This window comes from Eurosta solidaginis, chromosome 1, assembly GCF_040869045.1.
Source record: "Eurosta solidaginis isolate ZX-2024a chromosome 1, ASM4086904v1, whole genome shotgun sequence".
Classification (NCBI taxonomy): domain Eukaryota; kingdom Metazoa; phylum Arthropoda; class Insecta; order Diptera; family Tephritidae; genus Eurosta; species Eurosta solidaginis.
The window spans coordinates 56,387,217-56,655,653 of NC_090319.1; the positions used below are offsets into that span (position 1 = coordinate 56,387,217).

The 268,437-nt window shown below is 37.5% G+C and overlaps 5 protein-coding genes across 19 annotated transcripts; 3 read left to right on the forward strand and 2 right to left on the reverse strand.

Annotated features, from left to right (window-relative positions):
* Positions 1 to 24,014: 24,014 nt before the first annotated feature.
* LOC137253794 (uncharacterized) lies at positions 24,015 to 203,464 on the forward strand. Of its 9 annotated transcripts, XM_067791268.1 has the most exons (7): positions 24,015 to 24,411; positions 29,957 to 30,192; positions 30,297 to 30,537; positions 151,521 to 156,915; positions 169,744 to 169,840; positions 190,962 to 191,584; positions 193,360 to 196,796. In XM_067791268.1, exons 4-7 carry the CDS (start codon positions 151,931 to 151,933, stop codon positions 193,592 to 193,594), a joined length of 5,940 nt encoding a protein of 1,979 aa, XP_067647369.1. In that variant the 5' UTR covers positions 24,015 to 24,411; positions 29,957 to 30,192; positions 30,297 to 30,537; positions 151,521 to 151,930; the 3' UTR covers positions 193,595 to 196,796. The 9 variants fall into 9 exon arrangements, with proteins under 9 accessions (XP_067647369.1, XP_067647418.1, XP_067647362.1 ...); XM_067791317.1 differs by lacking the exon at positions 193,360 to 196,796 and adding an exon at positions 202,347 to 203,464 and having other exon boundaries at positions 29,957 to 30,537; XM_067791261.1 differs by having other exon boundaries at positions 24,015 to 24,460; positions 29,957 to 30,537.
* A 35,928-nt stretch (positions 203,465 to 239,392) lies between these two features.
* Positions 239,393 to 240,051, forward strand: LOC137253846 (peptidyl-prolyl cis-trans isomerase FKBP2). The gene is made up of 2 exons (XM_067791393.1): positions 239,393 to 239,653; positions 239,715 to 240,051. Exons 1-2 carry the CDS (start codon positions 239,495 to 239,497, stop codon positions 239,976 to 239,978), a joined length of 423 nt encoding a protein of 140 aa, XP_067647494.1. The 5' UTR covers positions 239,393 to 239,494; the 3' UTR covers positions 239,979 to 240,051.
* Positions 240,052 to 241,189: 1,138 nt separating this feature from the next.
* Taf12 (TATA-box binding protein associated factor 12) lies at positions 241,190 to 244,108 on the reverse strand. Of its 6 annotated transcripts, XM_067791346.1 has the most exons (4): positions 243,936 to 244,088; positions 243,695 to 243,789; positions 243,221 to 243,562; positions 241,190 to 241,697 (listed from the first exon to the last, which is right to left on the reverse strand). In XM_067791346.1, the coding sequence occupies exons 3-4, from the start codon at positions 243,485 to 243,487 to the stop codon at positions 241,377 to 241,379; spliced, it is 588 nt and encodes a 195-aa protein (XP_067647447.1). In that variant the 5' UTR covers positions 243,488 to 243,562; positions 243,695 to 243,789; positions 243,936 to 244,088; the 3' UTR covers positions 241,190 to 241,376. The 6 variants fall into 6 exon arrangements, with proteins under 6 accessions (XP_067647447.1, XP_067647471.1, XP_067647464.1 ...); XM_067791370.1 differs by lacking the exon at positions 243,695 to 243,789 and having other exon boundaries at positions 243,221 to 243,458; positions 244,012 to 244,108; XM_067791363.1 differs by lacking the exon at positions 243,695 to 243,789 and having other exon boundaries at positions 243,221 to 243,458; positions 243,936 to 244,090.
* Positions 244,109 to 251,779: 7,671 nt separating this feature from the next.
* Positions 251,780 to 257,982, forward strand: LOC137253852 (ATP-dependent DNA helicase PIF1-like). 2 transcript variants are annotated; one of them, XM_067791410.1, is made up of 5 exons: positions 251,780 to 252,162; positions 252,373 to 252,556; positions 252,611 to 253,844; positions 253,920 to 254,417; positions 254,479 to 257,982. In XM_067791410.1, exon 5 carries the CDS (start codon positions 256,452 to 256,454, stop codon positions 257,778 to 257,780), a length of 1,329 nt encoding a protein of 442 aa, XP_067647511.1. In that variant the 5' UTR covers positions 251,780 to 252,162; positions 252,373 to 252,556; positions 252,611 to 253,844; positions 253,920 to 254,417; positions 254,479 to 256,451; the 3' UTR covers positions 257,781 to 257,982. The 2 variants fall into 2 exon arrangements, with proteins under 2 accessions (XP_067647511.1, XP_067647502.1); XM_067791401.1 differs by having other exon boundaries at positions 251,780 to 252,556.
* Positions 257,813 to 259,428, reverse strand: Ho (Heme oxygenase). The gene is made up of 2 exons (XM_067791420.1): positions 259,041 to 259,428; positions 257,813 to 258,987 (listed from the first exon to the last, which is right to left on the reverse strand). The coding sequence occupies exons 1-2, from the start codon at positions 259,213 to 259,215 to the stop codon at positions 258,290 to 258,292; spliced, it is 873 nt and encodes a 290-aa protein (XP_067647521.1). The 5' UTR covers positions 259,216 to 259,428; the 3' UTR covers positions 257,813 to 258,289.
* Between the last annotated feature and the right edge of the window lie 9,009 nt (positions 259,429 to 268,437).

Genomic DNA, 268,437 nt, shown 5'->3' on the forward strand with positions numbered 1-268,437 from the left:
ACATAAACAAATCAATCATTATGTCTACACATATGTACATACAGCAGCGGAGAGATACTCACAAAAGTTTGCAATCATCGCGCATATTGCTATACGAGAAGCTATAAACGTGCATCTGTAGTTTATAGCTGGTGAGTTTATAGCTGGTAAACAAGTAGTAAATTCTGGAAGAAGAAACGCCTAGAAGTATGCAAACGAGGAAACCGAAGAGTATAAAAGCAGCACAAGCTGAGGCATGAGCGAATCAGTTGGATTTAATCACGCTATTGGTTGTGAAGTGTTATTGTGAAGTATTTTCAAGTAGTCTAATAAAAACCATTTTTGCATTAATGAATATTGGAGTTATTTATTCAATAGTTTAGTGATTCGAACGTTGGCAGAAAATTTGGAATAAGCGGAATTCCCCTAAATTCGTTACAATATGTAGTATAAATTTCGATTCTGTGTAAGAGGGTGCTGTATAAAAAAATTAGTTACATTAAAATTATTTTTTGTATCTAATACCTAACATCGATTATACTATGTTGACTATACCATGATAAAAATATTAATATAAAAAAATATTAATATTAATTTTGTTCTGGCGGATTTTTTTATTCCCGCGGTAAAATTTCCCAAATTCTTTTCTGTTAGGGAGAATAATAATTGGGGAATAGGAATTTTGAATTTTCGAAGTCAGCGGTTTTGTCAATTGAAATTTCGTTGCGCATTTTTTATTTTTTAAAAAAATTTAAAAGTTAGTTATTGTTGCGAATTCCTTTGGAATTAAGAAATTATTATTTTATTTTATATTTTTTTTTTTTTTTATAAACAATGCACAGTATTGCATTTCATGTGGCATTCACTGAAGTGAGTAATGAATTGGTGTCACAGCAACATCAATAGAGCCTTCGCCCCGCCCAATAGGTGCAACCGATAACAAATTGTCATCAATATCCTCTAACGGGAGTCCAAGGAAACTTGCAGTTTCAACAGGGGTGGGCCATAATGAGAGGGGTGTTAGAGGCGTTGGTTCCACATTACAATTAAAGGGATGGTTGGTGTCATGTGGCCGTCTTCTTCTTATTATGCTCCTCTATGAATGTTGCTGTGACACCAATTCATTACTCATTTCAGTGAATGTCACATGAAATGCAATACTGTGCATTGTTTATACTTTATTTCTTAATTTCAAACAAATTCGCAACAATAATTAAACTTTTCAATTTTTTAAACAAAATAAGAAAAGTGCAACGAATTTCAATTGACAAAACCGCTGACTTCGAAAATTCGAAATTCAATTCCCCAATTATTATTCTCCCTAGCAGAAAAGAATTGGAAGAATTTTTCCGCAGGAATAAAAAAATTCGCGACAACAAAATTCCGAGGGAATATTTAGAATTGGGCTGTATATAAGTTATCAATTGAATACAACTTACCTGAATTCAGCTTGACAAACCAAATCGAATATCTAAAACTTATACATCAATGAAAGAAGACTATCATTTAAGAGAAAAACGAAACTATAATTATAAAAAAATTTTGTGGTACGTGTTTTTACTTTCGACATGTGGCAGCTGCTTGGGCGCGTCTAAATTTTACAAGTATAAAACCCTTGTACTTTTGGTAACCTGGTGCTTTAACTAGAGACAACTAAGATCTCTGGAATTGGAAGATTCGATTCCCAAAACAAAAAAAAAAAAAACAAAAATCAACATTTTTGCAGTCCCCATAGACAAATCTTCCAGTAACCATGTCCAACCGGAACCAAAATTTACATGCAATATTTTTGGTCTTGCTATTTATTACCGTTTAAAAGGGGTGATCTGGAGAAATCGTTTATTCATTTTAAAAGGACTGCCCTAACATACATACATATACACATATACATATTTACACCTGTGTTCAAACAAATAGCAGCTAAAATTATTTGAACGTTTTATCGCTTATTTTTATAATCAGCTGAGCAGAGCTCACAGAGTATATTAATTTTGTTCGCACAACGGTACCCGTAACGGCATAAACTAATCGAGATAGATATAGACTTTTATATATCAAAATGATCTGGGGGAAAAAGGTAATTAATTAGCCATGTCCGTCCGTCTGTCCGTAAACACGATAACTTGAGTAAATTTTGAGGTATCTTAATGAAATTTGGGATGTAAGTTCCTGGCCACTTATCTCAAATCGCAATTTAAAATGAACGAAATCGGACTATTACCACGCCCACTTTTTCGATATCGAAAATTTCGAAAAAGCGAAAAAGTGCGATAATTCATTACCAAAGACGGATAAAGTGATGAAACTTGGTAGGTGGGTTGAGCTTATGACGCAGAATAGAAAATTAGTAAAATTTTAGACAATGGGCGTGGTAATTTAAAAGTTTTGCAAGCTATAATTTGGCAGCTGAGTATGTAATGTTAGGTTACACCCGAACTTAGCCTTCCTTACTTGTTATTTATATTGTGCAAACAACTTAAATGATTTGTACTACAAAAAAAAAAGAGAAACCAGTTTTAAAATTATTTGAAAATTGAAGCAGTAAAATTTGACAATTTCTGTCTGTGTACGCAGCTTTCCAGATCAACCAAAATGTATTAGTGTAATTTTGGTTAAAAGTTTGAAGTGTATCAAAATTTTTATAATTTTTATTTGTAAGGAAAAAATCTTAAACATATGGAAGAAAAATTTGTTAAAATCAATGCATTTTACAGACTTCAAACTAAACTGCATACTCAAAACTTGTCTGAAAATTCCTTATTTAAAGTTCGCAAATTTTTATGAAGGCCTACATAAAATTCTTCAATTTTCTACACCTTTTCCAGTTTAAGTTCAGAAATTTACAACTGCAGTTCAGAAAATTTCCATTCAATTACAACTCAAGTTCAGAATTTGCAATTCAAGTTCCAAAAATTACAATTAAAGTTCAGAAAATTACAATTCAAGTTCAGAAATTTACAACTCAAGTCCAGAAAATTGCCATTTAAGTTCAGAATATTACAATTCAAGTTCAGAATTTCCAATTCAAGTTCAGTTAATTACAATTCAAATTCAGAATTTCCAATTCAAGTTCAGAAAATTCGAATTCATGTTCAGAAATTCCAATTTAAATTCAGAAAATTTCTATTCAAGTTCAAAAAATTACAATTCAAGTTCAGAATTTTCATTTCAAGTTCAGAAAATTAAAATTCAAGTTCAGAAAATTCTATGTAATTTAAATTAAGAAATTTATAAGTAGGGTGCTATTTTTTAAAAGTTATTCCAATTCATACTACGTAATGTAATAGTTATATCTTATTTGCGGAAGTGTTGATGCTTCGTTGACATTGGTGGCTTGTATATACTGTACCCCAAGTTTACTCCAAGGCGTGTATATCTCGAGCTTATAAATCCAACGGAGGACAACTCTTTGTATCAAGTGCATTAGGATACTCTGCCTATGAAAGTACTTCAGTCGACACCACAGTTTCGAAGCGATTTGGACGATTTTCCGTCATCCCTTGTCAAATTTGGTTTTGAAACAAACCGGTTTCGGCCACCGACACAATAATACAAAATACCTCAAATCACCCCCAATAGCATAAAAATGCAGCATTAAGGCACTTCGTACATAGACTTGAAAGAACACCTCTTACACAAGAGGCATATAAGAGAGAACTTGAGGTCAAATATAACATCGCTGCAAACAACGGTTATAAAAAAGCACTAGTAGATAAGCTCAGAAGAACAAATGGAGAACCAAAAAGAAATAATGAAAAGGAAAATAATTGCTGGACGACTATGACATATACTGGAAAAGCAACATATTGTAACGATTTTAGTGCAATTCCCCTTATTTGCAACCTTCTGCTAACGTTCGAATCACTAAACTGTTGAATAAATAACTCCACTATTCAATAATGCAAAATAGCCTTTATTAAAGTACTTCAGAATAACACTACTATTGCTCGCCAGATAGGGTCTTAAATCAAACTGATTGTCGTGCCTCTACTGTTGCCACTTTTATACTGTCCGGTTTCCTCGCCGGTATATTTCTAGGCGCTTCTATTTCCAGAACTTACTAGTTAGTTATCAGCTATAAATTTCTCAGCTATAACTACAGATGCACGTTTTTTTTATAGCTTCTCTCATAGCCCATGCGTGTGTATATGTGAGTAATACTTGCACAATTACTGCATACTTTCAGGAGTATCCCAGATATATGCATGTGGTTGTGCGTTGCTTCTCCGCTACGTGTACGTACATATGTGTTATGGGTTATGTGCATACAAGTCACTGCTTAGCATCGGCTTAGAGATGATAATATCCCTTAGTGTTGCTAATATTCATCACAATATAAATTGGCAAACTTCTTTAAAAAATACAACATAAACACAGCATTCAAAACATCGAACAATCTAGGGCGAAAACTAAGAACTAACACAAACTCAGAGGATCCGTTTAGCAGCCATGGCGTATACAATCTTACCTGCGGATGCCAGCATAGCTACATAGGACAAACAGGACGGCAAATAAGAACGAGGTTCAGAGAACATATTAGAGATTACAACAAAAAAATATGGAATCCAAACATTATACCCGAGTCTAACTTCGCGAATCACATGATCGAGAATGAATGTTCCCCAGCAAACATCAATAAAACAGTTAGGGTTCTTCACATACAAGCAAAAGGCCGACGTCTCAACGTACTCGAAAACATGGAAATCTACAAACAGTAAACATTCGACGGTAGAATAATAAACGAACAGATAAACACAATTTCTGACACAATATTCGAGCCTTTAAAACTTGTTTACAAGAAACAAAGTAATCACACAGGTACAACAGACAAACACACAACAACAAATAAACACACCAAAACAACAAACCCACAAAGAAGGTCAAACGACTAAAATTACGGATTTTTACCCACCCCATTCAGCCACACAAATCGATTTGTAAACCACCCTCAGTTCTGAATAAACACACAGCACATACACCTAATTAAATATACACAAGCATCAATTTTGACAATACCTGCTCATGTACCTACGAACTATAAATACAGGACAAACGACAACATCAAATCAGAACGAAAATCGACACTGATGATGGCACAACGCCGAAACCGGTTTGTCTCAAAACCAAATTTGACAAGGGATGACGGAAAATCATTCCAATATACATCATTTATCCACCTCTCTGAAGTTGGCAAGACAACTTTTACGTGGAAAAAAATTACCTATTGGGAAAATTGCCGTGAATTTGCCGTAATTTATCCGTGAAACAAAAAAATTTGCCGTGGCCATATTTTAGAAAATACAGGGTGGCACGCCAACTTCACGTGAAGTTAGCGTGCCACCCTCGGAAAACCACCTTAGAGACCAGCTAGGAAAATAATTCTTGCACACGAATTTGCCGTAAATTTGCCGTAGGTAAGTGGCATATTATATAATTTCGAAAAAATAAAATTTAACTTTTTTTTATGGTGCACCGCCAACTTCACGTGAAGTTAGCGTGCCACTTTTCGAAAACCACCTCAGACACCAGTTAGGAAAATAATTCTTGCACGTGAATTTGCCGCAAATTTGCCGTGAATTATTCGTGAAACAAAAAAATTTGCCGCGGCCACGTTTTAGAAAATACAGGGTGGCACGCTAACTTCACGTGAAGTTGGCGTGCCACCCTCAGAAAACCACCTTAGAGGCCAGCTAGAAAAATAATTTGTGCACACGAATTTGCCGTAAATTTGCCGTAGATAAGTGGCATATTTTATAAATTCGAAAAAAAAAATTTCAAATTTTTTTTATGGTGCACCGCCAACTTCACGTGAAGTTAGCGTGCCACCCTCAGAAAACCATCTTAGTGGCCAGCTAGGAAAATAATTCTTGCACACGAATTTGCCGTAAATTTGCCGTAGATAAGTGGCATATTTTATAAATTCGAAAAAAAAAATTTCAAATTTTTTTTATGGTGCACCGCCAACTTCACGTGAAGTTAGCGTGCCACCCTCAGAGAACCACCTTAGAGGCCACCTAGGAAAATAATTCTTGCACACGAATTTGTCGTAAATTTGCCGGAGATAAGTGGAATATTTTATAAATTCGGAAAAGAAAATTCAAATTTTTTTATGGTGCACCGTATGGTAAGTGGCATATTTTATAAAAATATATAGGCGCATAGTCAAAATAAAATAGGTTTTAAATTTAGTTACAGCTTTTTGATATAATTTTCTAAGAGCTATCTGTCAAAAAATCTGCAGCTAAATATAAAATCTATTTTATTTTGACTATGCGCCTATATATTTTTATAAAATATGCCACTTACCATACGGTGCACCATAAAAAAATTTGAATTTTCTTTTCCGAATTTATAAAATATTCCACTTATCTCCGGCAAATTTACGGAAAATTCGTGTGCAAGAATTATTTTCCTAGCTGGCCTCTAAGGTGGTTTTCTGAGGGTGGCACGCTAACTTCACGTGAAGTTGGCGGTGCACCATAAAAAAAATTTGAAATTTTTTTTTTCGAATTTATAAAATATGCCACTTATCTACGGCAAATTTACGGCAAATTCGTGTGCAAGAATTATTTTCCTATCTGGCCTCTAAGGTGGTTTTCTGAGGGTGGCACGCTAACTTCACGTGAAGTTGGCGGTGCACCATAAAAAAAATTTGAAATTTTTTTTTTCGAATTTATAAAATATGCCACTTATCTACTGCAAATTTACGGCAAATTCGTGTGCACAAATTATTTTTCTAGCTGGCCTCTAAGGTGGTTTTCTGAGGGTGGCACGCCAACTTCACGTGATTTTTTTGTTTCACGGATAATTCACGGCAAATTTACGGCAAATTCACGTGCAAGAATTATTTTCCTAACTGGTGTCTGAGGTGGTTTTCGAAAAGTGGCACGCTAACTTCACGTGAAGTTGGCGGTGCACCATAAAAAAAAGTTAAATTTTATTTTTTCGAAATTATATAATATGCCACTTACCTACGGCAAATTTACGGCAAATTCGTGTGCAAGAATTATTTTCCTAGCTGGTCTCTAAGGTGGTTTTCTGAGGGTGGCACGCTAACTTCACGTGAAGTTGGCGTGCCACCCTGTATTTTCTAAAATATGGCCACAGCAAATTTTTTTGTTTCACGGATAAATTACGGCAAATTCACGGCAATTTTCCCAATAGGTAATTTTTTTCCACGTAAAAGTTGTCTTGCCAACTTCAGAGAGGTCATTTATCCACCCTGTCGGAAAATCAACAAAACAAAATAAGTTACTTATACGTTTTTTGCGGGATTGTGGAGAGAGGAAAGGGTTTTTTCCTCGCTGTCTCCTTCATGTTAGAAAAATTGAGTTAAGTGAGTTATGAAGTCCAATGCTTCCTTAACAGATAGTAGCCCTTCATATCCATGTATCAAATTGTTAGCGTTAACTTTTATCATTTTACATACTTTTATTTCCATTGCAGAAAGAAAAAAATCCTGACAAACTTTCTGAACATGAATTGTAATTTTCCGAACTTGAATCGTAATTTTCTGAATTTGAATTGTGAATTTCTGAACTTGAAATGTAATTTTCTGAACTTGAATTATAATTTATGAACTTAAATTGGAATTTCTGATCTTAAACTGGAAAAGGTGTAGTTTTTCCGAAAACGTGTTTGAAATTATCTGTTACCGTTATACCATTGCAAGTTTTCTCTAAAATAACTAAATTTAAATAAAATAAACATACCGATAAAATGTTTCAATTATTTTTGCATTTTTTCTTCTTGAAATTTTTGATTTGGTTTTCAAAATTAACTCTTAAAATATTAGCACTTAATATTAATGTTTCTATTTTCCAATAATAATGCTATTTAAAATCGAATGTGAATGTGAAGGTATGAAAATATTAATATTATGTAATATACTATTTAACTTAACCGCTTTGGAAAAATATTCTATAAAAGCGTGCAATTACTGGCATATGCGGATGATATTGATATCATCGGCCTAAACACCCGCGCCGTTAGTTCTGCTTACTCCAAACTGGAAAAAGAAGCGGTAAAGATGGGTTTGATGGTGAATGAGGACAAAACGAAGTACCTGCTGTCATCGAGCAAAGAGTCAGCGCATATGCGCCTTGGCAACCACGCTACTGTTGGCAGTCATAATTTCGAAATAGTAAAAGACTTCGTTTATTTGGGAACCAGCATCAACACTAGCAACAGCATCAGCTTTGAAATCCAGCGAAGAATCACTCTTGCCAATTAATGCTACTTTGGACTAGGTAGGCAATTGAAAAGTAAAGTCCTCTCTCGGCAAACGAAAATCATCACTTATCGTTTCCGTCCTGCTATATGTTGCAGAATCATGAACCATGACATCATCAGATGAAGCGGCTATGGGAGTGTTCGAGAGAAAAGTCCTTCGAAAGATTTATGGACCTCTACGCGTTGGCGATGGCGAGTACCGAAGAAGATTTAACGATGAGCTATACGAGCTATACGCAGACATCAACATAGTCCAGCGAATTAAAACGCAGCGGCTGCGCTGATTAGGCCGTGTTATGCGAATGAAAGATGACGCTCCGGCCAAGAAAGTGTTTCTATCGGAACCCGCCTGTGGAAGCAGAGGAAGAGGGCGGCCCCCACCGGAAGGACCGGGTGGAAAACGATTGAAACTGTGTTATGAATGTACGTATACTACCGTTTTTGCAGTTAGAAATAGTAAGTTTTTAAAGAAAAATGGGAACATTTTCATTACACAATAAAAAAATATTTCTTAAAATAATTCTTTCGAGGTGCATCTTTCCTAGATTTTTTTCAAAACCCCGTATTTGTTTCAAGAAAAAGTAGCACTTATTGTGTTTAACAACCCCTTAAGAAGATCTTAAAATAGCCTTGCTTATCATTAAATAAAGGAAGAGCCCAGGGCCTGACGGAATACCGTCGGAGAAAATTAGGATACCGGCAAATCACTGAACAGAGCAGCTGTTGCAAATTTAAAACAACTGTCTCGAAGCAAGAATCTTCACCACTAAATGAAAGACACGGCTAGGCAGAAAAATCCTAAATCTCTGTCGTCTGTGCCACCGACAGCATGGTTTTCTGGAAGGAGAAATTATTTAGGGGTAAGGCTAGACAAAAGTCTTATGTTCACAGAATGAGAAAAGTTAAAAACGTGTTCTATGTATACTGCGGAAATATAGATGACGTGTGTCATACTTTCTTCGAATTCGCTCAAAACCGCAGGGGTGGCGACCTTTCTTCGGTGGCAACAATAACATTTTCAGCAGAAGTGAGAGTAATGAGCGGCAGTCAGCAGATATGTACTTATCACCAAACGCGCTTACGCACCGTAAGTGTTGCTCAACGTGCCCCAGATTGCGGGGGCCGTTGAAAGGTAGACAAAAATATTCCGACAATCTCGAAATGAGGCTTAAAATAGTGCGCCAGTGCCTAATGCATATTCTCCTTCCACGAAAACCCCCAGAAAAATAGCACACCGACGGTAAACCTACAGTGTCAATATAGAAAAAGGTGAATTGCAAGCCGAAAATGCGAAAGAGACTTCTTCGGAAAACCAACGAAGTAGTTCCAAAAACTACGTAATGTAAAGAGACCTTGAATAACACATGGAGGTAGTGCTAATCAAGCCCAAAGGAGGAAACAGCGGCGCAGTTGCTTTGAGAAAAATTCATAGTAAAATAAAACCAGGTGACGATCAAGGAAAAATGAAAGCCGTTCGAAGAACAAGAACGGGTCAATACTGGTAAAGGCAGTGGGAGGAGAAAAACTGGTTTTAATTACTCAACTTAAACCAGAAGTCTTTGTGGAGATCCGTGATTTGGAAGGAAGTACATCGATTACTCAGGTCTAATCCACCATCGACATAGAAAGGTGTAGAGTACACTAAACGAAAGACAACAACGCCGGCAATATCTGCCTGTGAGTTAGAAGGTGAGTAAAACAGAAAAGGTGAGAAACGACAGGGGATGGAAGGAAGCAAAAAAGTAGGAAAAAGAAGAGCAGGAAAGTAGGAAAAAATAAAGCGAAAACCTTTAGGAATATAAGTAGGCCAGAGCTAGGGCATGACTTATAGATAAAGAAGTGTGCGATTTTGGTAAAGGGGCAATGACAAGCCACTGCCACAATAACAACAACAAACGGCCACTTTCTGGATAAAAAACCAAAACAAAAGGAGAATGGGAAAGAATGAGAGAGGTAGGTTAGGTGGAAGGTGAAACGAGGTAGGGAAAAGGAGAGAGTAAGATAAATTGAAAGGGAAAGTAAAGAAATTTGAACATGAGGGAGAAGGTATAGGAAAAGGATAGTGGAAGGGAGGTGGGAAACGAAAAAAATAGAGCTATACGAGGAGGAAGAGAAAGGAGATAGGAAAGCCGAAGAAAATGGAAGAAAGTGAGGGAGGAGAAAGAGTCTGGAAGAGAAAAAATATGAAGAAAAGGACAAGAATTAATCTACAGAAAATATTTAGATGCAGATGGGGAGAGATGGGCAGAGGGAACTACAATGCAATGGTTTCGATTACATTTCAGATATTTTCAGATCAGAATGAGCCGCAATAAGGCGTGGAAGGGGTTGCTAGTTTTTCTTTATATAACACGCTGCATATTTTATTCATACACTCATTGTGCATTGTTAAAAAAAACAAAATATAATTTAATCATGAAACAATTAAAATATTTGTTTCAAATCAAAGGGGCGTCAAAATGTGATTAAGTGTTAGCGAGAAAAAACGCCCTTTAAATGATTTCTGGTATGGACATGTGATGGTGCTAATTTTGATGTGCTTATTAATGATTCAATTCAATAAAATATTGCGTACCTCATCGTGCATCTCGGACAACGAGTAGGGGTGGTAACCCAACCTTGTGCAAGTTAGTTTCATCACAGAGAGCTTTAGACCGGCCAAGTGGGCATATTTGGCCAAAAACTGGAGTGCCTCTTGGTGTACTCTGCCATAAACTTTATGCTGAATATATGCCCGCTGAACATTGTATGAAGTCCTGTCTAAGAAGTGAAGAGTAGGAGGCTGGTGAATTATTTTCCTGTGGTCTTAGGTGAACGATCGGAACGGTGGAAATTCGCCTTCTTTCCCCGAGCACTGCAAAAACGAACTGAGGAGATTTCTAAAATCTCCTGTCCACTTTACGTCGCTTTTACAATGAAGTGATCGAATTAACGTAAGTACCTGCCGTCGTCCGCCTAATCTTACGATGAACCAGTGTACACCGGTCAAAGCACGTCTGACTAGCGCCTAAGGCTCGTTTAACTTAGTCCCAATTGATGATGAGAGTATACATACCATCACTTTGGTGTGGTTGGAGGTCAATCTTCCAATGGGTCATGGCACCGGTTGCAATGCAACTCCATATTTGAGCTAACACAGCATTCAGATATCAACCGCAGCCACCACGATGCTCCCGAAAGGCCTATCATAATGAGCAGAAACGGAGCATGCATTACGGGCTATCTCCTTACCGTGGTATCTTCCATTTACTTACATGAACAGGTGGACCTACGATGAACTATGTAGTTGCTGGACTTGCACAGCCCCTTGTCAGGGGATCCCAACTGAATGGCTTTGAGATATAGGTCTTACTTACTTACTTAATTGGCGCTTAACCGTTTAAACGGTTATGGCCGCGTAACAAGGCGCGCCAGTCGCTCCTTCTCTCTGCCAACCGACGCCAATTGGTCACAGCAAGGGAGATTAAATCGTTTTCTACCTGGTCCTTCCAGCGGAGTGGGCCACCCTCTACATTTGATTCCATAGGCGGGTTCCGATAGAAACACTTTCTTGGCCGGAGCGTCATCTTTCATTCGCATAACATGGCCTAGTCAGCGCAGCCGCTGCGTTTTAATTCGCTGGACTATGTTGATGTCTGCGTATAGCTCGTACAGCTCATCGTTAAATCTTCTTCGGTACTCGCCATCGCCAACGCGTAGAGGTCCACAAATCTTTCGAAGAACTTTTCTCTCGAACACTCCCAAAGCCGCTTCATCTGATGATGTCATGGTTCATGATTCTGCGCCATATAGCAGGACGGGAACGATATGTGATGATTTTCGTTTGCAGAGAGAGGACTTTACTTTTCAATTGCCTACCTAGTCCAAAGTAGCATTTATTGGCAAGAGTAATTCTTCGCTGCATTTCAGAGCTGATGCTGTTGCTAGTGTTGGTGCGGTTCCCAAATAACCTAAGTCTTTTACTCTTTCGAAATTATGGCTACCAACAGTAGCGTGGTTGCCAAGGCGCATATGCGCCGACTCTTTGCTCGATGCATTTCGTTTTGTCCTCATTCACCATCTTTACCGCTTCTTTTTCCAGTTTGGAGTGAGCAGAACTAACGGCGCGGGTGTTTTTTAGGCCGATGATAACAACGTCAGAGCGGTTAAGTTCTGCAGCGAGTATAATTTTCTCCAGCATCAAATTAAAGAAATTGCACGATAGGGGTCACCCTGTCTGAAACGTCGTTTAGTTTCGAACGGCTCGGAGAGGTCCTTCCTAATTCTGAACGAGCTGATGGTGTTGCTCAACGTCATTTTGCAGGGAAACCAAATTCAGACATAGCAGCATATAGGCAGCCCCTTTTCGTGCTGTCGAAGGCGGCTTTAAAATCGACGAAGATTCACGGTGGGCGTCAATCTTTCGCAACATATACCTGACAGGACCTTATGTGCGATATTAAGAAGGCTGATTCCGCGATAGTTGGTGCAGTTTGCAGTATCCCCCTTCTTGTGGACTGGGCAAAGAACACTTACATTGCAATCGTCGGGCATGCACTCGTCCGCCCATTTTTTTGCGAAGCAGCTGATGCACGTGCCTTACCAACTCCTCGCCGCTGTATTTGAATAGCTCCGCAGACAATCCATCAGCTCCCGCGGCCTTGTTTTCAATCTGGTTATTGCTATTCTGACATTTATTCCATCATCATCGATTGCGGGATCGGGTTCATCATCCCTGTGTGGTAAATCGGTTTCTCCATTTAGGAGAACAGAGAAGTGTTCCCTCCATAATCTAAGTACTCTATGGACATCAGTTACAAGGTATATAATAATAATAATAACAATAATAATAATAATAATAATAATAATAATAATAATAATAATAATGATAATAATAATACGAGGTGGAGGCTGAGCTCAGGGCTCCACCGGGGTCACAAGGTGGGGGATCGTGAACGGCCTCTAGTAGGTTAGCTGCGAATAACCAATAAGCAGTACCCGACCAAGAACGACCATAGAGGAGCGCGTGGCGCAAAAGGCCACGCATACCCAATGAATCTTGGTGGCAGGGCGAGTGGGTGCCGCCCTAAAACTTCAATAAGCATCCTCAGGATCGAGCCCAGTAAGATCCTGACGGCGACAACTGGAAAATGTTAAGGAAAAGATTGCTATGGGCTGGCGTGGACGGTATTCTACCATCTTAGTAGCCGAGGGTGACACCTCGTCGAAACGGCTGGTAGGCTAATATCGTCTTCGTCTCCGTCTCGTTAAAACCTTGGCAGGTCTCCAAGTACGTTCGAAGCCACCACGTCACCATTAAGTTGGCGGTGCAGGCTCAGTTGAGATGACTCTTGACTTACGCCGGATTCTGGCTCTGAACACAGACTCTCATAAGGACCTGTGTCAACCCTCGCGTGGCCCCCCTGCACATGCAAGGATAACCACGGGAATCTAAAACGGCGACTGCACATCGAGGGGAGATAGCGGCTTGGAGAGGAGACCCAACTGAAAAGAAATGAGCCAAACAATTGAAATGCGTAAAAGTAACGATGTTAATGATAGCGGCGTAACCGCTTTTCAAAGGAGCAGCAAGGTGCTCCGATCGCCGGTGTTAAAAGCCGCTACCAATGCGACAATAGCACCAGCAGAGAAACAAGGTGGCGGGTCAGCAATGGGATACCCCACGACGAACGCAATGGGGACAAATGCTAGGGAAAACAGTAGGAAAGTAGATGCCACCCCATCTACCCCTGGACAGCAAGGTGACGGCAATAACGGGCGGGAAACCTCCGCATGCGGTGCAACACCGGGGAGGACAAGTCAAGTTGACCTCCTCGATTATGCAAGAGTAGTGCTGCGCAGAATGCAGGCTGCTGCGGCCAAACCGAAAAATGTGTCGATGGACATAAAGAACGGCATGGCACAACTTGAAAAGACACTGAGTCGCATGCGCTCTTTATTAGAGGGTAAAAGCGCAGAGTACACCGAACCGAAAGCGACTCGTGGGAACAAAAGAGCACGAACGAACTCTGGCTCGCAACCGGGGGCCTCGGAGGCCAAGAAAAAGTGCGATGAGGGTTCTGCGAAGACAATCTCGGGCGAGGCCTGGACGAACGTAAGGAACCGGAAAGCCAAACCACGCCCTGAGAAAGAACAAAGGACACCACCTGGGCAAGCCAAGAAGGCAAAAAGAAAAGGCAAGCCCAGAAACAGACGGGCCGCAACTTTCGTAGTTAGACCAGCCCAGGGAAAGAACTGCGCCGAAGTCGTAGGAGCCATCCGGGGCGAGCATCGGCCTGAAGATACAGGGACCGTCATACGCTCCGTCCGAAAAACTAAATCCGGGAGTGTACTTATCGAAACTGCACGTTGCGGCGATAAATCAGCGTTCATCCAAGCGATAGGAAGCGCTGTTGGAGAAGCGGGCGAAACCAAGCAGCTTACACGGCGAATGCGGATAGAGGTGCTGGGCATGGACTGTCTGGCAACCGCCGAAGAAGTTGCCGAGGCTGTTAGAAAAGCTGCTGGCGGGGAAATGACGGGACATGTCCGTGTGTCTATTTTCTCAGCAAACCAGCGTGAACAGAAGATGGCAGCCATTGAAGTGGACGAAGCTGTTGGCGTCCTTTTACTAGCCAAGGGCAAGCTCTGTATCGGCTGGCTGCAATGCAGGCTTAGGCAGAGGGTAGACGTGCAGCGATGCTTCAGGTGTCTAGGCTACGGACACCAAAAAGCAGACTGCAAAAGCCCTGATAGAAGCAGTGCTTGCTGGAAGTGCGGACAGAGTGGCCACCAGGCCTCGGCCTGCACGGAAACTCCAAAGTGCTTTTTATGCCAGTCAGAGAAGGTCGACCACCTTCCCGGGTCTGGAGCATGCAGCACCTTCAGGGAGGCACTCGCTGCCGTAAAGGCCAAACAGGCGCGCAAGTGACCAGGTTCATCCAAGGCAACCTGAACCGAAGCAGGTTAGCCGATAGTCTGCTGGACCAACTGGTTCTTGAAAACAGAGCCAGCTATGCCATCATCAGCGAACCGTATAGAGTCAGGAGTGACTGGCACGTAGACTTAACAGGTGCCACTGCGATCTGGATCCTAGACGCTGGCACTCACGTACGATGCCGTGTTGTCGGAAACGGCTACGTACGCATAACAGTGGCGCACACCACACTATTGAGCTGTTACCTGTCCCCAAAAGATCCAGTTCAAGGGTTTAAAGACAAGCTAGAACTACTCGAAGACGATTTGCGTGATGAAACCGGTAACGTGGTCGCCGCTGGAGATTTCAATGCTAGGGCTGTTGAGTGGGGAATGCCCCGGACTAACTCCAGAGGAAGGCTAGTGCTAGAAATGGCTGCCCGACTTGGATTGTTCATTCTGAACACCGGCACGACCCCGACATATCGGCGACCAGGCTTTGGACACTCTATCCCTGATATTACATTAGTATCGGAAAACCTGCGGCTGGATGGATGGTAATGGAGGATCTCACGGGTAGTGACCATAACTACATCACCTTCCATCTTAATGAGACAGGGAGACCGCCCCGTATGAAAACAAAATGGGACGCCTCTAAGGTTGACGCTGCACCGTTCTCCGCTGTTGTACAAGCGAGCGCACGACAGATAGTCGACAGTGCCGAAGCGGCGAACGCTACGGTAGAAGCCACCATGCGTTGCCTGAACAACGCATGCAAGATCTCAATGCCACGAGAAGGGCCTAGGAGAGGTAAAAAACAAGTGCACTGGTGGAGAAAGCGAAGGATGGTAACCCGCGCACGCAGCACGCCTGGCGCGCTAGAGCATGCGGAGGCATACAAAAGAGCAGAAAAGGTTCTCTGTGCCGCCATAAAGCAAAGCAAACTTGATAGCAATTCCGCCCACCGAACCAAACGATGGATGAGGGAAAGATGCGAAGTATAGTAGATGCTCTGTTCCTCACTCGCACAAGCAGAGGGGGTGACCACGAACCCACGAAGGCCACGACGTGCAGCCGTTCAGTGAAGGTGAGCTAAAAGCGGCCCTACACAGAATGAAGCCCGGTAAAGCGCCAGGACCGGATGGGATACCAGCTGAAGCAATAAGACTGGCTGCTAAGAGCAGTCCTGAGTTGCTGTTGCACATGTATAACAAGTGCCTGGAAGCCAGGATCTTTCCTACAAGGTGGAAGACAGCGCACCTCGTGCTAATCCCGAAAGGCAAGGGAGACCCGAACTCCCCGTCGTCTTTTCGACCATTATACATGCTCGACACGGCCGGGAAAATGATGGAAATCTTCCTTAAACAACGGCTGATAGCAGCCATTGACGATGGAGGTGGTCTGTCCCATCGGCAGCATGGGTTCCGGAAAGGCCACTCCACAATAGATGCCATAGCCGAGGTTATAAATGCGGTAAGGAAAGCCGAAACCGCGTGCCACCAAGCTAGGCCGGTTGTCTTACTGGTCACGCTGGACGTGAAAAATGCCTTCAATTCCGTCAGGTGGGACGATATGCTCGATGCGCTGAAACACTCTTTCAAGGTACCTCCTTATCTACTAGCCATATTAAGGGACTACCTAAAAGATCGCTGGCTCACGTACGAAACAAATCAAGGTCAGAGAAAAGTGAGGATAACAGGCGGAGCAGCCCAGGGATCGGTGTTAGGTCCCGACCTCTGGAATGCTTCGTATGACAGCCTCCTTCGTTTGCACATGCCAGAAAGTGCTTTTCTTGTCGATTTCGCAGACGACGTGGCTGCCGTAATTACAGCACGGGACTGCGAGCTGGTGCAGCTTAAATTAAACCAAGTAATGCGACAGCGAAAACTAAGATCGTAATCCTCACGAAGAGACGAATTCCCACCATTATGAATATGGTGGTTGGAGAACAACAAGTACAAACACGCAGCTCCACGAAATACCTTGGGGTGAGGCTAGATAGCAAACTAACCTTCTCGGAATACTTTCAAGGAGCCTGTGAGAAAACTGCACGGACCATAGGATACTTAAGCCGAGTAATGTCAAGAATAGGCGGGCCAAGGCCATGTATAAGAAAGCTGCTTGCTTCCGCTTCGGATTCTATACTCTTGTACGGTGCAGAAATTTGGGCGGATGCAATGAAATTCCGAAAGTATCGAGCAGCTATTACTTCTGTCCAATGCAGAGGGGCGCTACGAATTGCCTCAGCTTACCGCACGGTATCCGCAGACGCAGTTCTTGTTATTGCGGGAACCATACCGATACATCTTCTCGCTGAGGAGAGGAAATCAATTTACCACCTCCGAGGAGAAGTACGTAGAGATGTTGCTGCCGCGCAGGCGCGAAAAGATTCTATCCGACGCTGGCAACAGCAATAGAGCTGCAGCACTGCAGGCAAGTGGACCAGGGAACTGATTCCCGAGCTGGAGCCATGGTTAGAACGGCCACATGGAGAGGTCGACTTCTACCTGACACAGTTTTTATGTGGCCACGGCTACTTTCGGGAATACCTTCACAGGATGGGCAAGGTTGAAAATCCGAATTGCTTATACGCCGTACGTCACACCTTTTTCGAATGCGATCACTTCGCACAGCAACGAAGAAGAGTGGAAGTAGCACTAGGCGACCTATCCCCGGGCAGTGTCATCCATAAAATGACCTTCGGAAATGACAGATGGGACATGGTCAGCAGATATGCAAGGAATATTCTCCTCGCTAAACGGCAAGATGGTTGCTTAGCCCAATAACGTGAGAGTAGCCAAAGAGCTCACGTAGCGCGCTTCCGTACCCGAAGTTATGCTAAACGCGGTCCCAGGTGCGGAAAATGCGCGGGCCGTGGGAGATTAGGTTTTAGTGGGTAGCCCATGAAGAAAACGAAGGGAGTCCTAAACTCGGAGAAGCTCGCTGCTACAGAGAGTAGCACCGAGGCTTAACAACCTGGTTAGTGCATAAAGCATTTCCTCCTTCCACGTAACCAAACAAAAAAAAAAAAATAATAATAATAATAATAATAACCTTCCGTCTGTCGCCGATTTTTTTGGTAAAATTTTAGGGCGTTATTCCTGCTGGCAAGCAGCTCAAGCTCCTCGCACTCACGCCTTTCTGCCTCTGCTTTTTTCTTCCTGAAAGAGATATAGGTCAGTAATTAAATTTTAACCAGGTGGCAATGTAGGGAGAACTTCGTTTACGAGGGGAGTTTTGAAGTTTGCGTCTAACGTTGACGAGGTCGTTTTGGAATAAGCTGACACAATCTCTTGTAAGGCAGGCAAATTGCGAAGTTCATGCAGGAAGCTTTAATATTCGGCTTCAGTTTCACTCTTTTCAATCAAAATAATGATTTCGATTTCAAAGGTGGGACGACCTAGACGGTTCACGACAGTTTTTGATACAGATACGTCCTTGCAAATGCAGACACCTTGCAATGGAGGGCGGCTTAGTTAAGTTCTATAGCGCCAGATCATGGAATTGAGCAACGTGACGCTAGCATCTTTCTTATAATACGCATATTTCAGCTTGGGAATGACCTTGAAGAGTTCCAAAAACCATAGAGCGAAGGATTGGATCACATGTTACAAAATTTGAGAATTCTAAAGATTGTGTCAGTGAACAGTTAGTTAAATCCAGTAGCATCTTAACCAACTGAGGAGAACCAGTGGCAAAGCAAAGAAGCCATGATGAAGCATAGAGTTGTGGACTCTGCAAAAGTAGTGGAATGCGAGGAGTGCTGGCGTAAATATATAGGGATGTGTTGAGGATCAGCCAACCGCAAATTAGCAAGCAAAGAGAGTCTCAAGAAAATGTTCTGTGAAAATGTTATAGCGAAGTACCATGGCTCAGGAAAATCCTATATAATGGTGAAACCTTTTAGAAACTGATGAACAAAAAATTTGTGCTCAAGTGTTAGTGAAAAGTCCCTTAAAACGTTTATTGACGCACATTTTTTTGTCGGAAGGTGATACGAAAGAACCGATAAACAGTACTTACACAACGATCACTGAGTGAGCAATGTCAGGTTTGGTCCAAATGGAATACTCCCAGCTATGCTCCAAGTACCAGGTAAAATTAAAATGTGGCATCACTAGGCTGCTAGTAAATAATGACGCAACAACAAAAACATTAAAGCGAGCCACACTGGTGTACATGTACATGAACACATAAATCATCATTTATACAAATACATAGAAGGCGACGAAGAGATATCTCACACACACACACATGTAGTCATCAGCCGAAGTAGTTACTCACACATGCACACGCATATGACTATGAGAAACGCATAAACTACAAATATACATGTATATCGCTGGTAACCAAGCAGGAGGTTCTAGAAGGTGAAACGTCTAGACCTTTGTAGAAATATGCTGACGAGGCAACAGAGAGTATAAAAGCAGTGCAAGCTGAGGAATGACTAATTAGTTTGATTTAAACACGCTATCAGTTGCGAAGTGGAGTATAATTGTGAAGTATAATTGTACTACTCCCAAAGTAGGCTAATAAATACCATTTTGCAATACAGAATATTGGAGTGATTTATTCAACAGTTTAGCGATTCGAACGTTAACAGAAGGTTTCAAATAAGCGGAATTTCACAAAATTCGTTACAATAATATAATGGTTCAAGATGATCTCTGATGAGTACATAAGACTGAATCAAGTGCCATTATCTTAGAGGACAGCTGGCGCTGTCTTCCTACCAAAAAACTGGAAACATACAAATATGTAGTATACCCCAAGAAACCCCAAACCCAGAGACTACAAGGCTTTCAAAAATGTTTCGCATTCTGATATACATATTTCTACCGATACCTGAGGGTGGCACCAATAGTAGGGTACCTATTGCGTTCGAAATCACAGATTGAGAAGGACTTGGCGTTCATTGGAGTTTCCAATTGACGTTAATGATAAGACGGAAGAGGAAAGAGACTTGCGGGATTTTGGTGCGACGGCTAATCGACAACAAAATGATTTTAATAAATTAATTAGCAAAAAAGTATAAGAAAATCGGTAAGCTTTCTTATTAGGCTCATAATTTTTAAACGCTCGTACCCCGCAATCATCACACTGCAATGCTTCAGGAGCTGACAAACATTTTTTAACGTCTTTACTGGGCGATCAAACAAAAAACAAGCAAATAAACAAATATCAGCAAACACTTTTGTATGGAAGATAAAGTGTAATGCATGGCGAAATAATTTATTGTCTCGCTGCTGAATTGTTGGATGCTCTCTCACTAGCATCACGTGCTCACCGATAATGGTGAAGCGGACCACAACAACAATATTAGGGGGACTCATGAAAGCATATAAACTTATAAGGTGTAAAATTATATCAATTTACACACGCGGTTGTATGAACGCACCTAGTAATACTCTTGGTAAACTTGATTGTTTATCAGCTGTATTATTGCCAAACAAAATTTTTTTTTGATTGTTATACAAATTAAAAAATGCCAAGATTAAGCGAAAAATCAAAACTAAAACGCCTTTACTTGCTGATGTTGGATATTTCTGATGAAAAGGCCTGCTGTAATGTCTGCAAGGTTGCATTCCTTTGAGTTTACCGCGTTTACACAATGAAATGTGCGCGTAAATTTATACAAATTGTGTAAATGATTTTTCATACAAAATTTGACAGCTCGTTTACGCACTAGATAAATTTATACGTTTACAAACTTTATAAGGCATTTATACGGTTACATGAGTCCCCCTATTAAATGAAAACAAGTATATCACTGATGACATGATACGAAACTTTTATTCTCTCTCAATTCGTTTCCAGGAATGGGTCTTGAAGTTCATTCGATTGTAAACAAAAGTTCGTTCGTTTCCAAGAATGGGTCTTGAACATCAGATGGCTATAGAGTTGCCTAAACTACCCAAAAAAAAAAAAACTCCAAGAAATCCGTTCGGTTTCATTATTTTAAAAAAAATCAGCATGTAAGGTGATAAAAAATTATTAAAATTTATAAAAAAGGCAAAGTTTTGTAGAAATATTTTGTGGTAGATAAGTGAAAAAATATGAGATAATATATTTCGATTGCGTTGCTTTGCTTTGTTGCGCTGTCACCGCCATAAGAGAACAATGAACGGCTAGCCCCTTTTTCACTTTGATGCGACCAAAATGTTTATTTACATACATATGTATATCCACATACAATAAAAGACGCAAAAAATTTATAAGAAATTAGGAAATTAGATCACTTGGTGAAGTATCTGCGTTGTCGTCCGCAAAAGGCTGTTAATTATACATGTTGCGTTAACCTATAGGTATACCTACAATTTATCTCAGCTGTCAAAAGTGGAATGTTGCAACGCTCCACAAAAACCTGGCCTTTATGCATCCATTTAGATCAATGCGAAGACTAAGAAGCTGACTTTTTCTCCAATCGAAAGCTGCTATCAAAACCCGTTTCGTGTGTAGCCCTTCGATGAAAGGTGTTGTCACTGATAAATTTTCCACGGGTGAAAAATAGTTATTTTTTCTTCGGATTTGTAATCCTGACAAAAATTCGAGTTTTTTGATATCCCATTTGACAATCTTGAGTAAGTTTTCAGTGAAAATTATAAATTAAGCCTTTACCATGTAAAATACCCCAAAGTTATTCTGAAATGCCCAAATTTGATTTTGAGCATGATGGTATCTATGGCCAATATTATAAAAAATGCACATTTTCACGCGCTCTCAGAGAGCGAGAAGTTTCATATCATGTCATATAAAGGTATTAGCTGAGGCGCCTGCCCCACAAGGGACCCGCAACATCTGTAAGATTATGAAAAATGATTTGCTAAATGTTTTGCTTGCTATATTGCTTTAGTCTAAGAGCCCGTGACTGCCAGACCTTCGTCGTAATTTTATAAGAACTGAAATTTCATCAGCGTTTACTTCCAGTAGAAACGTTGGTGCACTATGAAGCTTGAGTCATAGTGGCTTTATCAGATATGGTGCAAAAATTAATTACTTTTGTCTTTTTTTAACTGCTGATTTACATTATTGTCTTCGTAACGATTTTAGAAGTCACTAGCCTAATTGCCAGGCACTTTCTATAGTGTCACTGTCCAGACAGAGACTTTTAATTTTTCCTAACATTCAAGCAATTTCAAAATGACACTCAAAATCTTAAAAAAAAAAATTGAAAATAGTTTAGTGGGAAAAAATGTTAGGTTTGTATTAGGAAGAAGTACAGTTTTGTGTTACAAAAAGTGTCTGGCTGGACAAAGTCACTATGGAAAGTATCTGGCAATCAGGCGTGTGACTTCTAATAACGTTACGAAGATAACATATGAAAATCAGCCTTTATAAAATTACGAAAGTAAATTCTAATTTTTACACATTTTCTGCTAAAGCAACTATGACTCAAGCTTCATAGTGTGCCAACATTCTTACTTCAGGTGGAAGTATACGAGGACAATATCGTCGCTGCGCCAACGAAAACAGTTATGTGCTTCTTTTTAACTTTTTTTTATTGCATATTTTATTATCACTATATAGAGCCCATATTTCTGCATACATATGCCGTTTTTTATATCTCTTTTGGTTTAAAAGTGATCGAAAACAGCTATGTGCTCGCAGTACTAGAAGTACTCTGAAAAACTTGTTGCGTCCTACAAATTGCCATCCTCCCAGCAGATCCTTGCAGCGGGACTGTACCATATTCTCCTGCTTCGGGAAGGTGTGCTGCGTTTGCCGGAAAATAATCTTTTTAGGATGGTCACACTCTTGTCAGTGTGTCACGTGCAAGGGATGGTTGCATCGGAGAGGTTGTTCTGGGCTAGACCGACCCCAAAACCCGACGTCCTCGTAACTTTCATAAATCTTTTGTGGCTCCTTGCTGTTTACGCCCACTACCTTCTAGCAGCCCCGCTGCTCAGCAAGCCACAGCAAGTACCCGCTGCTGCACGCGCCCCATGGTACCACAATCTCCGTAGTAGAGTCGGTAGCAATGCCGAGAATTCGCCCCCGCCCCGTCTTTTTCTCCCCCTCTTTCCGGCACTATATTCGAGGTCAGGGAAACAGACGCTTAGCATCTACCACCTTTTGCACCGTTTTCCAGCACAGAATATATATGTTTGCGACATCTGCCCAATGCAGCTCCTGCCTTGGATGGTGCCACTTTCCTAGATGTTTTGGTCTCAGCGGTGGCAACCCCCCGGCGAGTTTCATCGTGCCATGATGCCAAACCGCAAACCCCATGCTTATCCAGGGACGTCCAGTCCCAGTGCCACAACAGCATTTGCATCCTTGCCACCCTCAACTCAGGCGGAGTCACCCGTCACTTACCCCAAGAGTGACGACGTAAACTGTAATGTGTTAACTGGGAAGATCACGGATATAGTTGATTTCATGAAGCGGCATAACATCCGCATTGCAGCGATCTGCTCTGCAGACCTGCTCTGAATACAACTTTTTCATGTTGCATCTACTCCTAAAGACAATTGTGTAAACATTTCATACATTTCCCTACCGCCAAAAGCAAATTTGACTTTACTTTTCATCTGCCTACTCAGTCTAAGAGTTATTCTAAGTTGACATTGTTTTGGTTGCAAATAGTCGTGCCCTGATAGTTTTAAAAAATATTAACAAAGCTTAAAAAGGAGAATTTTACGAAATCAATGTTAGATCTACTTGGAAAAAATATTGAAATTAGAATGAAATTTTATAAAATGTTGAAAATGTGCATGCGCCATTGAAAGATCCTATGGGCCTTTTAAAACCTAAATACGCCACTGTTTTTATCAGAAACAAAAACACTAAACTGCTGAGTGAAGTGAGCGCCAATTTGTGTTCTTGCGCTCCCGCCCACCAACTATAACTGCTATCATATATTGCAGCTTTGGATATCAGCCACGTTAGCCACATCGAATCATTCGAGTGTGGACAATAGAGTCGAGCGGTTGGGTTATTATTATTATTATTTTTTTTTCGATGCGGTTGCGCGCGCGTGTGTTTTCTAGTTTTTAAAGTTTTCGAAACCAAATTGAAACGAATAACAAAATATTACAACAAAAGTAAACAAGTAAACAATAGAAATATGTATTAGCAACTAAAAGTTTTTTATATGGCATATGGTAGACGATTGCGCGTTGTGTTTGGCATTCATTTTTGAAAGGAAAACAAAGTGCATAAATTTTCAAAAAAAAAAAAAAAAAAAAAATAGGTAACATGCATTTCTATGTAAAAAATATACAAATACAAAAATGTGTTCACACTTTAGTGTGAAAATGCGGGAAATTTTACGTGCGATCTAAACTGAATATTTTGCTAAGAGTTGTAAGTGAAAAAAGTGTTGAGAAATCGAATAGTTTGTTCATTTGTTGTTGTACGTGTTCTTGTTTTTTTTTTTTTTGTGAACTCGCGATTTTGGGTTAAATGATGTTTGGGAAATCATATAATAATTCAATTCTCATTATTTTACTATTTACCAGAAATTTTATTTTTAATTGTTTTTTATTATTACTTATTATTAATTATAATTTGTGCATGTGTTTGTGCACATTTTGTATGTAATCATTGTTGCTTAACATTATTATACTCAGCTGAGCAGAGCTCACAGAATATATTGACTTTGTTCGCATAACGGTAATCCGTAACGGCATAAACTAAAGCGCCAAATACACGACACGAACATTTCCGCGAACATTCCTGTTATGCCATGTTTCTGCGACCTTTTCTGTCGTGTATGGAGGTGTTTGCCAGTTCGCGCAAATGTTCGCCAAAAATCAAAATATTTTAATTTTTGGCGAACATTTGCGCGAACTGTTCGTACGTGTATGGCGAAATAGCTCATAATCGTAGTAATTTCTGAACGGAACAGAGGTGCGCGGAAAAGTAAAATGGACAATAAAAAATTTCTGAGTGAATTTATTGAAATGTATAAATTTTTTTTACGCTTAATTGCCACAGCGAGCAATATTGCTGCAGCACAATTGTTGTCCGTATTCATCGCTGTCTGAAAGAGAACTAGTGTTCGGCCAAAAGTTCGTATGGTGTATGGTCAAAGCTGCCAACAAGATTGCGGAATGTTCGCGGAAATGTTCGTGTCGTGTATTTGGCGCTTAATCGAGATAGATATAGACTTCTATATATCAAAATTATCTGGGCGAAAAAAGAAATTCATTTAGCCATGTATGTACGTCCGTCCGTCCGTCTGTAATCACGATAACTTGAGTAAATTTTGAGGTATCTTAATGAAATTTGGTATGTAAGTTCCTGTGCACTCATCTCAGATCGCTATTTAAAATGAACGAAATCGGCCTATAACCACGCCCACTTTTTCGATATCGAAATTTCATTACCAAAGACGGATAAAGCAACGAGACTTGGTAGGTGGGTTGAGCTTATGACGCAGAGTGGAAAATTAGTAAAATTTTGGACAATGGGCGTGGCACCGCCCACTTTTAAAAGAAGGTAATTCAAAAGTTTTGCAAGCTGTAATTTTGCAGTCGTCGAAGATAGCAATATGAAATTTGACAGGAACGTTACTCCTATTATTGTATGTGTGCTAAATAAAAATTAGCAAAATCTGATGACGAACACGCCCACTTTAAAAAAAATTTTAAAGTCAAATTTTAACAAAAAATTGAACATCTTTACAGTATATAAGTAAATTACGTCAACATTCAACCCCAGTAATGATATGGTGCAACAAAATACAAAAATAAAAGAAAATTTCAAAATGGGCGTGGCTCCGCTCTTTTTCATTTAATTTGTCTATAATGCTTTTAATGCCATAAGTCGAACAAAAATTTACCAATCCTTGTGAGATTTGGTAAGAGCATAGCTTCTATGACGATAACTGTTTTCTGTGAAAATGGGCGAAATCGATTAAAGCCACACCCAGTTTTTATACACAGTCGACCGTCTGTCCTTCCGCTCGCCCGTTAACACGATAACTTGAGCAAAAATCGATATATCTTTACTAAACTTAGTTCTCGTACTTATCTGAACTCACTTCATGTTGGTATTAAAAATGGGCGAAATCCGACTATGACCACGCCCACTTTTTCGATATCGAAAATTTCGACAAATGAAAAAATTCCATAATTCTATACCAAATATGAAAAAGGGATGAAACATGGTGATTGGTTTTTTGACGTAAAATATAACTTTGGAAAAAACTTTGTAAAATGGGTGTGACACCTACCATATTAAGTAGAAGAAAATGAAAAAGTTCTGCAGGGCGAAATCAAAAGCCCTTGGAATCTTGGCAGGAATACTGTTCGTGGTATAACATATATAAATAAGTTAGCGGTACCCGTCAGATGACGTTCTAGGTCACCCTGGTCCACATTTTGGTCAATATCTCGAAAACGCCTTCACATATACAACTAAGGGCCACTCCCTTTTAAAACCCTCAGTAATACATTTAATGTGATACCCATATCGTACAAACGCATTATTGAGTCACCCCTGGTCCACCTTTATGGCGATTTCTCGAAAAGGCGTCCACCTATAGAACTATGGCCCACTCCCTTTTAAAATACTCTTTAATACCTTCCATTTGATAACCATGTCATACAAACACATTCCAGGGTTACCATAGGTTAATTTTCCTACATGGTGATTTTCCCTTATTTTATCTCCAAAGGTCTCAGCTGAGTACGTAATGTTCGGTTACACCCGAACTTAGCGTTCCTTACTTGTTTTTTTTTTTTTTTAATTTTATTATTATTATAATTTATGCATGTGTTTGTGTACATTTTGTATGTACTCATTGTTGCTAAATATTATCATAATATTTTATTCACTGTCGTATTGAAGTGAACGTGATAATTATGCAAATATGGTCATGGCAAAATTGTTAAATTTAGATTGGGGTTTCAAGCTTCCATCATTACTTTTTTTGAAGTCAAACGATAGAAAGTAAAAACAAAGTTTCCAGCTTGAAAATTAGTTGTTCTTCACCTTGAATTTGTTGTAACGTGGATTTTCCTTCAAATACACGTAAAAACCATTAACGGGAGGCAATTTCACTTTTTGGGAAGTTGACAATAAGGCTTACTTAACGAAGCTACGAAGTAATGCGATCTCCTTCAGCTTTCGAAGTAGACAATAAAGCATTTTCTTTGAAGTAATGTGGTCTCCTTGGCGGCCACCGTGGTGTGATGGTTGCGTGCTCCGCCTGCCACACCGTATGCCCTGGGTTCACACCCCGGGCAAAGCAACATCAAAATTTTAGAAATAAGGTTTTTCAATTAGAAGAAAATTTTTCTAAGCGGGGTCGCCCCTCGGCAGTGTTTGGCAAGCGCTCCAGATGTATTTCTGCCATGAAAAGCTCAGTGAAAACTCATCTGCCTTGCAGATGCCGTTCGGAGTCGGCATAAAACATGTAGGTCCCGTCCGGCCGATTTGTAGGGAAAATCAATAGGAGCACGACGCAAATTGGAAGAGAAGCTCGGCCTTAGATCTCTTCGGAGGTTATCGCGCCTTACATTTTTTTTTAATGTGGTCTCCTTTGTTGGAAAGTTGGCAATCAAGTTTTCCCTTAGTTCACCCACAAGGTTAAGGCCTCTTTACCTATTGTTGTTTTTGTTGTAGCGATAAGGTTACTCCCCGAAGGCTTTACCGGATACAAATCCTGTACGCTCCGGTAACACAGCACAATTATAGTACTAGCCCGACCATCTCGGGAACGATTTATATGACCACATTAAACCTTCAGACTATCCCTCCCTCCCCACCCCCAAGTTCCATGAGGAGCTTGGGGTCACCAGAGCCTCGCCTGTTAGTGAAACGGGATTCGCCGCTCGAAGGTGAGGTTGACAATTGGGTTGGAGAAGCTACATATTGTGCTACACAAACCCTTGAACCCCCCTCTTTACCTATTCTAACCTAAGCATACACTTTTCAATGATTCTTCTGCGCAAGGTCGAAGAATAGGTTGATCACATTCTTAAATTGTGACCAAGGTATATACCATGGTTGAGTAATATGGTTGACTAAATTTTGGCTAAGCAGATGCCCATCGTTTGTGGACAATTGATAATTGTAAGAGTGGGGTTGTGTTCACTCTTCTTTTTGGAGTGTTTGCAACTACATTAAGCTATGCCGAATCGGATATTAAAACTTTTGCAGTTTCCAGTTATGTTCAAGACCTCCAGTGCCTTACAGGTTTGCCAAATCAGGAAGAATTCCTCCCGAAACCAACACCAGTATGACGGCAGTTTATGTAACGTATATTTCACACCTGAGTCCATTTTGGGTCTGTCGGTGTAGATTTGTATACCTTTATTAGCTGCAAATGTACCCCTCTCTAACCATTTCTACTACGCTGCCCTCGGATTGCAATTTGCGGGGATAATAATCTACAGGCTCCGGTCGCAGCAACACACTCATTGCGCTGAACTCTGTAGTTTGGTGAGATTTTAGTTCTCACTAAGAGCTTCCCACCACACAATAGAGCTATGCGTTAGCATTGGTCGCAAAACTCCCTAATATAGCCATGGCACCATCTTTGGCCTAAGACCACATTTTTTACCGCTCGTCTACTTACAGATGTAGAAAACTATGCCGGCTTTCCGTACATGCTCTTCGCGAGTGCTTGCCAAATCTCTGCCGACTTCAAAATGAAAAAAACTTCTTTCTAAAATTTTGATGTTATTTTACCGGGGCGTGAAACCAAGATCTTCGGTGTGGTAGACGGAGCATATTAGCCCAGATACTTGGTACCATTTGATAGGGCTAATTGCTGGCTGTTTAGCTTTGGTACGTCAAACGAAGGTGGTTTGTACTTCTTCATGAAGAGTAAAAGATCCGTCTTCTCCGAATTTAGCCAAAGGCCTAATTTCTCTGCATACCTAGTTATTTTTGCCAACGTTATATCCATAATCTCACTCATCACGGAAGGGAATGGACCTGAAAATGGGATCGCAACATCGTCAGCGTTCGCCGATTTTACTTTTTACACTTTACTGCCTTTTTGCTATTCTGTTGAGAGTGCCTAACAATATCTCGTGAAACTAGGTGTGGCAAGCTGTAGGCAATTCGGAGTTCAGCAGGCAATCGGTCTGCCGAACCCTGTTGATTCACTGAAGCTCATTTATCCTTCGTGATTGGGGTTAAATCTGGGCACTTTACATTGGAAGTGCACGCGATGCATCTTGGCAGACTGAAGAGCACTAACGAGTACTGCATAGAGGATGACGAGGTGCAATCATCTAGTAGCATCTTCTTTTTGTAGTTATAGACACTTCCCGAAGCTTTTGAAGAGTGTTATCGATGATGATGGTCCTATGCCGGATATTGGTGCTGTACGTTCCGGAAAGTAACAACCGAAGCTACTAGCCCCACAATCTCTGTAATGATTCGATATGACCACTTCGAACCTTCTGTATCTGTGGTTTTTAGTCGCATTTTGCGAGGAGCATGCCAACCGCGACAATATTCTAAGCCCCTTAACCTGCTGGGAGTCATGCTTAAACGAAAAGCTTTTGCCTGAACTGGGCGAAAGAGCTTCGGTGTCGGCTGAGTCGGATTTCCATTATTATTAAAGCTTATGACAGCGTATCTTCATGCAGTCCAGTGAGTTTCCGTTACCTGGGGTTACTCGCACTGTATTTTGCTGTTTCTTTTTTTTTATAATAATACCCAACGAATTAATACCCCCCAAAGCCCGTCCCACCGGCGCGAGGGGCGCATCCGCATGACGTACGGATTTGTTTTTGCTGAGTTGTTGATAGGCGGAGGTTTGTTCTAACGGACGAAAAAATAAATAAATCAATCGAGATTCAAAAATTGGCTATATGTAGTATCAAGTCGAAACCATTTGTTGTGTTTCGGGCTTAAAATGATCTTTCTCTTAACAATCTCAAATCAGAATACCAATAAAGCGAAAATGTGAAAAATTGCACGGATAATGCATACCATAGACCTTCTTAATTTTTGTTGGTAACTACATTAACCGTTAAAATGGGGACACAAGCAATAAAAACAAAATTAGTGCCAAACAAATAAAATTAAATGAAGTGAAGTGAATGAGAAGAAGAAAAAAATCGCAAAAATTAAACGTGGGTTCTAATTTATGAAAGAATGATAGCAATGCAATTAAAAAAGGTTAATTGTTGGAAAATATAAAACAAAAAAGTTAAAATTTCTTTTAATTTAAAATATAATTACAAAAAAATTTCCCAAGAAAAAATGAGTTTTGTCCTAAATAGAAAAATGCTAGTAGTAGTAAACAGTTACTCACGAAAATAAAAAAATAACAAAATGAAAACGACATCATGCTCTAAATTTCATAAATTTGTAAATTACCTAATTTCTGGATTTTAATGCGGCTAATGTAATTACTCAACTAATCGTCTACAACAAAATAGCGGTCAAAGCAATTAATAAATTTTCAACAATTAAGGAATGATTTTGATAAATTAAGTGCGGATAATTTTTTGCCTGAAATCGGTAAGTTCAAACATTTATTACAACTTATAAATTATGCGTTATCTTTAAATTGGTAAACTCAATAAATTGCATTTTTAGTTGTTGAATTTACAGACATTCAGTTTGATTTAACAGACATTTAGGACACATTGATTGCTTTATGGTGAATTCAATCAAGTTTTTTGTCAAAAGAAAATTTGTTCAGTTATTTGAACATTTATTACAACTTATAAATTATGCGTTATCTTTAAGTTGGTAAACTCAATAAATTGCATTTTTAGTTGTTGAATTTACAGACATTCAGTTTGATTTAACAGACATTTAGGACACATTGATTGCTTTATGGTGAATTCAATCAAGTTTTTTGTCAAAAGAAAATTTGTTCAGTTATTTGAACAGAAGCTAACAATATTCTGTAAAAACGACAGATTCTCAATCAATCAAACAAATTTCAAATGAACTTATTGCATCGATCATTTCATTTTAAATAAACCAACCGCCCTCACTGTCATTCCAGCCTTGACGACAATCTGTTATTTTAACAGTTTTCATGGGTGACAGTTATAATATTCTGTTAAAATGGCAGATTCTCAATTAAATAAACTGATTTTAAAGGAACTGATTCCATTTATAATTTCATTCTCAAGAAACATTTTTGCTTACGGCGCTCACTACTTGTTCTTATGACAATGCTGCCACAGCAACCTCTCTCATATCAACAGCCTTCACTGTCACTTCACTTATAGTGTTTACGGAAATCTGCTATTTTAACAGTTTTCAGTAGTATTCTTCTGGTGATAGTAATACTTTACAAAAAAAACAATACATTACTAATTTAGTTAACAGAGCTATAATTCACCATTGATGCATTTGTTTTTTGTTGATTTGAATGTCAAAACGGTCAATTCAATCAACAATTTGTGCAAAAATTGACAGAAATGTTCGTTGAATTGACCGAATATTGGTTGGTTTTACCTGCTTTATTTTTTTTGCCAGGTCCTGCATTGTTCAGTAGTTGAAATACCACGGAAGGATTTTTTTTTGCCCCAAGTCGCCGCTGTAACTGCATGGCAGTGGCGAAGTTTCCGCTTTTTTGTGCTCTCAATGTGGTTGTTGCCGCTCGGCAGTGTTTTGGAAAACACTCCGAGTGTATTTCTGCCATGATTGGCAGGGGTACCCCAGGGCTCTATCTTGGGTCCACTACTTTTCAGTATTTTTATTAATGACATATTTAATGCATGCCAGCATGCTCATATGCATGCATATGCTGATGATGTCCAACTATATTTGTCGGGAAATCATGAGGGGACAAACGATTTATGCTCAAGATTGAATAATGACTTAACATCCATATTTGAATGGGCTAGGAAAAATGACTTATGCATGAACAGTGAGAAATCATACGTGTTGCCTATATCTAAAAAACGAATAAGTTTCTCAAGTATTCCGCCCTTGCGCGTTGCCAGTAAATGTCTCAAACTCGTTTCAAAAGTGACTAATCTTGGTTTTGTTATTAACACGACGTTGTCCTGTGATGATCATGTAAATTCGGTGGTTAAGAAAGTATACTATATCTTAAGAAACTTACGAATGTCTGCTATTTATACTCCGGTCAATGTAAGAAGAAAACTTGCAATTCAATTGATTATGCCGATCATTTGCTACTCTGAGCTAGTGTACAGTAAACTGAGCTCCCAGTCTGCTCATAAAATTGATGTAGCATTTAATCATGTTACACGTTATGTATTCGGCTTAGCCAGACTTGATCATATATCCAGCTGGAGAGCGCGTCTACTGGGCTGCAAAATCTTCGAATATCTGAAAGCTAGGAACAGCATTTTCCTTTGTCAACTTATCATGTATAAGGAGCCTAGTTACCTATATGATAAGCTAATATTCCCCAGGTCTGCTCGAATCAACGACCTAATAGTACCAACTTATAACTATCTAACATCTGGACGGCTATTCTTTGTCAATGCCATTCGCCTATGTAACTCTATTCCAGTATCCGTACGTAGTAGTCTAAATAAAAGCAACTTTAAAAATGTTCTTTATGCTCATTTTAGTTGAAACCATTATACTTCTTGAGTTTTCGCCATCAATATGTATGAGTGTATACAATGTTTTGTTATTGAATTTAATTATTTGTTTATTTTAGATACTCGTAAATTACGATAATTCTCTATGTTTCATGTGATTATTTAACCTACATAACCCTCTGTTATGACTTTTGTTCTTTTTTACATTGCGATTTATCTTTTTGTTGTACTGTAAAAGATCCTAGATCTTATTGTACTAATACTATTTTTGCAATAAATGATGATGATGATGATGATGACAACTTCCTCAGTGAGAACACATCTGTTTAGTTTTCCGCTCTTTATTATTTTTTAGCCTGGATATTTCTATTCTTACTTCATCATAGTCTGAACGTTGTTATTCTAACTGCAAAAACACTGTCAAAGTGTTTAGTAAGTTCTTTGCCGAGTATGAGTGCTATACTCCTATGTATACTACAATACTATTTTGGGTCTGTGGACTCGCCTCTTACGGCGAGTCTGTCTTACCACAGGAGTATTCAGATCCTCTTAACCCGTAGGCTTACATAGATTTCGTTATCTGGTATTGGGGTATTGAGTTCGTTGCTGTTATTGTTGTAGCGATAACGACACTCCCCGAAGGCCTTGGGGAGTGTTTTCGATGTTGAGGGTCCCTTGCGGGGTACAGATCCGGTACGCTCCGGTAACACAACACCATTAAGGTGCTAACCCGACAATCTCGGGAACGATTTATATGGCCAAATTAAACCTTCAGGTCATAACTCCCTCCCCACCCCCAAGTTCCATGAGGAGCTTGGGATCGCTAGAGCCTCGTCTGTTAGTGAAACAGGATTCGCTGCGGATAGGTGAGGTTGACAATTGGGTTTGGAGAAGCCATATATTGCGCTGGCAACCTGAAATGGTTGCGCTACACAACCCCTTGAATCTGGTATTTTAGTCGACTCTTACGACAGGCACACCTACCGGGGGTATATTCTGACCCGCTAACCCGCTGGGGGCATTGTGTTTGTCATTTCCCTTCCTGTATATGATTGAGGGGAAATGTTCTCTTACTTAACCCTCTAACCAGTAAGAGTGCCTCAGGGCATGCATCACAAATATCAAGATTACCGTGTGAAAAAAATATTTTTTCTTAAGAAAATGAACTTAACTCTCTCCCCCATATTTCTAGTGAAATTTCTTTCTCAAATTAAAAAAAAATCGGGTGGACGGTTTGTCTTCTATACTCAGTTTTGTCCGAACAGGTGGAGAAAACGATCGTTTTTTTGGATAAAGAAATTTATTATTTTCAATATCAAAACTTTTTATTTTTGAGAAGTGCGCGGAGCTTGATAATTTTTTTTCTTTAAGCTGTGCTGATTAACTTGCTGATTTAATATCTAAAGTTTTAAAATAAGTGGAATTTTCTGCCCGGCAGTGCAAAAACTAAAGGGTGCCTAAGGGCACTGTTGTCGTTCAGCGCGAACTTTTCTACACATTGATTTTATTAAAAAGTTCTCTATATAGTCGGTTTTACTTTTATTTCATAACTTGTTTTCATAAAGTGAATACAAATATACTCTTTTTAAACCGCTGTACGATGTCGCGTGTAAAATTTTCGAAGTTATCGGACGAAGAAATCCATGAAATCATGGAATGGGTAGTGACAAGTGATGAAGAAGATTCAAACAGTGGAATAGACTCTGGTTCTCTGAACCACGAGCCAGAGGAAATAAGTCCAGAGGACGAACACTTGATATCCAATGCCTTCGAGGTATGGATACGAGTGCAAATTTTTTCAACGAGGTAGCCAATTACTCACTTACAACATCTACAGTCAGAGATACTGCTACTGCCGATGAAGGTGGCATTCCATCAACAGATGCGATTACAGCAACCTACACGGCATTGACGTCAACTCCAATTCAAGGAAAGAGAGCTCGTTCGCCGTTACCAAGACCCGAAGGCACCGGTCCAGTCGTAGTGCCAACCAATGGTGGTTTTGTTGGAAGTAAGTATATCTCCCCCATCTTTGCTCATGGCGATCTTGCTTTATATTTACTTTATCAGACATTAAATCAATTTCCAAAGATTCCGCTGAGTTTAGCAAGTTGATGTGGCGCAATACAGCTCTTAAACTTCATGTAAATGAGGTCGCATTCCGTGGATGAACACGTTTACCTGACAACATAAAAGAGCTTTCAACTCCCTGCCAATTATTTCTCTATTTTTTTCTAAAGAAATAATTAATATGATTGTTCAGGAGACTAACCGGTGTCCTCTTAGTGGGGACATTAACTCAAAATTCAATGTGAATGCCGATGAAATATGACAGTACATCGGAATTCATTTATATATGTCAATATATCGATACCCTAATTTAGAAAGCTATTGGGGAAAGAACCCTTTCGAACCCATTCGCAAAACAATGCCATTGAAATGATTTGAAGCTATAAAAAGATTCTTATCATTCCGAGATGAGGAAGAAAGGGGAAAAAAAGGGCAACCAAGTTATGACCCGTTATTTCGGATACGTAATTTCTCGGATCTTCTCAACGAACGCTTCGACTCAATCCCAAAACATGGTCGACTTTGGTAAGCTGCTGCTATTTGTCAACTCGCAGAAATTATCAGGTTTTATTTCTTTTCTTGATTAATGTCGATGAGCAAATGTGCTCAACGAAAATGAAACACCATCTAAGACAATATATTCCAAACAATCCCCACAAGTGGGGTGTCAAATTGTTCGTATTATGCGATTCGTATGGTTACGCATATAGGTTTGAAGTCTACAATAGCGTAGGAGACAATATTATTCTACCAAATTGTACCGATCTAGGCAGCTCAGCAAATGTTGTAGTTCGGTTATCCCAAACTGTGAATGACTTCATGTACCATATAATTTACTTCGACAATTTCTATACGTCGTTGCCTCTGTTGGTTTATTTGCGAGCTCGTGGCATATTTGGTCTTGGCACAATTCGAGTGAATCGCATCCCAAACTGCAAATTGCCACCGAACAGTGCTATAGCAAAGGAAGAGCGTGGGTTTTCAACAGAGTACGTGGGCTCTGCATATGGAATCGATATTAGTACTGTTCTGTGGAAGGACAATAAAGCGGTCAGGCTGGCTTCGACTTATGTAGGAGTTGAGCCATTCGATCGAAGCAATCCGAATGAGCAAACGATATGACAGGAAGAAGAAGCAAAACATTGAAGTCGATTGCCCACAATTATTAGGGAATACAACAGCCATGTGGGAGGCGTCGACTTAATGGATGGTTTGATGGGACGATATCATGTGAGAGCCAAGACACGTGATGTAATGGCTTGCCATTTTTATCATTTTATTGATATGGCTGCAACGAACGCTTACCTTCTTTATAAGCGAATAAATATAGAGAAGTTAAATGACTCCAGTAATATTTCTGACGAAGGAGAAAAGATTTTACAGCTGCCTGAATTCAGAGAACAAATCGCTGCTGCTCTTGTGAGCTACAATCAAAAGCGTTCGGCGGGTCGTCCATCTTCAACAAGCCAACCAACTACTTTACCTGATTCTCTGAGTGTAGGCAGAAAAGCTGCATATCCTGTTTGTGATGTTCGCTTCAACGGTAATACACATCTTCCGAAATGGCTTGAGAAAAAAGGTGGTAAAAATGGTGTAAACTTTGTAAAAACTCCCAAACTCAATGTGTCTGCGAAGTACGTAATTTACATTTATGCTGCTCCGTCACGAAAAATTGTTTCGGGGAATATCATACAAAGAAATAATCTATTTGTGTTATTATTCATTGTTTATTAAAACTTATTTCAATAAAAAAATTGTTCCTTACTAAAAATTGTAAGTGTTAATTTGTTTGCTCTAACCGACAAGAGTGCCTGGAGGCACTGTTTCTTATTTCTCACCTGACAGACAAACGAAACGACATATTGACTTTTTGTTGACGGAATTAAGTTTGTTATGTCCTAATTAAGCAAGAAAAAAATTTCCAACCGTTTCCGATCATTATTTAAAGTTTGCTGGTTTGAGGGTTAAGCAGGTCTACAGAGTTTATGCTGACTGCAAATAACTTTATAAAGCCAAATATTTTCCTGTCATTACTTGTCCGATGATACATATGTACCTACCACCTTCGATTTGGTAGGCTGTACCCTATACCCTGGCCATTCGAAACGAAACGAGGTTCAAGACAATATCACTCCATATGGTGCGATTACTAAACATTTTTTGGTATTCTAATTTCAAATAATGAAAAAGTGGAGATAATAATTTATTAAAAAAAAAATACGTAGGTCCGGCTTAAAATAATCTGCATATAATAATGAGTTGTAACTAATTTATTAAGTACGTCTGAACAGCTGAACTGCTTAATAATCTTAACAAAGTTAGAAAACGTGTTTTACAAGAAACAAAAAAAAAATGTAATATACAAAGTTGCCGCTCCCATGCTCTCTAGCGCTCAGCTATTTAGCTGACAAAGTGGCTATTTAACTTGACTCCGTTTGTCTCTCGGCTAAACTTCATTTGTTGGCTGTCAAACTGGCAAAACGACTTTCAACATCACTTTGGCATATGCAGACAATAAATAAAATAAAAAACACTGAATATTTTGTTACATATTTACATACATACGAACATGCATGTATGTGTGTAAGTTGGTTTATTTATTATATACTGTTATTGTTTTATTTACCGGAATTTTTTTTTTGCAAGGCCTGCTATTTTATATTAAGCGCCAGTAAATTTGTTACATTTTGTTGCTGTTTTTTTAACTGGCTCACTTTTTTCTGGTCCAACGAGATGCCAGTTAATTTCCCCGAAATTCCCTAAAGCAAACTTCAATTTTCCATGTCATTACTTACTTAAGTGGCGCTTAACAGTTAAATGACCTGATCCATGGTTCTGAACATTATAGCAAGACGGGTACGATAAGATCTTCGTTTACCGAAAGAGGGCTTAACTTTTTGAATTGCCTACTCAGTTCCGAGTAGCATTTGTTGGTAAGATTGATTCTTCGCTGGATTTCTAGACCGACGTTGTTGTTTGTGTTAATGCTGATTCCGAAATAAAGGAAGCCATTACTTTTTCGAAATTATGGGTACAAAAAGTGGCGTGGTTGCCAAAGCGCAAATGCGTGATTCATTGCTTGATGACAGCAGGTACTTCGTTTTTACCTCATTCACCATCAAACCCATCTTTTCCGATTCTATTTCAGTTCTGCAGCTTATATTATCTTCTCCAGCATCAAAATAAAGAAATCGCATGATAGGTGGTCACCCTGTCTGAAACCTCGTTTAGTTTTGAACGGCTCGGAGAGGTCCTTCCCAATTCTGACTTAGCTGATGGTGTTATGCACAGCCATACACATTTTTCGGGGAAAGCGTATTCAGACATAACGGCATATAGGCAGCTCCTTTTCGTGCTATCGAAGGCGGCTTTAAAATAATTTTTGACGCAATTCTCTTGAAATTTGGTACAGGGGTACCTCCTTGACTGGGATATTATTTGAGACACTTTTTTCTCCGGGAAGTGGACCAGGGATCGACCAAATTCTAAAAAATTCAATTTATGGTGCTATTAGTCGGGAAGAGGACCAGGGACCGGCATTTTGCAAAGATATTTATGGTGTGATTTGCTTGAAATTCGGTACAGGGGTACCTCTTTGACCAAGTTAATATTTGAGAAACTTTTCTTTCCGGGATGTGGACCAGTGGCAGACCTATTCCAAAAATTTTATTTATGGTGCGATTTGCTGGAAATTCGGTCTTGTTTTTCACTGACTAGGTTATTATTATTTGAGAACCTTTTTAATCGGGAACTGGAACAGAGGCCGACCTATTTAAAAAAAAATACTTCTGATACGAATTGCTTGCAATTTGTTACAGGGGTACTTACTTTCTTCACTAACTTATTGTGTGAGAAAGTCTTCTTTCCGGAAATTGGACCAGGGCTGAACTATTCTTAAAAATCGTATTAATGATGCTATTTGCTTGAGATTCGGGTATCTCCTTGAGACAGGGGTATCTGTTTGCCAAGTTAATACTCGATAAAGTTTTCTTTCCAGGAAGTTGGCCAGTAGCCGACCGGTTCAAAAAACTTATTTCTTGCGTGATTTGCTTAAAATTTAGTACAGCGGTTCCTCTTCGGCGAGCTCAAAATTTGGGACCATTTTTTCCGGGAAGTGGACCGGGGCCGACAGTCTTTCGAGTAGGTTAATATTTTATATTAAATCTAATGTAAAATCTGATCGTAAATGGGTTGGAAGAGGATTTTAGTTCCATATTTTAATCCATTTCTGAGATATAGACCAAAATCTGGACTAAAGTAGTCCTAGAATGTGTTTTCAGAATATGGGTATCAAATTGAACGTGCTGGTTTGGATTTTAACAAGGGCGGGGTTAAGAAGAAGTGCGAGGGGAACGGTGTGTTATACAAAAAGTCATGGGCTGAAAAAGAAAGAAAGGAATATAAGAGAAAGAAATGGGAATCGGAGACGGAGAGAAAGAAAAGCAGAGAAAGAGTGAGGGAGAGGAGTAGGGAGAGGAAAGCAGATTCATCATTTTTTGTAGAAGCTACAATGGGGCAAATGCCTCTGTTTACTGTGAAAGTAGATAAAAACAGAAGGCAATATTATCGGGCAGGTAAACGTCTCAATTATCTATCTATATCTTATATATAAATATGAATGCGTTTTTAAAAATTATACCAGCGTTAGTTTCATATAGTTTCGTACTGGTTTATAAAAATCGGCGGGTCCATATATCAGTTAGGAAATTGAGATGAGAGAGGGTAGATGGAGTGGTTGTGGGAGTGTTACTAGGAATGGAAGTGAGAATGGGAGTGTAATTCGGAACAGGGTGTCATTAGGAGTGGGAGTGTAGTTAGGAGTGGGTTTGGTAGTAGAAATGGCAGTGGGAGTGGTAGTGAAGTGTGAATGGACTCACTTTTGAAATCTATGCAAACCAATTTTCGGGTAGAACAAAATCTACCGGGTACTCTAGTAATTTAATGAAATTCCCCTACTATCTTCATTCATCTGGCAACCACTACTTGCCTAGATACTTATGACTGGTGTTTTGTTTTAAACAACTTTTCTCTATTTTTGCATGCAATGGTTTGGCAATTATTTAAATTTGGAATTTGTATTTGTATAACTATTTTAAGCACTATCACTACCGCATCATATCATGGTCAAACGAGTATCCGGCTGACGCATAGATGAAGGAGTAATTCAGAGTGTTACACAGATTTCCGCTTCCACTCGGAAGGTCATTTTTGCTCCGTGTATGAATCAAATGTGTATCTTTTTCTACACCATACTACGTCCTCTCCGAACTCCTAACAGCAAGATGTTTAGTGCACTGTGCGATGTAAGCACACCCTGTCTGAACTCCTACCAGAAACATTTTTGTTACCTCCAAAATGTCAATTCTTTGATAAAAATCTTTTCAATAAGTTACATGTTTTATTTTTAGTTCATCAAGCTTTCGTCGAACACGATCGAAGCACCTTAGTGCTCCCAACGTAGGTAGCCCTTCCAAGCTCTTGTAACAAACAGGTTATGTCCACTAATTTTCACAATGCCAATAATGTATAGGTTAAGATCTATCCATAGTAATCATTTTGCTGGCCTATAGCGTGACGTAAGTCCGTTTAACTATACGGTCCATATATAGACCCCAGTTCAACTTCCAGAAGTTTCACACAATTAGAACGACTTTCTATATAATGTATTGTAGTAGCGATGAATAGGGCTTTTGGAAGTGTTATTGCTGTTAATGCTTCCTTGCTGTATATGATTCCATACGCTCCGAAAGTAATACTATAAGATAGTACACCCTCTATGCAGGAACGTTATCAGGTCATCCCACCACCTTCTTTTGCAAGGAACTTGGAAGCTAAGATAAGGGGTTATAAGGGAAAATGCTGCAATCAGAACTATGGGATGTATCCTTATGACCTCCGAACACCACCTACATGGGGAGGCCAAAGAGCTCAACATTAATCATTAAATCCACACAGAATCGGTAAAAGCTTTTGCCAGGACGCGTCCGGTGAACCCTGTTATTAATATTCAATATCCTATTCTTGCAGAAGAAAGCACACTACCAAAGGAGACATGAGTCACTCTGGCCAACTTCGTTCTGGATACTGTAACAGGTTAAACTCTTGCTTATACAAAATCAACCTGGACATACGTGGTGTATATCCTGCATGCGATGTGTCCCCACATGACATCAATCGTCTTTTCAATTGTAAGGTGGAATCTACGCGTCTAACATCAATCTGCCTAGGGTCCGCCCCTGTTGAAACGGCCTTTGGACTTCCGTTAGAGGACTTTGATGAAAATTTGTGAGTGGTCGTGCCCATTGAATGGGGCGAACCACTGTTAACACAACAACAACAACAAGCTAAGATAAGTCTCCAAGGCTTCTTAAAAACCCCATCTTGGGAAATATCCCTGAAGGGTCTCAGAAAACAATTGGAGGAAGTTTATCTCAACTTACAAAAAAAACTATACATTTGTATGTAAAGTTTTTATATTTGCATGTATGCATTCCCTTCACTTTATGTTCATGTGCTAAGGTGTTATATTGTATCGGAGACAGTCTCTCTTTTTGCATTCTAAAGCTCTTTTCGTTGTTCTTTTTTCTTTATTCTTCTTTAATGTCGTGGACGTGTTTTGAATGGTAGTTTTCATATATTCGGACAACTTTGGTTTCCTCTTGTACTTCGATTTATTACTGATTAGCTGAGTCATCGCAACATGACCGCCAATGCATACCCAGCAAACATTTATGGTTCAGGGCTTTAGAAACGAACATATTCCAAAGTTTACTTACTTCGAGATCGAGATCTAGAGAACGTGCCTTTCAGAGTGGCGGCCGCCGTTGTGTGATGTTAGCGTGCTCCGCCTACCACACCGAAGATCCTGGGTTCTCCCTCCGGGCAAAGCAACATCAAAATTTTAGAAACAAGCCTTTTCAATTAGAAGTGTTTTGCAAGTACTCCGAGTGTATTTCTGCCATGTAAAGCTCTCAGTGAAAACTCATCGGCCTTGCAGATGCCAGGTCCCGTGCTGCCAATTTGTAGGAAAAATTAAAAGGAGCACGACGCAAATTGGAAGCGAAGCTCGGCCTAAAATTTCTTCGGAGGTTCTCGCGCCTTACATTTATTTACATATTTATTTAGACGACTTTGATTTAAAGAGTATATGAGACACTTTCAACTTTATTAGTCCAGAAACTACAACGAATTATCTCACCGTAATCGGCGTGATCGACCTGTCACCAGCAGCATGATGAACTTCTCTTTAAAAGCATGCTTAACTCATTTTTGGAAGAAGCTATACACAATGGCACATTGAATGGTTAGTGGTGTATGGCGCCGAAAAAGCTCAAACATGTGGTGCAAAGCTTCAAAAAGCAACGTTTTTGGGCGTAGTTCTAGACAAAAAGCTTAACTGGAAAGATATCATAGCAACACACAGGAGAAGGCTCATAGAGGTATCTATACTTAAGACAGAGCTACTCTATCAAACATATGTACCCTGGAATTGTAGTGAAGCTCTCAATAACATCCTAAATTCCTTACGTTTAGACTTTTTTGAGGGTAATTTATATAACGACAGAGCCTAATAAATAAGTACACATAGAGGTACTTCAATGATTTTATCTGAAAGCAACTTAGCAGCCAGTTTTCGTATTGAAGAGAACTGAGACATATAACACTCCATCAGAACCATCCCAACCTAAACCAAACGCTCAAAGCAGAATAAAAGTGTTTTCGGGTTTGTTATGAGAAAACAATCTCCCTAAACCCCCATTTCTGAAGAATATCTTAGAGGAACATGTGGAAGCTTAATTAAGTTAACTTACGCCTTGCCTAAATTTGATCTATGTAGACCTTTATAGCAGATGGGCCAAGAACATTGTTTGCACCTCGCTGGGTCTCGGGTGAAAGAAAAAATGTCCGTCTTATACAAACTGCTAATTGGAGAGCATTTTCGTGGACAGCCCATGGAACTAATAGCTAATTTGTTGGATATCTGAGCAAACATTGTCAAAGTACGAATTGAAGCGCATTCGCTTCATATACATATTTGCTTAAAAGAGCAGATGCATCTACTAAATGAAGAAGGAATGAACAAGACTTGTAATCTCACTATATGTTTGGTTAGGTTAAACTCGTCGGTCAATAAAGAATTTGCTTGTCGACCAAATGGAAAACCCAATTAGTTAGCAGCTTATATGCTGCCTCGATATCTGACAACTCTCTGCTGATACTGACTAATTTAAAAGCATGTTACGCCAAACAGCGGTGCTCTGTTAGTGCACACATCATGAGCCTCAAGTCATTTGTCTTCAGATGAAGGAGCCACTTTCTTCTTTAATATCGTAAGACTTGCACCCTTACTTCATACGCGCACACTGAATCCAAAAACCTTTTCTAAGGATGAGACTCTTGATTTTTAGATCAAAACTACATTGAAAAAACCCTCCTTAAGAGTCAGGAGTCCACGCCGATTTATAGTATTGAGATTTATTTATAAGACTGGCAGTACCAATGAGCTGTTTTTTCTCCTATAACATCTCCATCACTGCGCTTTTGTCGTAATTTTTTCCAGCCACCAACTTCAGGTTCCGGAGTTCCCTTTCTAAATCTCTTGCTTTTAGCGCATTACGGTTGTTGTCTTTAGGACTTCGCTTCTTGAGACGCACATAAATACTACCCCTTGCCCCAGAATATTTTCCCAAGCTCTGGGGACGATATTTTTTCCGATTTCTTCTTTCTTTGGATGATGTAGTGTGCTGACCTTCTGCGTTGGTGGGATTATGCGAAGTACCTTCCAAGCCTCAATCAACCTCACATTATAGTTTTAACTAATGTTTGCCTCAATATTCTAGTCTTTCTTATCTTGTAACATTTTTTGCTTTTGTTTATTGGGTACTGGCAAGGATTAAGCTCACAATGGTATTATACGTGATCAGTAGATATGTATGTATGCACATTAGGGTGGACACTTTTCCCGAAATCCTTCTTAACATATTCGAATTACAAATCTGGGAAAAATGTTCATAGGGTCAAAGGTATGAAGTCAATTTTATTCAGAATTATTTAAAAAAATTTGGCTTCGAATCCACTTCGAAAGAAAAATGAAAAGTTCATATATTCAAAAACGCTTAAGAATTGCTCACGAAAAAATATCGTTTGCCGAGCTATCTCTTAAAAAATGCATTCGTTTCTGCTACCTTGTTTTTAACAACCCTGTCAAACACCAGGGATAACAGTGAATGTATTGTAACGAATTTACTTGCAACCCTCTGCTAAGTTCGAATCACTAAACTGTTGAATAAATAACTCCAATATGTAATAATGCAAAATGACCTTTATTAAAGTACTTCACAATAACACTCAAACTGTGCAACGAATAGCTTACTTAATAACCAAACTGATTGATAGCTCAAATGAAACTGACTTTCAAAATAATACTGCTCTTGCTCGCTAGATAGCGTCTTAATCGAAACTGCTTGACAGCTCAAATCAAACTGAATTCCAGCGCCTCTACACTTGTTGCCTTTTATACTCTTTGATTTCAACGTTCGCATCTTCTAGGCGCTTCCAGAATCTACTAGTCCATCAGCTCTCAAACTTCTCAGCTGTAACTACAATTGCACGATTTTAGCTTCTCTCATTGCATACTTTCAGGAGTATCTCAGATGTATGCATGTGTTTGTCCATTGATTCTCCGCTGCTCGTATACGTACATGGTACATATGTGTAGACGCAATTATTGTTTCGTTTGTGTAGATAAATAATCATTGATCTATGGATGTGAATTCACGTCACTGCTTAGCATCGGCTTAGAGATGGCAGCACCCCTTATTTTTGCTAATATTCGTAACAGTATGTATTTATAAAATTCTTCAATGGAATATGCATTTCAATGCTATTCCTGTTATTTAACAGACTGTGTTCTTACAGGGCCACTACTCAAGTAATAATGAGACGCACATATGTATATTTCTTGTCGAAACCAGGGTTCCCCTGTGCACGTTTGCTAAAAAAAAAATTTAGAAAAAGGTAGCAGAAAGCGTGTGAGTTTTCGTGAGAGGTGATTACTATTTAACAGACGAAATTTTTCTTGACCATTTTTCGTATTGAGTTTTGTGGATAGCCCGCTTTATGTAGAACTCGAATCTACTAGGAAAAATGTCGAAAAAATTGCTTCACACAAATTAACAAACCCTAATGTACGCTCGGCGCTACATAAGTATGTTTATGACTTTTTGCCATTTTTTTTACAATATTTTATGGGTTTTCTTGATTCGAGCTCTGTTCATCGAGTTTTATGACAAAAACAACCTTTTCGTTGTACTTTCTTAATTTGTTTTTGCTTTAAGTATCATAAATCAACTCATACGTACAGTGGCAAATTTCGTGTGGTAAATGTAAATTTGAGTTCAATCACATATTTTGTATTTGCGTTCAGCTGATCGTAGATAAAACAAAATTTTTCAATATCCACGCACTTATTTCACTTGTATTTTCGATTATATTACTATTTACATATACAAAATGTCTAGTTTTTCACTTGTTCGAATTTAGATTGGGCCCAGCCAGCATTTTTTGAAAATTTTGATCAAAAAATATTTAAATATCATACCCCAAGATGATTAAAAACGTTCAAATTTAAAAGCATTTTCTGTTCGAAAATTAATGTATCGTCGGGAAAAAAATGTACCATAAATGTGATTATTCTTGAATAATCATTTATAATTCCTATTTCGAAACGCTTTTTATTCATATTTGATATCATTGTAAAATTGAGCTTTAATTGTTTTAGAGTAATATTTGACTCCTTTTCACAGTCATTTTGTGATCATATTCGTGAACCTATTTCAATCGTTTTGGTTGAGATTTTTGAATAAATGCGATTATGATGAATTTATTCTTATATCTCATTCAAAATAAGCTACTACATAGTAATCTTATTTTATCAGGGGAGGAAAGCATGCGGAAGTGAGCTATTTGAACCACAGGTCACTCGCAAACAAACTTGACCGATATACACCTCGACTACAACATCCAGCATCAGCTATGATCGTCAACATCTTGAAATACGATACGGTACGGGATGTTGAAGACATATCCAGGTACATATGTCAAGAGAGTTTCCCTTACCTGGGGTTCAAATAGCTCACAAACTTTGTATTGTCCAACTATAATGTCTTTTCTGGGAAGCCGAAGGTGGAGAAATGGTTGGGAAAATCTTCGGTCGAGCAGCATTTGCATTATATTGTCTTGAAAAGTATCTTAATAATAAAATTTTTATATACATATGTACATATTTTTTCTGACCTTCATGATTCAAAAAAATGTGTGTATGTGAAAAAAATAAGATTTTTAATCAAAAGTAAAATTTTAACAAGTATAAAATTCATTATTCATTCAACAAATATAGTCAGAAAAGATTCAGAAAGCTGAATTGAAAATGATTATAAATTTTTTATCACTTAAAGTAAACACATTTGATTCAAATATGATTCCAAAATCTGATTGAAAAACTACATTCTGTTTTTGATCATCAAAGGTAAGCATATTTGATTATTATTTTTGTTGGTTTTTATGAAATATTAAAATTTAATCATCAAAGGACTTCAAAAATGATTCCAAAAATCATCAAAATTTCCATCAAAATTATTCATATTTGATTATTTCTTTTGTTCAATTGTATGATAACTCATTATTTAGTCAGGAAGAGTACTCAAATTGTATTTATATGTAGGAAAATTCAAAATTTAACCATCTAAATGCTGAGTGGGGGCGCTTTCAGGGAACCCAACTGTTGATCAATCGTTGAGTGATTACTTTCTGAACGCACGCACCGTTGAGTATTTAAGATCCACTCAAATATTTGGATTTACCGTCAAACCACTTAGCATACATTTTTTTCGCTACATTCACTCAAAGTGGGCTGTCTTATCTGGCAGTCCTTTGACATTTGAAAGTGTTGTTCATAAAGACAATTTTTATACTCAGCGTGCTTTGCACACAGAGTATATTAACTTTGATTGGATAACGGTTGGTTGTACAGGTATAAAGGAATCGAGATAGATATAAACTTCCATATATCAAAATCATCAGTATCGAAAACAAATTTGATTGAGCCATGTCCGTCCGTCCGTCTGTCCGTTAACACGATAACTTGAGTAAATATTAAGATATCTTCACCAAATCTGGTACACGAGCCTATCTGGACCCAGAATAGATTGGTAATGAAAATGAGCGAAATCGGATGATAACCACGCCCACTATTTATATATATAACATTTTGGAAAACACAAAAAACCTGATTATTTAGTAAATAATACATCTAGAATGTTGAAATTTGACGCGTGGACTGATTGAGACTCTTGATAAAAATTTGAAAAAAAAAATTTTTTAAATGGGCGTGGCACTGCCCACTTGTGATAAAATCAATTTTACAAATATTATTAATCATAAATCAAAAATCGTTAAACCTATCGTAACAAAATTCGGCAGAGAGGTTGCCTTTACTATAAGGAATGCGTGAAGAAAAATTTACGAAATCGGTTAAGGACCACGCCCACTTTTATATAAAAGATTTTTAAAAGGGTCGTGGACGAAAACGAGCTTTATATCAATGGTATTTCATTTCCCAAGTGGATTTATAACAATAAATAGGAAAAACTTCAAATTTTTTAAAATGGCGTGGCACCGCCCCTTTTATGACTAAGCAATTTTCTATGTTTCGGGAGCCATAACTCGAAGAAAAATTAACGGATCGTAATGAAATTGTGTAAAAAAATTTTCTTTATAGCAGAAAATATTTCTAGTAAAAATCGGTTAAAGACCACGGCAACTTAGATAAAAAACAAATTTAAAAGGGTCGTAGACTAGAATAATAAGCTATAATTTAACAAAAAATAGTTTTGAATCAATGATATTTCACTTAACAAGTTTTATTGTAAGAGGAAATGGGGAGATTTTTTTTTTTTAAACGGGCGGTGCCACTGGAATGAAATGTAGAATTGAAGCTCACGCTGATTATATAATTTATATCGTAATCTAATTCTAATCTAACCTTTTTCTAGAAATTTAAGAACCGGCTTTGCGAAAATAAAATGCACTTAATTGATCTTAAAGAGTTCTAAACAGTTAAATGATGATTATAAAAAAGATATATCTGCAATAATTACAATTTTTTCATCACTTGTTCATTTGCATGAATTAATTCTTGTTTTTTTCGCTCGAATGTTTAAACCGGTCTTATAAAAAAAAAAAAAAATAATGCTATTTCCATTTTATTGCATTTCAGTTTCAAGGGGTTTTGACCTTAAAATCTTGGATAATAGTTTTACTTTGTAAGTGTTCAGATTGTACTGTTGAAATCGTGATCGATGGCCTTGAATTTATAAACAATTAATTGATTAACTTTGCCTCAGAAAGAAGCACATTACTTTTGCCCTTTTCGAGAAAGTAGCGGATGTATAAAGATATAAATATAATAGAATTAGGTGGTAACCCTAGGCGTTACCTCTACTTGGAACCATTTTTATTTTCTTGGAAATATAACGCAAAATACATTTCTTTTAATACACATTTTCACCTTTACCAATAATTTTTTTTTAATATTTCAAAGAGATGGCAACCCTGTAAAAACATCCTTAGTAGCAACACACATGTATGTGAAATGAGCTATACAGATATAATAATAAAATAAAAATAATAAAAATATTTTAATTTGCCTTTACCCTCCTACGCGTTTCAACGCTTATGCGTCTTCTTCAGGGAGTTATTATTATTATTATTAAGAAGAAAGGAACCGGGATACTGGTTGATACGACAAGCGCAGTTACTCGCATTTCCCTGGTCTTGGTAATGAATACTACCTTAACCTCTTTCACCTGTTCAGGGAGTTAAGTGCTGTAATTTAAATAATAAGTTTTAAAAATTAAAGCGACAACAAGTAAAAGTGGACAACCAGAGATTATTGGAGAAACTAAAAAACTGTAGCCAAGAATCTATTCTGTGTGCGCCTACTCTATGCCAAGTGAGGTCCGTGATTGCATATCCATTAAAAAATGTATCTTAAGTGATTCACCATCTTGCCAGTATGACACCTCGACCTAAACTTCTAAACTCTTTTTATTCTCCATACGCATTCCAACTTAAGCGGCATTTAAATGATATGATTCTTAAGGCGATTCAACTTGATTCCAAGAAAAAAAACGTGCTTGAAAATTGCACAGCAAACGATCTTGGAATTAAAAGTAGACAGGCAACTCAACTTTTGAGCGATGTTAAAAAAAAAACAATATCCGATGTAAATGCAGCTTTACCTATGTGCGCACAAAAATACGAAGAATAAACAAAAAAAAATTACGAAAAACGAGCAAAACTAAGGTACTGTATGCTGCTGAGACTGGTTAAAAAAACTTCTTGCAGACCTGACCTATGTAGTGTGGCAAGAAGTTAAATATTAAGGTGGGTCGCATTTTTTATCTATACATTTAAAAATTAAGTGCTGTGCATTATTCTCGCTAAAACTCAAAAAACGGCGAGACAGATTTCCAATTTTTTATGGTTCGTTCGTTATAGTTCAAAGATGGTTGAGAATATCTTTATTGGAATAAATATATGGAAGAAAAATGGAGGATAAAGTAGACGGTAATGGTGAAGAGAGAGAGAGGGGGACCGCGACTCACCTGACTGTAAACAATTCCAATTTTAATTTTTTTTTATAAATTTTTCTTAATTTTTAAAAAAACTATTCCTATAACCAAGGGCAAAAAAGGTTTGAATTTTAAGATAAAAGGAAAGAGGAAGGCTAGGAGAAAGCGAGGTGGAAAAGGAACAGGAAAAAAGAGGATTATATCTTAGCATGAGACAATGAAGTACATATTACTTTATAAAGACACAAAAGAATAACCCGGGAGCGTGTCATTATTCTGTATTACAAAATTCTGGGTGACAAAATTCTGTAAATTGCAAAAAAATTCTGCTTGAACAAAATTCTGCTTTTTTAAAATTCTGCTTTTTAAAATTCTGCTTTCTAAAATTCTGTATGTTTAATGCGAAAAATTCTGCTTTATTCAGGTTTTGTGATTTTCGTCATACAAGAAGTAACAAAAGGGAGCGTGTCACTATTCTGTGTGTACTACGCAGAAGGACATCACCGTGGCGGTAGCCATGGTTATACCACACACCCGGACTTGGCATGGCGTAGCCCAGGGTTATTTTTTATAAGCGCGACCGAAGGCCGCCTATGCAGAAAGGTGTTCTACGCAGAATTACTATGCATGGCGCATGGCCTCTTTAACATTGTTAACATTATATTTTAATACAGAATTTTGTAATACAGAAAGCTGAATCTTAGAAAGCAGAATTTTAAAAAATAAAGGATTTTAAAAAGAGCAATTTTGTTTTTAGAATTTTGTACATACAAAATTTCGACACCAACCCGAGTAAAACAATTCGATTACCTAAAATCAAATTTTGGTCCGGATTATAGACTGTTGTTAAGGTCTGAGACCCAACTTAAAATATACATATGGGACGCTGCGCGAGAAAAGGCCCCTGACTCGTTAATTTTACACGACGAGCAGCTTTCGCATGCTCGCCCGTATACGGCACAATTAATGTCGACTTTGACCGCTCAAAACTAAAAAAAGTACTAAAGATAACGATCTCCGGAATTTACCAATTTCGAGAACAGGTTTTCATTTGTAATAAATCGTTAAAATAAAAAAAAATTGATATTTTTGTGTTAGTGGTCTGTGGAAAGGTGAGACTGAAAAATTGTTTATTAATTTTTTAAGGAATAACAACGTGAAAATGCGTAATTTTCTTGCTGATATTTTTGAAAACTGTTATAACTACTATTATTATTATTATTATTATTGTTATTATTATTATTCAAGTAGCTCTTCAGGCTATTTGCGCCATATCACAAAGCAATTAAGAGTCACGCCACCTAGATGGGAGAATCTCTGCCTTGCCAGAACGATGCATTCGCAGCGAATGTGAACCGGTGTTTCGTCCTCCAGGTTACAAAAGCAATAGAGTTTTGTATCGGATAGATTTAACTTACTTGGGTGATATCGTAGACTACAGTGTAACGTATAGTACCCTGTGAAAGTTCGTAGGTCCTAGGATTTCTGCCTGAAAAATTGTGAAATAACATCGCATTGGTATCGATTTCTTGAAATTTGGCCAGTAAATGCCAACTTCCTTGTTTCCGTAATTAAATTTGGATTCATCCGTGAACCAGACCTCTGAGTATATGGATTCCCTGTTTTCTAAAGAGTTATTTCTCCAATGGGCACCTCAACATTCTGTGAGATTCTGAGCTTAGGGGCCATTGCATGACGTAGTTCCAATACGGAATTTTCTATGAATTTTCTTATTACCTTCATACGCTCAGTCTTGTTTCCGTTTTTTAACTCAGAGATATTTTAAAGTCTTATTGCAGAAAGTGTTGTCTCATTCTCTAGTCGGATAGGTAAGGGAAGCATTCCCACTAAGGCACTAAGTGCATCAGCAGGGGACGTTCTCATCGCACCCGTTTTGGCAATATAAAAAACCGATACGCAGCTTCCTTAATTTTGCTTTGCGTGGTCTTCGGCCACCATTTCTCAATTTGCTTCATGCAATTCGATCCACCTTAGTGCTATGTTGTTTGGTAAGGTGGTTCTCTTAAGAATCTGCTGCTTCACTTTACTTTTGTTTGACTTGACTGTTGGCCAAGGTACGACTTAAATGTTTTTTTTACCGGTTTGTAATGTGATATCGAGTCAGCTTTGCGGCTGATTGGTCTGGCATTGTTTCAATCTCCTTTTTGTTTGTATGTTTGTTTTTGTAAAGTGCTAAATTCATAACGTTTTTGCCATTGTTTCTAGGTTATATTTTGGATTTTGCTAGTTTCATATAGTGAATTAGGTATGCCATAAATTTATTTCATTTTTCCATTCATGTGCTTTTATAATGTTTTTACGACTTGCAAGTTTAAATTAATTCAGTGTTTTAGTATCGCTTGAAAAAAATTTAAGATAAGTGGTTCATAACTTAGTAAAATGATATATTGAAAACGGCTGATTTCTACGCTTCTTCACAAATAGTTGTCTTATCTCACTACAGTGAGAGAAAAACATGCGATTTTTGTTTGCTATCTATTAAATACTAGCTTTACCCAGCGAAGAGAAGCTCGGCCTTAGATCTCTTCGGAGGTTATCGCGCCTTACATTTACATTTACCCAGCGAACGTTGTAACGCTCGGGATCGAATGAATGATGCGTTATTTTTTCTGTCGTTTAAATCATGTTATTACTGTATCTTATTGTAATACATGTGGGTACACAATATTTTTGGGTTTTCATTCGGTGCAAAGATAAATACATTTTTTGGCGTTCCAACTCTAGAGCAAGCAACATATAGCTGGCCAAAGCATGGACTCTCCAAATTTAATCCTGCAACAGTAGGCGATTGTTCTTGTGCTTTGTTGATTGTATTTGCAAAAGCAAGGCGTACAGGAAACTGTAAGAGCTTAAAATTGAATGGCAAATCTATAGGAATCATTGTGATCCGTGGTATGAGCACATCTTCACCTTTGCTTTTATCGCTCATGATTGTTGCTTCTATTACATTCGGCATTAATTTCTTAACGCAAAGTCTGGTTCCATTGCACAATTTTGGTGGGTCTAAATTCCGAAAAAGCATGATAGGTGAGTAAATTTTCAAAGTTAATATATGCGCAGGCATTTCATGTGGTTCTCAAGAGTTTAGAAATTCAATTGGATAATTCACAATTAGATCTTCATCTGTAACTGTGTCGATCGATTTATATTTCGTCACTTCACCAGGAATTTGGTTTTGAATGCGATCATTGATTTTGTTAACATGATCATTTTTGGGAGCTAAGATTGCTCGTTCGCATAGCCAAAAAAGAAAAAAATATATTTAAATTTAAAATTCTAAATTCTGAAATATGAAATATGAAAAACCTTCGCCTTGATCGAAGGAACCTATAGCCAAATTTTGGTGATGACTGAAATGTGGGAAAAACGTTTCCATAGCGAGCACACACACAGAATTTGATTTATATATATATATACTCAATGTACTGGCATAAATTTTAGAACGCTTCATACATATGCATAACTAGAAAATTTCTTTGACAACATACTTATATAGAACCTGTTAGATAGGAAAGAAGCACGGCGCACAGTAGCATTTTTGCTTGGTTTAGACCCGAAAAATTAAAAATTTTCAAGTAATTTTTTTTTTGAAATTTGAATGCAGTTTGTTTTTAAAATGTCCAGAGTATATAACGGTAATTATCATTTCTTATAATTATTGTCCTTCATTGAATAATCTGCTGTCAAACTGTGAGTTACTGATGACGCGCTAAGTAGTACAACTTACAGAAGTGAAATAACGCGTGGTTTAAAATTAAATAAAACTTTGAGGTGAAAAAAAAGCTAAAATATTTTTTGGTTATTTAAAATCTACACGTAATTATATCATTTTTCAAGTGTTCAAGAGCTTTTTTGTTGAGTATTTTTTACGAAATTGTGAGTTTTTAATGTGCATTATTTTTGTGCTGAAAGGTCCCCCTTTTGATGTAATGACGATCACAAAGAGGGAGTTGTATGAGATATGGGTTGCAGAACGTGGCCAAAAGCAAAAGGATAAAGCCGTTTCAGACCACGTGTGTACTGTTTTAGGGAGGGAGTAAATAGAGACGAGGGATTGTATGATGAATGCTGCAGTAAAGTTCGAATTTTTTTATCAAACTTTGTATGAGATGGATTCAAGTGAGCTACACAAGGTTAATTTTCTTGTGCAAGTTTGCTTCATGGTTTGAAGAAGATAAGAAATTTAAATATAGATATGTTCAGTTGTGAACAAAAGACTAAGATAAGGCTATAAGAAAGTTTTTGTTTGGGGTAAATTCAAAATTTTTGGAGGGGGAGGTCCAACCTCCCACCCCCTTCGCCTATCCTCACTGAAGGGGGTAAGGGCATACAAACATATACACTTGGATTGAATGAAATATATTCATACATTTACATTTTAGTGAGTTATTGATTTTTCGCGTCTAATACTGTTTTCACACAGACGGCTTATTGAATAATAAAGGCAATTTTCTACATTAAGACGCTTATTGAGCTCAATCTTCCCTACAAAATTCGAATCTATTATTATTTCATTAGTAGCTAATCGAATGCCTAATGAAGTCAAAAGCACAATGCAACTCTGTTGGCAGCGTTCCGCTTCCGTTTCCGTTTCTTAGTTTTCAAAGCAAATGTCATTGTCTGCATGGCGGAACGATACAAGGTGGCCGCATCGGACAGCTGATTATAACCTTTTTTATTTGATTTGATACATCAACTACCGGCGCAGTACGATTTTGACATTTGTCCATCGAATTTACAAGTACATGGAATTTTTTTTGTTTGTAGGTATGTCACCATGCTCCCACCTTGTATCGTTCCGCCATGATTGTCTGTCTCATCCTTCATACTAATCGAGCAGTTAGTTCTGTGTGAAAGCAAAAAATTTACGATTTCATTAGCAGGTGAAATGAGATCATTAAGTTTCTGTGTGAAAACAGTATAAGACGCTTATTGAGCTCAATCTTCCCTAAAAAATTCGAGTCTATTATTATTTCATTAGTAGCTAATCCAATGCCTAATGACGTCAAAAGCACAATGCAACTCTGTTGGCAGCGTTCCGCTTCCGTTTCCGTTTCTTAGTTTTCAAAGCAAATGTCATTGTCTGCATGGCGGAACGATACAAGGTGGACGCATCGAACAGCTGATTATAACCTTTTTTATTTGATTTGATACATCAACTACCGGCGCAGTACGATTTTGACATTTGTCCATCGAATTTTCAAGTACATGGAATTTTTTTGTTTGTAGGTATGTCACCATGCTCCCACCTTGTATCGTTCCGCTATGATTGTCTGTCTCATCCTTCATACTAATCGAGCAGTTACTTCTGTGTGAAAGCAAAAAATTTACGATTTCATTAGCAGGTGAAAAGAGATCATTAAGTTTCTGTGTGAAAACAGTATAAATCATGCAAAAATGCCACTGTGCGGCGGCGTCCCAAGTCGCTGAACCTATTAAACGCCGAACGGATGTATGCTTTAACAACCATAACTGTTAATAAAAAAAAAAAATTATTTGAAATCTCTATTAAATAGGCTTGATATGCTCAGACCGCATTTAGCATTTTGGGAACGTTTTGGCATTTACAGCCATACAAATTTTTACAGCAGAGTGCTTTTTAACGCGGCAGTAGCATTAGCATTAGAAATGCGGAAATCAACTATGCATACTCCGAAAAAATCCACGAAAAGAGTGGCAATCCTGGATCTTTATTTGGTATTCAGAAGCTGCTACATAAAGTGCTGGCAATCTTTGTACCACCAATCAGGCGTTAGTGGGTGTATCCTTTTTGCATTTAGTTTATTAATGTTTTACTTAATGTATAAAGTTATTTTTGATGGTAATTATTGAAATAAAGCAATATAATCTCAAATTTATAATGTTAACAAAATTGTTATGTAAACATAAAGCAGAGGGTTCGAAAGTTGGTAAGCAAAAAACATATTGTAACGGATTTTGGGAAATGCCACTTATTCCAAACCTTCTGCTAACGTTCGAATCGCTAAATTGTTGAATAAATCACTCCAATGTTCACTATTACAATATGGTCTTTATTATTTAGTAAAATTATACTTCAATATCACGTACTTCACAACAGCGTGTTTGAATCACAACTGATTCCTGACTACTCGGCTTGCGCTGCTTTTATACTCTCCGTTGCTTCATTCGCATATTTCTTCTAAAGTCTAGACGTTTAGCCTTCTAGAACTGCTGTATCTCCTGATTGGTAATTGAGCTACATATATGCTTGTGTATGTGTGAGCAACTAACTTGGGCTGATGACAACATGTGTGTGCGTGAGTTATTCTTCGTCACCTTTTATGTACGTGTGTAAATGGATTAAATTCATGTATTCACGTACATGAGAGTGGCAGCTTGCTTTATTCTTGTTGTGCCTTTATTTACTAACAACATGCTAAAATTCGCCACAATATGATTCCAATTTTGGAAATGCGGTCAGCATGAAAACTTCTTCGCATGCTGTTCTCGAAAATGTTGAATGCTAAATAATAAAATGAGCATCATCACTATATAAGATGACCTACCCCTGATCCAATCATTTTCTTTTCAAACGTTCCCTTTACCTAGATCCCGGGCATTTGTACCGAAAATCCTCCCAAATTTCTATTATTTATAGTTAGGTCTTTAGAGTTTCTGCAGTGGCCTCTATGCAAAACATTCATCCTTACAGATTTATTTATAAGGTTTCTTGTGCACTTTTTGTTATAGATTTGGCAGTTGGCTCTTTCTTCACTTTTGTTGCGCTTTGCTCAAGTACAAACTCAAGCTGTTCCCTTTTTTTATATCCGATGAACTCATACTGGCTGCGCATCAGGCGTTTCAATGCCCTCTATGCCTTAGTGAGCCGGAATGGATAATTTTAGAGACGATTTACCGTCATCCCGAGCAATTTCCGACGAGAGTTTCAATGCCCTGAGAAGAAATAAAAAATGGTGTAGTACCAAGAATTCGTGAAGTTCGATGTGTAAAGATACAGGTGTACGTCTAGAAAACTAGCTAAGTTATCGCTAGCTAAGAGCTGGCCCAGAGGTTGGAGTTACATCACATGAGATAGGATCCGTCGGCTCCTAATCGGTAATAACCGATATCGAGAAGTTATTTTTTTACTCTGGAAAGCTTATTATTATCGTCGGGATGTTGGTTTGTTATCGGCCTTTTAGTAAGTTTTATCGGTATCTGTTTTACAAGAAACCAATGAAAAGTGGATAACATTTCGATAACACATCGATAAAAATTGGTAACAATTCATAAAATATATCGATAGCTTTTCTATAATATATAGAAAACATTTTAATTACAAATCGATAACTTTTCAATAATAAATTGATAACATATTAGAAACTTGACGATAACAAGTCGATAACCATTTGATAACAAATCTATGACATTCCGATAGCAAATGGATAATGTTTCGATAGGAAATTGGTAATACTCCGATTACAAATTGGTAACTTTTAGATAGCGAACCGATACATTTTTGATAACATATCGATAATTTTTCGACAAAAAATCGTTAGCGTTTTGTTAATAATACTATACAAGCAGCTAACTCGCCGATGAAAGAACGAAAACTTATCGATAACCTTTGTTATCTATAACACATTTATACCACTTCGATAATGAATCGATTACTTGTCTATACCTCGTCGATAACATTCCTATAACATAAATCGTCAATAGCGAAATTATTAGAAATGAATCCCATGGCGCTATAAAACCAATAACGCGTCGATAACAAACAAATTAACACATGGCGCGATATACCACCAAAGAGATTAAGGCCGAGCTTTTCTACCAATTCGCGTCGCGCTATATTTAAATTTTTGCTACGATTTTGCGGGCCGGTGCCTTCTTGTTTTATGCAAACTCTGAACTGTTATAGAAATAAAAACGTGAAGGTGTTATGGCTGTTACAGCAGAAAGTCGTGAAAAACAACCACGAATGGAGAGCAAAAAAAGATTTAAAAAAATAATAACATAACATTACTTTTATTTCGAAAAATACGTTAAAATGGTCAATTCTAAGTAAAAAAATAATTTTTAAAATAAATTACATTAAAATTATAAAAATTGTGGTTTTTTGCCTATTACTTGAAAATATAGGTTTTTTTGAACATTTTTTTTCTACTAAAACAAATTCGAAAAAATAAAAACTGTCTAAATGAAAGTTGTTGGAAATGTTTTAAACTTATTTAAGCTGTAAAGAAAAAAAATTCCATAAGAAATTTATTAAAAATGATAATATAGTAGTTAAAAGTGCATTTTAGGCTAATTTCTCATAATTTAAGCCTGATAACTCTACTAAAATTCAAAAACACTATAGATATTAATACAGATTCTGAAATGTACGTAAAATACCTTTAAAGTAAGCCGAATATGATATTTTTCCTGTAATTCTGTCAGAAGCTATTAAGATTTTTTGGCCAAACCCTACATTCATATGGCTAAATATCTATTTTTGCTATACTCCTGATGAAAAAAAAAAATCCATCCATACAATTTGACCCGCTCTAATATATATATTATATATATATATATATATTATATATATATATTAGGCCGGGTCGATTTGTGGGGAGGCAAAAAAATCGCCCATTGCTCTGTGAAAATCATATTCTAGGGATCAAAATAAGAAACTTTGCCGCACGAACCATACCTCTAAAACGAATTCTGATCTCAATGAAGGTATCACTGTGACACAAATGCAGATCGTAAAATTGCTTGTGCTGTTTTTTTTTAAGCCACCACAAGACACAGCAGGTAGAATTGAAATTGCCCCTACCCAAAAGTTCGACCCAAATGGGGGGACATCAGAATTCGTTTTAGAGGTATGGTTCCTTCGGCAAAGTTTCTTATTTTGATCCCTAGAATATGATTTTCACAGAGCAATGAGCGATTTTTAAATCGACCCGCCCTAATATATATATATATGTAGATTCACATATTTATGCATGTAAAAAATAAGAAAACATTTTTCATGTCAATTGTTAATTTAATTAAATTCAATCAGCGTAAGTGTTACTTGAATCCATTCAAGAGTTGATGCTGTGCTCTTTAAATATGATTACACGAATACGAACAATTCTAAATAAGGGTACCTACAAGCACCAAAAGATTAAGTATGACGCGGAATAAGAAATAAAACAAATTTTAACAAATTGAATTAATTTGTGTCTCGACTTTATTGTACAATATTTACTATTGTGTTGCATGCATTAATCTACGTACAATGTCGAAAAGTCACGTTCTATTTTCGTTCAAACAAGCTAAAAACTAATTTTCTACCTGGTTCTATTGGACTTAGTAAATCTTTGCTGAATTATCTTTTTAGCTGTCTGCTTGATTTAAATATAGAATTTGGATAGCCAAAATGTATAATGAAAATAAAGCACACATTAAACAACTCATATTGGAAATAAAAAGAAGATACAATATTTTTAAGTACTTCATTTATATAAATGGACCAGAAGAAACGAAAAATGTCTCTTTAAACCAAGACATAATCTTGGCTATATTTGATATTCAAATTTTAACATCACACCCACTTCCCTGAGGAAAATCCCTTTCAAAAAAAGCCTATAGGTAGCGAGCGGCATGCTCAATCCCTTACAGGACGACGAATGCGGAACGAATTTGCCCCCTTTGCAAGTTCGTCTGCATCTCATTGCGCAGTATATCCGAATGCACAGGCACCCATACCAGGCTAAGGAAAGTTTGCTCAGCGATCTCGTTAAGATATTTGCGGCACTTCTCCACTGTTCTGGACTTACATGTGACCGATCCAAGCGTTTTTAATGCAGCCTGGCTGTCAGAGTAAATACAAATTTGGTTATAGCCGTGAATGGCCTTTCTCAGATGATCAACGGCCTCGTTAATAGCAGTCACCTCCGTCTGAAAGACGCTGTAATGATCGGGTAGGCTAAAGGATAGATTCCACCCTAGTTGAGGTGCAAAGACACCGCTACCCACCTTATTATCCAGTTTGGCGCCGTCAGTATATGTATATCTGTAGTCTATCGCTCAGGTCCGGCGGCCCCTCCAACCAATAATCCCTGTCCGGTATAACAACCTCCTACTTAATATCGAAAAAGACAGTCGAAATGCAATAGACCGACGAAGGCGCAGAAGCAGAGCAGAAAAGACCGCACATTGCTGGCCATTACATCTATGGGCAACACATTAAAAAGAGTGTCCAGCGCCTCCGCACAGACTAGAGCACTTCTCTGTACCTTCTGGAATACCCGTAGGTTTGATTGAGTATCTAATCTCGTCCACCAGAGGATTGGTCTAACCACAGCAGTGTAGAGCCACAGTGTAATATCCAGTAATAGTCCCCATCTTCGCGCAACAGCTCCCCTACAGCTGTACAGTGCCACCGTTGCTTTTTTCACACGCTCCTTGAGAGTTTTCTCTCCATAACCACTGTAAAAATGTTTATAATAAACAAAAATATAAAGGTGAAGCGCACATTGCCGAACTTATATCGAATGTCTATTTATTGCTCTCCACCTTTACATTTTTGTTCCTCATAAAAGTTTTGACAATGCTTATGTTAAAACTCAAATCAAATTTCAACAAGATTATGTCTTTGTTTAAGGAGACATTTCCTGGCCCATTTACATTAAGGAAGTACTTAAAAATGTCTCATCTTCTTTTTATTTCTCTTTTTGTTGCATAGTCAAGGTGACCTGGGCCCGTATCGTGTTATACGATCGCGGATGAAAAACCAGTTTGACTCAAATGATAAATATACATCTGTCAAACTATTTATACAAATTTTAATAATCCATGGATCTGATGAATACGTATCGTCACTAGTAAATATATGTCATTCAAAGAATTCGCCATTTTAAAGCTATTGTGTTTTAAGAAATGGATTTCGATCACGGATCGTATAACACGATACGGGCGCTGAACTATGTGTAAGGTTTTATGTTTCTAGCTCAATGAGGCACTTAATCGACCGCAAGGCTCCACAATTCTAAATTGACTTTTTAATACCTCTAGAAAACTGTTTTATTCTTAATATTACAACCTTATAAAGCCCAAAGTTTCGTTCAAAGTTTCAGATCTCCGGGTTATCGGGAAGTTCCTTGAAACTCGAAAGCAAAATTACCCGGAAATTTTTTTTGAATTTTCATGATCCCTGGAAAATTTGTTTTCATTGATGTTGCATTGTCATTGGGTTCTAAAGTATGTTCTAAGTTTCAAGAATCTAACTCTAAGGCAAGTTACACAAATAGGGATCGCAAGATTCCACATGTTGTAAATGGACTTTCTAAATATCTATGAATATCTCGATCCCTGTCCCATCTAGAAAACTGTTTTGTTCATCATATTACAACCTCATAGAGCCCAAAGTTTCTTTCAAAGCATAAGGTCTCTGGGTTATCGGAAAATTTCTTAAAACTCGAAAGCAAAATTTCCAAGTTTGGAAATTTTTTCAATTTTCACGATCCCTTGGGCCAAATAGCGAAAATCGTTTTCCCTCATGTTGCATTGTTCGGTGATTCTAAATTATATTCTTAGTTTCAAAAATCTAGCTCTACGCGGAGGTACGCAAATAGTGGCCAAGACTCCATATGTTGTAAATGGACTTTTTAAATATCTGTAAGTATCCCGATCCCTGTCCAATACAGATAACTCTTTTGTGGAAATTATTATAACCTAATAGAGACCAACGTTTCTTTCAAAGTTTCAGGGTTATCGGAAAGTTCCTTAAAACATTAAAACAAAAAGATTAAAGATTTTTTTAATTATTCTTTTATAAACTCAGTTTTACGTTTTCGCCACAACTTCCAAATACAAAAAATGTTTAATTATAATGCAGCCCTACGTGAACGCATGCAAATGTTTTTTTATTGTGCAAAATCGAATTTCTTTATTAGCTCAGAGGGGTTTGATTTGGTAGAAACACCCATATATGTAGATGTACATATATCAAAAGAGGAACTTAAGCAATGAAGTGACAGTTACTGTGAATTTCTGTAAACAATAAAATAAACAGGCTGTAAACACAAGCCCACCCATTCACTCATTTGTTGCCGGCAGCAGTAATGTATTTCCTTTGTGGAGTGATAAAAACCGATTAGTAAGAGATTAAATATTAAATTTTGATAAACTGCATACAGAAGCGAGCACAAAAATAGCACTGGCAATTTTTTACATATTACATAACTTATTTAAATTCCCCTTTTTACCCTCGATAGTTTTGAAAAAAAAAAAATTCAATCATTTTTTAACTGACTTTATAATGGTTTTGAAAAAAATAGAACATTCGAGAAAAGTTTATGTAAATTTCGAACTTTTTATTTGAGGTTGTCTGATTTTTTTGAGTATGTAAGCCATTTTGTAGCCCGATCAATTTTAGTCTAAACAAGTAAGGACGGCTAAGCTCGGGTGTAACTGAACATTACATATTCAGGTACCAAGTTACAGCTTGCAAAACTTTTAAATTACCTTTTAAAAGTGGGCGGTGCCACGTCCATTGTCCAAAATTTTACTAATTTTCTATTCTGCGTCATAAGGTCAACCAAGTTTTATCGCTTTACCCGTCTTTGGTAATGAATTATCGTACTTTTTCGGTTTTTCGATATCGCAAAGAGGGCGTTGTTATAGTCCGATTTCGTTCATTTTAAATAGCGATCTGAGATGAATCCAGGAGCTTACATACCAAATTTCATTACGATACCTCACAATTTACTCAAATTATCGTATTCACGGACAGACGGACGGACGGGCACGGCTAAATGCATTTCTTTTTTCGCCGAGATCATTTTGGTATATAGAAGCCTATATCTATCTCGATTTGTTTATGCCGTTGCGGGGTACCGTTATGCGAACAAAATTATTATACTCTGTGAACACTGCTCAGCTGAATATAAAAAGTACAAGTCATAGATTTCTCAAATTTCTCAAAATGTTTCACACTTTGTATAAAGGAAAACCTGAAACACACTTCGTAAAAGAAATGTCAAAAGTCAGTGCGAGTTTTGTAAGTAAAACCTTTATAAAATCAAACTGCGTTTGAATGAAAGAAATCTGTATGTTTGTTAGGCGCTGCGGCTAAAGGCAGAGCCACAATCAACTTTTTCATATGCATATATAGATGCGTACAACGCAATCTTATGCATGCCAATAACATCGCCACAATCACAAATCAACTTCAGACTAAGCAATTGAAATTCTTTTCGCCTTGCCCATTCAGATACAAAATTTCCCCAAGTACTGTTATAAACATTCTCAGTATACAAAAAAAAAAAATACTTGCAAACATATTTTGTGCCCTATTCATTTGCTAAATTGCAGTTTTTAACTGTGAACAATTTTAGAAAAGTACCAACGAGTTGGGAAAAAAAATTTCGCTCGCAAAATGTGAAAGCACCCTTAGCCAAGGCGAATGTTGAATTGTTATTCTTTTGCTTTGCTTGCAACAAAAGTTGAAAGTTGGCGACTTTATCATGTCAGTTGGTGACAGTGTCACTGGATTTGTCGTTCTCCATAAAAATATGTGCAATGTACTCATCATGCATAAAGGGCCAGTTAATGGTGACATATCCATAACCAGATAAAACAGCTGATCGAACCAACCTTATGGAAATCAATGTAATCGATTAATGGTGCCATACCATAACGCCCTAGCCATAACCATATCATAGCCAACTAATTGGTTTTTGGTTTTTCGCCATATCCATAACCTAAAAATATTTGAGTTGGTGAATTTATTAACTGTTTGTACATTTTATTTATTGTTTTGGATACGTGTTGCCTAAGAGACTTATTTTTTGTGATATATGTATGTTTGTAATTGTTTGCGTTTTCTTCATTTTTATGAAAATTTCACAATTTTTAGGTTAAGGCACCCGTAACTGATGCCAGTTGATATGGATAAGTAAAAATATTGTTATGACTATGGCGTTATGACTATGTCACCACTAACTGGTCTTTAAGTGTGCGTTAAACGCATCTATATGAAAAACTGCTTTTGTGAAGGGGGCTTTAAATACGCTTTACTTTTCTACGTAATTCACATGTTTACGTTTGAACGTATCCTAAATTACTCCTGCAGCTAAAAAGTTTTCACTTCAATAATTAAACTGATTACTTAAACAACAATAACAAAAACAATTAATACACCCTCACAACATTCCACAAATGGTTCGCCTTTGAGGGCGTTAAAGCGCAAATGACGAAGTTCAAGTACAATTTCAATACTACTATTAGGTTAAATATAAATGTAGAACATACTATGTATAATATGTACATATGTATGTATGCATGTCCATAATTTCAGTGCATTTAATGACTATATTGAAATATTTTCTTTGTTTTTTTTTTTGGCCTGATATTTGCATATAAGTTCATTATTGTTGACGAATTTTAATCTCGTACACGTGAATGGCAATCCGACCCCATTTGAAAAGACTACAGCTTTTATCATTCAGATCAATTAGGTCCGGTTTTTCAGTAGTTGGTTGAGCTAAGCTTAAACTAAGTTTGCTTAAACTCTAGTCAAATTTAAACTCCAATTAAACTACTGAGCAGTTTTACAGTCACAGTTTAGGCCACCTTTGGGGTAGGCTTTTTTGTATGGCAGCATTGGTTTTTAAACGGTTTTATTTAACTTGACTGGCTGGCTGTCCGGGATGAATTTTGTAATTGAAATTTAAGTAACTTCCCGATAAGATACAAGATTGCAGCTTGGAATATAGTTCAGAACCCGATGACAATGCAATAATAAGAAAAAAACTCCGATAGGTTACGCATGGATCGAAATATTTCAAAAAATTGTATTTGTGGTCCGATTTGGTTCATATTTGGAACACATAATACATACATGAATAGAAAGCGACCTATAAATAAATCGCCGCTAGGTGGCGCAAGGGTCGAGATATTCAAAAAATTTTATTTGTGGTCCGATTTGGCTCATATTTGGAACACATAATACATCCATGTATAGAAAGCGACATATGAACAAAATCGCCGCCAGGTGGGGCAAGGATTGAGATATTAAAAATACTCGTATTTGTGGTCCGATTTGGCTCATATTTGGAACAAATATTATATACAGTCCTGTAGAAGTTACATCAAAATACTTTGGAGTTCGAGGAGGGACATGCATACGTGGCGCAGAGTCGAGTAAAGTCTTTGGAAGGATTATGTATTGAGGACTTAGATTGTAACAAATTGTCAGGAAAGAATCCTTGTAATAATGAGACACTAAATGAACTAAATAGAATGAGAAATAATAGGCAAATAAAGACTAAATACTTGAAAATAAAATAATTAAAAAAAATTTAAGTTAAACGGTTTTATTGAAAACAATACTTACATGAAGTAATAATAATACTAAAAGCTAGAAAATAATTAGGTAGGTCCTAGGTACTAGTCATCACACTCCTCTTTAATCTAAGGCGTTGATCAGACAATTAAATAAAAGCGTTAGAAGCGTCAAATTTCTATTGATAGTCATATATAAGACCAACTGAACCTTAATCAGGTTATGCTACGCCTCACATTTTTAGAAATTTCACGCGCCCAACGCTTTTATTTAACTGTCCGATCAACGCCCTAAATTGATGAGGAGTATTATGACTAGTACCTAGGACCTACCTAATTATTTTATAGCTTTTAGTATTATTATTACTTCATGTAAGCAGTGTTTTCAATAAAACCATTTAACTTAAAAATTTTTTGTGATTTTTTAAGCGGGGATTACCCTTATTGCTTTAAATGTATGAAAACATTTATTTGAAGCAATTTTTAATTTATCAAAAATAAATCGTATATATTTTATTTTCGTGAAAATACTGTAGTACTGGAATCTTACACTTGAGTCCAGTCAAAGAACCACAACTTGGGAACTATCATTTTTCAACTTAAGTAATAGCATTTTTCGCTTTATAAAAAATCCAGCTTTTGCTGAGTACACTATGATTCTCAACTTGTGTCGCCGTTTGGAATCAACTTTTAAGATTTTGAGGCCACAGTGGTGTGATGGTAGCATGCTCCGCCTACCATACTGTATGCCCTGGGTTCACACCCCAGGCAAAGCAACATCAAAATTTTAGAAATAAGGGTTTTCAATTAGAAGAACATTTTTCTAAGCGGGGTCGCCCCTCGGCAGTGTTTGGCAAGCGCTCCGAGTGTATTTCTGCCACGAAAGGCTCTCAGTGAAAACTCATCTGCCTTGCAGATGCCATTTGGAGTCGGCTTAAAACGTGTAGGTCCCGTCCGGCCAATTTGTAGGGAAATTCAAGAGGAGCGCGACGCAAATTGGAAGAGAAGCTCGGCCTTAGATCTCTTCGGAGGTTATCGCGCCTTACATTTATTTATTTTATTTTATGCTAGTTATCAACATGAGCTCTAATGGTACTCAAGCCCAAATGCTTGTTGGGTATATTCGATGCCATTTCGAACGAACGCAAATCACCGATAGCTTAACTAGAGTTTAACCCAGCCAGATCGGCTGCATAAGCTCAGCTTAAACTACAGTTAAAGTAGACTGAAGAACTGCAGAATAAGTTTTAGCGTAGTTTAACTGACAAACTGAGTTGAGCTTGTACTGAAAAACCGGGCCTTGGTGTAGAGTAGAACGATAAAAGATTCAAACAGCTTGCATGCAGAGCTCTCATTTCGATTGAACGTTAATTTATGTATGTATGTACATATGAATATAGGAATCATCACATTTTCCTCTTCAAATATGGTGATTGCTGTATGCAAAGGGTAATATACTGGCTCATAGAACAGGGTTCAGTGGGCTCCCTTTGAAGCCTTAAGGCTACTGAATTTTGTAAGATATATATGTAGGTTCAGCCTATATCGTCCAAATTATTGTAAAAATAAAGATACAGAAGCTATACCACGGTCAGACTATAAAAGGTGGCGTACAAGCAAGGCATAAGCAATCAGTATGATTCAACAGCATTGTTAGAGAATTACGGTGCTTCAAGTTTATCGTTGTAAATAAAATTAGAAAATAGTATAAGCGACAAAATGATAACAATAAATCTAGGAATTCCTAAAAGCACATCAATACAAATACTAGGCCGAGCTTCTCTTCATCGTACTCCTTTTAATTTTTTCTACAAATTGATGGGACGGGACCAACATGTTTTATGCCAACTTTGAACGGCATCTGCAAGGATGAGTTTTCACTGACAAGCTTTTCAAGACAAAAATACACTTGGAGTGCTTGCCAAATCACTGCCGAGGGGCGACCCCGCTTAGAAAAACTGTCTTCTAATTCAAAAAACTTGTTTCTAAAATTTTGATATTGCTTTATTTATGAGTATACTCATTAGGGCGGGTCGATTTAAAAATCGCTCATTGCTCTGTGAAAATCATATTCTAGGGATCAAAATAGGAAACTCTGCCGAAGGAACCATACCTCTAAAACGAATTCTGATGTCCCCTCCTTTGGGTCGAACTTTTGGGCAGGGGCAATCTCAATTCTACCTGCTGTGTCTTGTGGTGGCTTAAAACAACACAAGCAATTTTACGATCTGCAATTGTGTCACAGTGATACCTTCATTTTTTAAAACGGTTGAATAAAAAACCCACACAACTATGTTTACGACATGCAAATGCATCACAGTGATGCCTTGGTTTTAAAAGGGGGTTGTAAAAACGCTAATTTCTAATAATTTTTTTTTTATTTCTTTTCTATTACTAAGTTAAATTCATTTTTTCATTTACATATGTTCTGACTAAATAAATTTCTAAAGAGAAAAATAAACTCCAAAAAGAAAAAAACATAGGCATTTCAAAGTGGGATTTTTCAAAATTTGCCCCTACGACCCAAGAAGGGGGGGGGGGGGGGACATCAGAATTCATTTTAGAGGTATGGTTCCTTCGGCAAAGTTTTTATTTTGATCCATAGAATATGATTTTCACAGAGCAATGGGCGATTTTTTTGCCTTCCCACAAATCGACCCGACCTAATACCCATATATTTACAATCCCTGCTTTTAATTATTGACTGTGAGTGAAATTAAATTGAAAAGTTGACAAATTGCGCCAATTCATTGTGCGCTTATTTTATTAAAATTTAACTGAAATTTGCTGAGCTTTTAATTTCTGTCTCTGGCACAAAATGAAAACAAATTAAAGTTTTATACATGCCATGCTGTACTTGTATATTTGTAAAAACAAACATTTTAATTCTAATCATTTTTGAAAGAGGTCATATGAAGCGCGATTTTCTACATATACCCATTTCAACTATTCCTCCACTTATATCCACTACACTATATTTTGCATCACTACAGCACATTGGGTAATTATGGCTTAAACAGATACAATACGTCAGTTAGTTAGCGGACAATGAAGAAACTGACAACAGAGTTGACTGTGTTTATTTTAATGGTAAACGCCAGATCAGTCGTCGCATCCGTTATACTTTACCAATTTTCTACTTTTGACATACTTTAATGACTTTTAATATATGCAAAATGTTGCGTTTGTGAATATATAAAGGAACTTTAGACTTAGCAATTGAAGCTAATTTCGCCTTGCTCATTCTCATACAAAATTTCGCGAAGTACTGGTATAAACGTTCTCACTATACAAGAAAAATACTCGCTATTATAGTTGGTCTCCTATTAATTTGTTAATATGCAGTTTTTATTTGTGAAAAAACGGTGGAATAGTACCATAGAGTAGGGAAAATAATTTCACTTGCAAAGTGTGAAAGCATCTTTAGTCAAAGCAAAGGTCGAATTCTTCTTCTTATGCTTTGCTTGCAACAAAAGTTGGAAGTTGGCTACTTTTTCATGTGAGATGGCGACACTGTTCCTTGATCTGCCTTTCTCCATAAAAATACGTACCATCTACTCAACATGCATAAGAATGCGTTAAACGCATCTATATGAAAAACTGCTTATGTGACGGGGCTTTAACCATGTCACATATATTGCCAATTACGGCACGAGTCTGTGAAGAATTGGTGTTTAAAATTGAGCGATGCTATAAGCTGACCAAATATTTATATTTTGAAAGTGAAATCCACAATTTTATTGCTAAATACAAGTAGTTATGCCAGTCGTTATGTATCTTACTCTACACAACGTACGTGCTGTCAGAAAATGGCGTTGATTGCGACGGTGACGGATTGTATCTGCTTAAGCTATAATACATGAGGCTTAGGCTGACGATAGAGTGAAAGAGAGAAGCGAATATTATAGCATAAAGATAGAAAACTATGAAAATTAATTCTTACGGCGACCCCTTTTATAAAAGAGTTTCCATAATAAGTTTGTGGACCTGGTTCTTAACCGATTTCATCTATTTTGACCAAAAATTGGGAGCACGAAGGTAAAAAAACAACAAAACAAAACAAAACGAATTTTTATAAACAATCTCAAAAATAACACATCGAGAAACACAAATTTAAGTAAAATTTCATAACATAACTTCTTTTTTTAAAGTTAAACAAATCGAGTTTCTTAGCGATTTGTTTTAATAACTTATTTAAACATTTTTCGACTTAGGATTTTTTTTTTAATTAATTTAAATTAATTTTGATGAATTTAAAAAAAAATTATGCAAATTTGATACAAAATTTTTTGTTTATTCCAAGCGATCCTTTTTTTTTCAACTTACTAATAAAAAATCAACTTTGTAATCAATTATTTTTTGCATGATTTTTTGAGAAAATTCGATCGAGTTTAAATTTAAAATAATAACCTAATGCGGAAAGGGGTGTCGTAAGTTAAAAAAAAAAAAATTTAAAATAATAAACGCAATTTGCACAAAACATCCAGAAAATATAAACTAATTTATATTCAGTTTCAAACTGGACTGACAGAAAATAAGATTATGGTTTAGGTATTCGGGCATTAATGTAAATAAGCACATAATTCGTTTATCTTAATTTAGGAGAGTTGATGATATCTTGAAGTGTTTTGCAATTATTGAGGTGAATGTACTTATTTGAACGGTCATCGTGTAACAAGTCTTTAGGAATTTATTTTAAACGATCTATATTGTCGTATATTTGCATATCCACTGCTCTACCGAATACAGCTCTTATGTAAACATAATGTTGTATATAATCAATTTTCTTCACTATAATCGATTACACTGATGGACAAAATAGCTTTTTTGTTTGTTGCATGGAGTTTTTCTTTGGTTTTTCACTAATTGTTGTTCGCTGATTTCAAATCTGCACCCAAATTTCTTTTAGCAGCTCGAGTTTTTGAAATACAGGTATCTTACAAAAAACGCCTCTCAGTTGACATATTGCCATAGTAGTTGTAGTAACTGCTGTAATCTATTGCGTTAAGGCCGGGGCACAATGAAATTTTTCATATAGATGCGTTTGACACAAGTTTATGCTTTCCAGTAACATCGCCACAATCAACCAAGATGTTGCGTTTATAAATATGGAGGAACTTCAGACTTGGCAATTGAAGTTAATTTCGCCTTGCGCATTCACATACAAAATTTCGTGAAGCACTGTTATATATATTCTCCCTATACAACAAAAATACTTGCTAACATATTTTGTGTCGTATTCGATTGTTATATTGCAGTTTTTAATTGCGAATAATTTTAGAAAAGTTACCAACGAGTTGGAAAAAAATTTCACTTGCAAAGAGTGCCAGCACCCTTAGCTCAAGCCAATGTCAAATTCTTCTTCTTATGCTCTGCGTGCAACAAAATTTGGGAGTTGGTTACTTTTCCGTTCTCCATAAAAATACGTGCAATCTACTCATAATGCATAAGATTGAGTTATAAAAAACTGCTTATGTTACGGGGCTTTTATTTATTATAATTTCATCAAGAAGAATATGTGTAAACAATCCAAACAGTTTTTGTAACGTATAAGTTCACCTTCTCTGCATATCCAATTGGGTGTTTTTAAACAATATGTAAAGGTATGTGGTGAATGTTTTAAATACATTTCTAAATCGTTTCCAAGGCTGAGTGAAAGATGGGATTGGGGATGGCCCACAGACAAAACAAAAATTTATTTGTGATCCAGAGTTCGCTAGACGCAAGAAATCATCTTAAAAATCTGCATGGGACGAGTTCGTTTGGTTTGTAAAAAAACTGTTTAGGAAACAGGAAGTTACCTAACTTATCTGGGCATATAGACCAACTGATGCTACACTTTCAACATGTGGGTGTAAACATGAGTATCAAAATGTACTTTCGAAAATTTAGGCTATCTCAGAGCAAGAGCAGTTCTACCCTGGTAAGGACACTGGAACGCGCATATGTTAGCAGATTTCTGCTGGATCGTACATAGTAGTGCTTCTGAATCAACTCATGAAAGAAAATCACTTAAATGAAAATTTAACTCACTCTAATTGATAATAATAAAGTTCATTTATTAAAAAAAATATCTTTAATAAAAATTCTATTATTAAATATTTCGGAAACTAGAGCTGCTAGGAAAAAAAGGCTTCTAAATTTGAAATTAAGATAACAAGTACTTAAACAGTCATGCATAAATTCCAAGGCAACAGAACATGTGTCGCGCAGTGTTATAGATATGTAGATGGGTGCTGTAGGTAAAAAGGTTGGAATTTTAAAAAATTAAGTAATGTATCTCTATATAGGCAGCTAGCGAAAGGTTGCTGAACAAAAATATTTTGTTGATTTGTAAGAGATTAGTTTTGTGCAACTCTATACAACACTTTCAACCAATTTCCTGTTACGAATCAATCTGACATCGAACATTGTCGGAACCTATTAGCAAATTACTCGTCTTGTACACGGTTAGAAATTTGAGCCTAAATTTTAAATCATTTATCGGTTTAAGCAGTTTTTGAAACTTTTTTGTACTAAATAGGAAACCTTTCAGTTTACTATTGCGTTTTTAAATTTTATTCAGTTTCAATTGAACAATAAGTATAAGATCTTGAAATTGTTTTAAAACAAAACCAAAAAATATTAAAAAATCTATAAAATAAAAACTTGTATGTACATATGGTTTTAAAACAAACACCATGAGTTTAAACTTGGTATTGAAAATCCAAAAATTAAAAATTTCATTTGTTAAAATTGCTCCAAGTTTTGAAACATTTTGTTGTACATCTAAGATTTTTCGATATGTTTTGTTATACAGATGTGATAGCTCAGTAGGTAGAGCAAGCTACTAGAATGCGGGGCATGGCGATTCGAAACCAGGCCACTGCCCACTGGATTTTTAATTATCTTTTAACTGCAAGTGTAGACCTCTCTAGTTTCAAATTGAAACCCAGATCTGTGCACTCATTTTCAGGAAGAGCGGTATAATTAATATTTGAAACTAAATTTGGTATGGTCATATATGTAGTACAAAAAAGTTTTTTATTTAGGTTAAAACTTTTAGCCGCTTAGAAACATTCGGAAATCCTAGTTGCTTATCACTAATAAAAAACATATTTCAGCCGCTTATAATATGCCATTAAATTCTAAATTTATGCTTAAAAACATGCATTCAAGGCCTTTATAAGCCCCAAAATAGGCATTTATATTCATTGCGAATGTAAAAATTTGGCAAAATGGGCTAACAATTTATGTCTTGCTTCCAAAATGCTCTACATATCATACACGTTTTCACGTCGGACCTAAACACCGCAAGGACCCCGATTGGTATTGGCCCAAGATTTGGCTATCCGAAAACACCCTTCAACAACTGTGTGGCGGATTATGCCGCCCAAGCAATAATAACAACAAGAAATATATAAAAGATAAAAACTCATATTTATTCAATTTATATTCAAAATATTTGCATATATTTAGGTGCAATAAATGTTATTGAAATATGCAGCAATGCCATATGTACCTGCATAAGTTTATTTAGAGTTAAACTGACTGATCATTCCTCAGCGTGCGCTGCTTTTATACTCTCTGTTGCCTCGTTCGCATATTTCTCCAAGGGTCTAGAATTTTCACGAACAGCCTTCTCGAATAGTTTCTTATTTATTTCTCAGTCTGTTCTCATTTTCACGTTTGTCTTCTAGTTATATGTGTGAGCGATAACTTCCGAACTTTTAGCTGTTGTTAACAGGTGTATGCTATATATGTGTGTATTTGGCTGTGTAAAATGCGCCGTTTATTCTGCGTACATAGATGTGTGTCTTTTTTTCTCACTTCCTCGCTATTAGCTTTGCTGTTTACTTGCTTGTGTGGCTGCTTTTTTTGCTATTGTTGTGCATTTATTTACTAGCAGCATAGTGACAAATCGAAACTGCTAATATTCGCCACAATACTTTGGTTTACACTGCTTATAACAATGCCAAATTTAGCCGTTGTTACGTGGTAATGCAATTAGGTTTGGAGACAAGCCGAAAAATGACACTGATGATGGCGCAACGCCGAGATCGGTTTGTCTCCAAACCAAATTTCACAAGGCATTACGGAAAACCTTTCCAATAAATTATGCACCCTGTCGGAAAACTAATAAAACAAAAGGAATTAATTTTATTATATTTTTTTAAATTGTGTTATTTCTTTTTTTGTATAATTTATTTTAATCTGAGTTGGTTTTTCTTTTCTCCTTAATTATATATCTGTTCTATTATAATCAGTTGTCGACCGCTTTGTGTTTGTGTCGACTTTAATTTAAATAAATAAAATAAAATAAAAAAATTGACGGAAATGTGACAAGCTTACGAATGTACAATCCGTTTTTAATTCAACAGAAACAAATTTGAGCTTAAGTTTAATCTTTCATAATCATATTCAAAACACGATTTAGCTGCATTTTTTTTGTAAATGCACGTTTCGCTTCAACAGTCTCATTCTATCTTATTTATGCGTGCAAATAATATTACAACAAGAGCTCAGATATGCAAATTGTTAGTATAGTAAAAAATATACCAAGTTTAGTAAAATTAATAAATGAATTGTAGTGCATAAACAGCAGCGTACAGAAAACTAGAAATGACAATTTTTTTTTAATTTCTTGTACTAATTAACTGCATATTCAAGAAAATTCGGAGAACCCCAAAAAAAGATCGAAATTTTCGTAAAATTTTATCGATTTTTCGAATTTTTTCCTAAAATTTTTTGAGATTAGGTTGCACAGTGGCAATTACGAGATTCATTGGTTTTTCTTAAAATAACGAAAATAAAAATAAAAAAAATTTAAGCACTTCCTTTATATTAATGGACAAAAATCAGCGAAAAATGTCTCCTTATATAAAAACATATTCTTGCTAAACTCTGATTTTTAAATTTTGACATAGAAATTGTAAAAACATCTATGAGGAGTGAAAATATAAAAGTGAAGCGCACATTTCTTGGATTGGAAAGTTGGTAGAAAAGGAGATATTATTAGTCAATCAATTGCGCTCCACCTTTATATTTTTACTTCTCATAAATATTTTTGCAATTTCTATGTCAAAATTTAAAAATCAAAGTTTAGCAAGAATATGTCTTTATATAAGGAGACATTTTTCGCTGATTTTTGTCCATTTATATAAAGGAAGTGCTTAAACTTTTTTTATTTTATTTTTATTTTCTCCTTTTGTTCCTTTGTCACGGCGTCTTAACCTATGTGTGCAGTTTCATGTTTGTAGCTCAATGAGAAGTTACTTAAAAATCGATATCAAAACTCCAAATTTCCAAATTCTTATCTAAATATTTCGATCCGTGCGCCATCTAACGGAATTTTTATCCTTTTCTTACATTTTCTCGGCGTCTTATCCTATCTGTGAAGTTTTACAGTTGTAGCTCAATGAGAACTTACATAACAATCAATCCCAAAATTCCCTCCGTTTCGTACGATTTTTCTGAATATCTCATCCCGTGCGCCCCCTAGCGAATCTTTTTGTATCGTGTCATCGGCTGCCATTGAGCTCTGAATTAGGTTTGAAATTTCAAGCCTCTAGCTCATCGAGAAGTTACTTAAAAGCTGGTTTGAAAATTTTCAAATTCTTATCTAATTATTTCGATCCGTGCACCACCTAACGGATTTTTTCTCCTTCTGTTCCTTTGTCACGGTGTCTTAACCTGTCTGTGAGGTATCATGTTTGTAGCTCAATGAGAAGTTACTTTAAAATCGATCTCAAAACACCAAATTTCCAAATTCTTATCTAAGTATTTCGATCCGTGCGCCATCTAACGGATTTTTTTCCTTTTCTTACGTTTTCTCGGCGTCTTATCCTATCTGTGAAGTTTTACAGTTGTGGCTCAATGATTACTTACATAAAAATCAATCCCAAAATTCCCTGAAACTTGAAAACAAAATAACTAAAAAAAATTTATAAGTTAAACGGTTTTATTGAAAACAATACTTACATTAAGTAATAATAATACTAAAAGCTAGAAAATAATTAGGTAGGTCCTAGGTACTAGTCATCACACTCTTTATCAATCTAGGGCATTGATCAGACAATTAAATAAAGCCTTGGACGCGTCAAATTTCTATTGATTGTCATAAGTAAGACAAACTGAACCTTAATAAGGTTATGCTACGCTTCACATTTTTAGAAATTTCACGCGCCCAACGCTTTTATTTAATTCTCATCTAGATTGATGAGGAGTGTGATGACTAGTATCTAGGACCTACCTAATTATTTTCTAGCTTTTAGTATTATTATTACTTAATGTAAGTATTGTTGTCAATAAAACGTTTAACTTATAAATTATTCTATTTACTCTGTTTATTCCCGTTAAATGGAGTAGGTTGAGGTCATACAAGTTTTTTTCGTTTTGAAACTGCCCGAAAGAATTGCTTTATACAAGTTTGTCAAAATTATGTTATCAGCATGCAAATTCTTTATTTGTGTTCTATGTATTACCTTTTTATAAGTTTTGTAGTAAGAAAGGAATATTTCTTAAAAACTTTTCTGAAATGAAATTAGTACCTAGTGTTCAAAATTCCTCGTTCAGAACTAGACTTAACGTACCAAATAAGTACTAGTTCGATTGAGACTATATTTTCTCTAGTTAAAAAATCGACAGTTTGGGTTTTCATATTTCAAACAGACAGCCTACAAAAAAACTCCTTTTACTAGCTTTAAGGAGCATCGAATATGGGTATGCCTTCTTGCCCCACACCTTGAAACAAAAAAGGCATAAGATCGTAATAGTAAAGGCAGTATGCACAATTTCGTTCTGGTTCCGAAATAGCTCAATAGAATCAACAAAAGAATAAATCTTAACTAAAAATGTTTTCACTAGTTCGAAACTATCGAAATAGTGCCAATAAACCAATTGGTTCTAAAGTGGAAATATGTATCTAGTTCCGCCTAGGACACCGCCATATTAAATTCGCCAGTTGAAAGCATGTAAAAGAGATGTGGGGCGAACTAGTAACGGTTCCCAATGCACTAAACACGCACCAGTTTTGAACTAGAGATGTTCCCTTCAGGGTTAGTGATCGATCTGAAATTGTGCTTTAAGTATAGTGGGGTAAGACAAACCCTCTGTATATGCGGTGTCCCACTAGTCACACTCATTCAATTGATAACTACATGGAACTGAGAAAATTATCTATGTTTTTTACAAATCGTACGATTTTTCTAAATATCGCATCTCGTGCGCCCCCTAGCGAATCTTTTTGTATCGTGTCATCGGCTGCCATCGACCTCTGAATTAAGTTTGAAATTTCAAGTTTTTAGGTCATCCAGAAGTTACTTAAAAGCTGGTTTGAAAATTTTCAAATTCTTATCTAATTATTTCAAGTTTTTAGCTCATCGAGAAGTTACTAAAAGCTGGTTTGAAAATTTTCAAATTCTTATCTAATTATTTCGATCCGTGCGCCACCTAACGAATTTTTTTCCTTTTATTGCATTGTCAATATATATTGTGTTCTAACCTATGTGTAAAGTTTCACGTTTGTAGCTCAATGAGAAGTTACTTAAAAATCGATTGCAAGATTTGTATAAAAAGCGGAGAAACATTCAACCGACCTAATATAAAGGCAGTAAAAACAGAAGAGAAAACAGATCGCCGTATTTATAAACGGTTTTATTTAGATTGACTTGACAGGTCGTTGTGAACGAATTTTGTAATTAAAATTTAAGTAACTTCCCGATAAGCTTGTAGCTTGAAACTTGGTATTATATAGTTCAGAACCCGATGACAATGCAATAATAAGAAAAAATCTTCCGATAGGTGGCGCATAGATCGAAATATTTCAAAAAATCGTATTTGTAGTCCGATTTGGCTCATTTGGAACACATGAATAGAAATCAACCTATGAGAAAAATCGCCGCTAGGTGGCGCAAGAATCGAGATATTTAAAAAAATCGTATTTGTGGTCCGATTTGGCTCATATTTGGAACACATAATACATACATGAATAGAAAGCGACCTATGAAAAAAATTGCCGCTAGGTGGCGCAGGTATCGAGATATTCAAAAAATTCGTATTTGTGCTCCGATTAGGCTCATATTTGGAACACATATTACATACAGAAATACAAAAAGGCTTTATGCAAAAACAAAAAAAAAAATCCGCTAGGTGCGGCAAGGATCGAGGTATTAAAAATACTCGTATATATGGTCCGATTTGGCTCATATTTGGAACAAATATTACATACAGTCCGGTAGAAGTGAATTTATTTTGGAGTTCTTTAGTAGTAGAAGTATAGTTGGAGTAAAGTCTTTGGAAGGATTATGTATTTAGGACTTAGATTTTAACAAATTGTCAGGAAAGAATCCTTGTAATAATGAGTCCCTAAATGAACTAAATAGACTGAGAAATAATAGGCAATTAAATAAAAACTGAAACTTGAAAACAAAATAACTAAAAAAAATTTATAAGTTAAACGGTTTTATTGAAAACAATACTTACATTAAGTAATAATAATACTAAAAGCTAGAAAATAATTAGGTAGGTCCTAGGTACTAGTCATCACACTCTTTATCAATCTAGGGCATTGATCAGACAATTAAATAAAGCCTTGGACGCGTCAAATTTCTATTGATTGTCATAAGTAAGACAAACTGAACCTTAATAAGGTTATGCTACGCTTCACATTTTTAGAAATTTCACGCGCCCAACGCTTTTATTTAATTCTCATCTAGATTGATGAGGAGTGTGATGACTAGTATCTAGGACCTACCTAATTATTTTCTAGCTTTTAGTATTATTATTACTTAATGTAAGTATTGTTGTCAATAAAACGTTTAACTTATAAATTATTCTATTTACTCTGTTTATTCCCGTTAAATGGAGTAGGTTGAGGTCATACAAGTTTTTTTCGTTTTGAAACTGCCCGAAAGAATTGCTTTATACAAGTTTGTCAAAATTATGTTATCAGCATGCAAATTCTTTATTTGTGTTCTATGTATTACCTTTTTATAAGTTTTGTAGTAAGAAAGGAATATTTCTTAAAAACTTTTCTGAAATGAAATTAGTACCTAGTGTTCAAAATTCCTCGTTCAGAACTAGACTTAACGTACCAAATAAGTACTAGTTCGATTGAGACTATATTTTCTCTAGTTAAAAAATCGACAGTTTGGGTTTTCATATTTCAAACAGACAGCCTACAAAAAAACTCCTTTTACTAGCTTTAAGGAGCATCGAATATGAGTATGCCTTCTTGCCCCACACCTTGAAACAAAAAAGGCATAAGATCGTAATAGTAAAGGCAGTATGCACAATTTCGTTCTGGTTCCGAAATAGCTCAATAGAATCAACAAAAGAATAAATCTTAACTAAAAATGTTTTCACTAGTTCGAAACTATCGAAATAGTGCCAATAAACCAATTGGTTCTAAAGTGGAAATATGTATCTAGTTCCGCCTAGGACACCGCCATATTAAATTCGCCAGTTGAAAGCATGTAAAAGAGATGTGGGGCGAACTAGTAACGGTTCCCAATGCACTAAACACGCACCAGTTTTGAACTAGAGATGTTCCCTTCAGGGTTAGTGATCGATCTGAAATTGTGCTTTAAGTATAGTGGGGTAAGACAAACCCTCTGTATATGCGGTGTCCCACTAGTCACACTCATTCAATTGATAACTACATGGAACTGAGAAAATTATCTATGTTTTTTACAAAAGGGTGTTGTTAAATAGTTATTTTATCTACACTGTAGGATACATTTTATTATTGTATATATTTTCATAGCTTATAATTTGTAAAGTTCCGGAGTCAAACATTCCACCAGTCTCAATAGAATGCGCTATGTATAGATTTGTTGTTATCGGTATTTTATTTGCATTATGTAAATACATACATACATTCACTACAGCAACTGGTGGTCATTGGAGTGGATACCATTAGAGGCTGCAGAATTTCATAACGTCTACTAAATATGTACGACTTCTCGTCTTGCAGCCAACAAAAGTGGAAGCATTACTTTTATTATTATTATTTTTATTTTTGGCAACTGCTTTGAATTTCAATTCGTTTTATGTCTTCGTATCTTGTTACTGTACTATTTACATCGCAACACTTTTAATTGTATTGCAAATATTTTACCTGTATACATATGTAAGTATGCACTAGGGTGGGCCCAAAAAATTTCGTTTTCTTTTGGTAAAGTGAAAATATTGTTCAAAAAGATGGCCGATAAAAATGTCAGAAGTGCCTCATTTTAGTTTTTAAACGGTTTTATTTAGCTTGAGTTGACAGGCTGCACGGCCGCATGCACGGCCGTTGTGAACGAATCTTGTAATTGAAATTTAAGTAACTTCCCGATAAGCTACAAGCTTGAAACTTGGAATATAGTTCAGAACCCGATGACAATGCAATAATAAGAAAAAAATCGCCGCTAGGTGGCGCAAGGATCGAGATATTCGCAAAATTCGCATTTGTGGTCCTATTTGGCTCATATTTGAAACACATAATACATGCAAGAATAGAAATCGACCTGTGAAAAAAAATCGGCGCTAGATGATATTTTGGAGTTGGAGGAGGGACAAGCATACGTGGCCAGAGTCGAGTAAAGTCTTTGGAAGGATTATGTATTGAGGACTTAGGTTGTTACAAATTGTCAGGAAAGAGTCCTTGTAATAATGAGTCACTAAATGAACTAAATAGAATGAGAAATAATAGGCAATTAAATAAAGACTAAAAACTTGAAAATAAAATAATTAAAAAAAAAGTTTTTAAGTTAAACGGTTTTATTGAAAACAATACTTACATGAAATAATAAAAATACGAAAAGCTAGAAAATAATTAGGTAGGTCCTAGGTACTAGTCATCACACTCCTTATTAATCTAGGGCGTTGATCTGACAATTAAATAAAAGCGTTGGACGCGTCATATTTCTATTGATAGTCATAAGTAAAACCAACTGAACCTTAATCAGGTTATGCTACGCCTCACATTTTTAGAAATTTCACGCACCCAACGCTTTTATTTAATTGTCTGATCAACGCCCTAGATTGATAAGGAGTGTGATGACTAGTACCTAGGACCTACCTAATTATTTTCTAGCTTTTCGTATTTTTATTATTTCATGTAAGTATTGTTTTCAATAAAACCGTTTAACTTTAACAATTTTTTTTAATTATTTTATTCCTTAGTTTTAGTTTTTCCTTACAAACCGTATGGAGTTTGGAGTTAAACTTTAACCTCGGAGAACTAATAAACGGGTCAATACCGTTCAATTTACCATAAGAATATGTATAGCTAGTGATTAGGATACTAAGGGTTAGAGGTACCAGGGCTCTTGTTATAAAAACTTGAAAATTCCCAATACAATTTGTACACACAAAAAAAATGTTGGTGTCAAAACCGCACTCTCTAATGTTGTTCTATATAAAAAGCAAAATAGTGTGAATTTCGTCATAAAAAAGCGCTTTAAACGCTATTCCTAAAATATTATCTTCTAATATATAAAATTCTTCTGTCATGGTTTTAGAGGCTTAACTCCTCCGAAACGGCTGAACCGATTCTCATGAAATTTTGTGAGCATATTGGGTAGGTCTGAGAATCGGCCAAAGTCTACCTTTTTTTCGCTACGTGCCTAGGGTCTTGAGATCAAAACGTGGACCCGGGTACCCCTAGAATGTGTTTATACAATATGGATATCAAATGAAAGCTGTTGATGACTGCTATAGTACAGGATATTTTTCATACAACTGGGAGGCTGGGGTCTCGAGATATAGCCCAAGACGTGGACCCGGATACCCCTGTCATGTGTTTATACAATATGGAGTACAAATGAAAACTGTTGATGAGTGATATAGTACAGGATAATTTTCATACAACTGGGAGGCTAGGGTCTCGAAATATAGCTCAAAACGTGGACCCGGGTACCCCTGAAATGTGTTTATACAATATGGATATCAAATGAAAGCTGTTGATGAGTGCTATAGTACAGGATAATTTTCATACAACTGGGAGGCTAGGGTCTCGAGATATAGGCCAAAACATGGACCCGGATACCACTAGAATGTGTGTATTATGGATATCAAATGAAAGCTGTTGCTGAGAGCTCTAAAGTTCATTGTGATATTCGATTTAGTCGCATCAACCTGGCAAAACTGATAAATATGCATGCGAAGCCGAAATAAAGACAAGAATAATAATACCCACATACCTATTTACATACGTCCTATTCGATTTGCCTGACATTTCGTATATAATTTTGCCTATATTAGTATTTACGATGCTTTTTTCCGGGAAGTATACCAGAGACGGACTGGGACTGGGACTGAGACTGAGACTTAGAGTGGGACTGAGACCCGGAATGGGACTGGCAATAAGAGATGAAGAAGAAGGAGAAAAACTTGAGAGAAGAGAAAAGAGAGAAGGAGACTGAGAAAGACATAGAATGAGACGAAGATAGAGATGAAGCGAAAACGACGGAGGGAGGAGTGAATAAAAAGATTAGGAAAAAGTGTAGAGGGATAGGGCAGAGTTAGACGGAAAAAGCTTATTAAAATGTATGCAGATAGGCCAAATGTAGGGCAGAACAACGTCTGCCGGGTCTGCTAGTTTAAATTATACAAATAATAAAAAAAGTTTGGATTGCTTCAGCCCACGATACACGAGGTGGATCACGCTACCACCACACCACTTTCAGTTCACATCTGCCATTAATCAATATAATGAGCAAAATGTAGAATATGACATTTCAACTGTTCTTAAAATGAAAATTTAATGCCATTAACTATTTTCGTATTGTTATTATTTTAGTAATATGTTATGAAAATTGTTTTGGTATCACTCAGAAAAGTAAAATACTACTGTTTAATTAAACCAAACTTTTTCACATTGCATTATTTTGGTACTAAATTTGCAAATACACCAAAATTAGTTTTGAGGCAACTCTTAACATTAAAACAAAAAGGCTGAATTTTTTACGGGCTGTCTTTTTGAATATCCTCAATAATATTTTCACTATACCTACCAAAGAAAAAAATAAATAAATTTTCTTGGTCCACCCTAATGTACATTTGTAAGTATGTATAATTTGCACACAAAAAACTCAACTACTCTTGCGACTGCGCCTTTAAAGCCATATGGCATATACTTAGAAAAACTAGATCGCAAAAAAAATAGTAAATATAAAGAAAGAATAGTGAAGAAGCAAAACAATACGAAAATAGTTTGAAGTGTTGACGAACCCACTAACTAACTAATAAAATCCAGCACAAATTAGTAATTAGATTTGTTATGGCGTGAAACGCATGCGCACCTATACATCGTAGACTGGCATTCGTTTAGCTCTTAATAGTTAGTATACATGCAGAGGCGGAACATTGAAGTGATTTGGCAGATTTGTGTGGCTTAAAACAAGATGTATATTAACAAGATTTACTATCATCCCTTGGCAAGTGTCCAGTGCCTAGGATCGAAAATTACACTGATGATGGATCCAGTTTCTCTTTAAACTAAATTTAAAAAGGGATGGCGGACCAATATTTCGATGCACGTACATGACTGGCCTGTTGGAAAACCAACAAAACAAAACGACGTATTAAGTTTAAGTCTAAATAGGTGACTGGGTAATGGCTGCCGCTTGACCAGAGCGCTATCTTCAGACCAGCATCCCTACTGTGATAACAGAAGGTCACACGACAGCATGAACGCGATTATTTAAAAGGGGGAAACCTATGTATATAACCCTAGCCAAGACGAGAATCACTAAACATTAAAAAATATATAGCGTATGAAGTGCTCGACAGGTCCTGTAAGAAATACAGCTCTCACAGAGAGTGAATAAGTGGCACGTCAAATATCTGGGAATTAAACAGCTAAGCCAAGAGCTAAACAAGAAGTGGCATAGAATGGATGGTATTCCTGCCTGCAATTTTTCTTCAATTCTTGTCTAATTTGGTTTGCGGGTTTACAGTTGCGCCATCTTCAGTGTCAGTAAAGTTCGACTTCGCTTCCAACTGAGACAACCAGCCACAAATTGTCCTTCGTTTTTCCACTTCTGGGGACACCTTCAAAATACACTTTCTTAAATTGGGAATGCTTAGTAGGTAAATATGACCATAATATTAAGATACGGTATTATATATACCCCTTCTACCGAATGTCAGTATTCTTCTTAAATCGCGTCCCACGAATACAGCTAAAAGAGCCCAAGAACGTGAAGTACCCAAGAAACCCCCCTGCTGGTTGAGAGGCTTTGTACATACCCGTGGCAAGGCTTGTCTTTTGTAAGAAGCGATTAAAATTACCCGATCCGAAAGCTGGATAAGCCAGAGAAATCTTTCTCGCGACAGGCAGATTAATAAAGGTATTGTTAGTATAAATTAAAACTAAAATAGAGGTTAAGTTAGGAGTTGTGGCGAATTTTTTGATAAGTTGCTAATAACTTCAAACGAGCGTCTTGGCCGGTATCAATGCTATGAGCCAAGATACGCACACTCCTCTGTGCATGGAATAAAGTGCGCTTATTGACACAATAACAGTTTGCCCTCGAGATTGCTTTAATTGGCTCTCTCATCGAGCATCGACAGAGTATTCATTCAAAATTTTTACTTTACAGCCGTTGATTGCCGTCTAGGCCTACTGCTTTGGATGGATTCGCCTGTTTGATGGCTTCATGAACCTCTCCGCCGCCGATGACAATAAACGCAACATTTTTTTGTAATTATGCGCCTTTCTTGTGGCGCGCTATTTGATATTGTCAACCGAAGAACGCATTACAAATTGGCCGCAAAAGGCGTTCACATATCTCTCTTTATAGCCAAAACCGATAGATATTTTGTCATTTAAATTATCCTGATGTGACAAGGCCAGAGTTGACCATAATTTACCAATGCCGGTTTCATTTTAATGAAAAATAAGAAAAGTAAGACGACCATCGTAATACCACCTTATAATATTGGCGCCCGAGCACACTCATATTCGGCAAAGGATTATCACACCGGTAGCGCTACCCGAAACCTTGCCGCTAAACAAATAAAGAAATATGTGTGTGTAAGCGAGGTGGGGTTGGTAATCTAGGCTTCCTCTTCTTGCAGCGTTTTTGCATTCACCAGTTCTTTTTTATGCTTTTGTGGGCAATGGTGCCGTAAGCCATTGACACACTCGACAAGCTCAAATGTCAGTCAGCTAACCCAAAAGTTTGTAAACGAATGAATCATCACATCGTACATAGCTCTTTAATTTGTGTGACTAGAGTCACTCACACCAAATGACGGTTCACATGCACATGCGCGCAGATTACGTGAATTAGTTAACAGCGAATTGAAATGCTAAGCAAAACATAAAAACAAAATTTGAAAAAAAAGAAATAGTTGTAAGTTGTGTATTGAGTTTATGCTAAGCTTGAGCTTAAATAATGCCACAGCAACAACATAACCGCACACCAATAATGCTGTGAATGCAGCTGGAAATATTGTGTAGATACTTTTATAATCAACTTTTGGCTAGCACGCTGATCTGGCTTTTGGCCGTTTCGATGGTCGTTGTTTTTTTTTTTTGCTTTTTTTCAATTTACAATTGTTATTTTAACGAAATTAATGAATAATTGTATATTTCTAGCCTGAATGAAAACAAATAAAAAATGCAAGCATTAATAAAAGTAAAAGTAAAAAAATATTAAATTTATATGATTGAAATCAATTCAATGCATAAATTGATAAGCTAAATCGCTTTTGTTGAGTTTTTGTAAAATTAAAAGCTTTTTCGAAGTGCGCCGAAGATGTATTGTGTTTAGGTTATTAGTAGTATTTTTTACATGTATAAACATATACACTTAAACTTTATATGGACACCCGCATAAGTTTATCTTCACTTATAAAATTGCTGCGCAGAAAATTAGTCCTTTAGTCGCATTATATACCTACACTGTCATGCACTGCTATGATCGAAAAATGTGTGTATCCACGATTCGTCGCAACCGAGTTGGCTGTAGGTTATAACAATTACCAACCGAGGTGCGTGTCTTCGGTATTCAGCACAACCCATTTTGTAGCCATTTATTTAACCACTGCCGCGAGTCTTCAATAATTGCCGCTAGATGGGTACCCTAAACATTATGAAAGTGATGAAAAGCGTGTTTACCCGCAAATGTAGATGTATATACATGCTAAAAAAAACACGGCAATGGTTTTTACTCTTTGCTTTTTAGGCTCTTGAATTTTGAACGCCGCACAATGGGCTATTTTGAAGAAATTTGCTTTCAAATCAATCAGCACGTAAATGAATAAAGTTTGAGTGGAAAAACAAGAGCCCAACAAAACTCAGCGTATGCAAGCTTATTTATGGATGCCAATACAGTTATAGGCTACAACGAATACCTGGGTCTAACTTTGGCGAACTGTTTACCAGCAGACCACGGTGGCCGTTGGCAACCCCTTGAAAAGGTTGCGCTATACAACCCCTTGAATCAATTTAGTATTTCAGTCGCCTCTTACGACAGGCATACCTGCCACGGATATATTCTAAGCCCCCTAACCCGCTGGGGGTCCCCAAAACCATCGGGGATTGTCCTTGTTGGTACAACAACAACAACAACAAAATAGCAAAAGAAGGAGTTGCCTATATAGCGCTATGCCGAATTAGGTTTACCTGGTTCTGTGCCAAATGTCGTTGAGGAACATCATCAGTTCAGTAAGAATTTGGAAGGACCTCTCCGAGCCGTTCGAAACTAAATGAGGCTGCAGACAGGATGACACCCTATCGTGGGATTTTTGGATAAAAATAATACAAGCTGCAGAACTTAACCGCTCTGGAAAAATATTCTATAAAAGGGCCAATACTGGCGTATGCTGACGAGATTTATATAATCGACCTAAACATCCACGCCATAAGTTCTGCTTACTCCAAACTGAAAAAAAGAAGCGGAAAAGGTGGGCTTGGTTCTGAAGGAGGATAAAACGAAGTACCTGCTGACATCAGCAACATGAGCTCACATTCTATATTTCTGTGAAGTAGGTATTCATGGTAGAATACTGAAAATTTGTATAATGTTACATACATACATGAAGTTTGGGTGGGAGCCCACTCTATACTAATTTTCAGTATTCTACCATGAAAACCTACTTCCAGAGATATAGAGTATAAAATTAGTTCCCCTCTTTTTGTGTCACCCTTTATTTGTATTTAAACTACGCCAATAAACTAAGTAAACACATCAGTGTCTGTGTCAATGCGCCATAGTCATTGTTGTCTGCACTTGTAATGCTTTTCATGTAATGCAATGATCTTTATGCATTATCTAACCCCTCTTTGTTCTTTTAGTATTTACTTACTTCAGCACACGAACTCACGATATATTATTTCTTTGTATGTCGAATGTGCCGCAGAGTGTCTGCGGTAATAAGATGCCATCACAATCACTTTTACTTTCAACAACGGCATCTGTTTGCATTTAAGCATTCACGATTTCTCACCCTCCTTCCTTTTTTTCAAGTCGTTGACACTCGACTCTGCAAACTTAAAAGGAAATCTGCAATTTCAATTGCATTTAATACTTGAAACAGCAGCTGATGGTGTTCAGATTTTTTTCTAAATAAAAATAATTTGCAGCGTCAAGTGTTTATTTTTCAATTTTCCCATTGCATGTTTTTAAAAAGTAATTTACATTCGTATGTTTATGTTTTTTATGTAAAAAGGGTGCACCAAATTGTATGTAGTTCTATTTGCGAATGAACATTTTTTATATTTTGAATATTTTTGGGAGAAGCAGCCACATATGATTCGCATATGCCTACTCCGACACCCAGAAAAGTTTGATTCTAAAGTAGTTCATTGCAAACGTCATCAAAATTCTCAAGGTGCAGGGTTGGTAAAGTTAGGTGGAAGAAAGGTCCCAACAAACTTCGTTACCAGAGAAAAGGTAAATTAGCAAACCATCACTCGCCCTGATTTCCGATTTAAGCAACGGGACCACTCTTTCGAGCTTCCCATAGGTGCCGCTTCAATATCAGCGTTGCTTTTCCATCGGGGCTTTAAGTTTTGAAAACTTTGGCATGTCCGATAGAATGCTCAACCTACCGGCATTATTGAGCTAAGCTTGTGCATTTTACTGGTGACTCCACTTTTTGGCCTTGTCTATTAAGATTTAAATTTGTAAAGTAAACTCGTTCTTAACTGTCCAAATAACATATGATTACCAAAAGGGACGCCGTGAGTACCAAGAACTTGTGAAGCTCGATCTGTACACATACAGATGGACGTATAGAAAACCAATGTTTTTGAGTAAACTAGAGCTTGCCCAGGAATTGAAGTTAAACCAGAACAGAGGCAGGTTTACCAGAAACAAATAATTTCAAGCTTTCTAAAAAGTGCTTTGTCGGTACCGACAAGTTAACGTTGTATTATTATGGTCCAGTTATCGTTTTGTTATTGACTTTTAGTTGATTTCTCATCGGTTCATTTTAGCCGGTGAAGATGTGTCTCTATCTCTTTCATAACAAACCACTGAGTCGTCGGTAACTAATCGATATTACGCCGTTAATAACTTGGTAACACTTCGATAAAAAATTGATAGCTATTCGATATCAAATCAATATTATTTTTGCAAAAAAACCATGACTTTTCGATACAAAACCGATAACTTCTCAGGCACATATCGATCACCTTTAGTTGATAAATCGCTAACTTTTCGATATCACATCGATGTTTGAAAAAAATATCGATAACAAATCGATAAATTTTCAATAAAAAAATCATAGCTTTTCGACAGCAAATCGATAATGTTTGATTAAAAACCAACAGCTTCTCTACAACATATCGATAACTAAAATATCCATAGTTTTTTGATAATAAATCGATAATTATTCGAAAATATATCGATAACTTCTTGATAGTAATTCGATAACTTGCCGATAACTTTTTGTTAATATATTGACATCTTTTCGCTAAATAATCATTGATGACCTTTGCTATCGATAGAAGTTTATAACACTTCGGCAACAAATCTAAAACTTGTCTATGCCTCGTCGATAACGCACCTATAACAAAACGAAAGCGCATCGATAACAACTTGATAACACGCCGCCCGTTTGCGGCTTCGGTTCCGGCTTTGGTTTTGACTTCTAATCTTTCCTTCCCTCTCCCCTCCTTTTCTTTTTTCCTTCTAAGTTTATAACACTTGGAAAACAAATCTTTAACTTGGCTATAAATAAAAAAATGTAAGGCGCGATAACCTCCGAAGAGATTTTAGGCCGAGCTTCTCTTGAAATTTGCGTCGTGCTCCTTATAATTTTTCCTAAAAATTGGCGGGACGGGAACTACTTGCTTTATGCCGACTCCGAACGGCATCTGCAGATAAGTTTTCACTGAGAGCTTTTCATGGCAGAAATACCCTCGGAGTGCTTGCCAAACACTGCCGAGCGGCAATCCCGTTTAGAAAAATTTTATTCTAATTGAAAAAACTTGTTTTTGCCATTTGGATGTTGCTTTGCCCGGAGCGTGATCTTCGGTGTGGTAGGCGCATCACGTTACCATAACACTACGGCGGCCGCGAAACCTAACTTGTCCATACCTCGTCGATAACAAACCTATAAAAAACCGATAGCTCATCGATAACACACTGTTAACACTTCGATAACAAATTGATAGCACGCTGTCCGTTTCCGACTTCGGTTTTGACTTATAATCTTTCCTTCTCTCTCCCCTTCTTTTCGTTTTTCCTTTCATCTTCTCTCTTTTCCTTTTTCCTTTCTCCTTTTATTTTTCCTTTCCTTTTCTTTTTTTTACTTTCCTTTTCTATCCTTGGCTTGTCTGATTTCGCTCAACTCTATAACGTACATTCTTCCCACGTTACGCTACAGTGCAGTGACTACACTTACGCTTACATTTTGTACATCCTCATTCAGCATACCAATACCACACACTACGGCTGCACTAGAATACATTCTACATATTGTAACGAATTTAGTGCAACTCCACTTATTTTACACGTTCTACTAACGTTCGTATCGCTAAATTGTTGAATAAATAATTCCAATATTCAATAATGCAAAATGGTCTTCATTATACTACTTAGAAAATACTTCACAATAACACTTATACTTCGCAACTGATAGCGTGTTTAAAACAAACTGATTCGTCGTGCCTCAGCTGGTGCTGCTTTTATACTCTTAGGTTTCCTCGTTGGCATATTTCTAGGCGTTTCTATTTCTAGAATTTACTACTTGTTTACCAGCTATAAATTTCTCAGCTATAACTACAGACACGATTATAGCTTCTCGCATAGCCATATGCGCGTGTATATGTTAGTGATACTTCCAGCGATGATTGTCTACTTTTGGGATTATCTCAAATATATGGATGTGTTTGTGCGTTTCTCTCCGCTGCTTGTATGGACTAAAGGTTTACGCCGATCACTTTATCGGCGGCGGCGGCGTAGGCTCTATTATATACCGGCGGCGGCGGCGTGGGCGGCGCGGCGGCGTACGCCGGATTTCTTACTTTAAAAAGCTTGATTTTTCTATTTAAAAAAAAAATAGTATTTAAGAAAGATTTTGTTTGTATGTATTTAAGGAAATCAACGTGTTGGCCATTTCGGAAAGATCCGGGGTTTTTGCCTCAAGATCTCGCAGACCGTTCAAAAATTGTCAGGAGTAGCTCCTTGCGGAGGGATTGTCCCTCGTTCACTTACTCCAGAGAGGCTTCGACGACTTACGGTTGCTATTAATGGTCTACTAATACTCATGACCCTCGTGCGTCTCCAGTTTTTTCGGCTGTTTTTAAGAGCTACAATTCCCGATGTGCGAACAGTAGCAATCCCGACCACCAGTCGCTACCACGCCTCCTGACCCTCACACGATATGCCAGCACAGAATCTATAGGACTGCGACTTCGAACTCATACCTTCGTCGACGTCATTTTCCTAGAAGCTCTAGGTGTAGTTTCGAAGACTTTCCAACGGATGCTTTTGTCGCGCTATTCTGCCGAGCTACACCAGAGAAACACCTTGAAACGTTAGAGAGTGACCATTATGGATGACCGCGTAGCTTCAGTTTTCAGACTGGTTCGACTGTCCACTACGTTAGGGTAGTAGCACACACGGTCATTATTTCGACTGTCTTGGGAAAGCTTTTGCTTCACCACTTTGAGTGTTCTTGCGAAGGTCAAAGCCTCACCTGGTAAATACATATATGTGCCTACGTATTCACATTTGTAAAAGGAGCCGTAACGTGTAGGTGATATTTAAACTTGGTTGATAGGCAATAATCAGTGTGATTCACTCCAAGGGACTAGTTTTGGATAGGGCCGCCATTTTTATGTCAAACCGGGAGACTTGGGTGTTGACGGATGAAGTGTGAAAATTAAAATTAACATTTCAGACGCTATTATATAGTTTCGCAAATAAACAACAGATTTTAGAATGCAAGCCCAAATGATTTGTCAAAACCTTCTCATACGTACATATATCCTCAACTTAAGTATGAGGTAAGAATCATTTCAAAGGAGTGTTTATGCCCCTAGAACGTACTAAAGGATTTTGCATCACTTTCAGCCATTCGGCACCTTTTTTGCTTTTTTTAACAACTTGAGGACAATTGAACAATTTGAAACGCCTTGGGTAATTTTATTTGAATTCATTGTTCATTATTCTTTGGAAAAAATATGCAAAGTGAGCATATAAATTTATTTTATAACTTTTCTTTTAGTGTTTTGTTTTAATAACTTGGTGAATTGGGTGATGCAAAGTCCGTGACATCGAAAACGTCTGTTTTTTTAAATAACTTTTGAACAGTTAGAAAGAGTTAAATTTCGCAATTATTTCCTTATAACTGGCAGTGATGCGCATCCGTTGATACCACTTTCGATCATATATGACCAATTTTCGACATGAACAATAAATGGCCTAAACAGTCTTAAACGAGTAGAAAATATATTAACGCGCCGGACGCCGCCGCCGCCGCCGCGCCGATATTTTTGACATTCGGCGGCGGCGTACGAAAAACGACCCTAATCGGCGGCGGCGGCGGCGTTTATCGGCGGCGTATATCTCTAGTATGGACATATGTGTGGACATAAGATTGATTTGTTTATGTGCATACAAGTCACTGCTTAGTATCGGCTTAGAGATGATAGTATCCCTTAGTGTTGATAATATTCGTCACAATATGTATATCCCCCATATAGCACAACACTAACAAAGACTGCGTTTACACTTTACACTTATGCTTACATTCAGTATTACCCCATACCGTGAACATAGTTGTTTACACATCAAAAGAAAAAAACATGTGAACCACCCTGTGTCTAGTACTGTATTCAAGTTTATTAACATTTTGGTGTAGATTCTCATAAGCATCTTCGCTAACATAATTCGCTGGAAAATTTATTTTAATACGTAATACATTTATGATTCACACAAAATTTTCACTTTTCTTCAAGAGTTTCTCACCCTTGGTTTGACTGTGAAAAATTTCCATTGTGATTGCTCCTGTCAGACGTCATCATTGGGTGGGATGGTAAATACTAAACAATAACACCACCTCTTGCCCCACTGAAGTCATTTTTTGTGTAGTTCACGTATACTTAAATACGTACACAACTTGAGTAATTTTCATACGTGCAGACATATGTAAGTCCATGTTTGGTTCATGTATGTAGATATGTTGGCGTCAATTATGTTGATTGTATCTACAGCTCCACCAATTAGCGTCTCAACGGCGCAGTAAAATTTGACGTTTAACAGCAATCATTTTGTGAAGTTGTTGCGGTGTGAAATGTTTAAAGGTCTTAGGATATTCATAATTGTTAAAAAAAAAAACACATTTTGAAGTGCCGGCTTGGCGTAGGTGTGAATTATGGAAAGCGAAAGTGAAACTGTTTTGTTGTTTGTTTAGTGAATGTAATTGGCTAGATTTAATACTGCATTTATTCTTAACTGGACTGGTTTTCGTTATTCTCATAGAGATATTTCGTCCAGCATCTCCATCCATTTTCATTAAGTTCTTGGCCCAAGCAGTGACTTTTGATTCACTATGCCCTGGAAATGTTTCCATAAAATCCCGCATAGCAGCGTAGCTAAATTTTTTTCTGAACTCACTACTTTAAGTCAATTCGCTTTGCTTTCGTACAGATAAAAATTATCCAGAACTGAACCTTGCATAGATAAAATGTTTAGAAGGCTACAAAACCAGTAAAATAGGAGCTCTTAAAATACAAGCGAATAGGGAGCACGTCTAATACATACCTTGTTCTGTGTATCATAAAAAAGTAAGAACTTAAAACAATCGCAGAACTGCGTGATTGCTTGTATTCGAATGGCAGAAGGAGTACTCTTTTTAAAGGGGAAAATATGGTACTCCGACAGTCAAACAGCTATCAACGCTTTTCTGAGCAGGCATACTTCCTCAAAGGTGGCAGCATATTGGTGACAGTTGAAGAAGCAGCTTCTCGGTGCATCACAGTGGTGTAGTAGGAACTGTGTTGCGTTGCTTATGAACTAGTAGGGAAAGCCACCAAACAGTCCCTCCTCCACATGTAAGCACGGGCTCATGTCTGTAATTACCGAGAAAGCCAATGTCAGATGTGCACTGGAACCCACATATAAGGTGTATCGATAAATTTGGCCTCGCATAAATGGAAGCCGAACTAGGCTCCCTATTAAACTAAACCATCTCTCAAATCATGGATATCCAAATAAATAACTTTTTTTTCGAAGCTGTAGGGATGAGGAGGAGATAGAGAGTATTAAATACTTCCTCTTTAGCGGAGCTTAGCTCTACTGAAGTTGAAGGCATTCTGTGCTACATTTGACGAACAATTTTATTCAGTTTTTTATAGATATAAAGGAGGAAGAGCTCATAATGTGTCCCCACATGACAACAACCATCTCTTTAAATGTAATGTGGAACCAACGCCTCTTACATCCCTCTCATTATGGTCCACGCCTGTTGAAACAGCAAGTTTGCTTGGACTCCCGTTAGAGGATATTGATGACAATTTGTGATCGGTCGCACCTATTGGATGGGGCGAAGCACTGCTACAACAACAACAACAGTGTTGTCGGGCAGCCACCATAACCTAACATAGTATGTGGGGATTTTTTGCGGATTATTTGAGGGGGCATTTCCTATCGATACTCCCGAAATTGTCCCAAAATTTACTCAAAATTATCCCGAAATTATTTCGAAAAATGTAAGTAGTAAAATGAAAGCGAAAAGATCCCTAATAGTTTTTGTGATGGTCCATATATTATTCGGAAGTAGTCCTGAATTTATTCTTAAAAAATACCCCAAACAATCCCAAAAGATTCCCGAATTAAAGGTAATTTTGAGTGAAACTTGTCGCGAAAGCAATGCCAAAATTATTCGGAAACAGTCCTCATAAAATAATATTGTAAAAAATACCAAAAAGGTGTAAAATGATCCCCAAGTGATCCACAGATAGTGCCGAATTGGTCTCGAAAAGATATCGTAAACAACTTCGAAATTATCGGCAGGGCCTCGCAAAACACTGAAGTGATAACTATCATATTGCACTTTTTGATGTCTTCTAAACATCCACTTTTTACCGAAGCATTAAGTGAGAGCATATTACATCATGCTCAGACAGCAATTTAAAAAGATACGAACCGGTTCATTTTTTTTGAACCGGGTACTTTTTTAGAGCTGTGTATTTCTTCAGAACTGGGTACTTTTTTAGTACAGGGTCCTTTTTTATCTGAATCCTTTTATAAAGCCTTGTACCTTTTTTAAATCGGGTACTTTTTAGAGCTGGGTAGGCCACTCGAGCAACCAAAGTCCTTAATGTGGTGCAATATACGAATAGTATCAAGCCACTGGCTCTAAAATAAATGTAAGGTGCGATAACCTCCGATGAGATTCTAGGCCAAGCTTGTCTTACAATTTGCGTCATGCTCCTTTTTAATTTTTCCTACAATTTGACGGCACGGGACCCGCATTTTTATGCCAACCCCGAACGGCATCTGCAAGGCAGGTGAGTGTTCACTGAGAAGCTTTTCATGGCAGACATACACTCGCGGCGTGCTTGCCAAATCACTGTCGAGGGGCGACCCGCTTAGAAAAACTTGTAATTGAAAAAACTTGTTCCTAAAATTTTGATGTTGCTTTGCCTGGGGCGTGTAACAAGGATTTTCGGTATGGTAGGAGGAGCACACCACGGCGGCCACCTGAAGTGAATCTAATATAAGCGTGTCAAAAAGCAATCAAATTCAATTATTCAATTTGTCTGCCACCTAAGTGCAATCTTTTCGCTCGAATAAAAAATAATGGACTTATATTATTAAAATTTTAGAAACGTAGAAAATATAGACGTCTTCAAGGATGTCTGCGGATCAATATTACTTCTTCTAAATATCCAATTTATCACGCGATTCGCCAGCATACACAGTCAGCCTGATCCAAATAAAAGCCCGGTGTTAATTATTTGACACTTTTGCTAATCACACCTGCCATTTTCAATTGTTATTTAAATTGTTTTTATGCACAGAAGGTGAGAATTTGATAGGTAACATTTAAGGAGAATGTCAACGACACTTAGCATTTAACATAAGGGAGTTTCGCCCAAAAGCTCTTGTGACAAAATTTGCTTCCTGCAATTCTTATTTAGTACACGTGTTTCGTTTTATTGTTTTTTTTTTCGCTGTGAATGAAATAACGCCCAATGCTAGATACAACCGTGTATCTTTTTTTTTTACAACCGTGTATCACTGATCTCCAAACTGACCCTAGTTTATGAAACCATAGCCAACCACAGAACCGATTGCTTCAGGGTGTCATATTTTGACATTGCCATCCATAACCCTATCCATCCTTTTAATGTCGTGATTAAAAATAATATTTATTGCAAATTAGCAAATGTATACAACTTCGATAAGAAGTATATAACACGTCTTTACCTCGTAGATAACACCTCTTGGAATAATTTTCCGTCAATCCTTTAAAAAATGGATCATTGAAGATGGCCAGTGCTGAAACCGGGCTCTCTTCAAAACAAAATCTACGGCAAATCGTACAAAAATAATTCTAACTATTCTCCTGTCGGAAAGACCAATTCGACCGTATAAAATAAAGTACATCGTTTAATATAATTAAGATGTATATGTATCAATATAATCTTTATAGCCATTACCTAATTAACGTCGTTTATATCCTCTTTTGCAGGTCTTTACAGGTAAGACTACACATATAGCGGGAGATCATTACGAATATAAGTGAAAAAAAAAAACTTTTTTCTACCTAAAATACAAGCTTTTTTGTTCAATTTTGTTTGTATTATTTTTGGCTTAAATATGCCAATTTTAAGATTTACATACACATAGTGGTATGTATTTATCTCATTAGAGCTGATAACATTCAACACGGCGTCTACAGACCACAACCATAAAAAAGTTTTTATTGATAAAATAAAAGGATGCCACTATAGTGTTAACTACTTTGTACTCTTTACTTTAATTTTTAAAATAATTTTAATTGAGTTTTCGTGTTAACTTAAAATTTTGAATAACTTCAAAAAAAGAAAATTCTAATTAGTTTGAAAATATCTAAACTCAAAAATACAAAAATAAATTTTATATTATAAACAAAACTAAAAGTTTTTTAAAATATCAACTTGAATGTTGATATATTGGCGATCCTACCAACGATCCTGCGCAAATATTTTATTTCATTAATGACTGTAATGATTACGAAAATTTCCATTCCCTAATTTTTAATTAAAATGCATTTATTATCTAAATCTATATCTGTCCGTGCTTGTATATATAATACCTCGTGCTTGTGATAAATGATTTTTGAACAAAAAATTTCGCAATTTTAAAGTAACTACTCCGTCATATTTACAACGATTTAAATAGTTGTGCGAAACAGACTAAACGAACAGCCATCAGTTTGTTTACTTAAAATCCAATTTGGAAATACATTCGCCATCAACAAAAAATTATGAATTTAGTGATTATAATACGAAGCTATAATTAACTTTAAAAATATTTCGTTTTGAAAGTGCTTAAAACATTTACTATTGTGAAAATAAGTGAAAGTCGATAGACATTCGTAGATGGACTGTGTGGAAACACCCGAAAACGGAAATCAAATTTTAGCAGATTTGATGAACAAAATAGTTTAACCAATTGTTAAAACTTTTAAAGAAACAATAAAAAAAATTAAAAGTTAAATCATAGTACCATAATTGTAAATCGCACATCGATTTAAAAAAAAATGAAACTTAAATATATGTACTTCAATTAATAAACAATATTTTGTGCAAATTGCATATAACAGTCGCTGTAAATTCTATATACGAAACAAAAACAAAAAATAAGTGCGGACAATCAAATAAAACATAAAGTACTTATAGCAGAAATTTACTAGTAGACATGCTATAAATTTTATGCAACATAAATAAAAATAAAATTTTTCTACGAATCGTTAATTAATAAAGAACTCTAAAAAACAATATACTACGCTTAAAACAATAGTTAAGTTTTCCACTTCACTACAACAAGAGCTATTACAACAATTTTACGCAAAATACAAACAAGAACGGATTTAAAGTATAAGACATCACGATGAAAATGATGAGATTCATAAAGAAAACAACAAAGCCATTGCATAAACAGCAACAACAATGAATTTAATTGTTATCACGCCCAAAAAACGCCATTTATTCCCTCAAAATCTCTACAATCATCAATCAAATACTTATTAATTTGAATATTTTTTTACTAATTTAATTTTATGTAAGTATAATTTTTATTCTAATATTAAATTTAAAATTTTTCAATTATAATTTAAATTAAAATTGTAAACCTTTTAACTTTCAAATTTATTCAATTTAATCAAAGATTATTTTTATATTTTAACAATTATTTAAATTTACTTATTTTTTATATAAAATTAAATATTTTATTTAAATTGTTAACTCCCTTTCCAAAAAAAATCTTAAATATTTCCTAATTTTCAAATTTTTCATTTTATTTTATTTTTTTTTTTTTTTTTTAATACGAACTCGTAAATTTACAAATGCAGAAAATCAAAATATCAACCATACAAATAACATCATGACTCACAATACAACTCAAAATTCTAACATTAATACAACACCAAGCAACATCTCTAATACAACACAAAATACTTCAACACAAGATAACTTTACAAATTTTCCTTCTACTAAATCTATTAAATTACCACAATTTTGGCAAGATTGTCCTGATGCCTGGTTTTTGCTTGTTGAAGGACAATTTGAAATTAACAATATCAATGATGATAATTTAAAATTTCAAAATATTCTAATTACTCTTCAACGAGATACTATATCTAAAATTTTAGATGTTATTAACCCTCCTCCTCTTTTTAATAAATATGATACAATCAAAAAAATTATATGTGAAAGATTTTCTCTTAGCGAAGAAAAACGATTAGAACAATTATTTTCAAAAACTGAACTTGGTGATCGTTCACCATCTGAATTATTCAGATTTATGAAATCACTTATAGGTACTGACTCCATTGTAAGTCAAGAGTTATTTTTCAAATTATGGATTCGTAAATTGCCACAAGAAATACAAATCCATTTAACTTCTAGTAACAATCAAAATAAAGATGAAGTAATTATTTTAGCTGACAAACTTTTTGATTTAATCAACAAACGTCATTCTTCCAAATCTCCTGTAGTCTCAAGTATAAATAATAATATTTTAGAACAATGCGTTAAAAATTTAACTGAATTAACCACGGCTATTTTTCAAAATTTAAATAAAATTTCTAATGATATTAATCAATTACAAATCCGTTCAAGATCTAAAGATAGAAATAGATTTAAATCTCGAAATTTTTCAAAATCAAGAAATTTTTCAAACAATCGTAATTTTACTTCACAAACAAATATTTGTTGGTATCACAAAAAATTTAAGAATAACGCTCTTAAATGTATACCCCCATGCAATTTTAATCAAAATCACAATTCAAATTCCGAACAAAATTTAAACTGAAACGATCCATTATGACGGTGACGGATAATGGAACTATTATTAAACCTACTCGTCGCCTCTTCATATTTGATAAATTCAATAAACTTAATTTTCTTATCGATACCGGTGCAGTTGTATCAGTTATTCCCTTTTCTAAATTTAAAATTTATAAAAGAAATTCGGATCTTACTTTGACCGCAGCAAACGGTTCTTCAATTGAAACTTTCGGTACAAAACTACTTAAAATTGATTTAGGTTTAAGAAGAGATTTTGAATTTCCATTCATTATTGCGAATATTGATACACCAATTTTAGGAGCAAACTTTTTAGAAAAATTCGGAATTATTGTCAATATTAAAAATAAAGAAATAATGGATTCTACTACAAAAATTAAAGTTACTGGATCTTCTGGATTTTCTGATATTTTCTCACTCAAAATTCCTATTGTCGAAAATAAGTTTTCAAAATTACTTAATGAATTTCCGTCTATTACCTGTGAACCAGATTATACTAAAAAAGTTAAACACCATACGGTTCACAGGATAGAAACAAAAGGTATTTTACCATTTTCGAAACCCAGACGTCTTGATCCAATCAAACTTAAAATTGCTAAAGCTGAATTTGAATTTTTAGTTAAAACGGGTATATGCAGACCCTCAAATTCTCCTATTGCATCTCCACTTCATCTCGTTCCTAAAAAAGAACCAAATGATTGGAGACCTTGCGGAGACTATCGAAGACTTAATTTTATTACTACACCAGATCGGTATCCTTTACCACATATTCACGATTTAACAATTGATTTAAAAAACAAACAATTTTTTTCCAAAATTGATCTTGTGCGTGCTTACCACCAAATTCCAATGGCAGAAGAAGACATTCATAAAACTGCAATAACTACCCCTTTTGGAATGTTTGAATTCGTAAGAATGCCTTTCGGTTTACGAAACAGTGCTCAAACTTTCCAACGCTTTATTAATGAAGTATTTTCTGATTTCGATTTTGTATTTACATACATTGATGACATTCTTATTGCCAGTGATAATGAAGATCAACATATAAATCATTTAAAATCAGTTTTCAAAAGACTTGAAGAATATAATTTAAATATTAAACCTTCAAAATCTACTCTCGGTGTAAATAAATTAAATTTCTTAAGTTACGAAATTTCAGGCGAAGGTATTAAACCATCTTTAGATAGAATTGAAATCATAACAAATTTTGAAAAACCAATTTCTATAAATAAATTACAAAAATTTTTAGGTATGATAAATTACTATCACAGATATATTAAAATGTTAGCAACAGAACTTAGTCCTCTTCATGAAATGTTAACACATGCAATTAAAAACAAACTCAAACAATTAAATTGGACAAATGAAACCACAACAGCTTTCGAAAATGTTAAAAAACTTTTTGCCAAAAATACTTTACTTACACATTTCGACAAAAATGGTACTTTATCATTAGCAGTAGATGCATCAAATGTTGCTATTGGAGCAGTTCTTCAACAAACTAGCAATAATATACTAGAACCCTTAGCTTATTTTTCAAGAAAACTAACTACAACAGAAACTAAATATTCAACATTTGATCGTGAACTTTTGGCAATTTATAATTCAATTAAACATTTTAAACATTTTCTTGAAGGTAGAACTTTTACAATTTATACTGATCATAAACCTTTAATTCATGTTCTAAATTCTAAAGTAGATAGATCTCCTCGTCAACTACGTCATCTTGAATATATTGCTCAATTTACAAATGATATTCAATATATACGTGGAAAAGACAACATAGTTGCCGACACACTTTCCCGTATTCCAGAAATAAATGCAATTTCAACTCAAGATATAAATTTAGAAACTTTATATAAAGAACAGCAAACTGATACATTTTTACAAAAAACCATTTCTGATCCAAATTCTAAAAATAATTTAAAAGAAATTCATATTCCAATTATTAATTTAAACATATGGTGTGATGTTTCTGTACAACCTTTTCGACCTTATGTTCCACATTCTATGAGAAGAATTATATTTGACAAAATTCACTCATTATCTCATCCAAGTATAAGAACAACTAGAAAATTAATTAAAAATAAATATTATTGGCCTAACATGCGTAAAGAGATTAACGATTGGACTTCATCTTGCATCAATTGTCAAAAATCCAAAATTTCAAGACATACTAAATCTCCTATCCAAAAAATTCAAATACCATCAGGCCTTTTTGAACATATTCATATGGATATTGTTGGACCTCTTCCAGTTTCAAATGGAAATTGTTATATTTTAACAATTATTGACAGATTTTCACGTTGGCCTGAAGCTTATCCACTTAAAGATATTTCAACAAATACTATAGTAAAAACTTTTATTCAAAATTATATACCACGATTTGGTATACCATTAAATATTACAGTAGATCAAGGTTCACAATTCACCTCAAAATTTTTTACAGAATTAACTAAACTTTTAGGTTCTCATAAAATTCATACATCTCCTTACCATCCCCAAGCAAATGGCATGATAGAGAGATTTCATCGAACTTTAAAAGCAGCAATTATAGTATCAAACGACTCGGTTCATTGGTCTGACATTTTACCATTCATTCTACTTGGTTTACGAACTTCTATTAAAGAAGATTTAAAATGTTCATCTGCTGAACTTGTTTATGGCCAAACACTTAGAATACCTGGTGAATTAATTATTTCAGATAGTAATAAAGAACATGATTTTTCTAATGACGCTCTTCATAAAATAAGAGAATATTTTTCGCTTGTTCGTTCTAAAGTTTTTCATCATAACAAAGAAAATTTTTTCGTTCCTAAACAATTAGAAAATTGTGAGTATGTTTTTGTTAAAGTTCTTCGCAAATCTAATTTAGAATCACCTTATGAAGGACCTTTTAAAGTTATCTCTAAGAAACAAAAAACATTTACAATTCAATACAATAATACTATTAAAAATATTTCAATTGATTTACTTAAACCAGCAAACATACTTATTAACACTAATTTAAATACAAATACATTAAACAACAAAAAACAAAAAAAGGTTACATTTAATATTAATTAATAATTTGTTTGTTTCAAATTTTCTTGGAGGGGGAGTAAATATAGTGTTAACTACTTTGTACTCTTTACTTTAATTTTTAAAATAATTTTAATTGAGTTTTCGTGTTAACTTAAAATTTTGAATAACTTCAAAAAAAGAAAATTCTAATTAGTTTGAAAATATCTAAACTCAAAAATACAAAAATAAATTTTATATTACAAACAAAACTAAAAGTTTTTTAAAATATCAACTTGAATGTTGATATAGCCACCCACTGTCACTACCCAAAAATAGAATTAGGTTTAATCTGGCTACAATGGCATTCGTGGCTGATTGTCGTGCTGCTCTGTCGCGCCGAAAATAAAGACCCTCATAAGCACATGTGTAAAAATAACACTGGTTTACAGCCAAAATGCACCAGAGACGCCATTATGAAATTCCTATGTAGAATCACACCCTGATTCCGAAAATCAAGGTTATTTTTAATTCTGTGGTAACGTTTTTGAGAAATTTACGAATAACCGTTTTTTTTCAAAAAAATTGGGTCCAGTTAATCATATATATCTCAAGAACGAATTGAGCAAATCCAAAACAGTTTGAAGCTTTTAAAAGGTAATAAAATTTGCTATAAACTGTGCATACAACACTTTTTGCTGGGCCTTGCAGATTCAAAGATAACGGACAATCATTACGGATTTTTTAAATTTTTTTTGTAAGAATATATATAAAAAATTTGTAATTTGCGAGGAAGGATCTCGAAAAAATTTCATTCAACAAAATCGATGGACTAATACAAAAGTTATAAGCATTCAAGTAAATATATCCATTTAATACTTAAGTGCCCTCCCTACTGGTACATATATGTTAGTATTCTATATCAGTTAGTTAGCAGGTAGATTTTCGAAGGGTTATTAGATACAAGAAACTATTAGTGTCGTTTTCTCAAACCCAGGTACATTTCAAGCAAGAGCATATTTTTAAGGCAGGTAGTGTTTTCTTTGTAGAACTAGGGAACCTTTTTGTCTAGGTAGGCTTGAATTTTTACTTGCACTAAGTATTGTAACGAATTTACTGAAATTCCTGATTATTTTACACCTTCTACTAACGTTCGCATCGCTAAACTGTTGAATAAATAACTCCAATATTCAATAATGCAAACATGGTCTTTATTAGACTACTTTGATAGTACTTCACCATAACACTTATACTTCGAAACCAATAGCGTGCTTAAATCAAACTGATTACGGACTACTCAGCTTCTGCTGCTTTTATGCTCTCTGCCCAAATGTCTAGACGTTTCTTCTTCTAGAATCCTCTACCTGGTCACCAGCCATACGCGCGTTTATATGTAGTGTGTAACCATATGCGTGTGTATATGTGAGCGAAGAATTATCTGATGATGACATGCGTTTGTGAGTGTCTCTCTGCTGCTTGTATGGATGTGTGTACATGATGATTAATGTGTTTATGTAGCTTGCTTAAATGTTGTTGTGCCTTTATTTAATAACCTTAGAGATTGTAATATTCGTCACAGTATAAATAATAGTACATGCGCCTTGTTCGTTCATAATATCTGCAAGGCTCGCCGGATACTGTTCAGTTTATAATTGCAGTTTATAAACCGTTATTTACTTAAAAATATAATATGAATAAAAGGGCGCGAGAGTTTGAGTGTACAAATGATTCAAATATGTTCTGTTTCATCTGCGGTCAATTTATCGTTAAAAGGATAACGTGTGTTTTCAAATCCTTTGAAAGTTACATACTATAAGTATTTTGGAATTAAGCATAAAAACAATGAAAAACCATGGACACCGAATACTGTGTGCACCACATGTCGAGTCGAATTGAGTTTTTCGGAAACCGGAACAAAAAGCTGCGGTGTAAAAATTAGGAATTTGCTCCCTTTTAATACATAGCTCACTTATTTCTGAAGCTATCTATTTAGGCGACATAAGAAATTTATTACACCAATGAAGTGGAGGGAACCAACTTGCCATTCAACGGACATTTGTACTACACGGATATTTGTACTACAAAAGTACTTAGGGTTGGAAAGTCAACAAAAGTAACCTATGCGAGCGTATCTACAGTGTAATTACCAGAACTAAATTCAACGGAAGCTTCATTGCCAGAATCAAATTTATCTTTAGTTCCGGTTCCAGTTTCATTGTCAGCAGCAGTATCTGATTACGCGGCATCATGTTGTACTGGATTTCAAACGGAAAACGAAAGAAACTCTTTGTCACAAGCACAACTCAATGATTGGATAACGGATTTGGAATTGTCAAATAAAAAGGCCAAACTACACGCCTCTCGTATGCAACAATTTAAATTTGTTTCATCCGATGTTAAGGTAACATATTATAGAACTCGTCACGAACAATTCTCCAAGTACTATACGAAGGAGGACAGTGTTTGTTACTGCAAAGACATTGCTGGTCTATTCAAACAGTTTGGTGAACCATATGATTCAAAAGAGTGGCGATTGTTCATAGACGGCAATAAATTAAGTTTAAAGGCCGTATTATTGCATATTGGCAACCAACAGCCATCCCGATCACGCATGCAGTAAATACGAAGGAAACGTATGAGGTAATGCAAAAATTGCTCAAATTAATCAAATACGAAGAACATGATTGGAAAATATGTGCCGATCTTAAAGTCTTTGGAATGCTATGTGGTCTACAAAGTGGATACACAAAATACTGTTGTTTTCTATGCAAATGGGATAGTCGAGCTCGTCAAGACCACTACATCATTAAGGATTGGCCAGAACGAATCGAGGTTCAAGTTGGGGTGGATAATATAAAATACTCCCCACTTATAAAGAAGGAAAAAATAATTCTACCTCCGCTCCACATCAAGGTCGGCCTTATCAAAAACTTTGTCAAGGATTTGGACAAAGAAGGCGAAGCTTTTCATCATTTGAATACAATCATTCCATTCTTTTCAGAAGTAAAAATAAAGGAAGGGATTTTTGTGGGACCGCAAATAAGGAAAATGATGACCAATAACCATTTCAAAGAACTATTGTCACCAGTGGTGGCAGCAGCGTGGGATTTTTTTGAAAAGGTCGTTACTTCTATTTTAGGCAAACACAAAAGTCCTAACTACGAGATGATAGTGAACGACTTAATCAAAAACTATGCGGAAATGCGAAAATAAAAAAACATATTTAAGACCGTTTTCTCAGTTAACTTTAAAACCTATCTGACCGATAAACAAAAATTTTGTATGAAAATTTTTAAATTTACACGAGAATATATAGCCCTAAATCTGAATTCATCGTCCAGTTCCGAACAAACAAGAACGGGGAAAATGTAAACAAAAAATTTGTTCTGAATTGAAAGATAAATACAGCCTAAGAAAATTATATACTAATGTGTCACTTATGAATTTATCTAATTTACTTTTTTATTTTCTTTCAGGAGTAAATATGTCTTTAAAAATTCATTTTGTACACTCCCATTTACATTTTTCCCGCAAAATCTTGGCAACGAAAGTGACGAGCATGGCGAAAGGTTTCACAAGTAAATGCAAATGATTGAAAGTCGGTATCAAGGATTCTGGGATGTCGCTATAATGGGTGACTACTGTTGGTTTCTCATAAAAGAAACCGATCCTAATCTAAATAAGCGTCAAAGCAAGACACATAACTATTTCAATTATAAAATAATAGCACAGAGTTAAGACATAATCGTATGTACATACGCTATTATTTGTAGGGTACTTAAGTTTTACTATATGGATATATTTATTTGAATGCTTATAACTTTTTTATTAGTCCCTAGATTTTGTTGAATGAAAGCTTACTTTTTTTTTGTAATAAAACAAAGCTTAGAGAGAGAGAGAAAAATAAATAAAAAGTTTTCGAGATCCTTCCTCGCAAAGTACAAATTTTTTTACATTTTTACAAAAAAAATTAAAAAAATCCGTAATGATTAATCGTTATCTTTGAATCTGCAGGGCCTAGCAAAAAGTGTTGTATGCACAGTTTATAGCAAATTTAATTACCTTTTAAAAGCCGTTTTGGAATTGCTCAATTCGCTCTTGAGATATATATGATTAAGTGGACCCATTTTTTTTTTTTTGTTTTTTTTTTTTTGAAAAAACGGTAATTCGCAAATATCTCAAAAACGTTACCATATATGCCGTCTTTCAGTGAGTTTTACAGCTCCGGCTCACGCTCAATTCTCACGGGAATGCTCTGGATCATTGAGAGACTTGAGAAGTAGATGTCGTGAAATTTTAGCACACGTGAAATGTGATAGGCAGATGTCGCCGCTGTTTTTCATTTAACTCATACGGCGAAAGGCTAAGCAGCGACATCTATTTTTGAAAAAGTAGGTATATTAAAGGCCGCGTTGCCAACCTAAAAACAAGTAATTAACAAATTATCTGGCTCACAAATTGAACCAGACATATATCTAGATTTATCTGGCTCAAATCGTTGTTGTTGCATTTACATTTTTATCTGGCTCAGGATTTTGCCACCGGATGATAGCTATAATCAGGCCCATTATAGGAATTTATTTTTCATTACCAACAGGTTCGTTTCTTAAGTCTTTTGTTCATTTGCATTGATATGTAGGTACATACACTCATGAACAAAATAATACGTGTATACAGCTTTTTTTCTCTATCATTACAAGATTTTGCTAATGATAACCAATTTTGTGTGGTAATATTAATAACTTCAGTTACTTACACTAAAATATATGGAAATAATTATAATTCATTCATTTAAAAGAACACTGTACCGTGATAAAAAAAAGTTTGTTGGTCAAGTAAAATGTATATGAAACGTGTCTTAGAAAGCAAACAACAATAATTCTTAACGGTACTGTTTTCTTAATCACCGGTATCTCTTCCATTTTAAATTATTTTTTGGCAGGTTTCCAATAAAGTGCTATCCCATTCGAATCCTTCATCGTTTGCCAAAATTATCCTGGTGATAACACAAAGAGCTGTGTAAATCTATTATTTTATCCATGAGTGCATGTTTATATTGAAAGACATCTTTGAAAATGAAATAAATATTGGTAAATTTAATTTATATTAGACAAAAATTACAAAACAAACCGCGTGGGTTAATGGAACATGTTTCTGAATTATCATACTCTTAATCAGCTAGCTTTTCGGGTACTGTTATTTGAACCAGGGTACCCACAGACATACAGGTGTAGAAGCGGACGCTTCCATCACTCAGCCATATGTCTGTTCCGTTAATCGATTTGAAAATGCTCCTCTAATTGCCAAGTGTTCTTATTTTCCCTGTGAGCGAATGCGCAACTTAAATCAAATGCCTCCCAAACAGATTTATAGAACGAGCCTAAAGTTATGTCCTCACACCTTGCGCCTACATATAAATATATATTGTGGCGAATATAAGCATCACTATGCTGTTAGTAAATAATCACAACAACAAAAACAGCAAGCAGACACACTTATGTACATGTACACATTAAAGCAAGCAGGCACACTTATGTACAAGGCAACGAAAAATATTCCATGCACATAATCAGCAGCTTGAAGCAGAGAGATTATTTCACATACATATATGTAGTCGGCAGCTAAGAGCAGAAGTTGTTACTCACACATACACACGCATATGGCTAGAAGAAAAACATAAACTACAGATATACATGTATATAGCTAAATAACCAAGCATGAGATACAACTGTTCTAGAAGGCATGTGCGTGAAACGTCTAGACCTAAGGAGAAATGGGCGAACGAGGTACCCGAGAAAGCAGCACAAGCTGAGGATTTAGAATCAGTTTTATTTGAACACGTTATTAGTGAAGTATAATTGTACTACTGTCAAAGTAGTCTAAATAAAGACCATTTTGCAATATTGAATATTGGAGTTATTTATTCGATAGTTCAGCGATTCGAACGTTAACAGAAGGTTCAAAAATTTGTAACAATATGTATGTACCGAAGGTGGGGTTGACAAGGAAAAAACCAACACTTGGCAGTTAGAGGAGAATTTTCACAGCGAACAACCTAACAGTCATGATGAAGAATCTGGTAATTAAGAAACATGTCTTAGTAACCTACGCCATTTTTAGCTTTGCATTTTTTTTCTAATATCAATAGAATTAAAAGAAAAACTGTAAATAACACTACCCGACAAAAAAATCTCCAAAAATAAAATAGGCATTTCCTAAAGTAAAATTTTCTCCTGATTCCGAATATGACTTCCATTTTCCTGTGGCAGATCTAGTTTCCAAGATATCGGCGAAAATATGAAAATTCCCATTTTTCCAAATAAATGTTTTCATGCATTTAACAAGTAAGGTGGGCTAAGTTCGGGTGTAACCGAACATTACATACTCAGCTGAGAGCTTTGGAGACAAAATAAGGGAAAATCACCATGTAGGAAAATGAACCTATGGTAACCCTGGAATGTGTTTGTATGGCATGGGCATCAAATGGAAGGTAATAAAGAGTATTTTAAAAGGGAGTGTCCCACAGTTCTATAGGTGGACGCCTTTTCGAGATATCGCCATAAAGGTGGACCAGGGGTGACACTAGAATCTTTCTGTGCGATATGGGTATCAAATTAAAGGTATTAATGAGGGCTTTAAAAGGGAGTGGCCCTTAGTTGAATATGTGAAGGTGTTTTCGAGATAGCGACCAAAATGTGGACCAGGGTGACTCGGAACATCATCTGTCGGGTACCGCTAATTTATTTATATACCACGAGCAGTATTCCTGCCAAGATTCCAAGGGCTTTTGATTTCGCCCTGCAGAACTTTTCATTTTCTTCTACTTAATATGGTAGCTGTCACACCCATTTTTTAAAGTTTTTTCTAAAGTTATATTTTGCGTCAAAAAACCAATCCAATCACCATGTTTCATCCCTTTTTTCGTATTTGGTATAGAATTATGGCATTTTTTTTTTCATTTTTAGAATTTTTCGATATCGAAAAAGTGGACGTCGTCATAGTCGGATTTCGCCCATTTTTAATATCAAGATAAAGTGAGTTCAGATAAGTACGTGAACTAAGTTTAGTAAAGATATATCGAATTTTGCTCAAGTTATCGTGTTAACGGCCGAGGGGAAGGACAGACGGCCTGCTGTGTATAAAACGGGGCGGGCTTCAACCGATTTCGCCCATTTTCACAGAAAAGAGTTATCGTCCTAGAATCTAAGCCCCTACCAAATTCCACAAGGCTTGGTAAATTTTTGTTCGACTTATGGCATTAAAAGTATTCTAGACAAATTAAATTTTTAATTTTGAAATTTCTTTTATTTTTGAATTTTGTTGGACAATATCATTACTGGAGTTGAATGTTGACATAATTTACTTATATACTGTAAAGATATTCCATTTTTGTTAAAATTTGGCGTTTAAATTTTTTGTTTTTTAAGTGGGCGTGTTCGTCATCCGATTTTGCTAATTTTTATTTAGAACACCTATAGTAATAGGAGTAACGTTTCTGCCCAATTTCATGATATCTTCAACGACGGCTAAATTACAGCTTGCAAAACTTTTAAATTACCTTCTTTTAGAAGTGGGCGGTGCCACGCCCATTGTCCAAAATTTTATTAATTTTCTATTCTACGTCATAAGGTCAACCCACCTACCAAGTTTCATCGCTTTATCCGACTTTGGTAATGAATTATCGCACTTTTTCGGTTTTTGGAAATTTTCGATATCGAAAAAGTGGCCGTGGTTACAGTCCGATTTCGTTCATTTTAAATAGCGATCTGGGATGAGTGCCCAGGTGCTTACGTACCAAATTTCATTAAGATACCGCAAAATTTACTCAAGTTATCGCGTTTACAGAGGACGGACGGACGGACGGACATGGCTAAATGAATTTATTTTTTCGCCCAAATCATTTTGATATATAGAAGTCTATATCTATCTCATTTAGTTTATGCCGTTACGGGATACCGTTATGCGAACAATATTAATATACTCTGTGAGCTCTGCTCAGCTGAGGGCAATCCCCCCTTAATTCGTACAAATATTCAACATTGGTTAATTCTTTGTAGTTCTATAAATAGAACAAAAGCAAAAATCTAATTTCTTTGAAACCGTTACAAACGCATGACGTGGCTGAATGTGTTTGAAACACTTCAACCATCGTAGGAGTGCGGGTTCAAATCCCACTCCCGGGAGAAAAGGCTTTGAAGAGATGTACAAGGTATAATCGAAACAGCTGTCGCCTTGTCCGTCCTGATGTCACGTTCTTTAAATTTTTTTCAAATTATTAAAATAAATTTGTAAATACATTTGTTTATAATTTTAGTTTTTTTTTTTTCTTCTGGGATGTTTGCCAGAAATTTTCATATACTGGACTTTCAGCGGGAATGTTTGAAGCTCTTTCCGTCGTCTTATTTCACAATAGCACCGGTTTCGCGCTTTGAGCCGCTGCACAAACTTGGATTTCTGATCGTTTATTGTTTAAGCGTGTTCAGCTCAAACCGCTTACAATAAGTATCAACTAAATAGTTTTGTTTTTGTTCTTGCTTCCCATGTTATTTCATAACCGTCCCAGCGTTATTTTCAAGGTTGCTTGCAATAGATTACAGCTAATATGTCCTGGATAATAAGGTGTGCTCAAATAAAACTACACCAGTGATTACTTGCATATCTTGATCTTATACGCTAACCCTTTTCTCCGTCTAGTGATTAGTTGATTAACGGTAATAGCTTTATTTCACGAAAAGTGCAGCTATTTATAGCGGAAGGTCATATGCGACATATTTTGTCCCTATTAATTTGTATATGTATGCACATACGTGAACTATCGTTCTTTTTTCCCATTAACGTATTGATTATGCGGTTAGAACTAGGCTAACTGTTGTCACACCTTAACTTAATCAAACTATCTTAAAGTGGAAGGAAGAAGTAAATGCAAAGGAGTGGACTCTTTGTCCATATAATTTTTGGTATCGAATTGATGACGTAATTTGAACTAAACTTATGTGATATTTACATATTGTGACGAATATTAGCTTCACGCAGGAGAAGGTGAAACGTCTAGACCTTTGGAGAAATATGCAGACTAGGCAACAGAGAGTATAAAAGCAGCGCAAGCTGAGGAATCAGTAATCAGTTTCGATTTAAGCACGGTATTATTTGTAAAGTTTAATTGTGAAGTACTACTCACAAAATAATCTAAATAAAGACCAGTTTAGCGATTGGAACGTTAGCAGAAGGTTTCAAATAAGCGGAATTTCCCTAAATTCGTTACAATATGTTTGCACGCATGATAATTGGTTTTTTAGGGACTAATTTTAAGGTAATATTAGGTTGAACTGGCCGGTAAATCTTTAAGGAATGGCTAATATTTTTTAGCTTGAAAAAATTCAAACTAGCCAACAACAAAAGCATAGCTTTTTTTATTTGCAAATATACAAGGTGCTTTCGGTACGAAAGTATATATACCCACATATATATTTACTTACTTACTTACTTACTTAATTGGCGCTTAACCGTCTTAACGGTTATGGCCGTCCAACAAGGCGCGCCAGTCGCTCCTTCGCTCCGCCAACCGGCGCCAATTGGTCACACCAAGGGAGTTTAAATCGTTTTCCACCTGGTCCTTCCAACGGAGTGGGGGCCGCCCTCTACCTCTGCTTCCGATAGAAACACTTTCTTGGCCGGAGCATCATATTTCATTCGCATCACATGGCCTAGCCAGCGCAGCCGCTGTGTTTTAATTCGCTGGACTATGTTGATGTCTGCGTATAGCTTGTCATCATTAAATCTTCTTCGGTATTCGCCATCGCCAACGCGTAGAGGTCCATAAATCTTTCGAAGAACTTTTCTCTCGAACACTCCCAAAGCCGCTTCATCTGCTGTTGTCATGGTCCATGCTTCTGCCCCATATAGCAGGACGGGTACGATAAGTGACTTGTAGAGTATGATTTTCGTTCGCCGAGAGAGGACTTTACTTTTCAATTGCCTACCTAGTCCAAAGTAACATTTATTGGCAAGATTGATTCTTCGCTGGATTTCAGTGCTGATGTTGTTTGCTAGTGTTGATGCTGGTTCCCAAATAAACGAAGTCTTTTCCTATTTCGAAATTATGGCTGCCAACAGTAGCGTGGTAGCCAAGGCGCATATGCGCTGACTCTTTGCTCGATGACAGCAGGTACTTCGTTTTGTCCTCATTCACCATCAAACCCATCTTTACAGCTTCTTTTTCCAGTTTGGAGTAAGCAGAACTAACAACGCGGGTGTTTAGGCCGATGATATCAATTTCATCAGGATATGCCAGTAATTGCACGCTTTTATAGTATATTGTTCCAGTGCGGTTAAGTTCTGCAGCTAGTAAAATTTTCTTCAGCATCAAATTAAAAAAATCGCACGATAGGTGGTCACCCTGTCTTAAACCTCGTTTAGTTTCCAACGGCTCGGAGAGGCCCTTCCGAATTCTGACTGAGCTGATGGTGTTGCTCAACGTCATTTTGCACAACCGTATAAGTTCTTCGGGGAAACCAAATTCAGACATAGCGGCATATAGGCAGCTCCTTTTCGTGCTGTCGAAGGGGCTTTAAAGTCGACGAAGAGCAGATGTGTGTCGATTCTCTTTTCACGGGTTTTTTCCAAGATTTGGCGCATTGTGAAAATCTGGTCGATGGTAGATTTACCAGGTCTGAAGCCGCACTGATAAGGTCCAATCAGCCGGTTAACGTGGGCTTCAATCGTTCGCAAAATACACTTGAAAAGACCTTATATGCGATATTAGGAAGGCTGATTCCACGATAGTTGGTGCATTTTGCAGTATCCCCCTTCTTGTGGACTGGGCAAAGAACACTTAGATTTCAACCGTCGGGCATGCACTCTTCCGCCCATATTTTGCTAAGAAGCTGCTGCATGCGCCTTACCAACTCCTCGCCGCCGTACTTGAATAGCTCCGCAGGCGCCCACGGCCTTGTTGTTTTTCAATCTGGTTATTGCTATTCTAACTTCATCATAATCGGGCGGGGGGACATATATTCCATCATCATCGATTGCGGGATCGGGTTCTTCATCTCTGCGCTGTGAATTGCTGCCTCCATTTAGGAGAACAGAGAAGTGTTCCCTCCATAATCTAAGCACTCTCTGGACATCAGTTACAAGGTCGCCGTTTTCGTTCCTACAGGAGTTTGCCCCGGTCTTAAAACCTTCCGTCTGTCGCCGTACTTTTTGGTAAAATTTTCGGGCGTTATTCCTGGTGGTTAGCAGCTCAAGCTTCTCGAACTCACGCCTTTCTGCTTCTGCTTTTTTCTTCCTGAAACGGCGTCTCGCTTCCTTTTTCAACTCACGATAGCGTTCATACACTCCTCTTGTCGCGCTCTCTTTTAACGTAGCCCTGTATGCAGCGTTGCAACGCGGCATTCTTATCGTACTAGTGGTTTTTTCGTGGTCGCTGTAACCAATTTTTTCCTCGGCGGCAGAACGAAGTGCTTTGGAAATATGCACCCACTGCTCCTGTATTCCTTCAGGATGAGTTGTGCTCTCAGAGAGCAGGTGTGAGAGTCGAGTTGCGAAATCATTGGCAGTCTGTTGTGATTGAAGCTTTTCGGCGTATAGCTTTCCTTGTGTTTTTTGTTCCTAACGAGTTGATTCCGCCATATCTTGCAAGGAAGTAAGTTATGCCAATTTTTCTCCACAAACGCATATTGAACTGATTTTATACTTAAACTAATTTTCAAAACCCGTTGATTTGATTCTAATCTCTACAAATTATAAGGAATTTTGGGGAGTTCTTGATATTTATGCACCTTCTGCTAGCGTCCGAATCGCTGAACTGTCGAATAAATAACTCCAATATTCAATATTGTAAAATGGTTTTTATTTAAACTACTTTGGAAGTAGTACTTCACAATTACCGCGTACTTCACTAAGGCGTGTTAAAATTAAACTGATTGATTATCTTTTACACCACGCTGCCTTTATACTCTCAGTTAGCCTCGATCATCTATTTCTCCTAAAGTCTAGACTCTTCATGAACATGCCTTCTGGAACAGTTGTATCTCATACTTGGTTATTTAGTTATATACATGTATATCTGTAGGTTATGTTTTTCTTCTAGCTATATGGGTGAGTAACAACTTTTGCTCTTAGATGATGTGTATGTGAAATAATCTCTTTGCTTCAAGCTGCTGATTATGTGTGTGAAATACTATTCGTCGCCTTCTATGTATGTGTGTAAATGCCTTACTGTTGTTGTGTTTATTTACTATCAGCATAGTGATGTTAGAAATGCTAATATTCGCCTATTTTTTGGAGCAAAAAAATGCTGTTGGAATTTAGTATGCTCGAAATAATTTCAATGAAACAATACAGTTTGGCAGGGTGTAATTTACCGGGTAATATATCTGAACCCCAAGTTCTAGTTCTCTACCATCAGCACTTCTAGAGATATGCAGTCTGAGTAACTGAATGGAAAGTACCACGAAATTTTTGCTAAAAGCCGCAATTTTTTTCCATAAAAAAGAAGTTGATTTCAAATATCTCAACACAAGAAATAAATCAGGAATAAATCAGCACAAAAGTTGTGTAAGTATGGGAACTGTGGCTAATTAAGCTTGAAAACTACCTCAATACCACGGCGGTCGGCAAGTTTATAATATGCATCTATCTTCACAAGGTATTGAAATAAAAAGGAGATCATATTAGGAGGCGAGGGTAGCGCTCATCAAATCTTGACTCGCGTAGAGTATCTTCCTCCACAGCGGAATGTTGTAACTAATTGTGATATTAATGAGGAGTAGCTTGCCAAGTCAGCGGTGGCTAAGAGAATTAAAGGCGGCATAAAATCAGACGAATCGATGGACGGGCGGCGATTGCTAACGAACGGTAGAAAGAACAAACGATGAATCGGTTGACAGTTACCCAAGGACTGTTTATCTGTGAACTGTAACTAGGAAAACGGTTGGTGAGCACGGAACACGTGACTGGTGGATGGCTGCAAGTGTCCCAGACTCGGTAAATCTGTGAGGAGATTTTAAATAGCTGGTGGTTCGATGCATGTGAACCGATTATGAAAGTTATTTGTTCACGCAAGTGTGTAGTAGGACTAGAGGTTTAAAAGAATTGAAAGAAACATCAAACTTCTATGTGAATCCAGCCCTCATGAAGCGCGAATCATTCTAATGTATATGCACATATGTATCTATTTGTTCATGATCTACTACTTTTAGATGCATGCTTTGTGCTTGTTTGGCATTTGTTATGCCTAACGATTATAAATTGGAAGTTATGCGCATCTTGCGCATGCGTGCCACGTTTACCTTGACTCTTGATTTCAATTGTATGCCAAATGCAGTAAATAGCATTTTCTGCGCTTCAAGATGGGTTAAACTAGATGCACACTCAATTCGTTATTATGTTAAGGCATTTAAAACTTGTTTAAAGATACAAACATAATCATAACATTGTTACTTCGTGAGGTTGAGAATGGAAAAGTCTTTAGGAAAATTATTACACATCTCAATGAATATACAGTAAATTTGGTTCAAAGAAAAAGCAAACTGTGCACCTGTAGACCTGGAGGCAACAACAACTGCAACGAGGCTCGAGCCAGCTTGAACAAAGACCATATGACCAAATTAGTATAGCTTCATCAATTGCAGAACGAACGAAATACCTGATTTTATGCCTGCGCTTAGAAGAGGCTCTTACAGCCACAATGGAGGTGGATGGTTGGCGTAAGGGTGTCCGAATGGCGAACGAGGCGATATATGTGAATACCGATGGTTCCAAAGTAGTGGAAGGAGTAGGATCGGCGGTATACCGGACTTATCCGGAAATAAACAGATCAACGCGGCAACTTTTATATTGACAGCCAAGCAGCAATTAAGTAAGAAAATAGTCTCGCATAGCACAGCATCTTAAAACCTATTAGAGTCCAAGAAATCCCTGAAAAAATTTGGAATAGGGAGAAGCTTACATCTATATTGGGTCACAGGGCATATGGGAAAGATGTGAATTAAAAAGCGGATGAGGTAGCTAAAAAAGGGCGCATTTATCGAAGCGTGCTCTGTAGACGTCCATGATCGACCAAGCGGTATAGGTGTGGACCCAAGCGCGGGGCTGTTAAGTATCGAAGATCATGTGTAGGTCTTACAACCTCTGACTAAAAAACGCACTCTTTTTATTTAAAAGAAAGGACTGTATACTAATGACGGGTATTCTTACGGGACACAGCCTTCTGGAGTTACATTCTTTTAAATTAGGCTTGGTCAGTGATAGCAGATGTAGTAAGTAAGTGCGCGTTGGAGGAGGAAACGATCGAGCACTTTTTGCACTAATGCACTGCCCTTGCACGGCTACAACTTCAGCTATTAGGAGTGATACAGCTGTCAGATCTAGAAGCAGCAATTGTCATAGGTCATAGAAATCTTCTAGTAGTTACCAAGAGGACGGAGTTATTTAAATAACTTAGGTCCTGGTTTCCTTAATAAATAAACTTTGAATTAAAATTTTTCTCAGTGCTACAATATTTTTGAAAAATTTTGTTGTTGTCAATTTGTTAGTGTAAATATGAATATCATATCAAAGTGCCTTGGCTTACTCTGGAAGTGCTTTTTCTTTGCACTTTTATATGAAATACAGGCACTTTCACTTATCGATGTTGATGGTCCTTTGCCAGTACGTTCCGGTAACAAAGCACCATTAAGTTACTAGCCCGACCATATCGGGAACGATTAACATGACCACATTAAACCTTCTAGGCCAGCCCGCCCCCACCCCCTACTTCTTTGAGGAACTTGACATTTTATTTTCTGTTTATTATTTTTATCAAAATTTTATCAAAATTTTATACTAGAACTACAAGCAAGCTAAAAGTCGTCTTCCCAAGCTCTACACGCACCAATTGGCTGCAAAGTAAAGATCGTTACAGAGTCGACTTCATACATATGTACATATGTGCACACAAATAAATAATGATGTATATAAGTTTTGCTTTATCATTTGCAAAGTACCCAACAAAGATTTGTTTCAGCGATAGTAAGAAATTAAGAATACGACAGCAACTGCTTGTTTCCCATAAAATAATCCATGTTATATTCTGTTACATATTCATACAGCGATTTCCTAGAGATAGATCGGTAACGTTCCGGAAAATAGCACCATAAATATACTAGTCCGACCATCTCAGAAACGATTTGATATGATCACGTTGAACCTTTTAACACAATTCTTCCGTATGGAGCTGGTTTCGCCGGAGCTTTGACTGCTTACTAAGCAGAGCTAACAACAGATATATTAGAGGGGTCAGTATTGAAAAGGTAGTTTTTGTTTGTATGTCAACTTCAATAAACGCAATTTTCGCATGAATTTGTAGAACTTCTGATTTCGTACTCATGTTCCGCTATAAAAAATTCATATAAATCCGTCCATTCTGTTAGATGTTCCCAAAAATCTAGGCAAACACAGCAAAGAAAGCCAAAGAACTCAGCGAAACGTATTTGCTTCTTTTAAGTACATTCAGTTCGAAAGTAGGGTAGTAAAAAAACAAAATTGGTTAAGTTAGGTTAAGTACGGCTATGCTAACTAAGCTCAGGTTGTTTTGTAGGTTCAGGCTTCAAGAGCAGTGGTTTTAGTATACAAATTAGTGTGACCAGCGAAATGTCTTAACTGCCTTTTTGTAGTTTAGGGTGGGTTATGTTAGGTAAGGTCATATCTTTGGCAGATATTAGCTTCATTCATTCGTATGTAACCCTAATTTGTCTTTTAAGATCTTTCTACTCTTAATAGTCTGTAAAAATTTGTAAATTTAAAGACTCAAATAAATAAATATTAAATATTATAGGGACACTAGCTTTTATGTGAAAAGAAGTGTGCCCAATGGCACGACGAAATCTGTAGAGCTAGGTTTTTTTGAGTAGGTTAGGCTAAGATAAGTTAGGTTCGGTCAGGTCGCTTTATAGCTTAAGGCTTCGCAACAGTCATTGGGCGGCGAAATGTGTAAAACTAGGTTTTATTGTTAATGTTGAATAGCTTAGGCTAGATTAAGTTAGGTGGCCTAAGGGAAATTTGATCGATTGTAGGTTCAGGCTTAGCGGGCAGTGGTTTTTGTCTGGAAGTTGCTGAAGCTCGTCAGGTTAGGTTTTCCTCCTTTAAGGTGGGTAATGTTAGGTTAGTTTGAGCATAATTTGTTGAGGTTAGGTAACATAAGGTTATGTTAGATCAGGGTAAGTCTCTTCATAGTGTACTGTAGTTTTTAGTTTTTCACTCTACAATATTCGTATTACATTCTGCTGAGGTATTTGCCGCTCCTCCCTTTGTGCGTTTATATAGACTTTTGAATACTTCAAACTGGATGGATTCTTTCATATGTGTTTTGTCACGCTGTGTATTACTCGAATAGAATTTAGAAAACAACATCAGCATCGCCGGAAAGTATGCACTAAAGGGAATAGTTTTGAGTTCTGAAGCAGAAGTCGAGTTGAGAAACTGAGTACGCGTTTTCCCTTTCTTTGTAGAGTGTAGAGGGCTCCTGCAAAACTTTTGGCTAGGGAAATATACTATTGACCGAATTATTCGAAAATATATTCACGATTCCAATTGGTAGATGTTTTAGAATGTATGAATACATGTTGTATGTGTATTTATATAAACCTTATATAAAGTGTAAACTTTTGGTTTTTTACAAAAAACTTCAGGCTAAACTCATTGCTGTGGCGCCTACCATCGACATTCTTATAGAATCCACTCCTTTCCACTCCATTCTACTACTCCACTTTTCGCGTTCCAATTATGACGATTTCATTTAGATTTGAGAAGGCTAACAAAGGTGGTAGAAAATAACGAAAAAATATGTAACATAGAAAAATTAAGTGAAATACACACATACAATTGTAGATCTAATGGCGAAGATAACAACAAATTGTTGAAAACAGAATTACTAATAAATAAACTCAGCACAAATCATAAATTCAATGAATATTTAAATATTGATGGATGAGCAAGTCTATCAGGTTTGCCGGCAGATTAAAGCTACTGCTTGTAGAATTAGAATTCGGATACTAGCATTAATTCATTCCAGATTATAAGAAGCAAACCTGTATCTATTTAGCCTGATTTTGACTGAGATCCAGATCAAGATCAGCTATGATCATTACGTTGAAAGTGTTTAAGCCACCGATGTTTGGTTTGCACATTTATATGCTATATATGTAATTTGTTGTTATGTATGTTTGTACATATATTAGACCGGGTCGGTCTCTATACGATAAAAATAGTAACAAAAGTCCACCTGGTGTGTCAAAATTTTTTTCATTGTTCTCTTTTTTCCTCTCCTTTTCCCTCATAATAGGCTTGTTTTTTTACACACGTATATGTTTACGTTTGCGCTTAAAAAAACGCTTATCCTCGCTTAGATAATGCTTAGGAGACCCATCTAGCGGCAGTGGTTAAATAACTAGCTACAGCACAGGGTGTACCGAAAGCGGAGACACAAACCTTTGTTGTATGGCTGTGTATAACCTATAGCTGAATCAGTTGCGATGAATTGTGGACACGCACCATTTTAAGAGGTGATACATAGACACATGTTTCAGGTACATGTGAGTATAATGCGTATTGAAATTTAGTAGTACTAATTTTATGCGCAGCAATTTCATAGGTGTATTTAAAGTTTGACACTTAGCAGTACATATAAAGTTTAAGCGTAAATGTCTATAGATGTAAAAAAAAACACGCAGCTAATATCTGTCTTAGGAGAAGCACAGTGGGAAGAAGAGAGTGAAGACGAAAAATGAGGAGAAGAATAGGATAATCTTCAAATACAAGGGTTAAGGATAGAGAAAAGGAAAAGATTGAGTATAATAATAAAAGGATAAAACGAAGTGGAGGTAGAAAAAAGGAGATGGAGAAGGATATTGAAGAAAAGAAGATAAAGAAGACCAAGAAAAGGATGAAGAAGAACAAGTAGGGAAGGGCAAACCACATACTTTTCAAGAATGGAGCTGAACAATTATGTATTGAATTTTCAAAAATTCATAATATCTATACAATGAGTTGTATGGGATATATATAATATAAACGACCAATCTTATCGATTTTTTCAGACAATAAACTAAGATATATAAGTAAGCTGGAATTCAAGCTTCTAGCTTTTAGAATGAGAAAGAAATTACGTTAAAACTCTTTACTGAACAATCGGTTGTATGGGATCTATTATATATATGACCGATCTTAACAATTTTTTTAGACAACAATGTATGCTTTATATGTAAACATCCTGTGAAATTTCAATATTCTAAAAACAAAAACACCCTATTTTTCGCAAAATCGGTTTTATGGGGATATATGCTATCGTGATCCGATCCGGTCGGTTCCGACAAATATTATTCGGACACTCAAATATACCAACTCACCAAATTTCATCAAAAATTGAGGAACTGGTTTGCTTTCAAACAAACAGACAGACGGACAGACAGACAGATGGTCTTTAGGGACTTACAATTTTCAGATTCTTGACAAACTTAATACATCACTTCATTTTCATGAAAGGTATACAATAAGAAGAGTAGGAAAAAAGACAAGGAAAGAGAAGAAGAAAAAGAAAGAGAAGAAAAGAAAGAGAAATAGAAATAGGAAGTGAAAGAGAGAAGTAAAGATAAAGATAAGAATACGAATAAAGATAACGATAAAAATAAAGATAGAGATAAAACAAAGATAAATCAAAAAAGGGCGAAGATAAAGAAAAAGAAGATAATGATAAAGAAAAAGGTAAAGAAAAAGATAAAGGTAGAGATAAAGATGAAGATAAAAATAGAGATAACGATAAAGATAAAAACAAAGATTAAGATAACGATAAGGATAAAGTTAAAGATATAGATAAAGACAAAGGGAATAAGAAATATAAAGATATAAATAAAGATAAACGCAAAGAGAAAGAGAAACAGAAAGATTAAGATAAAATAAAAAAATATAGAAAGAGAAAAAGTAATAGAAGGAGAAAACAAAAGAGACAAAAGACAGAAAGCGAAAAAAATGGACGAGGAGCAGGGAATGTAAAACTGCAGAGAAAGGCCAACAGAAGGAATAGTGGGAAACGGTAAACCATCAAATCGCGGGGAAATGTGGCACGAAATTTGTCAATTCCAACGCTAGAAAATTTTTATTTTGATATAATAACCAGAATTTAATTATTTTTTTACGTTTTCAAACACTTTTTTGTGAAACTTTAACACCGAGTTTTTTGCTAATCTTCAAGTAGGTAATGTGGTGAATTACGTACCGCCAGTTTGACAATTTCTGTAGCTGTCCGTCGTTGATTATTTTCTATAGATTTACGTCTCTGATAAGGAGTGATAAGGAGTAGAAGTTAGAGATGTTAAGCGATAGGCAGAAGATATCGGACATCGAAAGGTGATACAGAAAAATAAAGCAGTTCGTTTGAAGGCCAGTATTCGGTAGGATAAATTCGATCAGGTCTGCTAGTTTATATATGTATAATATTTACCAAAATCGGATTCATGGCCAATCGAAAATATTTTGAAAATAAACTCTATATTTTAAAGTGGTCTTTTGTAATTTATTTTCGAGCCAGCCTAATAAACATTCATGTTGACCATGACGATGTAGCCGTGATTTCACTTGGTGCGTCACCAACAACAATGCGCAAATATGTATATCCATTCATGTTTTTAACATTATGTTTTCATACTAACACTACAGTTATACATCAAACTAGTCAAGAATTTTATGACTGCGATCGAACTGATCCTGAAATTGGTAAACTTGTATCAACTACAAATACAAATTTTTTCAGATGACCTAAGTCTCGGGAAATGGGCGACCTGTTCTAACTTTCCGATTTCTTAGATAAGGAATTGAGCACAGCCCTCTTCCGCGTTAACTGTGTACTTATCCACTTTGTCACGAAAAGTCATCTTAAACTAGTATGAACCTGGTATATTTGAAAATCCTAACATTAGACATATCGTAGGACTAGTTACGCCTAGTGTTTATACCAGCTGTGAAGTAGTTTATAACTACTTGGTTTGACTGCAGGGAAGCTTTTTGTTGTTTATGTATTGGACTTAATATTTGGTGAATGGTCATTTGATAATTATAGTGTTATGTAGGTGATCTTGAAAAATTCAAAATTAAGTAGGTATACAACAATATTCTGTTGTATTGCTTCAAAAGCTTTAGTCTGTATTATAGTTAAGATATATTCATATACATATGTATATAAAAGTATGCACTAAGGAACTTATGTAAATTATGATATATATGGTATACAGTATATATTTATTTATTTTATTTATTTATTTATTTAAAACTTATTTGTACAAGTAAGACACTGTCTTTTAGGTAGTACATCAATCACATCAAAAAATTGAAGTTACATATAAATAAACTTAATAAAGAATGAGTACAAAATTTTGATTAAAAATAATAAAAAGCTTATACGTATTTAATTAATAATAGTGTGATAGAAACAATTCCAGACCAATATTTGAAGAATGAAGGTTTGGGATATGTAAATTAGGGTAAGTTAAGAGTTTAGGAAATATAATACTGCTTGTTTGAAACATCCTGCCTTACGAATTGCTTTTGTCTTGGAAGGAAGTGAGTTCCATAGACGGATTGTACTGACAAAGAACATTCTAGAGGATGTGGAGTATTTAAAAGCCGGTATCAACAGATTCAATGTTCGAGTGGACTGACTCAAGGTTAGCTTATTAAATAGGTAAGGGGGATATTGAGAATGCAGAAGTTTGTGCAAGAAACATAGATTTCTCATTTTTAAGAAATTGCAGACGTCACTCCCGAGTAGTTGCACGGCACACGAAGATATGTGATCGTACTTTCTTTTAGAAAAAACAAATCGGGCGGCATTATTTATGGCCAGCTGAAGTTTGTTAAGCGATACCGAATCAAGGTTACCATATATAAGTTCACTGTAAGAATCTTGAGGTACTATAAGAGTTTTTACCAGCTTCAGTTTAGTGTCTCGCGTAAGTAGGCAGTTCTGTAAAGATGGCGAAGGGTGTTATAGATTTTACCCACCACAAAGCTGATATGGTTAGCACTAGTAAGACTAGAATTAATTCTGAAGCCTAGATTGGTAACCACATCCTGGAAACCTATTTTATCATCATTTAGCAAAATTTCATGAAGGCTGCTTAAATCGTATGCTGCGTTCGATATTGCAATCGCCTTAGATTTTGACGCATTAAGATGTAGCTTATTTGCGCAAGCCCAGTTACTTATGCGCTTTAAATCATTATTCAGCCTAACAAATAAGTCTTCGGAGAGCCCGATCGGGCGCGACATGTAGAGTTGGGTATCGTCAGCGTAAAGATGTATAGATGCGTGGCGGCAACAGGCGACTATGTCGTTGATAAAAAGTGTAAACAATACTGGTCCCAGAATGGATCCTTGTGGAACGCCCAACGTTATGGACTTTAAATCAGAGAGTCTATTACCGCACTGAACTCGCTGGAATTGGCCAGTGAGATAATTTTGCATTAACTTAATTGCAAACGGGCTGAAATTATAGTAATTTTCGAGCTTGCGAAGTAGTATTTTAAAATCAACCATATCAAAAGCTCTTGAGAAGTCTAGAAGTACTAATACCGTAAGATCGTTGTTGTCGTAAGCTGGACGTATATCTTCCAGAATCTTCAACATGGATGTAGCACAACTATGCCCTTTTCTGAAACCTGATTGGACTTCAGACATCAAGTGGCTGTCATGAATATTGTCAATTATCTGCTTTGATAGTAGCTTTTCGTATACTTTGGATAAAGCAGGCAGTAGGCTAATTGGTCTAAAGTCTTTGCAGGAATCAGGAGAATTTGATTCAGGAATGGGAATAACATTCGCCGTTTTTCATTCACTTGGAAATCCACTGGTTATTATAGAATAATTAAATATATGTGTCAGAGAAGAGATGGCAAAGGGAAGTATAAGTTTGATAAAACGCAAGCTAATGCCGTCGATTCCCACGACATTAGACTTAATAGCCATAACAGCTCCTAGCACATCATTCTCAGTTACCACAGTGAAATCAAAAGTACCTGAGGTAGGCCGACTTTTAACCCCGGCTACAGCTATTTTACTATGATCGTTATCATCTTCATAAATAATAGCATTATTTTCACTATCATTTGATTAGCCGCGTAAAAAGAACGAGTTCATAACATTGGGGTCAATGCTTCACTCAAGACGATCTTTTTTGGATACTCCTAAGGAACGAAGATTTTTCCAAATCATTCTAGGAGGTAAATTAGTATCAAACTTAGCATTCAGATAAGCTACCTTAGCATCGCGGATGCAAAGATTAACCCGATTTCGCAAAACGGTAAGCTTCCCAATGGGTTGCATTTTGAGATCGCTTCCATTCCCTGTACGCTCTCCCACGCTTTTTTATTAAATTTAAAATTTCCGCTGTAAACCACGGCTTCTTATGGCTTTGAACTTTTATGGTTGTTAGGGGAACATGTGCATTAAAGAGGTAATTAACAATGTTATAAAAATATTGCAATTTTTCATCTAACGTAGAAAAATACACACATCCTCTCCAATCCAGACGAGAGGCCTCTTCATTTAGAACTTCTAAGTTAACACCGTTGTAGTTCCTATATGTTAATTCAAAGCCAGATTCTTTAGTATTAAATTCCAAGTCATACGCTAATATCTGCATTTCATGGTCAGAAATGCCTTCCACGGGAAGTTGGTTAAAATGATTTACGAAATTGACATTATTAACACATACCAGGTCTAGCAGACTAGGTTTACTGTTGGGAGCAAAACGGGTCGCGAATTGATTTATAATGTGTAAATCACACGATTCAAAGCTATCTATGATGGACTTACTACGGGAGTTACTACTAAGAATATCTACATTGAAATCATCGCAAATAATAACGTGCTCATAACTTAGAGAAAACTCAGTCAACTTTTGAAATAAGTAAGTTAGGTCATTGGACCTGTTAGGGTTGTAAACACAGGCAACGAAACACTTTGTCCGAGTGTCGCTTATCTCAATAAAAATGCTTTCCACTTCACTTCCAAGTTCTGACTGATACACTATTCTAGGATTTAAAACACCTTTGCAATATATAGCAACTCCTCCACCGCGAACATTGCCTTTTCTGTCGTTTCTCAATAGTATATAATTACCCATTTTATAGGAGTGATCATCAACGCTGGACCTGAACCAGTAATACAAATTAAATCAATAACGTTATCATCAAATATATATGAAAGATAATCTAACTTCGCAGCCGTGAGACTACGAGAATTTAAATGGCAGATATTTAAGGTTTTGCGTATTTTGAATATTTGGCCCAAAATACCACTCACATGCCCACCGTCAGCACAATCATTGGTCAAATCACCCATTAACATAACAAGCGAGAAAAATGTGCTCAACAAAGCAGTATGAACAAGTAAGAACGGGACTGTCTTCGGCTGTGCCGAAGACTTCATACCTTTCATGAATGGGGCTGAACAATAATCTTATCCCGTTCGTAATCTCCGAATAATCGGATGTATAAGATAAGAAATATATAGTGAACAGATCTACATACCTTAACGATTTTTAAGATAAATATAAAATAAACAAGTAAGAACGGGACTGTCTTCGGCTGTGCCGAAGACTTCATACCTTTCATGAATGGGGCTGAACAATAATCTTATCCCGTTCGTAATCTCCGAATAATCGGATGTATAAGATAAGAAATATATAGTGAACAGATCTACATACCTTAACGATTTTTAAGATAAATATAAAATAAAAAACAGGTAGGTACTTCGTGTGAGGATGCAAAGTTTCAGGTTTTTTGTTGTATGAGATATATACTATATATACAACCGATCTCTATGATTTTTTCAGACAACAATATATGCTATATATGTAACCAATCAGTGAAATTTGAAGCTTATAGCTGTTAAAATGGGGTAGAAATTGCGAAATGTTTCTTATCTGAACAATCGGTTGTATGAGATATATACTATATATACAACCGATCTCTATGATTTTTTCAGACAACAATATATGCTATATAAGTAAATATTCGGTGAAATTTGAAGCTTCTAGCTGTTAAAATGGGGCTAAAATTTGCGAAAATATATATATATATACTATATATACCACCATATATATACTATATATACCACCGATCTTTATGATTTTTTCAGACAACAATATATGCTATATACGTAAGCATTCGCTGAAATTTGAAGCCTCTAGCTCTTAAAATAGGGCAGTAATTACGAAAAGTTCCTTATCTGAACAATCGGTTGTGGGGGATATATACTATATATACGACCGATCTCATAAATTTTTTCAGGCAACAATATGTGCAATATACGAAAGTATATGGTGAAGTTTGAAGCTTCAATCTGTTAAATTGGGTAAGATATTACAAAAATCCTCTTTTTCTGAAAAATCGGTTGTATGGAGGATATATGCTATAGTGGTCCGATCCGGTCGGTTCCGACAAATGTCTAATCGGACACCCAAATACACCTGCTCACCAAATTTTATCAAGATATCTCAAAAATTGAGGGACTAGTTTGCATACAAACAGACAGACGGACAGACGGACAGACGGACATGGCTAAATCAACTCAGCTCTTCAACCTGATTATTTCGGTATACTTAATGGTGGGTCTATCTATTTTCCTTTAAGGACTTACAATTTTCGGTTTCGTGACGAAATTACTATACCATTTCATTTTCATGAAAGGTATAAAAATAGGTAGGTAATCTGTGTGAGGATGCAAAGCTTCACGTTTTTTGTGGTCTGCATGTAAAAACTATTCTACGAATCACGTATTCCAAAGATATATGACGTAAACGTAACTATTTGATGAAATTTGATGAATCTTGAAGCTTCTAGCCGTAAAAAAGGGGTCAATATGACAGTTTATATGAAGTATATAATATATATACCACCGATCTCTATGATTTTTTCAGACAACAATATATGCTATATACGAATGCATTTTGTGAAATTTGAAGCTTCTAACTGTTAAAACGGGGCAGAAATTGCGCAAAGTTTCTTATCTGAACAATCGGTTGTATGAGATATATACTATGTATACCACCGATCTCAATGATTTTTTCAGACCTCAATATATGCTATACACGTAAGCAGTTGGTGAAATTTGAAGCTTCTAGCTGTTAAAATGGGGTAGAAATTGCGAAAAGTTTCTTATCTGAACAATCGGTTGTATGAGATATATACTATATATACAACCGATCTCTATGATTTTTGCAGACAACAATATATGCTATATACGTAACCAATCGGTGAAATTTGAAGCTTATAGCTGTTAAAATGGGGTAGAAATTGCGAAAAGTTTCTTATCTGAACAATCGGTTGTATGAGATATATACTATATATACATCCGATCTCTATGATTTTTTCAGACAACAATATATGCTATATAAGTAAATATTCGGTGAAATTTGAAGCTTCTAGCTGTTAAAATGGGGCTAAAATTTGCGAAAATATATATATATATACTATATATATATACTATATATACCACCATATATATACTATATATACCACCGATCTTTATGATTTTTTCAGACAACAATATATGCTATATACGTAAGCATTCGCTGAAATTTGAAGCCTCTAGCTCTTAAAATAGGGCAGTAATTACGAAAAGTTCCTTATCTGAACAATCGGTTGTGGGGGATATATACTATATATACGACCGATCTCATAAATTTTTTCAGGCAACAATATGTGCAATATACGAAAGTATATGGTGAAGTTTGAAGCTTCAATCTGTTAAATTGGGTAAGATATTACAAAAATCCTCTTTTTCTGAAAAATCGGTTGTATGGAGGATATATGCTATAGTGGTCCGATCCGGTCGGTTCCGACAAATGTCTAATCGGACACCCAAATACACCTGCTCACCAAATTTTATCAAGATATCTCAAAAATTGAGGGACTAGCTTGCATACAAACAGACAGACGGACAGACGGACATGGCTAAATCAACTCAGCTCTTCAACCTGATTATTTCGGTATACTTAATGGTGGGTCTATCTATTTTCCTTTAAGGACTTACAATTTTCGGTTTCGTGACGAAATTAATATACCATTTCATTTTCATGAAAGGTATAAAAATAGGTAGGTAATCTGTGTGAGGATGCAAAGCTTCACGTTTTTTGTGGTCTGCATGTAAAAACTATGGCTACGAATCACGTATTCCAAAAATATATGACGTAAACGTAACTATTTGATGAAATTTGATGAATCTTGAAGCTTCTAGCCGTAAAAAAGGGGTTAATATGACAGTTTATATGAAGTATATAATATATATACCACCGATCTCTATGATTTTTTCAGACAACAATATATGCTATATACGAAAGCATTTTGTGAAATTTGAAGCTTCTAACTGTTAAAACGGGGCAGAAATTGCGCAAAGTTTCTTATCTGAACAATCGGTTGTATGAGATATATACTATGTATACCACCGATCTCAATGATTTTTTCAGACATCAATATATGCTATACACGTAAGCAGTTGGTGAAATTTGAAGCTTCTAGCTGTTAAAATGGGGTAGAAATTGCGAAAAGTTTCTTATCTGAACAATCGGTTGTATGAGATATATACTATATATACAACCGATCTCTATGATTTTTTCAGACAACAATATATGCTATATACGTAACCAATCAGTGAAATTTGAAGCTTATAGCTGTTAAAATGGGGTAGAAATTGCGAAAAGTTTCTTATCTGAACAATCGGTTGTATGAAATATATACTATATATACAACCGATCTCTATGATTTTTTCAGACAACAATATATGCTATATAAGTAAATATTCGGTGAAATTTGAAGCTTCTAGCTGTTAAAATGGGGCTAAAATTTGCGAAAATATATATATATATACTATATATATATACTATATATACCACCATATATATACTATATATACCACCGATCTTTATGATTTTTTCAGACAACAATATATGCTATATACGTAAGCATTCGCTGAAATTTGAAGCCTCTAGTTCTTAAAATAGGGCAGTAATTACGAAAAGTTCCTTATCTGAACAATCGGTTGTGGGGGATATATACTATATATACGACCGATCTCATAAATTTTTTCAGGCAACAATATGTGCAATATACGAAAGTATATGGTGAAGTTTGAAGCTTCAATCTGTTAAATTGGGTAAGATATTACAAAAATCCTCTTTTTCTGAAAAATCGGTTGTATGGAGGATATATGCTATAGTGGTCCGATCCGGTCGGTTCCGACAAATGTCTAATCGGACACCCAAATACACCTGCTCACCAAATTTTATCAAGATATCTCAAAAATTGAGGGACTAGTTTGCATACAAACAGACAGACGGACAGACGGACAGACGGACATGGCTAAATCAACTCAGCTCTTCAACCTGATTATTTCGGTATACTTAATGGTGGGTCTATCTATTTTCCTTTAAGGACTTACAATTTTCGGTTTCGTGACGAAATTAATATACCATTTCATTTTCATGAAAGGTATAAAAATAGGTAGGTAATCTGTGTGAGGATGCAAAGCTTCACGTTTTTTGTGGTCTGCATGTAAAAACTATTCTACGAATCACGTATTCCAAAGATATATGACGTAAACGTAACTATTTGATGAAATTTGATGAATCTTGAAGCTTCTAGCCGTAAAAAAGGGGTCAATATGACAGTTTATATGAAGTATATAATATATATACCACCGATCTCTATGATTTTTTCAGACAACAATATATGCTATATACGAAAGCATTTTGTGAAATTTGAAGCTTCTAACTGTTAAAACGGGGCAGAAATTGCGCAAAGTTTCTTATCTGAACAATCGGTTGTATGAGATATATACTATGTATACCACCGATCTCAATGATTTTTTCAGACATCAATATATGCTATACACGTAAGCAGTTTGTGAAATTTGAAGCTTCTAGCTGCTAAAATGGGGTAGAAATTGCGAAAAGTTTCTTATCTGAACAATCGGTTGTATGAGATATATACTATATATACAACCGATCTCTATGATTTTTTCAGACAACAATATATGCTATATACGTAACCAATCGGTGAAATTTGAAGCTTATAGCTGTTAAAATGGGGTAGAAATTGCGAAAAGTTTCTTATCTGAACAATCGGTTGTATGAGATATATACTATATATACATCCGATCTCTATGATTTTTTCAGACAACAATATATGCTATATAAGTAAATATTCGGTGAAATTTGAAGCTTCTAGCTGTTAAAATGGGGCTAAAATTTGCGAAAAAATATATATATATACTATATATATATACTATATATACCACCATATATATACTATATATACCACCGATCTTTATGATTTTTTCAGACAACAATATATGCTATATACGTAAGCATTCGCTGAAATTTGAAGCCTCTAGCTCTTAAAATAGGGCAGTAATTACGAAAAGTTCCTTATCTGAACAATCGGTTGTGGGGGATATATACTATATATACGACCGATCTCATAAATTTTTTCAGGCAACAATATGTGCAATATACGAAAGTATATGGTGAAGTTTGAAGCTTCAATCTGTTAAATCGGGTAAGATATTACAAAAATCCTCTTTTTCTGAAAAATCGGTTGTATGGAGGATATATGCTATAGTGGTCCGATCCGGTCGGTTCCGACAAATGTCTAATCGGACACCCAAATACACCTGCTCACCAAATTTTATCAAGATATCTCAAAAATTGAGGGACTAGTTTGCATACAAACAGACAGACGGACAGACGGACAGACGGACATGGCTAAATCAACTCAGCTCTTCAACCTGATTATTTCGGTATACTTAATGGTGGGTCTATCTATTTTCCTTTAAGGACTTACAATTTTCGGTTTCGTGACGAAATTAATATACCATTTCATTTTCATGAAAGGTATAATCATTTTCATGAAAGGTATAAAAATAGGTAGGTAATCTGTGTGAGGATGCAAAGCTTCACGTTTTTTGTGGTCTGCATGTAAAAACTATGGCTACGAATCACGTATTCCAAAAATATATGACGTAAACGTAACTATTTGATGAAATTTGATGAATCTTGAAGCTTCTAGCCGTAAAAAAGGGGTCAATATGACAGTTTATATGAAGTATATAATATATATACCACCGATCTCTATGATTTTTTCAGACAACAATATATGCTATATACGAAAGCATTTTGTGAAATTTGAAGCTTCTAACTGTTAAAACGGGGCAGAAATTGCGCAAAGTTTCTTATCTGAACAATCGGTTGTATGAGATATATACTATGTATACCACCGATCTCAATGATTTTTTCAGACATCAATATATGCTATACACGTAAGCAGTTGGTGAAATTTGAAGCTTCTAGCTGTTAAAATGGGGTAGAAATTGCGAAAAGTTTCTTATCTGAACAATCGGTTGTATGAGATATATACTATATATACAACCGATCTCTATGATTTTTTCAGACAACAATATATGCTATATACCTAAGCAATCAGTGAAATTTGAAGCTTATAGCTGTTAAAATGGGGTAGAAATTGCGAAAAGTTTCTTATCTGAACAATCGGTTGTATGAGATATATACTATATATACAACCGATCTCTATGATTTTTTCAGACAACAATATATGCTATATACGTAACCAATCGGTGAAATTTGAAGCTTATAGCTGTTAAAATGGGGTAGAAATTGCGAAAAGTTTCTTATCTGAACAATCGGTTGTATGAGATATATACTATATATACATCCGATCTCTATGATTTTTTCAGACAACAATATATGCTATATAAGTAAATATTCGGTGAAATTTGAAGCTTCTAGCTGTTAAAATGGGGCTAAAATTTGCGAAAATATATATATATATATATACTATATATATATACTATATATACCACCATATATATACTATATATACCACCGATCTTTATGATTTTTTTAGACAACAATATATGCTATATACGTAAGCATTCGCTGAAATTTGAAGCTTCTAGCTGTTAAAATGGGGTAGAAATTGCGAAAAGTTTCTTATCTGAACAATCGGTTGTATGAGATATATACTATATATACAACCGATCTCTATGATTTTTTCAGACAACAATATATGCTATATACGTAAGCAATCAGTGAAATTTGAAGCTTATAGCTGTTAAAATGGGGTAGAAATTGCGAAAAGTTTCTTATCTGAACAATCGGTTGTATGAGATATATACTATATATACAACCGATCTCTATGATTTTTTGAGACAACAATATATGCTATATACGTAACCAATCGGTGAAATTTGAAGCTTATAGCTGTTAAAATGGGGTAGAAATTGCGAAAAGTTTCTTATCTGAACAATCGGTTGTATGAGATATATACTATATATACAACCGATCTCTATGATTTTTTCAGACAACAATATATGCTATATAAGTAAATATTCGATGAAATTTGAAGCTTCTAGCTGTTAAAATGGGGCTAAAATTTGCGAAAATATATATATATATACTATATATACCACCATATATATACTATATATACCACCGATCTTTATGATTTTTTCAGACAACAATATATGCTATATACGTAAGCATTCGCTGAAATTTGAAGCCTCTAGCTCTTAAAATAGGGCAGTAATTACGAAAAGTTCCTTATCTGAACAATCGGTTGTGGGGGATATATACTATATATACGACCGATCTCATAAATTTTTTCAGGCAACAATATGTGCAATATACGAAAGTATATGGTGAAGTTTGAAGCTTCAATCTGTTAAATTGGGTAAGATATTACAAAAATCCTCTTTTTCTGAAAAATCGGTTGTATGGAGGATATATGCTATAGTGGTCCGATCCGGTCGGTTCCGACAAATGTCTAATCGGACACCCAAATACACCTGCTCACCAAATTTTATCAAGATATCTCAAAAATTGAGGGACTAGTTTGCATACAAACAGACAGACGGACAGACGGACATGGTTAAATCAACTCAGCTCTTCAACCTGATTATTTCGGTATACTTAATGGTGGGTCTATCTATTTTCCTTTAAGGACTTACAATTTTCGGTTTCGTGACGAAATTAATATACCATTTCATTTTCATGAAAGGTATAAAAATAGGTAGGTAATCTGTGTGAGGATGCAAAGCTTCACGATTTTTTGTGGTCTGCATGTAAAAGCTATTCTACGAATCACGTATTCCAAAGATATATGACGTAAACGTAACTATTTGATGAAATTTGATGAATCTTGAAGCTTCTAGCCGTAAAAAAGGGGTCAATATGACAGTTTATATGAAGTATATAATATATATACCACCGATCTCTATGATTTTTTCAGACAACAATATATGCTATATACGAAAGCATTTTGTGAAATTTGAAGCTTCTAACTGTTAAAACGGGGCAGAAATTGCGCAAAGTTTCTTATCTGAACAATCGGTTGTATGAGATATATACTATGTATACCACCGATCTCAATGATTTTTTCAGACATCAATATATGCTATACACGTAAGCAGTTGGTGAAATTTGAAGCTTCTAGCTGCTAAAATGGGGTAGAAATTGCGAAAAGTTTCTTATCTGAACAATCGGTTGTATGAGATATATACTATATATACAACCGATCTCTATGATTTTTTCAGACAACAATATATGCTATATACGTAACCAATCGGTGAAATTTGAAGCTTATAGCTGTTAAAATGGGGTAGAAATTGCGAAAAGTTTCTTATCTGAACAATCGGTTGTATGAGATATATACTATATATACATCCGATCTCTATGATTTTTTCAGACAACAATATATGCTATATAAGTAAATATTCGGTGAAATTTGAAGCTTCTAGCTGTTAAAATGGGGCTAAAATTTGCGAAAATATATATATATATACTATATATATATACTATATATACCACCATATATACTATATATACCACCGATCTTTATGATTTTTTCAGACAACAATATATGCTATATACGTAAGCATTCGCTGAAATTTGAAGCCTCTAGCTCTTAAAATAGGGCAGTAATTACGAAAAGTTCCTTATCTGAACAATCGGTTGTGGGGGATATATACTATATATACGACCGATCTCATAAATTTTTTCAGGCAACAATATGTGCAATATACGAAAGTATATGGTGAAGTTTGAAGCTTCAATCTGTTAAATTGGGTAAGATATTACAAAAATCCTCTTTTTCTGAAAAATCGGTTGTATGGAGGATATATGCTATAGTGGTCCGATCCGGTCGGTTCCGACAAATGTCTAATCGGACACCCAAATACACCTGCTCACCAAATTTTATCAAGATATCTCAAAAATTGAGGGACTAGTTTGCATACAAACAGACAGACGGACAGACGGACAGACGGACATGGCTAAATCAACTCAGCTCTTCAACCTGATTATTTCGGTACACTTAATGTTGGGTCTATCTATTTTCCTTTAAGGACTTACAATTTTCGGTTTCGTGACGAAATTAATATACCATTTCATTTTCATGAAAGGTATAAAAACAGGTAGGTACTTCGTGTGAGGATGCAAAGCTTCACGTTTTTTGTGGTCTGCATGTAAAAACTATTCTACGAATCACGTATTCCAAAGATATATGACGTAAACGTAACTATTTGATGAAATTTGATGAATCTTGAAGCTTCTAGCCGTAAAAAAGGGGTCAATATGACAGTTTATATGAAGTATATAATATATATACCACCGATCTCTATGATTTTTTCAGACAACAATATATGCTATATACGAAAGCATTTTGTGAAATTTGAAGCTTCTAACTGTTAAAACGGGGCAGAAATTGCGCAAAGTTTCTTATCTGAACAATCGGTTGTATGAGATATATACTATGTATACCACCGATCTCAATGATTTTTTCAGACATCAATATATGCTATACACGTAAGCAGTTGGTGAAATTTGAAGCTTCTAGCTGTTAAAATGGGGTAGAAATTGCGAAAAGTTTCTTATCTGAACAATCGGTTGTATGAGATATATACTATATATACAACCGATCTCTATGATTTTTTCAGACAACAATATATGCTATATACGTAACCAATCGGTGAAATTTGAAGCTTATAGCTGTTAAAATGGGGTAGAAATTGCGAAAAGTTTCTTATCTGAACAATCGGTTGTATGAGATATATACTATATATACATCCGATCTCTATGATTTTTTCAGACAACAATATATGCTATATAAGTAAATATTCGGTGAAATTTGAAGCTTCTAGCTGTTAAAATGGGGCTAAAATTTGCGAAAATATATATATATATACTATATATATATACTATATATACCACCATATATATACTATATATACCACCGATCTTTATGATTTTTTCAGACAACAATATATGCTATATACGTAAGCATTCGCTGAAATTTGAAGCCTCTAGCTCTTAAAATAGGGCAGTAATTACGAAAAGTTCCTTATCTGAACAATCGGTTGTGGGGGATATATACTATATATACGACCGATCTCATAAATTTTTTCAGGCAACAATATGTGCAATATACGAAAGTATATGGTGAAGTTTGAAGCTTCAATCTGTTAAATTGGGTAAGATATTACAAAAATCCTCTTTTTCTGAAAAATCGGTTGTATGGAGGATATATGCTATAGTGGTCCGATCCGGTCGGTTCCGACAAATGTCTAATCGGACACCCAAATACACCTGCTCACCAAATTTTATCAAGATATCTCAAAAATTGAGGGACTAGTTTGCATACAAACAGACAGACGGACAGACGGACATGGCTAAATCAACTCAGCTCTTCAACCTGATTATTTCGGTATACTTAATGGTGGGTCTATCTATTTTCCTTTAAGGACTTACAATTTTCGGTTTCGTGACGAAATTAATATACCATTTCATTTTCATGAAAGGTATAAAAATTAGAGCGAAAAAGTAAGGTGAGAGTGATAAACAAAGAAAAAGAAACAATATAAATTGACAATAGACTAAAAACTAGGGAGTGAAACATTGCATTAGCATACTGTATTAAATATAAATATTGCATCACACATATGTACATATTTTCATAATTTCTCTTCTACTGCAATTCAGTTAGCGCTCTCATGTCATTAATTTTAACTGCTTCGCCTTGTTGGTGAGTACGCACATACACAGCTCCACGCATTGAGAAAACAGAAGTAAGCCGCTTCTGTTTTTTTAGTAGAAGCGCATGTTGTAAAATCTAACGGTTGCTCCTCGTTAGACATTCAAGCACAAAAATTTTGCCGCTTTTTTTGTTCCCATTTGGGATAATGAATATACCAATAAAGCAAAACATAAATAATGAATAGACAACTATATTTGAAGAAACACAAATTGAAACAGTTACTCTGCAGTCAGCTAATTTAATTTAGTTTTTATTTTGAACTGTGATTCATGATCAAGGTTCGTGAAAAATGAATTTATGTTAGTGTTGTGTGGCTTAGGCACGACTCAGTTGAACCCATTTTCAAGATGAACCAGTAGTTGGAATTCATTAAGTCTTTTAAGTATATTCGCAACTAGCAGACCCGGCAGACGTAGTTGTGCCCTAACTTTGGTCTATCTGCATAACTGTTAATACGTTTTTACCTCTTACTCTCCCCCTCCCCTTTCCCTCTGTCTTTCGCTTTCTCGGCATCTCTTTCTCCCTCTCAATCTTTTCTCTCACTTTTTCCAGCTCCATCTATCCCTATCTTTCTATTTTCGTCTAACCCTATCTATTTGTCATACACTTTCTCCTTCCCTGTATCTATCTGCATAACTGTTAAGACGTTTTTACCTCTTACTCTCCCTATCCCCTTTTCCTTGCCGTTGTATTCACTCCTCTCTCTGTATTTCTCTTTCTCTTCGTTTCTTTCTCTATCTCCATCTTTTCCGTCACTTCTTTTCCGTTCCATCTATCTCTATCTTCGTCTAACCCTATCTCTTTCTCGGTCTCTTTCTCCTTCCCCTTTTCTCTTCTCCCTAGTTCGTCTTCTTCTCCATCCCTTATTCCCAGTCCCAGTCCCAATCAGTCCCTGGTCCACTTCCCGGAAAAAAAGTATCGTAAATACTAATCTAGGCAAAAGAGTGCTTAAATCACAAATTTGAGGCAAATCATATAATGAATATAGTTTGTTTGAATAGATCGGTCCCTAGTCCACTTCCCGGAAAGAAACTTCGCATTAAAGCTCAAACAGACTTTTAAGTGCTATAACGAATCTTTTGTATGGAAATATAGAAAAGTTTTGTTTTTACACTTTTTCAGGAAAGTTTTTAAGTTTCGCCGTAAGAACCATCCTCATACTTCAAGGAATATTCAAAAAAATTCAATAGTGGCATAACTCAAAAATACGGCTTTTGAGTTAATAACATATAAACGTACCCAATATCATGATCTATGTTGTATAAAAAAATCTTTGTGATCAGTAACAAATTTGCCACGTGCTATAAAAATGAAAATGTGCCTTTATATGCGCATCGTATGGCAGTTAAAATCTTTGAATGGCTCTCCTGGAAAATTGTTATTTTTGAGTTATGACACTGTTGAAGTAAATGAGAGAATTTATTTGCATGGTATGTTAGAGTCATAACTAACGTTAAACATAAAGCAGCGACGGAATTGAAAGAACTTTGATGTTCGGTTTCACCCGAACTTAGACTTCCTTACTTGTTAATACTACAGTTTTTTGCAACAAATTAATGCTGGCTTTTTTATTTTTTCAATAAAATAAATTAAATAAAAATTGTAAGAAGCTGAAAAACCCCTGTCTTAGTCGGGTTTGAGGTATAGGCAAGACTAGTACACTCTCAATCTAAAATCTGTTTAGTTTATTATAACTTTGAGTATCCGCAAACAAACTAGTCACATATAAAGCGTTCAAATTGAAAAATACGATTTTCGAATATATCACTTGACAATGGTGGTCCCTATTGAAGATAGCTAAGGGGTGTTCTGATAGGGGAAAAAGAGCTTTGGCCCATGGCTGTTCCGTCTCCAATCGAGATCAGGATTTATGTGAGATATTTGGAGCTATAACTTTATACATTTTAAATATTAAATTAAAACAAGAATAACTTAACATTTTTAAGCTCCCATAGAGAAATCTAAACCTTAAACAATGCGCGATATGCCTTAACTGTGTTCAGTCGGGACAGAAATCGAAAGGTTGAGATTAAACAAATTCCTTAGTTAGTGTTTTTAAGGTGCACCCTAATTCACTGCAGATCATATTTTCTGTTCATGCCTAAAAGTATACTACATTTTCCGCAATATAAATATTTTGCTTTTCCAATTACGTTCACTTTCAACATCTGAATGCTGGTCACCGTTGTGCCAGCCATTAATATTCACACACACAAACAATAAAAGTTATATTTAATAAATTATTAACTAAATGTTAGTTATTTGAAAGTATTTCTTTTCAACTAATAATCCACGTTTGCCCGCGCAGTTAAAAATAACTAATTAAAATCAAAGTATTTAAATCTTATAATAATACATAGTGCACCGCAAGCCAAAAAGGTCACATTTCACAATAAGAAACTTTATATAAATTTTTCTGGCTAGCAAAAAAGTAATTATTTACAAAAACAAGCTTCGCGATAGCTCCTAAGTTGGGGATAATTACCATTGTGAAAGAGACGAATGGTTTATTCCTTGATGCTTTATGTCAGAACACAGAACGTGCTCGATCGTTTTCCTACATCTGCTATCACGTCGAAACTTAATCTAAAAATATGTCACGCCATAAGGCAGTATCCAGTGAGGACGAGCCTACAGTCCCCTCTTTTTAATGATAAGAGTAACTTTGTTAGTCTAAGGGCGCAAGGCTTGCACGTGATCATCGACACTTGGCAGCCCCTTGCTTGGTTACAAGTATTTCCTACTTGCTCCATCATGTGCAACTCTCGCTTTCTTTTAATCCCCTCCCCCCCCCCCCCCCCCCCCCCCCATCCGGCTAGGAAGTCTACGGTACAAGCTTTGCTCATTAACTGCCTAAACGGAGCTGAAGCTACGTGAGAGCTATGTATGGAACGATTTGAAAATGAGTTGCGAAGTTGTGCAATATCACCATTGAATGATTGAGGGATTAAAATAAGAGATCGCGTATATATATTGGCTATGTATTTTATAGAGGAGGTGGAGGTAGAGATGAAGGCAGAGGTGGGTGTAGAGGTAGAGGTAGAGATGGGAGCGGAAGTGGGTTTAGAGGTAGAGGTAGATTTAGACATAAGACACGAGTTAGAGTTAGGTGTAGATATAGAGGTAGAGGTGGGAGTAGAGATAAAGGAGATGTAAAGGAAGAGTTAGATGTAAAGGTGGAGGCAGAGGTAACGGTAGAGGTGGAGATAAAGGTACAGATAGAAATAGTGGTAAAGGTGAAGGTAGAAATCGAAGTGAAGATAGTGGTAAAGGCGGTTGAGTAAGGGGTAGAGGCCGAGTTATAGGTTGGCGTCGGTATCCCTCGGAGATCTGTCCCGTATCCAGAGCTATTAAATTCGACCCGGCGGCCGCCGTGGTGTGCTGGTAGCGTGCTTCGCCTATCACACCGAAAACCCTGGATTCGCACCCCGGGCAAAGCAACATCAAAATTTTAGAAACAAGCTTTTTCAATTAGAGGAAAAATTTTCTAAGCGGGGTCGCCCCTCGGCAGTGTTCAGCAAGCACTCTGAGTGTATTTCTGCCATGAAATGCTCTCAGTGAAAACTCATATGCCTTGCAGATGCCGTTCGGAGTCGGCATAAAACAAGTAGGTCCCGTGGTGTAATGGCCGCCAATTTGTAAGAAAAATAAAAAGCACGACGCAAATTGGAAGAGAAGTTCGGCCTAAAACCTCTCCGGAGGTTATCGCGCCTTATATTTATTTTTTATTTTTAAATGCGATATATCACGGTGTGCTATAGGTCGACCTTCTCGGCGGCACGCAAGTTTTCGGCTATGCAAATAACGTCGTCGTAGCAGTGGCCAGGAAATTGGATCTGCTCGATGCTTATGTAATGACGCCGTGGCAAGTGTAAAGAAATGACTGACGAGTATGGTGCTGCAGATGGCTAGCAAAAAGACAAGATGTGGTTTTGGCGAGATTAAAGTAAACTTTGGATGAGCTAGTGCTAAATACTGGAGATTAGCAAATACATGCAAAACCTTACTTGAAATATTTAGGAGTATACTTGACTCAAAACTAACTTTGAAGGAGCATTTCAGGGCGGTGGGGGAATAATTTTTCTAAAATTAGTGGTGCACTTATGCGAATAATGTCTAACATCAGCGGCTCAAGCGTAGCTGCTATTCGAATAGCAAGTGCTTATCGAACGGTGAGTAAAGCGCAAGGTCACGCACAAAAGGTAAATGGCAAGAACGGCGGAAGGAATCGAGAAAAGAACGCTGGACCTTCACGTTAGTTTGGAATATAGCGAAATGTTATGAGCGGGAGCATGGCGAACTAAACTAACACCTCACGCATATATTGAGTGGGCGCGGCGATTTCAAGGAGTATTTATGTAAGCGCAGTATAAAGGAGGAACCCTTCTGCCCACATGACAGTGCACTGTCCCACCGAACTGGAAAACGCTGAGCACACAATGTTGCATTGTCCTCGTTTTCACGGCGAAAGACTCACTGTACATACAGTTTTTGGGAGGAACCTATTAAGAGAAATTTAGTTCTCGCAATGGCGTTTATAGTAATGAAACGATTGATAAATGCTGCATAGGAGTACAAAGAAATGCTCCTGCGAAGCAGCGGCGGTTAAAGTTCTTGGAATTTGTTTAAAATTTTTCATATTAACCAATAATCGCGCTTAGCCGTTTGAGCTGTCCAAAAAATCGCCTCAGTAGCTTCTTCGCGGTTAATTGGTAACTCTAAGGAAGTTTAAATCGTTCTTCACCAGGTCTTTCTAGCTAAGTAGGGGCTACTATTCCTCTGCTTCCATACGCATCTTCCGATAAGAAAACCTTCTGATCCAGCGCATTTTGTTTTCATTCGCATGGCCCTGCCAGCATAATCGCTGTGTTTTAGCTCGTTGGACCAGGTTGATGTCTCCATAAAGTTGGTATAGCTCATCGTTAAAATTTCTTCGGTACGAAGGGTATAGCATATCACTTGTAGAGCATGATTTTTTTTTAACGAGAGAGAGCTCAATCAAAAAAAGTATCATTTGTTGGCAATAGTGCTTTTTTGCTGGATTCTAAATAAAGGAAGTCTTGTACTATTTCGATTTTATGTCTGCCAACAGTGGTGTGGTTGAGAAATGGCAAATACGCTGACAATTTGCTTGATGACAGCAGTTACTATGGTGCCTTCCAAAGAACTGTAGCACATTTCACAGAGTGACAATTGTACACCTTTCGTTCCTCATGAACCAATAAACATTGTGAATGATAACTAAGTGTGATATCTTCTGCATAGACGTCAAAATTCCAAAATGATTGGATCACCTGATTTGTAATTGACTATCGCTGTCTCATTCTGTATCTCTTTCTATCACCCGCTGAAGATAGGCGCCGCCATATTGAACACGCTGTCAAAACGCTAAAAAGAAGCCATATTGAACATCCTGTCAGGCAGTCGACAGATAAGATATCACACTTAGTCATCATTCACAATGCCAATAAACAGATCTCACATTAAAAAATGAGAGAGCAAAAAATTATAGTTGGCTGGGAAATAAATTTTCTCGCCGTGACGTCTCGCTTTTGACAACATGTTTCATTTCTGACGCAGTGTTCAGACTTTATTCCAATCGGAGTATTATGCTCCACTCTTACCTCCTACTACATTTTTTATCTCAATGGTTTATGTGGGTTGAGTTGAAAACTAAATAGTATTACTACCTAATATCTTTCGGTTGAAGTTTTCATTGCATACGTATGAAAAGCTGATTGTTTACAAGTGACGATTAGATGAAATGACGCGAATTCATTAAGACATGTTTGTTCACATTTTACTCACATTTTTTGTACTTTTTTCGTACGGAATGAGAATAGAAGGAGTCTAATGTAAGCAAAAAATGTGTTCGAACGCGATCTGTAAATCCCGCCAAAATTCAACATTCAGCACATCTTGAAGTTTTATATTAAAATGAAGTACGTTCAGTCAGTGACGTCAGCTAACTCTGTTTTGCGATAACAGTCGCCAATTGGGAGCACCAAGCGAGGTCAAATCTTCCTCCACCTGTCTCCCCCAACTCAATGAAGGTCTTTCCTCTATTTACAAACTGCCGGAGCGTATTCGTTCATACGCATAACATTACCCAGCTAGCTGCACTATCGTCATATCTGCGAAAAGCTCATATAGCTCATCATTATACCTCCTTCAATACTCGCCGTCGACATCACGGATAGGAATATAAATCTTCCGGATAACTTTTCTCTCGAATACTCCAAGAGCCATCTGATCTTCTCTCGACACCTTCCATGATTCCGAGCCACACATCAGGACAGGTACGATGGGTGACTTCTAGAGCTAGAATTTTGTTCGTCGAGAGAGGAATTTACTTTTCAATTTCCTAAAGAAGCACTGACATTATTTTTGCTTTTAATGCTGCTTCCCAAATAGACGAAATTCTTCACAGTATCGAATTTATACCCATCAACAGTGACGTGGCTACAGAGGCCACGATGGCAGCAAGTACTTCGTCTTGTCCACATTTACTGCAAGACCCACTTTTTTGCTTCGTTATCTTATACCAACTCTTCGCCTCCATGTTTGAACAACCCGGCGGTTTGAACCCCTTCATTACTTGGCACCTTGTGATTTTTTAGCCGTGATATTGCCATTCTCAATTAGCCATAGTTGAATGCCGCAGCGTGTTATTCATCATCGGCAATCGGGGTATCGGGTTGGTCCCCGCACTCTGTACGTCAGTTACCAGGTCGCCATTATCGTTCCTACAGGAATGCGGTGTGCTAATGGGAGCATTAATTAGTCATCCCACACGTTTTAGGCCGTGCATCTAATAAGGCTGAGAAACATTTCATGGCAAAAACACAATCGAAGGGATTGCCAAGCCACCAAATCAATTTGATGTTAGTTGTTCGCCCGCTTTCAAAAAGGAAGAAAATATATACCCCGAAATTTTTTTTTACTCCGGCGTAGTTGTCTACTCAGGTAATAGGTTTAAATACTCCGAACACTGGTAGCGATATATGAGAGAAATGTAATAAATCGGAAAACTTCAAAAGCGATAGCGTCATCAAACTTTTTTTTTCAAATTCGATTCCAAATACAACAATTCCGGAATGCTAGATCTTGACTCATTTGTTTATGTTTCGTACTGCCCTGCTTTACCTGCCTTAGCTCAATTAGTTTCAAACTTGTATGGGCCGTGCCTCCACGACGATCACATAAATGTATTCTTTAAATTCTACTTGTTATCCAAAATGGAACTTAAGAGTTGCTTCCGCGAATTTTCTGACACCCTATACTGGCGGCCACCGTGGTGTGATGGTAGCGTGCTCCGCCTACCACACCGGATGCCCTGGGTTCAAACCCCGGGCAAAGCAACATCAAAAATTTTAGAAATAAGGTTTTTCAATTAGAAGAAAATTTTTCTAAGCGGGGTCGCCCCTCGGCGGTGTTTGGCAAGCGCTCCGGGTGTATTTCTGCCATGAAAAGCTCTCAGTGAAAATTCATCTGCCTTGCAGATGCCGTTCGGAGTCGGCATAAAATCATGTAGGTCCCGTCCGGCCAATTTGTAGGGGAAATCAAGAGGAGCACGACGCAAATTGGAAGAGAAGCTCGGCCTTAGATCTCTTCGGAGGTTATCGCGCCTTACATTTATTTATTTTATACTTACAATCAAATATATTACATGTATGAATAAAGCCAATCCAGTGAGTTCATTAGCCTATGTGTTTATTTTTGTATGTCAGCGTTGCTTCCGTGTAGCAAAAGCGAAACACGTGGTTGTCTGTTATCTGCTTACTCCATCAGATAATTATCGTTTTGAGCCCACCCAAACTCTAAAGGTATTTAGATTGCTTACACAAACAAATTGTTCCGGCAACATATTATCCGGAAGTACCTGTTCATTTAAAAGTCTAGAGGTGGTGTCCTTTACTGGAATGGCATGTGTAAATCAAATGTAACTGACTCCGGTGAGTCTATTGGCCGCAAATGTGTAAAGTTCATAAACGAGCATACATAAATATGTTATGTGTAATTACATATTTGTATAGCTTTGACTGACAGGTAATAATGTCGAAAACGTATTGTACTCATTGCTGTGGCATAAATCGTGTTTTTTAAATAACAAAAGGGCGAAAGAGCACTGCTTTATAAAACAAGTAAATATTTATTCACCAACCAATCATAAAAGAATTCGAGAATGAAATGATAGACACGAAATGGAACTTAAACGATTGTCTATATTTTCATCACGGCAAGCAATGACATGTTGTAATTCCTTTGTGCAAGAGAGAAAAAGAAGTAAGAATATTAAAGTTCGGGTGGAACCGAACATTATACACCCAGTTGTCTATTTTTATTCAAAAAAGTAAAGTTTGCTGATTTGCTATTGTGTATGTTTTCATAAAATTATGCTTCTATGGAATAACAAGCACTTTTGTCATAAACAAGTAAGGAAGGCCAAGTTCGGGTGTAACCGAACATTACATACTCAGCTGAGGGCTTTGGAGACAAAATAAGAGAAAATCACCATGTAGGAGAATGAACCTAGGGTAACACTAGAATGTGTTTGTATGACATGGGTATCAAATCGAAGGTATTTAAGAGTATTTTAGAAGGGAGTGGGCCTTTTCGAGATATCGGCATAAAGGTGGACCAGGGGTGACTCTAGAATGTGTTTGTACGATATGGGTATCAAATGAAAGGTGTTAATGAGTATTTTAAAGGTAGTGGGCCTTAGTTCTATAGGTGGACCCCTTTTCGAGATATCCCCATAAAGGTGGACCAGAGGTAACTCTATAATGTGTTTGTACGATATGGGTATCAAATTAAAGGTATTAATGAGGGGTTTAAAAGGGAGTTGCCCTTAGTTGTATATGGGAAGGCGTTTTCGAGATATCGACCAAAATGTGGACCAGGGTGACCCAGAACATCATCTGTCGGGTACCGTTAATTTATTTATATACATATGTAATACGACAAACAGTATTCCTGCAATGATTCCAAGGGCTTTCGATTTCGCCATGCAGAACTTTTTCATTACCGTCTACTTAATATGGTAGGTGTCACACCCATTTTACAAAGTTTTTTGTAAAGTTATATTTTGCGTCAAAAAACCAATCCAATCACCATGTTTCATCCCTTTTTTCGTATTTGGTATAGAATTATGGAATTTTTTTCATTTTTAGAAATTTTCGATATCGAAAAAGTGGGCGTGGTCATAGTCGGATTTCGCCCATTTTTAATACCAACATAAAGTAAGTAAGTACGTGAACTAAGTTTAGTAAAGATATATCGATTTTTGCTCAAGTTATGGTGTTAACGGCCGAGCGGAAGGACGGACGGTCGACTGTGTATAAAAACTGGGTGTGGCTTCAACCGATTTCGCCCATTTTCACAGAAAATAGTTATCGTCATAGAATCTATGCCTATGCCAAATTTCACAAGGATTGGTAAATTTTTATTCGACTTATGGCATTAAAAGTATTCTAGAAGAATTAAATGAAAAAGGGCGGTGCCACGCCCATTTTAAAATTTTCTTTTATTTATGTATTTTTTTACACCATATCATTACTGGAGTTGAATGTTGACATGATTTACTTTTATACTATAAAGATATTCAATTTTTTGTTAAAATTTGACTTCAAAAAAAATTTTTTTAAGTGAGAGTGTTCGTCATCCGATTTTGCAAATTTTTATTTAGCGCACATATAGTAATCGGAGTAATGTTCCTGCCAAATTTCATCACGATTTCTTCAACGACTGCCAAATTACAGCTTGCAAAACTTTTAAATTACCTTCTTTTAAAAGTGGGCGGTGCCACGCCCATTGTCCAAAATTTTACTAATTTGCTATTCTGCGTCTTAAGGTCAACCCATCTACCAAGTTCCATCGCTTTATCCGTCTTGGGTAATGAATTATCGCACTTTTCGGTTTTTCGAAATTTTCGATATCGAAAGAGTGGGCGTGGTTATCGTCCGATTTCGTTAATTTTAAATAGCGATCTGAGATGAGCGCACAGAAACCCACATACCAAATCTCATCAAGATACCTCAAAATTTACTCAAGTTATCGTGTTTACGGACGGACGGACGGACGGACATGGCTAAATGAATTTCTTTTTTCGCCCAGACCATTTTGATATAGTTTATGCCGTTACGGATTACCGTTATGCGAACAAAATTAATATATTCTGTCAGCTCTGCTCAGCTGAGTATAATAAATGCAAAGCGCGATAACCTCCAAAGAGATTTCCTTTTAATTTTTCCTACAAATTGGCCGGACGGAACCTACATTTTCTACGCCCAAGGCAGAAAAAGTTTTCACTGAGAGGCTTTTCATGCCAGAAATGCACTCGGAGTGTTTGCCAAATCAATGCCGGGGGGCGACCCCGCTTAAAAAAAACTTTTTTATTTTAAATGTTTGTTTCAAAATTTTTGATATTTCTTTGCCCGGGGCTTGAACCTAGGATCTTCGGTGTTGTAGGCGGAGCACGCTACCACCACACCACGGCGGCCACCATGCAAATATCCGCAATTTTTTTCGGACATCATGACATCTGTCATATATGTTTATTAACCTGGGTCGATTTGTATGGACGAAAGTTAATCGATATCGCGCCATCGATTTTTCAATAGGATTTGGGCTCAGGAAAAAAAGTTCGATGACGCGATATCGGTCAATAAATTGACCCAGTCTAACTTTTATACATATGAAGGTGGATGTGGGGAAATGAAGGCGGTAATATGATTCATAGTATTAATATTGTAACGAATTTAGGGAAATTCCGCTTATTTGAAACCTTCTGCTAACGTTCGAATTGCTAAACTGTTGTATAAATCACTTCAATATTTAGTATCGCAAAGTGGTCTTTATTTGGATTACTTTGAGAGTAGTACTTCACAATTATACTTCACAACCAAAAGCGTGTTTAAATCAAAACTGATCAGTTATTACTCAGCTTGCGCTGTTTTTATACTCTCTGTTGCCTCGTCCGCAGATTTCTCCAAAGGTGTGGACGTTTCACCTTCTAGAACTTCTGTAGCTCATGCTTGGTTACCAGCTATATATGTACGTGTATATTTGTAGTTTATAGCCATATGCGTGTGGATGTGTGAGTAACTATTTCGTCTGATGACTATATCTGTGTGTGTGAGGTATCTCTTCGTTGCCTTGTACATAAGTTTGGCTAGCTTTAATGTGTACATGTAGATAAGAGTGGCTGCTTCATGTTTTTGTTGTTTCGTGATTATTAACTAACAGCTTAGTGATGCTGATATTCGTCACAATATTATGTTTACTCAAACATCAGTAGTAGGTAAACATCTTTTCACACGGTATGGGGGAATCCTAAATGTAAGTGTAAGATGTAAATGTAGGCATAAGGGTAAGCGTAGTCTTTGTAAGAGGTATGCTATATGGGGGACGCATGTGGAATATAACTGCAAGCGTAATGTGTAAAATTGGTACATATACATATGTATGTACTGTATGTAGTATTCGAGATTGTATGAGCGAATGCGTAGTGTGTGGTGTTGGTATGCTGTATGGAGTAGTAAAGAATGTGAGCATATTCACAACACTTTAGAGCATAATGTGGTAGTAAGATACGTGGTAGACTTGATGTGAACAAACTCACACAGCAAATCAAGGCAAACATGTCACCTAAATCTAAATTGAAGTTTCTGAGCTTATACACAATTTTTGTACATGCAAGTGCTCGAACAGATATTTACACTGCTATTTTATTGGAAGTAAAGAGCCAGCGCAAACATGAGCAAATGCGTGATTTTTATTACTGATGCAAAAGTATTACGGTCTTCAGGTTTAAGTTGAAATGTGTTTCTTTTAGGGTTTTGTTGGTTGTAACATCTCTATACATTAGTTGGTTAGATTTGTTTGAAGTAAAAAGCGCAAACAAGGAAAAAAATAAAATAATTAAATTAAATTAAAAAAATTTAACAACATAAAATGAACAAAAATAAAACAACATAATATAAAATGATAGGAACGAAACAAAACTAAAATAAAAAAAAAAATTATAAAATAAAGTGAATTAGCACCAAATTCAATGAAGTTAAATCGATTTTTAATCGAAAAGTTTTAGATTTATCATCGAAAAATTATCGATATGTTGTCAATATGCTATCGATTTGTTATCGGATTGTTACTAATTTCTTATCGGAGTGTTATCAAAAAGCTACCGAAAAGTTAACGACAAATTATAGAAAGAATATCAATTTGTTTTAGGAAACTTATAGAATTGTTATCCAAGAGTTGCTAATTTGTAATCAGCGTGCTATGGAAAGGTTATGGATTTCGTTATCAAAAATTTATCGATTTGTTATCGAACAGTTATTAATAATATAAGGTGGTAAGAACAAGTCAATTACAAACCGACGATAGTCATACTTTATCGATAATAAACCGATTTTAAAACTATATGGGTTATTGCCAAGAAGAAGCCGACGAAGCTCTTCTCAAAAAACCCGGAACTACTTGTTTCTGCTAAAGTTACCTCTATTGTTGGTTACCTTCAACACCTGGGCGAGCTTTTGTTAACTTAAAAAAGTTAGTTTTTAGATGTGCACCTGCACGTTTACACATCGAATTTCACGAGTACTTCTACTCACGCCTTTTTTTTTATCAAAAAGTTGGAAAATAACTAAATTTTTCTACAGAAAAGTGGGCGATGTCAATCCTATTTCTTAAAAATATGTTTGTAGATGAGTTTTGTTTGAAGAACTTAGGTTGGGTTGTACTGGCCGATCAATAAAGACCTCACATAGACTGAATGTGTCCATAGTGTTACCAGAATTTGTTTGAAGACCGAACGGAAGAACCTTAAATCAGGTCCTACTGGCACATACTAGAAGTTTTCTAGGACCGAGCTTAATTGCTGCCTCGAGATTTGCCAACTCTGTCGCCCCTAATAGCTGGAGCCTTGACTTGGCGAGCGCAGGACATAAACACACGACGTGCTCAACCGTTCTTCCTGCAGCTCGCTCTTCCTATACCTTCTCTCTTCAGAGATACGAGCCAGTTTGTGAGTCTAATATTGTGGGCTTTGCACATGATCTTAGAAATGTTGCAGCCCCACGCCGCCTTTGTCCACGCCTTTGCTGCTTGATGGACCTTATGCAAATCATGTCTCCTTTTGATTTCTCCCACACGGATTGGGACGTCTATTGTGGTTTCAGCGAGTGTTGCATCATCCTGTGCCAACACATCGGCCTTTTCGTTGCCTTCCATCCCTTTATGACCGGGAACACAATATAGATGAATGCTTCTTTGCATTCCAGAATACTTCTTGATGAAGTACTGTGTGAGATTATTGCCTTAATCGCCGCCTGACTATGAATAGAAATATTGACGCGACTGCAGCTTAAGCGGCCTTCCTTCAGAATTACTGCTACTTTCTTCACGGCTATAATTTCCGCCTGGAAGACGTTGCAATAATTTGGCAGCCATTAGGATGTACTTACTTCTGGATCGACACAGTAAACCCCAGACCCGACCCCATTCGTTAACTTGGAGAAATCTGTGAACACTTGAATTGTATGTTCTGTAATTTCTGCATCCTGGCGCCAACCCTCCGTCTCAATTGTAGCCCCAAAAATTCTTTCGAAGCTCAGGGAAGGGGCCATATATTCCTTTTGCCCGATATTAGATGGCGCTATACTGCTATGGCCATACGGGCTGCACTCAAGTTGCCCCGAGGCCTTAAGCCTTGTTGCAGTAGAAAACGCGATATTTTGGTCCATTAGGCCTGCAGGCGGGATGTCCAGAATGGCATGCAATGCTGCTGCCGGGGTAGTTTTTAGGGCTCCCATTATGCTAATCATTGATAATCTGCATACCTTCTCTAGTTTTTTGGCATACGTACTTTTTTGTGTGGCTGTCAACCAAACAAGGACCCCTTAGTAAAGTATGGGTTTTACAATTGCCGTAAATACTCAATGAGAGACGTGGGTTCAAGCGCGGGACTGTAAAGTGTCGAAGATTATGTGTAGGTCTTACAACCTTAGACTAACAAAGTTGCTTCTATCATTAAAAAGAGAGGAATGTAGACTCATGACGGGTATTCTGACTGGACGCTGCCTTCTGGCGTCACACGCCTTTAAACTAGGCTTGGTCAGTGATAGCAGATGTAGGAAGTGCGGGTTGGAGGAGGAAACGATCGAGCACGTTCTGTGCTCATGCCCTGCACTTTCCAGGCTAAGACTATTAGGAGTGATACAGCTGTCAGATCTAGAAGCAGCAAGCGGCTTAAGTCTTAGGAAGCTTCAAGTATTTGCCAAGAGGACGGAGTTATTTTATAACATAGGTCCGGGTTTTTGATAGGGTTTTTCAGTTTGGTCGTTAAAACAAACTTCTGGTAACACTACGGACTCAATCAGTCTATCTGAGGTCCTCATGGACCGGCCAGTTCAACCTAACCTATCTCAATGAGAGGGTTTGGGTTATAGACCCCACGTGCATCCTAGCATCCTCTTGCATGCATATAGTGCCCTGGAGGCTTTCTTCGCTCTTTCTTCCACATGGAGCTTCCACGACAACTTTCTACCTAGGATGACTCCTAGATATTTTGTGCTACATTTTTATTGTAGGGTTACCTCTCCAGGCTTATTCGTCCAAGTATATCTGCTTGACTTTAAACAAATTTGTGTCTCTTACTCCCTTTTTCCTCTAACTTTTATTTGCTTTTCCCTCTCCTTTTCTCTCTCTGACCCTATTTCTCTCTCAATCTTCAGCTCTAGTCCAGTGCAGGCTTCTAGTTAAACACAATTTTATAGACGTGCAGCTGGGTATAAAAATGTTAATGTAGTTAACTGCTCGCGTTTTAGAAATATATTCATGTATAGATACTGACCAATGATAACAAAAAACTTACAAAATATAAAAATTGCAATTGAATAGTCGTAATCATGATCATTCATTGCCGCTTAGTCGTTTAGACGAATTTTGGTCGCCTCATAGCAAAGCACGTAAAGCATACCTTCATCCCTCGAAGTGATTTCAAGTCAGTAGCCATCATTAACATTAATTGTTGCTTAACCTCGTAGGCGATTTTGTCGGATTCTAAGCAAAGTACGCCAATCAGCCCTTCATCGCACAAAGTCCTTTTCACTTGAAATTTTCAAGTCATCATCAACCTGTTTTCCTAATGTAGTAGAGAGCTTACCTTTCCTTTTACGTCCGAGAATTCTCACCGATTGTTGTTAAAACGCGAAAGTTAACTTTGAAACGGAAATGCTCTCCGAGTGTAAGACCTCCTCCCCTTATAAAATTCTACCCACTAACACCTAACTGTTCGCTCCATTTTTCCGCACCCCCAACCCTGTTAGCATTACTTCATCTATGGATGTGCGCTACGTGCGCTCTTCGGCTACTTTCCCGTCGATGAGAATAATCATTGAGGATATTCCCCACGTATATACATACCTCACATCCATATCCCATTTCTCATTCACTCAAGTCATCTTATGAATGATGCTGCTTCGGCAGGGAACGCCAAGTATTATTTCCACCCGCCTTCGCTGTTATGCTAACTGACTGCTTATTGCTTGAATATAGTCACGATGATAATTACGGAATTGTTTCAGGTAAAAGTCGATCTACCAGCTCCAACCAAAAAGCCTACTTAAGCATTAGTTTGCTGGTCCCCTTTTCAGCTGCACCTCAGTTCAACTGATGTTGCCAGCGCTGGATTGATTCATTTCGCACCTGAAGGACAGCAATCTCTCTATCAGTTCCAGCAAGAAAGTGTTAAATTTATATCCCTTCCTTAGCGAGAAGGTGTATGTTTATAGGGACTGTACCGCCCTAACGAACCGAACGTTGTCCGCGAAAACCGGATATGAATTGAGAGGATTAATAATGTCCCTTAGCCTTGTGCCGTGGTGTGATGGTAACGTGCTCCGCCTATCACACCGTATGCCCTGGGTTCAACTCCCGTGCAAAGCAACATCAAAATTTTAGAAATAAGATTTTTCAATTAGAAGAAAATTTTTCTAAGCGGGGTCGCCCCTCGGCAGTGTCTGGCAAGCGCTCCGATTGTATTTCTGCCATGAAAAGCTCTCAGTGAAAACTCATCTGCCTTGCAGATGCCGTTCGGAGTCGGCATAAAACATGTAGGTCCCGTCCGGCCAATTTGTAGGGAAAAATCAAGAGGAGCACGACGCAAATTGGAAGAGAAGCTCGGCCTTAGATCTCTCCGGAGGTTATCGCGCCTTACATTTATTTATTATTTTTATAGCCTTGTGCCGTAGGGATAGCTGCTTGGTTCCTGTAAAATAAAAAGGTATAGAATCCAAGGCAGTACGTTCAGGACACCATTAGGGTACCAGCCCGACCATCTCGGGAACTATTTGATATGACCACGTTGAACATTCAAGGTCATCTAACCCCGTCCTTCGGTGAGGAACTTGGTCTCACCAGAGAGCCTTTCGGCATCAGCACGAGATTCGCTATTTTTTAAATTACTTTCAGTCATTTTGCTGTATTTGAACATCAATGGCTCGGGTAGTGAGACTGGAATCGGGATTGGGAATAATTGTAGGATTGGAAATGGGAGTAGAAGTGGGAGTAAGAAAGAAGTGGAATATGTGCGAGACTATGCATTAAGCTAGAGACGGCGATAGAAAGAATGGAAGGAGGACAGAAATAAAATGAAGAAACGGAAGATAAAAAACAATTTTCAGAAAAGACAAGATCTGCCGGGTAGTTAGTTTAATGTAATATAGTACTGAGTGCGTAGATGAGCAGCCACTCGCAAATCCAGCTTGTGTAGCACCTAAGGGGAGGCAGCCAATTATTTCAATTTAATAAATTTTTGCATAATCAAAAAAAGTTTAATTTAACCAACTAATAACTGTTTCTCTATTTACAGCAAGCGTAAAGGCTATAACGATTTAAAGCAGTTAGAGAGACAAATTTGAAACTACATAATTGGGAAACAACAACAATAACCTAACTACTGCAGCGCATGCGTAGCCAAACAATAGCGACACACTACGAACAGGGCGGTAACGAACATCCGAAATGGGGACATGGAATGAGGGTCAGCAATTACTAAAAATTCATTACAAAACGCAAACAAATAAACGATAAAAAACCAAATCAACTAACTCACCTTCTATGTTATAACAACAACAAAAACTTGGAAATTACCTGAAAAATTTTTTTCATGATTGCGGTTGGGGGAACACATTCCATACTGCCGGGCGATAAAAAGTAATAGCGCTGAAGACTCCGACGGTAAATCAAACAACCAAACTGCCCTCTTGAATAACCATAAAAATGCCAAAAGTCTCGAAAGTCGCACTAGTTCATCAGCTACTCATTTTGGCGTTAATTACACAAGCTCTAGCAGGCATTTTACTACCCAATGCGGCATACAAAACTCGTCGTTTAAGTCGACGTGCGATAGATAGTGCGTCGACGAAAACAAAATCCATTGAAAATGACCGTGACATTGCAGCGATAACAGCAAGCGATCAGAGCGATGAAGAACGCAGTTTGAAAGTCAAGTCAAGTCAAGAAGGTGACGTTACGGCCAATACAAACAGCGGTGAAAGTGAAAGCACAGCGGCGGTCAAAAGCACAAAGTTATTACCGGCGTTAAGTAATAATCACGCAACCATAAATACGGAGCACAAGTCAAGTGGAAAGTTGTTGCTGAATCAGGTGGAAAGTCAAAGTGATGAAGAAGTGCGGGAGTCAAATGAGCACAAAACGGTGACGAAGGGGTTAACGAGCACAGAAAGAAGAGATGTAGGAACAAAAGAGCAGCAAAAGAAGGTAGAACGGATCGATGTATCTACAGAATCACTTCAGCCCAGTGGGAAAAATGAAAAACATAAAGAAGAAAGAGACGAACAAAGTCCAACGCAAGCGCCCAACGTATTCAGCCATGCGAAGGCAACTCTTCAAAAACCGCACTCCAGCGTGGATACACATAAACATATCGATAATGGTTTGGATGCCATAGAACTGAAGGCACATGCAGAAAGGAAGGAAGACGTTGAAAATGTAGATCTCAAAGATGAGCCACCAGCGACAACAGAAGAAATTTTAAAAGATTTGGAAGAGGTAGGCTTAAAGCTAACTGAAACTAAAATTGATAATGAAGCGAAATCAGAAAATATGAAAGAGAATAATATTCTTATGGGCCGTGGTATGGATGGGGCGCAGAGTGGCGAAAATAAATTAGAGGAATATTTCCGAGAAAAGTTGTTTAAAGAAGAAGCGCTCAGTAACAAAACAATACGAGAAGAGCAGAAAACTGAAACACTGGAAAAACCAATGACTGCAACCGGAATAAAACTCAAGGAAGATAATGCAGCTGAGGACGCTGTGGAGGTAGCTGCAACCTTTGAAAGAAAAAAGATACAAAATTTGGAAGCAAATAATGATAAGCTTGAAAGAGTAAAATATGTCGCTGAGAAGCAATTGTCAAACAAACCAGAGAAGGAGAGGCAGTCGCTTCCGACTAACACAGAGGCTGGAGTACTCGAAACCACACCTAAGATAGCTACAGCTCGAACTGCAGCAACTAAAGCTGTTCCCAAAGTGCAAGAAGCAGCAACACGTAAAGCTTCGCTCCAAGCCAAAGGAACTACAGCACCTAATGCTCAAGACACAGTGTCAACTGAAACTACTTCTGAAGCTCAAGAGACAGCAACACATGAAGCAACGTCAAAAGCTCAAGAGATAGCAACACATGAGGCAACATCGAAAGCCCAGGAGACAGCAACACTTGAAGCGACATTGAAAGTTCAAGAAACAGCAGCACCGAAAACTTTGTTGGATGCTCAAGAAGCAGCAACACCTAGTGCTGTGTCGCAAGCTCATAAACTGCCAATCGAAAAACCAAATAACAAAAACTACAATAGTCCAGCTGAAAAGCGTGCTAAATTCATCAGTGAAAATACGACGAATTCACGAAATATGAATTTACCAGATGGATCAGTGGCTTGGTCGCTAGCAGCTATGAAAATGGTACCCAATGAAATGAATAACACGAATACCGACCAGGACAACATCGACAAGCGTTGGCAAATGAATGAGATTGTAACTACCGAACGCACAATGAATATTAGTGATTTTAGTGAGAAGAATCTGTTGGATTGGACTAAGGTGATGGGTATGCGTGGTGAATTGGAAGAAGCTTTGGGTACAATGGAAAAAAATCATTTAACAGAAGGAATTGAAATGAATGAAAAGGCGATGAAGAATAAGGAGGCAGGCGCGCAAACCCAAGTTGATGCATACGAGAGCGAGCCAAAAACACAACTTACCACCGAAGGTATTGCAATGTTGAAGGACAATGGGCCCACAGCCGCCACCACGCATATAATGAATGAGATTGATATAAATGCATTTACGACAAAAACCACTGTTCCAAGTGAATCCCCCTTATCAGCTGATAAAAGTGATAAGGATGTGGATTTTATAGATACTGCTATAACAGCTGGCAGAGCAGATGAGTCGCCGCTAAATAAGTCATTATCAGCGCCAGCTTCATCCTCAATCCCAGCGTACACCGCAACTGCAACGAAAGCACCAGCGTTAGCTTCGTCTACTGAAACATTCACACTGAGCGTACAACAGACTGAGCACACAGGTGGCGCAGCACAACAGGTGAGCACAACTCAAGAGAGTAAAATACAAAATAAGTCAAGCGTTTATTTCAATTTCATTGTAATGTCTACGACGCCACTGGATTTATTGGAGGAAACAGCTGATGTAGAAACTACAATGTCAACAGTTTATGAAACAGATGTCACAACAACAACGCTAGCTACACCCACAATACCAACGGCGCTCCCAGTTGAGCATTCAAGCTCAACGACAACGACGACGACGACGTCAATATCAACACCAAGCAACGTAGAAGCAACGAAGCGTTGGGAGAATGTAGCGACGACTGAAATGAAAGCACAATACGATAAGATGAATATGACTGAAGCTCCAGTGTTGTTGTTGAGTAGCGACGTTAGCGAAGGTACGAAAGTCGATGTTAATAGCAAAAGTAATAATAGCGTGCATGATGTTACACTTGAGCAGCACTTGAAACGAGAACCCGAAACTGTTGTTGAAACTCAGACTGAGAAGGTGGAGCAAAATACATTACTAACAGTTAGTGAGCTAAAGTTTAGCAAAGCATACGGGTCTAACGGTGCTGACGAACGAAAATTGTTGAATATAAACGCGAGTGCTCGGGAAAATGGGGGAACGGTTGAGGATATAGAGGCAACAACTACAATACGAAACGAAAGTGTCAATGTTGCTAAGGAAACTACAACAGAAAGTACTACTCATATTACAACAACAAAATTTAATTTAATAAATACACCAACTACGTTATTATCCAGCACCGATTTGGTGGATAGAAATATCAGTACGAACAAAACAAGTGAAGTGCAAATAGTGACAGCTAAAGCGACTGAAACTCTGACAACAACGGAAGTTAGCCAAATTGGTAATGAAGTGCAATTAGAGGTGCGCACTACGGAAACAAGTATTGGCGCAGCGAAGGAACAAGCTGGCGTAGTTAAAAGACCGACTGACGCAGTGCAGACAACGACTGAAGCAACAGTGGGACCAACTGACGTAGAGACTGAGGCATCAAAATTGAATACCGATACAGGTTCAAGTGCAGACAAAGTTCTAGATGGCGTGACTGTGACAGCCAACGATGAACCAAAGACAACAGAAAAAACTTTATTGCCCATAAGTGAGTTATTAATACCTGTAAATGCAACAACAACACTAGCAAGTACATCCACATTGCCAATTGCGACACCACCAACGCAACAAACAGCCGTCGAACCAGTTTTGTATACGGCAACAACCCCTAAAAGCGACGAAAACATAAACGAGCAAAAAGCACCACTGCTTACAACAACAACAACAACACCAATAGAGCAGCCAAGTGGGTCAGTGGATGGAAATAGCGCTGCAGCAAGTACGACGACGTCTACACCTGTCGATTTTTTGCCAAATCACGCAGCTGAAGAGAAGGGCGCACATGACACAGAAAGCTCAATCGAAACGAATGTCATCGATCAGGTGGACAAGAAGATAATAGTGAATATTAGCGATACAAATGAAAGTAGAGCAGATACCAGTACAATAAATGGTGCAGTAGCAGAAACCACAACCAAAGAGGGTGTTGAAGCAAAAGAAACTACAGCAGGAATACCGACTAGCGACGTGTTAGATGTGAATCATGAAAGCACGCAGGACGAAGTAATAGCAGGTAGAGCTAACACAGAAACAGCAACCAATAATATCACTACCTCTAGGAGTATTGGCATGGCTAGCGTACCCTCGAACGCGGAATATACACCAACATCGGAAGATTCAAATAATACTAATATTGGTACGACAACAACAGAGCCGCCTCTCATAAATTTGCTTGACAATCTAACAACAACTAAGTCGAAATCACCAACCTCAATGCCCGCCTATGAACCGTCCACAACTACGACAAGTATTGGCGTGAATCCGCACGAAGTTTATACATTATTTACTAGCACAGAAAGTACCATTAACGTTAACACTTCCACCACTTTGGAGACTACAAGTCCTAGCAGCACCACTACTATCACCAGCACTGCCGCTATAACTCCGCAAGTTCCAAAAGAAACTACGACGACTGAAGACACTACCAGCTCCACTGACACAAAATTAGTCTCTTCTTCAACAACAACAGCACTACCACCCGCATACATTCCATCAATAGCGAGCACAATCGCCACTGTCACCACAACAATGTTACCTCCACCTACGCTGCATGCCTCTATTGGCGGTAGCGGCAGTAGTAACGCCATACCTACTCACCTTATTAATGCCGGTATACGTCCAAGCTCTAACAATGCCAATGAGACAGATGTTAATGTTATTATTGCCATAACGGTAAGCGTTATTGGTGTGGTGGCTCTCATATTACTCGTCGCATTCCTCTACCTCATGCGTAAACGGCAAAAACAAATGTCATATGGTCAACGTTGCCGTCCTGTGAGTTTAGATGCTTATAGTTTGGATAATGTTTCAGTATTGGGTAGTATGCGACGACGAAAAGGTATTTTACGCACTTCAAAACGTTCTTACGGTAATATTGCCTTTGATGATCCATCGTTGTGTCATAATGTGCTCAACGCTAATGAATTGGCTAAATTTGTGGAACGTCGATCGAGTATTTTTGAAGAGTTCAGAGATGTTCCGCAAATTATAGCGCGGGCAGATGAAATACCACCAGGATGTGAGGATAAAAATCGGTAAGTAATGTTTTTATAGAAAACAAGTTTATAGAAGGTGATAGCAAAGCGAATTCACACCCAATTTCCAGAATCTAAAACAAAAGAAAATTTGCCTTATTTCGTTTTACTGACATCCTGTGGTACCGAATTCTCTGGGAAAATCGCAAGCACAATCAGCTGTTGGCATGCTCTTGCCCATTGTAAATCTATACAAAGTGGTAGCTAAGCGAATTCAAACCAATTCGCCGTACAGTAAAAGGTCAATCAAGGCGAATTCAGTACAAGGTGTTGTTATCCCAACAGCTGATTGCTTCTTCTTGATTATTTTGCATACAGCGCCTAGTACTTTAATATGTCAGTTAAACGAAATCCATTAAATTTTTCTTTTGACTTGACATTCTTCAGCACGGCGAATTGGTATGGATTCGCCTTGAGGTCAATTCAAAGGAAAATTAGCGATGATTTAATCGAAAATCGCAAAAACAATCAATCAACTGATGACATGCCAGCATCTTATACCGAACTCGCCTTGCTCTCACCTCATACTGAATTTGCCTTGTTTTCTTATATGTATGTATGCGGAGAGTAATCTTAATTTTATACATAAGTGATAAGCTTATCAGGCAAATATTTGGATTACGTGCATTTATGAAAAATTCCATTAGATAGCCATAGTCATAGGTTGTGACTGTGAAATATTTGAAAATTGGAAGTCGGATTTTAGCCAGTTGCCAAGGTTGGGCCTGAAGATTTGTTAACTTGACAGTAACAAATAGGTTTGATTACATTGGATACCCGCTGTCCTGTAAAGGAATAACTCCCTTGGACCACAGCTGAGCATAAAGTGACCAGATTATATCACCTGACCATTTTCCATACTGCTAACTCAGTTGGGGTTGCCCAGGAGCCTTTTTAACAACCCGAATTACATGAATAGATGAACTTTAGTAAACCCTAACAACCGCTGCCAACCGCTTGAAAGTGTTTTCAGCGTGGGCTTGCTTAGCTACTCCCATCGCCATCATCATAAATTGGCGCTTAAAGAAGCAATATAAAAGCTTTACTTTACTTTAGTACGATCAGCGTGCCACTCTACAAAGCTTTTTCCCAAAACTGTCTTTGGCCTCTGAAATATGTATGTCCAAAATTTCAAATATCTAGTCTAGGAAGTTATATAAAAATCAATCGAAAAATTTCTAATGTGAATCCTAATTTTATTTGAATTTCCTAATTAGCTCTACCCATGCGCCACCTATCGGGTTTCTTCTTCCCTCCTTTGTTGCATTGTCTTGCTCCTCTGAACCGTGTGTAAAGTTGCAAGTTTAAAGCTCAATTGGAATTCTTATAAAGCTTGATAACAAGATTCTCTCGTTTCGTACGATATTTCTAAATATTTCACCCCTTTCGCCACCTATTGAAATATTATCCCTACCTATAATTAATTAAGTTTGTAACTCATTAAGATCTCTCAAAACTTGATCGCAGAATGCCCTCTTATCCATCCGATTTTTTAAATATCGCGATTCGTACCACCACCAAAACCTCGTCCAACTGCTAATGCGGGCCGACGAGAGGCCCGTCAAACTCACGGCGTACGCAGATGACGTTGCAGTTGTCACAAGTCGAAAATTCCTTCAAACAATTAGCTCTTTGATGGACCAGGGGCTTCGGGATATATATGCCTGGGCTTTTAATGACGGGTTGATCGCGAAGAAGACGGATGGTGTGGTCTACTAAAGTAAAAGATCCCAAATATAACTAGGCCTAAGCTTGGAGAGTCGACCCTGCATGAAAAACCTTGTACAAAATATCTAGGAATCATTCTTCAAGATAAAGCGAGAGTTGCACATAATGGACCAGGAATGACGTGGGCCCAAAGGTGGAGCTGTAAGGTGCCGAAGATCATGTGCAAGCCTTACAATCTTAGATTAAGAAAATTACTCTTATCATTAAAAAGAAAAACTAGGCTTATAAGAGTATTCTGACTGCACACTGCCTTATGGCGTGATATGCTTTCAGTTGTTCGTGCCCCCTCGCCAGCCTAAAACCCCAGCTTTTGTGGGTGATACAGCTAACAGATCTAAAAGCAACAAGCGGCATGGGTTCTTAAAAGCTTCTAGTATTTTTCAAGGGGACGGATTTATTCTACAACAGGTCCTGGTTTTTGATAAAGTTTTTCAGTTTGGTCTTTATATTATGGACTCATTCAGTCTATGTGAGGTTCCCACGGACCGGCCAATTCAACCTAACCTAGGTGTTATCGGGAAATTACTTCGAACTCGACCACAAGATTTCTAAATTGGAAAGAGTTTTTTTAATATCACCTGCGACACCTAGCGAACCGACCTAATATAAAAGAGGTAAAAAACCAAAATTTTTGTTAAATTTTTTTAGAGAATAATTTGCTGAGAGCCCTCTTTTAGCTTTAATTTTTTTTTTATTTAAAAAATAAGTCAATTTTAAGTTATTATCTTACATCCAAAAAATTAAATATCGTATTCTTTTGGCTTGATATATCGAAAATAACTACATATTTCATTCGGTCCCTGATTTGAACAAAGCCCTTTACCTTTTTTAAATTTTTTAGATAAGATACCATCATATCAATCGTCTAGCTATTTTCTTATTTTGACATTGGCCGCTAAGTAATTCAAAGTTAAGAGGGAATGTTATTGGAAATAATAAATACCCTTTAACTTTTGAAATAAAAACAATTAAATTCAAATTAAGTCTTATTAGCGTGTGGCCTTGATCTAAATAACTGTTGTTGTTGAAAAGTCTCCAGTAGAAACACGATGGTGGGAATATTACTTAGATTAAGGAGTTAATGCGAATCTACATAAATTTATATTCAAAAACTAAAATTGTATCGATTGAGTAATTACTAGAGCTCATAGTATTCGATTAATCGAATACGCGAGTTATTCGAATACTCTAATATTCGATTTTCGGACTTCGTTTAGTTAATATCGAACAATCGTACATCGTCGATTATTCGACGAATTGCTCGCTGTTGATTATTCGAAAAATCACTGCTGAAAGATTATTCGAATGTTGAAATTTTAAACATAAAAGCTCAATATTTTTCATTTTAAAACATGCAGCAATGAAGTATATGCTCTGCTATTACCCCGGATATGAATATGAATAGATTATAGAGTCGATCCATTGCATAAAAAGGGATAGTAACGTCATGTTTAAGAGTGCAGAAAATAGCAAAAGAAATAACTACGAACGATAAGCTTTTTGTATCATAGCTGTAGAATTATTAGTTATTTCTGGATAATTTCGGTCATTCTCAGAAGGTTTTGGAGACTATTTCGTCGTGATTTTTGAATAGTTTTGATGCTACATATATCGGGATGATTGTAGGAACTGTCGGGATCATTTGGGGACTATTTGATGGTTCTTCCTGGGCCATTCTCAGGTTGATTTCTGGTATTTTTTGACGATCTTGGGGACTATTTCGGGGCTCTCCCGGTGTTTTTAGGGGTCACTTTGGGGTAGTTTCTAGGTCATTTGGGGATCATGTGGAATCCCCACATAATATAAATACCAAAAATATTCCGTAATATGCGCGAAATTATCGAGAAAGACTTGGAAAATATTTCTGAGTGTAGCGGTAACATATATCTGAAACAAAATGCATTGGCAATTAAAATGTCCACTCCCTGGGAGATATTTAGTTTCTTGTCACTAAAGCGTGTATTCGTAAAAACCGTCTGCATTTTTGCGATTAATTAGCAGGATTTAAATTTAATCCAGTGTGCTACGAACAAAGTGATCCAAAGTGGCATTTAAATACTTAACTCACGTATTCGTGGAGCCATATATTCCTGCAGCCATAGAGACGTATATTAATATGGCATATATTTTTTTCAGTTTAATAGAACTGTTTCGAGAAAACGGTGCTCGAACCTTTCATGTCAGCCGATAGTTACTCATCACACCTTGAACGTACTTTTCATCATAAGAAGCTCAGGTATGCTACGGTAGGAAAGTGCGGGCGTCTTCTTTATTTTTAAAGCTAAAGACATTTCCGATGACCACAAATAGGTTCCCAACAATTTTTTTTAAATTTCGATTTTTGACCATTTTTGTGACTTTCTTATTCAAATATTGGGTTTTTCCGAAATTTTTGTATGCTTGTCTATGTTTTTCTTACCGGTATCGGAAATTTCGGAAAATTTTTAATGAGGACAACATTTTTGAGATATATTCAAGATTTCATTGTCTACTAATCGCTGGAATTTACAAAGATTCAACAAAGAAGAAATATACTTAATTTTTTTGTATGAACACTTTATACGAAATCGAAGTTCAATTTCGAAAAACGAGTAACCGTTCAGTTGTCATTATTCGAATAATCTAACTAAATCAACTATTCGAACAGCGAAAATTAAAAAACGTATAAAAATCTAAAACCGAATAGTCGATTAATCAAATTATTCCAATATTTTTAGGAGCCCTAGTAATTACGTCCCATATTGTTTAAGGGAACTGTAAGTTATCTTATGTTCTTTTAATCAATATCTCACTTACTGTCATTCGATTTGTTTTTGCAAAATATTATACCATCTTATTGACTCGCATCACCACTTAGATCTAGCAAAACTTTATAAGATTTTTGATACTATATCCTAATCAAAATTTCGTACACACCTGCTGGGACCTCTGTAGTAGTAAGTATTATTTTTTAAAACAAGTTTTCAACCTTATTTATGACGCGACAACAAGTAAAAACTCCACAGAATTGAAATTTCAGGAAATATGATTAATGCTATACAAACTTTAGCTAATATTCTTGTGCACGAGTAGTGGTAGCGTGATCAACCTACCACACCGATGATACTGGGTTCAAGTCCCTGGCAAAGCAACGTCAAATATTGAGAAAAAAGTTTTTCTATGCGGTATCGCTCATTGGCAGTGGTTTGGCAAACATTACGCGTGTATTTCCGTCCCGCCAATTTGTAGGCAAAATTTAAAAAGGAGCACGACGCAAATTGGCAGAGAAGCGCGGCCTGAATGATCTCGGAGGTGAATAGCGCCAAGTATTTTTTTGTTTTTAAATATTCTACAAATGTTTTCAAGCCACAATTGTTTATTTGTCAGACATTTAAGCCATTATGAACAAACAAACAGACGCGTAGTACATATAACAGGTGTTGCAAAATGTATTATCAATGCCAGAAAATAGTTTAGGACATTGTGAATTCATACAAGTGGCGAATGTTTGATAAAAACGTTCACAATAGTAAACAGCCTGGATCACCTGTTAAATCGCTGTTCGATTACTTACTTAAATCATTTGTTCAATAGTATTTTTCAAACATTCATTTTTGTAGACGACTGGTATATTGCATTATTTACATATTTTTAAATGTTTGCTTAACTGGCTGCTCAAATGTAATCTATTAACTAGACTTTAGAAATGAAAATTGTCTGATTTTCTGTATACACATTTAAAAGAAAAGCTGATTTGAAACACAAATGGGCAATTCATGGCACTTCAATTTAATAACCGCGAGCAAAAAACAAACCTATCCTCCATTCTCTGGCCATTCGCGACAACCGTTCTCCCTGTCAGCTATTATTTGACAGGTAGCTATGGCACTGGAGGAATAGAAAGATTTTTCACTTGTATGAATTCACAATGGTTTAGGATTACAATTGTTGGAAATAATTGTGTCATAAAATCAGTTGCCGAAAGAGAGATAAATTTCTTTCGTATTTTTACTGTTATTCGTCCTTTTGTTTATGCAAAATAAAGATTTCACTAAATTGACGAAAATCAAAAACTATTAGGACTAATACACTACACTCCGGAGTAATTGACTTAAAATGTAATGGTCTGTTAGAATTTCGATTATAATATTTGTGTCGTATTCAGTTCAACCTAAGGTTGCTTTCGGATAGCTTGATTACTGCCTTTCAGCGTTTGCTGTGTAATTTTTCATTCTATAGCTTTTGCTTGGAGTTGTCCCGTCTTCTGATGCTATCTTCTTGTCTCATTATGTTTAGTAAAGACAGCAAAGCAGAGGAGCACTGATACCACTAGCTGAACTAGAGCCCTACTCTTATAAATATTTTCGAAATCGAAACAAAGTCTATTTAAAAGGATATCCTTACGGCGATGAGCAAGAGCAGATAATCTGCAATGGAAGTGCTCAGTACTTTCTGAACTGGGACTCATAAAAGTGCTGTGACGCTCTGAGATGCTAGTTCGTTTATCGATTGTTTCCAATTCTGCAATATTTTGCTACCGTCGATGAAGTGTTCCTGTCCTGGAAAACTTCGATCGCTTCTTGATTGTTAAAATAAACTACCACAAATGTACGATTTTTATAAAGCAGCCATCGAGGCGTCTCCTTTATGGCTGTTCATACCGCCTAACAGACTCTACTATGGCTTGGCTGCCCTACGCTTAAAATGAATGAGAGAACTTCCACTTCCATGTACCACTGCCGAAATTTCTATAATGTTTGGGGCCATTCGTAAAGATGAGTACAGATATCGTCCCTTTTCTACCTCTCCATGATTCTAATGAATAAATCGTTGTCTAGAGGGACGGTCGGTTTGGCATAATCTAGTTAACTAACGCGTTACGGAATGGCTCCAGAATGTTGGCTTGGTTAAATCTGATCTCGGTCCAAGTCAGGACTGCATTCTATCTAAATACATAACAATTTGTATAGAACATAATTTGTAAAAACTTGCTCGAGGTCAGGTGTATTAAAAACACAAAGTTTTTTGTTTTTTTCCCGATATATTTCAACCTCCTTCGAAGATCGTCTTCAGGGGATATATGCGTTTAAATATACTTTTTATCCGCAACCGCTTAGTAAGCCGTGCAATTTTGAACTGAAATTTGTCTTAAGTTGATTATACAACCTTTTAGGAAAAATATTGAGCAGCACTTCCAGGGCTTTGTGGTGTTTAGGGAAGTGCCCCTGATATAGGCATTGTAGCTGACTGTTGCACTCTGGTCGCTCTGCTTACTATGTTGTCTCTTTCGGCCACCAAACTATGATGCCGAAAAATTAAAAGCGGTCTTATGACCGGACCGCGATGTACATCGAATACATTATGTTTGGCCTTAAATCCCACATTTTGTACGCGCCTGATTTAGAAGCAGTTTACTGTCTAAGATTAGCCCGAGATATTCAACCTCCGGAAAAAATTTGAGGAAGGGCCTGGTGTTTTTTATCGCTTCATTTATATAATCAGCTAGGTCTTCCAAGGATTTCATTTTATTTCCTTTTCAGATCCTATGGACGTTACTGATTTTCTGCACGATACGAAGCTGCTTAATATTTCAAGGCATTAAGGACTTGTTTAACGTCTTTGAAGTTGACTTGTTTACCTTGAAAATATAGCCCTGAGTGCGGAATATCAATAAGTATAGTGATGTTCTCAGTGAAGGATACGTGTTGCACACAGACTTAAATAAATAAATGCAGGGCGCGACAGCCTCCGAAGAAATTTTAGGCCTTTTTATTTTTACTACAACGGGGCGGGACCCACATCTTTTATGCCGACTCCGAACGGCATCTGCAAGGCAGATGAATTTTCACTGAGAAGCTTTTCATGGCATAAATACACACGGAATGTTTGCCAAATCACTTCCGAGGAGCTACCCCGCTTAGAAAAACTTTTTTCTAATTGAAAAAACTTTACTCCAAATTTTCGATGTTGCTTCAACCGAGAGTTGAATCCGGGATCTTCGGTGTGGTAGGCGGCGCATGCTACCACCACACACTCAAATCGCCTAATTTCGCCCGAAAAGTGGTCTGGAGCAGTCCAGGTAGTGTTGACCTGTTGAATCCGAGCAAATATGTTCGCTGAGGTCTACGAACCATCCGTGTAACACGCATGTACCAGGTTCTAATAAGAGCTCAAAATTTTTTTATCATATTGATGTTACCCCTGGACAATTCAGTGTTTGGAATGTTATTTTCTTACAATACCGTGAAGAACACTAGAAAATTGCAGTCTTATGATTATACCTTGGGAATAGAATCAGGCTGAGCTTTTCGTCCAACTTATGGCCAGGAAAGAACCGTTTAATCGGTTAAGGGCGTCCCACAAGGTGCACCAGTCGCTTCTGGATTAACCAGCACGTATTGGTCACACCAAGAGAATTTAAATAGCTTTCCACCTGGCCTTTCCAGCGGAGTGGGGGCTGCCCCTTTCCTCTGCATCTATAGGCGGGTTCAGATAAAAAAAAACTACTTTCTTAGCCGGAGCGTCATCTTTCATTCGCATAACATGGCTTAGCCAGCGTAGCCTATGCGTTTCAATTCGCTGGGCTATGTTCATATCTTCTTATTCTCATACAGCTTATCATTAAATCTTCTTCGGTACTCGCAGTCGCCAACGCGTAGAGGTCCGTAAATCTTTCGAAGAACTTTTCTCTCGAGCGCTCCCAGAGTCCCAACTACTCGAAGAAAAGTCATAACTTTCCACGAAAGCCGGCTCTATGCTGTGGTAATCCTATTTTTGTTCTGTCCACGGACTGTCATTATATACAATATAAACCCATTTAACGCCACGTCTTGTGGTCCTAAACTGTGTCATCGCCTATTGGGGTTTGGACTATCCTTTTGCATAGATTTGCATTTATACTTCTTGTCTTAGACAGCTGTTATTCTCTTCTCCTAAGCACTACCACTGTCTGCGACTATGGTCTCAAGTGGTCAACTTATACAACTAAGAGTTGTATTGCAGAAGGCCCATCAGCTGAGAGGTCGATCTGTACCGGGGACCGACGGTTTTGATTAAGCGGTCCCGATCTTATCCATTGTGTATAATTTTTATCCCCAGCTGTTCTTGTACACAGGGTATTGTTACGAATGTTGGCGGTACTAAGGGGTACTGCCATCTCTGGCCGATGCTAAGCAGTGACGTGAATTCACATCAATAATTCAATCATTATGTCTACACATACGCGTGCACGCAGCGGAGAAGCAACGCACAATCATATGCAGATATCTTATCTGAAATGCTCCTAAAGGTATGCAATTGTGATTGTGGAAGTGTCGCTCACACATACAAGCGCATGGGGTATGAGAGAAGCTATAACAATTATACATCTGTATTTGTAGCTGAGAAATTTATAACTAACTAGTAAGTTCTGGAATTAGAAAAGCCTAGAAATATGCAACGAGGAGGTTGGACAGTATAAAAGAGCGACAACAGTGGAGGCGAGAGTTCAGTTTCATTTAAGCTATAAGTCAGTTTAGTTATTAAGCAAGCTAGTTACAAAGTATAAGTGTTATTGTGAAGTACTTTAATAAAGGCCATTTTTCCATTATTCAATATTGGAGTTATTTATGCGACAGTTTAGCAATACGAACGTTAGCAGAAGATTGCAAATAAGGAGAATTGCAGTAAATTCGTTACAATTGGTGTCAGAAGAGGAATTGTTGAATAAATTCCGAAGACTTCGAATACAACTTGGACATGCCAAAGTTAAGTGAATTGAAGATCCAACAACTGAAGAAGGAGTTGGAGAGCCGTAGATTGAATACAACCGGCATTAAACTAGAACTTCAGGAACGACTACGACAGGCAATGGAATTAGAAGGAATTGACGTGGAAGAGTATGACTTTCATCTTGATAGCGAGGAAACAAGAAAAGAAACACCGCAGACAGTTACGAGCTCAGACTTGAACATGATTTTAGCTGGAATATCTGCTCAAACAACGACAATGTCATCTCAACTGGAAGAACAGAAGACATGTATGGCATCACAACTGGAAGAATAGAAGACGTATATGGTATCCCAACTGGAATCCCAGGAGAACCGTATAACATCGAAGATTGAAGCACAAGAAACGCGTATATCCGAAATGTCGGCGCAAATTTCAGCACAGATATCATCGCAGATCTCTGCTCAACTGGAAGAGCAAGAAGGACGTATTTCCTCAAAGTTGGAGGCGCAAGATACAAAAATTTTACAGTTTAAAGAAAAAATCGAGGCCGAGGTGGATGCTTTGAGAGGACGTATCGAGCAGTTGCAACTGAAGCGCCCAGCAGTTTCAACGAGTAATCCAAAGGTAAAAACACCATCCTTTGATGGTTCTGTTCCTTTCCAGGTCTTCAAGCTACAGTTTGAGAAGACCGCAGCAGTGAACAACTGGAATGCGGAAGATAAAGTTGCTGCACTGTTCGTGGCATTGAAAGGGCCTGCAGCGGAAATCTTACAGACGATTCCAGAGCACGAACGGAACAGTTATGAAGCATTGATGGCTGCTGTAGAACGACGTTATGGAAGCAAGCATAGAAAACAGATATTCCAAATTGTTGCAAAACTTCTACCAAAAAGCAAATGAGACATTGCAGGAGTTTGCTTCAGATATTGAAAGATTTGCTCATCTTGCAAATGCGGACGCACCCGTGGAGTACACCGAGAGGGTAAAAATCCAGAGTTTTATAAATGGCATACGGGACGTAGAAACGAAGCGAGTGACATATGCAAACCTAAAGCCAACATTCGCAGAAACAGTGTCACAAGCTCTGATTAAGGAAACAGCGTCGCTTCTGTGTAAGCCAGTTTTCAAAGCACGCCGGGTGGAAGTAGAAAGGCCAGAGTGGGTAGACGCAGACGTGTGGACTGATATTGACTCTTAATAAAAATTAAAAAAAAAAAAAATTTAAATGGGCGTGGCCCATAAAATCAATTTTAAAATATTATTAATCATAAATCAAAAATCCTTTACTATAAGGAATGCTTTGAAGAAAAATTAACAATATCGGTTAAGGACCACGCCCACATATATATAAAAAATTTAAAAGGGTCTTGGACGAATAAAATAAGCTATATCTTTGCAAAAGAGCTTTATAACAATGGTATTTCATTTCCCAAGGGGATTTATAACAATAATTAGGAAAAACTTCAAATTTTAAAAAATGGGCGTGGCACCGCCCCTTTCATGACTAAGCAATTTTCTATGCTTCGGAGGCCATAACTCGAAGAAAAATTAGTTCAGAATAGAACCATATGTATTAGGGCGGGTCGATTTAAAAATCGCTCATTGCTCTGTGAAAATCGTATTCTAGGGATCAAAATAAGAAACTTTGCCGAAGGAACCATACCTCTGAAACGAATTCTGATGTCCCCCCCTTTGGGTCGAACTTTTGGTTAGGGGCAATTTCAATTCTACCTGCTGTGTCTTGTGGTGGCTTAAAAAAAACAACACAAGCAATTTTAGGATCTGCAATTGTGTCACAGTGATACCTTCATTTTTTAAAACGGTTGAATAAAAAACCCACACAACTATGTTTACGACATGCAAATGCATCACAGTGATGCCTTGGTTTTAAAAGTGGTTGTAAAAACGCTAATTTCTAATAATTTTTTTTCATTTCTTTTCTATTACTAAGTTAAATTCATTTTTTCATTTACATATGTTCTGACTAAATAAATTTCTAAAGAGAAAAATAAACTCCAAAAAGAAAAACATAGGCATTTCAAAGTGGGATTTTTCAAAATTTGCCCCTACGACATCAGAATTCGTTTTAGAGGTATGGTTCCTTCTGCAAAGTTTCTTATTTTGATTCCTAGAATATGATTTTCACAGAGCAATGGGCGATTTTTTTGCCTCCCCACAAATCGGCCCGGCCTAATATGTATATATGTATATTATTGCGTAGCCTTGTAACACTATTAAGCACACAAAACAAACAACAACAGCATTTCAAGTTACATCTGGGTATGTAATGTTCGGTTTCACCCGCACTTAGACTTCCTTACTTGCCTTTATTATATTGTAACGAATTTACTTGCAAATCCTCTTATTTGCAATCCTCTGCTAAGTTCGAATCACTAAACTGTTGAATAAATAACTCCAATTTGTAATAATGCAAAATGGCCTTTATTAAAGTACTTCACAATAACACTCAAACTGTGCAACGAATATCTTGGTTAATAACCAAACTGATTGATAGCTCAAATGAAACTCTACTATTCAAAATAATACTGCTCTTACTCGCTAGATAGCGTCTTAGTCGAAACTGCTTGCCAACTCAAATCAAACTGAATTCCAGCGCCTCTACAATTGCCGCCTTTTATACTCTTTGATTTCAACCTTCGCATCTTCTAGGCGCTTCCAGAATCTACTAGTACAGCAGCTCTCAAACTTCTCAGCTGTAACTACAATTGCACAATTTTATAGTTTTTCTCATTGCATACTTATAGGAGTATCTCAGATATATGCATGTGTTTGTGCATTAACTCTCCGCTGCTCGTATACGTACATGGTACATATGTGTAGACGCAATTATTGTTTCGTTTATGTAGATACATAATGATTGATCTATGGATGTGAATTCACGTCACTGCTTAGCATCGGCTTAGAGATGGCAGCACTCCTTAGTTTTGTTAATATTCGTAACAATATTTATAATTTTCTTCATTCAGTGAAATAATTGGTCTGAAGAACTTCGGCACAAATAAGCCATTATTTTTCTTTTAAGATGAAAACGAGGTTAGCTAGGTAATCCACGTTTAAAAACATCAAATGTTTTCTTTTCGGAGTAAATACTTTTTAAATCACCTTGCATCATGAACAAGTTGATGTACTACCATGAGTAGGAGTAGATATATTATGCAATGTGTGTGTATTTTTGTAAATACTATATTTAACTCATATCTTGAGTCATCACAAAATCATTCTTTTTTGTTATTTAAAAAAAAGTTAATTAAATTTATAAATTCACCTTCATGTTATTGCCATATATTCTAATAAATATTTGTTCTCTCTCTTTCTCTTTCATGCTTTCTTTATTTGATCACATTTGTCTGCCTGTCTGCGCATTCAATTAAAACAAAATGCCATATTTAGATACGCCAATGTAATACCGCTTCCTGAGACGCGTGTCGTACTACAACAACTTGGAGATGATGATAAAACGGAATATATAAATGCCAATTATGTCAGGGTAAGTTAAATTAAAAAAAAAAAAAAAAGTTTTGACAATTAAATATGTGATCCAGAACTTGTTGCTTATATATTTATAGACAGTACGTGATGACTTAATGGGTGCATGTGCACTTGCTTTACACATAAGATCATTTACTTCCGCTCTTAGTAATTTTGACAAATGTGACGTCACTACAGTATAATGATTACAGCGCATAAAAATAGTTTAAAGCAAATTTCATATCATCTGTTTATACCAGTGTCCTTCAAAAAGACAGAGCGCACATTATTATTATTATTATTTATTTATCTCAAAGTACATTAAGACTTGGAGTCTTTTCATTGCACATATTCCGAGGTTAATTACAATTTTTCTTCTTAAATTTAAGCTTAAGCTAACATTAGTTTTAGACAATACGACACAGGCGTGGTAAGTAGGTAGGTTGAACAGGAGGAGAGGGTTAGTGTTTGAAGAGATCTGTTACTGCCGTTTTGAAGCATCCATATGACTTAATGCATTTTATTGGAATAGGTAGAGAATTCCACAATCACAGCACTAACAAAGACTAATCTAAAGGCCGCTACTGTGTTACATGCCAACCTAATAAAACCGCACTGCGTTTTTTTAGCGCACGCAAACAACCGGCGTTTTTTTCTCTAACCCAAATAAGCATGCGTTGCGACAATGTAAAGCATGTGTGCAAACGTCAAATCTAAATTACACGCAGAACAAAAATTGGAAATCGAGTTAGGTTTTCACGCAAGTTGTATGTGCATGAGACATTTTTGACAGAAAATGACTTGCGTGCGTTTATATTAGGTTGGCATGTTATGCCTGGGGACTACGATGTTGTGAGTTCGCGAAGATTGTACAAATTTTAGTTTCTCATAAATATATCTAGGTTGTTGAAATTTAATTATTTTATATAAGCACAAAACATTTCGGACATTTAGATAGACTTCTATGCTAAATCCAAGTATATTTTTTGAGTATGGTGAAATGTGGTCAAACTTTCTTTTACAATAGATGAATCTTGCCACGTTGTTAATAGTCAAACTTAGTTTACTTTTAGATTCGCAGTCTAAATCTCCATACACATTTTCAAAATAGCTTATTTGGGGCACAATCAAAGCCTTAACTAATTTAAGTTTTATGTTATGAGGAAGACAAAAACAAGTATGCCATATGTTTCTTAGAGTATTGTATATACTATATACTATAGGAAATGTGATGTGTACATGTTAAGCGGGTGTTGACTTTAAAGCCGAGACTAGTAACGCGGCCGCCGTGGTGTGATGGTATCGTGCTCCGCCTACCACACCGTATGCCCTGGGTTCACACCCCGGGCAAAGCAACATCAAAAAAAAATTTAGAAATAAGGTTTTTCAATTAGAAGAAAATTTTTCTAAGCGGGGTCGCCCCTCGGCAGTGTTTGGCAAGCGCTCCGGGTGTATTTCTTCCATGGAAAGCTCTCAGTGAAAACTCATCTGCCTTGCAGATGCCGTTCGGAGTCGGCATAAAACATGTAGGCCCCGTCCGGCCAATTTGTAGGGAAAATCAAGAGGAGCACGACGCAAATTGGAAGAGAAGCTCAGCCTTAGATCTCTTCGGAGGTTATGGCGCCTTACATTTATTTTTTTTTTTTTATTTAGTAACGACGGATTGATACTGTACTACATTCCCATCGAGGACTATGGGTGATAGCGCAGTTAGATCAACCGAATAGTGCGATATTGGCAGGACCTGTGTTTTTTCCGCATTCAGGCAAAGGCCATTTGTTTCTGCCCAAACTGATATTTTATCAAGGTCTTCGTTTAGCCTAAACACAAGATCTTCCCTAAGTCCTATTGGGCGTGAGAAATAAATCTGAGTATCGTCAGCATATAAATGTATTGCCGAATTTTGACAGCAATGAACGATGTCGTTGATAAAAGTTGTAAATAGTATAGGACACAAGATTGATCCTTGAGGTACCCCTGAGGGAATTTTACTACGTTCAGAAATTACTTCACCACACTGAACTTGTTGTTGCCTGCTCGAGAGGAAGCTTTCAATAAGCTTAATTGAAGTTGAGTCAAAACCGAAATAATGTTTCAGCTTCAAAAGTAATATATCGTGATTGACAGTATCAAAAGCTTTAGAAAAATCTAAAAGAATTAAAAATGTAAGTAATTTGCCATCGAGACTGGGGCGAATATCATCCATTACTTTGAGCATGGCTGTGGAACAGCTGTGACCAGCTCTAAAGCCAGATTGATTGTCAGCCAGCAGTCTATTCTTGCTCAGGTGAGATGTTATTTGATTAGCAATAAACCGTTCAAACACTTTCGATAAAGCTGGTAAAATACTTATAGACCTATAATTTTGAGGGCAGTCATAGTTGTTGCTCTTGGCTATAGGGACAATTTTTGCTACTTTCCATTGGTTTGGAAACGTAGATGAGGTTATGGCAAAGTTTATGAGATTTGTAAGAGAGGGGAGTGCAGAGGGCAATATTAATTTTAAAAAGCGTACACTAAGTCCATCCACACCCTCAGCATTCGACTTGATGTTGTATACACACTTGGCGATCTCATCTTCCGTGCCTGAAACAAATGTAAATTTATTAGAGTGGTTGTATTCTAAGCTCTGATTCACAACAAATTTTGAAACATGGTCATGCCGTCCGTTTATTCCTATGAAATACGAGTTCATTAAATTTGCATCAATAATGCAAGCTTTATCAGCCTTCGGACGAACTCCTAACGAATTTAAAATTTTCCACAGAATTTTTGAAGGAACGTTATCATTAAATTTGGTTTTGAGATAATTTATTTTGGCTTGACGCAAATCAGTTGTTAATTTGTTTCTTAATTTTTTGTATTCTCTCCACCGCTCAGTAGTAGGGTTACGCTTCCAATATTTATAAGCATTATTACGGTGCACGAATTGTACGGATTGCACGGATTGTAAAGTGACAACAACAAAAGACACACAAAAAATTATATGCAATTTGCATTTTGCTCAAGCCTCTGTATATTTCGTGCAGCGAATGATAGGAGGTATTCCTCTCATTTCGCTCACGAAAAACTTGTTTCTGCGATGACATATTTCAAATTACGCCCAGACATTTCGTCTACTTAAAACACAATGCCGGGCGAAATTGACGCTGTTTATTCAGAGTGGCCATTATTTAGAAATAAAGATGAAAACAATTAAAACTTTTTAATTCTCTGCTTTAGCACTTGACTGCACTTGATAGAAATAAATCTATCGTCGCAAAATGACGTCGCGTAAATTTCGCTCTTGGCGTTCATTGTGTTCACCTTCATGTAATTATGGGGATTCTATTTTTGACCAGGCGATGTTCGTCGCGTTTATTTCGTGGCGTCAGTCAGGGATGCACCTTAACGTTAAGCTAATCGTTTATCAAAAAATTTCCACCGTTTCCGTTGAAACACTTCGAAATATTATCGATAAAGAAATTATCAAGATAAATTGTATCTCGTTTTTAACCGAAACGAAAAGCTTTCGTGAACGTTAAAAACGTTAACAAAAACGTGATACTTTATGTTTGAATTGTGCTGGCAATGCTATAGCCATGGTGAAGCCGTAAGGTGGTAACAACGAGCGCACATACACACACAAACTCCATATAATTTGTTTGTGTAATTCGTTGGTGGTAATGTCAAAAACACTCTGAGAAATGTTCGTACTGTCAAAATTCATGAGAAAAGTTGCAATCAGCTTGGCTATTGCTTTCACCTTTAATGACTCCGCCATCAATCAGCTTTGCCAGCATAGTTTGAAATTAGTAATGAACATAAACGATTTGATTCCGTTTTGATATGGCAGAAAACGAAACGAAATCATTTCGTTAATTTGACGTTTTTAACGTTAATAAACGAAACAAAGTCATTTCGTTAATTATCGTAACGAAATGATATCGGTTCGTTGGTTAAGCATGCCTGGCGTCAGTGCATTGTGTTTCAAGCTGTATGCTCCAACGTTTTGACGCTTCGTACTGATAAATGCTATAACTTAGCAATGGGGTGCTCACGTATTCTTGCACATTTTTTGGTAGAATATAAGCAATCAGTGCAATCCGTGCACCTTGCAAAACAAAGCGAATCCCTCTAGTATGTTCATTTACCAAGCAAGTAAATTACTTGCCGTCATCCAGTGAGTTTTACAGCTCCGGCTCACGCTCAATTCTCACGGGAATGCTCTGGATCATTGAGAGACTTGAGAGCAGATGTCGTGATATTTTCGCACACGTGAAATGTGATAGGCAGATGTCGCCGCTGTTTTTGATTTAACTCATACGGCGAAAGGCTAAGCAGCGACATCTATTTTTGAAAAACTAAAGACAAGTAAATAACAAATTATCTGGCTCACAAACTGAACCAGACTTCTATCTGGATTTATCTGGCTCAAATCTTTGTTGTTGCATTTACATGCAAAATTATTTATCTGGCTCAGGCTTTTCCACCGGATGATGGCTACTGTCTTTTAGAAGTGATCCAGATAGATATCAGATTCACAGCGTTGTTGTTGCAATTGCATGTTAAATTTTTATCGGTATCTGGAGCAGGGTCTGTATTACGTGTTACGAACAGTGACTAAAAACCATTTTCAGTCATTTGAGATTTTTGGCAACCTTTAAATTCATAACTTTATGTTGGCTGGCTCGAGGTCAGGTTTTCACAATAAAACAAAAAAGTTGTTTTTTCAGATACCAATATATATTGACGGCCACCGTGGTGTGATGGTAGCGTGCTCCGCCTATCACACCGTTATGCCCTGGGTTCGCACCCCGGGCAAAGCAACATCAAAATTTTAGAAATAAGGTTTTTCAATTAGAAGAAATTTTTTCTAAGCGGGGTCGCCCCTCGACAGTGTTTGGCAAGCGCTCCGGGTGTATTTCTGCCATGAAAAGCTCTCAGTGAAAACTCATCTGCCTCGCAGATGCCATTTGGAGTCGGCATAAAACATGTAGGTCCCGTCCGGCTAATTTGTAGGGAAAATCAAGAGGAGCACGACGCAAATTGGAAGAGAAGCTCGGCCTTAGATCGCTTCGGAGGTTATCGCGCCTTACATTTATTTTTTATAATATTCAAATTAATAACAAGCATAAAAACCAATTAACAAATCAATTCAAACGTACAACATAAACATTGATCCTACAAAAGTACATACATTTTAGTTCCCGTCCTCCATGTGTGACGCGGAGTTTGATACTCAATATTCGTTAACAAGTGTTTGTAAATATGCGCACAATCATCTGTATCACTCTTTAAGTTACGTCTTATGTCCGTCCGGTGCTTTATTATATGCAATGTCTCTAGCGTAAATCGTTTCGTATACTTTTGTTCTTGTATAAGAATTCTCGCGTCGTCAAAAGTTTGGTGAGTGGCCGGTAGAGGTACAGTGGGCCATGAGTGCTGTTTTATGGTTTTCGAGATTATTACATTTTTTAATATCTGACTTATGTTGTGATAATCTAGTCTTTAATTTCAACTTTGTTGTACGCACATATACACTATTGCACAAATTTCCGACACTGCCTCCTCATGTAATTTCATACACAACATTATTCTTTTTGGTTTGTGGTATTCTCGATTTTGTTTTATTGAAAATATTTTTCAGTGTGTTCGTAGGTTTGTGTGCCATTTTACTTCCTTTATATTAGGTCGATTGAATGTTTGTCCGCTTTTCATACAAATCTTGCAATCGATTTTTAAGTAACTTCCCATTGAGCTATAAACGTGAAACTTTACACATAGGTTAGAACACCGTGACAATGCAACAAAAGGGGAAAACACTCCGTTAGGTTGCGCACGGATCGACATAATTAGATAAGAATTTGAAAATTTTCAAACCATAGAGTTGGGTCGTTTCGTTCTGAACTTGTTCAATTGACCGGGTCTCTGAACTGAACAAGTGAACTAGATCTTCGATTTCGGTTCTATTTGTTCTTTTAGTTCATTTGTTCTTTTAGTTGGTTTTATCTAATGTTATTCTTTCTCTCTTCTCGTTCGCGAATATTGTAAATTCATACATACATACGCAGAAATCCACAGTGAGCACGAATGTCCATGAGCCAGATATGTATGTGTGGTCACATTTGTGTGTGGCACTGCTACAACAATATATGTATGGACTATTTATGAAAAACATGTTTTGTAAGAAACTAATTATTACATTTCTTAAACTTGAAAAGTTCATATTTACAATTTGTGTCTGTACTCTTTCAATTTCCTGGATCTTCTGAAATTTGTAACTTTTTTTGAAGTTAATTATATATATATATATTAACTTATTTATTCATAACACATTTAAATATACCTACACAAAGCATTGCTGCATACACACCCCCATATATAGTTTTTGGCTTTTTTCGCGGGTGCGAACAGCAGTGTACAAATTTGCTTGAAAAAAAAAGAACAGATGAACAAAAAGAACAAATTGTTCGTTCATCAGAAAAAGAACGAAAGATTCGAATCTCTGAAATGAACGAAAAAGCACAACTCTATCAAACCAGCTTTTAAGTAACTTCTCGATGAGCTAGAGACTTGTAATTTCAAACCTCTAAGGTCGATGACACGATACAAAAAGATTCGCTGGGGCGCACGGGATGTGATATTTAGAAAAATCATACGAAACGGAGGGAATTTGGGATTGATTTTTATGTAAGTTCTCATTGAACTACAAGCGTAAAACTTAACAGATAGGATAAGACACGGAGAAAATGTAAGAAACGAAGAAAATAAAAATAAAATAAAATAAATTTTAAGCACTTCCTTTATATAAATGGACAAAAATCAGCGAAAAATGTCTGCTTATATGAAGACATACTTTGATTTTTAAATTTTGACATAGAAATTGCAAAAATATTTATGAGAAGTAAAAATATAAAGGTATTTCTTTGTTTTTAATATTGAAAATACTTTGTTGAAGATTATTCGAGCTTGAGGCCAAATACATATATATTATTAAAACACGATTGCTTTATCAATATATATCATGCTTTTATTCATTCTGAACTCATTATCAAGACTGTAACTCCACTCTTCAGCAGTGTCACTGATCGACTGAAGATGCTGATGAGTGGTTTTACAGTCTTGATAATGACTTCAGAATGAACTCGAAATATCGACACCAATAAAATCATGATATATATTGATAAAGCAATCGTGTTTTAATAATATATATGTATTTGGCCTCGAGCTCGAATAATCTTCAACAAAGTACTATTTAAAGGCTGATAATAAGAATATAATAATATTGAAAATATATATATATTTTTTGATTTCTTTGTGATAAATTTTGTCTGAAGTCTGTAAGATCCGTCGTATGCTTATAATTCGCACCGATGATGTTAGCTTCATATATCACCTTAATTTCAATTGATTTCCTCGTCTGTTTATAATACGGGTCCAAATAATGCAATTTTTCTTCCTGTCCCACTTCTGCTTTAAATTTTATGCTTTTGTGAAATTTATTTAGGGCGTCAAGCAGGGCATTTTTTAAGGATTTTTCACTAGGTGGCCAATAGAAAAATATCTCCTCGAACACCCACTACTCTACCGACATACATGCGCGAGTCTGAAAACATTATATGTTGACTCTGAACCTACTGTAGTGTAAGAGAAACGCGTAGAACGGAAACCAGTTGAAAGGAAGAAGGACGAAAAGAGAAAGTCTTCCGAGTCTTCTTAATAGGAGATTTTATGAAATTTATACACGTGAACGAGGAAGATTGCTTTGGAGAAAATTAAAGCACTTATTCTACATGTAGGTCAGTGTAGCAATTTTATGCATTTAATGCAAAAGATTTTTTTTTTTCGTAACGTCGATTTTGAAAAGATTTGATATCTGAATCAACGCGACTTTTCAACATATGACATGTGCTGCCAACTACTGTACCCTGCTAGACATGACTGACCACACCGGTCAGCTTTTGAATATTGCCATTAAGAACATGATGGTAAATCATGATGTAAATAGCAGCCATGCCAGTCAGTTGATTAATCAATGCTGTGGCAACCGTGGTTGTGACTCACTCATACCAAAACATTTGCAATAAAACAAGTAATCCCAGGAATAGTTATTTTTCATACCCAACTTATTATATACTTGCCCAAAATTTTTTTATTATATGCTGACAAAAATCCTCGAGCACGTGCAGAATTTATATATGTCACGGAAGTCCTGAGTACCTATGTTCTTTTCCATATAAATCCTCATTGACAGTATATTTGATGATGTATCATTCATTCGTTGATAAATTTCTTCGATTAGCACCAAAAAACTTTATTAGAATTAGCAAGTTATATATTCTTTGACATTTTGGGGAAATCATGTACATATGTTCAGAAAATTTCTGACATTATTTCAGTTAGGTGTTGTTCACGCATTTTCGAAATTTAGTTGTGGCCAGATTATGATTACTACGTGGCCACGGCGGACTACTGCGTGGCCATTTGGCCACATTCGTATTACTTAAAAAATGCCCTGGCGTCAAGTGTATTTTCAACTACATTTTCGTTGACTATCGCGAATAATTCAATCAAGCTATAACTATAGAACTGTCAAACTATTTCCTAAAATTGTTATAAGTTTTATATCTAAAGAGTACTATTTCGCAAAAGAAAACAATCGCAGACCACTCTCATTAGAATCTTGTCGCACGATTTTTTGCAGGGTTAATACTGAGTATCGATCCCATGTAAAGGTACGTAAAGAGTGTTCACGAAAAAAATTGACGTCGTTTCTTCTGGCCTTAATAAAATGTTGATGATTACTTCAAAAATAAAAGATATACATATGACACTCCGCAATAAGAGGCCTCTAACTCGAATACTCTTGGTTTTACACGGCGAGCAAGTATAGTGGGTCGTGTGCGCTAGCTTTCGCAAGATGGCCCAGGGCACAATTACGATCACAGCTCATAACTAAAACAAAGTAACAAAGATATCGATCTTCGGTCGTTACGAATTTTTAGAACAAACTTTTATTTGCAATAAATCGTTAAGAAAAAAAATTATTTTCGTTGAATTAGAAGTCTCGGGGAGCGTCACATATGTATATATTGTAACGATTTTAGAGAAAATCCACTTATTTGCAACCTTCTACTAACGTTCGTATCGCTGAACTGTCGAATGAATAACTCCAATATTCTGTATTGCAAAATGGTCTTTATTAGCCTACTTTGGGAGTAGTACAATTATACTTCGCAACTGATAGCGTGTTTAAATCAAACTGATTACTGATTCCTCAGTTTGCGCTGCTTTTATACTCTCAGTTTTCTCGTTCAGCCATTTCTCATAAGGTCTAGTCATTTCGCGAAACTGTATTCCAGAACAATTGTATCTCTTGCTTGGTTATTAGCTATATACATTAACCTGGGTCATTTTTATGGACGAAAGTTGACCGATATCGCGCCATCGATTTTTCGACCAAAACACTCCCCAAAACCCTTAAAATATATATTTTTTTTCTTTTCAAAAAAAAAGTTGTAAAAACGTTGGCGATAACAGTTTTTGAAAAAAAAAATATTTTTTGGGTTTTGGGGAGTGTTCTGGTCGAAAAATTTACCCTTTCGCCATTTTTTTTTCGCAGGCTCGAAAATTATTTTTTTGGGTATGCGTAGTGGAACTTTTTTTCCTGAGCCCAAATCCTATCGAAAAATTGATGGTGCGATATCGGTTAATAAATCAACCCAGTCTAATATACATGTATACCTATTTGTAGTTTATATTTCTCTTATAGCCATATGCGTGTGTATAGGTGAGTAACTACTTCTGCTGATGACTACATGTGTGCGTGAGTAATCTCTTCGTCGCCTTCTATATATGTGTGTAAATGATGATTAATATGTTTATGTAGCTTGCTTTAATGTTTTTTTTTGTTGTGCATTTATTTAATAACAGCTTAGTGATGTTAAAATTTGCCACACTGCCCTCCGCATAAGTCGGATCGTCCCGATCAGACAAATTTCCTGATCTAAACGCTGCCAGCCTTTCCAAATGAACCACTTTCATTTTGGTTCGTGGTTTGCCAATGGTTTGTATGCGGTAAACTACATCGTTGATCCGTTTTACAACTTTGTATGGGCCTTCCCAATTACACTGCAATTTCGGGGACAAACCTTTTTTTCGTTGTGGGTTGTATAACAGCACCAAATCCCCTTCCCGAAAACCTTCCGAATTCATTGCTTTTTCATATATGGCTTTCATCTTGTCACCCATAATCTCTGTTCGTTGCCTTACAAGATCATGTATTTCTCTCATCTCTTCTTCCAAGACACCAGTGGATTTCTTGGTATTTCTCTCCGCATCGGCATCTATCCCAAACGTGTTTTTGTGGACTGAGTACTTTTTCGATATTGCGTAACTTTTCAAGTACTGAGTACTTCTTTGGTGCTATTAAAGCGATAAATACATAAGGAAACAACTGATCGAACAAATAGACTGTTTTTATGCAAATTATGGCACGAATTGAAAGAAGATGTACGTTGAAAATATTTTAGTAATTGATGACGCTTTTTAGCAGAAAGCCAAATTTTTTGCCAATTTAGACTGATACTTTGAGTACCTATAGAGTTTTTTTGATTCCATAAAATCGGGTACCCTATACTTTTGCGGAACGCTTCCCTGCAAAAATCGCGAGTACTCCATGCATGCATGTATGGAGTACTCGCTATGGACCAACCGAGTGCTCCAAAATTAACCATAATTCATACAAAAAATATGGTCCAATTAACATTGCGATGTCCTAGGACTGGACCATATACTCCATCTTCGCATTACATCAGAGAAATCCATGGAGTACCCACAGCCCAATAAACATCGTGTAGTGATTACAATCGTTAAAAACGAGCAATGCTCTGCTTACAATATGTTCGTGTAGAAACATGAGTTGGTCCATTGCTGCATTACAGTGGAGTATAATGGTAAGTACTCCAGTGGACCACATGATCCAACGATTTTTGTAGGGCTTCTTGAAATTAGTACCGTACGGTACATGATATCGATTTCAAAGTATCGTTGGAATCCACATAGTATACCTAGCTTCTAATTACTTTTTAATATTGAGTATATTTTGCGTTTGGTGTACCCAGAGTAGATACTACTATGAATTGAGTATTACCGTTGACGTTGGATGGAGTACTTAGTACTTTTGAACTAATGCTACCCAACACTGTGCGTAAACTCATCTTCTTATCATTTGTTGAAAATTTGCGTTATCTATCAGCTTATGTACTTAAAAACAAATGTATGTATATGCATAGTACTATGTGTACGCTTCATATAAGAACTAAGAACAAAAGCAGAATAGAAATGAAATATTCAAAGGTTGTATTAAAGCTACATATCCGTTAGATCCACAATGACCTCATTTAACGCCGACAAGAAAAGTTTAGGCCGGTTGTTAGATGTACGCTTTTATGAATCGAAATTGGAATGCCTTTAAAGCTCGGAAGATCCGATCGCTCTACCAGCCGCCCCTACCATGGAAAAGGTAGTGCTCGTATCATAGGTACATGCTGAACATACAAAGTCAGATAAGAAGCTGCAAGATGAGATTCTTAACTCATACACCCTCGACCTCTCTACCTCTCTAATCATTAATTTTCATAAACCTCCCTTATACGGAGTCCTCTCGCTAGAAATATGGTCACCCCAACTTATGTATTACATATTAAAGATGTTACAGAGCATCTGTCCCTATTCCAATACTTCGGAGCTTTATCTTGATTTAGACTTCCGAATTCTGTTTCGATTTGTTTGAATTGTTTGCTGAGAAGGAGGTTTAAAGCTAACACTAAGCGATGCGACACGTAGCGGCCGAGAACTTACGATTTTTTTCGCTGCTGTACACTCTTCCGAACATGGTGTTAACGTGATCAGTCCAAGTTAAACTCGTATTGATAACAAACCTCAGATTAGTCACCCTCGTTCCTAGTTTGTCATTGATGAGAAGCGACTCAAGAAAATACAGATCCTTGAATTATTTTGGTTATTGACAAAAGCAACGTTTTATCACAATTGAAGTGCAAGCCTTTGTTATTTGCTCACATTGTCCTAGTACAAGTCCCAGTCCCACTTGGTCACTGCTCCATTTCCCGAAAAAACGTGTAATAAACACTGTGGCCAATATCAGCATTTCTAACATCGCTATGCTGTTAGTACATAAACAAAACGACAGTAAGCCATTTACACACATACATAGAAGGCAACGAGGAATATTTCACACACATAACCAGCAGCTTGAAGCAAAGAGATTATTTCACATACACATATCTAGTCAGCACATAAGAGCGAAGAAGAAAGAGAAACAATCATACATCACGTTATTATCAGCTAAGAGCAGAAGTTGTTACTCACACATGCACATGCAATTAGCTAGAACAAAACATAAACTACAGATATACATGTATATAGCTAAAACCCAGTATGAGATACAACTGTTCCAGAAGGTATTTTCGTGAAGAGTCTAGATCTTAGGATAAATAGGTGAACGAGGCTAAATGAGAGTATAAAAGCAGCGCGGTGCAAGCGAGACTCAGTCAGTTTGATTTTAACATGCTATTAGTGAAGTACGCCAGTATTGTAATTCTGAAGTACTACTACCACAGTAAAATTGTAGATAAAGGAGATATTGCTATACTGAATATTTGAGATATTTATTCGACAGTCCAGCGATTCGACTGATAGCAGAAGGTGCAAAATAATCAAAATTTCCCAAAATTTGGTACAATGGTAATCTAGGCAAAACGATACCTATATTCCCATTTTAAGATAAATCGAACCAAGAACAGAATTTGTTCGAAAAGATCGGTCCCTGGACCTCTTCCCTGAGAAAAAGTATCGTACATATTAATCTAGGCAAAGGCCTACCTGTCTAACAAATTTCAGGCAAATCGAACCGTGAATAGAATTTGTTCGAATAGTTCACTTTCCGGAAAGAAATTTCACAAGAACATTATACTATTTTTCAAGTTAGATCAAACTGCACACGCTGTGCAAATTTGATTGAAATCGGTTAAGTAGCTTAGGAGTCCATCGCGGACAAACAACGTGACACGAAATTTATATATAGTAAGATTATTTTACTCGTCTTCCTTTTCAAATTAGATATGCTTATCTTGCAACATGCTTAAACTTCAAATTTCGGTTGCGATTCCGTTTCCGATAAAGCAAACTTGTCAGTTCTGAATTCGATTCTGGTTCCGGTAAACTCGCTCCCGTTATATCCCTAGTACATATCAAGGAAATGTCACTCATATGCCTAGTAGTACATTTGGATGTCATGTTTTACCAAAATGCTACATAATAAAATTATAACACTGGCATTGAATCTTAAGACAGTGACTGTGAATAAAGTCTCTGAAAAGTTATTGTTCCGGTGTTTCAGATGCCTTTGTGAAACGCCGCTATTGCCTCCATCTTCTTCACTAGGTCACTTTGAACACCTTGCTTACTTTTACTGATCATCTTGCGTACAATTTCCGTTACATAAGTAAGGAAAACTATAAATGCATGCACAAAGGTACATTATCTGATATGCAAATTTAGACAATACAATAAAGTCTCTTTATGCTTTCATGCATTTATTGTGCGCACATTTTGGTCACTGAATCACTGGAGGAGAGCCAGCAATCATTGCTTTGAATCTTTGAGATAGATGACAGCAATTTATAGCCTTTGTTATATGAATATGTATAAAAAACTATGTACATATTTACGCATATAGTACGAGTATGTAACTCGCTTATTTCTTATGTGCTTATGCCCATTATCTTCCTTTATAGTCATGCATAAAATACAACTATTTTGTTTTTTTTTTGCTTTTCTTTGTTACACTTTGAAATTTGTTGTTTTTGGAAATTTAAAATTCAGGTAGCGAAAAATTACACGATCATTTTATGTTCCGCTTTATGTCTAATTTCTTTCACTTCATATTTAGCATAGGTGACATACTTCCATCACGGCAATCCTCTCAGATCGAAAGTAGGGTGGAAGTATGTTTCCCAAATCACATACAACTCGATCGCTATATCGTAGGTTGATACAACAAATTATTTATTATCAAATATAAGCGCCTGACTTCGACCCAGTTCCTGAAAGAATACCCCACTCAACCCTGCCGTCGAGCTTGCATTCATATTTTAACGAATTAAGGGAAATCCTGGATATTTATGCACCTTCTGCTAACGTTCGAATCGCTAAACTGTTGACTAAATCACTCCAATATTCAGTATTGCAAAGTGGTCTTTATTTAGTTTACTTTGGGAGTAGTACTTCACAATTATACTTCACAACCAATAGCGTGTTTAAATCAAAACTGATTAGTTATTACTCAGCTTGCGCTGCTTTTATACTCTCGGTTTCCTCGTTCACCCATTTGTCCTAAGATCTAGTAAGTTCGCGAACAGTTGTAGCTCAGGCTTGGTTACTTACCAGCTATATACATGTATATCTGTAGTCCACGCCTCTTCCATAGCCATATGCGTGTATATGTGTGAGTAACTACTTCAGCTGATGACTACATATTTCTTCGTCGCCTTCTACATAAGAGTGGCTGCTTCATTGTTGTTATGCATTTATTTAGTAGCAGCTTAGTGATGCTAATATTCGTCACAATATGTAAACAAATTCACAGGCGCTCGCCGAGTATTTATTATCCATCCTGATCCTTGCTTGAGGTAATATACATAAATCATCAACAGAATTAAGTCGAAGCCGGTAAGAATGCTGAGGCACCCATAACTCACAAGCTTATGTCTCTCGTCTCGAAGCCTTCCTTATAGCGGCGCATCCATGTTGCCGACGATGTCAACCAGTTACCGTGGAAGATTTATCTAGTGCTGCCTACCAAATTGCAACTCCATAGAAGAAAATCAACATAACCACGTTTATACTTTGATCTCAAGGGAGCTCTCTATTAGTTTAACAATCAAACGTAGATGTGTTTCCGTTGACCTTCCCCTACAACACTTAGGCGTGTCAAGAAGCCTAAAACCGTTCTCGATAAATCCTGCTCTGGTGAAGTACAATAAGCTTTCCTGATTGATTGATGCTGATTGGTACAGAGTCTTTAGAACAGACAGCAGAGCTTTTCCTCACCTATAAGATAATAGTAACTATGACTTTATTCCATGACTTTAGTTCAAAGCCCAACTTCCGAACGGGAGAAATCCAGCTGCAGGAAATCCCCAAATATCTCTGAAGTTGCATCATCTGACTGACGATGCTTATTGGGCTGAATCGAGATAAACGTCCCAAATAGGCTTTCCACACGGCATTCCTCCCAGAACGGCAATCGCCTGCAGTGAAAAAGATTTTTGAGCACCTGGAAGATCCACATTCATGCACATCTCTCATCAGAGGGGCAGGCGTCCTCGAAGATATTTTTCCAAATGGACTCCTTCACACCTTTCACGTGCTGCTTGGCTTTCCTTATTAATCTCCGATTCAAAAACACCCAATAACACGATGTAGATCTTTTACTCTGGGGGTTAGGTTAGGTTGACCTGGCCGGTCCTTGAGGACCTCATATAGACTGAATGAGTCCATTGTATTACCAGAAGTTTATTTAATGACCAAGCTTGAAAGCAAATACTAGAAGCTTTAGACCTTTCGCACTTGCTGCTCCAAATGGCTGGAGTCTTAACCTGGCGAACGCAGAGCACGAGCACAAATCCTGCTCGATCGTTTCCTCTTCCAACCCAGGCTTCCTACATATGCTATCACTAACTAAGCCTAATCTTAAAGCATGTGATGCCAGAAGGCAGTGTCCAGTAAGAATACCCGTCATGAGCATACAGTCCTTTTTTTAATGAAAATAATAACTTTGTTAGTCTAAGGTTTTAAGACCTGCACATGATCTTCAACACTTTACAACACCTCGCATGGGTCCACGTCTTTCCTACTTGGTCGCTCATGTGCAACTCTCGCCTTCTTATAATCTCGTCAAATCCGATTGGGAGGTCTATGGTAAACCTCGAGGAATGCGCACTTTTTAGCTAGCTCATCCACTTTTTTATTCCCATCGATTCCCATATTTACATAGGAGGAAATTAAGTAATCTTGACTTTTTGAAGATTCGCTTACTAGTTCTGCTTCTTGTTGTACTCAGTTATCGCTTTAAAGAAGAAGAAAAATGTAGGCTGGTATGTGATTAAAGCCATTGCTATAACGCCATTCAAGCCTACCCAACGACATCTGCATGACGCGTATTGTGAAGAAAAAACAAAACAGATTTTCTAGTTAATTGGCGGGAAATTGTAGGCGTAAGCTTGTTGTAATTTAATAACAAATAAGTCATTCGCTGGTTTCGGGTTTTGAAGCAACGGGCTTTTAATACTTGACATTTGTTTTCTTTATTATTTGTTATTTTGTTTTAACTAAACATTTATGTATTTATTATTCATGTATCTTCTTCATTGTTTTATTCTTCTTGTTTATAGTATGTAACACAAAGTATGTAAAAAAATAGTTAAGTGCATAGTCTTGTTAAGAATTAGTGAAGGGCATGATAAGTGGGTCTCGCTGTGCCTGCAACATTGATTTCTATTGATTTAAGTTGTCTTTGTGATTTTACAACCCCTGATAAATTGAATGCCACCAAAACTGGGTTTTGAAATGTTATGTAGTTTGCTATTAGCGTTTTCCAATAACAATTTGTTTGGATTGATGAATCATTTGAATTTATAAACAAATATGTCTATTAGGGTGGGTCGATTTGTATGGACGAAAGTTAACCGATATCGCGCCATCGCTTTTTCGATAGGATTTGGGCACAGGAAAAGAAGTTCCACTACGCATACCCAAAAAAGTAATTTTCGAGCCTGCGAAATTTCTTTTTTTTTCATAAAACTGTAATTGCCAACGTTTTTAGCATTGTACAGCTTTAAAAGTAGGATATGTAGCAGCACGTACATACACAGCCACGCTCACCTGATCAAAATGCTTGTTCTTGTTCGTTTTTTTTGTGGATGTTATTTGGCATTGTTGTACTTCTTATGTCCAAAAAAAGTGTAGTAGCTGCTAACGAAAACTTCGTAAAAATTTAATTGTAAATTACAAAAAAAAAACCTTATTTACTTTCAAACGAGAACTTAATTACATCACATTTTAAAATCCATTTGTTTTGGACAATTTTAGTTATCAAATTGTTATACTTTATTACCGGGGACGATTGCTAAATCACGACCAAAACCGCCGGGGGAGCCATTAATAGACGCGTTTTGGCCACGGTTTCAATAATCCGAACACGTTTTCGCCTTTGAATTATCGATACCAGGACAAAACGCGTCTTTTGATACCTATTTTCACATTTTTGGACGGGTTATTGCAGTCGACCACGGTTTCAAACTGGTTTTCTCAGAGAACTTTTGAACGGGTAGAAAAACTTAGCACCCATGTTTGTATTCTTAATGCTGGAATAACTACGCGTCCTTAGATACTCCAATTGAAGACTGTTGTATAATTTTCTCTGGGACCCATATAGGTGCACTTTACATTTTCATACTAAAATCGTTCAAAAAAATCCTCCATCACACCAACCCACACTTGATATTCCGCTCCTTGTTTTGTTTCCCTGCGTCGCTTTCGACGACAACAACCCCGGTAGTTTTGACAATTCGTTCAGTGCCAAACTCATGTTCCACGCGGGTTCTATTTGGTTCCACGCTAGTTTGACACTGACCGAAGTGTCAAACGGCAGTGTGTTAGAAAGAGAAAGGAATTGTTTCCTTCTCAAACATATCCTACTTGTAAACCTGTACAATGGTTTTTAGCGAACATTTTTGGATCGGACAGAGTATACATATTAAAATTCTTTTAGTAGGTCATGAAACAAACCTTAAAACTCAAAGTCGAAAGAAGTCAAAAAAATGAAATTTTGCAGGCTCGAAAATTATTTTGTTGGGTATGCGTGTGGAACTTTTGTTTCCTGAGCCCAAATCCTATCGAAAAATCGATGGCGCGATATCGGTTAATAAATCGACCCAGTCTAATGTACATAGATACACACAGAAGCGCACACGAAAATAGCAATGACAATTTTAATAAAATTTCGTCAATTAATTTCATTTTTATTTTCGATTGTTTCGCTGTCATAAAGCAAAAAGTCAGCGAATTCGCGCCTTGGCAACCACGCTGCTGTTGGCAGCCATTATTTCGAAATAGTAAGAGACATCGTTTATTAGGGAACCAGCATTAACACAAACAACAACATCAGCTCTGAAATCCAACGAAGAATTACTCTTGCTAATAAATGCTACTTTGGACTAGGTACGCAATTGTAAAGTAAAATCCTCTCTCGGCAAACGGAAATCATACTCTACAAATTACTTATCGTACCCGTCCTGCTATATGGTGCAGAAGCGGCTCTGGGAGTGTTCGAGAGAAAAGTTCTTCGAAAGATTTACGTGCCTCCGAGCGTTGGCTACGGCGAGTACCGAAGAAGATTTAATGATGAGCTGTATGAGCTTTACGCAGACATCAACATAGTGTCACCAGTTGGTGCCAGTTAACTCTCAGAAGAAGCGACTGGCGCGCCTTGATGGACGGCCATAACCGTTTAAACGGTTAAGCGCCAATTAAGTTAGTTCGTAATTAAGGACGCTAACACCAACGTCAGGGTTTCCGTTTTGTCATCTTCCTTGTTATCCAGTAATCAAGAGATATGTTCCCTCCATAACTTAAGCACGCTTTCTACGTTGTCTGCCAGCTCGCCATTTTCAATCCTAAAGGCATTCACCTCTGTCTTATATTGTTGTGTGAAGGATTGATCTTAAGAGCAGGTTCCTCATTCCAAATAATTCTCAAATCACAGTGTACTGCAACTGAAGTCGCAAACCACGTTTTATTCACATACGGGAGCACAATGGTATTTCTAGTTTTATAATAAAAGTCGTTATTCGCACCGCCAGCCTCCATTGTCAACGCTTTGGCGCTGTTGAGCCATATATTCACACAGGCGTGAATGTCGGTACAGTCTGAATTCCTACCGCGAACTCTTCGCTTCACGATGTTTTGTGTTAATCCTTCCCCACATAGCCAGTTTAGTAGCCATCGCAAGGCGCGCTTGTTTTCAAGCTTGCCCCGTCCATTCCAGTGATGAGAACTCTTGTCCGAGGCTTTGCTTCGTTTTAATTGGAACTTGAAGAACAGTGATATTAAGAATTTCAGTGCAACTGTTTCACTCGTCACTGTATGCATGGCTGGAGGCCTGGACAAGTTTTTTTAATAAATGATTGAGTTATATGTATGTACGATACTGTTCTGTTCTAAAACAGCAGTACTCATTTGGGACTACCAAGAATGTACGTAAGTCCGTAAATGAAATTATTATAAGCATTTTATGAAGTTAAGCTCTATACAGCCGGTCTATGCCAGAAACTCACTGTAGCCAAGTGCAAATCGATATTTCGAAAGACATTCACAAAGAGAACAGTTGACGTGACTAATATATTTAAAACAAGATCAGAGAGATTCTTGCGAAGTGATCACAATAAAGCACTTTCTTCTAAAAGCTTTGGCAAACTTCTCACACGGGCGGATCGTACGGGTCAATAACGCTAGCATCAGTCTGATTAATCATTATTAAGAACTGGCAGTGGTCCGTGGGCACCTCACATAGATTGAATGAGGCCATAGTCGACAAAACCTTTCTTTAGTTTGGCTATAACATACTGTGACGAATATTAGCATCACTAAGCGATACTATTGTAACGAATTTAGAGAAAATTCCGCTTATTTCAACCCATCTGCTAACGTTTGAATCGCTAAACTATTGAATAAATAACTCCAATATTCTGATTTGCAAAATGGTCTTAATTACACTACGTTGGGAGTAATAAAATTATACTTCACAATTAAACTTGACTTCGCAGCGTGTTTAACCATTTCTCCCAAGGTCTAGTAATTTCGTGAACTTTGTGCTTGCTTACCAGCTATATACATTAGGGTGGGTCGATTTGTGGGGAGGCAAACAAATCGCCCATTGCTCTGTGAAAATCATATTCTAGGAATCAAAATAAGAAACTTTGCCGAAGGAACGATACCTCTAAAACGAATTCTGATGTCCCCCCCCCCCCCCCCCCCAATTTGGGTCGAACTTTTGGGTAGGGGCAAATTTTGAAAAATCCCACTTTGACCCATTTAGAGTGCTTCAATCGAGTCCAAATGTATGACCGACCCCCACTAACTTTGGAGGCCCGACCCACCGATGCCAGTGGCACACCCCCTGGAACCCCCCTGGGGGTTCACCATACAAACATGTACATTTTCACAGAGCAATGAGCGATTTTTAAATCGACCCGCCCTAATATACATCTATATTTACAGTTTGTATCCATATGCGTGTGTATATGTGAGTACTACTTCGGAAGATGATGACATGCGTTTGTGAATATCTCCCCGCTACCTTGTATGTATGTGTGTAAATGATGATTGATTCTTTTACGTACATACTGCTTAGTATCGGCTTAGTGTTGGTAGTATCGCTTAGAGATCATAATATTCGTCACACTATTATTACTAAGCCGATACTAAGCAGCCACTCGTACGTAAACAAATCAATCATCATTTACACACATGCATACAAGGCGGAGGAGAGATACTCACAAACGCATGTCATCATCAGCCGACGTAGTACTGACATATACACACGCATATAGCTACAAACTACAAATATACATGTATATGGTTGGTAACAAAGCATGAAGTTCACGAAATTACTAGACCTTAGGAAAAATGGGTGAACGAGGAAACCGAGAGAATAAAAGTAGCGCAAGCTGAGGCATGACTAATCAGTTTGATTTAAACACGCTTTTAGTTGCGAAGTGTACTACCAAAGTTGTCTAATAAAGACCATTTTGCAATACAGAATATTGGAGTGATTTATTCAACAGATTAGCGATTCGAACGTTAGCAGATGGGTTGGAAGCGGAATTTGCTACCGAGGCAGAGCAAAAGTTCAACATACCTGCCAGGTACAGTAATTAATTGAGGACCAAGATTGATGATGAAGGTATCATAGAACAATTAAGATCATTCCATCTAGCTCTATTTTAAAAATAAAATGAAGTGTAATTTGGTGTCTACTAATAATAAATAAATAAATTTCTTTGTCTCTTTCACAGGGCCCTAAGGATGCTCCGAATTATTACATAGCCACTCAAGCTCCACTTGAAACAACCGTCACCGATTTTTGGCGCATGATTTGGGAGCAACAATCGCGCGTTATCATACAAGCCACCGATCTCTATGAGAATGGTATTGAAAGGTGTGCCGAATATTTACCACCATCGGTAACTTTAGATAATCATACGACTTATGGCGATTTTCAAATAACACTCAAACATCGTGAAGTCAAAGATAAATATGCCATTTCGACTTTGATGCTCAAGAATACGGCTGAAAATATTAGTCGTGAACTCACACATTATTGGTATAAATGGCCAGAAACGGGAGTGCCCAACGAAGAAGCACCGATCATTGCGATGTTGTTAGAAGCTCGTTCATCACTTAAAGGTTATGTGAACGAGGCGAGAGAGAAGAGTTCGAATGTTACACTAAAATCGGATGCGAATGGTGAAGTGACAACAAATGGTAATGGTGTTACTGCTATAGCTGTGGAAGGTATGACGGAGATGGGAGGACGTGTTAATGGTGTGGTCACAAATGATAATGTTGCCAATACTGAAATTAATGGAAATATTTCAGCGGCGGATAAAATGAAGAGCACTACGTTGAGGAATCAAGGGTAGGTTTGAAACTCAGTCTTAACATGTAATAATGTATTTAATGAGACATCTGATGATTTGTGCTAACAAAATACGTGTTCTAATCGCCATCAATCCTCTCTGTGTTCCACTATATCCCTATCCCTATTCTTATTACTACTCCTTTGCTTATCCCTAGATAACTGTTGTGGATTAGATTTTTTGGCCGTCTTCAGCAATATCTGTTTTGCTAGATCCATCAGGCAATACCGCTTCAACTATCCAATCACCACTGACAGAGGGGTTTTGGTGTACCTATGAAGTTGCGCTGAGCGCTTGTCATCAATAGCTGGCCAGAAGAGTCTGGACACCTGGCAAGAGGTGATGGTAGGAGCCGAATGGCCAGTGGTACTCCAAACCAGTTATGGTATCCACTTCTGGCTTTCATGGTGGCCTCGTGCTCAGGGTTACGAAAGACATTATCCAGTGATATCGATATACACTGGTACCCAGTAAAAATTATCAAAAAAGTAATTTGATGCAATTTGACGGGTTTACGCACTCGCCGATTATGTTCGACCTCACGGTTTTAGATTTGAAACTTCCCAACGCATGATGCACTGGTTAGCATTCCCTCCACCGCACTCTTGATAGCGGTTTTAAGGATTGAAGCGATCAAGTAGTCTAAACTTCTCGCTGACTACGAGTTCTGAACAAAATACCGGAATTTTAAAAACAATACCAAACCTTTCAAAGAAGTTTACTAAAACCCTTCTCCAAATGAGTTCTCCACTCTAGATAAGAGTTTTGAAGTTAACTACAGGGGTAGAAACTGGCATGCAGTAATCTGTTTTGCCAGCGATGTTTTTATGTTTATATTATATATGTTTCGAGGGCTCACCACAGCAAGTTTACTTCCTGCATAGAAGAACCAGGACGTCAGTGTGTACCAACACTTGGTAGTCCCTGCATGCGACGTCATGGTGTGGCTCGTTTATATAATGCAGAAGTGGTAAGACAGAAAATCCTGCTTCCGCGTACCCTTTTTTACCCTTCTCTGGGCCACTTCTAAGGCCTTAGGGGAGACTGCTAGCACTTCCTGGCCTCCGGATGGAACGTGACTTTGACCATATTCCAAGACTTGGAAACATAAATAAAATAAATAAATGTAAGGCGCAATAGCCTCCGAAGAGATTTTAGGCCGAGCTTCGCTTCTAATATGCGTCGTGCTCCTTTTAATTGTTCCTACAAATTGGCGTTACGGGACCTACATGTTTTTATGCCGACTCCGAACGGCCTCTGCAAGGCAGATGAGTTTTCACTAAGAAGCTTTTCATGGCAGAAATACACTCGGAGTGCCAAATCACTGCCGATGGGCGCCCCCGCTTAGAACTTGTCTTATTATATTGCTTTGCCCGGGGCGTGACCCCAAGATCTTCGGTGTGGTCGGTGGAGCACGCTAGCACCACACCACGGTGGCAGCCCAAATAGTTAAAATAGTTAGCGTTTATAGCAGGCAGCCAGCCAGCTGCAAGTTATCCCTTTGGTACTGCACCGGAATTATAAGAGTGTAAAGCCCAAGCAAAGTCATTTACTATCGGGAGGAATTGGTGGGCATTTTTTCAAATGTAGGCAAAGCACTTTACGTACAGCACATCATCTGCTGATGCTGTTATAAAAACCGTTAAAATTTAGAGAGCAACTCATATTTTAGTATCATATTTCAATAAATGTTCGTTTGGTTTTGTTATTTGTCCATATAAGTGTTTTGCATGTTTTTATGTTCGTTCTCTATTATCTTTCTTTCTACTTTTAGTCCCTTAACAATTCACTGCTCTCCAGGTACAGGACGCACTGGCACAATCATCGCATGTGACATGGCCATACGAGGTTTGGAAACGCCAAAACGTTCTGTTGACATTCCACAAATTGTTTACTATGTAAGACGGGGTCGAGCTAGCGCCGTACAAACAAAGGAACAATACGAATTTATTTACAAAGTGGCGCATATGTATGCGACAAAAATCACAAATCTATCAAATGATAACTGAGTGATGATAATATCCGATACTTTTTTTATATGGGTACATTATGACCATTGTGAATTCATACAAGTGAACGATCTTTCTATTCCTCCATTGCCATACCCATTGTAAAGCGGCAATTACCCACCGACGTGTACCGTACGTACGGACGTTTGTCGTACGAAGCACGTTTGAGCGAACCCTCAAGCCCGTAGGAATCAATGTGTGCGTCTATGTACATGTACATAACATATTTGTGTGTGTATTGTTTACAGATAAGCACTGTTGCCATTGACCATTTTGCATGCATGCTTATGGAAACATCAACTTTTTCCAATTTAATTTTTGATGTTGTAAAAGGCTGGAATTAATATTAAATAAATATAAATATATCACATATTTATAATCTGCACTTTTACATAATTATTTCGAATTATTTTCACAATTTTTCAAACTTTAATTAGGTGTTTTTGCATAAAACTGCAAACGGTCAAAAATTTAGGCCCAAAAGTTTACTAGGCAACTCTGTCTAGTGAGAGAGCGATCAGCTGACGTGTTCTTACGAAAAAAATCAAAATTGCTTTGATTTCTACGTTCCGGGCTACGCACGTACGGGCGTTGCACGTCGGTGAGTTTTCGTTTACATTGCACACTCATAAGATAGGTCGTGTCAGCTGACACGTTTTTGGTACGTACGTTCGTAAGTAACTGCCGCATAAAGGTCTACAAGTAGGATATGTATCAGATCGCACATACACAGCCACGCTCACCTGATAAAATCATTTGCCGTCTTGCCAGTTTTACAGCTCCGGCTCGCGCTCAATTCTCACGGGAATGCTCTGGATCATTGAGAGACTTGAGAAGCAGATGTTGTGAAATTTTCGCACACGTGAAATGTGATGGGCAGATGTCGCCGCTGTTTTTCATTTAACTCATACGGCGAAAGGCTAAGCAGCGACATCAATTTTTGAAAAAGTAGGTATATTAAAGGCCGCGTTGCCAACCTAAAAAGAAGTAATTAACAAATTATCTGGCTCACAAATTGAACCAGACTTCTATCTGGATTTATCTGGCTAAAATCGTTGTTGTTGCATTTACAAGCAAAATTATTTATCTGGCTCAGGATTTTGCCACCGGATGATAGCTATTGTAAACTTTACCAAGTAGCGCAACTAACAGCTGATCGCTCAAAATTTCTATTCACACACAAACATCACTAATGGCCATATTACGGAAATCTTAGGGAAATTGAAGTTCAATTTTTAAACAGACATAAAATGTTATCATTTTGGAATATATAGCATCTAGGACACCTTAATTGCAGTCATTGAAAGAAAATGTTTGCTTATACTCAAGTATTTAATTATTTTTTCTAAATTTATCTTTAATATTGATGCAATGATTGATCCAATGCAACTCTGCTCTTCCTACTGTTCTTCATTCCACTCCATTCGAGTGTCTCTTTCACGGAATTGGAGTGCCTTCCACTCTATTCGCAACATAACCTCAATTTAAGCTGCCAAACTAGATAAAATGCTTGTTCTTGTTATTTTTTTGTGGATGCTATTTGGCACTGTTGTACTTCTTAGGTCCAAGAAAAGGATAGTAGCTGCTAACGAAAACTGCGAAAATGTTTATTGTAAAATTACAAAGAAATATCCTTATTTACTTTCAAGCGAGCACTTCAGTACACCCTTCTTTAAAATCCATATGTTTTGGACCGCGGACGATTGCCAAATCACGACCAAAACCGTCGGGGGAGGTATTAATAGGTGCGTTTTTGCCTCGCTTCCAATAATTCCAATACTTTTTCGCCTTTGGACTATTGATAACAGGACAAAACGCGTCTTTTCATTTCTCTTTCCAAATTGCGGGTTACTGCAGTCGACCTCGGTTTGAAACTGTTTTTCGCCGACAACTTTTGAACGGGTAGAAGAACTTAGCACCTGTGTTTGTATTCTTAATGCTGGAATAACTACGCGTCCTCAGATACCTGAATTGAAGACTGTTGTATAATTTTCTCTGGGACCCATATAGGTGCACTTTACATTTTCATACTACTCAAAATCATTCAAAAAAATTTAATTCCGCTCCTTGTTTTGTTTCCCTGCGTCGCTTTCGACGACAACAACCCCGGTAATTTTGACACTTCGTTCAGTGCCAAACTCATGTTCCACGCAGGTTCTACTGGGTTCCACGCTAGTTTGACACTGACCGAAGTGTCAAACGGCAGTGTGTTAGAAAGAGAAAGGAATTGTTTCCTTCTCATACATACTTGTAAACCTGTACTATGTGAACACACTTCACCTACCCAGATTGCGCATTCACGAGTTCAAAATTGCTTCGTTCTGCGCATATACGTCACAATTTACTGCTTGAGCCAATGAAAGAAAGAGAGAAAAAAACAAGAGTTAAAGGAAAATGACATAAAAATTGCCCATAAAAAACAGCTGATCTTTTGTTTACATGCGCAATTTTGTGGTGCTATGGACATACCTACCTGTGAAATAATAGTTGACAGGGTGAAGGGCTGTTACGAATGGCAAGAGAATGGAGGATAGGTTTGTTTTTTGCTCGGGGCTATTAAATTGAACTGCCATGAAGTGCCCATTTGTGTCCCAAATCAGCTTTTCTTTTACTGAAAAGCAGACTACATATTTATATTCATTTCTAAAATCTAGTTAACAGATAAAATCTGAGCAGCCAATTAAGCAAACATTTTAAAATATGTAAATAATGTAATAATGTAACCAATCGTCTACAAAAATTTTTGAAAAACACTAGTGAGCAAATAATTGAACTAATTGAACAGTGATGGAACAGGTGATCGATGCTGTTCACTATTGTAAAGGTTTTTATCAAACATTTGCCACTTGTATGAATTCACAATGATTATGACTTTAGAGATGTAACATATCTACATGCAAAATTAGTATTTTACAAAATTATAATTAATGCGAAACAAACTCGAGTTGCCTTATATTATAAAGTATAACTTAGTAGGTAGGTATAAACGTATGTATGTAACCTCGTATGTTCACTTTAGAAGTCTCAATAATCAAAGAAATCAATTTTTTTAAGCTATACAGATGTACATAAAATAAAATAAGTACATATTAATTGTGTAGGTAAGCATGCATCTTATGAGTATGTATGTTCATATGTAACAAACATTAGTAACATTAGTAACAAAAAATTAGAAAAAATAAATAAAAATTGTTATTGTGAATATATCGATTGCATAAGTGGTGGCAAATTATCGAGTGTGAGCACAAACGTTAAAAATTATTGAATTGATCAACGGTAGTGGGACTCACCACCCTTTTTAAAGGTGTTCGCCATCGCTATATTTGCGAATCGATAACTATAAAGATTGTGGTGTTCCCTTTTGTATCGATATTGTTGTTGTTGTTGTAGCAATGCTCGCCCCACCCAATAGGCGCGACCGATCACAAATTGTCATCAATATCCTCTAACGGGAGTCCAAGGAAACTTGCCGTTTCAACAGGGGTGGACCATAAGGAAAGGGGTGTTAGAAGCGTTGGTTCCACATTACAATTAAAGAGATGGTTGGTGTCATGTGGGGACACATTGCAAGCAGGGCATACATTTTGTATGTCGGGGTTGATTCTGGATAGGTAAGAGTTTAACCTGTTACAGTATCCAGAACGAAGTTGAGCAAGAGTGACACGCGTTTCCCTGGGGAGTATGCGTTCCTCTTCTGCGAGTTCTGGATATTTTTCTTCAAGTACTGGATTCACCGGGCAATTCCCGACATAAAGGTCCGACGCCTGTCTATGGAGTTCACCAAGGACCTGCTTGTGTTTTTCCGCTTCATACGGCTGGGTTCTCAGGTGCCGTATTTCCTCAAAATGCTTACGGAGATGACTCCTTAGGCCCCTAGGCGGTGCTGGTTCGTCAATCAGATGTCTGTTGGGATGCCCAGGTTTCTGGGTATTCAACAGAAACTGTTTAGTCAGCATCTCATTTCTCTCCCTGATGGGGAGTATTCTCGCCTCATTATGCAGATGGTGTTCTGGGGACATAAGAAGACAGCCCGTGGCGATTCTGAGAGCAGTATTTTGGCAGGCCTGTAGTTTCTTCCAGTGGGTGGTTTTTAGGCTTGGCGACCATATGGGTGACGCGTAGCACGTAATCGGCTGGCTAATTGCTTTGTATGTGGTCAAGAGCGTTTCTTTATCTTTTCCCCAGGTACTGCCAGCAAGGGATTTGAGGATTTTATTACGGCTCTGAATTCTTGGAACAATTGCGGTTGCGTGCGCACCAAAATGTAGATCCTGATCAAACGTCACACCCAAGATTTTGGGGTGTAGGACAGTCGGTAGCGTAGTGCCATCGACGTGGATGTTCAATATGGTCGACATTTGGGGCGTCCATGTTGTAAATAAGGTCGCGGAAGATTTAGTCGGTGACAATGCCAGGTTTCGCGAGGCGAAAAAACTGGAGAGATCAGGGAGATAGCCGTTTATTTTATTGCATAGCTCATCGATCTTTGGGCCTGGGCCTGTGGCCATTATTGTGCAGTCATCGGCGTAGGAAACGATTGTGACTCCTTCCGGTGGTGAAGGTAGCTTAGATATGTAGAAATTAAACAAAAGCGGGGATAGGACACCACCCTGTGGCACCCCTTGTTTAATTCTCCTTTGTTTTGATGTTTCGTTTCTGAATTGCACCGATGCCTGCCGACCACCCAGATAATTTGCGGTCCACCTTTTAAGACATGGGGGAAGGGTGGACCCTTCCAGGTCTTGCAGTAACGAGCCATGGTTGACCGTATCAAAAGCTTTTGATAAGTCTAACGCTACGAGTACTGTTCTATGGTGGGGATATTGATTCAAACCGCAATTTATCTGGGTGCTAATGACATTTAGCGCGGAGGTAGTGCTATGGAGTTTTCTGAAGCCATGCTGATGAGGGGCTAGCTGCAAATGTGCTTGGAAATAAGGGAGCAAAATGGCTTCAAGCGTCTTTGCCACTGGCGATAGGAGAGATATCGGACGATATGACTCACCTACGTTAGCTGGTTTCCCAGGCTTTAGTAGCGGGACCACCTTGGCCATTTTCCATTTCTCGGGTATGACAAAGGTGGAAAGAGACAGGTTGAAGACATGCGCTAAGTATTTGAAACCCTCTTTCCCTAGGTTTTTAAGCATCGGCATGGCTATGCCGTCTGGGCCCACTGCTTTGGATGGTTTAGCGCGACCAATGGCGTCCTCAACCTCTCTAGCGGTGATGGTAATTGGTGACGCGCTGAGTTTGTGTTTATGTGCGTGTCTATTGGCTCTCCGTCTATCTTTGTCGACCGTAGGATGCATTATATATTGTCGGCAGAAAGCGCTCGCGCATTTTTTCGCATCCGACAGCACCTTATCGCCAAAGGCGATGGAAACTTTGTCTTTGTGCTTAGTCGGATTCGATAGGGACTTTACGGTGGACCAAAGTTTACCTACACCGGTAGAGAGGTTACATTTCGCCCGCTTGTGTTCGTCCACAAGCAATCTGATGCGTTGGTTTATATCCCTTATTTGGGGGTCGCCTGGATCAAGCTGTCTTATAAGGTCGCGTTCCCTCGCTAAGCTCGCGGCCTCCGCCGGGAAGTGGGGCCGGATTTCGGGAATTCTCCCGGCGGGAATGAAATGTGCCGAGGCGGATTCAATGACCTTACGGAAGGCACGCTCCCCTTGGCGGGCATCAGTCGGGATAGGGAGGGCAGCAAAGCTGCTGTCTGTTGCAGATTTATATTCTTCCCACTTTCCTTTTTTGAAGTTATCGCTAACAGTAGCGGAATTCACTAACTTTTAACGATGCAACCTTTCGAAATTTTAACTTACGATTTTTCATTTGCGATTACAACTGTGCTATTCACTCAGTTTTGACATAACTAAGGAGGTGACAATTTTATTGAGCTTAAATGAAAGAAAAGAAGCCCCACAGTTAATGCCGTTATATAAATTAAAATATTATTCTATTATTTAGCGAGAATAGATTAAGATTAACGAATATCGATAAAAAAAATTGTGATTGAAACTCGAAATCATTATATTTATCGATTCGTTATATACGTAGCAATTGCGAATGTCGCTAAAAAAAGTTACCGAGCTCCAGCGTATATCACTCACTTATTTAACCATATTCGCTATATCAAATCGATAACTATAACAATTTCGGCATTGAGTAAGAATTTTGCATCGATATAACTTTTAATCAGCTATTGTAGCTAAATAACATAAATTGATTTTTAAGTTGTTAACGGCAATATCTTCGATGCCTTTTTTCTTAAATTTTAACTAAAAATAATAGTCGTCTTCTTAGCGTTGATAAAAATCGACAAAACGCATCGACAGTTTGTTAACACTAATTTGTATTGAGATAGTTAAATTAATTTGAATTACGATAAAACTTTACAGGTATTGTAAAATAATTAATTTGTTTAATATACAATCAAGAACTATAGTCATACAAAAAAAACATTCAAAACAATTATTCCTTTCATCATCTGAAGAAATTTTTAATTAATTTCAATAAAATATGTTTTTTTTTCGTAATTTAAGTTAAGTTTTCCGAATATTTGGAAGTTAGTCAGTAGTGGAATTCACTAACTTTTTTAACGATATTCGCAACGATTCGATACAATAGCGAAGCGATAACTGTGACGATTTTGATATGAAATAACAATTTTTCATCGAAATTCGTTTGTCTATATTATTTTAATGTTGCTAACCGCATTATCCCAGAAACAAAATTCCTTCTATTTAAACTAAATATAATAATCATAGTTATCCTTGTTTAAACTTAGTTTGTTAATAGCCCAATCGATATCGCACTCGTTAGTTAAAATTTAAACAAATCGCATCTTTAAGTTAGCAAACTCCACTGCAGGTGGTTTCCAGTTAATTTAACAGAATTCGCAGTAGTACTTTTTTCCGATTCTTCAAAATTCTAAAATATTTGAGTAACTGAAAGTTCATTGGGTCTTCTCATCAATCCTGTGAAGCTTAATAAGCGTACAAGTGGTGTTTCTCTTTGGTCAATTTGGTTTAGGTCTAGGAAAAGTGAAGTTGTTGTTCAAGGCATTTTATTGCCTCCATGGAGTTTTCTAAAAATTGTCCGACTACGTTATTTTTGAACCATTTAAGATTGTTTTCATATATGAGTGCTAAATAATAAGTCAAACTGTCGGTAGTTTAGTAGGATAAATAATTGATTTGAAAACTTTTTACAAAAAATCTAAATAAATTTTTAGTACGGTGGTATTGTTAATGATGGGTTTCATAATTTGCTACTTTTTGGCTATGTAAATAATACACCCGTCGTAAAGAAATTATATTACAAATTTATATCAACTACAAACTCGACAGCACTGCAGTTAAATTATCGTTATTAATGATTTTTTTCGGGAAATTTGATACCATCTGAGTTCATAGTCTTGAATTGTGTCACAGAACGTTGGTGGGACGACTACGTCGTATTGTCTAAGGCTGTGTCTGATCAACGTTTCCTCAAGCAGAACTTATTATTTCTAATAAGACCAATCTCACACATACTAACATTATCTATATTTTTGCACTTAAACCCTAATTTCTAAAATGTCACCCTCAGATAATGAGTAACTATGAACAAATTCTAGAGATCACGTTACTTTTTCCTAGACCATCGCTAGGGTTTCGGGTTTTATCTTTAAATGACACACTAAGTAAAAGAAAAACCTCACAAAAGAGAATAAACATAAGACTGACAGATTTGAGATTTAAAAATCTATAGCATAGGGATGGGACACACGTAAACGTATAGATTAACTTTTGTGGCTTTAAACCTAGTTTAAATATAACGAGATTATCTTCGTTTTCGTACTTTAATCCTCATCTTTAATTAAATACCCCATTTTCCCATACATATTTTTCTCATCTGTAATTATGAAGAAATTTTAGAGATTCCGATTTTTTTTCCTACACTTAGAACCATCTTTAGGGTGTCATCTTGAAATAAAAGATGTAGATAAGTGCATGTATAAACAGGGTCTTATTTCGAGAAAAAATCACATGAGGATACACTTAGGCTCAAAACAAAGTTCACAACTTCGGGGAAAATTATTAAGTGCGTGAAATGGAAATGGATATTGCCTGGGATTGGTGACTCTGAAGTTTACTTGTAAATCGGTTAGATTTACGTTAGATTTAAAGGAACTCGAAAACGGACAGTATGTGGTCTGCATAGTTCTGATAAACAAATAATAAATGATGTAGGAGCATTGTAAAGACGATTGTGAATGATAAATAAGTGTGTTATCTTATCTGTCAAATGCCTGACAGGATGTTCAATATGGCTACTTTTTAGCGTTTTGACAGGGTGTTCAATATGGCGGCGCCTATCTTCAGCGGGTGATAGAAAGAGACAGCGATATTGAAATACAAATCAGGTGATCCAATCACTTTGGAATTTTGACGTCTATGCAGAAGATATCACACTTAGTTATCATTCACAATTGTAAAGACCTCGTTAACTTATTGTTTACTCTAACTCTTTTCGAACTCATTATAGAGATAATCGATTCGGTAGAAAATATCAGTATCGATTGGTAGAAGTATCGAAATTACATCATAAAGTACCAAATTAGCTTTCCTATTGAGCTGCTGAGATTTATAAGCGCGGCATTAATAAATTATCGCTCAGAAAACCATTATGACACTTTTTAACAATAATAATATGTACTTCATGTGGATTGGAAAACTAATAAAATTTAGTTCTCATTTGCTTTCAGGAATGCAAAAAACAAAAGTCCTCTTTTGATTACTAGTAATGGAATTGAGGGCCTACGATTTCCTTACTTACTGCCAAAAGACCTTGAAAAGGATTACATTCGTTATGATCCAAATCAAGGCGAATCTATACCAGGTGGTGGCAATGCGAATTCAACCAATTTGCCGTGCAGAAGAATGTCAAGTCAAAAGAAAATTGTCATTCATTTCGATTAACTGACATATTAAAGTACAAGGCGTTGCAAGGCGAATCTATACTAGGTGGTGGTAAAGCGAATTCAACCAATTTTCCGTGCGGAAGAATGTCAAGTCAAAAGGAAATTTTCATTGATTTCGATTAAGTGACATGTTGTAGTAAAAGGCGCTGTATGGAAAATTAGCAAGAAGAAGCAATCAGCTAATGGGATAACACCACCTGTAATGAATTCGCCTTGGATCCAAATATACTAAATATACACATATGCACATCCCCGCCACTTAGTGGAATTATTATTTCCAGCACTCTTTTTTTCTTTGCCTCGTCTACAAAATTTAAATTTTTCATATATTATGTCTGTTGCGGTTTTCGATAAATGCTTTTCGTGGTACAAAGGAAGTAATTGAACAAAAAAGTAGAGTATTAAAAATAAAAAAGGGCCCATTGTATATTATGTAAATTCTCTGTCCAGAAAAAACACGTACAAATTTAGAAAAAATGTATGCTTTTTTTTACCAAAAATCCGCTCATTTTCGCGGTTCACTGTCTACGCGAAAGCCACTCGTCGGATATCATAATAAGCATGAATATATAGAACATAATTCTAAAATTTGTATTCGAGAGTCTAGCGCCTTAACTTTATGCATATTAATACTACTAAAATGTATTCCTCTATCATTGTGATATAAAATATTTACTGTTTTTATTTATAACTGTAAATTATAATTTGTTTAATTAAGTTTTAATTACGATATTAGATACGATAAGGTAAAAATATGAACATGAAATATAAAAAAATATGTATGAATAGATATGATGTTGAATATAAACCAAAACGAAAATTATTAAAATGTATCTACATATATTAGTTTACGAAATATTACATTAAAAAAGCAAAAAATATAAAAAGTTTGTGAAAATTTAGTTTATTGTATTTTTCTTTGTTGTAGTTCATTGCTGATTTTTATATTAAATATGAATTACTAGGAGCGCTGTAATCTGCCTACATCTCTACCTATCTCACCCCCTCTTATAAAGGACCACTAAGTATTCCAAACATAGGTATAGAACCACTAAGGATACCAAACATAGGTATAGAATATCTAAGTCCCTTGGTAGCGAAAATATAACGAATTTGGCTTTTACCTTTCATTGGTGAAACTAAATAGGTAACCGTGGCCGCATTGCGTTTTGTTTCGGGTTAAAATTCCGATGTTATGAAAATGTATAGAAGACATTTTATATACATCTCGCCAAAAAAAAAGCCAGCGACTACTTCGAAGAAAACATTTAACAAGTAACGAGTGACGTCTCTTATTATATTTATCCTCTTTGGTCGGGGATTTATGAAGCCGTTTTTCAAAATTCAAAATAGCAAATGTTATTGTTGTAGCGATAAACATACTCGCCGAAGGTTTTGGGGGGTTTTATCGATGTTGATGGTCTTAACAAACATCTAGGAACGATTTAATATGACCAGGTTGAACCTTCGACCCTAACCCGCCTAAATATTGACCAGCATTTTGGAACCACCATTGTAAATTAAAACAATTAAGGAAGACTAAGTTCGGGTGTAACCGAACATTACATACTCAGCTGAGAGCTTTTGAGACAAAATAAGGGAAAATAACCATGTACGAAAATGAACCTAGGGTAACCCTGGAATATGTTTATATCAGATGGATATCAAATGGAAGGTATTAAAGAGTATTTTAAAAGGGAGTGGGCCATAGTTCTATAGGTGGACGCTTTTTCGAAAATCGCCATAAAGGTGGACCAGGGGTGTCTCTAGAATGTGTTTGTACGATATGGGTATCAAATGAAAGGTGTTAATGAGTATTTAAAAGGGAGTTGGTCTTAGTTCTATAGGTGGACGCTTTTTCGAGATATCGCCATAAAGGTGGACCAGGGGCGACTCTATAATATGTTTGTACGATATGGGTATCAAATGAAAGGTGTTAATGAGTATTTTAAAAGGGAGTAGCCCTAAGTTGTATATGTGAAGGCGTTTTCGAGATATCGACCAAAATGTGGACCAGGGTGGCCCAAAACATCATCTGTCGGGTACCGCTCATCATCTGTCGAGTACCGCTAATTTATTTATATGTATATGTAATACCACGAATAGTATTCCTGCCATGATTTCAAGGGCTTTGATTTCGCCCTGCAGAACTTTTTCATTTTCTTCTACTTAATATGGTAGGTGTCACACCCATTTTACAAAGATTTTTCTAAAGTTATATTTGGCGTCAAAAAACCAATCCAATCACCATTTTTCATCCCTTTTTTCGTATTTGGTATAGAATTATAGCATTTTTTTTCATTTTTCGAAATTTTCGATATCGAAAAAGTGGGCGTGGTCATAGTGGCGCATAATCATAGTCAAAATAAAATAGGTTTTAAATTTAGTTTCAGCTTTTTTGACAGATAGCTCATAGAAAATTATGTCAAAAAGCTGCAACTAAATTTAAAATCTATTTTATTTTGACTATCATTATGCGCCAGTGAGTTCAGATAAGTACGCGAACTAAGTTTAGTAAAGATATATCGATTTTTGCTCAAGTTATCGTGTTAATGACCGAGCGGAAGGACAGACGGTCAACTATGTCTAAAAACTGGGCGTGGCTTCAACCGATTTCGTTTATTTTCACAGAAAACAGTTATCGTCATAGAATCTATATCCTTACCAAATTTCATAAGGATTGGTAAATTTTTATCCGACTTATGGCATTAAAAGTATTCTAGACAAATTAAATTAAAAAGGGCGGAGCCACGCCTATTTTGAAAATTTCTTTTATTTTTGTATTTTGTTGCACCATATCAAAACTGGAGATGAATGTTGACATAATTTGATTATATACTGTAAAGATATTAAGGGTTTCGCCTCAGAGACGAATCGCAAGTGTATTTGCTCTTTGTCAAACGATGGTAACATATTATTCGACAATTGCTTTCGCCTTCCTGTTTAACATAAAGTAAGAAACGTAAAGACCGAATGAAAATGATAAAGAATACCATTGCTAGACGAAATCGTTTGGAGGCGATTCGTTCGTCTGAGCTATCGTTCGCAATACAGAATGAAGCTCTAAATTGTTTCTTAAAATTTGACTTTTAAAATTTTGTTTTAAGTGGGCGTGTTCTTTATCCGATTTTGCAAATTTTTATTTAGCACACATATAGTAATAGGAGTAACGTTCCTGCCAAATTTCATCATGATATCCTCAACGACTGCCAAATTGCAGCTTGCAAAAACTTTTAAATTATCTTCTTTTAAAAGTGGGGGGTGCCACGCCCATTGTCCAAAATTTTACTTTATTTATATTTTCCATCATAAGGTTAACCCAGCTACCAAGTTTCATAGCTTTATCCGTCTTTGGTAATGAATTATCGTACTTTTTCGGTTTTTCGAGATGAGTGCCCAGGAACCAACATACCAAATTTCATTAAGATAGCTCAAAATTTACTCAAGTAATCGTGTTTACGAACAGGCGGACGGGCGGACATGGCTAAATGAATTTCTTTTTTCGCCCAGATTTTGATATATAGAAGTCTATATCTATCTCGATTAGTTTATGTACAACTTAGTTAGCTGACCAAATCATGTGAAAACGACTTCATAGCTTAAAAGGACATTAAACGGAAATGTGAAGTTTCTCAAGGCCAAAATAATGACATATCAATTCTAAAAATCCAAATAACCAAGTTGCAACGAAAATGCCTTTTTGGCTGTATTTCGAAGGATCAAAAAAAAATAAAAAGAAAAATTTTTCCGAAACCCTCTCAACAACCTCTCTCTTTAAATTTAGGGACGGACATTACCACCTTTTTTGTTCGACCCAGTCTAGTGTACACCTATGACCGACCATCTGTCCCTGCAATTCATAGCTTCCGCAATCCAATTGTCAACCGCATGTATTATACTGTAACGAATTTACTTGCAAATCCTCTTCTTTGCAACCTTCTGCTAAGTTCTAATCACTAAACTGTTGAATAAATAACTCCAATATTTAATAATGCAAAATGACCTTTATTAAAGTTCTTTACAATAACACTACAACTGATTTTCAAAATAATACTGCTATTGCTTAACAGATAGCGTGCTTAATCGAAACTGATTCCAGCGCCTCTACATTCTCTGCCTTTTATACTCTCTGATTTCTTCGTTCCCATCTTCTAGGCGCTTCCATTTCCAGAATATACTAGTTGACCATCAGCTACCAAATTTCTCAGCTGTAACTATAATTGCGCGATTTTATAGCTTCTCTCATTGCATACTTTCGGGAGTATCTCAGATATATGCATGTGGTTGTGCGTTGCTCGTCCCGGTCAGACAAATCTCCCGATCTAAACGCTGCCAGCCTTTCCAAATGAACCACTTTCATTTTGGTTCGTGGTTTGCCAATGGTTTGTATGCGGTACACTGCATCGTTGATCCGTTTTACAACTTTGTATGGGCCTTCCCAATTACACTGCAATTTCGGGGACAAACCTTTTTTTCGTTGTGCGTTGTACAACAGCACCAAATCTCCTTCCTGAAACCCTTCCGAATTAATTGCTTTATCGTACCTCGCTTTCATCCTGTCACTCATTATCTTTGCTCGTTGCTTTACCAGATCGTGTATCTCTCTCAGCTCTTCTTCCAAGACACCAGTGGATTTCTCGACATTTCTCTCCGCACCGGCATTTATCCCATACTTCAAATCAGCTGGCAGTCGAAGGTCATTGCCAAAAATTACCTTTGCGGGAGTTTGGCCCGTTGTCTCATGTACTGCCGATCGGTAGGCCATCAAGAATAATGATATGTGTATATCCCAGTCCTTATGGTACTTGTCTACTACTTTCCTTAAATGCTCCTGCAGTGTTCTATTGAAACGTTCCACCATACCATCGGACTGAGGATGCAATGCAGTTGTCCGTGCTTTCCGAATTCCCAACTTCTTGCACATTTCTTGGAACACAGCTGATTCCAAATTCCTGCCTTGGTCAGAATGTAACTCCATTGGTACCCCATACCTTGCAACCCAATCGTTTGTAACCACTTCTGCTACTGTTTCTGCTTCTTGGTTTCGGATTGGGTATACCTCTGGCCATTTACTGAAATAATCCATAACCACCAGTATATATTTGTTTCCGCGGTTGCTAGTAGGAAATGGACCTGCGACATCCATGGCGATCCTTTCAAATGGTGCACCTGAAATATATTGCTTCATCTGGCCATGACTTCGTATTTTGGGCCCTTTCGCTCTGTTGCAAACCTCGCAGTTGGCAATCCACTCGGTGACCGACTGACGGCAACCAACCCAATAGAATCCCTGCTTAATTTTCTCGAGTGTCATCGTGATTTCAAGATGACCTCCACTTGGACCATTAAGCAGCTCGCTGAGCACGTCAGGAATCCTTTTTCTGGGAACAACTATCAGTTTCTTCTTGCATTTACCATCCTAACTCTCCCATACTCGATGAAGGCACCCGGATATCAATTATAAACTCTTCCACTGTGCCCAATATGACTTCGCAATGGGACTCTCTGCTGACATTTCTTCTCTGTTTGGTCTTTCGTTTCGTTCGAGCCCTTGCATAACATGTGACAGATCTGTATCTTCTAGCAGACACATTAGCTGTTCCTTGTCCCATTCATCTGTACATGTTATAGTCATTAGCCGGACATCTATAATATCTTCTTTAGCCTCGACCTTTGAACAGTGCTTACATTCCAAACTACATGGTCTTCGTGACATTGCATCAGCATTTCCATGGGTACTACCTTTTCGATGCTCAATAGAAAAGTTATAGCTTTGTAGTCGCTCGATCCACCGTGCCAATAGTCCTTCCGGATTACGGAACTGCAGAAGCCATTTCAACGCTGCGTGATCTGTCCTGACACGGAATCACTGGCCGCAGAGGTATTTGTGAAAATGTTTAATGCACTCTACCAACGCCAACAGCTCTCTCCGCGTAACGCAGTAGTTCCTCTGGTTTTCAAATCGAACGGCTGTAATAAGCAACTACCTTCCCCTGTCCATCGACCAGTTGTGATAAAACGCCTCATATAGCATATCCACTCGCATCTGTATCTAGAATAAATGTTGCTCCTGGAATCGGATATGCTAACATTGGGGCAGTGCACAACCGCTCCTTCAATGTTTGGAAAGCCACTTCTTGCTCCTTCTTCCATTCAAAATCATTATTTTTTCTTGTAAGCTCATGGAGGCTATGGGCTACGCTGGAAAAATTTGGTACAAATCGGCGGTAATATGTGCACAGCCCAAGGAAGCTTCTCAATTCATGTAGGTTCTGTGGTCTTGGCCAATCCTTTACAGCCTCTATCTTTTCGTTCGCAGTGCAGATGCCCTCTATCGTTACCTTGTGACCCAAATAATTTACTTCCTTTTTAAACAGCGCACACTTTTTGGGACTTAACTTCAGACCAGCGCCAGCTATTATCTGGAAAACTTTCTCTAAGTTTTTAAGATGTTCATCAAAGTTCTTGCCCAATACGATGATGTCGTCCAGGTTTACCAAGCATGTTTTCCAATGTAGTCCTTTCAATACCTCATCCATGAGTCTATCGAAAGTAGCTGGTGTATTACATAGTCCAAAGGGCATTACTGTAAATTGCCAAAGACCATCTCCGACGCTGAAGGCTGTTTTCTCTTTGTCTTCCTCCTTCACCTCCACTTGCCAGTAGCCGCTTTTCAAGTCCAGTGTGGAAAACCATATCGTACCAGAGAGCGAGTCCAGAGTGTCGTCAATTCTTGGCAATGGGTAGCTATCCTTTTACGTAACGTCATTAAACTTCCGGTAGTCCACGCAAAACCTCATTTTTCCATCCTTCTTCTTTACAAGTACTACCGGTGAGCTCCAGGGACTAGCTGATGGTTCGATGACGCCGCTGTCGCTCATTTCTTGTATAATTTGAGTCACAACTTCCCGATTCGCCAGTGGAACACTACGTGGAGCTTGACGTATCGGCCTCGCGTCTGCAGTGTCTATTTGATGTTTCACAACATTGGTGCGGCCTGGTTTGGAAACATCCTGGTCAAATATGTTTGCGTACTTTAGGAGCAGTTGCTTTGCCTTACTCTGATAATCTTCCTCTAGCCCCTCCGTCCATGACGTGATGTCATTTGAAAGATCAGTATTACTAGATGAAACGTGTTCCTGGAGCTGTTCACAGTTAATAATTACTTCAGCCTGTTGGCAGCTTCCTAAAATAGCTCCTTTGGTTAGTTTGAGTGGTGACTTGAGCTCATTGAGTACTCTTACCGGAATACGTCCATCTTGTTTTGTCAAAGCCAGGGTTTTTCCTACAAGTATGTTTTTTTCTTATGTTCGGTGTTGATTTGTTTGCTGCTTCGACAACCCACAATTTGTTTGTCCCACAATCTCCACCAACCTTTGCTCAGATGACTGCTTCGTATTTTGGTGGTATTTGCTGACTCTCTTCCACCAGCACTCGTTTACTGCTGTAGCCTCTCTCGTAGCCAAAATTAACTGGCACATCCATGTTCTTATATCGCATCGTATTGCTTTGCATATCGATCTTGATGCCCTGGTCGATTAAGAAGTCCACTCCAATTATGATTTCATCAACAATCTCTGCCACTATAAAATTGTGTACTACCGTGACGTTCCCAATTACGACTTCACATGCTACTTAACCTAGAACCGTGGTGTCTTCTCCAGTGGCTGTACGCAATTTTGCTCCATGCAATGGTCTTATCTTCTTGTTAACTAAATCCGCTCAAATGATGGAATGAGATGCACCCGTATCTACAGTCAGTAAACGTTCCTTTCCACCCACATATCCTCCGACAGTAAGATTGTTTGACCTTCTTCCAATTTGCGAGATAGAGATTATGGGGCATTCAATTGAGGGAGCCAGCTGTCGCCTCTTGCAGCTGACTCGTTTTAGTTTAACGATTGAGTGGACTTGGAGATTTGCTCATCTCCTACAGCTCTGCGTTTACGGCCCCGCACATTGTTGGAGCTATTGGTACCGGTTCTGCAATGTCGTGCAATATGACTTGGGTTGCCGCACTTGAAACATTTAATAACTCCGGCATTTTTCTGTTGTGATCCCTTCAGCGTTTCCAAAATTGTGTCTACCCACTCTGGCCTTTCTACTTCCACACGATGAGCCTTATATGCTGGTTTACTCAATAGGGAGGCAGTTTCCTGAGTCAATGCATGTGATACCGTTTCTGAAAATATTGGGTTTGCGTCCCGTATGCCATTTATAAAGCTCTGAATTTTTACCCTTTCTGTATATTCCACGGGTGCGTCGGCATTCGCCAAATGTGCAAGCCTTTCGACATCTGACGCAAACTCCTGCAAAGTCTCATTAGCTTTTTGGTAGCGGTTTTGCAACTCTATTTGGTGTATCTGCTTCCTGTGTTCGCTTCCGTATCGCCTCTCTAGAGCGCTCATCAATGTTTCGTAGTTGTTCCGCTCTCCCTCGGGAATAGTCTTTAGGATTTCAGCAGCAGATCCTTTCAATGCCACGAATAGTGCAGCAACTTTATCTTCAGCACTCCAGTTGTTCACTGCTGCGGTCTTCTCAAACTGAATCTTAAACACCTGGAAAGGAACAGAGCCGTCAAAAGATGCAGTTTTTACCTTCGTATTGCTTGCTGAAACAGCTGGCCGATTTAGTTGCAACTCCTGTATACGACCTCTCAAAGCATCCACCTCGGCCTCGATTTTTTCCTCAAACTGCGTTACTTTCTCGTTCATGCGCGCTTCGAGTTTTGATGATATACGCGCCTCTTGCGCTTCGAGTTGTACTGTTATGCGTGTCTCTTGTTCTTTCAGTTGTGCTTCCATCTTTGATGTAATCTGTGTCAACATTTCTGAAATACGCGTTTCTTGTGCTTCAATCTTTGACGTTATGCGTGTCTCCTGCGATTTCAGTTGAGATTCCATATATGTCTTCTGTTCTTCCATCTTGGATGTTAAACTGTTCTCCTGGGATTCTAGTTGAAATGTCATATATGTCTTCTGTTCTTCCAGTTGAGATGACATTTGCGACGACATTGATGTTACTGTCGATATTGCAGCCAATATCGTGTTCAAGTCTGTGCTCGTAACTGTCTACGATGTTTCGTTTTTCTCTTCAATTTTCGTTGTTGTTTCGTCGCCATCAAGATGAAAGACATACTGTTGTTGTTGTTGTTGTAGCAGTGCTTCGTCCCACCTAACAGCCGTGACCGATCACACATTGTCATATCCTCTAACGGGAGTCCAAGGAAACTTGCTGTTTCAACAGGGGTGGACCATAATGAAAGGGGTGTTAGAGGCGTTGGTTCCACATTACAATTAAAGAGATGGTTGGTGTCATGTGGGGACACATTGCAAGCGGGGCATACATTTTGTATGTCGGGGTTGATTCTGGATAGGTAAGAGTTTAACCTGTTACAGTATCCAGAACGAAGTTGAGCAAGAGTGACACGCGTTTCCCTGGGGAGTATGCATTCCTCTTCCACAAGTTTTGGGTACTTTTCTTTGAGTACTGGATTCACCGGGCAATTCCTGACATAAAGGTCCGACGCCTGTTTGTGGAGTTCACCAAGGACCTGCTTGTGTTTTTTTGCTTCAAATGGCTGGGTTCTCAGGTGCCGTATTTCCTCAAAATGCTTACGGAGATGACTCCTTAAGCCCCTAGGCGGTGTTGGCTCATCAATCAGATGTCTGTTTGGATGCCCAGGTTTCTGGGTATTCAACAGGAACTGTTTGGTTAGCATTTCATTTCTCTCCCTGACGGGGAGTATTTTCGCCTCATTATGTAGATGGTATTCTGGGGACATAAGAAGACAGCCCGTAGCGATTATGAGCGCAGTATTTTGGCAGGCCTGTAGCTTCTTCCAGTGGGTAATTTTTAGGTTTGGCGACCATATGGGTGACGCGTAGCACATAATGAGCGTTTCTTTATCTTTTCCCCAAGTACTGCCAGCAAGGGATTTGAGGATTTTATTACGGCTCTGGATTTTCGGAACAATTGCGTCTGCGTGCTCACCAAAATGTAGATGCTGATCAAACGTCACACCCAAGATTTTGGGGTGTAGGACAGTCGGTAGCGTAGTGCCATCGACGTGGATGTTCAAAATGGTCGACATTTGGGACGTCCATGTTGTAAATAAGGTCGCGGAAGATTTAGTCGGTGATAATGCCAGGTTTCGCGAGACGAAAAAACTGGAGATCAGGGAGGTAGCCGTTTATTCTGTTGCAGAGCTCATCGATCTGTTGGCCTGGGCCTGTCGCCATTATTGTGCAGTCATCGGCGTATAAAACGATAGTGACTCCTGGTGGTGAAGGTAGCTTAGATATGTAGAAATTAAACAAAAGTGGGGATAGGACACCACCCTGTGGCACCCCTTGTTTAATTCTTCTTAGTTTTGATGTTTCGTTTCTAAATTGCGGTCCACCTTTGAAAGACATACTCGTCCACATCAATTCCTTGCGACTCCATTACCTCACGTGGCCATGCTTGAAGTTCGATCTTATTGCCGGTTGTATTCAATCCACGCCTCTCCAACTCCTTCTTCAGTTGCTGGATCTTTAATTCACTGAACTTTGCCATGTCCTTGTTGTTCTCTGGAATTTATTCAACAATTCCTCTTCTGACACCAATTGTAACGAATTTACTTGCAAATCCTCTTCTTTGCAACCTTCTGCTAAGTTCGAATCACTAAACTGTTGAATAAATAACTCCAATAATTAATAATGCAAAATGGCCTTTATTAAAGTTCTTTACAATAACACTACAACTGATTTTCAAAATAATACTGCTATTGCTCGACAGATAGCGTGCTTAATCGAAACTGATTCCAGCGCCTCTACATTTGCTGCCTTTTATACTCTCTGATTTCCTCGTTCGCATCTTCTAGGCGCTTCCATTTCCAGAATCTACTAGTTGGCCATCAGCTATCAAATTTCTCAGCTGTAACTACAATTGCGCGATTTTATAGCTTCTCACATTGCATACTTTCGGGAGTATCTCAGATATATGCATGTGGTCGTGCGTTGCTCTCAGCTGCGCGTACCTACATATGTGTAGACATAATGATTGATTTATGGATGTGCATACAAGGCTCTGCTTAGCATCGGCTTAGAGATGGCAGTACCCCCTAGTGTTGCTAATATTCTTAAAAATACATATATTTAGCAGGCGAGGCTCTGGCGACCCCAAGCTCCTCATATAACTAGGCGGAATGACCTAGAATGTTCAATGTGGTTCCGAGATGGTCGGGCTAGTACCTTGATGGTGCTTGTTACTGGAACGTATCGGGTCTATACCCGGGAAAGTACCACCAACATCGATCACACTCCCTAAAACCCTCGGATAGTGTTGTAGACAAAAATGCCCACAAAAGAAATCTAACCAAATAAAAAGTTATTGATCAATTTATTCAATTTGATTTCCGTGTGCGTGTTAAAGAAATTTGATGTTCTCTTGTATGAAATTTTTCCGCGAATGGACATTTCGTTTCATAGAATGTTCGTTTCAGTTGATACATATGTATAATTTGAATTTCATTTATGTGTTGGTACATGTATTGTAAGTATGTACAGATTAATTGCAAGTATTGGAAGTTGAAATATAAATTGAGAGGATTTGAACATACATTTTATTATTTGATCAAAGAGAAAATTCGAATAAGAATACTCAAATTTGTGCAGGGTTGTATTTAATTTTTAGATTTGGGGATTAATAGTATTGCGACAACATTCCACCTCCAGGTGAATCATTATGGAGATTCACAAACGTTTAAAGCGGCTAGCTTGCTGGCTGGTCTTCGTAACTCACCGTGACTAGTTTTGACTACTGCAGATCGCACTTGTCCATCTTTTGCTGTTATTACTTCTTTGATTCGCCCTTTTATCCATTGACTACGAGGTAGACTAGCGTCGCATATTATTACTAAATCGCCACACTTCAATGGCTCGACTGGTTCCCTCCATTTGGAACGACACAATAATGTTGGCAAATATTCGCAGGTCCATCTTTTCCAAAGGCGGTCTTTTAGTGCTTGCGCTATTCGATATTGTTTTCTCAAACAAACGTTTTCTTCGTCATTAGTCGGCGTTTGGGTTGAATTTAGGCAACCAAATAAAAATTGGTTTGGTGTTATGGGCTCTTCATCCGTGGGTGAAATTGGGACGTCTGTGAGTGGTCGACTGTTAATTGTTTTCGGCCTCAATCAATGTGCTTCTAAAGGTTTCGAAACGTGGAGCTTCCTCTTTTAAGATTCTCTGCAAAAGCCGTTTCACACACTGGACCAATCTTTCCCAGCACCCTCCAGCGGACGGATGTGCAGGACAATTAAAATCCATTCGATGCCACGTTTTGCACATTCTTTCTCAATCTGGGTAAAGTCCCATAAACGTTCCTCATCTTTTAACATTTTCTGTTCACCAATAAAGTTTGTCCCGTTGTCGCTACGAAGTCGAATTGGTATACCTCGGCGGTTGGCAAAATTTCGTAGGCAAATTAAAAACGCATCTGTTGATAGGTCTTCTGCCACCTCCAGATGAACGGCTCTGACTGTTAAACACGTGAAAAGTGCGACCCTACGTTATTTGAAATGGACCACAATAGTCGACACCTACGTAGCTAAACGGACGGACGAAAGGCGTCAAACGATCAGCTGGCAGCTGACCCATCATTGGCGTGTTTGGCGGCATTGGCTTGGCATACAACACACGATCGCTTGACGGAACTCAATACTGAACGAATATGTGGTACCCAGAACTTTTGGCGAACTTCATTTATCGTAAGACTTTCATTTTGATGGTGAAGTTTCTCATGTCAATATGCGACGACTAAACGTGTAAAATAGTGATGTTGTGGCAAAATGATGGGGCGACGTGCTGAAACAGGAAGGCAGTATGCTGCGTCGATTCTACCATTAACCTTTAGAAGACCATCATCATCGACGAAAGGCATTAATGCATATATGTGACTGGACTTAGATACGTTTTTTTTTTACCGTTGTTCGGCGAATTCGCTGGTGAAACATTCCTCCTGTACGCGGCGACACAGTGTTTTTTCTGCTTCTGCTATTTCTGAGGCTTTGAGTTCTCCGATACGTCGGCACCGGTATCTGCCGTTGGAAATGAAGCATTGTACCCAGCTCATGACTCTGAGAACCTTCAAATAAGAAGAAAAGATTTTAAAATTAATTATATACTCATCCTTTGGCGATGTCAGGACTAGGCAGGTCCTCTTCTCCTCTGCGGCACAATCATTTGGTACGAAATCTGCTAGTTCTTGTGGCCATTCTTCTTCTTCCAATTGTAGAAACGCTGGACCCTTTAACCTTCTGTGATTTGGAACAAACTGTGGTACTAGTTTACCTCGAGTAGCATCATCTGCTACATTAAGCGCTGTTGACAACCACCTCCATTGAGACGACATAGTGGTGGACAAAATCTCTGCGATTCTGCTGGCGACGAACTGTTTATACTCTCTAGTGGTGGACTTAATCCAGAGTAAAACAGTTTTGGAATCACTCCAGAAAACAACACGATCAATGTTTACGTCATGGCATTCAATTATGGATTTATGCAAACGGCCTCCAAGAACTGCCGCCTGTAATTCCAAACGAGGGACTGTCATACCCTTTACAGGAGCGCATCTTGACTTAGCTACGACGAAGACGACATCCACATTGCTACCTGTTTTGATTCGCCATATGCTACAGCTGCGTACGCGCTGAAACTCACGTCAACAAACACAAGCAGTTGAATCTCATCGGCTGACATTAATCTTTCAGAATAGCAGCGTGGGACAGAGAAACTCGATACCTTTTGGAAAAACTCCCACCATGACGTCCATTTAATGTTAAGTTTTTGTGGCAGTGGCTCATCCCATTCGATTTGATATCTCCAGAGTGACTGTTGCAAAAGTTTGATGTATATTGTTATATTTGCGAGAAAACCAAACGGATCGTAAATGGCCATAACAATACCGAGAAGTTCTCTTTTCGTAGGCGGTCGTTTGCAATTTAGTACATCACGTGAAATTTTGTGAAATTTAACGTGGAATTCGAAGGCGTCGTTAAGGGTATTCCAAAACATGCCCAAAACTTTATCGGCAGCTGATTTATGTTCCATATCAACATATGTTACGGATGTGTAAAGATTTGTCAATTGATACGAAGTTTCGCAATTTGAAACCTGCTGCTGAGTTGATGTATATAACTTCTCTTACGACTTCCTCAGCTTCGACTGAGTTCGCAAAACTGACTACCAAATCGTCGACATACATATTGTCACGGATATTAGCATCACTAAGTTATCCCATCACTAAGGCGATGCTAAGGCCATGCCAAGCAGTATTTACGTTAATAATCAGCCCAGAGAGATGTCACACACAGATGCATTTACTTATACGCCTATGTGCGCGCGAGAGACTGTAAACTACAAACATTCACATCAATAATTCAATCTTTATGTATCTACATAAACGAATAAATAATTGCGTCTACACATATGTACCATGTACGAATACGAGCAGCGGAGAGTCAATGCGCAAACACATGCATATATCTGAGAAGTTTGAGAGCTACTGGACTAGTAGATTCTGGAAGCGCCTAAAAGATGTATAAAATTGTGCAATTTTAGTTATAGCTGAGAAGTTTGAGAGCTCATGGACAATGCTAGTACATTCTGGAAAAATGCGAACGAGGAAACCAAAGGGTATAAAAGGCAACAGATGAAGAGGCGCTGTAATTCAGTTTGAGTTGAGCAATCAATCAGTTATTGATTAAGCACGCGATCTGGCGGCCAATAGTAGAGTTCAATTTGAGTTATCAATCAGTTTGGTTATTAAGCCAGCGAGTAGCAAAGTATAAGTGTCATTGTGAAGTACTTTAATAAAGGCCATTTTTCCATTATTCAATATTGGAGTTATTTATTCAACAGTTTAGTGATTCGAACTTAGCAGAGGATTGCAAATAAGAGGATTTGCAAGTAAAATTCGTTACAATTGGTGTACAGAAGAGGAATTGATGAATAAATTCCAGAGGACTACAAGGACATGGCAAGGTTCAGTGAATTGAAGATCCAGCAACTGAAGAAGGAGTTGGAGAGCCGTGGATTGAATACAACCGGCAATAAGATCGAATTTCAAGCACGGCTACGAGAGGTAATGGAGTTGGAAGGAATTGATGTGGACGAGTATGTCTTTTATCCCGATGTGGAAGAGCCAGCGACTAAATTGGAAGAGATGATAGAGACTCCGAATCCATTGGCGAGTGTAGACACTAACGCGATACTAGCAGTGCTGAAGCAAATGTCGTCACAAATATCAACCAATGTGTCAACACAGCTCGAAGTGCAAAAGACAGATATAACATCTCAACTGGAATCACAGGAGAACCGTATAACATCGAAGATTGAGGCACAAGAAACGCGTATGTCAGAAATGTCGACACAGATAACATCTAAGATGGAAACACAATTGGAAGAACAGAAGACATATTTGGCATCTCAACTGGAAGCGCAAGAGGCACGTATATCTGAAATATCGGCACAAATTTCGGAACAGGTATAATCGCAGCTCTTTGTGAAACTGGAAGAGCAGGATGCAAAAATTTTACAACTCGAGGACAAAATTGATGCCGAAATAGAAGCGTTAAAAGGTCGTATGGAGCAGTTACAACTAAACCGCCCAGCTGTTTCAGAAAGCAATCCAAAGGTAAAAACACCATCATTTGACGGTTCTGTTCCTTTCCAGGTCTTCAAGCTACAGTTTGAGAAGACCGCAGCAGTGAACAACTGGAATGCGGAAGATAAAGTTGCTGCACTGTTCGTGGCATTGAAAGGGCCTGCAGCGGAAATCTTACAGACGATTCCAGAGTACGAACGGAACAGTTATGAAACATTGATGGCTGCTGTAGAACGACGTTATGGAAGCGAGCATAGGAAACAGATATTCCAAATTGAGTTGCAAAACCGCTACCAAAAAGCAAATGAGACATTGCAGGAGTTTGCTTTAGATATTGAAAGATTGGCTCATCTTGCAAATGCGGACGCACCCGTGGAATACACTGAAAGGGTAAAAATCCAGAGCTTCATAAATGGCATACGAGATGTGGAAACGAAGCGGGCTACATATGCGAATCCAAAACTAACGTTTGCTGAAACGGTATCGCTTGCACTGACTCAGGAAACAGCCTCACTTTTGAGTAAGCCAGCGTACAAAGCTCATCGCGTGGAAGTGGAAAAGCCAGACTGGGTAGACGCAATTTTGGAAGCATTGAAGGGTACGCAGCAGAAGAATAATGATGCAGTCAAATGCTTTAAGTGTGGAAAGCCAGGGCATATTGCGCGTTATTGCAACACCAACCCTAACAGTTCCAACAATGTGGGTGGTCGTAAACGCAGAGCAGAAGGAGATGAGCAAATCTCCAAGACAAATCAATCGTTAAACTAAAGCGAGTCAGCAGCAAGGGGCGACAGCTGACTCCCTCAATTGAATGCCCCATAATCTCTATCTCACAAATTGGAAGAAGGTCGAGCAATCTTACTGTCGGAGGAAATGTGGATGGAAAAGAACGTTTACTGACTGTAGATACGGGTGCATCTCATTCCATCATTCGATCGGATTTAGTCAACAAGAAGATAAGACCATTGCATGGAGCAATATTACGTACAGCCACTGGAGAAGACACCCAGGTAATTGGAGAAGTAGAATGTGAAGTAGCAATTGGGAACGTCACGGTACTACACAATTTTATAGTGGCAGGTATTGTTGATGAAATCATAATTGGAGTGGACTTCTTAATCAACCAAGGCATCAAAATCGATATGCAAAGCAAGACGATGCGATATAAGAACATGGATGTGCCACTTAATTTCGGCTACGAGAGAGGCTACAGTAGTAAACGAGTGCTGGTGGAAGAGAGTCAGCAAATACCACCAAAATCAGAAGCAGTCATCTGGGCAAAGGTTGATGGAGATTGTGGGACAAACAAATTGTGGGTTGTCGAAGCAGCAAATAAATCAGCACTGAACATACTTGTAGGAAAAACCCTGGCTATGACAAAACAAGATGGACGTATTCCGGTAAGAGTACTAAATGAGTTCAAGTCACCATTCAATTTGACCAAAGGAGCTATTTTGGGAAGATGCCAAGAGGCCGAAGTAGTTATTAACTGTGAACAGCTCCAGGAACACGTTTGATCTAGTAATACTGATCTTTCAAATGATATCACGGCATGGACGCATGGGCTAGAGGAAGCCTATCAGAGTAAGGCAAAACAACTGCTAATAAAATACGCGAACATATTTGACCAGGATGGTTCCAAACCAGGCCGCACCAATGTTGTGAAACATCAAATTGACACTGGAGATGCGAGGCCGATCCGTCAAGCTCCACGTAGTGTTCCACTAGCGAAGCGGGAAGTTGTGAGTCAAATCATACAAGAAATGAGTGACAGCGGCGTCATCGAACCATCAGCTAGTCCATGGAGCTCACCGGTAGTACTTGTAAAGAAGAAGGATGGAAAAATGAGGTTTTGCGTGGACTACCGGAAGTTGAATGACGTTACGAAAAAGGATAGCTACCCGTTGCCAAGAATTGACGACACTCTGGACTCGCTATCTGGTACGAAATGGTTTTCCACACTGGAATTGAAAAGCGGCTACTGGCAAGTTGAGGTAAAGGAGGAAGATAAAGAGAAAACAGCCTTCAGTGTCGGTGATGGTCTTTGGCAATTTACAGTGATGCCTTTTGGACTTTGTAATGCACCAGCTACTTTTGAGAGACTCATGGACCAGGTACTGAAAGGACTACATTGGAAAACATGCTTGGTGTACCTGGACGACATCATCGTATTGGGCAAGAGTTTTGATAAACATCGTAAGAACTTGGAGGAAGTTTTCCAGAGAATAGCTGGCGCTGGTCTGAAGTTAAGTCCCAAAAAGTGTACGCTGTTTAAAAAGGAAGTAAATTATTTGGGCTACAAGGTAACTACAGAAGGTGTCTGTACAGCGAATGAAAAGATAGAGGCTGTAAAGGATTGGCCAAGACCACAGAACCTACATGAATTGAGAAGTTTTCTTGGGCTGTGCACATATTACCGCCGATTTGTACCAAATTTTTCCAGCGTAGCCCATAGCCTCCTCGAGCTTACAAGAAAAAACAAAGCTTTTGAATGGAAGAAGGAGCAAGAAGTGGCTTTCCAAACATTGAAGGAGCGTTTATGCACTGCCCCAATGTTAGCATATCCGATTCCAGGAGCAACATTTATTCTAGATACAGATGCGAGTGGATATGCTATAGGAAGCGTTTTATCACAACTGGTCGATGGACAGGAGAAGGTATTTGCATATTACAGCCGTTCGATTGGAAAACCAAAGAGGAACTACTGTGTTACGTTCAGAGAGCTGTTGGCATTGGTAGAGTGCATTAAACATTTTCACAAATACCTCTACGGCCAGCGATTCCGTGTCAGGACAGATCGCGCAGCGTTGAAATGGCTTCTGCAGTTCCGTAATCCGGAAGGACAATTGGCACGGTGGATCGAGCGACTACAAAGCTACGACTTTTCCATTGAGCATCGAAAAGGTAGTACCCATGGAAATGCTGATGCAATGTCACGAAGACCATGTAGTTTGGAATGCAAGCACTGTTCAAAATCCGAGGCTAAAGAAGACATTATAGATGTCCGGCTAATGAATATAACATGTACAGATGAATGGGACAAGGAACAGCTAAGAAAGTGCCAGCTAGAAGATGCAGATCTGTCACGTGTTATGCAAGGGCTCGAACAAAATGAAAGACCAAACAGAGAAGAGATGTCAGCAGAGAGTCCCATTGCGAAGTCATATTGGGCACAGTGGAACAGTTTAGAATTGATATCCGGTTGCCTTCATCGAGTATGGGAGAGTGAGGATGGTAAATACAAGAATAAACTGATAGTTGTTCCCAGAAAGAGGATTCCTGACGTGCTCAGCGAGCTGCATAATGGTCCAAGCGGAGGTCATCTTGGAATCACGAAGACGCTCGAGAAGATAAACAGAGATTCTATTGGGTTGGTTGCCGTCAGTCGGTAACTGAGTGGATTGCGAACTGCGAGGTTTGTAGCAGAGCGAAAGGGCCCAGAACACGAAGTCATGGCCAGATGAAGCAATATAACTCAGGTGCGCCATTTGAAAGGATCGCCATGGATTGATAATTGAAAAAATTTATCATAACAATAATAATGATAAAAAATTATTGTTAGGCCTTGAGCTCGATTCGAACCCGCGATCTTAAAATCAGTAGGCCGATATAACAACAAAAATTGTTAATACATCCCAGAGCACGGGAAAAAAGTGTCAATAAAATATGCCACTATGGCAGCATTGCCAACAAACAAGTCCAATTTTCACAGCTATTCTGCAACAGATGTCGCAGTGTTGTGAATATCAATTGGCACGAACCAGAATGGAAGTAGGATTAATGAAGACAAACAAAAAACCGCTGTGGTGGCTGAATGGTTATAGCAGCGGCGCCTAAACGTTGCCGATGAAGGAATTTAGCAGTTCCCGAAATGGATCTATACAACGAGCTTTGGCAGTTGTCTAAAATTTTTTCTTTCTTCTATTCTAATTTAAAAATTTTTTCAATTAAGAAAAAGTTTATCATAACAATAATAATGATAAAAAATTATTGTTAGGCCTTGAGCTCGATTCGAACCCGAAATCAGTAGGCCGATATAACAACAAAAATTGTTAATACATCCCAGAGCACGGGGAAAAAAGTGTCAATAAAATATGACACTATGGCAGCATTGCCAACAAACAAGTCCAATTTTCACAGCTATTCTGCAACAGATGTCGCAGTGTTGTGAATATCAATTGGCACGAACCAGAATGGAAGTAGGATTAATGAAGACAAACAAAAAACCGCTGTGGTGGCTGAATGGTTATAGCAGCGGCGCCTAAACGTTGCCGATGAAGGAATTTAGCAGTTCCCGAAATGGATCTATACAACGAGCTTTGGCAGTTGTCTAAAATTTTTTCTTTCTTCTATTCTAATTTAAAAATTTTTTCAATTAAGAAAAAATTTATTATAACAATAATAATGATAAAATATTATTGTTAGGCCTTGAGCTCGATTCGAACCCGCGAATTTAAAATTACTATTAAATTAAATTAGTGTTTATATATTTAATATATTTTCAACATTTTAAACAATAATCAGTTTATTATTTATATTAATTATGTAGACTCTTTCTCCAGTTTATATTGAAAAGTATATATTTATCATTTATCATTATCAAATATCAGCAGCACGAATAAACAAATTGGAGAAATTATGGCAGGAAAATATTGATGCAACATTTCAGGATATTCAGAAGCCAGGTATAGATACTGAACCATCACAAGTGCTATTGCGTTATGAAGATGGTTATCAATACGAGAAAGTTTTTGGTCCACTTATGTGCCTAGAAGCAGAATACGATAAAAATTTAAAGGGATCGCAAACACAGGAGGGTATAGAAGTAAGATGGGATTCAGACATGAAACTAATGCATGGCGATGAACTGAGGTTACCATATGTGGGCGAGCTTCATAAGGCATGGAGCGAAATTGGGCATGTCATAAAAGTGTCAGATAATTATGGCGAAGATATGGGCTTGAAGCTTAAATTATCAGCTGGAGCACCTGTTAAATGTAATTCTAAGTTTGATGTTGATTTTATTTGGAAGTGCACATCTTTTGATCGCATGAACAGAGCTTTAAAAGTATTATTAATTTATTAAAAATCCGTTTTAATACTGAGTGAAAGATGACAGCAAACTATAGTAAAAAAAGAAGTGAAATATGGCAATTTTATGAGCCCATGAATGAAGCGCATGCAAAATGTAATATTTGCAAAAAAAATATTTCGTACAAAACATCCCATAGTAATTTAAAAAAAACACATGCAAAGCTGTCATCCAACTGTCGAACTGCCAATGGCAGCGGTAATGCAAAGGCACCCTCAGCCGTCCTTACAGCCAGAAATTCAGCTGGAAACAGTTACCGAAGCAGTTGTAAAACATGGTAAACTCCTTTATTTAGAAAATAGAATCTGAGTTGAGACCATTTAACATCTTTTCAGGACCCACTTTGCATCAAACAAAAATAACGTCGTCTCTAAATAATATAAAGATTTCTGCAAAGGCCAAAAAGGAAATTGACGAAGCCATGCCCATGATTTTCATAAGCGATTTGCAGCCGTTCAGCATAGTTGAAGACAGAGGATTTCGTAAGTTTATAAAAGCGCTAAATCCTGCGTATGAATTACCTAGTCGGAAAGTAATATCAAGGACGATAATTCCTGCATTGTACGAAGAATGCTTACAAAAAATGAAATTTAAAGTTAAGAGTGGTTTAAAGTTCTGTGTTACAACTGATTGTTGGACGTCTCGTAATACAGTTAGTTATATTGCCATCAGCGCTCGCTTTGTAGATGACAATTTTGAGCTGACCAACATATTGCTCGATTGCTGCCCAATGTATGATGCACATACATCGAAAAATTTAGCTGATCAAATTCGCAAGGTTACGACTGAATGGGGCGTGTTTGATAAACTCATACTCAGTGTGTCTGATAACGCAAACAACATAAAAAGTGCTTTGCAAAATGAGCTCAAGCTTCGTCATCTAAGTTGTTTTGCACACACTTTAAATTTAATAGTTAAAAGCAGTTTAAGTGGTGAGGCTATTAGTTCAGTTTTACAAAAAGTAAAAATAATTGTCACACACTTTAGGAAAAGCACCTCAACAAATGAAAAATTTACGACCTTTCAACGTAATGCCAGTACAGAACGATTAAGACTTATTCAAAGTGTGGATACGAGATGGAACTCTGTATTTTATATGGTTGAACGATTCATCAAAGTCGAAGATGTTGTTAAAAGAACCGTCGCTCTTATTGATAAGGAGTTACCTCGCATTAGTCCTGCTGATGCTAAGAGGTTTGGTTGTCGTATTGAGACCTTTTGAGCAAGCAACTAATGAAATAAGTGGTCAATACTATTGCACTGGATCAATGGTAATCCCAATTGTAAACGGCCTAAAAAGTTTATATAATAAGTGGGCAAAAAGTAATAGTTTCGTAATTCAGATAAAAGAAGTAGCCTACAATTTATTAACAGAGATAAACACACGTCTAGCGAATTTGGAAAAAAGCAAAACTCTTGGCTTGGCATCATTTTTAGATCCTAGGTTCAAAAATTTTGCGTTCTCTGATACTTCAACCTCAGAATTTTATAAAAACCAGATCATTGCAGAATTAAGCACTGTTGCTCAGGAAACCCAAGTAGTTGATCTATTTGATGCTGATACATCGGAATATTCCATATGGAGCTGCTTGGACTCCAACATTGCTTCAAAGAGACCGCAAGGCACAACTCATTCAAGAGCAATTATCGAAGTGCAGAGGTATATAGAAGAAACTGTATTTGCACGAAAAGCTGATCATTTTTTATGGTGGCAGAAAAACAATTACAAGTATCCCAATCTATCTCCTATAGCTCGCGAAAAGTTGGGGTATTTAGGAACATCGGTTCCCTGTGAAAGACTTTTTTTCTCAAGCCGGCCTTATTTTAAGCGATAGAAGAATGCGCTTAGATGATGAAAAGGCTAAAATGCTTATCTTTTTAAACGCCAATCATAAAATATAAAATTCGTTATATTTTGATTTTATATTTAAGTATTTATAATAAAATAATTAATATTTGTCAAAATATTAAACAAGCAATATAAGTTAATTTTAAAACTTTAATTTCATGAAATGTATAAAAGAAATGGAATGACTGAATTTTTTTGTTTTTAATTACACTATGTGACGCCAAATAGACATGGGTCTTTAGACTTGGCCCAAGATTGATTGCCTGTGTTATTCATAAGTTCATACTTCTAGGCAGTAGCCGTTAACAGTTTTATAAAATTTGTGTTTTTGATGGTAAAATAAAAGAATTATAGAAACATATATCACTAGTCTTATTGTAAACAGATTAACTCAAAATTTAAGGTTTTTGGGAGAATGCAATTCAAGATTTGTCATATGGTTTGTATATGGCTGAATTCTCCGGCTAATTCCTAGGGCACTGCGTGGGTGGTTAATTTTCTGCTAAAGGATATTTTTATAATAGTTTGAAGAATTTGCTATATTTTTCCTCTGTATTTTTCATTAAAAATTGATTCACTTTACTGTACAAATTTATGCACCCAAATACAACTTTCAGAATAAATTCATACGGAGTATTTCTGAATACATCGGTGTAGTATAATATAGTAAATAAATCATGTTTTTATGGTGTTACATATACAGATTTATTTCGGGTTGATTCATCTTACATTTAAAAATCAAAGCATTTTCAATTAACAAAATTTATAAAACAAAGATGCATATAGGTACATTTATTTCAGCTAGTTTCATCTCATTGAGTGTAATACGAGTCTGAACATATTGTCGTCAGCCAGTTAATAATATATATCATAACATCTCAGAAAATTAGAATTTCACATTACATTAGTTTACAATTAAAGGTACATACATTTTTCTTTTTATTCCAATTTTGGTTCATATATTCTAATAAAATTTAATTTAGTATAAATTAATGTATAACATTCAATCTATCTGGTAAAAAGACTTAAACATTCATTTTTTATATACAAGTATACAAAAAATTGCAGATTCGCTTATTAAAGATAAATTAAAGCGATCGCCATAGCTGTAAAAAATAGCCATACCTATATTCACTGATAGCTCAAAATCGCTCTTCTGTATGGAATCGCTTGTTGAAATAAAGCGATCGCTATAGCTATAAAAAATAGCCGATATTCAAAAATAGCCATATCTATTTTCACTGATAGCTCAAAATCGCCATATCGTCCATCACTATTCTATGAAATTTTTCCGCGAATGGACATTTCGTTTCATAGAATATTCATTTCAGTTGATACATATGTATAATTTGAATTTCATTTATGTGTTGGTACATGTATTGTAAGTATATAAAGATTTATTGCAAGTATTGGAAGTTGAAATATAAATTGAGAGGATTTGAACATACATTTTATTATTTGATCAAAGAGAAAATTCGAATAAGAATACTCAAATTTGTGCAGGGTTGTATTTCATTTTTACATTTGGGGATTAATAGTAGGGCCGTTCCATTGGTTTATCGAGCTCTGGCTCTGGCTCAAATCTCATTGGAACGATCTGGATCAACTTTATGAGAGCTGGAAGCACTAATATAAAACATCTGTTTTGTAGAAAATAAGAAACGTACACAAAATTTTAAGATACTGATAGAATTATTAACATTTAAAATGTACACGTATTTAGTTCAGTGCTACAATGGCTCAACTATATGGTTGGCTCATCTCACCAGCTGATTTTATTTTTTTCATTTCACTGGAGTAGGGATTGTCAGAAGGAGATGGCAAACTTCAAAAGAAACCAACGAATTTACAACATTTTCTTACTACTTACAAATGCTGCTAAGTTTTATATTTTCATTCCATTCCATTCGTCTAACACCAACACGCTAAGTTTGGCAATGTGAACAAAGGTATGTTATTGCTATAGAGATGAGCCAACCATATAGTTGAGCCATGAGTGCTACCAACTCAAAAGTGGTTAGCTGTCAAAAAATCTACTACATAAAACGAAACGAACAGAACTGCTATACGGATCAGAAATTGAACCACATAAATATCAGGATCACAACGTTGTTGTTGCATTTGCATGTTAAATTTCTATCCGCATCTCGCTCAAGTCTCACTGGAACGTAACTAGTATTGCGACAACAAGTGTCCTTATCACTACAACAAAATAACAACCAAATAACCAAGTTGCAACGAAAAGCCTTTTTGGCTGTATTTCGAAGGATCAAAAAAAAAATTTTTTTTTCCGAAACCCTCTCAACAACCCTCTCTTTAAATTTAGGGGCGGACATTACCACCTTTTTTGTTCGAACCGGTGTGGTGGTGTACACCTGAAAAGTTTGAAGGAATAAGAAGACGTTGCAAGTTAAAGGTTGCGACTTAAATCCTCACTTTATTGAATAAATTCTTGTCTTTTATACTAATTTGCTTAACCTAGACATTAATAATTATCTAAATACTAATAACTAAAAATAAGTACATAGGGAATGGAGAATGCATACATGTCTGTTTGTATACGGTCTTTGTATACATGTATTTTTGTATGCATAACTCCATACATGTAGTTTTGTACATTTAGCAGCGTCAGCAGATCAGTTTGAGTGTTTCGGTATTTTCCCAAAAGAGGCTTGTATGTTAGTATGTATAATTACAATGGGTTGTATGTTTATATGTATAATTGATTAGCTGTGCATGGATATAGGTCTCATGTTCGGCATTCCATATGTTGTTGTTGTTGTTGTTGTAGCGATTAGGTATTCCATATCGTCTGGGTTAGTTCAATAATTTATGTTGGGAAAAATATTGTAATATGATTATTACTAAAATATATTTGGAATTTATACAGCGTAATACCGCAAGTGTGTTACAGTCGTTGTGAGGTATAATGGTACCTTACAGTGGGTATGACGTATAATGCTACACCATCCGTCTTAGAAAAAGAGTTTTATACAATTGTTTTGTGAACAATTGTATGAGACTCTTTGTCATATTTTCAATGATTTTGATATTTTATTGTTGTAGTGAAAGAGGTTGTTTGCTTTGCGTTTGATCTGTTGACCTTGCTATTTTTATTGTTATAATTATTGTTTACTTTTTACGTATAGATATATATATTTTTTTTTTTTTTGTATAGGTCCATTTTTTTTTCAAAATTCTAGATTTTTAGATGTAGAAATTTTTTAAATCTTACTTATTTTATTTATATTGTTTATATTAAAATTTTATACAATTGTTTTGTACAGCCGGTCCTTAAGAGCGTCGACTCTCTTAAAAATCGTCATGTTCTTACAAATCAAGTGAATTGGAATATTTATTTATTAGTTTCTAAATTATTTTTATAGTTTCTACCATTATTTATTCTACTATTACTTATTAACTTATGCAAATCATTTTCCTATCGAAATAATTTTTATTATTTATCTACCTAAAGTTAAAGAAGAAGAAACCTTGCTATTAATATTTTCTAATCTATTGGGGTTAAAGTGAGCTATTTTCTTAATATGTAAAAATATGACCTTATAAGACCTAGGCAATAAATGAATGTATTTATTTTATTTTAGCAAACTAATTCCGCATATTATTCAAGGAAAAGATTTCTCTTTTTTTTTGATATTTTTCATTCATAATAAGGTAAATTTGTAATGATTACATAGATGATAGAGGGGTTGCTGATGGAAGAGCGGGGTAGCTATGTATTGATAGTAGTTCTATTAATGGATAAGTGGAAGGTACAGTGGGTGCAAACAATTTTTCGTATCTTTAATGTTCTTTTGTGACTTTTATGAAGAATTATTTTTATACCGGGATTTGTCACTTTCACAACCTTTTTGGGTTTGTGCAATTGTTTGATCTTAGAGAATTTGGGTACCTACTTTTGTTATTTTAAATTTGCCTACTCGAGCAAATAATCATTTTTCACCAATTTGTCCATGAGGACAACTGTGCTTTTCATATAAATACCAAGTCCTGTATTGGCGGCTTTTGTACAACGTGTGTACAGCCTGATAAGTAATTGTCCTAAGTCAATTTCATCATCTACAATCAGGTTTCTTGTATTTCCTACGCTACCATTTTTCTATCCTAAGATGAAAACGAGCGCGACATGTCTTATTGCAAATTTGTATAGCGCCTCACTTATATTTTTATAGGTTCTCTTGTCAGGGGTGGGTGTTCCCCGCGTTGGGCGTACCTTGTCCCGCTCGAGGGATGTTAGATGGTATAAAAGGGCATAAAGCCGGAGGCCGCTCTCAAGAGTGTCACCGAAGTTCACCTGAAAAAGACAAAAGAAAAGTACCCTAAAGTAAAAAGTTCTTATAAGCAGCGTGTAAATTATGTATGTATACTTCCCGTAAACTCAACATTCCAGGGTCCCAACACCTCGCCTCCTACGCCTCCTAGTTTCCGCACTGAAAAAAACAAAAAGAACAAGAAATTAATTTAAATTAGTTTGGGCATAAATAGCGAAATCACTTATATAAGTGCACATTTTTTCTGTTGGGTAATCAAACACTCAAAAGTACAACAACCAAATGCAAATTGCCCACCTTCACTATAAATATTCTTAATTAAAATTTTCACATTTATTACCTCTTATCATCATTCCTGAAGCTTTCGGTAATTGTTGGACTCTATTAGCAGTCCACCAATGCTCCAAACTTGTAGTTTTTTTTTATATTCCAGGCCCGGGCGCCTGGGGACCATAAGGAGTAAGTGTTCTTTCCTCAGCCACTTCAGGCACCGTAACCTAAACTGATTATATGTCACGGGAGAGCCTTGTTGCCTTTTTTTTTTATAAAAAGAACACTCGCGCACTAAAATTGTTCAAATTAAACACGCGAAATTGAATTAATCGTCGCGGACATAAATTCGCACACCACAGATAAAAATGTAAACAAACCCGAGAAATGTCAAAAGTAGGAAATATTCGAAAGTCCCAAAGGGAAATTTGTAAAAGCTTTTCAGTGAGGGTTGCCGGACCGCAGCGAAACGGATGATGAAGGAAAATAGGATCAATCCAGGAAAAGGATGGATATAGAGTAAAGAAAGTGCTATTAAGATTGGAAATGAGGACAATAGGAAACGGTATGTAGAACCGGTGTTGCCGTTTGTTTCTGCTGGTATATATATAGGGCATAACAGTGATAGAAGAGAAGAATAATTCTAACTGTGGGCACGTACACATCGTGAGTGCGCTGTGAAAATTTTTTTGTAATAAACGGCGTAGTGAAAGTCACAAATTTTTTCCCTGTGCGCGTGAGGTCTATCTAGTAAAGACCAAAATCGGAGTGTGTAAAAGTTTTGTTCGCGCTGTGGGGTAGAATGCCCATAAACCGAAATTAACCGCTCGTATAATTTAAATTTTAATATCCGTGCAGCCAGTAACCTAGAGGAGACCTTAAGTTCCGGATTTCTTTTTAATGGTGGTAAATCATCAGCGTTAAGATGCTGGGATACCTTCTCCCATAACGAAAGCTCTGCCGAGCACAGGGAAATTGTTCAGTTCAACACATTATTCACCAAACCCCAAGCTATAATTTTCACCCATAATGCGTCCAAGAACATTGCTATAAACGATTGTGTACCGGAAACCCAACCAACAAGCAACATCTCAACCTAACTAGGATTCATATGTACAATTGTATGTTTATGTATATTTCGTATATTTATAAGATTGGTATTCCACTATATTTTCAAAATAGTAAATTTTTAAATATTAATTCGTGGCGGACGCCCACGCGTCAACCCAAACGTTTATTCAAATATACCGTTTTTTTTTTGTAAATAGCGGCGAGAAAGCCCAGCCCCTAGGAGTCCCTTGACCACCAAAGAGAGCTCTTTTAGGTAGGATAGGACCCTGGTAGGGAATATAAAATTTTGTGCTCATATTGAGCGGTTCTAATGTTTGGTTTTTGGTAGCGTTGGCGGGAAGTCCCGAAGTAGTTTGCGGAATTAATAATAATTAATAAATTTAAAAAAATGATTTCGTGTAAGCCGAATTAGGCAAAGTAAGAATTTCCAAGAAATTCCATGCTTTACTGATATATGTAAGAGAAAGTTTTATATGAAATAATTACATATGGCTGAGTCCAACATAAAGTCTAAATTTTTGGTCTTGTTAAACATTACATGTAAATCATACATCGAAAGTAAAGTTTAAGATATTTTTTTTTTCACAAGTTTGTCTAGGCATTATATGTATATATGTATTTACCTATATTTTATTGAATTAAATATGTTACATTGAAATTAGAAAAAAATTAAATATGGCGTGCTAAATTAACAGAGTGGGGAGGGGAAAATGAACGAAGGGTAGGTGGTTTGGAACGGAGTGGAGCAAAGGTAAGATAAGGGGACCTGCAGAGCGATGGAAAGCGAGCGGTCCAAGGAAGGGTGGGCTTCTTGTGGGGTGAGGTGAGAGAGGAAATGATTAATATGATTGTGACATCCGCCCTGCATCAAGGTGGAAAAAGGGTTCAGAACCGCGACTCCATGTACTGAGCTAACTGGGGCAATTCCACCTTGATCGCGCAAAGGGGCGGATCCACAAATGTACGTGTACGTGACACTCTTTGTGACTATTCTTCATCATTTTTTTTTTTTTTTGTTATGGGCTGGTTTTAAAAGTTTCTTAGTTTTGCCTATTTCCACTGTCCTAAAATTTCCTATTGCTTCATGACTATTTTTGTCAGGAGCCATCAAAGGAATTATGCTAATTTTTTTTTTGATTTGCTGTTCGCTTTAGGCAGGGTTGCCTTTACTGTCGATTGTGACATTTTTTGGTTTATTATTTGAGATTTATTTGAATTTATCGCTCTTCCTCAGTTTTGCTTTGGTACTGGTAATGGGTTAGATACGAGTTGTGGCGGGTTTTACCTGCCTAAATTTGTGCTTCATATAGTTTTTGAGCATCATGGCTATTGTGATGATCAATAGCATGAATACACAACCTATAATTGCTAACCAAACATCCGGGATGTTCGGAGTACTTTCTGTATCTACCCTAGTTGATGACTCGTACTTGACTATTTTGTTATCTCTTGTTTCAGAGCTTTCTTTTCCTACTTCATAGCCAGCTATGGCTACCATAATGACTTGGGCTATTTTTGTCCACCAAGGCATCTTGAAATTTTCCTCTGCTTTTATGAGAGTTGAAATAAATAATAAAAAAAATTTTGATTGTATTCTTTATTTTATGCATTCCATTTATTATTTTTCCTTATTTAGTTGGCATAAAAGTTTAAGAAAAATTTTGTTGGAAAAAGTTGTTTAATTTTAATGTAAAAATTTTTTTTTCTCTACGCCACATTGGGCTTCAATCTTTTTTCCTAATTTTTAGGTTGAAAACGATTTTTTTTTTTTTTTTTTTTTCAGATGCTACTTAGCATTTGGCATTGTTGGGAAACACTTTCCTCATCATTCGCATTATTTCTTCCACCCTGGTAGTGTGGTTTATAATGTCCTCAATTGTGGGTGCCCTTTCCATACCTATTATCTTCCACAATTTCTTTAAACCTTCTAGTTCTTTGGGTAGGTCCCTAGTGTGTCGGGTATTTTCATCCCACCAATAGAGAGGAAGATCTGAGGGGTTTCTTTGCATTTTAATAGTAATGGACAGAGTAGTTTAAATTTTTAAATTTTATTAAAATGTTCTATGGGATTTCTCTAGAGGTTTTAGAAGTGTCCTAAATATTCCAATTTACTTTATAATATTTATTTTTTGTTAAATAGTACAGTTTTTCTATTTTAAAGGAAATGAAAATTTGTTCAAAAAAAAAAATTTTAATTAATTTTATTTCCTACTAAAAAAAAATCCTAAGCAAAAACTTTCGTTTTTGCTAATGGTTTAGCGGCCATAAGGCCGCTCAATTGATTCTAAACAATTTTTTTTTTTTTTTTTAAACATACTTAACGTTATAACTTGTATACCTACTTTAGTCTAAGTTGCTGCCATTTAGTATTTTGCTGGTTATCAATGTTTCATATCTACGCTGCCAGTGCTGATTTTATTGTTTTATGTCCGTTCTCCAGTTTATGCTGTTAGTTGTATCAGATTGCTCAGGTTTATGCGTTTTAAAAGATGTGCATATTGTTGTCGAAACTTCTCGCGTTGATTGTTAATGCATTTTATTAGGTTGTCGATCATAATTTCCTTTGCTCCCTTTTGCTCCTTCTGTGTTACCAATTTTTGCAGGATTTTTAATAACTGTGTTGTTTACCCTTTGCTCCTTCTGTGTTACCAATTTTTGCAGGATTAATAACTATGTTGTTTACCCTTTGCTCCTCTGTGTTACCAATTTTTGCAGGATTAATAACTGTGTTGTTTACCCTTTGTTCCTTGCCAAATTTGCAGGATTTCTAATATCTGGCTGGATCTTAGAAAAATTTTTTATTGCTTGATCAGCAACTTTTTTTTTTTTTTTTTAATTGAACTGGCAGGATCTTTTCCAGTTAGATCGTTTTTAGCAGTTGTGCTGATTTGATCTAAACTGGCAGGATCTTTTCCAGTTAGATCGTTTTTAGCAGTTGTGCTGATTTGATCTAAACTGGCAGGATCTTTTCCAGTTAGATCGTTTTTAGCAGTTGTGCTGATTTGATCTAAACTGGCAGGATCGCCATGAAAATTTTGAAGGAATAAGAAGACGTTGCAAGTTAAAGGTTGCGACTTAAATCCTCACTTTATTGAATAAATTCTTGTCTTTTATACTAATTTGCTTAACCTATACATTAATAAATATCTAAATACTAATAACTAAAAATAAGTACATAGGGAATGGAGAATGCATACATGTCTGTTTGTATACGGTCTTTGTATACATGTATTTTTGTATGCATAACTCCATACATGTAGTTTTGTACATTTAGCAGCGTCAGCAGATCAGTTTGAGTGTTTCGGTATTTTCCCAAAAGAGGCTTGTATGTTAGTATGTATAATTACAATGGGTTGTTTGTTTATATGTATAATTGATTAGCTGTGAATGGATATAGGTCTCATGTTCGGCATTCCATATGTTGTTGTTGTTGTAGCAATGCTTGCCCCACCTAAATAGCCGCGACCGATCACAAATTGTCATCAATATCCTCTAACGGGAGTCCAAGGAAACTTGCCGTTTCAACAGGGGTGGACCATAAGGAAAGGGGTGTTAGAGGCGTTGGTTCCACATTACAATTAAAGAGATGGTTGGTGTCATGTGGGGACACATTGCAAGCAGGGCATACATTTTGTATGTCGGGGTTGATTCTGGATAGGTAAGAGTTTAACCTGTTACAGTATCCAGAACGAAGTTGAGCAAGAGTGACACGCGTTTCCCTGGGGAGTATGCGTTCCTCTTCTGCGAGTTCTGGATATTTTTCTTCAAGTACTGGATTCACCGGGCAATTCCCGACATAAAGGTCCGACGCCTGTCTATGGAGTTCACCAAGGACCTGCTTGTGTTTTTCCGCTTCATACGGCTGGGTTCTCAGGTGCCGTATTTCCTCAAAATGCTTACGGAGATGACTCCTTAGGCCCCTAGGCGGTGCTGGTTCGTCAATCAGATGTCTGTTGGGATGCCCAGGTTTCTGGGTATTCAACAGAAACTGTTTGGTCAGCATCTCATTTCTCTCCCTGATGGGGAGTATTCTCGCCTCATTATGCAGATGGTGTTCTGGGGACATAAGAAGACAGCCCGTGGCGATTCTGAGAGCAGTATTTTGGCAGGCCTATAGTTTCTTCCAGTGGGTGGTTTTTAGGCTTGGCGACCATATGGGTGACGCGTAGCACGTAATCGGCTGGCTAATTGCTTTGTATGTGGTCAAGAGCGTTTCTTTATCTTTTCCCCAGGTACTGCCAGCAAGGGATTTGAGGATTTTATTACGGCTCTGAATTCTTGGAACAATTGCGGTTGCGTGCGCACCAAAATGTAGATCCTGATCAAACGTCACACCCAAGATTTTGGGGTGAAGGACAGTCGGTAGCGTAGTGCCATCGACGTGGATGTTCAATATGGTCGACATTTGGGGCGTCCATGTTGTAAATAAGGTCGCGGAAGATTTAGTCGGTGACAATGCCAGGTTTCGCGAGGCGAAAAAACTGGAGAGATCAGGGAGATAGCCGTTTATTTTATTGCATAGCTCATCGATCTTTGGGCCTGGGCCTGTGACCATTATTGTGCAGTCATCGGCGTAGGAAACGATTGTGACTCCTTCCGGTGGTGAAGGTAGCTTAGATATGTAGAAATTAAACAAAAGCGGGGATAGGACACCACCCTGTGGCACCCCTTGTTTAATTCTCCTTTGTTTTGATGTTTCGTTTCTGAATTGCACCGATGCCTGCCTACCACCCAGATAATTTGCGGTCCACCTTTTAAGACATGGGGGAAGGGTGGACCCTTCCAGGTCTTGCAGTAACGAGTCATGGTTGACCGTATCAAAAGCTTTTGATAGGTCTAACGCTACGAGTACTGTTCTATGGTGGGGATATTAATTCAAACCGCAATTTATCTGGGTGCTAATGACATTTAGCGCGGAGGTAGTGCTATGGAGTTTTCTGAAGCCATGCTGATGCAAATGTGCTTGGAAATAAGGGAGCAAAATGGCTTCAAGCGTCTTTGCCACTGGCGATAGGAGAGATATCGGACGATATGACTCACCTACGTTAGCTGGTTTCCCAGGCTTTAGTAGCGGGACCACCTTGGCCATTTTCCATTTCTCGGGTATGACAAAGGTGGAAAGAGACAGGTTGAAGACATGCGCTAAATATTTGAAACCCTCTTTCCCTAGGTTTTTAAGCATCGGCATGGCTATGCCGTCTGGGCCCACTGCTTTGGATGGTTTAGCGCGACCAATGGCGTCCTCAACCTCTCTAGCGGTGATGGTAATTGGTGACGCGCTGAGTTTGTGTTTATGTGCGTGTCTATTGGCTCTCCGTCTATCTTTGTCGACCGTAGGATGCATTATATATTGTCGGCAGAAAGCGCTCGCGCATTTTTTCGCATCCGACAGCACCTTATCGCCAAAGGCGATGGAAACTTTGTCTTTGTGCTTAGTCGGATTCGATAGGGACTTTACGGTGGACCAAAGTTTACCCACACCGGTAGAGAGGTTACAACCTCTTAGGTGCTCTTCCCATTTCGCCCGCTTGTGTTCGTCCTCAAGCAATCTGATGCGTTGGTTTATATCCCTTATTTGGGGGTCGCCTGGATCAAGCTGTCTTATAAGGTCGCGTTCCCTCGCTAAGCTCGCGGCCTCCGCCGGGAAGTGGGGCCGGATTTCGGGAATTCTCCCGGCGGGAATGAAATGTGCCGAGGCGGATTCAATGACCTTACGGAAGGCACGCTCCCCTTGGCGGGCATCAGTCGGGATAGGGAGGGCAGCAAAGCTGCTGTCTGTTGCAGATTTATATTCTTCCCACTTTCCTTTTTTGAAGTTTATGAAAGTGCGTTTTTCGGTGACGATGAAGTCGGCGGTACGCTCGAACGAAATAAGTATGGACAGGTGGTCGGATGCCAATGTTACCATCGGCTGCCAGTTGACGCAGTTTACGAGTTCTGCGCTCACGATTGAGATATCTGGCGAGCTATGACAGCTTCCTACCATACGTGTGGGGGCGTCTCCGTTTATTGTGCAGAACGTCGTTTCGTCTATTTGATCCGCCAACATCTCACCCCTACTGTCCGCCCGCAAGTTTGAATGCCATAGGTCATGATGGGCATTGAAATCGCCTAAGATAATGCGATTGTTGCCAGTGAGTAAGGCCTCGATATTAGGGCGGTATCCACTGGGGCAACAGGTGACAGGAGGGATGTAGATGTTGATGATTTCTAGATTTGCATCGCCTGACCGGACAGATAGGCCTTGACGTTCTAAGACATTGTCACTGCGGTCGATGCCAGGATCAAATATATGATATTGCACAGAGTGGTGTATAATAAACGCGAGGCCGCCTCCATTTCCGCTCTCGCGGTCTTTCCTGTGGCCATTATAACCAGAGCAGGTCTGCAATGCAGATCTTGCTGTGAGTTTAGTCTCTTGAATCGCAGCAATGCGGATGTTGTGCCGCTTCATGAAATCGACTATCTCCGTAATCTTCCCAGTTAGTCCATTACAGTTGAACTGCAGAATTCTGAAGTGCATGAGGGGTGACGCCGCCACTCTAGGGGTAAGTGAGGGGTGACTACGCCTAGGTTGTGGAAGGCCAGGACGCAATTGCTGTTGTGGCCTTGGGACTGGGCGCCCTTGGGCAAGCATTGGGGTACCCGGATGATTTGGGTTTGCGACCTGGCAACATGGCGCGATGAAACCCGTCGGGGGGTTGCCGTCGCGGAGACCAGAACATCTAGAAAAGTGGCACCACCCAAGGCAGGAGCTGCATTGAGCGGATGTCGCAAACCTATATATTCTGTGCTGGCAGACGGTGCAAACGGAGGCAGGGACTAAGAGTCTGTTTCCCTGACCTGCACGATTGCTGCCAGAAAAGAGGGGGGGGGGGGGGGGGGAGAAGAAGACGGGGGCAGGGGCTGATGCTCAGCATTGCAACCAGCTCTACTACGAAGGTAGTAGTTATGAGTGGTATCAGCTGTTTGAGTTGTTGGCGCCGTGGGGCGCGAGCAGCAGCGGGTACTTGTTGTGGCTTGCTGAGCAGCGAAGCTGCTGGAAGGTAGTGGGGATACGCTTAGGCGTAGACTACGGGACGCCCTTGGGCGTGAGCAGCAAGGAGCCACAAAAGATTTATAAAAGTTACGTGGACGTCGGGTTTTGGGATCAAGCCCAGAACAACCTGTCCGATGCAACCATCCCTTGCACGAGACACACTGAACAGAGTATGACCGTCCTAAAAAGATTCTTTTCCGGCAAATGCAGCAAAACCATTTCTCATGACCGGGGTCAGGAGACGGACCCGGATTGGGTTCGATACCTTCCCGGAGTAAGAGAATATGTAGCAGTCCTGCTGCAAGGAGCTGCTGGGAGGATGACAATTTGTGGGAGGGATGAAACAAATTAAATGGGGTCACACTGAAATGACAGTCCTTGGTCGGGAAAAATCCCGAGTCGCTCCGGTACATAGAACCGACTGCCTTGGGAAGCGAAGCATTCCATATTGTCTGGGTTAGTTCAATAATTTATGTTGGGAAAAATATTGTAATATGATTATTACTAAAATATATTTGGAATTTATACAGCGTAATACCGCAAGTGTGTTACAGTCGTTGTGAGGTATAATGGTACCTTACAGTGGGTATGACGTATAATGCTACACACCTATGACCGACCACCTGTCCCTGCAATTCATAGCTTCCGCGATCCAATTGTCAACCGCATGTATTATACATATATTTAGCAGGCGAGGCTCTGGCGACCTCAAGCTCCTCATATAACTAGGGGGTGGGGGCGGGATGGCCTAAAATGTTCAATGTGGTTCCGAGATGGTTGGGCTAGTACCTTGATGGTGCTTGTTACCGGAACGTATCGGGTCTATACCCGGGAAATTAGCATCAACATCGATCACACTCCCTAAAACCCTCGGATAGTGTCCTTATCACTGCAACAAAAATAGCAACTAACTATATTTAATCTCCAATTGATAGTGCGTAAATTTAAGGAAATGCTATCGGCAACGAAAGCTACCATGATTTCTCGCAGTGTGAGTAGGGTTGCCTTTGCAGACAAATTCAGAGCTTGGCATCACTTACTCGGCGCTTTCAGCGAACACAACTGCTGAGCAATCGAGGAATGATAGCTTTATGAACGCACTGTTGAGTATCATCTACTCAACGGTTTTGATTTTACTTCATATTACTGAGCGTAAATATTTTTCCCTACATTCGCTCAGCGAGTTCATTCACCTGCCTCAAGGGCTTGCTAGCGCAATGTACAGCTTCTCCAACCCAACTGTCAACCTCACCTACCCATGGCGAATCCCGTTTCATTAACAGCCAATGCTCTGGCGACCCCGAACTCCTGATGCATCTAGGGAGTGGGAGGGCGGGATGGCCTAGAAGGTTTCATGTGGTTATTCCAAATCTTTCATGAAATGGTCGGGCTAGTAGCTTTATGGTGTTTGGTCAACATCGATAACACTTCCCATGGTCTTCGAGGAGTGTCCTTATAAAATTTTTCCTCTTAATATTACAGTGAAGGGTGGAAAAGCATTACATGACGGAAACATGTTTGCAACGTATCAACAAAAACTTATGTTTACTGAAAACGCCCAATGTTTGTTTATTACTTTGACCAAATTCTTATCTACTTCCGTCGAATACATTCAATTATAGGAATCTTTATTATTAGGGCAAAGAGGTTAAATAAATAAATAAGAACATAATGAAGCTTTACTTTTTACTACTTTTATCGACTTTATTTATCATAAGCGCACCTGCCAAAGACGATGCAAAGCCGACAGTAAGAATTGGTATTAAAAAGAGGGCGGAGAATTGTGAAACGAAATCACGGAAAGGGGACCTCGTGCACGTTCATTACAGGGTAAGATTTACTATAATTTGTTATGATCAAACTCAAAGCTGGTTCAACAACTTCGAAATAGGGTACCTTGCAAGATGGCACTGAATTCGATAGCAGTTATGGGCGCGAAAAAGCGTTTACAGTAAAACTCGGTGCCGGCCAAGTGATTAAGGGGTGGGAGCAAGGACTATTAGGCATGTGCGAAGGTGAGAAACGGCGTTTAGTCATACCTCCTGAATTGGGTTACGGTAAGGCTGGTGCAGGGGACAAGATACCAGCGGATGCAACACTTATCTTCGAAGTTGAAATGGAAAAAATAGAAAGAACAAAAAAAAATGAATTTTAAATGATGTAATGTAGTACATACGCATATGTACATAAATTAATAAATTATCAATGTGAACTTTTTACTGAGATAATTCTGGCAGTGTTTCGCAAGCGCTCCGGGTGTATTTCTGCCATGAAAAGCTCGCAGTGAAAGCTCATCTGCCTTGCAGATGTCGTTCGGAGTCGGCATAAAATCATGTAGGTCCCGTCCGACCAATTTGTAGGGAAAATCAAGAGAAGCACAACGAAATTGGAAGAGAAGCTCGGCCTTAGATCTCTTCGGAGGTTATCGCCTTACATTTTTTTTTTTTTTTTTTATTTAATTCCGAGTTCCGTGAGTACTTCTATGAATTGTAATACAGTATTTGGGATGAAAATAATGAGACTGACGAAACCCTATAAATAAAGTTGATATCTGCTCATGTGCTACGAGTATTCGGTATCGTCGCCTGACTGAAAAACACACGTGGAGGCTGCAGGCCTCTCAGAGCGTTGGGCCCAGAACTGCCACGGTATGCCTCCTTATGAACCTTAACATTTACACAGGCCAAAAGTCTCAAGTATATTTAATTGCAATGTGGAGCCAACCATGTTGAAAACGCAGTTCCCGCGGACTCGGTAGAGGATATCGTTGACAATTCGTGCGTGGTCGCACCAACCGAATAGAGCGAAGCACTGTTAAAAGAACAATGGACCGTCTAGACATGTCGGAACTTTTTCCAATACAAAACCTTCCTCGTCATATTCTACTAATAAATGTAAAAAAAAAAACTTTTTGATTTTGTGTATTAGGTTGTCATCGTGGCGCAAATAACATCGTAAAATTAGCGCAGATTTCAAAAACGGAGTGGCTTCTCGGCATTGGTTTGGCAAGTACATCTCTGTCCTCAAAGGGTTCTCAGGAAAAAGGGCCAGTTATGATTGATCTTGTTGCTTATTTGTTGTAAACAATGAAATGAATTGGCTTTAAACCGGTCTCCCAATTCAGCTATTTTCCATGCATTTTCATTTTTGTATTAGATTGCTTCTTTTCAAATGCTTTGTTCGAATCTGAAAATATATAAGGGACAAGTCTTTAAAACAACAGATCTTATGCATCTTTTACTTACAATTCTTCATGTAGGCCGTTTAAGTTTCCGCTTGGCCACACATAGTCACAAATATGAGGTTTGTTGTCGAATATTCTGAATACAGGTTTTTCGTTTTTTTTTTTTTTTATAAAAACTACGATTTTAAAAACGTTCTGTTTTTTATTTAACTGTTCCCTTTTTGTATAGAACCGAATTTCAAGCCAACAAAATTTCATTTAAAAAATACTTATAATCTACTCATTTTATACAAATTTAGAGCAATGAATAAAAATGTTAAACGCGCTTACTCCTTTATATAAAGTTTTTTTTTTGTGTAACTAACCTAATCAATACTTTTTAATTGTCTTTCTTATCAATGCCAACCGTTGTTTATGTGCTTCAGTAATAGCTGCACGTTTATATGGCCGTAATTCGTCCGTACCAAAGCCAGGTATCCACATATTCCATTTACGTTCTAAATGCAGCTGCACATCTCGAACTTCTACTTTTGAAACCTTTCGATGTTTTGCAAACGCACATGTCGCCTTTACTGCATCCTCGACAAAATCATCTGCAATTTGCAATAAAAGTTCTTCGACATCTTCGTCCAACTGTGCGGTCACATCGACTTCACGAACCAATTCTAACAAGCGCGGTTTTGTTAAAATCTTGGAATTTAGTACGAATATGAAAAACAAAAGAATATATTAATTAAAAAGGGTAGGCAATTTAAAAGGATATGTATTAAATATGGTATTGCACTGCGGCCTTATATATGTTTGTACTTTAGACCAATCTTCCGAGTCCCATACAATCTTAGGCGTGTTCGAAACTATATTTTATTTCCAGAAATGACATCGCTTTTGAGAATTTGTGTCGGCCGCTGTGATGTAAAAATAGTGTGCTGACCCAACTAAAGCAAGGTCCACAACTCGAGTTTTGAGACAACTAACATCAAATTACTTAGATATCCATGTTCTAAAACCAGGTTGTTGTTGTTGTTGTTGTAGCGATAATGTTGCTCCCCGAAGGTTTTGGGGAGTGTTATCGATGTGATGGTCCTCTGCCGGATACAAATCCGGTACGCTCCGGTACCATAGCACCATTAAGGTGCTATCCCGACCATCTCGGGAACGATTTATGTGGCCACATTAAACCTTCAGGCCATTCCCTCCCTGCCTACCCCCAAGTTCCATGAGGAGCTTGGGGTCGCCAGAGCCTCGTCTGTTAGTGAAACAGGATTCGCCGCGGATAGGTGAGGTTGACAATTGGGTTTGGAGACGCTATATATTGCGCTGGCAACCTGAAAGGTTGCGCTACACATCCCCTTGAATCTGGTATTTTAGTCGCCTCTTACGACAAGCATACCTACCGCGAGTATATTCTGATCCCCTAACCGGCTGGGGTCTAAACCCAGGTCGTCTCCTTCTGCAGTGGTTTTGCAAGCACTCCGAGTGTATTTCAGCCACGAAAACCTTCTCAGCAAAAACTCATTTGACTTGCAGATCGAAAACGTCATACATATTTGTAGGAAAAAATTAAAAGCAGCAAATCACAAGTTGGAAGTAAAGCTCGGCCTTATTCTCGTAGTGAAATTGTTGTATTTATTATATAAAATAAGTAAATAGGTTTCTTTGGCTTGGGCACTTCTGGTGCGTGGTGCGAGAAGACACGGTAACGTTTACAAGACGGTGCACCACCTAATTTTTATCGACAGAAATGAAATTTTTCCGCTTTCGGATTCTTAAACCGGAGGTCGAGACGCGTCTTTTGATACCACCTTTGATAATTTTTGATAAAAATAAGGTGGTGCACCGTGTTGTAAAACGTTACCGAAAACACTAAGCGTCAGTATGAGCTGATGTAAATTGGAACAATTTTCTGTTATTCTTTGCAAATTTCGTTCGAATTATGATAATGCTTATTGGAGAACTCCAAAAGTCCAAGTTTTGAAATAACATTTTTTTGTTAATAAATAGAGGCTATCATATAATACAGGTCTGAGCAAACCACTGCAATCGCATCATAAACGGTGAAAAATCGAGTTAAGAGTTTGTGTGTTACTGAATATAAACACAGGTTGTTTAGCGAATAGCTCTATAAAAATATAATTTGAAACGAACGTTACATATATTTAATCGGCCGCAGAAGCAAAACATATTTATATTTTAAATTGAACGAATTAACTTACCGGTTGGCTTTCAGCACCTGTTGTTTTTCCACCACTACTGCTATTACTTGCCGTTCCATTAGTACCTGTATTTCCAGAGTTTGCATTTTGCGTGTTACTACTGCCACTGCCACCACCACCACTTGCACTATTAGCAGTAACAGCAAGCCCCACCGAGTTTGAATTGGAATTGGTTAAGGGACTGCTTTGAGAAGGTGATGCCATACTTATATCCTGCGAGTCGTCGCAAGCGCTGTTGCTATCGAAATTTGTAAAAATTGCCGACATTGTATGTTTTTAAGGTTTTAACCAATGTATCGGATTGGAATAGCAGGCAGGTCACGGGCAGGTTTTGGGATGAGGCTAGTGTATTGTGTTTTTGAATTTGTTGGATAGGCAGTGTGCAGGAGTGTGTTTGAAAGACAGAAGTGTGCAGTATGATAGAAAACGTAAAGATAAAACACAGTTCCAATGTACCAAAAAAGTGACTTTTACCAAAATGCCTATGTCTATATATTTAATACTCCTATATTGCGTAGAAAATGTTCGCAATGAGTTGAGTACTGAATTCGCCTTGATAGTAACTGTTTCTAAAATAAATTTTCATATATCAATTTAGAAAGTTGAAAAGAAATATAACTAAAGATGTCCAGCGAGCAAGTTACTTGTTGTATGTAGTGTGGGGTTAGGAGATTTGTTTAAGTGTAGCAAAGCCAAATTTCAAAAGTTGAGTTACCTTGCTAGGATGAATTTTTTTCTTTAGTTTTGCCAACCTATAATCAATTATTTAAGGTTTAAAAACAGAAACTCACTGTTTTCTACTTCGCGTTGCAGATCGAAAATATTTTTCCCCAAGCTATACAAGTTCTGCCCATTGTGTACAATACATAATGGTGCTGCCAAAATAAGTCACAAAACTGGGGTTATCATCTTTGTGGGTTTTATGTTTCTGCATTTCATGCTAAAGGACCAATTAATGATGACATAACCATATCACCATAACCAGATAAAAACCTTATGGAAAACACTGTAATCGATTAAAGCGGGAGTCATTGGTGCCGTATGTCGTATCGCTGTAGTCGTATCCCTAACGTAATCAGCTGTTTATCGTTACGACGGTAGACCATAAACCAATTGGTTGGCTACGATACAGTTACGACTTTAGCGGCACCAATAATCGTTTGCATTGATTCCCATAAGGTTGGTCGAATCAGCTGTTATAAGGTTACCGATACGGTTGCCGATAAAGCACTAATGTCTGCAGCTTAATGGTGCAATACCATAACGCTAACGCCATAACCATACCTTAGCCAACCAATTGGTTTTTGGTTTCTCGCCATATTCATAACCTAAAAATAACTGAGTTGGTGATTTTAATCATTGTTTTGGATACGTTATGACTAAGAGACTTATTTTTGGTTAAATATCTTTGTAATTTTTTGCGTTTTCTTCATTTTTGTGAAATTTTCAAGATTTTTAGGTTAAGGCACCAATAATCGATCACATTAGAGATGGTTATGGATATGGGAATGTTACGACTATGGCGTAGGGTTAAGGAAGTTTAATTTGTCCTTTTAACGCTAGTCAATAAAAAAGTAACGTTCCAATGACGCGTGAACCAGAAACGGATAGAAATTTAACATGCAAATGAAACAACAAATTTGTGATTCTGATATTCACCTGGTTCAATTTTTGCTCCGTATAGCAGTTCTGTTCGTTTCGTTTTCTGTTGTAGATTTTTTGACAACTAACCTCTTTTGAGTTGGTCATTGTGAATGATGACAAAGTGTGATCTCTTCTGCATAAACGTCAAAATTCCAAAGTGATTGGATCACCTTATTCGTATTTGACTATCGCTGTCTCATTCTGTATCTCTTTCTATCACCCGCTGAAGATAGGCGCCGACATATTGAACAGCCTATCAAAGCGCTGAAAAGTAGCCATATTGAACAGCCTGTCAGGCAGTTGACAGATAAGAGATCACACTTTGTCATCATTCACAATGGAGTTGGTAGCACTCATGGATCAACTATATGGTTGGCTCATCTCTACAGCAACAACATACCAGATTGTCAAAATCAGCTTGGTGTTAGACGAATGGAATGAATGAAAACATAAAAATTAGCAGATTTTGTGTGTAGTAAGAAAATGTTGTCAATGTGTTAGTTTTATTTTGAGTTTACCATATCCTTCTGACAATCCCTACCCCAGTGAAAAGATAAAAATAAAATTAGCTGATGAGATGAGCCGGCCATATAGTTGAGCCATGGTAGCACTGAAATAAATATGTGCACATATGCGTATACATAAAAGATTTTGCCATATTTAAAAGTAGAGTTGTGCTTTTTCATTCATTTCAGAGATTCGGTTCTTTCGTTCTTTTTCTGATGAACGAACAAGTTGTTCTTTTTGTTCACCTGTTGTTTTTTTTTCAAGCAAATTTGTTCACTGCTGCTCGCACCTGCGAAAAAAGCAAACAAGAATAGATGGTGGTGGGTATGCAGTAATGCTTTGTGTAGGTATATTTAAATGTGTTATGAATAAATAAGTTAATATATATGTATAATTAGCTTCAAAAAAAGTTACAAATTTCGGAAGATCCAGGAAATTGAAAGAGTACAGACACAAATTGTAAATATGAACTTTTCAAGTTTAGTAAATGTAATAATTAGTTCCTTATACCTATATGACACTATTTTATTTTCGTGTATTTTATCATCATCATTTCATTTCATCATTTATTGCAAAAATAGTATTAGTACAATAAGATCTAGGATCTTTTATAGTACAACAAGAAGATAAATCGCAATGTAAAAAAGATCAAAAGTCATAACAAAGGGTTATGTAGGCTAAATTATCATATTAAACATAGAGAAGTATCTTAATTTACTAGTATCTAAAATAAACAAATAATTAAATTCAATAACAAAACATTGTATACACTCATACATATTGTTGGCGAAAACTCAAGAAGTATAATGGTTTCAACTAAAATGAGCATAAAGAACATTTTTAAAGTTGCTTTTATTTAGACTACTACGAATGGATAGTGGAATAGAGTTCCATAGGCGAATAGCATTGACAAAGAATAGCCGTCCAGATGTTAGATAGTGTTATGGTTTCGCATCTACGGTGGAAGCAGTAAGGAAGGCGGTCGGCATGATGTTGTGGTGCACAGTGGCTAGTCATTGTCGGCCTGGGGCGGGTCCTTGCCAACCTTAGTGTTCCTGCGCCATAATCAGAAAAAAAGTTCCTATCATGCCTATCAAAACCAAGAGCTGTCAAATTCAAGAAAAACCGACAGAAGCGCAGAGGCCGACTCAAAACGCTTATAAATTCAAACTAAAACAACATCCGGACGAACCGGATGCCACGGACAGACCGTTACAACATTCAGAATTTAAAATTCAAAAAAAATCTAACGCGACAAAAAAATTACCGAACCGGAAATGACCGGTTACCACAAGTTCAAAATCAAAATCAAAAAAAAAAAACGGCTGAAAAATAAAAAATACAATTAAAAGGGCCGAATATGTCTTGGGGGCGCCGCGGGTGTTGTTGCGACGCCCGGTGCATATCCCACCCTCAAATCCATGGCCACCGACACACCTATTTTTCGGTGGCCCCTTACCTGAATCCCTTAGTGCCCTCTAAATAAATGGCGACGCCAGCATGTGGTATTTAATATATAAATCACTATTTAATAATAAGCACTATTTATTTTTATAATAAAATAAAGAAGCGACTACCCCACATCGAGTAAATGCCTCAAAAATAACGAGTGAAGGCTCTTATTATATTTATCCTCTTTGTTGAAAGGTCCAAAATGTTACTTTTTTATATATTACAAAATGAAAATTGACCAAAAGAATGAAGAATCGGACAGTGAAAATTAATAAAAAATATTAAATACTAAATATTAAAGCGTATTATTTTATTATGTTTTTACAAGCTTGGAAATCTGTTTGAAAAATAGTGAAAATGCTTAATTAGTAGTAGTTTCTGACTCATAAAAAAAAGGCAAAAAATGAATTGTTTACGTAAATAATTAGCTTGTAAACAATTATTTATTTATTAAACAATGTAAACAGTTTACAGGCCCAACCCTGGTGAAAACTATTTGGTTTTTTTTTTATTGGAAATGAAGTAAATTGGAGAAAACCAGAAAAAAAAATACGAAAAAACCTTTTTGTACTGAGTTTTTTGGACAAATCAGTTTAAGATCAATATATCGGCACCTGTGTTGAAAATCACACAATCTCGATTGACTCTCAAAAACTATCATAACTTGATTAAGAATTCCGTATCTCAGAATTTCCATAAAAAATGCTCTACTTCAAAATTCGTTTTAAAAACGTTGCAATTTTTTTTTTTTTTCATAAACAACCTATCTCAACTTCAACTGCATTGAATTATCGCTAAGTTGGAAGTTTTAGAAACACATTTTGAGACAGGCCGGTTTTCAACCAAGTTCTTAAATAGGGCGTTATTTAATAATAATAATAATCTGTTGGGGCGTTTTTGAAAAGCTTTCTGAGGTAGGGCCTTCTGAAAAAGTTTGCTGAGATAGACCGTTTCTGAAACGGCAACCTATAGAACAGGCATTCTTAACCAATGAACCGATAACATTTCGTTACGATAATTAACGTTAATAAACGAAACAAAGTCATTTCGTTTCGTTTATTAACGTTAAGAACGTCAATTTAACGAATTGATTTTGTTTCGTTGTCTGCCATATCAAAATGAAATCAAATCCATTGTAAATTTTACCAAGTAGCGCAACTAACAGCTGATCGGTGAAAATTCGTACATTCACATGCACAGTTCTCGACTCAGTTTCAAAACAAAACTTTAGATTATTTAATTCAAATTTTAAAGTGAGATAATCCTTACAAATTTATGTATACAGAATATATATGGCGTTTTTGTTGTTATTAAAACAATAGTTTTATTTATATTAAAGCCTTTATCATTTTTTTTTTTTAACTTTGAAAAATCTCCGAACACCATTCCTTCATTATATGACATTCGACTGCCTAGTCCACTGCCTTCCACTCTATTCGCAACATAACCTCTACTTAAGCTGCCAAACTATATTGTAAACAATGATCAAATCGTTTATGTTGATTATTAATTTCAAACTATGCTAGCATAGCTGATTGATGGCGGAGTCATTAAAGGTGAAAGCCTTAGCCATGCTGGTTGCAACATTTCTCATGAATTTTGACAGTACGAACATTTCTCAGAGTATTTTTGACATTATCACCAACGAATTACACAAACAAATTACATGGATTTTGTGTGTATGTCCGCTCGCTGTTACCACCTTACGGCTTCACCATGGCTATAGCATTGCCAGCTTCTAAAACCAGGTTGTTGTTGTTGTTGTTGTAGCGATAATGTTGCTGCCCGAAGGTTTTGGGGAGTGTTATCGATGTGATGGTCCTTTGCCGGATACAGATCCAGTACGCTCTGGTACCACAGCACCATTAAGGTGCTAGCCCGACCATCTCGGGAACAATTTTTGTGGCCACATTACACCTTCAGAACATTCCCTCCCTCCCCACCCCCAAGTTCCGTGAGGAGCTTGGGGTCGCCAGAGCCTCGTCTGTTAGTGAAACAGGATTCGCCGCGGATAGGTGAGGTTGACAATTGGGTTTGGAGAAGCTATATATTGCGCTGGCAACCTGAAGGGTTGCGCTACACAGTCCCTTGAATCTGGTATTTTAGTCGCTTCTTACGACAGGCATACCTACAGCGGGTATATTCTGATCCCCTAACCCGCTGGGGGTGGTCAACTTGGTCGTGACGTGTCGTACGACTGTCGCTAGATGTGCATAGCTCCAAAAGAATACATGCAAAGAATATTTTGTCGCTACATGTCGCGTCGTATAATGTGCATGAACCTTTATGGTGTTTACATGGTCTAGGATCTTAACCATTTAATAGTTTTTATATGATTTGACACGATTATCTTCTATATATGTATATAAAAATGGTGTGAAAAATGTATAGTATTTCATCAATTGAGAACGGCAGGCCCGATTTGGCTCAAATTTTTCTTCAGTTCTTCGTAATTGCTAGGAGAAGGTTTTTACGAAAGAAAATTTTGGGAAAACCCTGCGGAAAAGTCGGAAAATTGGAGAAATCGAAAATTGAGAACGGCAGGACCGATTTGGCTCAAATTTTTTTTCAGTTCTTCGTAATTGCTAGGAGAAGGTTTTTACGAAAGAAAATTTTGGGAAAACCCTGCGGAAAAGTCGGAAAATTGGAGAAATCAAAAATTGAGAACGGCAGTATCGATTTCGCTCCAATTTTTTTTCAGTTCTTCGTAATTGATAGGAGAAGGTTTTTACGAAAGAAAATTTTGGGAAAACCCTGCAGAAAAGTCGGAAAATTGGAGAAATCGAAAATTGAGAACGGCAAGACCGATTTGGCTCAAATTTTTTTTCAGTTCTTCGTAAATGCTAGGAGAAGGTTTCTACGAAAGAAAATTTTGGGAAAACCCTGCGGAAAAGTCGGAAAATTGGAGAAATCGAAAATTGAGAACGGCAGGACCGATTTCGCTCCAATTTTTTTCAGTTCTTCGTAATTGATAGGAGAAGGTTTTTACGAAAGAAAATTCTGGGAAAACCCTGCGTAAAAGTCGGAAAATTGGAAAAATCGAAAATTGAGAACGGCAGGAGTGATTTGGCTCAAATTTTTTTTAATTTTTTCTTAATTACTATTAGAAGGTTTTTACGAAAGAAAATTTTGGGAAAACCCTGCGGAAAAGTCGGAAATATGGAGAAATCGAAAATTGAGAACGGCAGGACCGATTTGGCACACATTTTTTTTTTCGGTTTTTCGTAATTGCCAGGAGAAGGTTTTTGCGAAAGAAAATTTTGGGAAAACCCTGCGGAAAAGTCGGAAAATTGGAGAAATCGAAAACTGATTATTAATATAACGAGATAAATAACAGACGGTGCTGTGTTTTTGTAAGTTTCGGATAATTGTGAAATTCATTGTGATAAAATTGCATTTTGAGTGGAGAAATTAAAGGGATAAATAACAGATGGCGCTGTGCTTAGGTTGAGCGTAATTTGACAGGTACACTTTTCTCATTGTCATTTTTTATTAAAAAAATGTGCTATTTTTCTTGCTGCAATTGATTCGAGTTTTTCTGATTTTCGCGTTCATCGATTTATTTTTCTGATTTCGGATAGTCATATATCGCGTATCACATCCACAAACGGTCTGCGATGATATCGGCTCATTGTCTGTCGTATGCCAGCATTGCAATGCTTTGAAGGCTCCATTACTGATACTTAGCATAGACTTGACTTGACTTGGCGTAAACTTGGCAACTTAGACACGATTATACTCCACTTGGCGCATAAAATCTGGCATCATAATCAGCGTTGAAATTTATTTTTAAATAAATGTCAATTTGTATGACAAAATGTCAAAATGAAATGGAAACAAACAAATGGCATCTCAAAATGTAAACGTCACTTAGAACTTACATAGAAAATCAAAATTCAACAGACTTCAAAGTCAAGTAAAGTCTTGAGTAATCAGAAACATGCAATGTTAATTTAACAGAACTGTAAGTGACAGTTCGCAAGCCAAGTCAAGTCTGTGCTAAGTATCAGTAATGGAGCCTTGAAGTTTCAATCACATAGATATCGCTGAAGAAGCAACATCGTGTTTGTGTAAAATGTAAAATATGTAAAGTTTCGTGTAATTATTACATTTTCGATTAATGTAGTATTTTTGTACAAAGAAAAAAAAAATGTTTTGTGCAACTTAAAAGAGTTATGTGTTAAAAAAATAAACGTTCGTCTATGATTAAGAAAATTTACTACTCTCGTTTATTAAAAATGCAATTTTGTGCGATATAAAAAGATTATATTCTCAGGATTAATAAAGGGAAAAGGAAAAAAAGTAAAATTAATACATATGTGACATTAAAGATAAATTGAAAAGATATAAACTAAAGTGGACAAAATTAATATAAATTCAATAAAATATGACAAGGGAAATGATGAAGATTCATTACACATATACATAACTGTGATTAAATTTAAGTGCAAATAACGGAACATACATATGTACATATAATCAGATTTTGCATAAAATTGGAACATAAAAGTATGCAAGAAACGGTACATGTAACGGGGTAGAGATTACCTCATATACAATTTACAAAGATACATACAAAATCACTGAGGACATATAACGGAATAGAAAACATCTGTATTTTTTAATGTACAGTCTTGTACACATGATGAATTATACCTGATATATAAATGGTGGTGAGGAGAATTATGCTAAAGGCGAAAAGGTTGTATAAAGAATTATGAAAAAGATAAACAAATTAAAGTGGACAAAAAATACAAATAAACTCAATTTTTACGATCATAATTGCATGATAAAATGATGTGACAAAGTGGAAAGTATGACACCTTATATGAAGAATATACATCTGAAAAAATAAGTTAAGTAAATATTGGCAAAAAAAGCATAAAATAATAACTATAACAAGCGAATTGAAGTGTAAATATTAGTAAATAAGCATAGCATAACAAATATAATAAGCGCATTATAATACCTTGTCTAACCTGTTTTCAACTTTACAATTAAACTAATTTCTACGGTTGGAGCTACAACGTTACAATTAAAAAATTAATCACCCCTATTCTGCATTTCGATTACGTTCCCGTTCTACGCTCCGCTTCAATCGAAGTTTGGTATTCTGCATTACGACGGAATCGTAAAGAGAAGAGGAATAGCAAATGATTTTTCGAAATCAGCTGTTGGTACGGAATGTGTGAACATTGGAACAAAATAAATTAAAGAAAATTTGTAAAAAACACTGAAAAACGTTTATATTTTATTATCCACGCCATTTTGTACAAAAAAAAGCAATACAATATATTGCCGCAGTGTTATATTTTTTTGAGTGAAGTGCTTTCATAACTGTAAGTGTGTTTTTGTCGTTCTTTTGGCCAATTCCCTGCCGTGGCCACCAAGTTTTGTTAAAACGGATTCCTGCACGAATATAGTTGACATTTTCTGAATTTTAAGGATGCTAATTTCATTGCACTGGCCTAAAATACTTTATGAAGATTTATTTATTCTTTCCGCAAGGATTGTTTACGTTTTCGTTTCACCTTCCTCTACTCCGGCAGCTTGCTTTGGCATATAACTGGACCCAACGAACAGACACAAATTGTAGCTGTCTATTATAATGGAAACAATAGCCGCGGCATTCTTTATGGAGTTGGAAAGCAACGCTTACGAAAATGGCCAGGCGAGAATGGAAAGGCAAATATTGCGAAATTTGTGTAATCCATTTGAGATGAGTGACGAATTGTAAGAAATTGAACTTATAAGTGGTACAGTTTAATGACTTATTTTCTTATTTAGGTTCAAAAAAAACTTTCGACTTAACAATGATGCTTTCAAGTATGTGTTAGATACTTTTGCGGGGCAAATACGTCCAATGGCTTCGACATCGACATGTTGTTTTTGACCTGGAAACATATAAAAAGCAATCATCATAAAGCCTTCTACGTTTCTTAACAAGTTTTACTTACATTTTTGTTAAAATTCTGTTATAAATTAATAAAAAATAAAAATAAAATATTTTTCCGCCAACTAATTTGCAACTTAGAAAAACGGAACTACGATCGAAATGCAGAATACGCAAAATCGAACGATTCGAAGTTGGATCGAAAGAGATTGGAACACAGAATACCAAAATTGCCAAATCGAAAAAATTCCAATCCAAGTCGAAATGCAGAATTGGGCTGAATAAAAAAATAAAAAGAAAATATTTTTCCGCCAACTAATTTGCAACTTAGAAAAACGGAACTACGATCGAAATGCAGAATACAAAAAATCGAACGATTCGAAGTTGGATCGAAAGAGATTGGAACACAGAATACCAAAATTGCCAAATCGAAAAAATTCCAATCCAAGTCGAAATGCAGAATAGGGCTGAATAATACACATAAAGAAAACAAGTCACCACTGGAAATTACCCAAAAAGCTGAATTATTTAACAAATAACATGACACAAGATGACTATTTTTATATTATTACAATGGGAGGATGCCTGAAGCCTCTGGCTTGGGCATGATGGGGGTATCACTTGCGGGATGGGAGTGAAATTATGATACATATATAAAAATATAATTCACGATGAATTGCAAATTTTGAAAAAGCACATGGCAAATAGGCCATATATTTAGCAATTTTAAGGAGAAAAATTGTGCTACGGGTTTTTACTTTGTGACATATGTTAGCTGCTTATGCACGTCTAAATGTTGCAAGTATATTACCCTTGGACGTTTCTTAACCTGGCGATTTAAGAGGCTATTTAAAGGTCCTCTTTCCATTTATTGGAATTGAAAGATTCAATTCCCAAAACTGGAAAAAAAAGTTTCAATCAGAAACCCCCGGCTTATGCTGCGCTGGTGGCAAAGTGAAATTACCCGTTTTAACCTACCCGCCAGAGCCATTGTATTCGTTACTCTATGGAAATACAATCCAGTCAAAACATTTTCTAGAGAATACACAAAAATATAACGGATGCTTTCAAATGACATCATCTGGAGCCCAAGTTGTTGATGTACCCGGCTACAATCCCACTTTTGAGGTAATGATGTCCCATTACTATCAAAACATGAACAATTATTGTTATATTTTTTCGAAATTGCTTCCAAACATTTAGATTCAAGGCAAATTCACCATCGAGCGGGCGCTTTGTTACCACTACCGAACGAAGATCATAAGTTCCTTCAGATCTATTTCGTTGGTGATTCGGCAATTGAACTAGATCAGCGTTGTGCAATTTTTACTGCGACTAAACGTGAATTGATCTAACAATTACAAAATCTTCTGCACGAGCATAATGAATTGGTCAGGTTGTTCACAACAGCATTGGATATGATGCCTTCAGACGACCACAAAATCATTATTAGAGCAGACAAAAGACCCGCTGGAGGCCATGCAAGACAATTCAATGCTCCCACTATAAATGAAGTCGCAGTGGTGATTATTGGCGAGAATAAGGAATCACGGGATATTGTTCTTTACCGTCGGGATGGTGGACAATTGAAGCGCGTTTACGAGACGCATCGGTCATATGATGCACTTCCATACCCGTTGATGTTCTGTCGTGGAGAGGATGGATATCACTTCAATATAAAGATGGTTAATCGAACGACAGGTTTGTTTATAAGTCATCACTTCTATTTTATTGTGCAACCGAGTTCGAATTCATATTTCAGGAGAAGAAACGAATAAGAAGGTCAGCTCAATGAATTTTTATGCGTATCGTTTGATGATTCGGCGCGATGTTGACAATCATCTGTTGAGATATCGCCGGTTGTTTCACCAGTACTGCGTTGACACGTACGTCAAGGTCGAAACGGAGCGCCTCAATTTCATTCATTTCAATCAGTCCAAGTTACGATCAGATGAATACATACACTTGCGTGATGCCATGGCTACTGAAGGAGAAGCAACCAACATCGGTTGTTTGACCATTCTTCCAGGTACTTACGCTGGAAGCCCACGCCACATGCATGAGTACGCTCAGGATGCGATGACGTATGTGCTGAATTACGGACGGCCGCATTTATTCATCACGCCCACTTGCAATCCTAAATGGCCTGAAATTATGAATTTCCTGATGACAGGACAAACATCCAGTTATCGACATGGCATCATTGCGCGATTGCTCAGACAAAAGATCAAAGTAATCATGGATTACGCCGTTAAGCTTACGGTTTTTGGCATAATATGTTGTTGGATGTACTCGGTTGAATGGCAGAAGCGTGGCTTACCACATGCACACATTTTACTTTGGATGCTCGACACGATCCGTCTAGATGATATTAATTCGGTAATTTCGGCCGAAATACCAGATCCAGAAACTGATCTGGAGCTGTATTCCGTTGTGACAACGAACATGATCCATGGGCCTTGCGGAGTCCACAACCCAGACTCGCCGTGCATGGAAAACGGAAATTGCACGAAGCGTTTCCCCCGTCCGTTGGTGGCTGACACAATATCTGGAATCGACGAATATCCATTGTATAAGCGTCGTTCTCCAGATAACAATGACAAATCAATCGTGATGAAAGTGAAAGGAAACAATGTCATCGTCGATAACCGTTCCATATTGTCCGCTTTTGTCGAAAACGTTCTCAACTCACTGCAATGTTGAGTGCTGCAATTCCATTAAATCCATCAAATACGTTTGCAAATATGTGAACAAAGGGAGCGAGATGGCGGTATTTGGCATTGTTGAACCGAATGCAAACGACGAGGTAATGCAATTTCAACTTGTACGTTACGTGAGTTGTAACGAGGCAATTTGGCGGCTGTTTTCGTTTCCGATTCATGAACGTCACCCGACTATGGTACATTTGGCAGTACACTTGGAGAACGGCCAGCGTGTCTACTTTACGGACGCAAATGCAGCGTAAAGAGCAGAACAGCCACCAGCTACAACGTTGACAAATTTCTTTTCAACATGCCAAAGCGATCCGTTCGCAAGAACTTTACTATATTCGGAAATGCCACACTATTATACATTTAACGCTGCATCAAAGAGGTTTCAACGCCGGAAAAAAGATAATGTTGTTGCTGGTTTTGCTGATGTCTATTCCACCGATGCTCTCGCACGAATATACACAGTTCATCCAAGCCAAGACGAATGCTTCTATCTTCGCTTGCTTTTGGTTAACATCAGAGGCCCTACATCCTTCGATTCCCTGCGTACTGTGGATGGTGAGCTATGCGCCACTTTTCGAGAGGCTTGCCAACGTTTGAATTTGCTTGAAAACGATACACATTGGGACTTCACTCTCGCCGATGCAACTGTTTCTTCGCCAGCGAATCAAATACGTACATTGTTTGCGATCATCTTAGCCGCATGTCATCCATCGGACCCGACCGCATTGTGGGACAAATATAAGGACGAGATGGCTGACGACATTTTACGCAGATTTCGCATGAAAACTTTGAATTTCGATTTTCAAATTAATGACGACATGCGCAACGAAGCGTTAGTTCTGATCGAAGACATGTGCATCCTCATGTGCGGCAGTCTGGTGTCAACATTGGGAATGCCAGCGCCAAATCGTTCGATAAACGATGCATTCAATCGGGAGCTGCAACGGGAGCAAGACTATGATCGAGATGAGCTGGCCGAAAGAGTCCGAACAAATGTGCAGCTGTTGAATGCAGAGCCCTGATGAAGGCTATTGACGATGGAACGGGAGGCATTTACTTTCTCGATGCTCCCGGTGGGACAGGAAAAACATTCGTCATTTCTTTGATTCTGGCTACAATTCGGGCAAGATCTCAAATTACGTTGGCTGTTGCTTCCTCTGGCATTGCTGCCACATTGTTGGAAGGCGGTCGAACTGCATATTCAGCTTTAAAACTGCCGATGAATCTACTCATGGTAGACAAGCCAACGTGCACAATGACCAAGAATTCAGCGACAGCGAAATTGATGCGAGAATGCAAAATCATCATTTGGGATGAATGCACGATGTCGCATAAACGAGCTTTTGAGGCAGTTGACCGAACGATGAAGGATTTACGAGGTGATTCGAGACAATTTGGCGGGGCTATGATATTGCTCTCCGCAGATTTTCGCCAAACGTTACCTGTCATCCCGAAATCGACTGCTGCCGATGAACTTAATGCATGCCTGAAATCGTCGTCTTTGTGGCGGCATGTCAAGAAGTTGAAATTGAACACGAACATAAGAGTTGCGTTGCAGAACGACTCATCGGCTCTTGAATTCTCGAGAGAACTGCTGGCGCTTGGCAATGGCCAAATACCTGTTGATGTTTCCACTGGATTAATATCGTTCCCGGCAAATTTTTGCGAGTTCACATCGTCGAAAGAAGAACTCATCACCAAAGTGTTCCCCGGCATTGCACAAAATTATAAAAATGTCGATTGGATTAGTGAACGGGCAATACTTGCAGCGAAGAATAAGGACGTCGATAGCTTGAATTTGATTATTCAAAGTCAAATAGCTGGAGAACTGCATTCGTACAAATCCGTTGACAGCGTGCCCGACGAGGATGAAGCGACAAACTATCCAACAGAATTTTTGAACTCGCTTGATGTGCCAGGAACTCCGCCTCATAATTTAAAATTGAAAGAGGGATCGATCATAATCACGTTGTGGAATCTGAATCATCCGAAATTGTGCAACGGTACGCGATTGTCCGTCAAGAAACTGATGAAAAATGTGATTCAAGCTACGATCATCAAGGGCAAATTCAAGGGAGAGGAAGTCCTTATCCCACGAATTCCGATTATTCCATCTGATCCTCCATTCCAATTCAAGCGGATTCAGTTTCCCGTTCGATTGGCTTTTGCGATGACAATAAATCGCAATGCCAAGCGTTGGAAGTCTAGTGGGATTGATCTCGAATTTCCCTGTTTTTCGCACGGTCAGCTGTACGTTGCCTGTTCGCGTGTTGGGAAACCGTCTTCGTTGTTTGTTTTTGCGCCGGAAAACAAAACAAAAAACATTGTTCATCATATGTCTCTCTACTGATTTCAATTCCGTTCAAATAAATAACATTTAAATTTGAACTATTTGTGTTTTATTATCCTTGAAGTTTATCTGAAGGCGTTAAATTGGGGGGTGCCACACCTCTTTTCTAAATGAAAGGAAAAGGGGGAAAAAAGGGAAAGAGAAAGGAAAATGGAAAAGGGAAATGAATAGGAAGGGGAAAGAAAAAGGAAAAATAAAGAAATATTTAAAGGAGAAAAGAGGGAGAAAGCGAACGGAGGGGTAAAGCGAACGGAGGGGTAAAGCTTGAGATAGGAAGCGAGGTGCGGAATTTTTTATAGGGGCTTCTAAATGACAAATGCTTCCGTTTCCAGGAAAAGTTTGTAAAGAACTGGAAGGAATATTACCGGGCAGGATAACATCTGCCGGGCCAGCTAGTATTTATATATATCTAATTATTTAAAATATGTAATACATAAGTTTATATAATTTTTAAAGTTATATCAAGCAATGTCGCTAAATCATTATATTTCTTTAACTTCTTTTCGTCTCTAACGCTTGGCCAACTTTAAAGCAAAATAAACTCCCATTATAAACACTAAAACTATTGCTAATTTACGAAGGTTTGCACGATTAACACCTTTTATAGTGCGAACAACTTCGCCATTATAAATGAAAACATTTCGACTCTCATCAATAAACTGCTGACGTAATTCATCGGTAAACTCGCCATAATTATCGTTCAGCACTTGCCTTAATCTATCCTTCAACACAGAAATTTTCTCAGGAAAAAAGGTAGCAGCACAGCCTTCTGGACAAATTGTTACTTGTTTTGGTATTGGACGATGCTCCAAGTCATCTACACCAGCATCAGGATTAGCTGGTTTAAGGTCTGTGTCTTCCTCCTCTGGTTTGCCCATCCATAATTTTCTTTTAATCATCCTTTTCTTTTGCAAAAGTTGGCCACCAGACATTAAAGCCATATACATTTGATAGGCATACGCAAATAAAAGTAGTTTACTTTTTGCATTTACTTCCTCCAAATGCGCGATGTACTTTTTGACGCTATCGCGCGGTTCATAAGTTTCTTTCCAATCTTTACCAAAGAAATAAGCAAAATCTTGTTCGAATGCTTCTGTTCGGTGAAACTCTTTTGGTAACAAATTTTCTGGCATGTTTTCTTCTAGATATTTGTATATTTCATAGAAAGCCAATAAACCATCATACCAAACAGTGTCGTCAGATAATGCTAAAATTGGAAAAAGTTAAATGGAAAATTCGCAAGTTTGCTTTATTACTTACCTAAAGCAAACTTGGCATTCACCAGCACATCACTTAGTTTGTGTACATGTTTTGTGGCACTACGCAATTCCCTTGTAAACGTCATATCAACTCCAGACTCCTTTGCATCATCGTTATTTGTTTGAGGCGGTAACGTATTTTCCTCCACAGGAACTGATTGCGACGCAGTATCCATAGCTGTGTTCTTTGTTCTTGATGTGCGCAGTGTGTTTGACCTAAGCAATTACCAAGCTTTTCAGTAATATATTTATTTGCTGACGAATTGCCGTTCGGATTTTGTGCTTATTTTTATTTATTGATGAACTGTCGAAAAGGGAAAGAAAAATTCTTGTGAAAATGTTACGAGATCTGAATTGCCAGACTTCTTAAAAATGAATACTATTTCTTTTGACATTTCAATCAAGATGCGAAAATGTCGATGATACGAAAAATTATATCGACTACTTCGATAGTTCTCATAAGTGCTTGTGATAAACTCCCATAGTGTACAAGTACAAGTGTGTTGACTTATCTGTCAAGCATTCTGACAGGCACTCGCTGGATTCGGAATGACAGCGAATTCAAAATGGATACCATTACCGAGTGCGCCGAATGATTGAAAAATTGAAAAAGTCGATACGATTGGTAGTCAAAAATGTTGTCGTTGAGACCAAAAATGCGACTCTAGACCTGAGATTTCGATCAGGTGAGCGAGGCTGTTTGTAGTTTTGACGTTTATCGCTTAGTGAACACACTTGTATAGGTACACTACGTAAACTCCCTGCGAAAATCGCGAATACTCCATGCATGCATGTATGGAGTACTCGCTATGGACCAAGCGAGTGTCCAAAATTAACCACAATTCATACAAAAAATATGGTCCGATTAACATTGCGAAGCCCTAGGACTGGACCATATACTCCAGTTCAGCATTACATCAGAGTAATCCATGGAGGGCTGTAGCGAAGTACTGTGAAAGTTTTGACCAGAACTCCTACAGGTCAACCTAATAAAAAAGCCGTCACAATGCACTTTTTCATAAAGGTGAGCCCAAAGTAACAACCTTGCAAAAATCGTTGGATCATGTGGTCTACTGGAGTACTTACCATTATACTGTACTCCATGGAGCTCCCACAGAGGATCATATGCCAAAGTACTAAAGAGGAATCGCGTCGGAAAGAATTATCGGAGTGAATTTAATTTAAAATGAAAGTAAATGAAGAGGGGCAATACAACTTTTATATTTTATACTACGAATATTCTTATGTTATTTACCATTTGCGTGAATAAAGAACTAATATTTCTCTATACTATAGTATGTATACATAAAACCAATGCGCGGTTGCATTTTATCAGAGTTGCCATAGTAAAATTTTATTATCAGTTATTTGTATGAAAATTTTACTTTTGGCAACTCTGTTAGATCGTCATCGTGTCGTGATCGCGGTCGTTAAAAAACGAGCAATGAACCGCTGATGGTGGTCCGCAAACGCATTGCAAAGGATTGTTAGAGTACTCCAACATGACGAAAATGGAACACGTAATCCAACAATTTTTGCAGGGCCCTTCAAAAAACGCGAGTACTCTATAAATAATGTAAGGAATACTCCTTTGGGAGTATAGCACTGCTCCATATCTAATCTGTATTCATACAAAAAATGTACTCCAATTAACATTGCCATGTCCTAGGAGAGGAGTAGGTGATCCCACTCTCGTTTTGTTTGTGAGTATTCCATAGAGTACATACGTGAGAGTACTTTCCAAAGTACTTTCACCGTAGTACTCCATGGAGCACCCACAGAGGATCATATGCCAAAGTACTAAAGAGGAATTGCGTCGGAAAGAATTATCGGAGTGAATTTAATTTAAAATGAAAGTAAATGAAGAGGGGCAATACAACTTTTATATTTTATACTACGAATATTCTTATGTTATTTACCATTTGCGTGAATAAAGAACTAATATTTCTCTATACTATAGTATGTACACATAAAACCAATGCGCGGTTGCATTTTATCAGAGTTGCCAAAGTAAAATTTTATTATTAGTTATTTGCATGCAATATTGTACTTTCGGCAACTCTGTTCGATCGTCATCGTGTCGTGATCACTGTCGTTAAAAAACGAGTAATGATCGGCTGATGGTGGTCCGCAAACGCATTGCAAAGGAGTATTGTTAGAGTACTCCAACATGAAGAAAATGGAACACGTAATCCAACAATTTTTGCAGGGTAGGAGCGATAAGTTGTGCTTCTGGATGGCTATGGTATTAGTTTTAACTTTTGCGATTGTCAACTAGATGATCAATTCTATCTAGGAATACAACTAACTCGCATTTTTTGAAGGGTAGGACATCGCAATGTTAATTGGAGCACATTTTTTGTATGAATACAGATTAGTTTTGGAATAATCCTATACTCCCAAAAGAGTATTCCTTACATTAATTATGGAGTACTCGTGTTTTTTGAAGGGATGTGTACATAAAACCAGTGCGCGGTTGCATTTTATCAGAGTTGCCATAGTAAAATTTTATTATCAGTTCTTTGTATGCAATGTTTTACTTTTGGCAACTCTGTTCGATCGTCATCGTGTCGTGATCACGGTCGTTAAAAAACGAGCAATGGCCGGCTGATGGTGGTCCCCAAACGCATTGCAAAGGAGTATTGTTAGAGTACTCCAACATGAAGAAAATGGAGCAAGTAATCCAACAAATTTTACAGAGCATCTGATTGATGAGCCAACACCACCCAGGGGCTTAAAGATTCATCTCCGTAAGCACTATCAGAAAATACGGCACCTAAGAACACAGCCGTATGAAGCCAAAAAACATAAACAGGCGTCGGACCTCTATGTCATGAATTGCCCGGTGAATCCCGTACTCAAAGAACAATACCCTAAACTTGCAGAAGAGAAACTCACACTCCCTAGGGAAACGCGCGTCACTCTAGCCCAACCTCCATCTGGATACTGTAACAGGTTAAACTTTTACCTATCCAGAATCAACCCCGACATGCAAAATGTATGCCCTGCTTGCAATGTGTCCCCACATGACATCAACCATCTCTTCAATTGTAATATGAAACCAACGCCTCTAACACCTCACTCATTATGGTCCACCCCTGTTGAAACAGCAAGTTTCCTCGTACTCCCGTCAGAGGACATTGATGACAATTTGTGAGCGGTCAGACCTATTGGATGGAGCGAAGCACTGCTACAAAAACACAAAATATGTTAGCAAGTATTTTTGTTGTATAGGGAGAATATTTATAACAGTGCTTCGCGAAATTTTGTATGTGAATGGGCAAGGCGTAATAAACTTCAATTGCCAAGTCTGAAGTTCCTTCATATTTACAAACGCAACATCTTGGTTGATTGTAGCGATTTTATAATGCATAAAGGCCCCATTACTGATACTTCGCATAGACTTGACTTGGCTTGAGAACTGTTACTTACAGTTCTGTTAAATGAACATTGCATATTACTGATTACTCAAAACTTAGCAACACTTCACTTGACTTAGAAGTCTGTTGAATTTTGATTTTCTATGTAAGTTCTAAGTGACGTTTATATTTTGAGATGCCATTTGTTCGTTTCCATTTCATTTTGACATTTTGTCATACAAATTGGCATTTATTGATTATGATGCCAGATTGTATGCGCTAAGTGGGGTAGTATCGTGTATAAGTTGCTAAGTTTACGCCAAGTCAAGTCTATGCTAAGTATCAGTAATGGAGCCTTTAGAAGTTGTTACGGTCTGCTGCTACGGTCTACGGCTACGATCCACATGGGAGCGTGTTCACGCGAACACACCTAGTGATGTGGCGAAAGTTGCGATAAAAAGTATCGAAAACCAAGGAAAAAGACAGACGGGCGATCGCTAACGGAAAAAAACCACGAGTTCCGGAGGAAGAAAAAAGACCTTTTCCTTTTTCGAGCTGAGTTGGTTAAACGTGGTGATTTTGTGCTCTTAAATTTTCCAATTAAGGGCTAAGCGTACTTTAAATTGAATTGTTTTTAAGCCGATAAGCATTGTACATATGAAAATAATCCTATACTACTTTTCGAACATAAAACTGAATTAATTTTCTGCAAGCAACATTTGATATTATTAAAATCGCAATCGTGACGTGTCTGGAAGAAATGCAGCGACAGTCAGCTCCGCAGCTACGAAGGAAACGAGTTAAAGGCACCACGAAATCAAAAAAAAATATCAAAGGCAGTGTAAATAATCCTCCACTAATAACCAACATTTGTTCATCGTACACCAAATCTTACCTGCATTTCAAAGTGGTTAATTTACCTACATTTGCCATTCCGACTGTTTTACTACTAGCCGCAATTTCACTTTTTCGTTATGGCAACATACAACGGCCACCTATTATTGTGACGTGGTCTGCGCTGACTGCATGGTACCCCAAAACCACCACAAACTCCATACGCAGTAGCATATGATAAAGCGCCAACCACCACCAACGGCGCCCACTATTATCACGAGCATCACCATCGGTAGTACCTTCCCCAACCCTTTTATTAGCGCCAACCACGAGCGCAACAACCACCAGACGTACCGCCACCACCAGTTGCAACGCACACAACGGGGCCGCGAACATAGGTCCGAGGCCACTAGTGTTAACACCTACAACAGGCGGTACCCCCGACACCAATACTAGCCGCATCTTTATCAGCTGCGTCCATACCGGCGATAATAATACTAGCGCATCTTTATTAGCTGCGTCCATACCGGCGATAACAATACTACCACATCTTTATCAGCTACGACCATACGGGCTACAATAAACCAGCTACAATGACAACCACAGGGCAGCGAACATAGGCCTGCGGCCAGGCCAATTGCGACAACGAATATCAGCGGGTAAAGCGGTGAGTTCGTTCCATTACTGAACCAAATATACGTATTTGTAGCCTCAACCTTGTCTTTTAAAATTTTTTTCCAACATTATATAATGTTAATATACAAACATATTCAAATTTAAGGCTATCACCCTAGTATAGAATTAAAACGAATATGAATACGAATGCAATATGCATAATGAGCGAAGAAAATGAAAAGTTAAGAAAGCAATTCTTGTTATACGTTCGAAATTGTTGCATACTGAAAAATTAACAAAAAAAAAAACAAAGCATATCTTAATGGTCATAGGTCAATTTGTACTGCCTGTGAAACAAAAAAAAAGTGTTTCAGGTATTAAAATTTGCTTTGCTTTTAAAAAGTTCACGTTTTACCTGAACCTGTAAAACGATTTCGTTAATTTTACCATAAATTTAAAAGTTCACGTTCTACCTGAACAGGTAAATGACTCCGGTAATTTTTCTATGAATTTAAAAGCTTACGTTTTACTTGAACATGTGAAACAATTTCTTTGATGAGTATGATTTACCCCAAATTTAGTCTTAGTTGCGTTTATAACAAATTTCTTAGTACATAGTACATATTAGTGTCATTATACTATGTGTTATACCAAATTGATGTTTTGTTAAACTCAAAGTAAGTCTAATACAACAACATATTAATTTTGTAAGAGGGCCCAATTATCGGAAGTTGTATCCAAACTGTACAGCCCTAGGATAGGTTTGTGAATGAAAAAAGAAAAGGGCATTTAACCAAATTTCTACCAAAAAAAAAAAAAAAATTTATTATATATATAATATATTAGATTATAAAAACAAACCAAATATTATTACATTCAATGAACCGTCACAAAACGCAGCTCACAATAATTTTTCTAAAAACTTACAAGAAAAAAATAGAGTTCCTCTCCAATTAGGCACGCATTTTTGATTGCTACTTTTTTTTTAAATAAAAATATTTATAAGCATAAATATATATATAAAAAAAAAACATTGCAGTAAGATCAAAAGAAGTTTATAGAAAGAAATGCTATATTAGTAATAATGAAACTTGAATAAATTTGTTAACAATATGGGAATGCTGGCGTCGCCATTTATTTAGAAGGCACGTAGGGTTAGCAGGTAAGGGGCCACCGAAATTTAGGTGCATCGGTGGCCATGGTTTTTTTTTTAGGGTGGGACATAGCACCGGGCGTCGCAACACCACCCGCGGCGCCCCTATGTATATTCGGCCCGTTTATTTTACTTTTTGTTTTCTTTTAATTTTCAGCGCTTATTTTGTTTTCAGAGTAGTAACCGGCCATGTCCGGTTCGGAAAATTTTCTTGCGTCAGTCTTTTTTTTGAATTTGAATTTTTAAATGTTAGAATGCTAACGGTTTGTCCGTGGTATCCGGTTCGACCGGATGTCGTTTTAATTTGAATTATAAGCGTTTTGAGTCGGTCTCTGCGCTTCTGTCAGTTTGTTTTGAATTTGACAGCTGCTCGTTTTGATAGGCATGATAGGAACTTTTTTCTGTATATGGCGCAGGAACAGTAAGGTTGGCAAGGACCCGCCCCAGCCGACAATGACTAGCCACTGTGCACCACAACATCATGCCGACCGCCTTCCTTACTGCTTCCATTGAAAATGCGCATCCATAACAGATGGCGCCCAACGTGGTTCCTGAGGCGCCGGGTACGAGGGTCACTCCTGGTCAAACTGTGAAGTAGACCATCCCACCAGTCCGGGGTGAGCAGCCGCAGGAGCAGCCACCTGCGTTGCGGTGGGATGGTTGGACGGATCAGGGTGTCCGGAATGATCATCGTCTCCGGTAGCTGAGGGATCCACGAGACTTCACGTCAGTCTCCGGAATTTTTTTTATTTTCAGCCGATGAGGCAGTGCTGCACGCACTTGATTTTTTTTGTAAGTGGGTTTTTATGTTTCCGGATGTTTTGTCCGTTAGTCGGCCCTGGTTGAATATGTCCGCTAATTGGGTTTTTTTTTTACAATGTGAAATAATTTTTTTTTGTTTTCCCTTTTGCCGAATTTGTTTTGTTTTGTGTTGTCCGGTGTGAGAGTGTGTCTGTGTATTATAAGGACCCCAGCTCATCCCACGTCTCAGGTGGTACTATAGAATACCACCTGGATTGTGGCGGGTTGAGCTGGGATTCAAAGTGGCACTCCTTCCTGTCCCACCAGGCTGGGGAGCGGTTTCGAAACCGCTCCACCCATTGCGGTGGAGGCAGGAGGGGTGTCCAGAGAGAATGGACGGGAGGCCCCAACACCCCCAACCAGTCCCAGGGGCAAGCCCCTGGAGACTGCCCTGCGTTGCGGCTGGGCGTTGAGACCTACCCGTGTGTGTCTGGAGCCGACCCTGGTGGCCCCAACCAGTCTCGAAGACCCCCTCGCACTGCGGTTGGGAGCACTAGGGCCAAGTATGAATGTATTTGTGTTTATTTTTTTCCTGTAGCCTACTGCCTTTTGGAATGGGATGTCAGCATTCCCATGGGTTACTTAAGAAATATTTATCTAATCATTTTTATTTGCAGCTTTTGACCTCTTTTATCCGATACGACTATCGATCAGAGGTTTCAGCAATTATTTTCGCTCAATTTTTTATATATTATTTTTTTTTTTATCCCTAAGCGCCTTACGTGGCAAAAGTTTTTTTTTTGCTTTACCAAATTTTTTTCCCTTGAACATGTCGCGCGTCCAGTCATTCGGGCAACCGGACCGGAACACTCCGTTCGGGAGTGCGGGGAATCCCCAGAGAAACCAGCAACGGAGTAATAAAAATAGAGGGGCCTTCTCTCAGGCCAGGCGTCCCTTGGTGGTGCACACCCCAGTAGGGGGACGATACGGAGATCCCGCGTTAATAAACATGGGCTCGGTCCTGAATGACCCTCGCGAGAAACTGGACCGACCGGGAAGCACCAGTCACGTGAACACGCACGATATCTTGGGGCTAATGACCAATGTGTCGACCTATGCACCCGAAGGAGCTGGTGCTTTACCACCAAATCAGGAGATGTGAAATTTTGGGGACGCTACAAGTGATCGGGCGAATACCCTAGGAATGCAGAACGAAGCCACTCGTGGAGGCTCGTGGGTGGACGTACTACACCAACTGTTCCAGGCTTCGCAGGAGGAAATGCGAAGAGAGATGGGCTCAATTAGAGCCAATATGGCCCAGCTCAACGCCGCTCTCGAATCCGCGCAGCAATCAAATCAGCAAAACAGGAACGCAAGTAGGATGGACCGTAACCCATTTCCAACGGTAGTACCGCCAATATACCCTGCTCCGAGCAACATAGAAGTGAAGCCGCAGGAGTGGAAAATCTCGTTCGACGGCACTGGGAGCGTGGCCGATTTCCTTTTTAAACTGAACACCTTGTGTGAGCGCACACAATGCACGGACGAACAAATAATGGCTAGTTTCCACCTGTTTCTTTCCGGGCGGGCCGAAGAATGGTACTGGCTTTTCACGAAACAAAACCCAAACGCGACTTATGCCTTTTTGTGCTACTCATTGAAAAGAGAGTTTGGCACTTTGAAAACTGACCACGAGATCATGATGGAGATCTCCATGCGGAAGCAGAAAGCAAGTGAGTTCTATGACGTGTTTCACACGGACATAATCTCCTTGAACGCGCGCTTAAGAGAGCCAATGTCGGAGCTTCTACTGATTGACATAATAAAAAGAAACGTCAACAGTAGCCTTAAGCTGATGCTTTTCAACGCAGATGTAAGGACCCTTCATGATCTACGCGATGTAGCACGCAGAGGTGAACAAGTGCTGAAAGAAAGCAAGCTGTTGGGAGCCACTTACCCAGGACGGCATGTAAACGAAGCACGCGCGACATCCCCAGACATGAGGAGGGAAAGCGAGGACGGCGAAATGGATCCACAAATTGAGGCGCTGGAATATCGACGCAACAGAAGACCGGACTATTCGGGAATCCAATGCTGGAATTGCCAGGCAATGGGGCACTCCTATATATATTGTGAGGAACCCATAAAAAATCCTTTTTGTTTTAAATGTGGGTATAAGGGTGTATTTACTCTCAAATGCCCTAGGGACCATCGCAGGCAGGGAAACCAGTACCCGAGCGAGAAGGCGGGGGAACCTCGTACGGCTTCATAGCTCCCACATCAGCCAGTGCTCGAGGCGTCGTCCCGTGCGCTGAACCAGAGGGTGAATCTCTGCATGGAGGTGATACGCTTCCGAGGTGCAGTAGTACCCTGGCAGAAGAGCCCTCAAACGTGATAATAACTTACCCTGACAGTACGGACAATTCGAATAGTTCCGAATCTGAGAGTCAAACGTCCTCATCCGCGATGGGCGAGCGTATCAAGATTCTGCGACGCCAGCATAGGGATGTCGCGTGCCAAACGCATTTTTCACCAAACCCTGAAGAAAGGGAACATAGGTACGAACAAATAAGACATTCCATTTTTAAACAATACCCGGTGTCGGACAATATTTTGAAGTGTAGGAAGAGATACCACAGGAGAGTACAGGAGCGTAGACTGCTGCAAGCCACCACGTTAACGCTTACAGAGGATGA

Excerpts from the sequence above, each read along its gene's own strand:
- LOC137253794 (XM_067791261.1), top strand. The coding sequence starts at position 151,931 with ATGCCAAAAGTCTCGAAAGTCGCACTAGTTCATCAGCTACTCATTTTG. Across the intron at positions 156,916-169,743 it reads GGATGTGAGGATAAAAATCG|ATACGCCAATGTAATACCGC; the intron begins GTAAGTAATGTT and ends TGCCATATTTAG. Across the intron at positions 169,841-190,961 it reads TAAATGCCAATTATGTCAGG|GGCCCTAAGGATGCTCCGAA; the intron begins GTAAGTTAAATT and ends TCTCTTTCACAG.
- Taf12 (XM_067791346.1), bottom strand. The coding sequence starts at position 243,487 with ATGTCGGCAATTTTTACAAATTTCGATAGCAACAGCGCTTGCGACGAC. Across the intron at positions 241,698-243,220 it reads CAGGTGCTGAAAGCCAACCG|ATTTTAACAAAACCGCGCTT; the intron begins GTAAGTTAATTC and ends CTAAATTCCAAG.
- LOC137253852 (XM_067791401.1), top strand. The coding sequence starts at position 256,452 with ATGAAGGCTATTGACGATGGAACGGGAGGCATTTACTTTCTCGATGCT.
- LOC137253846 (XM_067791393.1), top strand. The coding sequence starts at position 239,495 with ATGAAGCTTTACTTTTTACTACTTTTATCGACTTTATTTATCATAAGC. Across the intron at positions 239,654-239,714 it reads TCGTGCACGTTCATTACAGG|GGTACCTTGCAAGATGGCAC; the intron begins GTAAGATTTACT and ends ACTTCGAAATAG.
- Ho (XM_067791420.1), bottom strand. The coding sequence starts at position 259,215 with ATGGATACTGCGTCGCAATCAGTTCCTGTGGAGGAAAATACGTTACCG. Across the intron at positions 258,988-259,040 it reads GAATGCCAAGTTTGCTTTAG|CATTATCTGACGACACTGTT; the intron begins GTAAGTAATAAA and ends TTCCAATTTTAG.